The sequence below is a fragment of the Cynocephalus volans genome, chromosome 7, assembly GCF_027409185.1.
Source record: "Cynocephalus volans isolate mCynVol1 chromosome 7, mCynVol1.pri, whole genome shotgun sequence".
Lineage (NCBI taxonomy): Eukaryota > Metazoa > Chordata > Mammalia > Dermoptera > Cynocephalidae > Cynocephalus > Cynocephalus volans.
The window spans coordinates 42,357,267-42,645,624 of record NC_084466.1 but is presented as its reverse complement, the minus strand read 5'-3'; the positions used below and the strand labels follow the sequence as shown (position 1 = coordinate 42,645,624).

At 33.5% G+C, this 288,358-nt stretch overlaps 1 protein-coding gene and 1 pseudogene across 1 annotated transcript; both read left to right on the top strand.

The window, feature by feature from the left end:
- Window positions 1-180,060: 180,060 nt before the first annotated feature.
- LOC134382884 (small nucleolar RNA U13) lies at window positions 180,061-180,170 on the top strand (annotated as a pseudogene).
- Window positions 180,171-285,825: 105,655 nt separating this feature from the next.
- On the top strand, window positions 285,826-286,620 carry LOC134381618 (coiled-coil domain-containing protein 70-like). The gene has a single exon (XM_063101527.1). The coding sequence runs from the start codon at window positions 285,826-285,828 to the stop codon at window positions 286,618-286,620; it is 795 nt and encodes a 264-aa protein (XP_062957597.1).
- Window positions 286,621-288,358: the final 1,738 nt, after the last annotated feature.

The window sequence follows — 288,358 nt, the reverse complement described above, 5'->3', positions numbered from 1 at the left end:
GAACAGTAATATTTAAATTCTAAAAAATATTCTACACTGATAAACAATTATAAAAAGAAGTAGTAAGTAACATTGCCTGAGATTGATTGAATTATCTAATATTTCACTTCACCAATATAAGTATCACTTGTACATTACAAAAAGTTTCTTACTTTCAAATGAACAATTTGATATGCAAAATTAAATAATATTCAGTATTAAAAAATTGTGCAATTCTGATTTCTAACTATTGTACTTCATTTTATTCCTTTTCATTTCTGGATCCTAAAATTTGGAAAAATTATACAGAACATGTACATCAAAAACAAAGTTTCTTGACTTTGCATTAATGACTTCATTTCTCCTATTCATTTTATACATTTCAAAATGTTTCAATTTATTTAGCATAGCAACATCATCAGTATTTCACATTTATGATGTCAACTAAAGATATCGTAAAATATCTATCAGTATGATGCAGTGATATACCAAATGGCTTTTTTTGGTCATTCTGAGACTAAAGAAAAAAATTTATTCATCCTTTTGACAAAGAACCCATTATATCATGCACTGCACAGTACCTCCTGCATTTTACTTTAGTAATTAATCTGAAAATTAATGAACATCAAATATATATTAATTTTCCAAAGGAGATAAAATCACTATTTCAAAGAAATAGCTACCTTCCCATGTTCATAGCAGCATTAGTCTCAATAGCCAATATATGTAAAAACATAAATGTCCATCAAATGATGAAAAGATAAATAAAATGAGGTATTACATGTATATGATATATATTGTACATATAATAATGCAATATTATTTGGCTTTAATAAAGAACAAAATTTTGCATTTGCAGCAACATGAATGAATCTGGAGGAAATTATGTAAGTAAATTAACTAGACTCAGAAAGAAAAATATACTGCATGATCTCATTTATATATGGGATCTAAAAAAGTGCAAGTCATGGAAGCAGAGAGTAGAACTGGTTGCTAGGAGCTTCAGAGTTTCAGATACAGGGAGATGTCAGACAAAGGAAGGAAGTAAAGATAAATAAAATCTAGATATCTCATTTACATCATGAAGGCTAGAGTTAGTAATACTGTATTATATATCTGAAATATACTGAGAGTAGATCTTACGTTTTCTTACACAACACAGACACACACACACACACACACACACACACACACACACACACACACACACACACACACACACACACACACACAACATGGTACCTAGGTAAAGAATCGGATATGTTTATTATCTTGACTGTAGTGATCACTTTACTATGTATATGTATATCAAAACATCATACTCTACCCCTTAAATGTATACACTTTCAATTAAACATTACTATATATTTATAAATTTTCTGTGTTCTAAAGATCTTATAAATTTCTCAGAAGTGTTACATATATTGCTTCTAACTGATTAAGAGTTAGATTTTATAGCCAGTACAAAAATCAAAACAAAAACTACGCACAAACACACACATACACATATACATGATTTAGAAAAAGCAGGTTCACAGGAAGTTTTTCATAAGTAAATAAATAAACTAACTTAAGTCCACCACTATAACTGAATATTAATTCACCATGGTACAAAATATAATTCAATTTATAATTTATAAATTAAGACTAATCTATGTATCATTTATGTAACAAAATTAAATGAAAGCTTGGCAACAATTTTGTTTTTGTTTTCTCCCTTTGATTAATGTTGCTGACAATATGACTAGGACACTATTTTAAGCTTACTTGCTACTTCTAATTGTTTACTTCTAATGAAAATTAGAAGTAAATGCTCTGGGAGATTATATCTTTTGTACACTATACATTTTATGTTGCAGCTATAGTATGCAGTGATTTTACTGCTCAGTTTTGTATAATTTTACATTTAAAGTAAATGTATTGCAGTAAAAAAACAAATTCTACATAAAGATAAATAAAATTTTAAAATAAAAAACATATAAACATCATTACAAATATTAGTCTACATTAATAAAGTATAAATATTAAGAATACATATCAAATTATTAGAAGATTAATTTTTAGATGAAAGATTTTTTAATTAAAAAAATTGCACAATTTTAGAAAGATAGTGATGGTAGCTGTTACAGTGTAGCTTTCAATCTTCCTGAATCTTCCACTAAAATAAAAATGTCAGAGCATCCTGAAGAGCAAAAACAAAAACTCATGGACAATATCTACAACAAAAGTATCCCTATGAACCTACAAGTGCAGGCATTCAACAAGAAAGAAACAAGACTTGCATGGCATCAGCAACAGTGTGGAGAGAAGACACAAAGGAGTGGCAGACACACCTCAGAAGGGAGGAACCACAAATGAGTCAACACTCACACACTGAAAAGTGCACAAGCCAATTTACAAAGCCGAAACTGGTCTGCCTCCAATTCAGGACGAGGACAGGCGTCCACAGTGAGATTGGGATGGGCCAAAAAGTTCTAGGTGCTATGAAATCTCAAAATGAATCAGCAGCAGTTCATTTCCAGGACACATCCCATATTATACCGTAGAGAAACTGTTGGAGATGGAAACCAGTGTGAGCCATAAAGGCACAAAAATGGGTAAAGAAAAGAGGCACTCCACGGTTGTGTGTGGGAATGTGAAGATAGCTAGGAGGTCTCAGAAAGAAAACATTAAAAAATTAGAAAATCAACAAATAAAACATCAGAGTGCAGGGGAAAATTAGTGATACAAAAAAATCTTTATTTCACAAATGTTCACTGGAAGAATGAAAAATACAAAATGTAATACCTTAAGAGAACTGGAAAATAATAATAAAGAATCATTAAAAATTTAAGAAAATGAAGAATTATAAGAACAGGTAGTGTATAGGAGCTAAATTATAAAAATTAAAAAAATTATAAACAGAATACAACAAACATTAAAGTCTATGCAGTATAGATAGCTTCTTGGGAGACCTTCCCCGTACCTAATCTATTTTGTAATTTTATAATCACACTTTTAGATTATGAGTTTAAAATAAAGGCAATAATGACACCCACATATTACAGAAATTCATATATTTCTTTTATTGTTAACATTGTATTATTATAAATTTCAATCATAAAAAGTTGAAACAATTTTACAGTGAAAACTCACACCCAGCGTCTAGGTTCTACAAGTAGAATTTTAGAATTTTTTTTTTTTAGTTTTTAATAGTAACTTACGTGTTTATTCTTGTTTCTTTTCCTTTTTTTTAATCGAAGCATAGTTAATTATACATATTTGTGGGGCACAGAGTGAACTATCAGTATTGTGTAAAATATATGATGATCAAATCAGGATTATTAGCATATACATCATTACAAAACTTAAGTATTCTTTGTGTCCACTATCTAATTTCTCCCTGGCCCTCATCCCCCTCTCCCTTTCCCACCGCTAGTAACCATAGCTTTGTTCTCGCCTTCTGAAAGTTCAATATATTACTGTGGTCTCTCTCTCTCTCTCTCTCTCTCTTTTTGCTCCCTCGTATAAGTGAGGACATGCGGTATTTCTCTTTCTGTGCCTGGCTTATTTAACTTAACACGATTTTCTCCAAGCTCATCCATATTGCTGTGAATGGCAGAAGTTCATTCTTTTTCATGTCAGAGTAGAATTCCATAGTGTATACACCACATTTTCCTTATCCAGTCATCCAACAACGGACATTTAGGTTGATTCCAGCTGTTGGATATTGTAAATAGAGCTGTGATAAACATGGGAGGGCAGTTGTCCCTTCAACATGATGATTTCCATTCCTTTGGGTATATGCCCAGCAGTGGGATTACTATGCCATATGGAGTTCAATCCGTAGTTGTTTGAGAAAATAATATCTTACCCCAGTTAGACTGGCTATTATCAAAAAGGCAGAGAATAACATATGTTGGCAAGGATGTGAAGAAAGGGGAACACTTCTATACTGTTGATGAGACTGTAAATTAGTACAGTCATTATGGAATACAAGTAGAATTTTACTATGATTATTTTATCACACAGTCTATCTATTCTTCTATCCATCTTATTTTCCATTGATTTCAAAGTTACAAAAATCACTTCACTTTCTTCCAAATGCTTCAGCATGCATATAAATAATGAGTTAGATACATGGTTATGCGTCTTTATATAAATATATAAATATATACATAAATATATATATAAATATATTTAATTTGAGGTAAAATTTACAAAGAAAAGCACAAGTTTTAAGGTACTTTTTAAATGAGTGTTAACAAGTACATACACCTGTATAGCTCAAACCTTTATCAAGACATAGATATATATCATATAAATAAATATATATCAAGTAATATATATCATAAATATATATATATATCACAACATATACATAGCATAATTCTTTTTATTGTTACTACTTTAGCCATACTAATAAATGAGAGGTGCTAACTCATTGTGGAGATATTTATATCTATTGATATATATTTCTTAGGAGAGAGAATGTGTTTCTTAAGAGAAATTCCAAATTGAGAATGCAAACTTAGGTTTTATTTTTTCAAACTTTGAAGGAAAGTTTCATTAATACATTGAATTTTACAGGCTGAATGTATCTGTGTTCAATATTGGGAAGATTATTATGATCTTATTTAGACTAATACCATGATGGGTATTAACACACATAGAGAGAGACATAACTAACATAACCACACAAACTACTGATCTAACATTATGAGAAAAAACTTAAGAATATTAAAATATATTAAAATACCTTATTTAAATTATTTTCAGTGTGTACTTATTATACATAATTTTCAAAGCTCTCTTTAAATAATTTTGAACACTAAGACAATAATAATACAATAAAACATGATGAAGATGATGAGGGTGAATGTTTCAAATGTGTTTTAACCAAAAAATAAAAAATAAAAAAAAAATAAAAAACCTTAAAAATGTTAAATTCTGAAGACAAAAACGGAAATGAAGAAGGAACTGACAGGCTAGCAATTATTTTGCAAAACTAATGACCATTCTTGTTTTTATTAATATTAATATTCATTTCTTCTTGAACTTTATAGCCAAACAAATGATTTTTTGTTTGTTTGTTTGTTTTACCAGTGAGAGACAGAAAAAAATAGTTAATTTGGTGAACACAAAGAAAACAGAATGTTAGTTTAAATATACAAATTCTTGTTGACAGGAACAATGGGCCTACACGTTCACCCCTTTACACCTCTATTTCAAGTCACTCTATCAAACTGAATCATTAAAACTTCAGGAATGACATTGGTTTAACCACCTACATTATAATAGGAAATTTCATCCTCACTTGTGTGGCTCTATAATTTCTTGGGAATTTTTATGCCCAGTTTACAAATAGGAGAAATCTGCTTGAATGCCTTCTTGAAATAAAGTAGCTACTGTCAACTTTGACAGCTGGCTTTGTTAATTGTGGCTGCCAACTTCCCTGAGGTAAAAATGTTCACCTCCATGGAACAATAAATGGACCACTAGTAAAATTTCCGAGAATCTGAGTTATAGAGGATGTGCTATATTCATTTTGTTACAAATTGTAGTAAGATCAAACTGTCACATAGATTATTTTTAACTGAGCAAAACCTATACTTGGTAGAATAAGAATATTTTACTTTTTAAGTGAACTACTATGCAATAAAAAAACACAATAAAACTTCTCAAGGGATGACATTAACTTTTCAAATTGTATATCTTACGTGGGTGATTAGGTGAACTGGCTACATCGTGGCTTCTATGGCCTTCATTGCATCATCCTACAAGTAAATTAACAGGATGTACAAAAGGTCCCCACTGGGGGTCACATACATTATTTAACGTCAAAATCCAAATGAACTGACATGATTTATATTAAAATGGAACTAGATAGAGTCTTAAAAACTCACTACAATCAATCAATGACAGAAAGAAATGACTTTAAATTGTGAATTCAGAGAATTATCATTAAACAACACTCATTGTTAGTCACATAAGTACTCTGGGTGCCATGAGCAAATTAATTCAACATTCTGAAGCCATTTTTTGTTTGTTTTAGAGATACTTTATTACTTTATACAGATAACTATGACTGCAATGAATGCAAATATGCAGTTTTCTATTTTGTTTTTTCATTCTTTTACCCAGAGTATTATCTATTTATTCAGAAGCATGAATGCAGTCATACATTGCTTAGAAATGAGGATATGTTTGAAGAAATGCGTCGTTAGGTGATTCGTCCCTGTGTGAACATCATAGAGTCTACTTACAAAAACCAAGATGGTACAGTCTACTAGGCTATATGCTCTGCATTACATGATTGTATAGAATTGTAAGAAGTCAAATTCTTGGCTATGAAAATCAGATACGTTGACATACATTTTTAAGACATTGCATACTTATTGCAGAAATATGTGCAATTTTAATTTTTCAATTAAAATAATTGATTAATTTTTGAAAATAAGTTTTTGTGAGTGTAAATGTTAAAAAAATAAAATGCATTGCATCAAATTGCTAATGTATAGCTGACATTCTATAGGTTTGGAAGAAATAAAGAAAGCATAGGTACATTTTTTTTTTTCAAAACATTAGCATTACATATTTTTGAAAAGTTACTATAAACTCTCATATGTTGTAATATTTCAAGTGATTTGAAACATGTTTCAGGGAATAGGTCTTAAAAAGAGATGTCAAATTTATGAATAGGGCATCTATAATTTTTATTCACATAAACTGGGGAAATAATTATACCTAATAAATTTATTCAGAAATTATCAAATGATTAGTAGCTGATGTAATAACTATGTTAGATTCTGTGTGTGTGTGTATATATATATATATATATACACACACACTATATAAATAAATAACTATGTGTGTATAATTAGGATGGAAAAGTAAATAAAATCTCATTGTCTTGCTCATTGGAAAAAATTCTTAAATTAATAATTTAAAAATGCAAATTAATATCATAATAACCTAATTTTTACTTATTTGATTGGCAAAGATAAAAATGGTAAGAACACTTTATGTTGGTGATGATATAAAAAAATAGGTGTTCATGAATTTCAGATGACTAAAAAGAACTAAATATCTGGAGAAAATTTGGCAATATCTACTGCAAAAAGGTTGATTTCTATGATGTGTAAAATTTTACTTTATGTGTAAACTTGCAAATATTAGAAAATATATATTTAAAAAGATTACTAGAGTATTGGCTAAATAGATAAAATTCTTTAAAATGTACAACAATGTTAAGCATTAAGACATGTAAGACTATTATAGCTATAATTATAAATTGTTTCAATATAAAATTATAATAGTCTGCAATTTAATAGAATGAAAGCTCTCTATATAGATATATATTCATCTATTAGTGAATCACAACCAAGAAAAAAAAAGTAGTAGTTAAATAAAGGAAGGGAAAAACAGGGAAAAACTGACAGCACACTGCCAGTTACACATGCATCCCTGCAGAGGACTATCTTTAAAAATACACTTTATAAATACTTTATCTATAGCAAAACTTGAAAAAACAGGTTCATTGCAGCATTATTCATAATAGCTAAGAAGTAAAACAAAACAAAACAAAAATGTCCATCACCTGATGGATAGGTAATTCAAATATAGTATATTCATTAAACGGAATATTATTCAGTGATATAAAGAAATAAAGCATTGATGTATTTTCAGCATGGATAAACCTTGAAATCATTATGCTGATCACTAAAGAAATTAATTAGAGTCCGATTTATAAAATGTTCAGAATAATCAAACCTACAGAGATAGGCAGTAGTTCAATAGTTTCCATGTGGCTAGGGGAAGAGTGACTGCTAATGGAAATAAACTTTGATTTTTTTGAGAGATGACAATATTCTAAACTTAGATCATGGTAATGTTTACACAATTGTTTGCGTATACACAAAAATTAAATTATACATTTTAAATGGGTAAATTTTTCATCTGTGAATTAAATGTCAATACGTTTATTATGAAAAAAGAGACTTATTGCCATTCGTATTATCTAACAGATAAGGATCAAAGGAAATATTGGATGTAAAAGATATAAGATGCAGGGTGCTCCTTAAGGTTTGGGGTGGTATTAAAATAATAAAATGAAAGTAAACTAAATTGGAAATTGATTTTTCTAAAAAGCTGATTTCATGCATACTCATGATTCATAAGACTTAAATATCTATTTTCAGAACAATATTGTTTATAGGATAAAAGAGATATAGACATAAAGTAAGTAAAATGAACTCAGAAGGCAGGGAAGTATCTCTTTTCCATATGAGAAATTGGTATTTGACAGGGAAAATGCATAATAAGGAAATGAAAAAAGAATAAAATAAATAAGAATATTTATGACAAGAGGGAATATTATGATTGTAAAATGTGGCTACAATATTAATACTGAGTACACGGAAAGTTTAATAATCATTAAAATAAAAAGGATGTTAACTGAAATGTATTAGTCAGGGTCCTCCAGAGAAACAGTGCTAATATGATTGATACACACACATACATGCACACAAAGGAGCATATAAAGATTTATTAAGAGTATTGGATCACGCAATTATGGAGGATGAGATGTCCCATGACATGCAAAGTTGGCAAGCTGAAGTAGCAGAGCAGCTGGTGGTACAGTTCAGTTCAAGTCCTAAGGACTGAAAATGTTCCAGATTCTTAAGGCCAGAAAACCAGGAGTTCTAATTTCCAATGGCAGGGAAAAATGAATGTCCCCAGCTCAAGAAAAGACCAATATAATTGCCCTTTCTCTGTCTTTTTGTTCTATTTGGGCCTCAACAGTGTTAGAATATGCTCACCCACATTGATGAGGGAAGATCTTCTTTGCACAGTCCACTAACTCAAATTCTCAGCTCTTTCAGCAATACCATCACAGACACACTCGGAAATAATGTTTTCCCAGCTGTCTGAGCATCACTTAGTCAGTCAAGTTGATACATAAGCTATCATAAGTCCACCATTTGTCAACTTGTCCCATATGCATCTCTTTAAATCGTACTCGATCTCTAAATAAAAACAGAAGCAAGGTCATAATTCCACCTAATATGATACTACTTTCATTTATACAAGCATAAACGCACTAATCTGTTGCCAGAAGAGGAATTAAAGTCCTTGACTCATGTTTACTCTTTCCATGATATCCATAACTTAAATACTATGATGTAAAATTAACAATACTTGAATACTGATATAAAGTCGACACCTCTTATGTTATTACATAATCAGGGAGTAAAATAGGAAAGAAAAAGAAAACAAAGGTATATGTTTAATATACGTATAATAATACAGACAAATGTATTCCTAACAAAATAAGGAGGAAATACTCTTGGCAGTTAAAATTCTCCTTTCTCTCATTGATCGTGAGGTTATAGCCGGTATTCATAACTACATTCTCCACTACCTGCTTTGGATCCCCTTTGCCTTCAGCAAACACCTCAGCTAGTTGTGGTTCTTTACGGTAAGGGGTGATCCAAACCTTCATTCCTAAAGGCCCTGGGCTATTTGTAATTCTGTCTGGGTTGGGTTGTAGTTCTCCATTGACCTTAGTCCCAGGGCATGATAATACTAAGAGATACCCTAAGGGATCCACCCTAAGGTATTCCAGACATACTCTTTCTTGCCTCCATTGTGGAGGACTAGTCAATTTCCCTTTGGTAGACCAGATCAATTACCTCAACACACACCATAATTTTATCCCTGCCTGTCAACTCAGAGGCATGAGGAGCTCAAATTGGCCTGGTGGCAGTCATAAGCTCCAGTTCAATAAAATCAGTATTATGACTCCTCGTGGAGGAATTTCTCCCTTTGGAATTAAGACCTCTAGGCCAGCAAAGCATGAAGTCACAGAAATAGAAAACAAAAATTTTGCTAGTGGGTCACTAGGGGTAATGGTGAGTGGTACCACTTCCATTTCCAACCCTTTATTTCTGGACCCATGAATTCTGGTGGTCAGAGAACTAGTGCCACATACCGAATGCTGATTAAGAGCGCAGACAACCTTCTGATGAACACTGCCCTGGCCCTACGAGATATTGCCACCTAGATATGCTATAAATGAGTCTTCATAAGCCTTGTCGCCATTCTATCAAACCAGCTGCTTCAGGGTGGTGGGTAACATGGTAAGATCAGTGAAATCTGTGAGCACGTGCACATTGCCACACCTCTTTGGCTGTGAAGTGAGTTCGTTCCTCAGAAACAATGCTGTGTGGATACCATGATGAAATATAGAAAAAACAATTTTGTGGATAGCAGTCAACCTCTTTCCCCATCCACCCTTGTTCTTGCCCAATGTGCTCATGAACAACGTGGCCACAGTTGCAGAGATGAAGGAAGGAGGCACGTAGGCTCAACAACAGGGACTTTAACTCACTAAGGCTGACATGGCTACAACCACTGGTCAGTGCCCAACCTGCCAGCAGCAGAGACCAGCACCGAGCTCCAACATAGCACCACTTTCCAGCGTGATCAACCAGCTACCCAGTGGCAGAGTGATTACACTGGAACATTTCCATCATGTGGGGGACAGCATTTTGTCTTTACTGGAATAGACGTTGACTCTGTAAACAGATTTGCCTTTCATGTATGCAGTACTTCTGCCAAAACTACCATCCATGGATATAAAAACAAGTACACAGCACACTAATGTGCATTACAATAAAAATGATGTTAATTTAAAGAATAAAAATACATCCTGTAGAATGGGAAATTAGTTGTAGAACAGAGTTTACACAGTAAATCACAGTGAATCAGTTGTGACTAGTGTCTACATAATGACTATAAAGTAAAAACTAAATATCGATTGTACAAAATTTATAATGCAATTTTACTGGGAAGTTACGGCAGGGTTCCATGTTTCAGAATTGGCTTAAAAATTCTTTTCTAAAACTCATCCTTCAACTACTGATAATTAAAAATTCCCTAAAACAGAAAGACAAAGAGCTATAAATATAAATATATTATTTGGAGGCAAAAGTTTAATACCAAGTTTAACGCCTAAGGTAATGAAAAGTGTTTGCATCTGGAGTGTGAAACACGTGACTGGAAGGAAGAAGAGGATTACTTTTTTCCCAAATAAGCTATGAAGAACTATTTGTCTTTAATCATTTTGCATGCATAACTTTGATAAAAATAAAAATGAAATAATAAATAACTAAAAATATCAGAGTTAATTGTCTACAAAATTTAATACTGAGGAAACATTTGCAATTTTAATGCTTCTGAATATTTGGCATAACTCATATTTATATAAACATGGATAAGATTATAAAATGAGCACATCTTACTGTGTCCATTTCTTTTTTATGTGTAATTAGAAATACATGAACACATGACCTTCCTTATAAAATAGGGGTCAGCTTTAAATTTGCTTTTTTGAAATGTATAATTTCAAAGACCATTTGACCTTTATCTGTAATAATAAAAATGTATCCCCAACCTACTAACTTGTTTTTATTTTTTTGGAAGTGAATAGATAACTTCTTGTGACATAGGATGCCGTATTTAAATAATAATTAAAATCTAAGCCTTTTTTTCCTTTTAATTAGTACATGTACATATTCAACATACATAATTACTACATGTATGTATTCAACATATATAAAAAATGAATGGCTAAAAAAAAATCGTACTATTTTGAACCCGGGATCAAATATTTGTTTTTCTAATGTATTTTTATGTTCTGACAAAGTCAATTTACTTTTATTCCCAACACCATTAGTAGAAATAAAATCACATTATTTGTTAGTTTTTATTTGTTTTATACATATCTTAAATAACTATGAACTCTGAATATAAATTATTTAAAGACAGAATTCTGTTCAGTGGCTTCAAAATAACTCTAAGCAAACATCTAAATCTACTTTTGCTGCATTTTGATGTCCATACCAGTTGGTGGCCTAGATCTCAGCTTGATGCCCCAAAGATTAGTTTTGTTTAGCACTTTTTAATTTTTGCCAAAAGTCTGTCAAAGCGGATTGAAAAAGTACCCTATGGTTTTTTCCTTAAATTTGATTGCTACAATTAACATACAATAAAGCTCCCATGGGGTGCTTATTGCATTCATGTGTGTGGGTACACTGAAAGCAATTCATTTATACATTACCTATTTTGCAAAATCAGTTGGAAATGTTTTATTATGCTTCTTTGCATAATTCTTTCACCAATAAAAAGAAAAGATGCATCATTTGTCTCCTCTCTTTAAAAGGATAAAAAAAATCAATTATAAAACAAAGCAAAACATATAGCAGACTACACTCACAATAAGCCAAGATCTTTAATCCCAATATCAATATTCATTAAAGTTTTATATTACAGTGTAATTACTCAAGTTTATCATATGTGACCTCTCTTTCTTCCTTTCAGCAAATACGATACCTTTTTCTTGTAATAAAAACAATAGAAATTCTATAAGTGGGTGTATTTTAGGCCAAAAATAAAAAGATAAAATAAAATTGACTTTGGAAAGCGTTAACTAAAAGCACACTAAATGAGGACATAGTCCCACTACTTCTACTCCTCCTATGTGGCACAGTTGCATTGATTATAATGTCCTTGGCCATAGAGGTCATGTTAATTTTATCACATCCAAGGATTCTAGGTGAAATATGTGGCACATGTGCAGCCTGCATGCTCGTTTGTCACATTATTACTTGCTGTCACTTTTGAAGGTAGGTGTCTTTTTGAAGAATGTGCCACAGCTAGAGGGTCATGTTATTTGCATAAAGCTCTGAAAGCTGTCTTTCTAGAGAGAATGAGTGGGATGTTGCTTCATTTTCTGTTTACAGAAAGCTTATAGGGGACAGCTGTCAGGAGCTGATGCTGTCTTTTTTGTACATGGATAGTTCTCAAAAAAATGCTTAACAACATATGAATGAATTGTAACTAAAGTTTCCATTTACCAGTCTGCATGTTAATTTCACCACTCAGAATAAAGTAGTTCTGGTCTGCTGTCAGCAGATATTTTTGCTTTATAATGTGAAAAGATGCCTGTAAATTGAAGTGATTTATAGAAGCTTCCATTGCTTTTGGTTGATAACCAAATAACTTCCTTCCTTTACAAAATTAGAGGAAGAAGGATATAGCTATATTTTTAAAGCTGTTAAAAATGACTTTACTAAAGATCTTACGGAAGGTTTTAAAATAATGCAAGCTTAACTATCTTTACTGGAGACAAAAATTGTATTATGCTTATTCCAGTGTGTTTTTTAAATACTACAAATTTATGAAAATATATGCACAGAAACAATTTAAATAAAATTACATTTTTAAAAAAATAGATAGCTACATAAATATAATTTTTCTTAAAATAATGTATACAGTTAATAATTTTAAATAATTTTTTCATGATTTAAAAAATAATAAAACGATGAAATTACTCAAATAAAAAAGCCACTTTTCTTCTATGTAATTAGGATATTTAATATAATTTTTTAAAGTATACAATTTGTTGTATAATTATATACAGGTCCATATGCTCAGGTTCTTTTGATTAAAAACAAGGCAAAAATACATTCATTCAAAAAATATAATATAAGCTATATCTTACTGCATATATGTTATTCAGCTTATTGTTTATTTTCATGGATTACAGATGACTCTAAATTAATACACATCAAGAAGTGGGTCTTTCACTTCTCTCTGAACCTGGACAGGCACTGGGACCGCTTTTACCAATAACAAGTGGCAGAAGTGATGCTGCTGCAGTTTCCAGGCCTAGACAGGGGTATCTTCAACATTCACTCTCATAGAACACTTCCTCTTACAGTCTGAAATGCTGTGTAAGAAGTTCTACTATGCTGCTAGTTAGACTGTATGGACAGCCCCTACAAATAATTGAGAGGGAGATCAGCCCAACTGAGTCCAGGCTTCCAGGCATCCATACCAAAGTACCAGATACATGAACAAAGTGTCTTTGGAACTTCCAGCCCAGCTGAGCTGAGCTGGCAGCCAAATACCACCACGTCACCTCTGTGGAGCACATGGAGCACATGAAGCAGAACTGCCCACTAAAATCTTCCTGAATCCCTGATCCACAAATCATGAGCATTGCTGTTTTGAGTCACAAATTTTGGAGTGATGTGTTCACCAGTAGACAACTGAAATAATTGTGTGTGTCTATACGTGTACCTGCATGTGCGTGTCCTAAATCAGAGGTACTGACAATACTGATGCAGTTCTCCAAACAGCTTATCTTTGTAAGCAAGACCTAAAGGACTGTAATAATTACGCATAATAGTCTTTATAATTCCCACAATCCCTAGGCAAGGCAAATTGAGGGTTATACAAGGAGATCATTAGAAAAAGGATGGGTATCTTATACTTTACATCCAGACATTTGTTAACTAATAGCTCATTAAAATGTATTAATTAATTAGCATCACATGTGCATAAAACAAGTCAACCTAATAGTATTGTGTTACCTTTTTCCATTGGTTAGTTACATAGTCAGTAATACCTTAATTTTTTGAACTATTGTTCAAAGATGCAGAAAAAAGAAAACACAGAGAACCAATCAATTAGAACTTTTGACTATATTGAATAATGGAAGCAATAAATTTTTAATTGCTTTTGAATTATGTACAAATGTTTTCTTAAAATATATATGTATGCAGTAGAATATTTAGTGAAGCAGATCTTTATGTATGTATCCCGATGAGAAAAACCTCCATTTAAATGTTGCTAATCACTCCTTTTTCTAGAGGAGAATATGTGTAGTTGCCATATAGCAGGGCCTTTAGAGATAGCTGAGTTGGTTAAAATTCTCTTCTCAGTTCTTAACTCAAACACTAAGTCTTAGCTCACTTATTTTACTCTTGTTAGCCACACTAAAACATACAGATAAAACAGTTTCTATCTGACGTTGTGTTGTGCAAATTAAATGCTCAATTTACATAAAGTCATCAGTGTAGTATCTGGCATGTAAATATAGTAATTAGATGTTACCAATAATATTACATAATTTGAAAACATTTGAGAATTTTCTATCATTTCGTGTTTTTTCTCTTTTTTTTTTCCTTGCCAAAAGCTAATCATCTCCTTACTCTTGACAAGCAGATGTCAAAACCTTTACATAGAGGCAAAGAGATAGAAGTGTGAGGCCAAAGTGTGAGATGAAGTGTATCTGTTGCTTCTGAAATAGTAGTGGTGGAAAAAGGCCACTTGCTGAAGCCATCAACCACTTCAAAGAAGATGTTGAGAGGTCATCAGGGAAAAGCCAACTCAAGATATAAAGGTAGTATATCTGATGCAACGAACCACAAAAGAGCTATATATTTTGAAAGAATGTTGAGGATTAGTAATTTGCAAGTGGAAATAAGAGCAAGAAATATACATACTTCACCTGCCTGCCATGGAGTATATGATTAGTGAGAGTACATAATAGAAGTATATGATCAAGAGAACTGCAAGAGAAATAAATGATCAGATCTCATGTTTCCACTGGAAATATTTAGAGGAATCATAAAGGATATGAGAATTAAAAAATAGGAGCATTTCACTGTTCCTTAAAAATAGACCTTTAATTCTAGAGTGTAGTGTAGAGCAGAGGCAGTTGGGAAATTTGGTCAGATTGAACAATATGAAGCAGTATTGTAATGAAGCTCTGGTTGACACTGGATGAGCTTGACCTTCTGAGAGTAACTGAGAAGACCGAAAAATGAGGCATGAAGGAATTCACCCTGAAAAACTTTGGTGGAGGTGGGGGAAAAGGGCAGAAAACAACTATTCTCTTCTATAATTCATAGTGGTGTGTTTGCCAAGGAGGACATGAAAGTTTCCTCTGAGCACTCTTATTTTGCATCTGTGAAGCTTCTCTCAGCTGCAGGTGTTGCAGCTTCTGAGAGGAGCTCTTTCCTTTGGGACAAGAGGACTTCACTGGGAAACAGTGCCATAGTAGCTCAAGTCGTGGTGTGTAATTCCAGTTTCTTCTCCATCTGTATCTTTCTTTTTGTTTTTTTTCTGCATAATCATGGGATGACTTTTGAAAATATAAATAAATATTGTCTGATAAGAACTGACTTATTGAAAATAAGCGAACATATCTAAGCAAAAATGTATCAAATTTTTAACCATTAATCTTTGAGAAATGAAGCCTTCTATTTGGTAGAGAGAGATTTAAAATATTTCCATAAAAATAGAAATTGTGGAATCTAATTGCTTTTAAGTGCTATGTTTTTGTTTGCTTAAAACTCAAAAGCACTGCTTTTATGAATTGCATGATAGTTTTAGAAGATGGTTTGGTTTTCACCAATCAACATTTTCTGGTTGGTTAAAAAATCCTAAATAGTAAGTTGCAGAGTAAGAAAAAAATAAACATATGTATATATGTCAACTAACTGTGTGTGTATATATGTAACTATATATAAGTATACACGCACACACACACACACACACACACACACACACACACACACACACAGTTAGCTGACATACGTAAAGCATGTATATGAGTTCCTGAGTAATCACTACGGTACTGATTCTTCTTGCTATTGTCTATTATTATTGCTGCTTTTATTGTTATAATTTTTAAAATTGATTTCTAGATATTTAATAGAAATTTTATGAATATCTAAGGAATGTTTTTGTCAATTAAAAAAAAAGCTGAAAAATGTAATGCTGCAATATAAGGTATGTCTTATAGCACTCTGGGAATTATTATGAAATTATTAGAAACCAAAGGTCAACATATATGCCATTTTAAGTTGATGTATAAAACCAACATAAAGAGTTCTCACAGAAAAAATTTCACATGTTCACTTCTTGGTATTAGAAAATAATTTTTGCAATTAGAAAATTAGATTTTAAAATATCGTATTTAAATTGTCGAAGTTACTAAATAGACCTCAAGTAAAATAAATGAGTGAAGAAAGCTAGATAAATGATTAAAAATTACTGTGGTTACGTTTCTCAAAGGCAAATAGCACTATTTCACAGTAGTTTATTGCTTGAGAATAAAGGACTGTAATGTGGATTCAATACTTTGTTGATAGATTTGTGAGTCTATATTCTGCTGAGTTGTCTGCATCAGTCTCCAGTAAAGTTAATGCTCTTCTAGGAAACAGCAGCTTAGATCAGTAGCATGTAGGGCAGCTTGGACAGGAAAAGCATTTGAGCCAAAAGCATGCTACAACATGGTAATAATAAAATTTACTTAAGTAGAATATATGAACATGGATGTATTTGACCAAAATTTCAAGTACCAGATTGTGTGGCTTCAAACTGACTCCCTGGCAACCTAAATCCTGCCTTCTATATGCAGATTTCTGCAGAAGAGAAGTTTAAAATTGGTAAATGTTTTGAAAGTAGGGATAAGAAAAGGAGTGATTAGAAGAATTGTCTAAAATCTGTTTTTGCATTACAGTTGACTTAAATTATGAAAAATTCAATTGTTCATATCAGAAAATGGCAAGACTAATCATGAGGATATTATAAGGGGACTATATTATAATCCACTCCTTCCCCACAGGAAAAAACAACCAAACTAAACCAAACAAAGACCCGTATCATATCACTGATGTGGAAGTGAGGTAGTGAAGTTTATTTTTATTTATTTATTTATTTTTCTGTGTTCAAATCTCAAAATCTCACCATTTATAGTCCCCATCCCTTCACACATCTCTGGCTTTACAATCGGCATGACTCTAATCTACCTTCTAGTCTCTTCCCTTCTGATATTTCAATGTTTATGGCTACTTAACAAATAAAATTACTCTCCCCTCCACCAAAAATGAAAAAAGAAAACCCATTAAATTAGAGCTTATGACAAGTTGATAATTTTAACAAACTTCTGTTTATTTTAAACAAGGAAGAGAAAGATTTGTCAGCTCAGATGGAAAAAGACATCCCAGCAGAAATAAAGGAAAGGGAAATTTTCCTGCCCATGATGATTAAAGGGCACTTCCTGTATTAACTTTTAGAGATTTTGACAAAGATCCATATACATCTCATCATATTCAACAAAATATATATATATGCATTTATATAGAGAGAGAAAGAAGCCATTATTCACTGATATTTTTAGCCATATATATATATATATATGCAAATAAAACCTGCTATCACCTATGTTTATCCACTACTGACCTTGAAGTGGCAATTTGTGACACTAACATTTGGAAAATATTTTATTTGACAAATGCTGGTAATGATATTTCTCTAGGCAGAAGATTGTTTATTCTGCTTAGTGGGACACAATTTCAGAGTGTTTGTTTGCATTTTAAAAAGATTGGTAATAATGTGGGGAAGAATTCCAGCAAGATGATTTTTAAGATGAAGCCATATAGCGTATTAAGGCATGTAACATAGTGAATGGAGATACATAGAGCAACTTTAGGCATAACATATTAAAATCGGCATGAATTAGTTCTTTAGTATTTAAAGATATTAAATTATAAATTAAAGAACTTGAATTCCAAATAGCTATTGAAATTGTGTTTTATACATGGAAAGAAATCCCAAATGAGGTTAATGAATTGTCTCTATCTTTTCTATTTCTATTTCTACTAATATTGCACTTAAAATTCATTGGAATGAAATTACATTATAAATATTTGATTCAAAAGATATTACAATTTTTCTGAACAATTCTTTTTGGTACCATAGTGAAATTTATAGCTGTCAAAAACATATTAAGAGAGCTTGATTATTTGCTAGGATAAACAATAATAGGATATAAACATATGCTTTATAACTGATGAGTCCAATTATTGGGTGATGCCTTAGTGTGAATGTCCCCCAAAACAGTCCCTACCATAACATTGCAAAGAAGGTGGGAAATACTATTATGGTAATTGAAAGGTGCAGCCTTGAAGAGGTGATTAGATTGTAGACCATGCTGTAGTGAATGGTTTAATAATGGTGGTCACAGTAGTGGTTCTGAGGGCTTTAAAAGAGCGCCTAAGAAGTTCTCTTTACTCTGCCACTTTCTGCCATGTGAGAACCCTTGGGTCACGGTTGCTAACATCAAGGCATTCACCCTTTACCACATGTGTTCCCTGGACTTTGGACTTCCTAGCCTCTGAAACTATAAGCATTAAATTTTGTTTTTTTACAAAGTACCCAGTTCCAGGTATTTTGTTATAAACAATAGAAATGGACTAATACAAGTGACATAATTACTAAAATAATACCTAAATATTTTTTCAACTATTTACCAATTTGGGACTGAAAAATATTTATCTTTTAAAGGACAAATGTCAATTTTAGCTCTCTAAATTAATGGACATAATCTCATATTTTAACTAACATACTTTGGAGTAATTATGCTTTTACACTCTTTCATAATTATTTTTGCACCACTAAATATTTGTTACATTAATATGGTACAGATTTTGTATGGAAAATTGTGCTGAATTAAGTCAAATACTTTTCAATTACAGAAGTAGATTGCAGCAATAAGATCTAATACCAAGTAAAATGTAATTACATAACTGGTAAGGATTTCTGTAAATAAAATATCTACAATGAATTAAGTTATTGAACTGTGGCAAAAATTTTTTCAAAACTTTTTAGGGGGCCGACCCCGTGGCGCACTCGGGAGAGTGCGGCGCTGGGAGCACAGCAGCACTCCCGCCGCCGGTTCGGATCCTGTATAGGGATGGCTGGTGCGCTCACTGGCTGAGTGCGGTGCAGCCGGTCACAAAGAGACAAAAAAAAAAAGAAAAGTTTTTGGGGTGTTGAATTTGTATAGAAACCATTGACTTTTCTACTGATATCTTGCTTTAGCATTATACACTGTTAAGTGAAACAAGCCTTTAGAAATTGTGAACCTGGACCAGAGGCTTTCTCTTCTAAATTTCACTTCCTGAAACTTGCAGTAAAACAGGAAGGAAAAATGGATTTATTTTTATTTGTTTTTATTTGGGGGGACATTTTTTCTGATGCCAAGTGTGTGCTGGAATTTTTAGGCATAATTCACATAGCAATTGGACATTATATATTAAGACTTAGTAACTGGGCTCTGTGTTAGAACATGTCCTAAAATTTACAAAGGTAATTATTATTTGTATAGCAGAATATAATATAAATAGACTATGGACACTGGCTTGGGTACCATAAATATATATATTTTTTAAATTGCCCTGCCACTAACTAGTTGAGATGTTGTGAAATCTAGTAAGCTTTCTTAGTCTGCGATTTCTTTTTCTGAATAATATGTTGATTACTTGAAGGATTATGAGGTACAGTCAAGTTTTAAACTTCTTGTTATGTATAATTTTATTTGAGTAATAACTAGTTCTATTATTTCCAAGGGAAATAATTACTAATAAAAATCCAAAATTTTGCCAAGTATCAGTTTGCCAAGTATCACTTTCCAAAGTCCTGATACTTGGCATCCTTTATCTTGTTTTGGCCTTAAACTGAGGAGCTTAGTCACTCTGGTCCAGGTTCACCATATCTAAAGTGTCCTTTAACTTAACAGTGTATAATGCTAAAACAAGTTACAAAATAGAAAAGTCAATGAATCCCCACTGTGAGATAGCTATGTAAAATTTTCTGAGCAGCGATTTACACAGGTTCGTATGCAGATATATGCAGGAGCAGACACATCTTTTTTATAACTAGGAGATAGATTGGAATGTTGTTTAAATGTTAAGCATCCTCTGAAATATGACCTAAAAATTGGACATTGCAATACTGCTTTGAATACTTTTTGTCTACATAGACTTGAATTTGTTTTTACATCTCCAAATTTTTGATCCTTCACTTGTGAATAATATAGGAGAAGCTCTTAGATTCTGACAATACATACAGTGCCCTGTTTCTATAATTATTTTGATTGTATTTTTATCGGTTTGCTAATCTTATTTCATTCTATATCAGTAATACAGACTAATTCGTGTTCATGTATGTGTGTGTGCATGTGTGGAGAGAGAGAGAGACAGGAGCAGGAGGCAGTCCTCCCTTTAAATGGTGGTGTGTCGACAAAAACTCATGCATATAGGAATCATGTCCTTTTTTATGACCCTTCTGTGTTATACAGTGCCATATATAAATATATATATATTCTTTTTTTATATTTACATATATATATAAAATATTTATTACAAAATTTTATAGTATGTATTTATGCAAAATTATGTTTCTAAACTTTTGTTTCTGAGTTAACTCAACAATGTTTTACACGACATATCCAAGTTGTAGCACGTAACTCCAGTGAAACAAAATAAAATATAAGAAAAAAAAAATAAAAAACAAGACTTAGATTAGAAATGAAATATTTTAAAGTGTCAAATGTGTATTGGGTCCTGAGAGAAGCCTCAGTAAACTTCATAGAAAATTATTGTCTCTGACAGTAAATTCAATTAAATTAAAAAAAAATGATTTTTTTAAAAAAACACATATATCTTAAAACTGAATGTACAATATGAAAATCCCTTGTGATATATTAGAAAACAGAAGGAAATTGCAAAATAATTAAAGTGTAATGTCAATTAAATACTACAAAAACAACCCATGTGACATAGTGTCACTTCACTAAAACTTTAGTTATGTTTATCAGAAAGTAAGAGCTCATTTTTTAAAATGGGCTAAGCATTTAAACTAAGAAGCTTGAGCAATAGAATAAAGCCAAACAAGTAAAATGAAATGAAATGATAAAAAATAAAAACAAAAATATTTGGAGAACAAGAAAACATAATGTAGTTTAATGATACAGAAACCTGAGTCTTGCAAAATACACAACTTCTGCCACATACAACATTATAAACAATAAAAATATTTAAAAGGTAAAAAAATATATAAAAAGCAGAGGGAAATTAACTAAAGATATGGTAGACATTTTTAAAATAATAAATTATCCAACAATAATATAACAATAAAATTTGGAAAATAAAAATGAAATGGTATATTTCTGGAAAAAAATATAGTGGCTTGGCAAAACTGGAGCAAGAGAAAATAAAAACTATAAATTATTGAAAAACAATTAACGGATTAAAAATGAGATCAAGATCTTTTACCAGCAACAGTCCCCTCTGCCAAAATTTCCTAAGGATTTTTTCACATCTGCGTTTCTGATTATCCTTGTTTTGTGTAATTTCCTAATTAATTTCCAAATTTCGTGTTGACTCTGGATAATTCCTGTGTAATTGTGCAGTATTGAAAAAGTTTTTCATTTCTATGATTATAGATTTTTAAAATTCGTGCTGTACATATGAATTTTTCAGCAGCTATTTACTTGTCCTCCTGTCCTGCTGATTGTCTTTGACTTGATTTTTAGCGTTTATTGTATCTATATACAGAAAATTCTATAACTCTGTTAAAGGCAATGACTTCCAGCTCTCCTTGTCTCAGATTATTGAAACTAGAACTTTGGAATAGCTCAGAAAGTAGTTGACATTTAATATTTTATGCAGAAATAAGATTTAGCAAAGAGAGCAAATTAGAAATTAAACTATAAAATAATAAAGGGAACTTGCATTGACTTGGCCTGTGTTACTTGGCTACTGTTTAGAAAAGATAAAATAATATATACAAATTAGATGTAATTGGAATTAAAGGAATTTAACAAAAATAGGATAAAGAACCTGATTTAATTTCAGTGTTTGGAAGATAAAATAATTTTTCAAGAGACATTATAACATTGAAGGCTTTACTTAGATTTTCTTCCTTTCTGCTCCAAAATAGTTTGGAATTGTTAAAAATAAAATTTTGAAAGAATTATATAATATCCCTTATCCTGATATCAATTAACATGATCAATAAAATTATATAATAAAATATATTTAAGATATAATTTTTATGGCTTTTATGTTGGCCTTTCAAAATTTTCTCCAAAATTATATATCAAACTTTAAAACCAATGGTTACTTGTTTCTTCTTAATATTCTGATATATTTAAATTGATTCTAAATGAATGCTATTTAATACATTTCTGTTGTAGTAAAACATACATATGTGAGTGCATTTTGTTTATTAGTGTAGTATAATCGAAGACACATTGAATGATAGCTATTACATAGAGCCCAGTTCCTGGAACTTAGTAACCCCTTAATAAATGTCAGCCTTTATAATCATCATACTAACATTGTGTTGGAAAGTTGTGCCCACATAAATGACTTTCTTGCTATTCAGCCTCAATTTTCTCATCACTAAAATAAAAATAAAGATGAGATATAATGGCCTTTACTGAACTTTAGGTTGTAAAATTAATTTACAGGGTGCCAATTTTTCATTTATGCCTAACAGTGCACTAAACCATGTTGTCCTGAATGTGGATGTGGGGGCAAGGGAGGGATTACTTTTATCTTCCCCACTTAGTCTCCGTTAGAACTGTAAGAAAATTGAGGAATTAATTGTAGCAACAGGTTTGAGAAAGTCACATTAAGAATACTGGCCCATGAAAAAGCAATGTCATTAAGGGAAAAATGCTATGTGACTAATTTCTTTAAAGCTATTTCCCAAAGACAAAACTATACACAAAGTTTCTCTACAAATGTGTTTTGGACAAATTACTTTTCTTCCTCTGATTTCTTTCAATTTACCTTTCATGGTCTGTAAATACCCACTATAAACCTTTTTAGACACGACCTATGTTCCACTAACCAGCAAGATAAACTTTTATTTGGTTTTGTGAAACCAAAGTAATATTGGATCCACCCCCTCCCTTCCATAAATAACATGGCACTTCAGTTTACCATGTATTATAAGCTATTTAGAACCACACTTCCATTTCACATAACTTACCTCACCAGGAGAATAATATCAAAAAAAGAGAAAACCGTGTTTGATTTTATAGCCTTAATTGGCCTTGCAATAAACCTGGCACATAATAGGTGCTCAAAAGCTAATGCAAGAAAGTAAAAGAGAAGGGAAAAAACGATGAAAAGAGAGAAAAAGAGAAATACATAGGCTTCTACAATATTACAAAACGAACAAAATAAAGTAAAATGAGTTATATTACTTTTACATTAAATTAGGACATATAGCTACTTGTATCTTCCAATCACCTCAGTAGTTATCTGAATTTAATTATTTAATATGTTTTCATTATTTATTTATTTATTTTTACTTTTTGATTTTGAGCAGCAACCTCAACTTCACCGTCATACCCCTCAGGATTGAAGAATGGGCCGTCAGAGTTCAACATACTCCTATCAACACTGTTCCCCCTTTTTTTTAACCCACCCATCCCATATTGCACACTGCCTAAGAGATTAGTGCCAAGAAAGAACACAATGTGAACTGCTTATCCATGTTCCTACTAGAGACCATTGGATAACCCCATCATGCTTCATATCTTACATCTAACTCAGTTCCCAAAAGACTTTCAAAACTCAACCACTCTCATCTCTGTACGGTTTTGTACACTTCTTATTTGGTGCAATGTCACATCTTACGAAATTAAGACGTGTTGGTCCCTTTTGTCGATCCCTTTGGAACTCTGTCAGCAGGAAAATTGCTTATATTCCCAATGCATTCTCTTATGTTCCTGTCACTTTTTTTCTCTATCCAAACCTGGTTATCATTTAAATAAAGTTACTGTATCCTCCTCTGTAACCCCCACAGTGGTCTATGTTGTTATTTTTTTCTTTTCTCTTATACTTCACATATGCCAGAGTCTGAAAATGAAATGAATCCTCTACTTCTTATTGACATTTCAGTTTGTTTCTTCTGATTTCTTATCTTCTTATCTACCCACTTTTAAGTCCATGGTACAAAACTATTCTACCTGCTAGCCCCCAAATGTTTAAGGCTTCTACCATTGCTTTTATTGGAGATTTTAGGACCTGGATCACAATTATTTTTTAACAATTTATCTTGACATTTTTGTTAAAAATGTTCACTTTCCGTAGAAGTTTCCATTCAATATTCTGTTTTCTACATCTGAGTCCTCTTCTCCTTCAAATGCCTTGTCTTTCAATCCATTCAGTGATCTTCTCCAATGGTTAAAAACTACAAGACTTTCATACCTGCAAGCTCTTCAAAACCTTCAGTTTAAAGCATATGATGTTCAGAACACTACATCTTAACATTTCAATTCACTCACTAGAGAACTCAGTTTAACAATTTTGAATTATATTAGCCTCAAATTCATCTCTGTTTTTGCCCCCCTTATTCTCTTACTTCCCTCTCTAGCCCTTATTGTAATCACTCATTTATATATGCAAGCAACCCTCTTATCCCTTATTTTCTGTCCAACATTTTGGGCAAAACATTGACAAGGACTAAAATCTAATTTTCCACCTTTTATTCATCTGTTGCCAAGTAATTTTATAAGGCAGGTTGAAAATATATAACCGTATTGTCTTTAAATTTATTTCACAATGCTTGGGTAGATTCTTAATGCCAACTGCCAATTCTTTTACATCTCCTTAGTCATTACATTGTCCTATACTTCAATATTTATGTATTTTACATTTTATGAGAACTTTAGTACTCTTCCCTGGTATACACTTTCAGCTGCTTGCTTATTTCTCAATTTACTGAGGAAACAGAAGCAATCAGAAGAGAATGCCTTCTATTCGATCGACTCCTAAAACCACCGGATGCTCCTTTCATCTTCTCATGTTAGGGTGAGGGCTTAGTCCTCACCCTTCCTCTCTGCTCTATCTATACCCACTTACCCCAGCTGACATCATCTATACTCATGTCCTTAAATAGCAACTATACGGTGATGACTAGAAATTTTATATTTTCAGCCTTGATCATTTTCCTAAATTCCAGATACATAATTCAACTGCCTTCCAAATATTTTTATTTCGATGTTTGATAAAATTAACATATCCAAAGACAACTTTTTATTTCTTTCCATATCTGCTTCTGCCCACCTACATTTGCTCCTATTTCTCAGTCTCAGTTATTCTCCATTCCATTCATACAGTTCTCAGGCCCCAAGCCATGGAATTATTTATTGATGTTTCTTGGTTTCTCTTATATCCATGTTTAATCCATTAAGGAAATCTACTGCCTCTTCTTTTGATACATATCAAGAGTCTGACCCTTCTCACCCCACCTTCACCACAACCACCTTAGTTCCAAGAAGCATCACCTCTCCTTTGGATAATATCCTTTTATCTGCCCACCTTGCATCCACTCCTGCCTTCTACGGTCTCTCTTTTTCATACAGAAACCGGAGTACCACTGCTTAAATCTATCCAATATTTCCATCTCAGAATAAAGTTCACTATTCTTATCAAGATTCAGAAGTTAACAGTTGAACTGTCTGTATATCTTCTGACTCACCCACTCACTCATTTGTTCTAACCATTCTTCCGTTTTATTTTTTTATTTTATTTTATTTTTGTAGTTTCTGGGAAAGTCCAAGCATCCATCTTAAATATCACTTTTAGGACTCAAATTACTGTTACTTCTTTCTGAAATGTTCTCCCCCAAGATTGCAGCTTGGCACATACCCTCACTCAGATATCTGACTAAGAATAACTTACCTCACTATAAATAATAGGAGACAAGATTTTAAAATGTTTCAAAGGTTTAAGATAAAGTGATAGCCTGAGCTTTACTATCTCTAGACAAAAATATATCGTTTCAAATTTCATGTAAATATCAAGGAGATTGTATTAAGAATATTTGTTAATTAGATGACTGTTCTATTTTCCTCAGAAATTTCTTTCCCAAACTTCCCACTATCATTGGGAAAGAGATTAAAAGCAATCATTAAGACAAAAACACACTTAATCTCATTTGTTGTGGATGGATAATTAATTGTCTACAAAGTTGGTAAAAATGCCAATAACATCTCTAAAGAAAGGAAAAACAAGGATATTCAGAGCACCTTTCCAGAACATTATTCAGAATAATACTGTTATCAATAGCAATTGGGAAGGGCTGTATTTTAGAGAACTATTTGAAGGAGTTTTTTTCTTGTCTGTCTCTAAAGGCTTTAAACAGTGATTCTGCATGTCTTTCGAAAGACATCTCCATGGTCTAATAAAGCATCTTGGCATGAAACAGTTTTCCTATAAAACCTCTTCACTCTATTCTCACTACTTGATGTATATATAATTCTTGTTCATTAATCTAGTCAATATATTTTATTTCCATTCAGTAAACATTCAATATTTCAATTTTGATGACTTTTGCATATCTGCTGAAAGTTCCAAATCCACTCCTTTCTCCTGTCTTTGGAGCATGCAGTTCACTGAATTGCTATAGTTGCCTGTTTGTACTAAGGATTTTATCTTCTCCAGAGGTCATTCTCTTTTACATAAAAAAAAAGCAAAGCCAAACAAAAACCCACTATATTTTCCTTAAGAAATAAGACATTTCATACATGGATAATACCTATTTATTGAAATATTACAATTTCACCTATTTGAGGATTGACAGAGAAGTAATTCAGGGAAACACATGTAATTATTTAATCGTTCATAAAAGTTTAGAGTGCTAATTTAATGGTTTACATATTACTGGAAAGTATACTTTTTATGAATGAAATAGGATTTATTTTTACTATGTTTCTGATGGCTTCCTTTTTAGTACTGTGAACTTAAGAGCAACATCAAATTAAGGAACATTTGAAAAACTATCAGTAGAAAGAAATTAATTGATAGGAAAGAGTTCAATGTAGCCCATATTGAAATTGGCTATTTAACTCTGTGGTTGAGGTGGAATCATTAAGATTCAGTTTGGACTATTCATCTCAAGAGGTCTCAATAAAATTTTTAGAATGGTACAAGAGATACCTCTGGATTTTCCAGTCCTTTTACTTCATTCAGGAATGATATTAAATAGAATATTTGGCTATTCAGGAGGCCTACTATGTTCATGATGATGAAGATGATGGTGATGACGATGATGACAATAATGCTGATGTAAATTCAGAGGTCTTTTGAAACTGAAAAAATACCTGACCTACCTAATTTATCAGTGTCTGTAATTGTTCTACAGCTGTTATCAATGTATTTGTGTTTTATTAAATGAAGGGTAGTGTAGAGAAGTTAGGTGTTTAGAGCAGTTTACTTTAGTTGTTGCTCTTAAAAAAAAGCAAAGCCCAAATCTGTGGCTTAACATTATAAAATTTTTTCTGATTCACATCATAATTCAATTCTATTGAGAAACTCAGTTTGGAAGATCTCCTCCAAGTGTTGACCTAGGAATTTATTCTCCATTCATCTTTGATGGTACATATTAATGACTTGGCTCAAGAAACAGTTGGGGACAGAACAAGGCGTTTTTACACGTCAAGTTGATAGGTGGCTCATATCAATTGCAACCACATTACACTGGACAAAGCCCAGTTATACACCCCTAACATAAATGAAAGTGATGCTGTAAAAGAGCCTCACTTTTTTTTTTCTGTGCACTTGAAAAGAGAAATAGGAAAGTAAACTGTCCAGGATTTTCCCAAGGGCAAAGAAATAAATAATGCCACATCTATTTTTTCTTTACACATTCATATCTAATACTTGTGAATAAATTTCAAAATATTTATATTGGGAAAAATATATTTCTATTATAGGCTAGGTGAAGGTGTAAAATATTGAAATAAAGAATGTCACCTAGAACAAAAATAGCAGAAGATTAGAGAATAACAAGTTTTTTGTTTTTGTTCCTGCTTCGTAACATTTTTTTTGGAATTAAAGAGGAATGCTGAGCTCACAGAATATCATTTTAAGTGAAGAACTATACTATTATTCTAAATTTTTGGTGCCTCACTTATTATGCTGATATTTTCTGGACTATTTTTGGGGAAGATGTTGAAAATATTAATTCAATTATAGAATCTTGCTACTGAAGCAGATAGTAGATTTTAAAGCAAATATTTCTTTTGTTGCAGGCAACGAAATAAAGCTCAAGGATTCAAAACATATAGTGTGGTGATTCATACCACATCATTGGGAGCCATGTTGTATATTTCAAATCTCAGTTCCACACTTTTTAGCTGTATCAGACAAGGTCTCAGCAGGAAATAGACCTGAGATAAATGCTAAAAACTGAATAAAAAGTGTTAGGAGGTAAATCTCCATGAATACTCTTTTATAAGAGCACTGACAAACTTTGTTAAAGGGTGATCGAATGACACGAGTGCCTTGGAAATTAGAGATTATGTATTGTTTTGTAGATATTTACATACTTATCACTTCCAGAGCCAGTTGCTTATATTTTAGGGACACTTTCACCATTCCTCTTAAGACATTATTTACTTCCATCCCAGAGTAAGGATCTCTCTCCTAAGGGGAGGATGGGCCAAATTGCCAGTAAGACAACGTTAATCAGATGTAAAGAGAACTCCAAACTCATTCTCAGAAATCAATGACCTACATATTAAATAGCTGATTTGGCATCTCAGTAGCAAACATTGTGATATGTTTAAAAACAGAACATAAATATATTTTTCTTCTAATACACTTAGATAAGCGAGACTGATAAAGACATAAACTCTGAGTCTCACAATTTCTGGGTTCCTCTCCTGTGATGCAACCTCATTGCATGAATTGGAGAACATTTGGCTCTTATTATCTCACCCCATGGAAAACTGGAGAATGGAGAACGGATTCTTAGATGCTGTGTGAGTAATCAACAGTCTAACCCAGAGACCTCCTGTTTCCCATCAGAACTATTTACAAAAATGTGGGAAAATAACCAGGGTGTAAGGCACGGTAACCCTAGGCCTGCAAAGCAGAAAGAGGGAGTGGTCACTGCAAAACAGGAAGACTAAGTAACGATTAGCAGTTTTTTCGATTTAAAGGAAAAAATTATTAATTCTACTTCATTCTCTTTCTTTACTCAGGTCTTTTTCAGGTATCTTCCTTTGGCCAAATACAAGTGAAAGTCAGTCAGCAAATGAGTTCATTGACTCTATCCATAAAGTTTAGCTTCTTGAGGCACAGAATATGATGAAGGGTATAAAACCAATTTGGAAGAGTAAATGGAATAAAGTACATTTCTACACAGAGATTTCATGCTTTATTCTTAAAATACTCTTTTTTTGACTACACAAATTTCCAACTATGGCTGAACTATGAAATACGGGTATAACTATGAGATATGTCTGAACCTCACCTTCAGAAATTCCCTAAACTAGACATTCTTCTGTTCTAAAAACTTATTCATATCCTAAATACAAATGAACTGCCGTATATATTTGTTAGTTTATCTTACTTACTATTTTCAAATCATCATTCCTTTCAACAAGACCAAACTTCCCCATAATTACTGTACAGCACACACCCTAGGGTGATTCCCTGTGAGCATAACTGACTCCATCTTAGGCCTTTACTTCTTGTAAAGTCTTTGTGGGAACTTTGCTCATTAAGTTATACAGCAACCAGGTGCTAGAACTTACTGGTGTTGCAATAAGCCAGCCTGGCTACCTGCATCAACAAGAGCTAATTACCTTAAGCTTGTTTACGAACTGCCTATCCAAACCTGAGCTTCATCTGCAGATAGTGTGGAGAAAAGCTTGGCATATGCCTTTGGGTTGCTGTCTGCTCTACCCTTTACTCTGTAAGTAAGTCACCCTGTAATAAAGTTCTTTTCTTTACTGCATGGAATGGCCTACTTTGTTGGTCAGCCTCAAGATACCATTCCAGTTAGGTGGACAATCTGCCCTTGGTCCTCCTTCAGGCAGTCACACCCTTAAATGAGTGTGGAACTTGCATATTGCTTCTAATAAACAAAATATGGCAAAGGGGATGGGATGTTACTCCCTTGATCAGTTTATGTTATGTAAGACTGAGTATTAGCAAACTGGACTGAGAGGCCCCCTTGCTGGCTTTGAAGTAGTACACTGCCATATGTAAAAGCATCTGTGACAGGACCACATGACGAGAAACCAAGAGCGGCCTCGGTGAGGTGAGAGTGACCATGGCCTATAACCAGCAAGAAAATCCCCCTATAACTTTGAGGGGAAAAATTATCCCTGCTACTTGGATGATATTGGAAGCAGATTCTTGCCTGGCAAGACTTTAGATAAGAATGCAGCCCAGTATCTTGACTGAAGCATGTGAGTCTTCAATCTCAATAATCTAATAATTACCTGTCTATATTGGCAGAGGACCCAGATAAATTGTATCTTGATCTCTTGACCCACACATACTAGGAGATAACAAATGTGTGTTCTCTTAAGCCTCTAAGTGCGTGGTAACTTGTTACAAAGAATGAGAAATTAATGCTATTATTTTTTGTAATTATTTTTAAACAATATTTTTGCAAAGACCTTAGATTATTATAGATTATTATAAATTTCTCATGACTTTCAAGCTTTTTTCTTATAATTCATTATCTTTTATCGGAAAATATTTACATTAACCCATACCATTACTTCAAGTTAACATATACACTAGAAAAAAGTTTCTTTTATAAAAGTATAAAATGTGAATAAAAAGTATAAAATATGGCTGCAAAGTATAAAACCTCATATTCTATATAGATTTGAGATAAAAATATTTTAAATATATTTGCTTAGAAGAGAAAGGCCTTTCATATTGTTAATTTTCTGAAAATGATTCCTTCTGTGACGTAGACACTATTCAAATGTATTTATCATGAAGCAGCCTAGTACAAACACATATCCCTTCATGCTCAGAAATGATGTATTGCCAAGCACAAAGGGAAGACAAGCTTTTTAAAATTTTTCTTTACTTATTATAAACTATGTAAAATTTTCTAGAGATTAACCTGCAACAAAATGTATTAACTATATTATTTAATAATCTAATAACTAACCAACTGCATTGTTTACCTCTTCTACACTGTGAACTTAAAATGTACAAAAATTCAGCAATCTTTTTTTTTTCCGTGGTGTAGCTGGAGAATGATTTTCTAGAAGTACAGATTTAGTGGTCTCCCTTTAAATGTAATTGTATCTATACTATTTTTCTAGGCTCCCGCTGCTGTTGTGACAGTGAGTGCTGGCCCTAATCTTATTGTTAATGTCAAAGACCAACTGTGACAGCCCCAGACAAGATAGGCTCCAGTGAATGACAGAGTAATCAGTCTGGAAAAGAACTGGCTCATCCATAAAGGATCAGACGCTGAAAAGTCACTATCAGCATGTTCACATGTTTGCTTCTTTTCTCATTCTGATGGCAGCAAGATCATTTAACATTGTATCCTTATGTCAAAGATTATTTGAAATTCATGTTATTCTAATACTCTAAATGGAATAAAAATGTTGTATATATCAGTACTATCAATATATAAAATTCAAAATGCCTGAGTGCGTTCTGTGAAAATAATTTTAAGATATTGTATTTTACAAACAGCTCCAAGAATGTCCCTTCACCATCTCACACCTTATTTTCTAAAATGCAATATTGAATAGTTTCCGTTCAGGTTACAAAGTTATGCAAATTTCTTTATATATTTATGATTTCAATTCTATTTGATAATGATGTATATTTTAAGGAATTTGGTAAATGTATATTTTGTGCTCAAAAAGACAGGTACACATTAGTCAGTTTAGTATATTGTACATATCCAATCATTATTAAGAACATGAAGAAAACCCTTGCAGTAATATTTTATTTCTGTGAAATATTTTATGATATATCATTTGAAAAGCATAACAATATTTAAACTTCTCATTATGAAAAATATATATGACATTATAGTGTTAAAATTTTGTGTTTCTAAGTTTCTTATACAATATATTTTTTAAATGTACTGTATTTTCTTGTTAGAAATTTTACTATATTTATTTATGTATATTAAGACCTATTCTTCAACAGGTGCTGTGTAATACTTAACCTCACATCAATCTATCAGGACAAGAAAAGCAAGAATGCTCCTCCAGTTATTGGCGAGCTCAAATTAAAATCTTAGGTGATAATTTAAATACATTATTAAGGACACTATTAACATTTCACTTTAGAATTTCACAGGGAAAGATGAGGAGTTTTTTTGACACATTTATGATAGATTTCCAAAATAACTGGGGAATCTATTCAGTGTTTTGAAAATATATGGCAAGTAAAAAAGAACAAAGAAAAATGACTGTCATTTTACTTTTAAGACAATAAAGGTATTGTATTTTTGCTGATTTACATTCTGATGTTCATTTAATAAACAACTCAGAATTTTTAATAATACAAATTTTCCATGACTGTGTGTTGAGCCAGCAGAATAATTCAATATATTTTTACATCAAAATACATTTTGATTAATATTTTTATATTTCATGTAAATTTTAATATTTGTATTTTTTTGCTTCTCAAAGTAACCATCTACTCTGGCAATGTTGCTATTATTTAAAATACAGATTTATCTTTAAATTTGTATTTTATAATTATTGACTATAATTAATCATAACAAATCTTCCAACCAATGGACCTACAGCATTTAAGTTTTTATTGACTTTAGAAGGAGCTGTTCATTGGCAGAGAATAGAGAGAGCTAGCTCTCTTCCTCTTCTTACAGAGCCACTGCTCCCATCGTGGGGATTTCATTCTTATGCCCTAATTACCTCTCTAAGGTTTTCGTCCCCTAATACCATCTTATTGAGAAGTTAGGGTTCAATACAAAAATTTGGTGGGACACAAATATGCAGTCCATAAGACTTGGTATGTACACGGTTGCAAAAGGATGAAAGTGATTAATGGAAAAGTTTTGAGAGAACTAGTCATTTTTTGTTTCCCATGCTATCTTCCGTCAGCTCACCTCTGACACTACTAGCAGTGATGACGGCCTTTTTTATGTACAGAAAATAATCTTGAATATCCTTCATTACGCTCATCTTTGGGCTTTTCTTCCTTAGGGTTTTCCATGAAGTGTGGGGTAATTAACACTTCCAGATCAACTCTCAACCAAAGGGGATGAGGAATGGTGCGCAAACTCTGGGGAAGGAATGTCAAAGCCTCTTGTCCTTCAGACAGCCTGCTCCAGATTCAGAAGGCTCAGGCTGAGTCTTCGTTGAGTCCCAGCAGTCTACAGCAGTAATCTCAAAAGCATAATGTCTTTCTGTAGTTGTTAAATTTTCCCTCACGCTCCTCACTTGCACCCCTCCTGCTTCCTTTGATCTCTTCCAAATAATCTGTCTATACCCAGCTTCTTTACATGGACTCTGCTTTCAGTCACTGAGATGTACACATGTAAAAGTTATGTTTTTTTTTTTTAAATTTAAGTAAATGATATGTAAAAAACTATGAAGAAAGGTTTAAAAACAAGATATAATACTTCTAGTTAACAGCAGCACATTTCCCTGGCCCTCAACTTTCCAAAGCAGGGACCCCCTAATTGTTGACACTTGATAGGAGTTAGTAACTCTTCAGGTTCTTTAAGAAGCTCTGCTGTTCATTTTTGAGATGTTTTGATATATGACCTCATACCTTCCTGAACTTTCTTGTTTTGGGGGGGGAGATCTGACTACCTCTGCATGCCCACCATGTTACAAGTAAAGGAAAAGGAAACATACCCTGTGTTATTGATTGTTAATTGCACTGGTGAATTGAAAGCAAATATGCCAACTGAAAATCTCCAATAATATTTCCACTAATAACTATCTCAGTCTTTACATCTACCTGAAGGACATTCTTGCAGTGTGAGAAAAAGTATGCTTCCCTTCAGATGGGTGCTTGGGGATGGAAATAAACATGGATTTCTGAAATGAAGAATTTATTTTTAAAAATTTAAGTCAAGTCAGTAGAGACCATTTGTATAATTTAAAGTTGCTTGCTCAAGTAGCATAATGAAGTAAATAAGATGAAAATAGAAATTTGTCCCTAATTGAGGACTGAGATTGGCCACCTCTTATAGTTATTTAGATGGTGCATGTTATAATTCCAGGGTTTGCCAGCCATATTTCAAGTTTTGAAATTGAGCCTCTATTACAATTATTTTTTTTTTTTCTACACACACTAGTCAACATCAGTTCATCTCATCTTTGCCTGAATGTTAAACACTGAGGCCAGATATACGTCATTTATAATTCCACTGCTCAAACCTTGTGGTTTATAAATTCCACATGCCTGCTAATTTTTAGAACTATGTCTCATCTCCATGGTTTAGAGAGAAACTTTGTCACGATTCTTTAATAAAGCAAAAGGAAGTTGGAATTGCATTTTAACAAAGATCACACATTTAGCCTTGGAGAAAGTAATAAATAGATTGGAGTAATTTCTCCTTCTTGTATAAGGAGAATTAAGTTTTCTCAAAGACTCGTGGTGGTAAACTGGGAAAACCTCTCTGAAGTCAGCCTAAGTTAACTTCTGAGCAACATCAGCTCCGAGACTTAATGTTATTTCAGAGATTTACACCTTTTGGCAGAGGACTGAAGACAACAGCAATAATATTTTGATATTACATGGCATTGTGGTCAATGGATATGTGAAACATTTAGACTATTTTCTTAATCCTAGTTTTATTACAATTTTATCCCCTTAAAAAAATTAAAATATGGTCTGACCCAAGGAAAGAGGCATTATTTTTAAGTTTAGATGACCGTTAAATAGTAGATTGGTGTATCTTTGTGTGCACAGATATCAAAAATTATAATGACAAGGATTTTTCTTTAGTTTTTTTTTTTTTTCTGTTGGGTTTATTTGTTTTAGACCTGAAGGAGTCAGGTAGTTAATAATTGTTCTTTATTTATGATATGTTATCAGAAATATTTCTTAAGAAAATTGAAGTAATTGTCATAAAACCTGCTTAATTACTGAGATTTCCAACAATTGGTGTTTTTCTTCACTTATTGAGTATGGGAGCAATCATTTATTAATAATTACATTTAAAATCATACACAAATACTGTTACATAAATTTAATAAATCCTTTACCGTGCTAAATGCTATCAAAGAATAGATTTTCTTATTTATACAATTCAATGATTTATGCTATGTTCTCAGATTTTTTAATATACTCAATTCAATGATTTATGGTATATTATCAGTTATTATGGTGTTTTATGTGTATATTTATATGTGTATTCCCAATTCTACATCTCATTTTATTTTATTTTTATAATTGAGATGTGTGGGTGTGTGTCTTTGTGTGTGTGTGTGTATACACACACACACGCACACATACACACACGCACAAATACACATACATACATTCTGGATAAAATTTTCTTTTTAGATATATGAGTTGCTGATTTGCAAATATTTTATTCTAACAGTTTTTGTTGTTCTTGTTTATGGAGTCTTAAGAGTTTTCTATACATAAAATAATGTGGTCTGCAAACAGGAGTGCTTTTATTTCTTCCATTCTGACTTGGATGTCTTTTGTTTATTTTACTTGCCTAATTTCTCTGTCAAGAATGTCCAATACTATAATGAATAGAAGCGATGACAGTGGGCATCTTTGTTATGTTCCTGATCTTAGAGGAAAAACTTTCAGTTTTTCAGCATTGTATATGATGTTAGCTGTAAACTTTCCATATATGGTCTTTATTATGTTGAGGTATATTTCTTCCATTCCTAGTTTATTAAGAGTTTTTATGAAAGGGTCTTGAATTTTGTCAAATGCTCTTTCTGCTTCTTGAGAAGATTGTATCATTTGTGTCCTTTATTCTGTTAATGTGGTACATTACATTAGTCAATTTGTATATGGTGAACCATCCTTGTGTCCCAGAGATAAATGTCACTTGGTCATGGAGAACGATCCTTTTAATATGCTGTTGAATTTGGTTTGCTAGCTATGGCAGTAGCTCTGGTGCTTGAGGCATGGGAGCAAAGCTTCCGAGTTGGGTCTTGAGCTCCAACATGTGTGCAGCTACAACAGCTCCAGGGTCTGGTGCTCAGGTGAGCACTCTGGGGGGGTCTGAGCTGGTGTCTGGAGTGTAGGTATTCACAGAGAGACCTTGGTTCCTGCCCCAGGTATGAATTGGCTTGCTATGGCGATGGTTTTTGTGTCTGGGGTTTTGACAGGGCAGGATGGCCACAAAGTTTGAGTCTGGAGCATGGGAATTCATGGAGCACTGTGGCTCAGGGATTGGAGTACATGTGGAGTTGGGAGAGGTGGTGGCTCTGATCCTGGAGTGACATGACAGAGGCTGCATTTTGGGTCTGGGGGAGTGCAGGGGAGTTCAGTGCAGCCACATCTCCTTCTCTAGGGTTCCTTGGTGACAATGGCTGTTGGTTACCTCAGTGACAAAACATGCTGGTGACCTCTGCAGTGTGGGACCTTGTGACCACGGTGGTTGCCATCATGTTTCTGATAACCATAGCCTCCACCTTTTCCCTTTGTTCCTAGTGTCTCATGTATACTGATCTCACCAATGATTCTTTCTGTGCAGATAAACTCTAGGTTACTTTTTACTCTAGTGTTGCTGCAGAATCTTTAATGGGCCCTTGAGTTCTATAGGATATATTTTGTTTTGTGACTAGCTGTCTATATTTGTTTTTTTGTAGAGGCATGAAGACTGGTATCTCCCACTCTGCCACCTTGGTCTCAAAAGTAGATTGCAAATTTATGTTATTTTCCTCTATCTCCCAATATCCCAGCTTGTGTATTATATATAGACTGACAGAGACATGAAGTGACATTATATAAAAAAAATCATCAATTATTTGAACAAGCTACCAAATATGTATTGCCAAACTTAACAACACAAATTAACATCTTATTTAATAAAAATAAAATGCAAGAAAATAAATCAACTGGCTGAATTTAAAACAGAAACTTCAATTTTAGCTAGTCATTGTATGCATTGATATTATTGTAAAAAATTCCACTACTTTTAAACTGATATGCATTTTCTATTATTACTCTTTTAAATTATCATACATATTTTATTTTTAAACATGAAGATCAATCTATCTTTTGTTACGATATTTAAAATTGATGGTCCACATATGAGGAGTCTTCAAAAAGTTCATGGAAAGATTCATATTATCTTACAACTCCATTTTTACCTGAACTTTTTCTGCAAAAAAAATCTTTCTGTAAAAAAAATTAGAGTAATTAGTATAATAGTACCTTTTTATAGGGCTGTGAAGAGTCATAGAAAAACATACTTTTGAAGTACATAAATGCTAAAACCAATTAAGTAATACATTAATTACAATACCTTAAGAAATGAATAGTTTCCAAAAGTAAAATTAGATATATAACAGCTTGACACAGTTACTAACAGTTTTTTTAAAGGTGGGTAATGGCGTTGATCTTATGCTCAACTGATATATAATCTTTTATGGAAGAACATTTTTCTATTTTTTTTTTCAAGTCCTCTCCTTTTATTTTTTTTTTAATTTAATTTTATCAATATACAATGTAGTTGATTTTTGTGTCCCTTTACCGAATCCTGCCTCCCATCTCCCTCTCCCACCTCGATCAATATCATATCTGTTCTCTTGTCTTAACAAGTTCAAGGAACTGTGATTGTTGTGTCTTCTTCCCCGCCCCCCATTTGTTATGTATTTATTTCTTTTTAGCTCCCACAAATAAGTGAGAAATATGATATTTCTCTTTCTATGCCTGACTTATCTCACTTGGTATAATTTTTTTTTAAGTCCATACTTGTTGCTGCGAATGGTAGTGTTTCATTTGGTTAGAGCACAGCCTTGTAATGGAAGAACTTTTTTGATCTTATAATGATTTCACGTATAACCCTATTAAGAAATAGCTATTATTTAAGATTTCTTAGCAACATGTAGCTATCTTCTGTCACATGTCTGGACAAATTTTAACTTGGGCCACTTTCTAGCCAACAATCTGCAAAATCTTTTCTATTCTTGTTCTGCTTCTAAAAAAAGTCAATAGATCTTAGAAGATTCATTTGGGACCTTATAAGAAGTATTTCTTCTTCTTGATTTTTTATTTTTTTGTTCTGGCTCACACATGAGGATTATCCAAACCATTATTTCTGCTGCAGTTTCAAGAGGGAGTACCAGCTGGTCAATAGGCTGATTGAAAGCTTCATTAATCATTTATCCTGTTAACCAAATTCTACCTTATCTGAAACTCTTGAATTCAAGTCAACCTTTATCTTTTGTTCATCTTAGACTTTGACAACTTCTATTTAAAGCGGTCTTGCTTCTATTTTTTCTCCTTATTACTTATAACACTTAAAGTAGGCTTTTAGAAATAATTTCCCCCGAAATAATACCCAAATTAAGTTAACACTTATATTATTAAAATTATCGATTTAAAAGCAGATCTTCTCAAATTACATTTCACAAAATAAAATAAAACAAAGTAAAATAACCTATGTAAATACACAAAGTTTTTGAGAAATACAACTCCTATATCTCATTTCTGGACAAAATTTCCTGTGCCAATATGATAGCAATATATTACATGTATATTTTCTAATACTCTTAATAGCCATATACAAAGTCATTACTATACTAATTTCCTTTTTTTAACAGAAAAAAATCGAATCATAAAATCTTCTTTCAAACTTACTCTATACAAATAAAGCAAATAAAATAAGTGTAATTGGAAATTTTGGGAAATAGGCTTAACAACAAATTTTATTTGCTTTAACCAAATCTGTGGTTTTCTCCCTCCTGGAGCCACACCTTGTTTTCCCTCCAAGCTTGTATTTATCTGTGGCCTGTGACTGCAACCCAGCCCATGGTATAAAGTGTCCATGTGTGTGCTGGAGATGCAGTGAGTCACTTCCATCTTGGTCCATGGGAACTTCTCACAAACTCTCTTTGAGGTTATTTCACTTTTGGTGGTTACAAACGTCTTTTCAGGGCAACTTTGATGCATTAATAACTTCATAGGCCAAACTCTCTCATCCCTGGAGCAGAAAAAACTATCGCTGGTCTATTACTGCATTCATAAATATACATAATTATATTAAACCACAAGTATAAAGATATCGATTTATTACAGCTGATAGTATAGCCTAATTAAGGCATCAAATTTATGTCATATTTAAAAATAGTGAACTGAGATCACAGTAATATGTTGAACTTTTACAAAACTAGAGGTGGAAAAGGGTAGGGTGAGGGGTGGAAAAGGGTAGGGTGAGGGGTGCTAATGAAGAATTGGTCAATGGACACAAAGAATGATTGTGTATAGTAATGATGACTAAGCTAACTATCTAGATCTAATCATCACACATTGTACCAATTATTGAAAATCAACGATATACCCCACATGTACATGTAATAAATTATCTAAAAATAAATAAATAAATAAATAAAATAAATTTTAAAAATAGTGAACTGAAGATTACTTTCATTTGCATCTTCTTTATGAATTAACCTGGATAGAACCTATAATTTAAGACAACTAAAGCAATGCAAATTTTAAAAATATTTGTTAACTTCTTTTAAATCGATTGGTGATACAAGGTAACTTAAAAAGAAATACTATAACTAAACTGAGATTTTTATCCTCATATAATAAATAAGACTTAGAGGATATGGCAATGCAAAAGCCTGCCTTTTTTGTTTTTGTTTTTGTTTTTAAGTGGATTAGGTTACTAGTAAAAAGACCCTTTCACCAAAATAATATTTTTCATTTTTTTTTCAATTTCCCCTCTCTTTCAGCATCACACACTCATCTACAATATATGATTGGAATGACTGCAAGAGAAGAACCCTAATAACGAGAGGGGGATAAGTAAGCTTGTTAGGGCACGCTTATTTTGTCAAAAATGACATATTTGCTGTCATTTTTTAATGGAGATTCTGTGCCTTACAGTGGTGACCATATAAACCATAAATCCAGAAAGGTGTATTTTGCTACCATTTTAGGCTTAGATCCCTTCCTCTTGTTCAGATAAATTCCAGAAGTTCTTATATGTAAAGTAGGGAACCCATACTTATTCTAGGAAAATAAGAGAGAAAAGCTTACTGCTGTGTGTTTCTGTTTAATTGCTATGCTGTCTGTAAAGGCAAACATTTGCTTAATCTCTGAGCAGATGGGTCTGTGAACTTACTTAGATATGAAGGGTGCCTGGAAGGTTCAGATCCTAACATTTAGAACCTATAAGTTCCTAAAACTTTCAAACAAAATATACACATAAAAACAAAATTATGATAAATAACTTTATTCTGAGAAATATTTTAATGTATTCATGTGAATATAAGTATGTGATTTTGGAGGCTGATATGAGTTTACTAAAATTTCTACGTTGGATTTCTAAATCACTAATTTATGACCTTGAGTTAATTCCTTCATTTCTCTCAATTAGAACTTCTCATAATAAAAAAGAGTGAATAAAAGTTAACTTATACCACAGGTTTATTGTGAAAATTGAATGATGTAGAACAGTTCACAGCTCATATAAACCATTCAATAAGTATAACTTACTATTAACATTGGGCTTGTCAGTAATAGTCATGGTTGTAATGGCAATATGGTAGGAATAGTAATTGTTATTATGAGTACTTTCCAATTTTTGTTTGGTCATATGTGTATCTTACAAATAAGCTTCTTAGATAAGTTGCAAAATTCTGCTCATTTCATTTGAACTCAAACTGCCCAATTGTCTTAAAACTTCTAAAGATACATAGCCTTATGAAAATAGATTTTAGTGAAATAAATTCTAGTAGGTTAGTTCAAAAAAGATTATGAGATAGCACCATTTAAAATTTGTCATAAATTTTCACCCAGAAAGCAGCTTTAATTTTTGATCTTCAAAATGTAACAGATTGTAATTTCAAGGACTTAGCTAAATTTAAATATATTAAACTCAGTAAGACAAAAGCAATTGTTCTGTTGTCAATTCAAGTTAATTTTGCTTTATAGCTCTTTTGAATAGCAAAAAGGATTACCAGTATATAAAACTTTATTAAAAATCTCTTGACTTAATAACACTTAAGAAGCTTAATATTAAGGAAAAATATGTGTCATATAGAACTATTTTTATGATATTTTCAAAATATTTAATTAGAGAAAACCTTATAAATTATACAACTAGCATTTCTCAGCAATTTAAAGTACAGTGAAATCTGTTGCAGAAAATGCACAATATGTACATTTTAAACAAACAAATTATACTACTACATATTAAGTATCAAGTGAGAAAAAACTCTGAGGACTAACATTCACTAATAGTGACATTTCTTGGGAATGTTTTGATATATAAATAATGTTTGAGGTATCATTTCACATGTATAATTGCAAAACTGAAAACATTTGTGTTGACATTCATTTTTAGCTTCGTTAATTTTTTCATGATCTGCAATTGATATTCTGCTGTATTATGAGCCAACAAACTTTTAATGTTTAGCAGTAATACATAGGTATATTTTCCATCTAACATACAGCTCTTGAGATATGTCCAATCCTCATACACTGTATTAGGCAAGACAGGTGGAAGACAGACATGCTCTGCCCTTGTTTTATCAAAAGAAAGTAAAAATGGTTATTATGGTTTCCTTTAATCAATGGGAAAAAATATGTTCTAAGAGAGCACAAAGTGGTTCTTATTTAGATATAGAGGTTATTTAATATTTTTTTCTTTTATAACATCCAAATATGTTAGTTTCATTATAGTACTTGTTAAAGGGGTCAATATCCCATGCCAGTGAACACAGTCTGTCTAAAATATTGAAATTATATTGTTAATGCTGATTTTGAAAATGGGCTTAGTTGAGAGAAGGCTGTATTTATGCAAATATGAATGAGATAGAGAGAGCAGGCGCATTTATTAAAGCAATCTTCATTTTTTAAGAAAAAAACTATTAACCATGAAATAAATAATTTAATGTTCATGATTAATAATGTTCACTAATGCTTTTAACAAAGTAGTATTCCTTCACTTTTCATATTTCTTCTGCCTGAGTTTACTGGACATGTCCTTGAGTTTGGTATTGTTAGAAGTACTATTGATGTAGCAATTAAAACAAACAAATTTTAATATTCTCGCATTATTTACAATCTGGTAAGGGTAAGTAGAAACAAACAGTAATCTGATAAATGAGAAAGATAATCTCAAGTGTCAATGGTAAAAGGTAAAGTAAAATGGATAATGGAGTACAGTGTGGAGTGCCAATGTGGTTACTTCTGCTTAGATAGCTAGGGATGTGGACTATGAGGTGATGGTATTTCATCTGAGACTTGAATGTTGAAAATGACAAAACCATATGATAATATAGACCTAGAGGTAGGATGTGATATGATGGAGGAAGAGTGATGAAAAAAACAGTATTGAAAATGATGACCTTTAACCTATGTTCTGATTCTAAAATGAGTGTCTAAGCATAAAATCTAAGAGGTCAACGAAACTCCCTAAATTTTTAGGCCACCATGTGTGTGTGTTTGAGAAGGATGAAGAGAGTCTAGAAAGAGAAGGAGAGAAAGAGAGAAAAGTTGAGAGAGGGAGAAAAGAGGGAAGAAATAATGGAGTGAGGGAAAGAGGGAGTAAAAGAGAGTAAAAGAGAGACTGGTATGTATAAATTAACAATCTGGTGTTTCTGTCCCTTATCTCATCCATTTTCAGTGAGAGACAAGATCAAACTCAGTGTAAGAAGTACTGTCTTAATGGACACTTCCTAACCAATAATTTTCAAAACAAGATAAGAGGGGGAAAAAAAGGTCAAATATTTGGGCCAAGTTCAGTTATTCAAACATTTATGTTTTGCTAGCTCAATAGTTTGATAGCATAATTTGTTACATTTCTTAATTTAAAATACTTAATGTAATCTTTTTGTAGTTTAATTTGTTAATGAATGATTTTGACACTAACATAATAAGTTTATCATTTACTTTTTGCTACTTATGCTGCTTCTTTTTTCAAATCAGGAGTTACTGTTGTTTGCTTTAACAGAGAACTGGGAAAGGCAGAGAGGTGAAAGCACTTGGAGAATTTAAGCAGTTTGGATGAGGATGCACATATCCACAAATAGGGGTGCTTCAATGCTCCAAGCAAAGCTGGATTTGTATTTTTTATTTTTGAAAAAATAGATTCTTTTTTGCTTGTTTCCTTTTACAATTAGTTAACTTGGTAACTTTTTTTTTTTCATAAAAATCAAATTATTCTATACTGACAAAAGCTGTATATATACAGTACATGTACAAATATATTAGATAAACTATTTTCCCTAAGAAACACAACAATTGGTTTAGCTATATGTGAAAAAATGCCAAAAAAATAAACTTCCAAGTTGAGAGACTTAATTAAGAGAAATTTATACCATATTAATTGCTTCTAATCTCATATTATTTTTAGCTTAATTAATTACCTCTGCTTTGGGCAAAATAAAGAGAACTGAAATGAGTGAAAAAGAATTAATAAAATTCCTATCAAGTTACTTGCTTGTTACTCTTGCAAATTATTTTGGGGACAGGAAAATAAATCTTTTGGCTAGCTCCAGATTTGAAGGTATGTTTCAGTTACTCATGCCATTCTTTGCTCCATTTTTATCAGAGATCAAGTTTAAATCATTTTTAAAGGATGAATGGTAAGTCACCAAAATCTGTCATCTTTGTTGGTCATAAGGAGGGGATTTTAAGAAAACCACTTACAAATATTTGTGAGTCTAGCTGGTTTTCCACTTTTATTCTTGAACTTATGATATAATCAGAAAGGAAACCATATAAGTAAAGTAAATAATTGATAATTAACTCCAGGTATTTTCAAGATTATTTTGTATTATAATATCTACTAATAAATTATAGAAAACTTTTTTTAATAAAAATTTTTATAAAAAATTTTCTATGTGAGATGAGTGGAACTATAACATGGATTGACCATTATTGTTTACGTAGCTCCTATGAATTCACAGTCTGTCAGTTCAATAAGGCTAGAGGCTACCATAGACAGACAGCAACTTCACATATGAGAATGTAAAATTAAAATGAAGGTACTCTTTTCTTGATTGCTAATAACCTATTAACTGAATTTATAGTCTTAGAAGATGTCTCAAAAAAAAAAAAATAGTTAGATCAACTTGTTTAATCAACAATTCCAAAGAACTACATATTGCTGTCTGTGGAGCAGATGGCTTTCCTGCTGCCTGTCCCGCTGCTTCTGCCTGCCACCTTTTCCTCTAGCAACTGTGATTACCAGAAAAAAAAACACCACTCTTTATTGCCTACATAATGTGTCCATAACTGCAGTCAAACTTAAAAAGTTACTTGTTGGATCCTCTAAAAGGAAGTGAGAATTATAAACAATTTTAAAAGTAAGCATACCTAGAATGTATCCTAAATTTCCATAGATAAGTCTAAAATGTGGGTAACACATTTATGTATTTCTTCACTCTTTCTTTAATCTCACTTCTCCTACTTCTATCCTGCTTTCCAGATTGTCTCTGACACAGATAAAAGTTATACGTAGTTTTAATTTTTTAAAATATTTTTTCAGTGGAAAATTGGGTGTAAGATTAACACCACAGAATGAGGAAGATCATGAGTAGTTTGGTATAAATATCCCCATAGATAGTTATTTTTATGATAAATTAATGATTCATTCCAGTTACACTCAAACCAGTTCATTAGATGTCTTGCCTATTAAATCAATCAAGCACTTGTTCTATTAGGAGAATTAAATATTGGATGTTTCTTAATTTTTTCCTATTGTCATTGAAAAAAATTAAATATAAAAATCTCGATGAAGTGATATTATAATACCCCAACAATTTACATCTAATATAAAGAACACATATATTTGACTTTCTAACATTTTTCCCGTAGACCAATAACCAGCTTTTGCGATTAAGAAATATCCCTGCAAGTTATGTTCTGTAGCTATCCTAATTTTATTCTCCAAAATTTCCCCCCAAAGTTATATTAAAACAATTAAGAGAATACTTGTTTTGACCTGAAGTGTTGATATTTAGCTTATAAAAAATATATTGATGGGAGGAAGGGGAGAGGGAAGGGAGTAAAACTGGAACTGGTAAAGAACACAAAAATCAACTTCATCGCATGTTGATAAATTAAAAAAAAATTTTTTAAAGTAAATTTTGTTTAAAAGTATAGAAATTTTCAATATTTATTATAACTTACATATAAATGTATAGCTAGCCATTCAAGCTCCCTCAGAATGCCCTTAGAATAAAATCGGTAGCACTCAAGATAAAAGTTACTGAAAAAAAAAAACATATATATATATATAGTATACTTTCACATATATTAAAATATATAATAAGTACATTTATTTCTTCCATATTTAGTCAAACAAAAGAAACATATACCCCCGAGGACCTGAATTGTAAGAGAATTTTAAAGCCAAGGCAGTGAACAGGAGCTGAAATAGCTATTAGCTGCTCTCTATCTCCCTATTTGAAGGTTTCTCATCAGATGAATGAGAGAAAGACAAAAACAGCACTCATTAAATAGTGAAGGCAGCTGCTCCAGGACCTATAAACTACCAGAATTTACCAATGGCAAAGAAAACATGCTCTTTGAGAGTCCACCAAAAGACAGTAATCAAAGGGAATCATCTTGAAATCAATCTATTACAGAAAATAATCAAGAAATACATAGAAAACTGAATAGCATAAATATAAACATGGAAATATAAATATAAACAGGGACACAAAAGTAACAGATTAAATGTCATGGTGAAAAGAGCTAAAATAGAACAAAACAGATCAATTAGATATACAAATAGGAAATTAAAAAAAGATCAGTGTCGTTTTGCCATCAGCTAGATATAAACTAGGTTAATTTGTTTTAATATTTACAGATTGTTGTGTGTTTTCATTTTATTCTGTTACTTTTGATTATGTGGAAGTATTTGCCTTATTAAAAACTCAAAACTGTACAGTAAAGTTTATTTACAGAAGTCTATCTCATTTAAATCCCCACCTCTTCTACTATGTTCACTTCCATCCTGCACTGTCAATTAGGTTTCATTCATCTTTTAATTATATTGGCAGTGTTTTTCATGTACATAGACACCTATATATATTTATTCATATGTCTCCATTTTCTCATAAAAGTATTATACTATCAATACCATTCCACATCCAGTATTTTTTGTCTAATAATATAGCCTGGGGATCATTCTTTACTGGCATATAGGTATTTTCTCATCTTTTTTTTTTTAACACCTGCATAGCACTCTATTTTGTGCCTAGACTTTATTTTTGTTCAACCATTCTTCCTGATGAATTTGTGATCTGCTTTTAGTTTCTATTTCAGTAGTGCTACCATGAATACCTCTCTGTGTGTGTTATTTAATATACTGAAGTTGTTTTTTAATAGATTTCCAAAATTGAGATTGCTGGGTCAGAGGAAAATACATATATAATTTCACTAAATATTGCTACATAGAAATCTCACCATTCTATATATAAATATAAGCAACATATTAGAGTATTTGTTTACCCACAATCATATCTACAAGGTATGTTGTCAAACATTTGGATTTTTGATAGTTAATAAATTGCATCTTTGTGAATTGTGATATGCATTTTCTTATCATGAGTAATATTGATCATTTTTCTCAGAAGCCTGGAGAGTCATTTTCATTGATTTGCCTGAGAACTAATGGTTTATAAACCTCCAAGATTTTTCAGTTACGTGGCAGTGTTTTTCCTCAATTTTTAGTAGTTCATGTTTAGATATTAGTGCTCTGCATATGATAAAATTTTTGTTTTACTTGGTTTTTGTTCTGTGTTGTGTTGTTTTATTTGTAGTTTGCAATTTGTCTTTCAAGTTTTCTCATGGGCAAACCAGTATCTTAAATACAGCAATGTTAGATATTTTTATATAATAAAATATATAATAATGGGTAAGATTTTGCTATGTAATGTTAAAGTGTATTTTGAATCTCTGAAACAGGAGAAATTGTATGCACAATTTATAGACTTGTTTAATATGCTCACCTTTTAAAATTTAAATCATTAGACAACCAGTTGTCTTTGAAATTAAATTTTGGAATCTCTCAGCTTGAGAGATTTTTGTTTCTTTGTTTGCTTGTCTTTTATATAAGATCTTCTTAATAATCAGAAAATGAGAAAATGCATGGCTTTGTATTAGTTTTCTATTGCCACTTAAACAAATCACCATACAACTAGTCACATAAATCAGAACAAATTTATCTAACATTTCTATACAAGTTCAACAGAGGTCTCACTGGACACATTTCCTACTGACTACAGCTGGGAAAGGTTCTCCACTCATAAGTACTTATGTGATTAGTTTGGCCCACGTGGATAATCCATAATCATCGCCCTATCTGCAAAGAACTTTTTGACATATAAGTTCACATGTTCACAGGTTGCTGGAATAAATATGTAGTCTTTTGTGGGGTTGGGGGGAAGGTAGGCATTATTCTGCATACAATAATATTTAATTATATATATTTATATTTCAGTTTAACCAAACAAGCAAAAATAATTTGATCTTTATACTTAACACATTTATTTAATGTTTTATGTGTTATATATATCCTCAAATATTCTTTTTGTGGAATAAAAGGAGAAATTCTAAACCTAAGTAAAGAAGATATTCTGCTAAATCACCAGCATAATCTCTAACATATAATATTAATTTTCTACCAGATATCTACATAACAGTAACTTTTCTTATCTCATTGTTTTGTTTCTTTTTTCTTTTTTTTTTTTAAAGATGACCGGTAGGGGGATCTTAATCCTTGACTTGGTGTTGTCAGCACCACGCTCTCCCAAGTTAGCTAACCAGCCATCCCTATATGGGTATCCAAACCCGCGGCCTTGGTCTTATCAGCACCACACTCTCCCGAGTGAGCCATGGGCCTGCCCAAATCTCATTGTTTTGATTTTCCTTTAAATTTTAAGTATTTAAAATTTTATTTCATGCAACATATTTATCTATGTTACATATGCAAGCACACTGCATTCATTTTTAATATACATTGTGAGTGTAATTGTTTAAGTGCTATATTTTCCTCTCTACTCAGCATGACTGATTTAAAATGGACTTAATGGATGATTTCACAATATTGTCATCTTTTTTTTTTTTACATTAAGGACTACAAAATACGTTTAGATGTGCAGGTTGAAGTTAATTCATTTTCCATTAATTTGCAAGTGCATGAGTCATAAATTATGTACCACTGAGGTTTAATTTCATGTGATGCTCACAACACAGGAATCCAATTACAAATGAAGAGTTAAGTTATAAGTATCTTGAATTATTAAAGGATTGTCAGATGATGGTGGAAGTCTAGAATTGCAAATTACATTGTTTTATTGTTACTTGATCAGTTATTTCCAGCATTGCATTATTTTACATCTGCCTTTTCTTTCCAGGCTCTCATATTAAAGAAAGAGTTGAAAAAGTTTTGAGGCCATTTACAATATGAATGTAGAATATACATTTTTTTAAAGAAGGTCAAGAAAATAAACTATTATTAGTTTACATAAAAAATGGGGGACACAGGTTGTTTCCACATTTTACCTATCGCAAATAATACTGCAATGATTATAGTTTATAATACTGTATTATACACTGGAATTTTCTAAGATAATAGATTTCAGGTACTCTCACCACACACACACACACAAATGGTAATTATGTGAGGTTATGGATATGTTAATTAGTTTGAGTGTAATAATCACTTTATTATGTATACGTATATCAAAACATCATGCTGCACATCCTAAACGTATACAACTTTTATTTAAATAAATAAGTAAATGTGAGAGGAGCTTAGCTTTTTATAACTAACAAAGGGAATAACAACACAACAACATATGTGAGAAACTACAAGGAGTGTATGAATCCTGTTTTTTCCACTCTAACATATGTAATTAAACCAGGACTGGGGAAGTAGGTTTGAGCTTTTGGCAGATGGCTTCCAGAGAGGGCTATGAGACAATTGTTGGTATAAAATATTTAATTGCTTGCCTTCTCTGACCCACAGTTTTTCATTATCCACAGGACTGGCACACAACATGCCAACTGCATAGGTAATATTATCATCACAGAAATCCCTGCTAGTCTGAAGACTTGTGACTTCTAGACTGCACTTCTTCACTAATTAACTCTCAAAATATCCAGAGCAAATGGATAACTATGTGAGGCAATGTCCCCTGCAACTGCAGTTTGACCTAAAGAAATTATAGTTAAAATGTGAGTTAGTTTAATGCAATAGTAAACAAGATATTGTGGTTCTATAGAACCTGGATGGTTTGGCCAGGTCTAATCTGTTGCCTCTCCTGAAACTTACTTGAAGTGAAATAGAGCAGGGCCTGCCCTTCTGCCCTTCTCCCCCAGTCTTCATCAAAAGAACAATTGAAATGCTTCCACTGCCATGTGTACCTTAAAACTAAAATTACAATACCTTTATATAAAGCATACAAATAATTAATAGTATACTCTACTGGAAGTGAAATTTTTGGAGCAAATAGAGTAAAAATAGAGATGTTAAATATACTTAAGAAAATTAACGTAATTATTAGCAATATGACACAAGAACAAGAAGTCATAAAACTGAATGTAAGGAAAATACATAATTGTGAATAAATACATAAAATGAAGAAATAAGTAGTTGTAATAAATAACACCATCGATAAAGGTGAACAATTAATGACTGCGTTAGAAGATCTAGTTGAGTATGGAAAAAATAATAAATTGATAGAAAATGTTTTTCTGTAAAGATCAGCAAAAGAGAAGGAGAAAAGGAAAGATTCAAATGTCAGAATATTGAAGGTCTCAAACAATTGTGTTTTTTCTTTTTCTTTTTCTTTTTCTTTTTTTTTTAGATGCAGGAACAGGGAATTTGAAATTAAATGAAAAAGCAAAATAGAGAAATGTTCTCTTTTATGTATGAAGTTCCAAATGAGAAATAGAGAAAAACATGCTCTAGACATGTTAAAATAAAATGTAAAAGCTTCAATTATAATGAAACCATTTTTTCATTCTTCCAGAGAGGAAAAAAAATGGTTATGTAAAAAAATATGATTAGATTCAAATTTTTGAAGTGAAATAGAGCATTGTATGGAAAGATGGTATAATAATTTTAATGTTAAAGGAAAATAATTTGAAATTAGAATTGTTAATCTTGCCATATTTAATTCAATCATATTTTCAGACGTTCACAACCATTGATGTGCTACAAAGTTCTACATTAAAACATTTTTTATTAAGTTCTCAAAAAAGAGAGAAATAATGTAGAAAGATGCCGTTAGAGATATGGGAAATAGTCAAAATTAAATATTATCTTAAAATTTACATCCTTAAACACCAATGCACACAAACAAAAAGACTGAGAATGTATATGTCTAAAAATACAACAAAGAAATCTAAACTATGTCAACATGAGATGTCTGGAGTGTGAAGAACAGGACAAAAAGACTTGAGTTTGCTAAAATATTGTTTGATCTAAAAAAATAAGAATGTAATTAAGTACAAGACATTCTGTCTAAAATTAATAACAAAACTAGGAGTCAAGAAAGTTAATGCATTGCAGTGGTCACATACTGTATGGTTATGAGTAGAAGCTCTGTCATCAAACTTCCTGAGCATAAATTTTATTTACGGCAGTTGGTAGCTGTGTGACCTTGAGCAAATTAATTCATTTAATTTATACTTAACTTTATGGTTTATAATATGGGAGAAAGATTCATGCTTATTTACACAATTTTTATAGAAGTAAATGTTAAAACACATAGTAACTACTTAATAAAGCGTAGCTGCTGTCACAGTCACAGCTCTTCTAACACCCAAAGACCTTTACAATTGGCCCTAGCAAACCTTTCCACTTGTATTCCTCAGTTCTAATGTTTCATTTAAGGATAGCCTTCGTCAGTACACATATCAGGTGGTATTGCCTTCCTTCTTAAGAATCATAGAAAGTTTTTATACATGATTATATATAATTTCATGTGCTTCAACTAAATAATAGAAGAGTTTGCATTGTTTTGTTAATTTTGGTTCTCCATACTATAAAGGAGAACGCTTTGAGAATACACTTATATATTGAGAATTTAAGCAAATTGACTAAAGAACTTCCTAATATTTCTCATTACAAATTATGGCAGTTATTTAAGTAACTATTATATCATCTATGTAGCTCTGAACTGTTGCTTCTTATTTTGGAAGAAATTTGGAAAAGTGAGGGTAGTTTGCTTTGTAGGTAAAAATACATACAGATGAAACAATTTTTTTTCAGGGCAAAGGAATAAAAATCATAGTTAACCATATGAAAATAATAAATTGTGTTCTTGATTTTTAAAACAGTGATATATTTGAGGTAATGCTTTTGTTAATTAGCTGGATTTAACCAGTCCACAACGCATATATACTTTAAAACATCATGTTGTAAATGGTAAAAGCATACAATGTTATCTGACAATTTAGAATAAAAATTGTAGGAACTGAACATATTTTCCATGCTTAAAAGCTATTTTTGCCTTCACTTTCCTAAGTAAACTAACCATTGTACATCACCTCGGAGAGAGGAGAAAAGGTTAAATAGCAAAACAGAGATTTTATCTAAGGCTCTTGTGTTTTATCACCCTTGGTGTTTTTCTCTACTTGCTGTCATAACAAAAGAAAATTGTAAATTGGAACAATTTATTGTGAGAAACTTGCTACTGACACAAAGTAATTTTTTAAACTCTTTCTGAATTGAATGCATTTTAATTTTAAAATAAAACTGTGCTAGTGTCTGCAGTTTCCTTAGCCTCCTAGAAGAATCCTTAATGAGTTTCTGTCATAGCTTATTTTCAGTTTCCTGTTAGTATAAATTAACACTTCATTAGAAAGTATTCATTTACTTAAAACAATGTTTTCCTTGATGGAAATGAAGGAGTAAGTATTAGCAACTATGATTAAGAGTAAATAATGGAAAGGCCTGGCGAGTCTTTAGAATATATTACCTGATACTCTGTTTTATTTTTCTACCATAGATATTGACAATACAGCTGATATTACAAACAATAACCTCCACACAGTAAAACGATCTTTCATGTCATGAAAGAATGAAATCATTTTACATTTCATATATACTTTTAGGGTCAAAAAAACTGAATTTCTGGCAAATATGGTTAAAAAGAAGTTTCATTATATCACGTGATTTTAACTAAAGAGTATATGATAATGAATTCTCACAGTAAATATAAAAAAAGATTGTCTATATACATATTTTAAAGGATAGCTTATTTCTGATTGTTTTTGAAGTATTATTTTATTTATATGGATGGTCTGATCATTGGCATATGCACTTGTATATTCTTAGTATAGCATGCTCATATACATGTCTCTAGTAATAAAATAAATAAACATGTGTGTGTGTGTATATATACACATATATACTCTTTAGAACATTGTTGGGAACATAATAAATTTTTCATAAGTGCTTTAAGTTTGATTGCTCAGTGAGCAGACATTGAGATGGCAATTAGCACCCAAGAGGTTTAGCAGATGTTCATATCTGTGAAAGAAGAGTAAGGAGGCAGTATTGGGCAGAGCTATTGGTGCATGTTCAATAGTAATGTGACTAGAGCAATGCGGAGTTCTCTTTAGAATTGTTCTGATTTGGGATAAGGAGACTAATCTGCATTGACTAGGTGTTGAATGCAGGTTGCCCTAGGAAAAAGGCACGACACTAGGTGATATAGATTTTCATCACAGAAAAAAGTTCAAAAGAGGACTGACAGCTGAGAGCAATTTTTTGGCAGCACTCTCAGTAGCTGGAGCCATAACTACATTATAACTTGTTCCATAATCCACTCTTGCATTGCTCAGATATACTCTTCATATAGATTTCAGGAACATTTCCTTCAGCCTTCTGATGAACCACTTCTTGGATGAAACCAAAAAGTGACAAGTTAGGTTTTGAACTAGAGCCCCTGACACTGCATCTGATCATGAGACTATAATTGATACTCATAGTTTCTTCCCTCTTCTGATTATTTAAAATTCCTCTTATGCTCAGCCAGAACTTCTAATGATCTTGATGGCAGGACCTAGACCCACATCCCTGAGAAACCTGAACCATCAGTCACAAGAACTTCTTAGCTCAGAGTTGCTAGATTTATCTTTTAAAAATCAAAATTAGCCAAAGTAGTGCCAAAAGGCACAAAAATGGACTGCCTGAATGTCAAATTCCTACTTCCCTACTTCCTCTTAATAACCAGATTCAATTTTCCCTGACAAGATGATGAATCCCCTTTTTGCCTGCTGGACTCTTGGCATAAAGTCCTTGAAGTGCCTAGGCAATAGCAGTACTTATTATAAAATAAGACTCTTGTGATATAGGTTCCATGATGGAAATGTTTATCCTTTGGGATATAAATTTTGAAATCTACAAATGCAAGAACAGCAGGGACATGAAGCACAGATTTCACAAATGAGTCACTGAACTGCCTTTCCAGGATCATGCCTCCTTCCCTAGTCAGTCCACTGTTCTCCGTACCCCATTAGGAAAGCTCAAAATATTTTTTCTAATGGATCAATCAAAGCTATTGTTGAATGTGCAACATAGCTCAGTTTTTCCTTCTGCCCAATCTTTTGGATGTTAGTCATCCTAATTGGGGTGAGATGGTATCTCAGTGTGGTTTTGATTTGCATTTCCCGAATGCTGAGTGATGTTGAGCATTTTTTCATATGTCTGTTGGCCATTCGTATATCTTCCTTTGAGAAAAGCCTATTTAGCTCTTTTGCCTATTTTTTAATTGGGTTGCTTGTTTTTTTCTTGTAAAGTTATTTCAGTTCCTTGTATATTCTGGATATTAATCCTTTGTCAGATGTATATTTTGCAAATAAAAATGGCCACTTTAAAAGGTGATTGGATCATTAGGACTAGGCCTTCATGAATGGCAGGCAATCCATTGATCGACAAATGGGTTAATGGTTTAGTGGGTTATTTCAGGGAGTAGGCTGGGGGCTTTACAAGAAGAGCAAGTGAGCATGTAAAAGTGCTCTTGCTTCCTCATCATGTGATTTCCTGTGCTGCCTCAGGACACTGTGGAGAGTTTCCACTTAAAAGGCCTTAACCAGATGTGCCCCTAAAACTTGGAATTCCCAGCCACCAAAGCTGTAAGGATAGATTTTATTTTTTGAATGTTACCCAGTTTCAGGTACTCTGTTGTAATACACAGCCCAAGGCTCCGAATGCAGGATAGTAACCAATATTCTTAATATGTCTCTATTCCTTTCAAAAATGAACAGTTGCCTCTTCTAGGGTAGAAGAGGTCCAGTATAGTCAATTTGCCACCAAGAATCCAGATGCTATCCTCAAGGATTGGAAGTTCAGGTGGGAAAGGGGGAGGTGTAGAGATGAAAGGGATGAATTGGTAAAGGTCCACAAAAATCAATTACATTGTACAATGAAGAATATACTTATTATCCTGATTTGAACATCAAATATTGCACACAGGTATTGGTATTCATTGCTGTACCCCATAGATATGCATAATCAATTATGCTCTAATAATAAATAAATAAAAATAAAATAAAATAAATAATTAAAAGGAAGTTCAATATGTGTTTTTATTGCTGGCAGGTTGAGCATTTTTTTGAAAGTAGTAATAACTTTTCCAGGCTCAGTAAATGGTAGTTATGATGTTAGTGCCATTCCTGCTACCACAGTTACTTCATTCACATGCTTTCTCTGCTATATCTAGGATAGCCAATAACACTCAACTGGCTAAGATATTTTGTCTAATTTGTTCGTTTGTTCTCATCCACAGTGGATGTTCTCTTTTGGGCATTTACATGCGATAGGATTTTCAATTGTTGTGGTCATTACTCTACACCTATGGGGAAGAGTGGGGAGAGGAGAAAGGAAGCATGATTTTTCTTCATGTGTAAAATTAGAAACAAAATGCTCACTTTCAAATTTTAATAAAAACTAAAGTAAGTTAGATATAAAGTAGAATATGTTTTAGACAGTTTTCTCACACCTTATGGAACCTCATTTGATGCACAATGATTACAACTACATAGAAGTGATGTAGGGATTCGAGAAGCGATAAAGATGTGTGTATTAAAATGTATGTACTTCATTAAATGCAAGTAAATAAATAATGAAAGAGATACTTGTTATCAATGCTCAGAGACAAAGGTTATAAAGGAGGCATTGCTTCAAAAATATATAGAAAATATTTTTTTTAGAAAAAAGTCTACAGTTTTATCATTGTAAAGTAATATCATAGTCACTGAAAAGAAAATGAAGATATCAGCAGTCTGCATATTACTGTCACAAATTATATGTCTCAAAGGCCTGTTAATTAAGCCTTCATGGGCATTTCATACATGCTCTGTTCAAAGTTAATAACTAATTAGCACCTCTCTACAAAAAGATTTGATTACTACATTGTCTAAAATAAAATTATACAAGGTAACCTTAACTATGTAAAGTGAAGACACAGTGAATCCTCTCACAGTGGGAAAAAAATTGCTTCAAAATGTGAATGCATACAAACTATGCCAAAAAAACTGCATAATCAATTGATGTAGAAAAATGCTAATGTCTAAGCAACCACATTGGTCAATATATTAAAACAAAATGGTTGATCTGTTGCACATATGTGTACATTTCTCTAGATCTGTATCTATCTATCTATTCTGTGTGTGTATACATGTCTGATGTGTCTGTGTGTAAACATATATAAGTATATGTGCATTCATATATAGGCACAGACACACACACACACACACGTGCATATACTTAGATATATTGGATAACCTGAAATGTTTAGCTGATGTAAGGTATAAAGATACCTTCACGTTTATGTTCTTTGCTTAGTTTTGTCTTGTTTTATATCAAAAACAGAAATAACATTTATTTCAATTTTTCTACCTCTGTTTTATAAAATATGATTTAAATGTTTTTACTATATAAAATAAATTTTACTTTATTAACATGTTTCCTTATTTTTCACAATTTTGCATAGTTTTAACAATTTTTACACTCAATTTGTAATCACTTTTCTTATAATAGCCTATTTCAATGTTACACGTTTTGTACCATTCTTGTTTCAAATTGTTAGATACTGTACTCACAAATAACTATAAAAACTTGGCTGTCATCTATTGACAAAACCACTTAATAACTGTCACAAAAACTATCCGAAGAAACTCTCTTGCCCCTATCTTACTTATTGTTTGAGAAAAAACCAACACAATTCTTATACCACTCATGTATTCCCTGAGTCAAAAAAAGATTCCGGTTTATGTAACTAATGTATTATTTATCCAAACAGACATTTTGAATCATCAAAATACCCTTCTCAAATTACTTCCAGATTATATCAGAAAAATTTGTATCATTTTGTTTCCTAAAGAAATATTTTCCTTAAGAATAGAAAAATTCCATCCAGATTTTGTAAACCAAGCCAAAACATCCAACTCTGTAGCGGAATTTGAATATTCAAACTGATTTGTGAAGGGAACTTAATTTTTATCTTTACTTTGATACACTGGGAGGCATTATTTGTGTATTTCTGACAGAAAGAACCATATTCCCCGGACAGGAGCAAGTATCTCCCTTACTTTTCTCAAGGGGGTGATGCCTGGATGCTTTTCTTTACAAAGAATGAAACTTTCTTACCTTTGTATAAAGCAGAATCATCTTTCTTTAATGATCTGACTCATAGTTAAACTGAGAAAACTACTGGTTTTGTACTACATTTGCTATCATATACTATTGTAGATAAATAAAATGGTGAAGATTTGTGTGGCAGGATAGGAATGAGTGTGACTGGAATAAAGTGAAGCCCGAAGATGAGAGAATGATCTAAGAGTGAGGCTACTTGGGAAGATATGTTGAGCAATCTGGCCAAGGAAAGGCCATTTCAAAGGTCATGATTCAGGGCACAAGAGTTGTGATGGCTCAGCATGCAAACCAGCTAAATGCCTAGTCTTCACCTGAGTGAAAAAATGTTTATCACCTCTACCTGGGGCTTGTATCAGTAAATCTCCCTGTCTTCACGTGGAAGTAATGATCACTGCCTGGTATGTGACATAATTTATAGTTCATTAGTATCTGTATATAATTTTAAAACATATCTCTGAATCATTTTTCAAGGACAGCAGAGGACCTCCACCTCTCCCTTCAGCAGTGGTGAGAGTGTTCTGCACATGCAGTTGGGCTGAGCTAAGCAAAGAGAAAGTGAGAAAAGATCTCTTCTAGCACAAAAAACTTCAAAAAGTTGTTGGCACATACAGGTACAAGTAAGTATTCCAAATCAGTGCATAAGTATGGAGTAGGTATTCTATATCACTCTCTAAATAAGTACTTGAAAATGTTGTGGGTAATCTCTACAGTATTTTTATTGGCTATTTTCTCCTCCTTTAATACTTTTTTATTTCCCAAGTATCATCAATATTTATTCAGTTTAAATCTACGAGGTTAACACTGGTGCGTTATGTATCATTTCTCTATTTTATTTTCTCTACATCCACATTTCTACTATTGCAATAATAAATTGTCATCTTATTTTCCAAAACAAATACAGAGTATTTAAGTTTTATTTTGAATTAATAGACTTTTGTGTGTTTGCTTTGCAGCCTAATCAATATTTGCGAGGTTTACTAACGGTTTTCCAGCTTGGTCCATTGGGTCCTGTGTGCTATTGACTGAGCTACTTGAAGTGAATTCTGCAAGGTGGAGAGCATCTTCTTGCTTTAGGTTATTACAAAAGCTGATAGTCTCTCCACTTAGTAAAATGGGTGAGAAAAATACAACTGTAAAGTATATTTTGTTTCCAAAATTGAAAGTGTTTTAATAATTATTGTGTTTCTCTTTTAGTAGTAGTGGGTGAACAGAATCACAATCGATGTTTCATTAAAAAACAAAATCCTGACATTACACATACCCCCGCCCCCCCATACACACGGTCTCCTGGAAACTTCACTTAGGCAGCAGGCTTCTAAATTTTCGTGAGGCTTATCTCTCAGCCTCCAGATGTATATGTCTGACTAACTTATTCAGGGCACCTGCTTATTTCTTCCCACTGGGTCTTGACATTGTAAATGTAGACCAATACACTTCGTAAAGAGGTACTAAAATGATCAAGGTCCCTGTGGATTAATCAGAACATTTAACAGGAGAATTGATGTAATACAGAGGTAGGAAGATGAGGGTATACTGCTGTTTCCTGATAGATTGAATCAAATTGCATCTAGTGTTTTATCTTAGAGAATGGGAAAAAAGCCTTTAGCGGATGAATAGTTATATACCAGGGATGCATTAATTTTCACCACTATAATTTCTTAAGACACATCTGTACAGACCAATCGGATGAGCTAAATGTGGATATATTATCTACGCTTTTCAAGTGCTTAATAGTAGCACTTATTTATGCAGTTCACCCAAAAGTGCAGTATTGCTATCACTTTGCTATGTTGTTAGGAAAGTTTGATTCTAGCAGTTCCACTTCTTTCCATTATACCATAATAATTATTTCTAAGGTCAGGAAAACAAGGTGGTAATTCTGTTAACTGATAAATATGTGTATTTGTATAATATATTCAGGATCTGGGAAAGTACTCATTGGTTGGGTTGATAAATATGAAAACCCATAGTGAGATAAATCAGCTCCAAGATGCACTTCGACTGGTAGACCATGGTGGTCAACTTCTGGCTCACTGGGATTACTGATAGCTCAGAGACAGTGTATACTAATTGATCAAATAACTGGAAATGTTTCTTCTCTGAATGAATATTTACACCATTAAATGGCCTAGTCTCTCTTTGGTGGAAGGATACAAAAGGTTTACAGTATATAGGAAGATATTATTACAGATCTTTTTCTTTAAAAATTTCAGAATTTTTAAATTCCTTCCTTCAAGTGGCACTGCCTCTGTGAACTTTATCAGGTCTGGGACTTGGACGAAATATCATGAATTCTCATCGTGATGATTTATATCTGTTCTACTTTTCATTAAATGTACATTTATATTTTGACTATGCAAAAAAGCATGGTCTTAGATAGCTGGTCATCTCTTTCTGTCCGGGGAAAAGCAATTAGTTACCATCAATATCCCAGTATAGCAAACATTTTGCTTATAATCATGTAGCCTCTTATGGTAATTATGTCCACTTTAGATAATTATATCACCTATAGATGACAGGTGATGTTTCTTGTTTCTGACACTCTAGGATTCCATTATTCCTATTGGAATTAATTAGCTAATTTGAAGCATCTCACATATTTATTTGTGTCCCATAAGGAATAACTATTGCAATGTTTTCAGTGAAACCAGTACACTATATTCCTCAATGTCATTGTGAATTAAATAATTCCTTGGCCCACTGGGTATGTAATTATGAGACAGTATAAAAGCCACATGCAATGATTTTTTTTAGCATTTATACCTCCCCACGTGTTGTAGTTCCTTCCACTTTATTATACAAGGAATTTCAGGCATCACAGTTTTAATAATCATAAAGTTTGAATCTTGGTTAAATCTACTAACCAAGTAAAGAAATGAAACCATTTGCACCTGCATAAACTAGGATATATAATCCACAATCTTTGTTAGTTTGTCTTAAACTCTCATGTTTATCTAGTAGCTCAATCTAATATTGTGTTTCTTTTCAACTAGTGTCAACTAGCTTACCATACATATTGTGTTATTTACTACATAAAACTTTTTTTCCTGGTAAGATATGCCCATCTAGTGGCATTTTGGAGTTTAGAGGTAATGAAAAACAAGGAAGTGGGAAGTAGGGAGAACTGGTATCCATGGTGAGTGTCTAGGGAAGCCTTGACATTAAGTGAAACCATTACATGGTAAGCAGGGACAGCCTTCAAAAGCAAAGACAGAGAGGCTTCTTATGCTCACAAGGCAGGGCCAGAATCTCTGAGTGGATTGTGATACTCACTGTTATTCAGTTTCATCGAAATATCCTTATTGCTCTCAACAGGGTCCAATGCTTTCCCAACTAACTTCCAGATGAGGGACCAGGTGAAAACAGGCACTGAACATGCACTGTAACTTGACAACCTGCAGGATAAGATTTGTGGCTTGAATTTTTCCCCCCTCCAAAATTCATGTTGAAACTAAAACCCCAATGTGATAGTATGAAGAGGTGAGGCCTTTAGAAAGCGATTAAGTCATGAGGGCAGAACCCTCATAAATGGGATTATCAACCTTATAAAAGGGCTAAAGGGAACTAACTAGATGCATTTTTGCCCTCCCACCTCCTGCCATGTTACTACGCAGCAGGAAGGCACTAGCCAGAAAATGAATACTGGCATCTTGATCTTGAACTTTTCAGCCAATAGAGCTGTGAAAAATATATTTCTGTTGTTTATAAATTACCTAGTCTCAGATCTTTCATTACAGAGGGCAAATGAACTAAGACTCTGTCTGCTATAGTCAGAAAGTTTGTTGCCAAACTGGGAATCTGCCAGAATCTTACCACCTCTGGCATAATCTGAAAAGTCTATGTCCAGTTCTATCCCTTTCTCCCATTTGTCTCAGTTCCAAGTTTAAGTGTTCTGTGAACATATTTCATTGATGAAATATTATAAAATTCTCTAATTAGGGCCTGAAATATACAGTTTTTAGTGTTTCAGCCTCTTCATACTAGGTGATGATATTAAATGTTTGTTCTATGAGATCATCCTCAATATCAGCCACATTTAAAAAATCTTTCATCCATTGAGAGAGTTTTTTGAATTCTCATCTGTATTATACATTTACCCTTATTCTTTCACTTAAATTATTAACCATAATTTTCTGGATTTTTTGGATGGAGATGAGATTAATGCATGTGATCAATTCACAGGACTCTTACCAGACCATTCTAGGATTGAAGGACTTTACCAAAATTAATAACCTTAAATTTCTGGAAGACTTTTCTATGCGCATTTTATTTGTAATATGTGTGTTAGCTATTACACTGAATGACCTAGAACTTGCTGCCCTATAAGCACTTTTGGGAAAGAATTATGCCAAATTTCAATATGTCAAGCTGTGATTAATCAACTTTATTCCCCAAAAGATTAAATTACTACTGCAAAAGGTCAATAAATGCTAATGATTGTTATCTGGCCTTAGAGCAATGAACAGAATTCTTAAAAAATGATTTTTTTTTTAAGGAAAGTAATTTTGGAATAAATGATTGGAAAAGTCAACTGAAGTTGTTACTTTTGTTCTGGCAATCTTTTTTATTTATGACTCAAGACAAATACTGAGTGTTTCTCATAGAATATCATGCTAAAAAGATTAAAATCAGTCGTATAGAATAAATACTGGCCTCTATTCTCATGAAAACAGAATGAACAGAAAATAACATTTCACTCTTTGGTTCAACAATACCTATTAAGTACTTAGTCTGGAGAGTGTGTGGCTGGTATTTGTAAATATTCTGAGGAGTGTATGTAAAGAGTACTGGAGATATTTTTGGAGTTTAAATACAGTGGACTTTCCAAAAACTCTGCTATTAGATGTTACCTATGTTATAATACTTAATTGAAGGAAAATTTTGTCATCATTTTACAAATGAAGCAGACTTGCAAAGTTTATTATATTCACAAAATCACAAAGAGTGTGTATTTTATTCCCACATCCACGTACTTTACATAGCACTATAGTGCTTACAATGTAAAAGGACAGGCACAAATGGAAACAACTAGTTTTATTAAACTGAATAGATTCATACACACATCAGTAGAAATACAAAATATTTTGGGTTGCTAGAGAAAAGAATTATGTGTTTTGAATGGAAAAATTAAAAAAAATATGAAAAATGGTGATTCTAAAATGATTAGGTCATTTTCATTAAGTAGAGATTTAGAGAAAAGCATGTGCAAAGACACAGTAATATAAAGGTGCAGTACATGATTGGGGGAGTAGAAGCTCTGTTAGATCCTGCCTGAGGGAGCCAGAGGATGTCAAAGGGACTGGAGAATTCAGTTGCTTAATCATTGTGAATGGCAGTCCTAGTGGAAAATGCTTGTCAAGAATCCCTTTGTTATGGTTTGTTGAGTTAACATTAAGAATGTATATGTAGGTTTCTAATTTTACTCAGTTCTCATGCTTGTTCTATGGTCATTATTAAAATGATTAGTTCTAATAGTCTGTCATACTAATGAGATGGCATGAGAGAACAAGCTGCATACAACAGCTGCTCATGGTCATGTGTTTGTTGCAATGTAAAGGAAAATATTTTCACCAGTCATTGACACTCTCAGTTTTAGAATAGCACAAGGCAAAAGCTGAACTAGAACCTGACCACCATTAGGTATGGTGTGTTAGCAAGTACGTGGTCATTGACTGCAAGATTTTAAGATGATATATTCTACAAAATGGTCTTCTGTTTTGTAAAGCCATACTTATTATTTCTATCTCAAGACTGTCACCAGGGCTGGCTGGTTAGCTCAGTTGGTTAGAGCACAGCCTCATAATCCGAAGGTCCCCAGTTTGGATCCCATATTGGCCAGCCACCAAAAAGTAACCTCAAAAAAAGAAAACTGTCACCCATAAGGCCACACTCAAAGGCTAACATCAACAGTCAAAACATACATAAAACTACTTTCTTACATAGGATCTAGACTAAAAACCTTATCATCTGATGAGTAAATTGCTGAGTTGACATATTCTAACAAATTATACCGTGAGCTGAATGTAGCTTCATTAATATCATCTGTGTACATTATGTAGTCTGGCATATCATTTATCTGTGCCAAATTTCTGCAAGGATCCAGTCAGTAAGGTACTTCAATGGAAAGATGTAGTTTAAATGATCCAGAAATTTGTTGGTGAGAAATACTACCGCCTCAGAAGTGTATCAACTCATGGAGTAGTGGCAGGCAAGACAGCAACTCTCTCCTCTAAGCATGCAGAACAGACAGAGAGAATCAGAGCAGAAAACAGAGGACCAGTACTTTTCAGAAAAAGAGATGAGTATTTTAAAAACATAATATAAGATCCCAGGAAAAGAAAGTAGATGAGGAAAAGACTGCCCATGGAAATTTGTAAAATGTGTTTACATTAGTTTGCTAGGGCTGCCATAACAAAGAACCACACACTGAGTGACTTAAAAAAAAAAAAAAATATATATATATATATATATACACACACACACACACACACGCACACAAATACTTGGGGTATGCAGTCCAGCTCATAATAGTGGGTGATGTATACAATATCTCATCACTATCCTGTTCAGAATATAGCAATAGCCCAGCACACTTGAAGTCTTGGGTATATGTACAGGTAGAGGCTGATATTAAGAGATAAAGAAAGAGATTTAAATATGTATTACATGTATGTATATATCACAGACACATAGGATTTCAATGCTGTTAACAACAGTGTGGAATTTTTCTTGAAGAAAAAACACTGTGGTGAAAATTAAGTAAAATATTGAAACTCTAAAATTTGAGATTTCTAAATGGAAAGAAAGGATTTCTTCAGAGAAAGCTGGGAACAAAAACTCCAGCTAAAAGCCTATTAGTTCATGCAAAGGGTGAACAAGAGAAGTAGGACAGAAATGAGGTTGGACCAAAACTGAATACAATATATAAATGAAAAGGGAAATTAAAACTAGTTCTGGTATTTTTAGTATGGAAGACTGAGAGATGTTTTGATGCTAACAGAGACAACAGAAGGGACGAATTGATGAAAGGTTAGAAAAAAATAGGCTTGAGACATTTCAATTTGCTTTTACAGATGGAGATGCCATGCAACATTTCAAAATTTATTAAAGTCAAAAGATCAGGAGATCAGAATAAAACTGTAGACTCAGAAGTTATGCATTAGAGAAGATAATGGTGGTGGTGAGAATGAAGAATGATTATGTACAGCATTTTTTAAAAGTGCTGAAAACAGGATTTTATAAAATTTCTATATTTTAGTATCAGGTGTGCAAAAGTCCTATTTAGGAAAACATGATTGAAGAAGAGCACAAGTGAAGTACTCAGAAGCAAAAGAGTAAATATTTTAGAAGCAGGACAATTGTTTTACTAAGCAAATAATATGGAGATATACAAATCTGAATTTTCTAAATTTGAAGTTATAGTAGATTTGTTGGGCACTAACATAGTTTTTTACTCAAAGTGTGTTCCTTAGAATGTTAGGCTCATAAGATATTACACTTATGTTATAAAGAAAAATATTCATATTTGTATTAGTCCATTTTGTGTTGCTATAACAGAAATACCTGAGACTGGGTAATGTATAAAGAACAGGGGTTTATTTGGCTTACAATTCTGGGACAGCTGCATCTGGTGCGGGTCTCAGGCTGCTTCTATTCATAGTGGAAAACATCAGCCAGCAGCAGGTTCAAGCAAATCACATGGTGAGAGGAAGCAAGAGACAGAGAGGGGAGATGCCAGAATCTTTTAAACAACCAGCTCTTGCAGGAAATAATACAGCGAGAACTCACTCATTAATCTCCCCACCTAGGGAGAGCACTAATCCTTTCATGAGGGATTCACCCACTGTGACTCAAACTGCCACACTGGGGGTCAGATGTCTATCAGTTCTGGGGGGACAATACATCCAAACTCCATCATTCCATCCCTGGCCTCCCGAAACTCATGTCATTCTCACATACAAAAAACAATCATTCCATCCCAACTGCCCAAAAGTCTTAGCTTGTTCCAGTACCAGCTTAAAAGTCCAGAGTCCAAAGTCTCATCTGAGACCAAAAGCAAAAGTCCTTCCAGCTGTGAACCTGTAAAGCTCAAAAACAAATTTATCTACCGCCAGGATACAATGGTGGAACAGACACTGGGTGCACATTCCCATTCCAAAAGGGAGGAATAGGCCAGAAGAAAGGAAAAACAGGCCCCAAACAAGTCCAAAACCCAGCAAGGCAGACATTAAGTCTTAAAATAATCTTCTTAGACTCCAAGTCCTGCATCCTGGGCACAATGTGGCATCTGGGCCCCCAAAGCCTCAGGCATCCTTGCTCCCACAGCTCTGCCAGATGCAACCCACTGGGCTGCACTGGTGCCTGCAGCTTTTCCAGGCCAGTGTTGCATGTTACCAGCGGCCCAGCAGTTCTGGGGTCCTGGCAGCAGCCCTGCTGCCTTGGCTCTACTAGGCATTTCCCTGGTAGGGGCTCTCTCTGGGAGATCTGTCCCCACTTTTCTGCTTGGCTAGAAGACAGCTTCTGTGGTGGCTCCGCCTCTGAGGCAGATCTCTGCCTGGGCCCCCAGGCTTTTGCATACATCCTCTGAAATCTGGGTGGAGGCTGCCACACCACTGCTCTCATGTCCTGCCCACCTGCAGATGTAACACCATGTGGACGCCACCAAAGTTTTGGGCTTCTACTCGCCAAAGCTACTGCATGAACCACACTTGGGGGTGCTCTAGCCAGAGCAGCTGCTGGGCTGCAGGGAGCACATTCCCAAAGGCAGCTGCACACCATGTCTGTCCTCAGGGACAACTCAGTCCTTCTAAGCCTCAGGGTCTGTGATGGGAGGGGCACCCTTCCAGACTTCTGAGATGCCTTCAGGACTTTTCTCCCATTGACCTGGCTCTTAGCATCTGCCTGCCTCACCGCCAAGCTAACATCTTTAGTAACCAGTTTATCTGCTTCACCCTTGCATTTTTCTCCTGCTCTCTGCTTCTCTACCACATGACCAGGCTTCAAGTTTTCCAAATCTTTACATTCTGCTTCCCCTTTAAATTCTGGCTTTACATCATGCCTTTTCTGCCATAACTCAGCATAGGCTGTTAAAAGTAACCATGCAGCTTCCTTAATGCTTTACTGCTTGGAAATTTCTTCTACCAAACATTCCAGTTCACAACCCTAGTCCCACCTTCCACAAAGTCCAAGTGCATGGACACAATGCAGCCAAGTTCCTTGCTATGGTGTAGCAAGGGATATCTTTTGTCCAATTCCCTATAAGTTCCTCACTTCTATCTGAGACCTCATCATCCACATGGTCTTTACTGTCCACGTTTCTATCAACATTCTGGTCACAAAGATTTAAACATTCAACTCTAAAATGTTCTAAACATTCTCTCATCTTTTTATCATTTTCTAAGTCCTCCAAAATCCTCCAACCTTTGCCTATTACCCAGTTCCAAAGCTGCTCACACATCCTCAGGTATCTATATAGCAAAACCCCACTCCTCAGTACCAATTTTCTGTATTAGTCCGTTTTGTGTTGTTATAACAGAATACCTGAGACTGGGTAATTTATAAAGAAAATGAAATTTATTGCTTACAGTTTCTGAGGCTGCGAAGTCCAAAGTCCCTGTGGTGGTGGTGACACTGATTCAGGGATCTCACATTGCAAGATTGTGGAAGCAAATAGAGCAGAGAGAGCAAGAGGAAGACTCTCCTCTTCTTTTAAAGCCCTCAGAACGATGCCTCTGACCACCATTTTTAATCCATTCACTATGGTGTGGCCTTACAATCCAACCACCTCTTCAAAGCTCCACCTTTCAATTACCATAAAAGGATTTCCCATCCTCCTAACAGTCACAGTGGGACTAATACAAAAACTTGGGGAACACAATTCAAGCTTTGATTGGTTTTGGAGGGTCATCAATTTAATCCACTACTATTTTCAAATTGGTTTCAGAAAAGTTATAATCTATGTACCTTACCTGATGGTCCCTAGTATGCATCCTGAGTTTCAGCACCATAGCTGTTAGAATTTATTCAATGAGACTTGTTAAAGCAAGGTAAGGAAAACTTTATTCAGAACCATCATGATGGATATGGGGATCACTGCAATGGGGTCTTGTGGTAGAGAGAGATTGGGTTCAACTCTAAATACAGCTTGAACAAGTGGGAATTTATAGCCAAGGACCAGGGTGGGGGGTCAGTGGATAGAAACTTACTAAGAGAAAACATAAGGAGTGAAGGGGATTCTGGCTAAACCAACCTAACAGGATCCTTGCTGAAGACAGGTCACAGTGATCAAACATCTCCTGGGGGAGGATGCAGGATGAGGAACCTGATCCGATATGCAGGGTGAGGTGTTCTTGCTAAACTGACTTAGGGATTTTACTAAAACTGGATTTTATAAGGAAGTGCATGGATAGACCAAGCAGGAATTTCTGAAGCCTGATTAAAGTGTGGCCAAGCAAAGAATCTTTGTCAACAGCCTCCCCATACTGGAGAATGATTTGGTCCAATAGTGTCAACTATGGGAAACCCTATCCAAATGATATGGATCACATTAGTTTCTAGATTTCATTTTGCACTGATCCGCACACCACTGCTCATTCGTTCCACTGTCATCCTGGCCTGGTCTCTTTGCTCAAATACATCACGAACACTCTTGCATTCAGGCAAGTACCGTTTTTTGTCCCTGTCTGAAACTCTTATCACTCAGACATCTAAGTACCCAACTTCCTGATCTTCAAATCTTTGTTCAAAGCAATCTTCTCAGTCAGGCTAACACTGACATCTTCCTTAGAGCTACAAACTATCTCTCAGCCACATTGCTCATCTGTGTGGACTACTTGTTTATTTTTTCATAGTGTTTAATATCTTCTAACACACTATGTAGTACAGATGCAATCATGGTGCTTATTGCTAAGTTTTTGTCTTCTCCTACCACAGTTTGAGCTCCCTGAAGAAAGATAACTGTTTGTTTTGCTGCTGATTTATGCAAAATATATGGCTAAACTGGATACTCAGTACATGCTTATCAACTTAACTGATGTAGTTTTCACTTCATTTACCTTATTTCCAAAAAAACTACAGTACATTTTTTCACTAGCTTATTTGGTAAAGGTGGCAATTTTTATCTTCCTTCTGAGTTGGCATGATCTGTGGCTAAACATATTCTTATTTCTTTGTTTGCTTTTACTTCTTCCTGAAGGGAGATGAATTTCCTAAAAAGATATTACAGCTTTGTTTTTTCTAGTGTTTTTGTCGGGGGAGGGGGAACTACAGAAAGTTAAAAAAAGATCATTAATTTCTTAAGGGAAAACTAAAAAGATTAGAACCCAGACCCATTCTTATCCGTTATTTAGTACTTTTATACCTTTTAAAAAGCCCAGTATCCTAAAACAATGGTCTGAAATTTCTCTATTTACATATTTATATCTCAGTAAAACAGCGTGATGTAGGTCATTACCACTACAGCAGGAGACAACGCATTTGGATATTGGAGACTGATTAGTTGCTAGGCCGTGCTTGTTAACATGCAGACCCTTGAGTGGAGATTACATTTGCATATTCTTTTTCTTGTCCAGGATGACACACATTTCTCTTTGCCTGCCTAATACTATTATCACATTTGAACATTCTTGTCCTGGGAATTAATTTTTCACAGGTCTTTCTGTTTGCTCCACTTTTTTACTCTATTTTCGATTCTTTTAAAATTTACGTTTGTATAATTCTGTCATTAGTTAGTTAATTGTACAAAACAGCATTTTCTTTGATGTTCTTTTTTTATTTTCTACTTTGGCTTTAACTCCTCAGAGAAGATATAGTTAGGATTTGACCATGGGATGCTGTGCTGTTTTAAAATATTTATGACTAACACTATTCTCTCTGTTCTACTTCATGTAGCATGTTTATTACCCTAAACATTTAAAAGTTGTCTATTTTTTCCCTAAACACTCTCTATTCTCATTTCTGCTCTAGCTCATGTAACTGCAGCTGTCATTAAGTATAATATGTATTAATACAAACAATTACACGTACAGAAATTTATTACATTCATATACATATATATATATATAAAGGAGATAAACATATAAATGCAAGTTTAAGGTATATAATTGAAGGCTTACAATTTCATGAGAAAGTTCTTAAGAAAAGAGGAAGAAGGGAAAATAGAAAAATGAGGAAAACTTCAAAAATAAGAAATGTGTTTTAAAGAGAAGAAAATAATAAATACAGGTTTAGAAAATGACTTAATGAAGTTCTGGTTCAGATGGAGTAAAATCACTCTCTGGTGCATTCTCTCTGTTCCCAACACATAACAATGATAAGAAAATATAACAGTAGAGTCAAAAGTCATAGATTCTCTGAAAAAGAAGATGATTATCTCCTTTGACCAGAAAATTCAAAATAAACTCAAAATAATACCTGAAATTAAGGCCACCAGACTGTTTTACTTTGGATTTTGAGGCCAGTGATGACAGTTTGTTTGTTTGCTTGTTTGTTTGTTAGTTTGTTTATATTTTACTTCTCAATATACATTGTAGTTGATTTTTACAAGCCAGTGGAAACTAAAAATGTTCTATGACAAAAGACTATTCCCAAAGACCAAACAGGATGAGAAAAACTTTCTGTCCACAGATAGAGTAGAATGAGAGATCCCAACATAAGTCAATAGTTCTGAAAGAAAAGGCAGGAAACTCTAGAGGAGTTGCAGAAGTCATGACTCTGGTTTTCCAGAGGTCTCTTCAGGTCCAAAAAGCACAGGCCAAATACCAACAACAACAAATAAAAATAAATATTTGTCAAATACATAACTATGAAACATCATATAATAATTGTGAAACATCAAGAATAAAGAGAAAATCTTAACTGCCACCAGAAAAGAAAAACAGATTACCTACAAAGAACAATATTTGGCAGAGAATAGTCTTACTACTAGGAGCACATGCCAGGAAAAATTGAGTAGTTTGTATTTGTTGAGGAAAAATGCCTGCTCTGAACCCTCACCCCATGACTTTACTATTTCTTTAACTTCTTTCACTGAACACATGAAATTTATTTGTTTCCTTAGTAAGTACTATGTACAAAATTCAGTGCCAACTACTTGAAGACAACCATAACATTGAGTTTATAATTTCATGAGGCTTAGCTTTGACTATTGTAGGGACACTAGAAGTTGCAAGTGAAACTTTAAAATAGTGAGTGACATGAACCAGTCAATATGGCCTAACAGTTTTTCCCTTGCCCTTCTTTGCTTGTGCTTTAATGATAGATGACCATTTGCTGTGAAGATTTATCTCCCAAATCAGTGAAGATATAAAAGAAATGCCAGGGTTGTGCTATGCTTTCTATATGCCATGAGACATACAAATGAACAATGAACAATATATCTTATCTGAAAGAGGCAATAGTCTAGTTATTTATGTGAAAATATCATTTGAGATGAAAAAAATATTTAGGTGTCATATTGTTTTCTTTTGTTGTTTTGATAATTTGCTGGACTCTCTCAGGAGGTAGTTCATTCAGTTGGTTTATGAAACTGATTTATTGGGAACAGAGTGGAGGAAATCCATAAATCAGTTACTCCGGAAGACTAGTCTTTATATTACTTGCACCTGAAACATCTGAAGATTCAAAGTCTGGGTCACACTGCCAGGTAAAGAACCCTGAATAGTTGAGAAGCTTGTTAATGCCCAAGGGAATATGGAAGAGGTAGTAGAATAAAATAGTTATAAATACCAGCTATGGCTACACTAGTTCCAAAATCAAGGATTCTAACAGTTATGCGTTTACTCCTTATTTTGGTATGAATATGGTTTTGTATATGTTAGACAATTTTTTACTTTCTCTCAATTCCATGCCATCTAACATAATATATATTAACAGTAGTCAGTTGTGTATCAGTAAGTTACTAAGAATATTTAAAGGGAAATGTGACTCAGAAAGAAGAATGAACATCTGTATCCTCTTTTGAGGAGAGAGTAGTTGTTTACAGTTGTGCAAGAATGATTGCATTATGTTAGGCAGGGGCGTAATTTTGTTACTGCCTTAATTTGAATTTAAGCATGGTCAAGTGGTATATATTGATGAGTGGTAGACCTTAGTGGATTTGTGTTATGTGAATTTAGCTGAAGTAGGACCCTATTTCCCAAAAGGGGAGATAGTTGCACGTTAGTTTCAGCTACAGGAAATATTTTGCACACAATTTGCATGACTAAACTCAAATATCCAAAAAGCAGCAGCCATATATCCTTTTTATGCCCAGAAAATGGGCAGGCACAGAGCACCAGCTACTTTTAGCACACATCCATTTTGTTCTACTACATGTTGATGTACTGCCTCGCCAGGCCCTCAGCAGCTCCAGCTCAGGGTTTCTGAGACCTGTGCTTGCATGCTTCACCCCTGGGTCAGCTGTTGGACCCGTAGCCCCTTCAGCTTCTCCTGCTCCTGGACCAGATATGTGATAAAGGATGCCAGCTTCTCAGGTATGTCGTTATTTTGAAGGCTCAATGGGAGTCAAAGAGCATAGGAGTTTCCAGCTTTATAGGCTCTGGTTTGTTTATGCTCCTCCACACTCTCTTCTTCACATCCTAATTCTCCCTCTTCACCTCCTGCCCACACCTGCCCTGCTACTCCTGCTCTTACAATTGCATAATGCTAAATCCTTACAGCAAATCCCTTCATTTATACTACTCTTAGTGGTATTGCTTCTTTGGTGAATGCTGGCAGGCATAGTTGTAGAAATTCAAATGATGTGGTAATAATGTTATACAATTAAGTAGTGTGTGTGTGACCATGTGTATGTGTGTGTTGCCTAGTCTTATTCTTTGGTTGTTTAGCTGGACTCCTTCAAGAGTTAGTGTTGTCCATGTTACTGGAATAATTAAAATGCTGATATACTAGGGATCTTTTGAAAAATATTGATAATTCATATGCTTTCAAAGTGTGGTTTGCAGATGACCCATACCCAAACAATCTCTGATCTCTGATGTTTGATAAACTACAGAGTCTAGGTCTGTTCCATTAAAATGGGGGTTACTGAAGGCTGGAGGTGGAGAGAGGGGGTTGGGGAATTGTTGGTCAAAGGAGGACACAAAATTTTAGTTGGACAGGAGGAACAAGTTCAAGAGATCTATTGAACAACACGGTTACTATAGTTAATAACAATGCATTGTGTTCTTGAAAATTGCTAAGACAGTAGATTTTAAGTGTTCTCACCACAAAAAAATAAGTACATGAGGTAATGCATATGTTAAATAACTTGATTTAGCCAGCCATTGCACAATGTGTGTAGGTGTTTGTGCGCGTGTATGTGTGTGTGTGTGTACATTTTTAGTTGTAGATTTTTAAAAATTTGGGTAGGACGCAGGAATTTGCATTTTTTAAAAGCACTCCCTTACATCATGATAAATTCCAAGTGGATTAAATATTTACATATGAAAAAATAAAGCCATACATGTACTAGAGGAAATCACAGATAAATTTATACTAATACTTAGAGAAAAATATTTCAACCTAAAAAATATTAGAAGACCTAAAAAAAGGAAGATAAATAAATTTTATTATATAAAAATCAAAAACTATATCATAAAAATATAAATGAAATCAAATTATAAACTATAAAATGTGAAGAAACTATCTGTAGCTCACGTAAAAAGTTTACAAAAGCTCTTAGAAATGATAAGAAAAAGACCAATAACAGAAACATTTCAAACTATATCAATAATTAGTACACATGAAAGGAAATAAAAATGGCCTTTTAATATAAAAATACATGTTTAACTTCATCATAAAAGAAATCTACATTAAACTACAGGAAGTAAAATTATTGATCTAACACTTTTGGAAAAGTCCCCCAAATTTGAAAAGTAACTGTCCTGTAATTCTATGAGGAAAAAGACAGTCTTATGTGTTGCTTGTGCAAGTGCAAATTCCTACCACTTGAGAGAGATTTAATACGTATATCAAATTCCAAATGCATTTACCTATTCACTGAGCAATCTAACTTCTGGGAAATTTTCTTATGTAAATGCTTACAAGAAGACATTTAAAAGTTTTTTGTATTTGTTTTCGTTTTTGCATAACAGATCTGTAATTACAGCAAAAAAAAAAAAATGGTAACAAGGTGTTCATTAGTAGATTCCTAGATAAATAAAATAAAATATAATATAAACGATAATGTCATGCCCTTGAAAAAAATGTCAGAGAAAGCAATCTGTCAACTATTATAGAAAGATAACCAAGAAGTAAAAAATAGAGTGTACAACAGTATATATGAACTAGTATATTTTGTATAAGAAAATGGGTAAGAATTTATAAGTATTTTACTGGAATAATTAAAATGAATAATTTTATTGAATTTGAAAAAAATCATTAAAGGTACACACAAAACTAAAAATAGTAATAACTGGCTTAGGGGAAGAGGTCAGGGTGGGAAGGTTGGAGAAGCTAGACCTTTCTTTCACTGTATACTGTAAACTATTATTTTTATTTTTGCACCATGTGGATATAACTTCTATGTGAAAATTAAACAGAAAAAATAAAAATGAAATAAAAAAATGAAAAGATTGTTCTGATGCACACTAAGATTTGGGAACCACTAAATTAAATTAAATTTCTGGATTACATAGCCCCCATAGTCTTAAATACCTAAAATTCTTTAATGCCATATTTATTCAAGGTTAATAATCAAAAATCTACACCTGCATGTGTTTATACACACACACACACACCCTTACTCTTCTAGTGCTAAACATGGAGAGCACTTATGCATTTAACTCATTTCATCTACCCAGTCTCCATCAACATTAGCATACTGTCTTCTCTTTTACTTCTCATGTAATAATAAGCACAGTAACGAACACTGAAACCTTATTCAAAAGGGAAAAAAATTGCTCCCTGACTTATCCATGATATTTTTCATTTGTATAATGTTTTATGTTTTAAAAAATACTTTAACATAATTACTCTAATTTGAACAATACTACAGTCCTATTAGTTTTTATTCTTATTCACTGGTTAGAGGACTCTTTCACTCTGCTTATATATTCTGCACCCAGATTTTTTTCTCCCACTTTTCAGTTAGTTCTCTTCTAGTGCGTATCTTCAGAAAAGCCTTTCCTGGCATAATATCTATAATAAAATGCCCTATTTAGTCTCAATTTTCTCCTTTATTTTCTTTTAAAAATTTTATGCCTACCTGATACCCACCTGATTCTATTCTAGTCTATACTTTTTTTTTTTAATCATCAATCTCCTCAACTAAAACATAGCTCCATTAAGGCCTAGCCTTTACATGTTTGGTTGACTACCTTGTCTCCAGTGCTTAAATGAGTGCCTGGGGTAGGTAGAAACAATACATATTTCTAATTAATGAACAAACCTCTACTCAGTTTAAATGTCATTCCAAAGTGAAGAAATACTAGACATAAATTCAGACCCTCACCAAAAGACCTATAAAAGCATGTATTCCAAACAAAACAAAAGTGAGCCCAAGAAAATGATTTGAGATGTAATAAATGATGATGAGCAAATACATTAATAAATAAGATGTAAATTTTATAGGTCATTTTAAATATTTTATAAAAGATAATTTTATGTGAAGCAAAAAGATAAGGCCATGTAAAACAGTTCAAGAGAAAGAAAAAAAAAACTTTTTATTGGAGAAATTGACAATTGCGTATGTATATTAAATAAGTACTAATAACCACAAAAGATGGGTGTTGAGGGAGTTATAATTAATATTTTATACATTAGAAGAAGAAAAATAAAAAGATAGAAACTATATCAATCTAAGAGAATGAAGCAAAGAAGGAAAACAAACCAAACAAAACATGTCACATGAAAAGCACAGATTAAAATTGGATCAAATCTAAATACATCAGTAAACAAATGTAAATTATTTCAATGGAATTTACAAAATTGAACAACAAAAACTTTTGTTTTGAAGGTAAAATGGGTGCTTAACGTAAACTTACAGCCTTAAGGACTTTTAGTTTTTTCAGAAAAAAAGGTAGAAAGTAAATTAAATTTTTAGTTTACAATATAGAAGAAAAAGAATGGAGAAAAATAAATATGGATGCTTTGAATAGCTATTGAGAAATTAAGAACAGTTATAAAAGAAAGTTTTGAATTTAAGCACACACCACTAGCATTTTTTTCCCCTAAAAACTATAAAGTAACAAGACAGGAGTTATTTATTTTATAATTTTTCTTGTTAAAGAACTTGAAACATTTTTTCTCACTTTAAAAGTTTTTCTCACTTTTGAGAACACATGTTGGTGCATAGATAGTACTTTGATTTTCATAAGCAAAAGTGATGCTGAAGATGAAATGGTGGCAGGCAATTTACATTGAAAATGTTTATTTGTTTCCAAAAGTATATATTTAATCCATTTCCATTTCCCCAAATCACTATCCTCATTTGGCCAATGCTAAGTAAGGGGCATTGTGGTATCCAGCCTCCAACATGATATTCTTGTAATCTCCTGGTAGTTACAATCTTGTAATCTCCTCGAACATTGTACCATGGTTGGTCCATATGACCAATAACATATGGCAGAAATGATGGTATATGACTTCTCATAGTTTATAAAAAACCCGGCGTCTTTTTACTTTGGAAAATTGGCAGCCATAAGAAAACTCCTTCAGCACCTATGCTCTTTGTCTCAGATCTCTCGGAATGGGGGAAGCCATGTCAAGAGAAGTCTTACAGAGGCTCACAGCAGGTGAGGAACTGAAACCTCCTTCCATCGCCACATGAGGGAGCTTCTGAGAGGAACCTCAGCCCCAACCAAAACAACTTAACTGATACCTCCTGGGAGACCTTGAGCCAGAACCACCAAAGTAAGCCACTCCCAGATTCCTGACCCTTAGAAACTATGTGATATAATTACGATTTTGCGGGGGGAGTAACTTGCAACTTGGAAATAGATCACTAATGTAGGTATGTTTTTACTAGACAGCTGGCTGGGTGAAGAGTACGTTTTGAAACAACAGAATAGAGCATTCTCTGTAGGAATTTAGGGGACCCATATGAAAAATTATTTTTATTTTTTTTCATTTTTATTTTTATTTATTTTTGTTTTTTCATATGAAAAAATATAATTGTGATCACATTCTCAGCACCAAGGCTTTACAAGCGCATTTTTGTTTATTTTTAATTGATAAATAAAATTGTATATTTTTATGGTATACAACATGATGTTTTGATATAGGAATAAATTGTGGAACAACTAAATCAAGCTAATTAATGCTCGTTTATGTATTACATCACAATTTTATTTATTTATTTATTTTTGAGATGAGAACACTTAAAATCTACTCTCAGTAATTTTTTAGTATGCAATGCATTGCTATTAACCATAGTGTGTTGTACAATAGATCTCCAGAATTTACTCCTCCTGCCTATCTGAAATGTTGTATCCTTTGGCTAACATCTTCCCTATCCCAATGCTGTAAACAACTGAAGTAATTATATTGAGATACTGCATATTTCATTGTCGATCCATGAATATGTTAATAAAAATAACATTTTAATTTAGCTAAACTTAGAAATATACAATCTTATTGCTGAAGAGGCAGTCCCTTCCCCAGTGAATAGGCTTGGGATAACTGGATATCGATATGCAGGAGAATGAAACTAGATCCATACCTCTCACCGTATACTAAAATCAACTCAAAATGGATTAAGGATTTAAATATACACCCTGAGACAATAAAACTTCTTAAAGAAAACATAGGGGAAACACTTCAGGAAATAGGACTGGGCACAGACTTCATGAATACGACCCCAAAAGCACGGGCAACCAAAGGAAAAATAAACAAATGGGATTATATCAAACTAAAAAGCTTCTGCACAGCAAAAGAAACAATTAAAAGAGTTAAAAGACAACCAACAGAGTGGGAGAAAATATTTGCAAAATATACATCTGACAAAGGATTAATTTCCAGAATATATAAGGAACTCAAACAACTTTACAAGAAGAAAACAAGCAACCCAATTAAAAAATGGGCAAAAGAGCTAAGTAGGCATTTCTCTAAGGAAGATATCCAAATGGCCAACAGACATATGAAAAAATGCTCAACATCACTCAGCATCCGGGACATGCAAATCAAAACCACATTGAGATACCATCTAACCCCAGTTAGGATGGCTAAAATCCAAAAGACTATGAACGATAAATGCTGGCGAGGCTGCGGAGAAAAAGGAACTCTCATACATTGTTGGTGGGACTGCAAAATGGTGCAGCCTCTATGGAAAATGGTATGGAGGTTCCTTAAACAATTGCAAATAGATCTACCATACGACCCAGCCATCCCACTGTTGGGAATATACCCAGAGGAATGGAAATCATCAAGTCGAAGGTATACCTGTTCCCCAATGTTCATCGCAGCACTCTTTACAATAGCCAAGAGTTGGAACCAGCCCAAATGCCCATCATCAGATGAGTGGATACGGAAAATGTGGTACATCTACACAATGGAATACTACTCAGCTATAAAAACGAATGAAATACTGCCATTTGCAACAACATGGATGGACCTTGAGAGAATTATATTAAGTGAAACAAGTCAGGCACAGAAAGAGAAATACCACATGTTCTCACTTATTGGAGGGAGCTAAACATTAATATATAAATTCACACACACACATACACACACACACACACAAATCGGGGGGGGGAGGGAAGAAGATATAACAACCACAATTACTTGAAGTTGATACAACAAGCAAACAGAAAGGACATTGTTGGGGGGGAGGGGGGGGAGGGAGAAGGGAGGGAGGTTTTGATGATGGGGAGCATTAATCAGCTACAATGTATATCGACAAAATAAAATTAAAAAAAAATAAATAAATAAAAAAAAAAAAAAAGAAATATACAATCTTAGAAAATAGGTGTGATCATTCTTTTTTTTTTTTTTTTTTTTTTTTGGTGTGATCATTCTTAAAGTGCCAATACAGATTGTTATTAACAGCACAAGTGATAAACAAATTAACTAGCTTTCACAGTTTCAGAGAAAGTAATACATTCAGAAATGGAGTTCATCTTTTATTAAGTTTGGTTGTTATTTTATGGGACTCGTTAGACATTATAAAACAATTTTTTAATCAAAAAGAATGTAATTCTGATGCCTTATTCATATGGTAAGGTGTTCACTGCATATTTATATTTGGTTCAGTTAAACTGACTTAGAACTTGGAATTTAGTTATGATTTTTTTCTGTAATTGTTTAATTAGTTAGCACAAAATATACATTAATTGTCTTTGGTTTCAAATTGCATTCAGATAATAAATAAGTTGTATGAGTTTTCTACAATTCTAATTTGTTTCTTGGCAATTGTATCAGTGACAATCAAGTCCAGAATGAAGAAATCACTCTAGAGCTTTCAAATAAATAGAATTTAATGCAAGAAATCAGTTGCAAAGTTGTTACATAGCCCACAGGATCAGAAAGGAAAGAGATTTATCCGCAGTTAGGAGTCTGTTTGAGCCTTGGAAGGGAAGGAATGTGACTCCTGGAGGTGCAGCTTCTGTCTGAAACCATTGCCGTGACTGCTGCCTGGAGTTGCAAAGAGGAGCGCCTGTCTTCCTTCAGAGCTGCCCTGCCTCCTTGCTTACGCTAGAATTCTCTATGTGCCAAGGAAGTTGAAGAACTTACTTTTGAGGTTTCCCCTTCTGCTCAGTAAAGAGGTAAGCTCAGAGGAGCAGGGAGAGAGCTGAGAACCAACAGGCACACAACAGGTACAACAATAGAGGACAAATTGTAATATTGAAATAAAGTACTTTAAGAATAATAAATAAAACATTAATATATAATTATGTGAATGTTTCCTCTAATAGATACTTCTCCCCCCCCCCTCGATTTCACATGCAAATGTGTCTAAACATATGGCAGTTTGGCTTTTACTTATTTCTAAGCTTTATCACATTCCTATAGCCACCTTAACCTTTGGCTTTTTCCTTTCAATACTAATGGACATCCTTGCATACTAAGCCAAAACAAAGAGGAAAACAGAAAACGGTCATTCAGGAAGCAAAACACTCAACTTTCTGGATAATTCCTATTAAAAGCATGTTCCTCCTCCTGTCTAAGATTAATCCCATCACCCCTGTTCTGTATGTCATACTCTTGTTCTTCTCAGGGACCTCACGTCATCCATTTTATTCAATTATACACTGCCTGTGTAATCACATTAATCTTTCCCTTCTTTTTTAGCTCCTATCTACGTATAAACACCTTAAATTTTCTTGTACCTTAACAATTAATTTTTGATACAAAATGCTAATTAGTTATACTCATATTTCCATTCAAATGCGCTTGTTGGAAGTTTTGCACAAGCTCACATTCCTCACTTTTTCACTGCTTATTTTCATTCGCTAATCAGATTGGTTTAGTATTCACACCCACTACTGCACTGAAACTACTTTAGTAGTGAGATTCACCAATAACCTCATTTTATTTATGTTTTGCTGGTCACAGCGAGTATACTATTACAACTGTTAGTACCGTGCCCCAATTTCTTGCTTTTATAAAATTCTTCTTTCGTCTTTAAGAAAAAAAAAAAAATCCATTCTGTTGGTATTTTTTTTTTTCTGTGTTTGTAGATTCTTCTCATGTTTTCCTCTGGCTTCTGCCTGTGCCATAATTATTTCCCACTGAATACTCTTCAAAGAAGTCTCATCCCTTCTTGCGACTTGAACTATTCAAGATATGCCTAAAGCTCCATCTCTGGCTGGTGAGTTTCAAATTTGTGTATCAAATTATTTTCTGCATATAAACAACCTGAATGTCGCAGAGATATTGCTGTATACAATATATTAAAAATGGAACTTGTCATTAAATCTCTGCAAATATTCCAATCAAGAAAAACATTATTTCTGAATAAACAGCACCATCTTTCTCTCAGCTGTGAATACCAAGGTCATTATTGGCAACTTCATGACTTATATCATCCACATCAATTCATGAGTGAACCTTGTTTATTCTACCCACTTAATATTTTACAGGGCCATATATTTCTTGTGCTTTCTACTGCTGATAGTCTACTTTGTCCCATGGATTACTTTGTCCTGTTTTACATAGTGTCTGCATTGTCATGTCTTTCTCTAATACATTATTGCTATTTCCACCTGAATGATACTTGTGAAACATAAATGCAACTGATCATTACTCTGATTGTCTTTCTCCATTGGCTATAGAAAGCATTTGATATCAAGATCAAATTCATTAGCCCCTAAAGTGTTATGGAAAATACTTTGGCTTCTTTTTTCCTTCTTCCTTGTTATTTTCTCTAGCATGCTCTATAATTTGGAACTCTAGTTACTCAAATGATTCATGCTTGACCTTCACACATATTGCCTCTGGATTTTCTCACTTTCTTGTCTGCTCTCTGTACCTGCACTCACATTCCCTTCCAGCACCTCAGGTAGGAATTACCCTCCCCTAGAAGGCATTTTGATTTCTCTGTACCTCAGGCTGTTAGTTGCTCTTCCATATAATTTTGTTCATAATGTACATTAATATTCATTAAATTTTATTACAAATTTCTGGATATTTATTGGCTTTAAGTGCCTTGAAAAGAGTTTGCATATTGTAGATATTTGAATCAATTTCATGACCTAACAGAAAGATTATGTAATAGATGAACAAGTAATTGAAAGAAAGTATTTAAATTAATTCAAAATAAGTATTAAATACTGTAAAGTACCAAGCCTTGTGCAGGAGTTAGGATCCCAGTAGTGATGTATTCAGACTCATTGCTAGTTTTCTTATCTATCTTCTGCATGCATGAGACTCTATACACTTTGAAAGCAGAAAGAAGCTCACCAATGCTATTCTTATTGCTTTTTAAAAGATATTTGCTGAAAGAATGAACTAGGTAAATAATTTTGACAAGTATACATCCAACTTGTTAGTAGCGCTGCTTTTAATATGTCCCACTTTAAGAATACAGACTCTTATGTTCCTCCTAGTATGAGAAGCAATCTCTTACTAATCCTATAATTCACTTGAAAGCTTTTCAGTTATCTAATAGTCTGTATCCATATATCAGAGATAGCCTCAAATCTCTTTGGTCCTGTAAGACATCTCCTTTTAATCAGCAAAAATGGCTTTATAACGATCTAAGAATGAAAGTGTGTAGGTTAAAGGTGACCCTTAAATGTAGAAGCTAAAGGATTAGAAAAAATGAGACCCAAATTTTCTGGAGTTCAATAATAAATTATCTATATTTATAAGCTAGTTTGCCATGATATCAATAGGAGGGTGTTGCATACTTTAAATGTAGCAAATGGAATATAATCTTGCTAACTCCACTTCCCCTATCTTTTTTTAGGTTTTTTTTTTTTAGAATTCTGAAGATTTCAGACTGATAGAATTCAGGCAAAGCCAGGATTTATATAATTTTATATTAGAAATGGCATTAAAAACAGTCGATATCAGAAGGATACCAAATTAGTGAAAAAAAAAAAGTGTACATAAGATAAACTGTTTTCCATCATCTCAGGAAGAGTTTAAATATGTCAGTGCCATGTGGTTCGTGAATACAGGATGCTGGATTATAAAATCAGAATTCCTAATATTTGCTAATTTTTAAGAAATTTTAGTAAGTTTAATTTCCAAGCTTAACAAAATCTTGTTTGATAATTTGCTGTAACTTCACTTTACTCAATATTTTTGTGATGCCCAACTCGATAGGAGAGTGAAGGCATGATTATTCATGTACTAAATAAAGTGTGTTTAATTACAAATTTTAGTTACTGACCTCAAAACAATTATGGTACTCAGTTGAATGTAATTTTCTTTCTAATTGCCTGAATAAATTACTGTGTTCACTCTCCACTGCTTTTTGGTTTCACTTTGCCTATTGTTTGCTCTCAAACCGGACTGTCAACATTCTGAAGAAGCTTTTCATTAGAGACATTTCATTTTCTTTGATGGAAATAAATAGTTTCAAGTGATTTTATTCTGCTCTCTGACAAGTGATAGAATAGCAAATGACCATCACATTATTATTATGTTTTATAAACATTCAGAAATGCTAAAAGAAAGAATGACAACATTTTCTAAAAAAAATCCAGCAAAATACAAAGTTGTATTTTTGGAAATTTCTGTCAGCTTTATAGTTAGAGTATAGTAACACATATTTGTTTCATTCAATTAAAATATTTTAACATTTAATGGATACTTGACTAGTAATTTGGCCTAATTTTTCCTAATAATATTCCCTTCTAAAATTATTTCAGGGTGATGCTATCGTAAGCTGCACCTATTTCCACAATCACTAACTCACCAGATAAGAAGTATTATTTTGGAGCAATATAAGTTATTCTTTAATGGTTTGCTAATTATTACCTAACTGGAGACTGGAGGAAATAAGAATAGGTTTCAGTCTTAGAGTGGACATTTCCTACAGTATTTGTCATGATTATCACATAAAGGAAAATAAGTTAAATTAATGGTAAATATATTTCAGTTAAGATAGTTAATCTACAGTGTAAAGTTAAATCAAAATAATTTTTACTAGTCAAAATAAATTGGTCATAAAGTTTATATCAAGAGTAAATTCATTTTTAACCTGGAGTATCACTAAATATTTTCACACTGAGATGAAGCACATGTAAATACCCCAACACTTTTTTAAAGAGGGTTTTAGAAGGAAATAAGGCAAATACTGTCAAACTCTCTAAGATGAATAATGAGTCATAGGCCTGCTTTTGATGGACAAAATGAGGCACCAAGAAAGGTCTATGGCCTGATCACAGAATAAGACAAATATCATTAATAGGTAATGACACCGTGAGACTCAATCCCTTCCTCATATGTGAGCATTCAAGTTGTAATCCAAGAGGAGCCAGTGTCTCTATATTTGTGTCTAGTCACAACTATGTTTTTGGAAAATTCCTGGACTGAGAAAGGATCTAACCCTGAAGGAGGGGAGGAGAAAAGACGGATAAGTAGTCGGTTTTACTGGCCTGCCAACAAGGGAGATTTTGTCTCTTATATAAAGTTGTTTTTGTGTGTGTTAAGAATGCTTAATTTTTGTATATCATATGGATAATGCAAGAAAATCTAATTTAGGCTATTTTTAAATTACTTAAGCCATCTTAATCTTACCTTCATCAGTCTTAAAAGCTGTAATTTAATATCCTAGACATGTAAATTTTTAAAAAAAACTTACTTACAACATATAAATCAAAAACTTAATTCAGGACCATTGACTTTAAAAAACAAAAGATAGAAAAAGAAAGAAATTAAAATCAAAACCCAAAACACACAAATACCAGAAGTCAGAAAAATTTATGTATGAAGACGTTCACCATATATAAACAAACAAACAAACAAACAAAAAACCTCTAGAAGCAATCAAGATGACCAAAAATCAAAAATAATAAATAGGTAACATATGAATCAGCCCCACATGGAAATATATGGAAATTATATTTTCTGATATAATGATATTTGATCATTATCACAATATAATGGTAAATAAAAATTGGAAAAAATACTAGGCGCAGAGTTAAATAAAACTATAAGAAACACACCATTTAAAAAAATAATAAACATTTACATTTAAAAATATATTTAGGTTTACAGAAGAGTTATGAAGATAATACCTTTAGTTTCCATATACTGCATACCTAGTTCACCCATTATTAGTATTTTACATTAGTAAAGCATATTTGTCATAGTTAATGAAATAATATTGATGTATTATTATTAAAGTTTGTAGTTTGTTTAGATTTTTTTTTTTTTTTTTACATAATGTTTTGTGATTGAAAGATGCCATCCAGGATACACCTTACTTTTAGTCGTCACGTCTCTTTAGGCCCCACTAGACTAAGATCACTGCTTAAACTTTCCTTGTTTTTGATAACATTGACAGCTTTTTTCTTTCTTTTTTTTAATTTAAAATATTTTAACATTTACTTGTACATATTTGTGGGGTACAGTATGTTGTTTTGAAGAGTACTGGTCAGATATTAAGTAGAATGTGCCTCAATTGAGATTTGTTTGATGTTTCTCTCATGATCAGCCTGTGGTTATGGGTTCTTGGGAGAAAGACCACAGAGGTATAGTGCCAATTTTCATCCCATACTATCAAAGATAATACAACTGTATTAGTCCATTTCTGTTGCTTATAACTGAATACCTGGAACTGGGCATTTACAAGAAAACTAAGTTTATTGCTTACAGTTTTGAAGGCTGGGCAATCCTAAGTCCAGGGAACACTTACAGTGAGGACGTTCTTTGGTGGTGACTTTGGCAACAGAGGGTATCACCTGGTGAGAATGGAGGAGCAGAGAGAGAGATATTTCTCCATTCACTCTCCTTTTAAAGGCCTCAGAACCACGCCCATGACCACCATTAAACCATTCACTATGTCAGGGTCCTCACAATCCAGTCACCTCTTCAAGGCCCCACCTTTCAAAGATCATAATAGGATTTCCTACCCTCAACAGTTATAGAGGAAATTAAGTTTTAGGGGGACATTCAATCTAAGGCAACTATTAACAAGATACATCACTTTCTATGTTGACTTGGCAGAGGTAGGAGTTTTTCAAATTTCTGTAAAAGTTAATTTTTTTCTCCTCCCCTTTCCCTACTCTACACTTTGGAAGGAAGTCACTCTGCACAGCCCACAGTTAAGCAGTGAGGAGTTACATTTCCATTTTTTTGAGGGAAGAATATCTACATAAAGTATTTAAAATTTTTCTGTATGGTATAATTGTCTATTCTCCCCCTTTTATTTATTTAATCAATCATTTATTTATATCACACATCATTTTAAAATAGTTATAACCTTGGTATAGGATTATGAATGATTTTTTTCATTTAAAATTTTCCAACTTTTTGTAATGAGCCTGTAATTTTACATATTTCTGAAGATTTACTTTCCTTATAATACTTATGTATAAATATTAAGGAGCACATAGATAGGGAGCGGTTTATCATAACCTTTATCTGGTTCCTGGAATCTGATTCAGGGATTCTTACCCAGAACTCCAATTGGCACAAAGCCTTCACCTACACACTTCTTTCAAGAAGGATGCACAATCGATAATATTTGAGCAAAATAAGGAATAAGGTTTTTAGTGCTATCAGTTGTCCTCAATTCTGATACAAACGTAGATAAAACATTGTTTTTAACACAGAGGAAGTTGCAGCCTAAAGGGAAAATGAAATAGGCTTGTACTTCTTCCTGACATTTCCATTCATCCTTTTCTTCATTATGGGAGCGCCTGATAACTCCCTGCAGTGTGTTTGTTCTTAGAAGTAATCCAAAGGTGAATTAGAAGGAATTTAACTAGCTAAAGACTCGTATTCTGTTGCTCTTTGTTATATCATTTTCGCTACTTGTTAGAGTTGAACCTAGCAGTCCAATTCTAGTGACTGAGCTCATGCTTCTAGTCTGAATTCTAGTCCTTCTGATGTATCTCAGCCATTGACTGGGATTTCTAACGAGGCACTACTTAATGAACTCTTCTGCTGATAATGTGTCTTGTACTCTTGACCCCTACAAAAGTTGTTCTAACCCTTCTTGCTGGTGTATTAGAATTTTGCTTTGTTACCTTGCCCTGGAATAGTGACCCTACTTAAACTCACTGATCTCCCAATTAGGACTTACTTTCCTGCCAACTGGGGGACTCATAGAAGAAAGTCTTTCTTTCTTGCTATGGTTAATAGCACAAGAATTTAGCATAAGCCCTAGCTAGTAAAGCATAAATTATCGATATTTCCTTACTAATTGTTGAGTTAACACATGAGTTAAACGTTGCGAGTATTCACTTTGTCTATCCCCCTGTTGCCTATGCTGTTTGTCCAGAACTCAGTTGCATATTGTTACAATGTTTTGATAGCATGCTAGCTTGCTAGACACTTATTTTCCATACTTTACCTTCTTTCAATATTTCCAGCTTTGTCTTACCTCAACAATGTGTGTAATTTTAGCTTTTTGTACCTCCCAACGTTTTCCTCTTTCTATAAATGCCTGAATGCTCATCATTAATATTATACTCATAGCATGATCGGGAAGATACATGAGCACAATATTATGATGTTAATGATGGCAGAAATAACTAATATTTTAGGAGAGAATAATGTGAGATAATTATTCCAGAAGGGGTCAGAGAAGATATCATAAAAATGATATTTTGAAGGCTTGATAGACTATTTGCCAGTTGGATAGCAGAGGAGTAGTTAACTTTGCTCTAAGAAAGGACATCTCACACACATGAGAAAGAAAACTATGATCAAGTGACAATAATTTGTTTTGTATACTTACACTGTGGAAATAATTTGGGAGAGTATGAAAATATGAAACTGCATATTAGGCCAAGACTGTGAAGAACCTGCTGTAAAATGATAATAGACTTGAACTTTATCCTTTGGCAAATGCTTTTATTATGAGAGATCAAAAGGAACAGCTCTGTGTTTTAGAGGTGTATACCACTGATGTCACTGTGATACTGGATGTGAGAAAAAAGAGCCAGAGACACCGCCAAAGAACAAACCATGATACTGTACAACTGCATTAGGTTATGTTGAAAAATAAGATAAGACAGAGAATATTTAGTTCTTTATGTGGAAAATCTGTGAAATAAATGGTTCATTTATTCTTTCAATAATTTATTATCCAGTGAGTTGAATGTACAAGCAAAGTGCTATCTATATATGGCTAAATCAGCAAACAGAACTGATAAAAATCCTTCATTGTATGGTACTTGATTTCTCGTAAGGAAGGAAAGCATTAAACAGATACACAAAATAAATATAATATGGAAAATGATGGTGAGTACTATGAAGAAAAATAGGCAGGAAAGGAGATGGAGGCAGAAGAGTAGCAGGAATTCTGAATGCAAGTCCTTAGTGAGACCTGAAATTGACAGAGAGCAATATGCAGATCCCTGGGGAAAAGCATCACAGGCTGAGGGAAACTGCAAAGCTGTATTAGGATGGAGCAGAGTGAACGAGCAGGGAAATAGTGACAGATGAGGTCACAGAGTAGAGAGATAGGCAAAAGATGTTTCTATGAGGCCAGTATTGTCTTTAAATGAGTTGAAAGACAAAAAGTAAATCCCTACCCTATAAACAGATTTGAGTTTCCTGAAAAAAATCTTAGAGAAATATCTACTAAGCTAATGGAGCTTTAGCGTGGCAGCTCAGAAAGATGATGGGAGATACAGAGGAATCTTACTCTGTATCTTCAAAATTTTTTCTTCAAAAAATATTTGAAGAAAGGAAGGGCTGAGTCAAAAACAAATGCAGTGAGTGCAGAAAAGCAGATTGTGAAAGAGAAGCCATGTAGGTAAAAACTGAGAGTAATCATTGTATTTAGCAATGAAAGGTTGTCAGTGACCTAAACAGAGACAGATCACAATGGTCTGTGGAATGTGTGGAAATGACAGCAATGAAGGAAGATGAGAGACTGAAGATTTTTGGTTGTGAATAGATGGAGAAAGTTATACTTTTTATGTTTGTTTGACCATTTCTAAAATACACTTGGTTACACAAAGAGTTTTGTGGGATTTTGAAATTCTTAATTCCCATGTGCTCTTCCTACCAAATTTAATACAAGGACCTTCAAGGTGCCCACAAATTTGCTTTATCATTTTGGAATTAATGGAATGATTTGACTATTGAATAGAACCTGGAAATCTAGTGTAGTAGAAAGAACATGTGATCTAAAGTTTTCAGAACTGATTTTGGCATAGTACTAAGATGTTCAACTTCATTAAACCTTAGTTTTCTTATCCATTAAAGTAAGAATACTAGTAATATGAGTATCTACCTCAAAAGTATGGTATACTATGAACCTTAAATCAGTAAATATGTGTTTTTAAAGAAAGTCATTTAAACTTATAAATGTTGGTTATTGTTATGATTACCCAAAGTAGGTTTTAGAGAGGGGAATTGGTGACTCAGATTTCAACCTTAAAGTATATAACATTACCCCATGTTTGACCAATTATATTATTTCAAAATACTTGCAAATGCCTTTGATTTTGAATCACCCCTTCTACTGAAAATTTTCTTTGCAAATTGTAAAACATTATATACCTGTGGAGTATAAATGCTTTACATGTTTTTATTTAAATGATATTTGATTTAATTAGATTTTACTTCTAACTGGTATTTATTCTAGGAGATTATATCTCTCTATTTATCCAATATTCTGACTCTAAAGAAATATTTATAATAGTTCTGAAATAGGTAGTCTGTTACAAATAGAGCACCTTTGATTTTTTTCATACAATCATCTTTCATAACCTTTGGATTGAAGACCTTATAGCACTTTCATGTTGCTCTTTAAAACTCTATTTCTGATCCCTTCAACATCAAATAGAGAAAAAAATATACCAAAGGACCATCACAGTACAAGCCGTAGGGGACTCCAGGATAAGACCCCATGGCATAGTCTGTGAATTAGTCATTCGCTTGGTTACATAAGCTTATTTGGCCTCTGTTTGAAACAAAACAAAAGAAAGAAAGTTCAGATTCATTTTACTAGTATTCCTAAGCATATGGATCTCTGGTGCACTCCGCACACCTTTAAGACCAAAATGTAGTTCATGTACATCCACCTTTCAATAAGATATCACATATGTCATCTGTATACTCGGTATTTAGAGGATAGAGATTTTTTTTTTTTTTACTACAAGTAAGAAAATACTTCTTGTATGTGTTTTGCCTAAGATTTCAACTTAATTGTGTACAAAACTGCTCCTATCAAAAGTTTATTTGAGAAAATGAATGCTCAAAAGGAGGGTGTGTGCTAACTGAACCTAGAGAATATCAAAAGTGACCACTATGTAACCAATTTTGGTAAATACTAGTTTTAGATTCTCAGATGCTCAGAACTAAATTTTGCATTTTATTATTAATGAGTCCTCAGCAGGATTTCTTTCTCTCCCTACATCTTTAGTATTTTACTTTTAACTTTATATTGTGAATGGACTCATACAATGATAAGAGCATGGAATTTGACATTAAAGAACTCTGCATTTGAATGTGAGTGGTCTTTGACAACTTATGATTGAGCAAGTTGTAAGGACCAAGTATGGTTCCTTTCCTTTTCTGTATGGACGAATATGTACATCACAGGTTTTTTCTCTGTTTATTTTATTTTGCTAATTAAATAAAATAATGTGCATATATCACTTGATGCAAAATTGAACCTCAATAAACATTTGGCTTCTTCTTAAAATGCTTGGTTGTGTTATATTATTTTAATGTAAATTGCCTGAAATTATTTTATCTGACGAAGCAAACATTAATAAATGTATATTTGATACCAAAATCTGCTCAAGAAAAAGACAAAGGAGAAGGATATGGGGAAAATTGTCCTTAATAACAAAGGTGCTCTGTCATAGGTAAACTACTACAGGAGTATTGCTATTCAATTACTTTTGTTTTTTTGTTAACTTGATTCTTATCAATTTTAATTCTGATTCAGTTATTTATTTGAGTGAATTTTTGTAGGAAAGGATGTGGTGGGAACAAATCATAATATGTTTAAAATAATAAATATCAATACTGTGAACTACTTTGAGAGTATATGTAGTAATCATTTAATTGTTATTTATGAACATATTTCATTGTTTTTATGAACATATTTTTCACTGAGATTAATCCCTAATGAAACAAGTTTTCATTGAAGTTTTTCCACTCACAATACTTTATCTGGTCTTGCAAACCATGATGTTCAAAAACCTCAATTCAATGTGTTTGTCATAATGTATATTTGATGACATGACAATGTTTCTTAAAATGAAAGACAGAAGCTCATAACATCTCAAAAGATAGGAGATGTACATAATGTGAAAGAAAACTAGATTCTAAAACTCAGCTTCTAATGTTTATCACTACCTCTATAGGGAATAACGAATTTCTGTCAAATAATTGTTCTCAAAATAAAATGTGTAAAAAAGTTCACTATCAGACAACTGTGAATAATATATGTGCTGCGATGATCATCAAAATCAACGAATTATATCACAGTTTTTATTACAGATAAGAAAAATCTAATAAAATCTTTTTTTTGCTCTTTTGATATGTTCCATTGAACTTTCTCCTCTCCTTTTGCTTTTTAAATTTTTATTATTATTATTTTTTAATTGACACATAATAATTGTACGTATTTATGGGGTAGAAAGTGATAGTTCTTTTAAAAATTTTTTAGAGATAATTTATTATACATACATGTGTGGTGTAACGTTGATTTTCAATAGTTGTGTAATATGTGATGGTTAGATCAGGTTAGCTTACTGATCGTTACAATACACAATTATTGTTTGTGTCCATCAACCAATTCCTCGTTAGAACCCCTCCCAATCCCCCTCTACCTCCCCTCCCCTTTTCCACCTCTAGTAACCATGGTTACTCTGAAAGTGGTTTTTCAATACATGTATATAATGTGTAATGTTCAAATGAGAGTAATTAGCATATCCATCTCTGCAAATATTTATCATTTCCTTCCATTGAAAACAACTGAATTCTTCTAGTCATTTGAAAACATACAATTAATTTTTTGTATAGACAACTAGCACTACTATATACAACACTAGAATTTACTCTTCCAATCTAGCTGTAAGTTTGTATCCATTAACCAACCTTACCCAAATACTTCTTTCTCTCACCTTCCATCCCCATCCTCTAGCAACCACAACTCTACTCCCTACAATGGTTAAGTATTTGATACTGCATTCAATAAATATTTATTGGTGTTGTTCAGTATGTGCCATTATTGTTGAGTTTCTGGGGATATAGCAAACCTAGCAGACCCATAGAATTAAACCGTTAACCAAGGTCCTGAGTAACACTGAAAGAAATGGAAACGTAGAGAGCACGCAGTTTCCGAAGAAATTTACCAGTATAAACTCAACTGCTTTTTCAAGTCTTCATGCTTTGTGAGTTTATAATTTTGCTAACAGTATTAAACAGTAATCAAAATATTTACACATTCTACATTGACCAAATTTTCTCGTGTGTTGATTTTTTTTCCAGCAGTACTCATGCACATTTAGTATAAACTGCTACAAGAAGAATTTTTGAATAATAATCATGTTTTACACCATGTGAAAACATTTTGGCAGTTCTGTGATATAAGTAACTCATAAATGTAAGCTCAATCTTATACATAATCAGAAATCGAACTAAGATATTAATTATTATGCAAAATTGTCCTATTTTATTGAAAAAAAATGTAAATAAAATTTTGTTACACACATATGTATTATAAACCATTTATAGAGCATTGTAAATAAAACATTGCATGGTCCCATTTCTCAAATGTGGCATATACTGGAGTTCTATTTGAGAAACTTTATTACCACTGGCTGCCTTCCAGATATACATCTATTCTTGGTTTTCTTTGGGTTTTTTCCTAAAGTGCATACCTAAGACAAATTTGTACCTTTCTAATATTTCTTTCTTTGGCTTATAGTTTAGAATATCATCTAGTTATAAACTTGCCATTGGCTAGTAAGTTCAAGGCATGGTTTTCCTTATAGATAAAATATTCTGGAGTTGTATTCTTTCTTCCACAATTAATTTATGATACAGTAAATGGGTTAGTAAATTCTGGTAGAGATTTTAGAAATACAGGGGAGAGCAAATATTGAACCTGTGGACCAGAGCTTGTAGAAATGGCCTGGTGAGGTCACTAGGTGGCTGTATAAATTGCCTGTTGTGCAGCCTTGTTACTCTTTCTCTCCCTCTTTTAAGATGGAGTTTTGGTTTCATAAAAAACATACACACACACATACACACACACACACACATATGTACTGTATGTAAGATCAAAAGAATATTTAAATTGTTACAATATTTACTTTTGAAAATAAAAATTATCCCCTATCACCTATTTTTCAAATAATTTTCCTGGCAATTTTCTTATTTTGACAATTTTAAAGTCACTGGTATATTTAAAACAAAAATTATTTATGGATTTATTTTAACTAAACTTTATATACAGTATATTTTTCCAGTTATATAGTTCTGTTCTTTTTGCCAATATATAACTTAATATGTAAATAACTTTTAAAATTATTTTGTTTTACCTAACAAAGTTTCTCTGTACACATTCACTGGAATCTTGTCATTTGATTTTAATATTGCAACTATGTCCTTTGATGTCCCAAGAGACCTTCGTTGATTTATTTTAGTTTTCCATTTGGAATGAAATTTCTTACAGCCTTACATTGACATCTTCTGGGGAATTTTGTGATGGCAGAAAGCCCTAAAAAAGTGACTAGTAAAGATGCATGCTTATTTCCTAATAAGTATACTACCTCTGAGTTTACTCAGTGACATTACTTAACACATCTCTGAGATATCAATAATATATAATTTTTCTTAAATAATATTAACATGAACATTTATCAATCTATGTAGTTAAGTGCAAAGCAATCTTTTTAGGTAAATGCTACTCTCGAATCTCAACATCGTTATAATTTCTGAAAAGAAAATTAAAATTTCTATATCATGATTTAACACAAAAGTAAGTCTTCAAAATAATTTTAGCACTATTATTCTTTATGTGTATTTATTGCTTTTCTTTTTAAAAAGTATTTATGTTTTAAAATTGATGTCCTTAGAACTTCTGAATTTTTCATGCATGGAACATTATGATTACAATGGGCAAATTTTCTGTTGACTATAATTTACTAAGGATGCTTTACCATCACCGTATGTTCGTTTTACAAATTTTCTATTGAAGATGTAATTTGAAGAACAGCAAACGTATCAGGAGTTACAGTACTGATTCCATGTTTGCAGGAATATGTGTTAAGTTCTCTGCTCATTACTGGTAATAGAGCTTAAGCAAAGTATACAGTCGTATGAAACAAGGCACATAATGGTACATTTTATGACTATAAAATACAGTTATACTAACTGGGCACATTTAAACAAGACATTTAATCTTGGTCTTACCAGAAATACATTCTACCTAAACTGGCATTTTTTATGAAAGAACTAAGAATAATATCTTGAAAGAATAACCTCTATTTCTATAAAGTGCTTTTTAAATTTTTTCTTTTAAAATATTGAATATATTGAAATTAAAAAGAAATTATTTAAATGACTAATTATAAACAAGAGAAATAATATAAACACTGTAAAAGTTTTCAGAAAATTTTATTTAAATGATGACTTGCTTTCCTTATACAGTTGTTTAAACTCTATTAATCTATCATAAACACACCATGCAATGGGATACTGTCACAAAGAGAAATACATCACAGTCTCAGTAAAACATAAGGTTACTTTTTGTGACAAAACCTTCTTTAAAAAAAAACACCTCATACTTCTATTGATCAAAGTGTGAGTTTGTTCTTTTTTCACTATCTTCTGCCAATAGGAGTTTCTGTTATAGTTTATTGGTCACAGTCTCTAGTATGATTTCACCTGTTCAAGGTGTTAATTAGAGGATATTTCTTTCTATGAGCTAACCACTTGTTTGCTTTCAAGTTAAATTTGAATTTGCTTCCAGAATAGCATCATAGCTTTACACACTATTGGACATTTGAATAATTTCAGTCATTGTCAAATCAACCTAGTTCATAATGATCATGTAAACCACATTATAAATAGTATATATTATAGCTATATTATTGGTAAAATAACATTTGATTTTATATAACGATATAATTTATACATATAAATGGAGAGAAATAATTGCCTTACTGCAAGATAAGTAAAATTCCATCTGGGTCATATAGTTGGCATTAATTAAATATACCTTTTTCATACATTACTGTATTGTTTTCCTTCATATTTAATTTATAAAATAAAAGCATCTGCATCCCTTAGTTACCAAGAACATAAGGTATACTTGCTATCTATAAGCAATTGGGATTAAGCAAAATGTATTAAAACTAATTGACAACAAAAATCTGTACATGGTGGGCAAATTGAGTGGTTCAAGAAAGCTGTTACACTGCCATTAAAAAAGATAGATTGATATTATTAAAGTAAATAAGAGAATGAGGAACACAGGTTTCTTTTTTCTATTTCTTGTTTATTATTTTATTGATTATTATTTTTACCATTTATTTTCTATATCCGGTCACTTCAAAATCAGGTTGGAGCTTTGTATATGGGTTCATCCTATAGGAAAAGAAGCTGGCAAAATACATGAAAAAGAAGGGACAAACACATGGTGGGGGTCTGGATCTTAAAAATCTCTCAATAGATGATAGATAGATACACATATGTGTATATGTTAGTGACTAACACATATTTTAGTTACTAAATAGTTATGCTGAAGTAATTAGAATTTGCCAATATTTCAATGTATTATTAAACAAAATAGGTCACTCAAGTTTAGAAATTTTAATGTTCATCTGAAGACAGTATAGATTTATATCATTTTAGAACAGCATAGTGATGAGATCTGGTGAAGGTAAAGAAAAATTATTTCCTTCATTTTGGCGTGGCAGAGGAAAGTGAAACTAATCTAGTGAAGATAGAAAAAATGATCACAGTAGAAGAATACATCGATGACTACAGTGTTAAGAAGGAAGCAATAACTTCAAGAGTATGAACATGGCTGATCATTCCTTCAAATGGTGTTGTAGTCCATCTAAATAAAGGTGCCATAGCCACAACTTTCTGTTTTTGTGGTGAGATAGTCAATTATGCATGATTTACTGCTACCTCCTTAGCTCAAACTCTGCCCAGAATCTGATCCACGCCAAAGGCTGCTTCAGATTTAGTGGTCTTTCAGACTTCAATACAGGCTTTATGGACATTATTATTGTGACATTATGATTTGGGGCCCACTGCTAGTTTTAAGTTATCTCAAGCCAATACTTGCTCTTAAAACTTCTACATCCAATAGAGCCTAAAACTTGCTAGTTATTTCTTTTAGGATATGATGAACTGTGATTATAATGAGTGGTTTAGAAAGGGGAAATTTACATTTAATACAATTTTACTCTTAACATCTTTTCTTATGTATTCTTTAACTGACTCAAATATTAATTAATTAAACACGTTTCATTTTGTAGATAAGCACACTAAATCTCAAAAAGTTTGAATAACTTGGCCAAGATAATATGAGGTGATGAAAGCAAACACAAACCTAGGGTTTTTTAAAGAATTCAAAATTGAAAACATTAAGCCAAACAAATTCTGATTTTATGTGTGTGTACAGAATGATTTGGTTCACATAGTAAGTATTTAGAGAATTAAGCTGTTAAAATGTCAGAAGACTACTGACAGATTCTTAGCATTAAGCTTGAACTGCTGTTTATATGACAAATACAATCTTAATCTGAATTTGAATATCAAAACCTCAAATAGATAAAAATTTAAGAATTCCTTCATGTTTAATAGATTCTCACTTCATAATCAATGAAATGACATAAAATAATTTCTGGTTCAAATTTTATTTGAGGTTATTTATGCATTCCATTGTCTTATTCTCCCAAGGTTTTAGAACATAATCAGAACTCATTAAAATATTACTAAATTTCATAGACGTAATTTTTATTACTAAGAACTTTACAATGGCAAATCATTTACAGTCTGCAGAAATTTACGTCAGCATTCTTCCTCACAATTTTCAAAGAAAAGGAGTTTACATCACTTATTGATCATTCAAATGTCAATAGAATTAGTGCTTTTTCTACCAAATCTTTATACCTTTAGATTTACTGCTTATCAAATTAAACAAAGAGCTTTAGTAGAAGCTCAAATGAACTCTAAAACATTTAATCTACTGATTTCAAAAAGTATTTGGAAAGCTGAAAGAGAATACATTAATTGCCAGTTGCTAATATTTTGGTAAAGAAATTATACATGATTTCTTTCCTTCTTATTGTTTAAATTTTCTTAATTCCCTATAATAAGCATTTGCTATTTTTAGTAAGAAAAAAAACAATTACATTTTAAAAGATTGAAGTTTATTATTATTTGAGAGATAGCAAACAATTGTATTTTATAATTAAATGAAAAAATGGATGTAAGTCTAAGATGGATTGGAATTGGAAGATGAAAGATTTTAACATATGGGTTTAGAAAAAAATGAATGTTATGTTTAGGCAAAAAAATGAAAGTGAACATCCTGTAACAAAAACTGATATATTAAAATGAAGACTTATTATTTTGTATTTATATTTGATAGGCAATCAAAATCCACTAAAGCTTGTCATTTTACTGTTTCTAATAAATCCCATTTTAATTATTGTTTCTGTGTATATTCTGTACTCTGATCCTCCTGTTTGAAATGTATGTCTTCTTTATTCCTACCCAAAGACTTCTCATTTTTTTCATTCTATGCCCGTGTTCTCCTTCTTCCAAGACAAATTTTTTTTCTTTAAATATGACCTCTACTGATTTTACTCCTTTCCAAAAAAAAAAAAAAAATCACCTCAGCTTCCAGGTTCAAAGTCTGCACTCAAATTTCACTTTCAAAATTATATTTCTGTTTGCTTAGGAATCTGATAATTTCTAATAGTGGTTTGTAAAGCAAAAACGAACAATACAAAAAGCATGTTGACAAATGTTAGTAAAATGAGCAAACTCTGAAATTGTGTGTAGGAGGACAAATCAATATAGTGAATAGCATAGCCAAGTGGCAAAAAGAAACTGACAGTCTAAAACAAATGGTTTATATATTCAAAACCTCACAGAATTTGCTAATTTATAAATAAAGGATAATTTTAATGTTCATATATTCATTCACAGCGGTTCACAGTTTCTGGGAGGACCAACATATGTTCGGATTATGGGCAAATATAAAGAAACATTACAGGGTGAACATTAATGTAATAGGAGTTATACAAGGGGGCTATGGTGCCTCTCCCAATTTAGGGAAATAGGTGATGCCTTCCTTGAAGAGAATGAACCAAATATTGTTAGAGAATATTTAGGTACTGGTATCAGGCTGAAAATACAGCCAGGTGCCTTAGCATGGAGGTGGTTCATATCTGGTCTAATGCTCTGTTTTTTTTAAAGTTGATAATGATCTTCAGGATATTTTTAAACAAAGAAATTGAATGCTAGTTTTTAAAGAGCTCTCTAACAGCACTATAAAGATTGGATTGGGTTTGGAAGTACATTAGATTCCTACGGGCTTATTAAATGGTTCTGGCCATAATCCATGGTAGATGTGAAAAGGTTCTTAACAAAAGAATTGGGGGATGAGGGGGTGATAGAAAATAGGAAGCAGTTTTGAGAGGTATTTAGAAGATTGATCCCAAAACTTAATGACTTGTTAAGATATCAGAAAAGAGGGTATAAGAGGAGTCTAGGCCTTTTTTACATCAAGAAACACAAATAAAATAATAATATTTCACAATATTTTGGGATACACCGATAAGCTTACTTTTGACTAGAGAAAATCCCCTGACAAGAGGGCAGAGATGAACAGTATTCATCTATACCTGTGACCAAAATGGTACACACCATAATGGGAACCTCTGCTCTAGATTAATTCTGGCGTTCTGCTTATATAAATGAATGAATTAAAGATAGTACCTTTAAGTACAGGTTTTGAGAACAGTAACAACAAATGAGTGAAATTTTGGACAAATTAAGTAAATCAAAGTGTAGATAATCAGCATGTAATTAGACATTTTTGTCTGCATTTCAGGAGACAGCAGCAGGCGGAGACAGATTTGAGGATTATCAACCTTTAGGCACTGGCAAAAAGCCTTGGATATTCTTAAGACAGCAAAGAAAACAAATACATTGAGTGAGAGCAGGTCAGTGAATGAACTCAGGAAATGCTAAAGTTTAAGGAGACCGACTGAAATAAAGATCTAAGAAAGAACACTGGCAATAAACATACAGGGATTTTACAGGGAAGACCAATAGTTTTATTACAGAAGGAAGATGAAACATGGGTGGTCAACGGTATTAAACGTTTCAGAGAAATCAGGTAGTAAAAAGTAACAACAGTAACAATAACAATAATGGGAAATTGAAATGTCTTTGGTAACACTGAGAACAATGCAAGTTCAATGGTAGGCAAGGCGCTAAAGAATAAATAAATACAAGTATGAGACTGGAGGTTAATAAAGACTGTAGGCTACACTTTTGAGAACTTGTGCTATTTGGAGAAGAGAAATTCTTAAGTAGCTACACAAGATAGCTTATGATAGGGTGGCAATACTATGTTGATTTCTTTCTTTTATTTTATTTAAAATGGAGAGGTGTGGGCAGGGCAGAAAAAGCAATGAGAGAGGGAAACAGTGTCAATGAAGATGAAGAGACAACTGATGGAACAAGAGCCCAACAGACAGGAAAGTATGGGTTCAGAGCAGAAACTGCAGAAGTCACACTCCTCCTGGACAACAAAAACACCTTTACTCAGATGGGATGTAAAGGGGGAGGCGGTATTACAATGCAGATGATTTTCTAGGTTGAAAGGGTAAATAATGGTGGGGTTTGTATGTCATTAAATCTATTTATTTATGAATTAGGAGGCAAGACTGTTAAGTGAGAATTGGTCTGTGAAGTAAGGGCTTTGAGAATCAAGAAAGATTATGATTAAAGAACCTAGAAAGATTGCTGAACCGAAGAGAGAAGCCTTGTGAGTTCAGAACTCGTGGCCATGTGATTTTTGTCTCGTATCCAGAAGTATGATTGGAAAAAGAAGAAAGTTGATTTAAAGAATATTCAGGTCTAGGGACTTGAAGAGGCAGAAAACTAAGGAGTAAAGTGGTTATTATTTGGGCCACAGAGTAATGTGAATAATAAGTAAAAAGAAATTACTGTCAGAAAGAGATAATTTGGAATGAATATAAGGGAAAGTATGTTGTGAATATTATAAATTCCTGGGTAAATACCCAGAAGTGCTATCAAAAGATAAATTAATGTGAAAGTATAATATGTAATATGTTAATATCTATATTAGTTTATACTAATGCTACTGTAAGTAAAGGAACTAACGTATATAACCATCCGTTTTATTCACATAAAATTCCAAACTCATTTAATATATAATTTAAAATAAAAAATAATTACCCATGAATCACATTTAGCATTGAATTTCATATTATCAAGGAGTACATATTCATTTCCAGAAAAGGTGTACAAAATAAGTAGAAACAATTCATAAGTCCTCTCAGAAACTGCAAAAGCACAAAGAGCTGCATTGCTAAATTAGACTCACTCAGAGACTGAACTTTACAAAAAATTCCAGGCATAGAAGTAATCATGATATACAAGCAAAGCAGGGAGAAGTTCAGAATTGCCACTACAGCTCCTGTGGCCTTTTTGCTACGCAAGAGTGTATTCTGGTCCAGAGTATTGTATGAGGTTTCTAAACAATGTTTGCAGCCACATTGTTTACCAGAAAAATGGAATTGTTACAGTCATGATACATCTCAATTTTATACTCTGTTATTTACATAGCATATTAGACCTTTACCTGGGAGACATACTCTCAAATCCCATACATACTAGATGTGTTTATGTTAAGTAATTTTAAAAGGTGCGTCATACTAAAAGCATTCTATAGATTAGGGCTGTTCCACCAGCAAATGCCAGTAATATGTTTGCGAAAGATTTGTCATTAGACTGTTTATGAGAATATTTGACTACACTATCTTTCTTGTTTCCTGTGACATTCTTCCAGTGAAGTGAAAGATCATCTGTAGGCCTACTGCTATATTCTTCCAGAAATATACTTTCATATTTGACATTTTGCGATCTTTCAACATTTATTTTAAATTTCTAGCTTGTTATAGGGGGAATTACAAAATATAAAGACATCACTATTTTAGCTGGGCCTCTTAGCCAAACAATAATATCAAGTAGCTTCCAGCCACTTTCTGCATACCTGCAAATATAACACCAATACAGTTAGCCTTCTGAGATAAATATAGTCTTGTATGATTTCAAGAACTGTCTTACTGATTGCTGGGTTACTTTTTCTTCTGAGATCTTCCTGAAAATGGCTATACTTGAGAAGGAAACTTTGTTTTCTATTTTACAACTTACATTTTTTGCATGTGTTTGCTGTGTAATCTTATTCCCCCTGTAAATAACAGAATTAGATGCTAGAGATATGTAAATGGATATACCCTAGTGATGAAATATAACAATTGGCCAACATAACAATGTATTTAAGGAATAAGCACAATTTTCTGACTTCTCAACCTGAAATGTGAAAAACCTATTCAAGGCATTCTATAATGTTACAAATCTACAGAAATACTCATTTATAAGAAAGTGCACTTGTACAAAATGTAAACAGGAAAGAAAAAAAAAAAACACTTTCAGCCTTACAGGATACTACAGTAGCAATCAAATGACCTTATAGGACAGACCTTTAAATAGATCACTAAGAGATAACACTGTTAATTGGCTTTGCTTTTTAAAATTTTTTTTGAGAAAATCCTACTAAAATCTATAAGCCAGCCAATAAAATGTCATGATTAACTGCATCAAATGCTGCCAAAAGGTCCAACAAAATCGTGAAAGACAACATCCCTTGTTGCAATCAAAAGGTCATTATTTTCTTTCAATACAGCAGTCTCAGCACTATGATGAGGCTGAAATCCTGATTAAAATTGCTCAAATGAGTCAAATTGCATCATGTGTTAATGTAATTGATTACAACCTCCAACACTTTAAGCAGAGCCTAAATTAAAAAATGAATGATGGTGCTGCACTTTATCCACCAGTAATGAAGCTTTCTTCAGCAGTCCTGGCTCAGTATAAATTCATGGTCATTTGAAGAGCTGACCCAGAGCCAAGAAAGAAAAAAAAATGTATATACAGTTTTGATGCCCATGAATGACATTATGAGAATCAATATCCAGGTACAAAATAGAGAACTGAGTCCTCCTGAAAATCCATCCTCCCTCTCTGACAACCAGAGTTTACTAATCCTGAACAAGAACTGCTAAAAAACAGAAGTGAAGACTATAAATTAAAGACATTTCTTCATAATCTACTTTGGTCTCTGTGAATAATTACCAGCCTAAACTGTATTTTTATATTCACTTATTGTGTTCTTCTCAGTGCTTTGCTATTGAAGAATATATAAAGGGCATGCTATTAGATCTTAATGTTTCTTACTTCCTTTGGTGCCTCTCATAGATTAAGAGGGACGGAGACTGTGTCATTGGCCTCCAGCATATTGTTTCTACAGGTGCATCTCAAGAGCATTCCAAGATAGATGAGAGCTAGGAGGCAGAGACAAAATTAGGAAAAATGCTTCAAGAATTGCAGAAATTTTAGCTAACAAGCTTGGCTCATTATTTATGCATGTACTCCAAAGAGGAAAAATAGTTTAAAAATTAAAAGTGTTGCTATGTGATAACAATAGATGGCATTTCTGGAATAATTACCTTTTGTCCAGGAAGGATAATAAGCAAGTTAGAGCTACATATGAACAAAATTAATGTTTGTATTAGATCCATAAAAGTATTGCCTAATCTGCAAAATATTTTTTTTATTTTGCAAACCAGGACACAGAGAAGGAATTTCACCAATTTACTTTGATTTAAGTACAAAAGTTTGAAACTGAATTCAGATATTTTGGTTCAACAGCCTGCACCATTGTTTTTATAGCATCACTGGGTCAACTTTTCCCATTTTTTTTAACACTTATTTGGTTAGTGACACTGGAGAATACAGTTCTCATGCTATATTCTACTACCTTTTACAACACTTGCATGTCCTTTAGTACGCTACAAACACTCACCCATAGGTACATAGATAAATACATAAAATGGCATCAGAATCCTAAAGGATAAATTCCTAACTACCATTATATATGTACACCTGTATTATGTACATACATACCAAATGGGTTAACTTGGATAAATATTCAAATTTTTCATAGGAAAAAATTGCAGGAAAGAGTATATTTTGTCTTTGGACCAAATTGTCTATCATGAAGTATTTGGGATAAAAGTGTTTCTCAATAGCATTGAGTTGCAGTGAAAAAAAAAGGGGGGTTTCTGCAGTCATTCTCTCACTGAAATAAACTATCTTAGCAGAATGACATTATGATAGTCAAAATATTGTTGTACTCTATACATTTTCTCTATCAGGCACACATATTGATTTTTTAATTCTAAATATGTATAGAATGACAGGAAACAAACTATATTTTGAACTGAAGTAACAACACAAGGATAATTTCACATAAAATCATTATTAAGTTTTATCAAGTACATCAGCTGTCTCATCAACTGATTTTTGAAGTGGCAGAATGACCTAGCAAATCACATCTAATGACAAAGAAAGTGCATGTAATTAAAATCCAACCCAGGGCAAAAGCTAATAACTGACAAATGAAGAGAAAGCATTAAAGTTATGTTAAAAGGTGAATTAATAACCTTGAGTGAAATAATAACATTCTAATGATTAAATTTCACCAACAGCTTTCCAAATTCAGAAGTCAATCACTTGTCCTTTGAAATCAAGAGTCCAACTATCCCAAGATAGATTAAGAAAGGCTAGCTTACATATTTTCCAAGCAATTGCAAATTCTTCCATCAGTAGCTATTTTATTTTTAATTTCTTTCCCACACTGATTAAAGATTCCATTCTTTTAGGTTTTTGTTCATATTTCATGGCTCTGATTTGTCATTTGGTCACCTCATAGGTCATAGTACTATGCTTTATTTAAAAGACTACTGAACTTGGCAGAGTATTTAGTGGATATTGGATCAGTACTGTGGTTATATTTCCATTTTACCACTTCCTAGAGAAGTAGTGTTGAAACAAACCTTTTTTGAATATCTGCATTCTCCATTGTACAGGGAATTTAAAAATAACTACTTCTGCAGATTCCTTATAAGGAACATACATGTTAATACGGATGAATTCTTCAGTTGTACAGATGTAAAAGATTATTTTCAATTGTAACTGACAGTTTAATAATACCCAAGGGCATAATTAGGAGAATGAAAGATAGCAGCATATACCACAGATTTTGAGAAGTATAAAATAATATAGTCTATGACATTCAATTTAACTTTTTATTTCACTAAAATGAAAAACTCATAGCCACAGAGATAAATGTATCTAAGATTTCACAAACATCAGATTTAAAGATTTTGGGAAAATTTCTTAAATCATGATTTTTTTTTTCAAAAGTAAAGGTTGGTAGACTGGTATAAAGTTACAAAATTATAATTAGATAGGAAGAATAAGTTCTGGTGCCCTAGGGTGACAATAGCTAATAATTTTTTATTATATTTTTCAAGATAGACAGAAAATAAAATCTTGAATGTTATAACCACAAAGAAATGATGAATGTTTAAGTGATAGATATGCTAACTATTCTGATTAGATCATTATACAATATGTGCATGTATTGAAACAACATCAAGTACCCCATAAACATGTACAATGAAAAAAATTTTTTAAAAATTAAAAAAAAAATCATTCAGGATTTGCTAACCAGATAAATTGTGAATATGTGCTGAGAGGAAAGTGATAGATATGTTATCAAATGGTCACAATATTATTTCAGAAAATTATGCTAAATATAAAATACCAAATAAAGAGACTAGAGTAGTTTTCCAATTCTGCCTTTGAATTTGTGACTATGGAGAAGGCACAAATTTATTTCACTCCATTTTCTTCATCTGTAAAATCAACAGGTCATTGTAATCTACAGTGTCCTTCAATTCAGTGACTCAGTTTCAGATGATTCCCGATTGTCTGTGGTGTACAAGGCTTAAGAACTTGGCCTTATGTTAAAGAACAAATAGTTTAATGTTAGACCAACCAGGCACTCTCTTGACTTTTGAATGATTACTTGGTTAAACTTCCTGTTCTCGAAAATGAAGTCACAAATAGTGCCTATTTCATAGAGTTGCTCTGAGGATTAACTGTTATAATTAATAAAAATCACTTTGCACATACAAAACACTCAATCAGTATTAACTGGTATATTATTTATTACAATAATTGTTATCATTGGCAAACATGCAAATGAAAACTTTCACTACCTCATAATAATCAACTCTTGCATTCTCTTTAATTGCTCTCCCCAGAAAAGCTATGCTAAAATTATGTTGAACCATCTTTTTTTGTTTGTCTATTACCTTTACAATTTTTTTTTTTTTTTTATCTCTCCTTTACTTATCCTGGAAAATGTTCAGCCTCTGACAAGGTTATGCTGAAACATACATTCCTTTCTGATGCATTTTCTGATCCTTCTTCAAGCTAAGTTAACTATCCATCTCTCTTCCAACAGCTTTTTGTATACACTACCATAATGACAATTATCAAATTATATTACCATTAATTTTACATATGCTTCTCTCCTACAAGATTGACTCTTCAGAAGGCCAAATCGGGTCCTCATTTATCTTGTTAGTTTGGGAGCCCAAAAGAATTACTGGAAAAACAATAGTTCTCAATAAATATTTTCTAACTATTTGCTAAATTTATGAAATACTAACATATCATGGCATTACATTCTCCCAGTTCACTTTAGCAAAACCTATCCAATCAACCTATATCCATTTATTAATACCTTAATAACCCAGAAGATTGCTTCCATTTTCCAGATTATAATTGATATAAATATGTGAAGCCAAATTGCTATATATTTTACTTAGAACATATTTATTATTTTGAAGTTTTTGTTGTAGAAACAATAAACTGTGATACCTTTGCTCTTCCTGTTTCTACTCCCAAGAATATTTTTCTCCTAATATCCACAAGATCCACTCTCACACCTTCTGCAGGTCTGTGCAGGAATGTTACAATTTCACAGCTGACTACCCTGACTACCACTTTCTGCACCCATTTTCCAATTTTTATGTTCTCTCCCCACCCCCACATCCCTCATTACCTTCTAAATGTTATATATCTTATTCATTTTGTTTCTTATTTGTATTTCTCCAATAGAATGTAATCTTCTGAGGTCAAGGGGTTTTATATATTTTTTCTATAGCTACATTCCTTATTCCAAAAGATGGTCTGCCACATGTAGGAATACAAAAATATTTGTTAAATACATGAATAAATGAATACATATTAAAGACAGAGTAAGGGGGAAAAAAGAGAATGGAATTTTAGAAAAACACACGCAGTCAAATAGTTCAACATTACTGTACCATAGGCTCATTGAGGGACTGTGATGATAGGGAAGCTATAAGAATTGATTATTATAAAGTTTTCAGAGGTCTTATTTTCATGTCAGTTAATAATCACAATCACAAAATTAATAATAGCAGCCAACGTACATAACAGTAATTATTACTAGTGTATTATGAAGTACAACAAATGAAAAATAACTCCTTTATAAGGTTTCAGTGTGTACATTGTGCACCTTCTAAAATACTTATGTGTTGAAAATGTGCAAATATCTGTTAATTATTATGTATGCATCAGTCACTTTCTGTGTTCCTTGAAATCTCATGTTATAAGCATATCTGTCTTCTCTGTATGATAGTTTCCATAAGGATCATAAACATGCATCTGCCAGTACCAGCAAAGATTCATTCAGAGCAGGTTCTCAATATATGAATAATAACCATAACAATAATAATAATGATAACAAACTAGTAATGGTAAGAATCATTTATTGATCATATAATGTGCCAGTACAATTAGTAGCAACATTTATCTGATTGAAGAATTAGGAGTCATTTCTTCTCAAAGTGAGAGACTGTGATTTTTGGAATCCATAAGTAGAATTTCAATGGTGTACTATGGTTAACCGCCATCCATTGGATCTGAAAGGCAGCAGAAATCATGTCTAAATGAAAATACTAAACAATTTCCAAATACGGATCTAAGGCTCTGAACTTATGATCCTCTGATTTTTTTTTTTTTATTAATCCTTGATTTGGATGGTCCTGCATGTGTCATTTGTGCAACTCAAAATTTCTTACTAAATAATTTCTTTTAAAACTTGAATACGAAAACTGCATTGGAAATTAGGTGAAAATTTTTCTAAGATACTTGTGAGTTATTCTATAAATAATATGGTTAGGTCAGTTCAAAATAGAAAAAAATTCAAAAATTAAGAAGCTTAAAGAAAAAGTAAATAACCTAACAAGCAGCACTCACAATAAATAAGTCATTACATTTAATAAATTAATATTAAATTTAAAAAAATAAACATCAAATACAATAAACACCACTTTGTGCTGGTTTGTGTGTCAATGTTCTTTTCATAAAATATTTTGCCAAATACATTTTGTATATATTGTATTATTTAACATGAAGAAAACTGAAAGAGGTAATATAAAGTTGGCTGTATTTATTTAAACTAGATACCAAATATATCTAGATCCTAACACAGCAGACATTTTAATGGAGAAAGAAATGGGAATAGATTAAAGAATATATCAGTTGGATTCAAAGAGTAGAGAAAGCTATAAAGAAGAAGAAGGATTCAAATAAAAAGCAATGAGAACTGCATGAATGAAAAGGTTATTGGATTTATTATTATTATTTTTGCTTAACATAAGACTATTATCATTAGAGCAATTTTGCAGTTGAGCTTGTATCTATTTGTTTAATGCTTTTAGAAAATTTCTGATGTTATAATTAATATAGGAGGATTATTTCTATTTCTTGCTTGGAATCTGAAGTCTGATGAAATCTGTTTTATTCTGTTTATCGGAGTGATTGATATAAGTCTGTTGTTGATATTTTGGAATTATTATAAATGAAACTTAAAATCAACCAAATTCATCTATCAATATATTGAGTAGGGGGATAGAATTATATATTTTTCTGTTATGCATGCAGAGCGGAAGGACTTCCTAAGAGGGGACTGTTTGTTTCGTTCTTCACATTACTGAGTGTCAGCTATATGCAAGACACCAAACTCAGAGCTTAGTAGGGGACCTAACCCATGGGGATATACAATAGACATTTGTGAAATGATGACTGAAAAATTATCACAAGTAATTTTATATATTAAGTATTTTTCAAAGTTAACGATTTTTGAATGGCTTCCTAATAGTCTGTTATTTGATTCCATCATATTACACATCACTCCAATATTGTTGTCTGTTGTGTCCAGTTCTTGCAATTAGAAATAATGCTGCAGTGTGAGAAATGGGAGAGGGAGGTAGGATCAGGAAGAAGCAGAATACGGAGAGAGAACACTGATTATGTAGAGGAATTTATAACTTTTTTATTTATTATTATTATTATCTAGACTCGGAGATGGAAAGTGATGAAATATTTCTGGAAAACCAAGAAGAAAACGTTCTCAGGGGATTGGTTAATGTTTTAGAGGATTTAAACTAATTCTGGAGAGGAGGCCAGATAGAAAAAGATGATATGAGTGTAACACAAAAAGAGCTATAGTGGATACTGTTCAGCTATTCTCAGCCATCAACTGGCTTATATGAGTATTACCTCTCCAAATGTGCCTCCCACCACTTCTTCGAGAGCCCCCACCCTAAGCCATAAGTACCTTTTCACTTGATGCCCTCTCTGCTCGGAAGCTCTTTCCTCCTTCGTCTGGCAAACTCCTCCTTATTTTTCAAGACTCAGTTCAAGTGTCTCCTTTGCCATGAAGTTATCCCTGACACCCTGCAAAATTAGAGTTTTCATTGCTATAATTGCACTCCCAAAATTATTTGTTTTTGTGACTTCTCTTTTATGCTGTTCAAAACAGACATAGACTGTCATAGTTATCTTTTTATGGGCTTAATTCCTAGTAAGTTCTCAATAAACTCTCGTTAAGGAAATTTTTTTTAAAAAAGAAAGAAATAGTGCTGCAGTGATTACGTATGTAACTCCCTGCCCACTCCCCCTTGGGATACTTACCTAGGTGTTGTGTTATTTTATCAAAATATAGAGTAAATTTAAGCCCTCAAAACTTTCAGATAAACTGTGCCAAAGTTAATGTTTGTGTACATTATGTTTTAATAAAAAATTTAAAACTGTGACTTCACATTTTATTTTACTCTTCCCACGTTAATAGTAAGGTATACCTAGAGTGCATATTTGTTTAAGGAAAAGAAAAGTTTAGAGTGATCTTAATCAAAAACTACCTGCAAACTAGTTCAGATATATTAAGAATAAACAATTCAAGAAAATATCAGTAAATATCAATAATATATTTTACTATCTAGAAATTCTCCGACTGGCTTTAGTTTTATGGCTAACAAAGCTTGATACAGTTTGTTATGGTAAGTCTTTATTAATTTAAGATTCGCCAGATTCAGATTTTAAAAAAAAATCTCAAGCTCATGCTGTTTAGAATAAAATATTATTATTTTATATAATAGATAGGAACTGGCTTAAATAACATAAAAATACAGGATTTCATTGGAATGGGCTCTGAAGATTAAAAAACAAAACTAATTTTTCCTTCTTAATTTTTTTCAAGTGCAAATAGATTGTACTGAAAGAAAAAAAAGATGACCGAACTAAATGTATGTAGTTCTCAAGCAATTCTGCTTGAAATAATTGCTGAAAGTTAGATATGGCATTTAAACTTCATATTAACATAATTTAATTTATTTGGAAACAATTTAAAATGTCTATGCTACTTTATAGGACCACAGAGCAGGATGCTGTGTTTAACCACATTTATCCCCTTCTCAGGGAAATTTCAGAAAATCGAAGTTTGGGGGCATTTTGCCATTGTCAATCTCTATTGGCTCATAGTTCTTTTCACCATTCCCATTGTTTCTTTCATCAGGTTTTTATTTTAAACAATTTAATATTCCTATTGATGGGGTTATTTTTGTTTTTACTTTTATTTTTTTGTGACCGGTAAGGGGATCGCAACCCTTTGCTTGGTGTCGTCTGCACCGCGCTCAGCCAGTGAGCGCACCGGCCATCCCTATATAGGATCCGAACCACCACGGTGGGAGTGCCGCTGCACTCCCAGCACCGCACTCTCCCGAGTGTGCCACGGGGTAGGCCCTCATGGGGTTATTAATGCAGGAAACCTGTCTAGAACAGTTACATCACTTAGTAGTTCAGGGAATTTATGTCTAATTCAGCTTTAAAGTATTTCACTTATACATAATTATAGATAGTTTGTGCAGGCATTTATATCTTTCCAAAAACACACAAATGTAACTATAAGCTTCTAGAAGGTATTCAGGCCATAAAACATATTGTCAACCCAATCTGAAATACTTTTTATAGGACTAGAAGTGTAAATTATGTCAGATCCCTTAGCAAGAAGAAAAATGACATTATTCCAACTAGTTTTATACATGAAGAGAGAAAAATGCTCTTACTTTTTTTGAAAATTAGCATTTAAAAAAAATAGAATTATGCAATGAGTGCAAACACACACACACACACACACACACACACACACACACACACACACACACAAACCTGGGTCACTTAGAAAAGACTCCTTTATTGTAACCAGGTTTTAAAAAAGCATCACAAAAGCAGGAATGTGAAATAGTTTCTGAATTTCCTACCTAATATTATAAATCCACCTCAACAACAAAATTGGAAATTAAAAGAAACTAATTAAGTATGTATCTGTCACAACAACTCTGTAAGTTAGGTAACATCTCCCTTATTTTCCCAAGAGGCTGCAGGTTCCTCAGACAGATTAAGTAACTTGCTCAAGGTTACCTCACTAGTACGTGGCTGGCTATTGCATGCATCAAGCTCAGTCTTATGCTAAAGCCCCATGCTCTGTTCACTGTATCATGTTGTCTCCATACAGGTAAAGAAAAAAATATGATACAGAAATTTGGTTCATGAATTAATTAAATAAATAGGCTGTGTAACCTAGGAAAAAATAGATTGTGCTTTGTCACAAAATGTTCCCATATCTGTAGGATAATTTTTTATACTACATTTATATTTTTAAAGTTTATGTGAATTTCTGTTTGATATTTTTTCTTTAGTCTTAATTTTTCAAACCACTTATTTGTCTGTAGCTATTATATTTGTATTTATTTTCCCCCCTCAGCCTCTATTCCTCGTGTAAATTGCACATTTGCTGGAGGAATCATTCCTTAGAGAGGTTTATTTAACTAGGAATCAGTCATCTGTTTATTAAAGTCTGATACAGTTGACACATCCACATTGCTATTTCCTTAATCAGAATTGCATTTTACTATATATGCTAAACTTCACACTTAAATAAATTAAACAGTTAATATAAACCATTACAATTGATGTTCCACCTTACTTGATATGTTTGTGCTCCATCGCAAACAATTGAAATAAAACCATAAAAACAACATGGTTTTTATATATACCAACATATGGTATATATGGATGGCATTTGTCTTTTTATTTTGAAAGTGAATTCTCTATAACAAAATTATTTTGCTTTAATATGTATTGTGTAGTTGACAAAACATGAAAAAATTATTCAATAATGCATTTATGCACTAATTTTGCACCAAAAACTATTCTTTGATATATTTATGAAAATGTTCCAAATTGAGTACTAAAATGTATTGTTAATTCTATATACTTGGCAAAATATTAAATTGACAAGTATAAAAATTGTATTATAATGTTGCCATGTGAACAAGTCTTCGCTGTAGAAATGAATGCAGTTTTATGTGCTTATAATTGTAAATACACATTCTTACATCTAAGTGGGTGTAGTGTGTGTGTGTACATGTGTGTATTAGAGAAAGAGGGAGAAAACAACAAGACGTTTGCATAATACAATGAACAGTACAAGAGTGCCACCTGCTGGATTAAGTACATTTAGGGATTTTTTTTTTTTAAAAAAAATATGATATCCATGGCTTTCTAAAAGTATTTATGATAAATGTTGTTTCCTGTTAGTTTTTCCTATATTTTATTATTTACACTTGAACAATGTTTTTGATGTTAGTATTCCTTTAAAATTACTTGAAATTCATTTTGTGTGCACAAAGATTTTCTAGACAATATAGCAGATTTTAAGATTTATTCCAGATGTAGTATCTTGTGTATGAGTGATATGGACAAAACCAAAACAAAAGTACACAATGCAATAAAAACATATATTTAAAAGGAAATAATTTAATTCTTTCACTTTCTAGTTATAGTAATTGATAAATCAGCAATAAACACAAGTTTTCAATATCTTCTGCAAAATATAATGGCAAAACATATTTTTCTAATAGATTTTACTGTTCTGATATCTGAATTTATATATACTTTGGGTTTCCATTGAATGTAGTGAAATTAAATAAGAAAACTCAAAATTAAGCATACTAATATTATACAAGTAATTTACATTATCAAGAATGATCAGACATTATGTGAAGTGAGCTAGTATGTTTGGGATTCACACGTGGTGAATATACTTCCTTTCTTCATTAGTACCAGACTCCCCTGACACATTCAGGAAGCTAAATCAGGATATTCTTCCTCACCCAAGACTTTATATCACTTGCTTTAAACTTAAAATCTGATCAAACATTTTCAAAAGTGTATTAACTCACTTAGAAAAGTAATAAATTATAATTCTTAAGATTAGTTATACACTAAAAATTGTTGAACTTTTTCCATGAAAGAATTGTCAAGGATTTGGGAAGGGATATGGCTGGTCATGGTGTTAGGGACAATTTGCCCCATTTCTTTTTATTCTGCTCATTTTTCCTACTTTCCTTCTTTTCCCTGCATTTTTGTGGGGTGTATAGAAATTTCCCTGAGCCTATAGAGATGATAACTTACTTGAATCTTTCTATTGTGCACATGAATGAGACTAATCTTTTATACAAACATATTAAGCATGCATGAGAATCTTAATTATGTCAGAAGATATATACCATTTTTTGAAGTAGATAATATTTCATAACATAATGTAAATGTTCTAGGCTACTCTAACATGAATACTAATTTTATGTAACCTATTTTCTAAAGGTCTTTTAAAGAACTTCTAATTCACCATTTTTTGGAGAAGGATTGGGAGTTCAAGAATCATGATACTTCTCCATTATCTGTGTAAAATTGTGATAAGACATTATTTTAAACATGAGATAATATCCTTGTCCAGATTTCTTGTCCTTCAGACATTATTCATTCACTCTTGAATTCCCAAGTGATAACCTCTCAAGTATATTTAACTAATGGAAATATGGAGTGTATTGAAACAAAATGAAAGTGAATAATGAAACAATTCATTATAATAGAAGACAATTTTAAATGCTTATGACTCAGTGATCTTTATGTAATTCAAATAATCAGTATATTATGGAAGACAATTCTCCCACCCTATTAATATAGCAACAGGGTCATATTTTAAGGTTCCTGCACTAGTTTCTGTCACATAGTTCCCAATGACGTCAGTGTGTGTCCCAAATATAAAATAAGTACAATTTGAACATCAGGGATTTGTAGCTCTGTAAAGAATAGTGCTTTACTCTCTCTATATAAGACCTCAGAAATTCTTGAGCTTATTAACAAGCAACTTCAAATGCGTGGTAAGCTTTCTTTAGATGTACACATAACCACCATGGCAATTAATAGAATTTGAACGTACTGTTAAAAGGACAACAAATTCCACCCCCCCGGTTTGTGTGTGTGTGTGTGTGTGTGTGTGTGTGTGTGTGTGTGTGAGTGTGAGTGTGAGTGTGTGAATTTATATATTAATTTTTAGCTCCCACCAATAAGTGAGAACATGTGGTATTTCTCTTTCTGTGCCTGACTTGTTTCACTTAATATAATTCTCTCAAGGTCCATCCATGTTGTTGCAAATGGCAGTATTTCATTCGTTTTTATAGCTGAGTAGTATTCCATTGTGTAGATGTACCACATTTTCCGTATCCACTCATCCGATGATGGGCATTTGGGCTGGTTCCAACTCTTGGCTATTGTAAAGAGTGCTGCGATAAACATTGGGAAACAGGTATACCTTCGACTTGATGATTTCCATTCCTCTGAGAAGATATAACAACCACAATTATTTGAAGTTGATACGACAAGCAAACAGAAAGGACATTGTTGGGGGGGAGGGGGGGAGGGAGAAGGGAGGGAGGTTTTGGTGATGGGGAGCAATAATCAGCCACAATGTATATCGACAAAATAAAATTAAAAAAAAAAAAAAAAAAAAAAAAAAGAGGACAACAAATTCCTTTGAATCTCTTGCAAGGTTACTTTCTGCAAATTTCAATAAAGATTTATTTTGACTGAAATTTTTTTCATAACTTCATACACTAAAATAAATATACTATATAAGTAATTTGCTTAAATGAGATTTCTTTGAGTAAGATGAGATAAAACAGAATGTAAGTTAGTATACAAAACTAGCAGTCTTACAACAGTATTGATGGTGTATTGGGGGTTCCAGAGATAGAGACTAAGATTTGAATAGCTTGTAAATCAGAAACATTCAGACTCACCTAGGGAATTCTCTTAGTTAATCCACTAAGGATTTATGTGTGCAAAGGACTTAGAACGCTGTTCATAAGAATCTCTTTCCAATGAAAGTTAAAGTTGAGCACATAAACTTGGTACAAGTATCAAAGTCAACTATGGAAGGTGAGGGTTGCTTGTAATTTCAGCTTGAGACAAGTTATGCATTACTTGTACACTAGACCTTTCAGATTCCTGCCAGGACTTCAAGGACATGGCACTATCCTGAAAACATTTTTAAATAAATAAGAGACTGTTATCACTAAAGTCTCTATAAACAACTGAAAGCCCAGGATTGGGTAGTTTGGTACATTTGCTCCACAATTTTGGAAAAGCCTTATTTGACCCAGTTATGTGTGATGACTTTTTATTGGTTAAAATACATGACACCCTGTTTGCCTTTGGAATGGTCGAGGAAATACCCCTAGCAACCAGGCTTCAACGGCTCCATAAAACAATGCCTGTGGGAAGCAGAAGAGGAGGAAATAAAAGATACTGATAAACAATCCAAGTGACTAATCATCAGCACATGTGGGCTATACGATGGAGAATTTAAATTGATTACCGAGTTCAAAATGCTGTGGGTGGTGTTAAGCTAAAAAATGTAGCTTTAGTTATCTTTATTGTGAGTTTTCAATGACCTAGAAAACATCGAGAAGAATACAACCATGAGGCAATATGTAAAAGTTATATTATTCTTTAAAAGTGGTCAGTTCTCTAGAACATAATTCAATTTTTTTAAGTTACTAAAATAATACCAGGGCAAGACAGCTGATTAAACATCTCATCCTGCTGCTCTTATTGCCAAAAGAGAAAAGAAGAAAATTACCCCAATGAGGACTAAGGTCAGAGCTGCAAACACGATTGAAACCATCACTTTCAGTGGGAGTTCATAAATTTATACCTGGTCTCCTAGGAAATTGAGGTCAGAGTGCTGATCCTAAATTCCCAGGAAACTTGAAAACTACATACTCAGCAGATGATCAATTGATAGATACTATGGGAGTATTCCAGGAAAAAAAAAAAAAATCAAAAGAAGGGTATCTTCTTTAAAAAAAATTCTACATGACTTTGACATATGGAAATGAAATAAATCAAATTTGAGTCTGCATTTTTAATGCCTAAACTTGAAAGGAGAAGTACGGTGAATGACTTGTTTTTGTACATTTTTGATGGCTTGTATTCCTAATATTCTAACTATAGTAACAAAATAACTGCTTTAAAAGTTGGCCAGAATATTCAATACATATTTTAAAATTTCTTGGCCCCATTTAGCCTTACAAGTACATGAGTTAGTAAATTTCCCAGTTGGGAGATCCTTTCACGCCGCTATTGCCATACAAACAACAAACGCAGAAAGTAAAGGGAGAGCAAGAAAACAATAATGTAGAATATGAAGGGAAATGAATGGTTTTCACTACTCCGAAGAGAAGCTCCAACCCTCTGTTCTGGAATATTTATGGGCTCTTATTTCACATGAAAACTTCTCCGTCTCAGGGTGTGAAATTTTGATAAAAGTTCCCCTTAGTCCTGATCGCCAATCGTTTTAGCAGCACGACACATTTATGACATAAGAATATGACATGAAATGGGGTACTCTGGAGAGGATTTGCAGACATCTATAAGTATATGAAGCTTGATTTTTTTAATATTTATTATTTTTCTCTTTATTATAATTTTTTAAAATTAAAGCAAAGTATTAGTGAGAATATTAAATGTTGATCCAATTTTTTTTTTCAAAAATGTTGGTAAGAAATGAGCTTGCTTCCATAAGTATGACTTTATACCAGGTTCTGTGATTAAAGGGCTATACACATTTCTTGATCAAAACACTTTAATGAAGGTCTTTTAAAATATTTCAGTCACCAGACATTAGAAAGTTTTGTACATAAAATGATAAAATATTTAACCCTATACTGTCTGAGGAGAGCAAGAGCTAAGTTGGACTGCATTAATGGACAGTCCACATGTGATTTCAGTGCTTTAACTTCCATGGTTGGAAGTCAAATTTTTATGGCCCAAACCTCCAATAGGAGACTCTTTAGTATCCATCCACTCATTGACTGGAAAGAAAGAGAGAAAGAAAGAAAGAGAGAAAGAGAGAAAGAGGGAAGGAAGGAAGGAAGGAAGGATGGAAGGAAGGAAGGAAGGAAGGAGGGAGGGAGGGAGGGAGGGAGGGAGGGAGGAAGGAAGGAAGGAAAGAAGGAAGGAAGGAAGGAAGGAAGGAAGGAAGGAAGGAAGGAAGGAAGGAAGGAAGGAAGGAAGGAAGGAAGAAAGGAAGGAAAGAAAGAGGTCATATACATGCATGCTGAAATTTGAAGTTTGCTATAAACTGCGTGCTGTCAGTGTCTTGGAATATAGCTCCCAGATCCATACTGCTCTTTGGAGAAAGAGTAGGATGCTATACATTAATACCGTATCCTTTATTCTAAAGGCCACATTTTACTTGAATCTTTCCTCCAGTTTCTTACAGTATTGGTCAAACCTGTTGTCAATTAGGAGCATTACTTTCCACTTTGAGAGAGAGATGAGAAGAGTGTCAGAGAATTTCTGCAAGCACTGTGGTAAGGCTACTTCCCTGCTTTTTGCCACCATGGCTTTCATTGATCATTCTGGGACCAATGGGATAAGCAGTACATCATGTCAAGGGCTTCTATAAATGTCCCTTTAATGTTGCCTTATGAAAATCAGAACATAGAACCCATTTTCTCTAATTTAATCAGTGTATTGGTTAAGTAATTGAACAAATTCATTAACTCATAAATCAAGATGATACACATGCAATTTATATATTTTATTTGAACTTAAACAAAAAATCAATACATCGATGGTGATGTGTTGAATTAAAAATCTTTCTTGCATACTAATTTCATAATACATCTATTTTCAGTTTTCTACTTATTTAAAAAAAGTCATAGAAGTTAAAGATAACTGAAAAATCAATATAAATACAGAATTCTTCTATATATTTTACTCTCCTGCCACATGAATCTTTTAAAGCCCTTTGTCAAAACTGATTTGACAGCAATTTCTTTTTAATGATTTGTCTTAAGGGATTAGCTCCAAAGTATTTCATTTAGTGTATATAAAACAAATCTATTTTCCCCATACTCATGCATCAGCCTTTTGCATATTATTTAATTAAATCACATAAAAAAAAATACATGCTGAAACTGGCATAAACAGTCATGGGAATAATACAGCTCATTCTTGGTAAGCATAAAAAGAAGAAAAAAAGAAAAAAAAAGCCCAATTGTCATGGCTATTAGAAAGAACATAAAACATTGCTACATCTATCATGTCTATTACATGCAAGTATTTTATGAAATCTTTGACTATAATGCCTTCTCAGCAATTAAACAATGTGTGCGGTTAATTTCAAACCACATTCCTAAGTAAGACTCTTATTCCTACAGACAGAGGAACTAAAGTCTTTTCAAACAAATTTATTTTCAAAAATATTTTCTCCATTATCACGTCTTTATTCAACTAAGTCCCAGCTATAATGCCACACTTACGTACCAAAGGAGAGCTTGGATTTTTTTCCCCCAGCTGTAGCCACTGGAGTCATTCTCTACAGTAATTAGACTCATATCTTCATTTAGCATCTTCAAAATTGGTTAGTCTAACTTCAATCAGTCTTGTGTCCCTACTTTTCTGATGTTCCAGCTGGTCAGTAAGACACTTGAGGGTATTATAGTACCAGTATAACTTAAACAATATTTAGAAAATAAATCGATTCTCTAAAAACAAATGAAAAGTGCTGCTACTTTTTATGGTCTAGAAACAAATTCCCTTAGGAAATAGTAATATGTATATGCTTATGTATTGCAGAAGCAATGTATATGACAATCTAATTTTGAGGTATAAAGTCAGAAGTTCACATAGAAATCACCTCCATAGCTACTTAAACACACACATGCACACACTTTATTCCAGTATATCCGATTACATACGTCTGGTTGAGGGTTAGTAGTTGAACTTTGTACTTTGTACTTTTTAAAAGCTCCACAAGTAATTCGTAGATATGCTTGCCTACATTTGTTAGCCAGAGATTACAGGAGAAATTTAATTGTTTGGGGGAAGGGAGTAGAGTAACAAATGTAGATAAAAATAGTAAAAGCATTTTTAGATTCATAATCATTAAGAATTGCTTCTTTGTGGCACTATTTAGAATCAAAATATGTGAACAAAAATTTCAGTTGGGATAATTCTTCAATTAAGTGATTAATTAGGGTACTGTCTTCCCATTATGTGGAAAGATGGGGTGCCCCTTCAGACTGTGATAACTGAAACACGTTTCTTCTTGAGAAATTGTCTGGGACTTCCTTCCTATTTTCTAATTTATTTAGTTATTTACTTACTCACTCCTGTGCTTCCAGTACTTCAATGCTGAATTGAAAGAGGATTCTTAATGTTAGGAGACAGACTCTCACAGTTTTTTTCTTGTATTCCTGGAAATGGTCTTACATGTTCTGCTATTTCCTGCAGTTGGAAAATGTCCTCAAAGAAATTGTCGAACTGAAATTGTCGAACTAAAATTGTTTTTATTGGTGCTTCTTTAGCCTCTATTCTCCAAAATTTGTTCTTTCTCAAATCTCTCTAGTTCTTAGCATTTTACTTTTTCAAGTCCTGAATAGCTGTGAACATTTTAATTGTGATAAAAAGGGTGACTCCTATGTGCAGTAACTTAACTAATTAAGATAATTGGAATTCCTGTCTTATTCCATTTTCCTCCCTGTTTTCCTTCTTACATCTGTCAGGTGTAAGATGAATTTGAAAAACAGACTTATTCCTTCTCTAACATATTAAGGACAAATACTATTTACTGAATTTAAACATTTTGACTTTTTTTAAAAAACGACTCTTTTAGGAGAGTTTTTAGGCTTATCACATTCTTCCTTAATTGTTGATGTTTCCTTTCGAAATCCCCCTACTCTGTCTGTTGTTAATATTACAAACTGTGAAGCATTCTTACTGCTGCTTTCCTCTCGTTCTGAGCAAAATGATTCTTAGAATCATGGAGTTTCCAGCACAGAGAGTTTACACTTTGTGCTTAGCCACTGTTCACCACACTTACACTGATTTTTTTTTTTTTTTCCTTCCTTCCAATTCAGGAAGATAACTTCTGTACTATAAAAGCCCCATTTCTCTTAATTCATTGATGTGGTCAACTACAGCACTGGTTTTTAAACTACACTCAGCAGCTCTGAATACATAACCAAGATCAATGGCTATCTAATCAACAATCCAAATCCAAATTGAGAGCCTGAGAGGAATTGCTAGCAGGTCATAGGATTTCACAGAAGTTCATCCCATAATGGTTCCTTTTGTGATGCTGAGTGTTATCCTAAACAGAATAAAGAGGGAGATAATTTGAGGTAGCCAATATAATACCACTAAAAGCACCTGGAATTAAGGATCTAATGGCCTAAATAAATCACGTAGGCAAGATGTACTTTATTAAGTGAGCTCACCTTTGCCCATATACTTTACTGTTTTTACAATTTAAAATGAAAAACAAAACTCTTAAGTTCCCCCAAATGTAGCCCTATGCACTCTTATGCCAGAACCTATCTTCATGAAAAGTTGCCTACCAAATCTGTCCCAACATTTGCAACTTGAATTGTAAATACAAGGGATTCTGGTTCATTTATTTATTTATGTATGCATTAATTTATGCATGCATTAAATACATGCATTTCTTCTACAAATATTTACTACAATAAGACTATGTCTGAAGCACTGATAATGGTAAGCAGGCACTATAGTAAAAAATACTGATAACATAAACCCTCTTCTCCAAAAACTAACAGAATAGCAGAGATGCTGTTTAACAAAGGATCCCACAAATAATTAACTAGAATTATGGTAAGCACTGAAGGAAAAGCACAGAATGCTGATTCAGGACTAACCTAATGAGAGTTCCAAGTTTATTAAATTTTCCATCTATTGGAAATGTACCAGACTTTGACAGTAAGATTTAAAGTAAGTTTTGAATAAGTCTCCATTCTAGAGAGTGTTAAGTTTATAGTAAAAACATGGTAGAGTATAGGTGGCAAAGTAAATTATTCGGAAATCAATTCATTAAATTTTCGTGGCAGTCAGAACAAGTTTGTTGACAACTTCGGATGAATTCTTTGGAGAGCGATATGTGACACAATTCTAATTCATTACATAAACACTTGGAAGATCCAAATTAAAATATTTCAATAAATTAATCTAAAAAATTAACATTTAGCAAAACTTAGTGATTTATAATGTATTTGAACTAAGAGGTAACTTAGTCCAATCAACGTATTTTGCATTTAAATCTGTGACCAAAAGGACACACATAACAACATGTGTTAAAAAAAAAAAAATAGGAAATTTACACAATTCTGTTTAGAAAAGTTGCTCTCCCAAAATTCTAATTTGGCACCTTTATAAAACATACCAAAAATCTTTTGAATGTAACAAATTACAAATAAATATTCAAAATGAAAATGATAAAATAAGGTATAACCTTCAGCTAAAGCTAACATTCTGTCCAGATGTCAGGTTGGATATAATATTTTAAAGCCTAACTTAGAGACTGACATTAATTTCCTTCAATGACAAACTAAATTAGCTTTAAGAAGTATAAAACCACTAAAAATAGCCAAGTATCGTATTCTTTTCTTCTATTACATACAAATCATTCAAATCACTCCTTCTAGTGCTAAGTTGTATTCATTATTGATTTCGTGGGTGCCTATGTAAAATAAAATGTCTTTCACTCACCTCCTCACATGAAATGTGTGAGATTTCCTACTCAAATCAGCTGATTTTACAGGAGAAGGAACCATTCTAGTGGAACTAAATGATACAATATAATCAGGATGCATTTAGTCCTAGGACCCAGTATGTCACACTCCAGGACAATACTTCTGTTCAGACAAGAGTTTACAAATTGATAGTTATAGAAAATTTTTGAACCGTATTCTGCATATATAATACTAAAAATAAATCCATTGTATTTGACCATAAATCTGTTTAGTGTTTATGATTTGCTAAGATCTCTACTAATTCTGCTCTTTGTATATTAGGTTTGAAATATGATGCCTGCCAGAGACCAGCTCCACAGGATTCATTGGACCTGAATATGTGGTGTGGATAGGATGAGGAAAAAAGAAAAAGGCGGACCACAAGTGTCTAGTGAAAGTGTGAACAACGACCACTTGAATCTTGCTTTATTTATATGTTTTTACTTAATCTTTTACATATTGATTTATCTTTTTATCAAAACATTTCTTATTTTGTTTCTATTGAAAAAGAAAGGTCAAAACATTCCAAGGCACTCATGCTGTGACAAAAACATCTACTCATGCATCAATAGTTCACCCCAAAGCCTGTGGCTCGTGGCCAGGAAACTATACAATAGCAGCATGTTTGGCTTTGAAGATCATCAGACTTTTAGTTTGAACTGTAATTCTTAATCTTCTTAGCTTACAATTTATCCCCTTTTTAATCTTACTTATACTTACTACACTTAATTTTAATAACATTGATTAGTTACGGTTAACAATTTAATGTTGCTTATACTCTATATTGATCATTTTAATTTATAATCAAAATCACAATGTTTATATCTTTTATTTCCCTGCCAATAGACTCCAGGAACAGCACAGGGGACAAAGTGAAAAGTTAAATGATCCTACTCAAACTAACAAAAACACATTATATCATTCTTATTATTACTAGGGAAACAATGTGTTCTTGGTAAATCAAGTGAAACTGTGGGAATGGGGAAAAACAAAGAAATCTGTAACTGGTTATGATCAAATAGTTGTAAACACCACTGCACTCGGACCCACCGCCTCCCTAGGGGATGTGGATAGAAATCCAACATAATAACTTCATTCCACACGTACAAGAGCATGACCACAGCCACAGTGGGTCCATGAACACATCACTAACGGAAAAGATCAACAACAAAATTAAATCAAGCCAACCCATACCGGGAACATGCATCAAAAACACCTTTAGTACTGACAATGCCCTTTAAATAAACCAGTTAATTTTGATGTATTTTAACATGTCATTTGAGAAACTCCAGGGAATTTCCCAAAGCCATACTAAACCAAAAGGTTAGGCTGTTTAATTCTGGGAAGCCCTGTCAAGCAACCAAAGGTGAACAAACAAGAAATTCCATGGAGCCATGCCACACACATGGGACCCCCCTTGTAGCCTGAAGAACAAGTGGTATCACTCCTCAGGCTCCCATGCCATTCCTTATAGTAGGATGGCTCACGGCAGATGCCAACTTGAGTATGATATAGCCTAATTCCCATTAAAGCTAACTTTTTTTTTCCTTATAAGCAAATGTTTTATAAATAGTTTGAAACTAGTGTGCTTTAAGTGATATTTCTGCCTACCTATCAAATTTGGGAAATAACCATTTTTTTGTGTGAATAAGTATATTGGATTTGCAATTAATTGTTGTTAAACATTTCTAGTATACCTATGTATTACAGAGTCAGAAAAGCTAAAAATTATATTTCCTATATTTTATTGTAGTTAAGCTGTGATTTTTGGTTCAGAGAATCAGGTATATTTATTTAAGATTTGGAATGTTTGGTGAAGTGAAAGTGGCATTAATGATGCTTTTACCATGTCTACTATTTTGTTTTTAGAGGCTTTTTCTACCCAGGGGCTTTATCAGAGGACCCAGTATCCAATAACAGTTTTTAGGAAATCAACAGATCGAGTATAATCATTTATACTGCTCATGTGAATCATGGTAGGCACTACATGGTTTTGGAGCCAGTAGCAGTTTTATGATTGTGAAGGCCTTCTGATTACTGTAGTTTAAACATGGTTCTGGAACTGTCATACAGTATGACTTTAAAGTCATTTCTAAAAGTCATTCACATACATCCACTGAACTAGACGGACAGCAAGAATGTCCTATTTGATTTGCAAACTCAAAATTCTGGATCTTATGAGATTAGTCCTGATTGGGCTCATGACAATGGAAATTCATAGCTAATCACACAATTTTCATGCTAGAATCAGATGACAGATCTCAGGTCTCTTAAAAAAAGAGAGGTCAGGTACCAGAGGATATAAAAAGACCCTTGTTAAGTACTGTAAGTCTTTCTGCTAGCTGTCCCTTAAGTTGACTTGCAGCCATTTGCCAGGGTCATTTGTAATACCCAGACTTCTCAGAAACCATTGTAAACATGTTGAAGGTTAATAATAGCTCTAGAGAAACAAAATGACACAATATGGTTCAGCCACAAAATGTGGATGTACTTGTATATGAGTCAGATGATAAATAGAATGTTGACTTGAATCTATTTCTCAGTCTATTTCTCTATTTTTTAAAGCAGAACTGGACAGTCGAAACTGAGTCTATTCAACAAATGAATAGAGTCAATTTGTCCATTCTTCTCGTAAGTATAATTGCAGAGAAGGTTCTTTTAGTCAGTGACATCCCCAGAAGTTCCAGTACCTGGTCTTTAGCTTCTTTGCTAGTGAGATGCAGAAGACAGTATAGCCATTTCACTGTTTGTAAATTGTAGTGGGCCTGGTATGATTCAAAATCTGCCAGAAGTGACAACTTTCTAATCATGATAGTTTTCTGATCTCGACAAAATCTTAATAATATCAACTTTATGATCAGGGCAGTTTTTGCTTGGTTTTGGAGCCAGTGGCTTCTAGATTGATAAAAAATAAAACATCTATTTGTATCATGATTATAAATATGGATTCAGAGAAATTTTTAGAAACTGAACTTAGAATCCATTTCTGCTAAACCAATAATCCTGTAAGCTATTGCAATTCATTGTAATAAAGCATTTTCTGCTTTAACTTGATAGAATACATGCTGCTCTATACAACAAAGTCTTGATCAATATATGTTCTTCCTCCCAAATAGTATAAATTTCTCTGAGTAAAGTTTTCTGGTTCTGTGTTTACCATCTGTATAAACAATTTTTATGGTTATTCTTAGGTGTGTAATATTTTAATGTCATATTAAATAATATCAATTTTCAAATATGTCTTTTACTTTTGGTTGCTAATATTTAGAAATATAATTATTTTTATAACTGCATTTTGAACCAACCTAAATTTACTTACAAATTAAAATTTTTCATCTGTAGAATCACTTTTGATTTTCAACATATGCAATCACGACCTCTATGACAACCAGTTTTTTTCTTTCCAACACTTCTTTCTTATTTCAATTTTTTCATCCAATTTTTTTTTACTTTACATCTTTCCTTTCTTTTCTTTCTTCTTTCTTTTCCCCAGATTTATTGAAATGTAATTGAAAATAAAAGTTGTATACAAATATGATACATAATGTGGTGTTTTGATAAATGTACACATTGTGAAATGATTACCAAAGCTAATTAACATATCCACTGTATCACACAGTTATCATTTCTTTCTAGTTATTTATGGTAGTTTTATTTTTTTCAATGTAATATCCATTCCGTTTTTCATAATTGCTGTACAAATTTGCATTCTCACCAACAAGGTAAAAGAGTTCACTTTTCTCCACATCCTCACCAATACTTGTTATCTTTTGTCTTTTTAATAATGTACATTCCAACAGGTGTGAGTGATACTACCCTGTGGTTTTAGTTTGCATTTTCTTGATAATTAGCAATGTTGAAAATTTTCTCATATACCTGCTCGCCATATATATTTCTTCTTTTGAGAGGTGTCTGTTCAGGTCCTATGCCCATTCATTAATCAGGTTGTTTTCTTTCTGTTGAGGTGTTAGAGTTTCTTATATATTTTGGACATTAACCTCTTATCAGCTGTATGTTTTGCAAATATTTTCTCATTCTGTAGTTTGTCTCTTCACTCTGCTGATTATTTCCTTGTCTGTGCAGAAGCTTTTCAATTTGATGTAATCCCGTTTGTCTACATTTGATTTGTTGTCTGCGCTTTTAGGGTCATATCCAAACAATTATTGTCCAGATCAATTTCAAGAAGGTTTTCTTTGTAGTTTTTCTTTTAGCAGTTTCAGGTCTCACATTTAAACCTTTAATAAGTTTTAAGTTGATTTTTGAATATGGTGTGATATAGGGGTCAAATTCTATTCTTCTACCTGTGGATATCCAGTTTTCTCAACACCATATTTTGAAGAGACTATCCTTTCCTCATCATGTGTTCTTGGCACCATTGTCAAAGATCAACTGAGAGCAAATGTGTGAATTTATTTCTGGGCTTTTTATTCTTTTTCATTGGCCAAGGTGTCTGTTTTTATGCCAGCACCATCCTTTCTAGTATTATGCAAAGTTCTGCAGTATATTTTAAATACTGTGATAACTCTAGCTTTGTTCTTCTTGCTCAAGATTTCTTTGGCTTCTCAGGTTCTTCTGTGTTTCTATACTAATTTTAGGATTTTTAAAATCTCTGAATAATTTTATTGGAATTTCAATAGAGTTTGTGTTGAATCTGCACATTGCTTTGAATAGTATAGACATATTAACAATATTAATTCTTCCAATCCATGAACATGGGATATCTTTCCACTTATTTTCATCTTCACTTTTTTTCATCAGGGTTTTTAGTTATCAGTATACACATTTTTAATGTCCGGTTACATTTATTCATAAGTATTTTTTTTTTCTGTAATTTTGAAAATGAGATTGTTTTCTTGATTTATTTTTTGAATAGTCTGTTGTTATAATATTAAAAAGCTACTGATTTTTGTATCCTGCACCTTTCTGAATTTGTTTATCAGTTTTAACAGTTTTGGGTGGCAATGTAAAGGGTGTTCTCTATATAAGATTGCTGTAGGTTTGAATGACCACTCCCCACCCGAATTCATTGGAGAGTAATCCCTCCTGTAACTGCGGAGGGTGGGAAGTCCTATTTTGATAATTAAAAGGTGGGGCCTTGAAGAGGTGATTAAGGTGACGGTTTAATGGTGGTCATGGGTGTGGTTCTGAGGGCTGTAAAAGAAAAGCACACAAGATGTTTTGTCTCTCTGCTCCTCCTTTCTGCCATGTGAGACTGTTGCCTTACTGCTAAGGAAGACCCTTACCAGATTCCCTGGACTTTGGACTAACCAGCCTCTGAAACTTACTTTTAACAGCAAATACCTTTTCTTATAAATTACACAGTTCCAGTATTTTGTTATAAGCAACAGGAACTGACTAATACATAAAATTATGTCATCTGCAAACAGGGACAATTTAACTTTTTTCTTTCCTGTTTGGATGCCTTTTATTTCTTGCTCTTGCCTAATTGCTCTGGCTAGAACTTTCAGTACTACATTGAATAGATGTGGAGAGTGGTCACCCTTGTCTCATTTCTGGTGTTACAGAAAATGCTATACATTTTTAACCACTGAGTAGGATGTCAGTTCTGGATTTGTCATATATGGCCTTTATGGTGTTAAGGCACATTCCCTCTATGCCTAATTCATTGGGAGTTGTTTTTAAATCATGAAAAGACATTGAATTTTGTCAAATGGTTTTTCTGCATCTACTGAGATGATCATACGGTGTTTGTGTTTGATTCTGTTAAGAAGATGTATGACATTTATTAATTTGTTAATGTTGTAATATCCTTACATCCTGTGGGTAAATCCTACTTGATAATTGTGTATGATTCTTTTAATGTGCTGTTTAATTTGGTTTTCTGATAGTTTCTTTGCCTGGCTGTGATATGATGGTAATGCTAACCTCATAAAATGAATTGGGAAGTATGACCTATTCTTCAGTTTTTGACATAACATGAGAAAGATTGGTATAAATTCTTCAAATGTTTGGTAGAGTTCACCAATGAAGCCATCAGGTTGTGGGCTTTTCTTTGTTGGGAGGTTTTGCATTATGATTCAATCTCCTTGCTCATTATCAGTCTGTTCAGAATTTTGTTTTTCTTCCTGATTTAGTCTTAGTACATACTATCTTTCTAGAAATTTATCCGTTTATTTTAGGTTTCCAATTTTTGGCATACAATTATTCATAGTAGTCTCATGATCCTTTGTAATTCTCTTGTATCAATTGTAATGTTTCCTCTATCATTTTTACTTTCATTTATGAGTCTTCTGTCTTTTTTCCTTAGTCTAGCTAAAGGTTTATTAATTTTGTTTGTCTTTTCAATAAACCAACTCTTAGTTTCACTGATCTTTTCAATTGTTTTTCTAATCTCTTCTCATCTTTATTATTTTTTTCCTTATTGCTGACTTTATTCTTTGTTTGTTTCTCTTTTTATATTTTCTTGAGGTGTAAAGTGGTTTATTTAAAATTTTTCTATTTTCTTTTTGTAATTTTTATTTTTATTGTAAATTTAAAAATTATATTTGATTAGCCATATTCACCACACTATGCAATAAATCTTAAAAAAAAAAATCTCACTGTCTGCGATTTTGTACCCTTTGAGCTTATCTCTCCATCCCCTCAATAAACTCTGCAACCACTCTTCTGCTCTCTTCTTCTGTTTTTATAATGTAACCACCTCTGTAACCATCCTTCTACTATCTTCTTTTCTTTTTATAATGTAGGCATTTATTGTTGGCTTAGAACTGCTTTTGCTGCATTTGGTATGCTGTATTTCAATTTTCCATTGTCTCAAGGTATTGGCAGCATATATATTTAGAATTATTATATCCTCTTTGTAAATTAACTCCTTTATCTTTATATAGTGACCTTCTTTGTCTCTCTTTTTTGAGTGAAAGTCTGTTGTTTTTCTGATATAAGTATAGCTGCTCCTGTTCTCTTTTGGTCACAATTTTCATTGAATATCAGCCTGTGTGTCTTTAATGCTAAAGCAAGTGTCTTGTAAGTAGCGTATAGTTGTATCTTTTTTGTTAAGCCACTCAGGAATTCTATAGCTTTTGACTGACTTAATCCATTTACATTTAAAGTAGTTATGGAGAGGTAAGGACTTACTACTGCCATTTTGTTAATTTTTTTTTTCTTACAGTCTGATACTTCCTTTTTTCCATTCTTTCTCTTGTTTTCCTTCTTTGTGGTTTGATGAATATTTTTAGTGTATGTTTTGATTTTTTTCTCTTTACTTTTGTTTATACACTAAAGGTTTTTCTTTGTGGTTACCATGACGCTTACATAAAACCTCTTAGAGTTACAACAGTCTATTTTTAGTTGATAGCAACATACCTTGATTGTACACAAAAGTTTTACACTTTAACTTCTCCCTCTCATATTTTATGTTTTTTATGTTAAAATTTATATTTTTATATATTATGTATTTATTAGCCAATTATTTTAGGTTTATTTTTGATATTTTTATCTTTTCATTTTTATATGAGAATTAGAAGTGCTTTATGCACTACAATTATAGTACTAGGGCATTTTGAATTTTATATTATTTTTGCCTTTAATATGAGTTGTATACTTCCATAAGTTTTCATGTTGCAGTTAACATTCTTTTATTTTAAAAAAGAACTCACTTCGGAATTTCTTGTCAGAGAGGTCTACTAGTGATAAACTCTCACAGCACTTGTTTGTCTTGGAAAAGTCTTTTATCTCCTTCATTTTTGAAGAACAGCCTTACAAAATGTAGTATTCTTGGTTGATGGTATTTTTCTTTTATCACTTTGAATTTGCCATCCCAGTCTCTGTTGGCCTGCCAAATTTCTGCTAAAAACCCTGCTGATAGTTTTTTGGAGGTTTCCTTGTCTGTGATAAGTTGCTGTTTTTGTTGAGTTGCTTTCAAAATTGTCTTTCTCTTTAACTTTTGAAAATTATATTATAATCTTTCTCAGTGAAGATCTCTTTATGTTTAATCTATTTGGAGTTCTTTGGGCTTCATTTGAACATGATTTTCATTTCCCTCTCCAGATTTGGAAGTGTTTCATCATTACTTATTTTTTACTTTTATTTTTTAATTAACATGTAATAATTTTACATACTTATGGGGTACAAAGTAATATTTTGATACATGTATAAATTGTGTGCTGATCAAATCATGGTAATTAGTACATCCATCACTGCAAATACTTATCATTTATTTGTGATGAGAACATTTCAACTCCTATTTTCCAGCCATTTGAAAATATACAATAAATTATTATGAATTATAGACACCTAACACTACTATAGAATACTAAAACTTATTCATCCATCTAGCTGTAATTCTGTATTGTTAACCACGCTCTCTCTATTCCCCTTCCCCATACCCTTCACAGCCTCCAGTAACCTCAATTCCATTCTCTACTTTTATGAGCTCACTTTCTTTAGCTTCACATATGAGTGAGTGAGAACATGCAGTATTTATCTTTCTGTGCTTGACTTATTTCACTTAACATAATGTCTTCCAGTCTCATTCATGTTGTGGTGAGTGACATGATTTTATTCCTTTTATGGCTAAGCAGTATTTCATTGTGTGTATGTGTGTGTGTGTGTGTGTGTGTGTATCACATTTTCTTTACCCATTCATCTGTTGATGGAAACTTAGGTCAATTCTGTATCTTAGCATTGCAAATACTGCTGCACCAATGGAAGATAACAGAAAACCCAGAAATAAATCCATGTATTAACAGCCAACTGATTTTTGACAAAGGTACCAAGAACATGTATTGGGGAAAGGGCAGCCTCTTCAATTATTAGTGCTGGAAAAATTGGTTATCCTTATACAGAAAAATGATGCTAGACTCCTATTTTTCATCATGTACAAAAATCAACTCAAGATGTATTAAAGACTTAAATGTAAGACCTAAGACTATAAAACTACTAGAAGAAAATACAGGGAAGATTCTTCAGGACATTGGTCTGAGCAAATATTTTATGAAGAATACTTCTAAAGTACAGGCAACAAAGGAAAAATAGACAAATGGGATTCCATCAAACTAAAATCTTCTGCACACCAAAGAAAACCTTCAACAGGGTGATAAGGCAACCTAAACAATGGGAGAAAAATTTTGTGAGATATTCATCCATCATTACTTCTTTAAATAAGCTTTTTCCTCTTTCTCTTCTCTGATCCTTAAAGAATTTACATAATGCTTGTATAGGTTCCTTTGATGAAGTTTCATAAGTTCTGTAGGCTTTTCTCACTCTTTTTAATTCTTGTTTGTTTCGCTGACTAAATAATTTCAAATGAACTATGAACTCACTGATTCTTTCTTCTGCTTGTTCAGGTGTGCTCTTTAAGCTCTCTATGGAATTTTACAGTTCTGTCATGATGTTCTTTAGCTCAGAATTTCAATTTTGTTCTTTTTTTAATGATTTATGTCTCTTTATTGCACTACTAATTTTGTATGTATTGCTTTTCTGATTTATTTGAGATGTATATATGTGTTCTCTTATAACTCACTGAGCTTCTTTAAGACAATTTATTTTGAACTTTTTGTCAGGTGGTTTGTAGATTTCATTTCTTTAGATTTGATTACTAGTGCTTTATTTTAATTCTTTGGGGGTGTCATATTTCCCTGATTATCTGTGATACTTTTGGTCTTGCATTTTGTTTGCACATTTGAAGAATTAAGTACCTTTTCAGGTACGTACCTTTAGAAACTGGCTTTAGCAGGAAAATCCTTCATTGGTCAGCTCACTCAACAACTCTGGCCTGGCCATCTGGCAGGTTCTGAGGGCGGACTTGATGTTTGCCTGGTGTCTGAGCAAGTGAGTGAGTGGGCCTCACACTTGGGTCCACAGGACCAGTCTGCTGTCTGGATTCATGGGATTTTGGTCTCAAGCCTGGGTTCACTGAGATGGGCCTGGAACTTAAGTCTCCTTAGGCAGCCCTGTATCTGGATCCACTGGAGTAGGCCTGTCAACTTAGTTCATGGAAATGGGCCTGAAGCCTAGGTCCATGGAGACTGACCTGGTGCTGAGGCAGGCCTTGAGTTTGAGTCTACAGGGCCAGCCTAGCACTGGAATTGGCCTGGGTCTTTGTTCCATGGGTTTGGGCCTGGTCATGAGTCTCTCATATTCAGCCTGATGCCAGGGTCCACTAGGCTGAGCCTGGAGCCTGATTCTAAAGGGTCAAGCCTTAAGCCTAAGTCCATGGGGGCTGTCCTGGTGCTGGAGTGAGCATGGTACCTACGTCCATGGAGGGGTTGGTGTCCTAGAACCAGGGTCCATGTGGACCAGCTTGTCACTGGGCTCTACTGGGGAGTACATGGGCCTTAGGTCCACTGGATCCTGGAGCTGTAGGTATTGTCCTGGTGCTGGGGCTGGTCTGGAGCCTGGGGCAGGATGGATGACTGAGACTGCTGTGGCCAGCCTAGAGTGTGGACTCACAGCATCTGTCTTGGTGCTAGGCATGGCTGAAGGCTTGTTCCATGGAAGGCAGCATAACATTGGGGTGGGCCTGAAGTCTGGGGCCTTTAGGACCAACCTGGAGCCTGGATCCTCAAGGAAAGCTTGTGTTAGGGCAGGCCATTAAGTCTGGGTCCATGGGTAACAGTGTAGTGCCATCTGTCACTGTGACAAGTCTGGTGTTATGGAATGTGGCAAAGTCAGGTGTTTACTTCACTTTCCTTCCAACAAGTAGAGGGTGTCTCTCTTTGCACCATGGTGCCCAGGCTTGGGTAAGGAGCAAGGTGGATAATGTGATAATGTCTTTCCTATTCTCTTCAATGTGTCTTTTCTTTTTTCTGTACTATACCTATGTGCTATATAATCTTTTACCTGAATTCCTTAGCACTTGTGAAAATATTTTTGTGTGTGAATAATTGTTCAGATTGATGTTTTTGTGAGATGAGTGCTAGAAAGTCCTACTCTACCATCTTGCTGATGTTACTCCTTCCTGCCTTCCTACCTCAGTTCATTTTTTCTTTCTTCTTTCTTCCTTCCTTTCTTTCTCTTTTCCTTCCTTCCCTACCTCCCTTTATTCCTCTTTCTCTCTACCTCTCTCTTTCTTTTTTTTCCCTTGCTTTCTTCCTTTCTCACACCTTTTGCATAAGATATAAATTCATCTTAGTGATCACAATGGACGTGGTTGTCTTCTTCCTCTCTAAGAAGAATATTTTATCACTAAGTATAGTAATTTATATAAAAAGACTTTTTTGACATCTTTAGCCCATTATTTAATTGTTAATCTTTCTTTTTATTGATTATAAGAAGTCCTATATACATAATAAAGATCTTTTCTTAATGATACGAAATTCTATGCACATGATAAAGATGATTGATTGATTCATAGATCAATAGATTGTTTGAGGATAAGTATATTGGAGATATCTTTTCTAAGAATTTGTCTTGCCTAGTCACTCTCCTGAGGTGTCTTTCACAAAGCAAAGTTGATAATGTTAATAAAGTACAACATAATAAACCATTAATTTATATTTATGTCCTCATTTTTATGCCATTACTGCTTTTTATGTCTAATTAAAGAAATTCCCTCATGCCAAATTTGTGAAAGTATTCTTCTATATTAGCCTATGGTTTTAACTTTTACATTGAGTTCATGCTGGAGGACAAAGGCATTAAATAAAACAGCTGGGCTGTGATCCATTTTTCTCAAATGTACAAAGGGAATTTCCTAAGGGAAATGGTAAAAAACAGGTGATTTGGTCTGATTTTTATTTAACAGGATAACTTAACCTTCATATGAACAAAATAATGATATTTCGCAGCAAGAGGGTAGCTTTCTTTGGAATAAGCTTAGGCATTCCTGTTTAACTATTGGTTTGGTATATTCATATAGAATGTATGGATTTATGAGCTAGAACTTGAACATATATTGTGTATTCTCAGATAGAAAATGGAGATGTTTTGTAAACTAAATGCTTCTGCATGTGATATAATTTGTAGACCACACTTTGATAACCATTTACCATGGACCAAGAAGTATATATCTGATGTAAGAAGGAAGGATCTGGGAGCTTCCCTCATTATCTCAGAGATATGCAATTTGCCTGTGACTCTTGATGGATCCATTTCATTTTTTAAAAGAATTAGTAAAGCTTAATATTGTATAAAATTTATAATTTCTATTAGTCTAATTTGAAAATCCAACTCTTTGTCTTAGCTCAATTATTCTTTTCAAATTGAATCTGTGTTAGCTACATGTTAAGACCTAAAGGTTATTCTTTACATATATCTATTCTGATTGATAGAGCACTAATTATTCAAAAGAATATTTTCTTCCCACTATTTTGCCATAGGACATTTGATATAATTTAGATGGCCATATATGCTGTTAGTTACATTAGCCTGTATTTCTATCCTTGAACAATGGCATACTCTTTTAATTATTGTGGCTTCACAGTAAAGCTTGATATCGGTTAAAATAAGTCCTCCAGGTTCCGCCGCCCCCCCACCACGATTATCTTGGCTCTTCAGTGTCACTGTAATTCTCTATAAATTTTAGAATCAGCTTATCAATATCCACCAACAAAAGAGAGAGGGAAAGGGAGAAAGAAAGAAAAATAAATCAAAAATAAAATTTGTGACATTTTAAGATTTTAAATGGAATTATACTGAATTTCTAGATAAAATTGAGAAGGACTGATATTCACACAACATTACCTTTCATTTCAAATATGGCCAAGCCCTCTATTTGTTTTGGTTTAAAAAACAATTTCTGCAATATTTTGAAATTTTATATATAGGTTTTCATAGCTATACTAAGAATTATTTGTGTAATTTTGATAATTTTCCATGTTGTAAATGGTATTTTTATCTTATATTTAACTGATGATTGCTTTTACATAGAAATGCAATTAGTGTATGTCTATTATCATGTCTAATGATCTTGCTACATTTAATTTTTAATTTTAACTCAAGATTTCTTTAGATTTTCATTTTACAAAATCACGTTATCTGTGATGATGCTTTTATATATACTTTTCCATTTTTTAAACTAATTTCTCCATAATATATTTTCCCCTAGGCAAAAACATGTAGTAGAATGCAAAATAGATATTGCAATAGAATAAATTTTTACCTTGTTCCCAAAGTCAAGGGAAAATCAGTCAATATTTTACCATCAGCTGTGGTGTTAAATGTGTTACTTTTTACTTTGTTTTTTGAGTTATTAAATGTAAAATTAAACAAATTGTATTTTTCATAGAATTTAGAACTTTCCGTATGAGTAAGTGTGGGTAAAAAAATATACTTTTCAGTATGTTTAAAAAATTACATTTTTTTACTAATTGAGATGACTACAGATTTTTTTCTTTTTTAATCTACAGATGTGCAGTGCATTGTTTTTCTAATTTTAATTTGACTATTATTTTTTCTTACTTGTAATGTTCTTAAACATTTTTGACATTGAACTAATACCATTCTCAAAAATGTGAGTTGAGAAGTATTTTCTACTTACTATTCACTGTGAAATTTTGTGTAACATTGGTAATATTTGCAATATTTAGAAAAATGCAGAAATAAAATCATCTGACCATGGAGCTACCTTTCTGAAAAATTTCTTAATAATAGATTTAATTTCTTTAAAGAGACTAAGACTATTAGATTTTTTATATCTTTTGGTGTCAGTTTTAATAAATTGTGGGTTTTTAAAATTATTATTGGTTATGGATATTCATGAAAGACAAAGCTCACTGTTACCACTTGTGCCCAAGATGTGATGGCAAATCCAAACTGGCAGCATGACCGTTACCGCAAATTGCAATTATATCCTGCAATCCCACCCAATTATCCCCGAGCACTCTCCCCATCCCTTTTCCCACACTACACCTTGTATCCGAAGGTATGATCTCTCCCTCTACAAGCCTAATGCACCACAGTGGTCTTTCTTTCCTTCCTTCATTCCCCTTTTGCTCCCACTGGAAAAAACAATCTTACCATTCATATGGAACAAAAGAAAAAGACCTCAAACAGCCAAAGAAATCCTGAGCAAAAAAAATTAAATAAATAATAAAGCCTGAGACATAACACTACCTGACTTCAAATTATACTACAGAGCTATAGTAACCAAAACAGCATGGTACTGGCATAAAAATAGACACTTGGACCAGTGGAACAGAATAGAGAATCCAAAAATCACCTCTCAGGCTTATAGCCATCTGATTTTTGACAAAGGCAACAAAAATCTACATTAGGGAAAAGACTGTCTCTTCAATAAGTGGTGCTGGGAAAATTGGATATCCATATGAAGAAGAATGACACTAGATATGCACCTCTCACCATATACTAAAATCAACTCAAAACAGATTAAAGACCTAAGTATAAGACCTCAAAGTGTAAAATTACTAAGGGAAAATCTAGGAGAAACTCCAGGAACTAGATCTGGGCACAGACATATGAACAAGAGCCCAAAAGCACAAGCAACAAAGGAAAAAACTAAGCAAATGGGACTATATCAAACAAAATATCTTTTGCACAGCAAAGGAAATAATCCAGAGTGAAATGACAACCACAGTGTAAGAAAAATTTTTTCCTAACTATGTATCTGACAAGGGATTAATATCCATAATATACAAGGAACTCAAGCAATTACACAGTAAAAACAAAACAAAACAAAACACAAATAACCCAATTAAAACATGGGCAAAGGAACTAAATAGACATTTTTCAAAGGAAGACACACAAATGGCTAAAAGGTACAAGAAAAATACTCAACATCACTAGTCATCAGGGAAATGCAAATTAAAACCACATTGAGATATCATCTCACCCCAGTTAGACTGCCTATAATCAAAAAGATGATGAATAACAAATGCTGGTGGAGGATGTAGAGAGAAGGGAACATTCCTGCACTGTTGGTGAGACTGTAAATTAGACAACTACTATGGAAAAGAATATGGAGGTATCTCAGACAACTACAGATAGATCTTTCATACGATCCAGCAATCCCACTTCTGGGTATATACCCAGAGGAATGGAAATCATCATGTCGAAGGGATACCTACACTCCCATGTTCATCACAGCTGTTTACAAATTGTGGTTTCTAAGAAATGTCTCTATTATATCTCCATTGTCAAATTGATTACAATAGATGTGATATACCCTTATTATCTTTTTAATATTGGGAAAATCTCTAATTATGATCCATTCATTTTTCATATTTATAAATAGTCCTTTTTTATTAATCTGTCTTTGTAAATGTTTAATGTTTCAATTTTATAAGTTTTCAATCTTGGACTTGTACTTTTCAAAATTTTACATCTCTTTTTCCTTCATTTGTGTGTTTTAAAAATTTATTTCCTGTTCTTTTGTAGAATTTTGAGATGGGTGTTTGTTCCTTTATTTATTTATTTATTTATTTATTTATTTATTTAATTTTTTTTTCACCAACAGGAGTCATTTTTATTTTAAAATCACATTAATCTTATTGCAGACATCTCCAAATGTTGCATATGCTAGCATTATTGACCTAGCCACTATACTGCATTATTTAATGTTTATACAAAATCAATTTACAAATATTTGCTGTTCTAATATTTTAACTATTTTAGTATAACTGGGTTTTTTAATTTATTATTCTTTTTAAACACACTGATTATATGTGTTTGTGAAATGCAATTATATTTCAGTACATGTGTACAATGTGTGATGATATAATCAGGGTAATTAGCATATTCATCATCACAAAACTTGATCATTTATTTTTGATAAGTACGTTTAATCTCTGTGCTTGTAGCCTTTGGATAACATGAAGTAAATTATTATTAATACAGATGCCTAGCTCAACTGTGTACCAATACAAGTTACTTTCCCTATCTAGCTGTTTACCAAACTCTCACTCTCCTCTTTCCCTTTCCCCTTTCCCTCCTCTAGTAATCGCAGTTCTGCTCTCTCCTTTTGAAAATTCAACTTCTTCTTACTTTTGTTTATTTATTTATTTTTATTTATATTTACTTTTAGTTCCTACTTATGGGATTGGTTATTTCCATTCCTCTGGGTATATACCCAGTCATTGGGATTTCTGGATCATATGGTATTTCTGTCTGTAGTTGTTTGAGAAACCTCCATACTGTTTTCCATAATGGTCATACTAATTTGCCATCCCTCCGAAAGTGTATAATGTGTGTAAGGTTTCCCTTTTCTCCACATCCTTGTCAGAATTTATTTTACGTCTTTTTGGTAATCACCAATCTAACTGGGGGTAGATAATATCTCATTGTAGTTTTGATTTGCATTTCTCTGATGATTAGTGATGTTGAGCATTTTTTCATATGCCTGTTGGCCATTGTATATGTTTGTTGCAAAAATGTCTATTCAATTCCTTTGTCCATTTTTTAGTGGGATTTTCTCTCTCTCTTTTTTTTTTTCTTTTTTTACTATTGAGTTGAGTTCTTGTATATTCTCGATATTAATCCCTTGTTAGATGCATAGTTTGCAAATATACTCTCCTATTCTGTTGGCTGTCTTTCCACTCTGTTGATTATTTTCTTTGCTGTGCAGAAGCTCTTTAGTTTGATATAGTCTCATTTCTTTATTTTTTTTCTTTTATTGTAAGTGCTTTTGTGATCTTATTCATAATTCTTTGCCCAATTCTACATTCTGAAGTGTTTCCTCTGTTCCCTTCCTTAGGAGATTTGTAGTTTAAGATCTTATATATGTGTTTAATTCATTGAGTTGATTTTGGTATATGGTCAGAGACAGGGGTCTAGTTTCATTCTTCTACACATGCATATCCAGTTTTCCCAGCACCATGAATTCAAGAGACTATCCCTTCCCCAATGTATGTTCTTGGTGCCTTTGTTGATGATCAGAGGGCTGTACATATGTGGACTAGTTTCTGAGATCTCTATTATGTTCCTTTGGTCCATGTGTCTGTTTTTATGCCAATATCATACTGTTTTGATTACTATGGCTTTGTAGTATATTTGGAAGTCAGGTAGTATGATGCCTACAGCTTTATGCTTTTTGCTGTGGATTGCTTTGGCTCCTCGGGGTCTTTTCCTGTTCCATATAATTCTTAGGATAGTTTTCTCTATTTCTGTGAAGAATGCCATTGGTAGTTTGACTTATATTGGATTGAATCTGTAGATCACTTTCAGTAGTATGGTCATTTCTACAATATTGATTCTCCTAGTCCATGAGTATGGATTACTTTCTGGTGTATGTGTATGTGTGTGTGTGTGTGTGTGTGTGTGTGTGTGTGTGTGTGTGTGTGTGTGTGTGTGTGTGTGTGTGTGTGCTCTTTAATTTCTTTAATCAGTGTTTTATAGTTTTCCTTGTAGAAATCTTTCACTTCCTTGGTTAAATTTATTCCCAGTATTTTACTTTTTTCAACTATTGTAAATGGGCTTGCTTTCTTGATTTCTTTTTCTGTGAGTTCATTGCTTGTACATTGATTTTTATCTTGCAACACTACTGAATTCATTTATTATCTTTAAGAATTCTTTAGTTCAGTCTTTAGGTTTTCTTATATATAAAAGATTATCTAATCTGAAAACAGGGACAATTTGCCTTCCTCTTTTCCGATTTAGATGCCCCTTATTTCTTTCTCTTGCCTAACTGCTGTAGCTAGAACTTCCAATAGTATGTTAATTAGGAGTGGTGAAAGTGAGCATCCTTGTCTTGTGCCTATTTTTAGAGGAAAACTTTTTTACTTTTCCCCATTCAGGATATATTAATTATGGGTTTGTCATATATAGCTTTTATTTTGTTGAGATACTTTCTTTCCATACCTAATCTGTTGAAAGTCTTTATCATAAAAAATGTTGAATTTTATGAAATGCTTTTCCTGTGTCTAATGAGATGATCATATGTTTTTTGTCCTTCATTTTTTTGACATTATTTAACACACTTATTGATTTGAACATGTTGAAACATCCTTGCATTCCTGGGATAAATAAAACTTGATTGTGGTGTATAATATTTTTTATGTGCTGTTGAATTCAGTTTGATACTATTTTGTTGAGTATTTTTGTGTTTATATTCATCAAAGTTACTGGTCTATAATTTTCTTTTTGTGTTGTCTCCTATCTCAGCTTGGTATCAGGGTGGTGATGTCCTCTTAGAATAGTTTGGGAGAATACCCAGTACTTCAATTATTTTTGGAATAGTTTGAAAAGAATTTGTATTCATTATTCTTTAAAAGTTGGTATTGGGCCGACCTCGTGGCTCACTGGGGAGAGTGCGGCGCTGGGAGCACAGCAGCGCTCCCGCCACGGGTTTGGATCCTATATAGGGATGGCCAGTTTGCTCACTGGCTGAGCGTGGTCACAAAAAGGGACACACACAAAAAAAGTTGGTATAATTCAGCATCTGGTCCTGTGCTTTTCTTTGTTGGGAGGCTACTGATTACTGACTCAATGTTGTTGCTAATTATTGTTCTGATTAGTTTTTTAAATTTCTTCTTGGTTCAGTCTTGGTAGATATTATGTGTCCAGAAATTATTCATTTCCTCCAGATTTTCAAATGTGGGGGCATATACTTGTTCATAATAGTCTCTAATAATTCTTTGTATATCTGTGGCATCAGTTGGCATATTCCCTGTTGCATTACTGGTTGTTGTTATTTGGGTCTTCTATCTTCTTTTCTTGATTAGTTTATCTAATGGTTTGTTAATTTTGTTTATATTCTCAGAAAACCAACTCTTTGTTTCATCAATCTTTTTTTTCCCCTCTCTTTTTAATTTAGTTCTGCTCTAATCCATATTATTATTTTTTTTTCATCTACTAATTTTGGGATAGGATTGCTGTTGTTTTTCTAGTTCTTTTAGGTGTAATATTAGGTTTCTTATTTGAAGTATTTTTATTCTTTTGATGTAAACACTTATTGCAATAAATGTCCTTCCTAGTACTACTTTTGCAGTATCCTATGGGTTTTGGTAAGATGTACTTGTTCATTTACTTGTTTCAAGAAAGTTTTGAATTTGTGTAATTTCTTCATGGACACATTGGTCATTGAGTAGCATGTTACACATTTCCATGTAATTTTACAGTTTCCAAAGTTTTGTTTGTTATTTATTTCTAGATTTATTTCATTGCTGTCTGAAAATAATACTTAAAATGATTTCAATTTTCTAAAATTTGTTGAGACTTTACTTGTGGCCTAACATATTGTCTATTGAGGAAAATTTTCTATGTGCTGATACGAAGAATTTATATTCTGCAGTTGTTGGATAAAATATTATGTAAATATCTGTCAAATCTAATTGTTCTAAAATTTAGTTTAAATTTAATGCTGATCTGATGATTTTTTGTGTAGTTGGTTTGTCCAGTGCTGAAAGAGGGGTGTTGAAGTGCTGTACTATTATTAAATTGGAGGTATATCTCTTTCTTTATATCTGGTAATATTTGCTTTATAAATCTTGGTGCTTAGATGCTGGGTGCATATATATTTGTCGTTGCTAGATCCCCTACAGAATTAATCTTTTTATCATCATATAATGACCTTATTTGTCACTTTATAGTTTTTGCTTTAGTCTATTTTATCTAATATAAGTTTATCTATTCCTGCTCATTTTTGAATTCTATTTATGTGACATATCTTTTTCCATCCCTTCCACTGTTAGGCTCTGTGTGTCTTTACATGTGAAGTGACTTTCTTTTTGGTAGAATATAGTTAGGTCTAGTTTTTTAAATCATTCAGCCAGTCTATGTCTTTTAAGTAGGAAATTGAATACATTTGTATTCAGCATTGTTATTGAAAGGTATTGCCTTACTTCTATAATTTTATTGATTCTTTTAACATAGTCAACTTTATTCTCCTTAAATCACAAAATAGAGGCCTTGGTTGTACACACATCACTAGTTACAGTCTTTCTAAGAGATCCTGCCTGGAAGTGGGGGAAGTTAGTCAGAGGCCAGAACTCTTGAGGGGTCTCTGAAATGCTCACATGCAGTTTAAAAGACTCAAGGCAAGAGTGGTATTGGAGCTGGCAGAGCCCCTACTCCAAGCCATGGGTAAGTGCTGTTCCCTTCTTGGAGGGCATTTATCCCAGGTCACAGCACTCTGGGCACATTGCAAGGCAACTATTTCAAAGCATCATGTTTTCTCCATGGTGCTGGGTGCTGGACTGCCCAGGAGCACCAGGGCCACCTCTCTGTCTGGCCAGGAGATGGTTCCAAGGACCTTAGCTCCTTAGCAAAGTCCAGAGACAGGTGATCTTGTGAGATGCTTTTTTGGGGTCTGAGGTCTGAGTGTTCAAGAAGTGGGCACTGAGAGAGGTCTATGAGACAAGGCTTTATATATCTTTTGTTCCTTTTGTTCCTTTCCATTGTCTGCCTTTTTTTTTTTTTTTTTGTAGTGATAAGACATAGCTTTTTACTCTTTCTTGTTGGCTTATCTACTGTACCAGTGGGTTTTATTCTTTCTCATATATTCATGATTGCAACTATTATTCTTTGGATTCCATATGTAGGACTCTCTTGAGGATTTCTTGTAGGGCCAGTCTTATGGTGATGTATTATCATAGTTTTTGTTTATCTGAAAAAGACACTATTTCTCCTTTAGTTCTGAAGGACAGTTTTGCTGGGTATAGTATTCTTGGCTGGCAGTTCTTCTTTTCATACTTTGAATATGTCATCCATTATCTCTTGGACTATAAGGTTTCTGCTGAGAAATCTGCTTTTCAACTGATAGGAATTCCCTTATAGGTGACTTAATGCTTTTCTCTTACTGCTTTTGATTTCTCTCTTTGTTTTTGACTTTTGACAATTTAACCAAAATGTGTCTCAGAGAGGACCTTTTGGATTGAATCTGTTTAGGCATCTTTGAACCATTTGTATCTGGAACTTCATATCTCTCCCAGTATTTGAGAAGCTTTTAGCTATTATTTTATTAAATAGTTTTTGATATCTTTTCCTTAATCCTCCCATTCTAGAACATCCATAATTCAGAAGTTTGTATGCTTTGAGTTGTCCCATATATCTCAGAGTCTTTCTTCATTTTTTTTTAGTTCTTTTTTCATTTCAATTCTTTTCTTTTTTTTTTTTCTGCTTGGATTATTTCTAAAAGTCTTCGAGTTTAGAATTTTTTTCTTCTGCCTGCTGTAGTCTATTGCTTAAGCTTTCAGTTGTATTTTTTATTTCATTGAATGAATTCTTCAGTTTTTCAAAGCCCTCAGAACCACACCCATGATCACCATTAAATCATGAGTGGATTAATCCATTTACTAGGGCATGGTCCTCACAAACTAATTACCCATTCAAGGCCCCAGCTTTCAATTACCATAATAGGATTTCTCACACTCTAAAAACTGTCATTGGAGATGAAGCCTCAATGGGCTTTTGGGGAACATCCAATCCACAGCAGTAGGTAATGTTGCTGTGTTCATGTGTGGTAAACTGAGCTCCCAAGAGAGATGCTAAGGTTCTTTGCAGCTGCTTGGCTGAAGTGGACCACTCTGCATGAAGCCACTGTATTCATGGGAAGGCCCCTGTTACACCACAAGAAGCACTGGTCACTCTGAAGCTCCTCAGCTGGAGGGGGTTGCCTCACATTAGGTTGCTGGGATTGTGGGTAGGCCACTGTACCTCCAAGAGGTATGATGGGTCTCTCTGCAGCCCATTTACTGGGGTGGGAAACCCTGGGCAGACTCTCTGTGCTGTAGGCAGGAGTCTGTGCCTCTGAGAGAAGTGCACAGTGCCTCAATAGCCTGTCTGCTAAGGTGAATATTTCTGTGTTGGTGTGCTGGAGCTACAAAGTGACTCAGTGCAGCTAAGTGTTGCAAGGATGCTTCACCAAAATGGGTGGGGCTGCTGGCAGTGGTAGAAAGCTCTGATCAGTTGATTTTCTGGCTCTGGAATGTGCTCACACTGATTCTCTCTGTCCCGACTATAGCTCCCTTGCTGCACTGGAACACCTAGCCCAGAATTCAGGTGATACATAGACTCAGATGCAGATGATAAAGAGCAAAGATGAGGGCCCCAGGGCTGTGGAAACAGCAGGGCTATTGGGCCCCAGGGTAAAATGCACCCAGGGTTGTCTTCAATTCCCAAACAGTGACCATTGTAGCAGCCTTGGACCCAGGGTATGGGTGCGGCTCATTGTGAACTCCCTCCCTGGATCAATACACTCACATATGCTCGCGGCATCTCCCCACACTGGGTACATGGTCTGAAAGAGCAGCACAACTCCCCTATGGCTGGGACTGCCAGGTCACAGTGCTGCACTTGCTCACCTCCATCCTATAGGCATCAACTTTTCCTGGGTCCTTGCTGCTGCCAGCTGATGGATGGGATGATGGAGGCCAGGAGTTTCCTTCTATCCTCTGTGTGGGTATACTGAGTTCCAGTGCTCACCAGCATTTCTGCTACTCTTTAGATATATTCCAGCCCTCTATTTTGTTATTTTCATCCAAATGCAGTTGTGTATTTGTTGTTTTTTCTGTCTTTGTGGGAAAGATGAATGGTGGACCTTTCTGGTTGGCCATCTGCTTTGCTTTTGATATGGATTCTTAGATCATTGATATTCAACCTTTTTCATTTCTTAAATTTACTTATTTTACTGTTCTCCAAGCATTGCAAGACCACAAATATTTTAACTCCATTTTTTATTCTCCATTTTGTTACCAATATTGTCATATATTTTAATTCTATGTACATTTTATTATTCAAAAGCTATTATCATTATTATATATTTTATATTTTCTTTTCTTTTCTTTATTTTTCTAGCTTTTATGGTAAGGGTCACAGCAACTGCACATATCTGAAAGCAGACATCATGATCTATTTTGTGTGTTTTATTTTTATTGCAATTCAAATAGAGATATTCACTAATACTCGACATAAAAAGTTAATATTATCAAGGTCTCAAGATTTTAGAGGAATGACAATTATGGCACATGAGTTACTTATTAAACATATTAAATATTTGTATTTTTAAAATACAACTCTGCTGAGAGAAATTAGAGAGGATACAAGAAGATGGAAAGATATCCCATGCTCTTGGATTGGAAGAATCAACATAGTGAAAATGTCCATACTACCCAAAGTGATATACAAATTCAATGCAATCCCCATCAAAATTCCAAAGACATTTTTCTCAGAAATGGAAAAAACTATCCAGACATTTATATGGAACAATAAAAGACCATGCATAGCCAAAGCAATGCTCAGCAAAAAAAATAAAGCTGGAGGCATAACACTACCTGACTTTAAGCTATACTACAAAGCAATAATAACCAAAACAATATGGTACTGGCATAAAAACAGACACACTGACCAATGGAATAGAATAGAGAATCCAGAAATCAACCCACACACTTACTGTCATCTGATCAATGACAAAGGCACCAAGCCTATTCACTGGGGAAGGGACTGCCTCTTCAGCAAATGGTGCTGGGATAACTGGATATCGACATGCAGGAGAATGAAACTAGATCCATACCTCTCACCATATACTAAAATCAACTCAAAATGGATTAAGGATTTAAATATACACCCTGAAACAATAAAACTTCTTAAAGAAAACATAGGAGAAACACTTCAGGAAATAGGACTGGGCACAGACTTCATGAATACGACCCCAAAAGCACGGGCAACCAAAGGAAAAATAAACAAATGGGATTATATCAAACTAAAAAGCTTCTGCACAGCAAAAGAAACAATTAACAGAGTTAAAAGACAACCAGCAGAGTGGGAGAAAATATTTGCAAAATATACATCTGACAAAGGATTAATATCCAGAATATATAAGGAACTCAAACAACTTTACAAGAAGAAAACAAGCAACCCAATTAAAAAATGGGCAAAAGAGCTAAGTAGACATTTCTCTAAGGAAGATATACAAATGGCCAACAGACATATGAAAAAATGCTCAACATCACTCAGCATCCGGGAAATGCAAATCAAAACCACATTGAGATACCATCTAACCCCAGTTAGGATGGCTAAAATCCAAAAGACTCTGAACGATAAATGCTGGTGAGGTTGTGGAGAAAAAGGAACTCTCATACATTGTTGGTGGGACTGCAAAATGGTGCAGCCTCTATGGAAAATGGTATGGAGGTTCCTCAAACAATTGCAGATAGATCTACCATACGACCCAGCTATCCCACTGTTGGGAATATACCCAGAGGAATGGAAATCATCAAGTCGAAGGTATACCTGTTCCCCAATGTTCATCGCTGCACTCTTTACAATAGCCAAGAGTTGGAACCAGCCCAAATGTCCGTCATCAGATGAGTGGATACGGAAAATGTGGTACATCTACACAATGGAATACTACTCAGCTATAAAAACGAATGAAATACTGCCATTTGCAACAACATGGATGGACCTTGAGAGAATTATATTAAGTGAAACAAGTCAGGCACAGAAAGAGAAATACCACATGTTCTCACTTATTGGTGGGAGCTAAAAATTAATATATAAATTCACACACACACACACACACACACACACAAACGGGGGGGGGAAGAAGATATAACAACCACAACTACTTGAAGTTGATACGACAAGCAAACAGAAAGGACATTGTTGGGGGGGAGGGGGGGAGAAGGGCGGGAGGTTATGGTGATGGGGAGCAATAATCAGCCACAATGTATATCGACAAAATAAAACTTAATAAAAAAAAAAAATACAACTCTGTCCATTGCTGATTTCTTAGTATTAAAAACTTAGATACAGATTGTCAACATCAAAACCTTGAACACTAGACTGAGCTATGTAAAGAAGTTCTGTTTTAAATAGCATTGTCATATAATTTCAAATTGGTGTCAGTTATTCTCTAATAGTTATATTAAGTAACTATATTCTAATACTTATATAAAGCATGCCCTCAGACCAAAATTACTATTATATATGCTATTTTCCTGATTACAATTTCCCTCCTATTTGTTTTTGAAATGTTAGGATAAATGTATTATACACACACACACACACACACACACACACACACACACACACATACACACACAAACACATATTCTATAAGTAAAAGGTAAAGCCAAAAATATTAGTGCCAAGTTTTACATATTTATAGGTAGTAACCATGTACTCTGTAAAATGAACATGTGTATTTAAAAAATTAACTAATAAATAATTAAAAGTAAAGCAAAATGAGATGCAATCTACCTGAAGTAAAATATCTTGTGCAAGAATTTTGAGTATGTAATTGTGATTTTCAATTACACAGACCCTGCCTGCCTGTGTTAGTCCATTTCTGTTGCTTATAACAAAACACATGGAACTGGTTGATTTATAAAGATAACAAAATTTATTGCTTACAGTTTCTGAGGCGGAGAAGTCCAAAGTCCAGAGAATACAGGTAGTGAGAGCCTTCATGGTGGTGACAGTGACCCAGTGGCCTCAAATTGTAAGATGGCAGAAGCAGAGAGAGCAAGAGAAAGCAGTGAAACTAACTTCCTCAAATACTCTCTTCTTAAAGCCCTCAGAACCACACCCATGACCACCATTTTTAATCCATTCATCATGGCATGGTCCTACAATCTAATCACTTCTTTAAGACCCTTCCTTTCAATTACAGCAATACAATTTCCCACCCTCTTAATAGTCACAGTGGGGGCCAATTTTCTGATACATAAAACTTGGTGGCACAATTCAAGCTTCAATGAGTTTGGGGGAGCATTCAATCCAGTACACTGCCTATAGAATAGCAAGAATTACTAAATATTGTCATTTTCAGTATTCCAAACTCATTTGTTGTTTTTTGAATACTAATCTATACCTCTGACAGAGAAAAGAGAATAATTCTCTAGCTCATCCTCCGTAATGATTTGCAATCATTGACAAGCTACCACATCTGAATCTTGTCATCTAATCAAAACAGCCAAAAAAAATAAAAATATGCCTGTTATGTAATGGAATGAAAAATATCTTAGGATCTAAATCTTTTTAATCCTTACATATACTTTAGATGAGGTAGGAATTTTCTACCCCTTCATGCAGATTAGCATACTATTAACTGCATAGATTTTGACTTTCAAGAAAAAATAAAATGCAGGTGACAGCAATAGGATTTCTTTTAGAATACAAATTAACTATTGTGATTTACATCCCTTTCTTACCCTTTTCTATTTTAAAATAATTTATTTTCATTTCTTTAATCATTTGATTATAAAAATGTTATTTATTAGATGTCTATTATGTGTTTGATTTGTGATAGATAAAAGGAAAAGAAGCATAGGAAACTGCCGCACTCATCAAAGGTTCTAATATTTTAATGAAAGACATTAAACATTGCTTATAATTTTCCAAACATTTAAGAATATTTTAAGTGAATTATCTAGCTTTTGTGCTACACTTGGAAAAAGAATAATTAAATGTATAATTTTTAGCACTATTACAGATTACAGTTTATTTTCATCAAAGTGGAAATCAGCACAAACTGTGTAGAAAATAAAGCTTTCAAGTAATAATTGACCCAACCTCAAATCATTTAATCTTGAAATATACAAATAGAAAACTTTCTTCAATGTGTCAGTGTATTACTAATGAATTAAAGCCACACAAATTTGAGTCCTGGAAATACATGACTGGAAATTAAAAACTATTATCTGAATCAACATTATTTCTTTAACTAAAGGAAAAGAAATTTAAAATTTATTACTCTAATTAAGACTAGTCAGTGATTATGTTTGATAAACATAACTGTTTCTTAACTAACAATATTTTGTACTCAGGAAAAGTGGAATGTTAATTTTAAATATTCCATCAACTTCTTACAATATTATAAGAATGTTTATTGTGGCTACTTAGAGATGGCATTGTCCAACTACAAACGATCTAATTTCTTTGTTTATTTTGAGAGATTTTATGAATAAACTATATATAACTTTTAAAAACAATAATTTAAAGATTGTCTCTGGCCATTTTTAAATATGCAGCATGGACATATTGCTTAATATCTCAGGTGCTTTTATTTTTCATCTATAAAAGAGGATAATATACCTAACTCACAGAATTGTGGAGAAAAGAAATGATACACTTTATTAATTTTTTTTCAAACTTCGGTTTTCTAGACACACATAAAGCATAATTACGATATAGATTAAAAAATCATGAAATATGTATGACCATAACATGTGTAGGTTATAAAATTTATGGTCTTTAATGAATCTTTAAACTCTGTTGCAATTGCTTAACAATATTGTTGTAGTTCTAAATCAGATGTAGACAATATGTAAACAAATGAGTGTAACTGTGTTCCAAGAAAACATTATTTGCAAAAAATGGTGGTGTGATCATAATTTACTGGAATTCTGCACCCTAAAAAAATTATTGTTGAAAAGTAAGGGAGAAATATGCTCTCAGACAGAAACAGTGAGAACAGTATCCCTTCTCAGACGACATTGAAATTAAACCATAAATCAATATCAAAAAGATTCCTGGAACATACACAAATATTTGGAGATTAAACAGCACACTTCTGAATGGGTTATAGAAGAAATCTCAAAATAAAGTTTTAAAATACTTTGAACTAAATAAAAAAGAAAACAAATCTTATCTAAATTTGTAGGATGCATCAAAAGGGTACTTAGAGGGAAATTTATAACATTGAAAGCACATATTAGAATAGAAAAAAAACCTAAAATCAATCACCTATGCTTTCACGTTGGGAAACTGGAAAAGTAATAATAAAAGAGCAAGAATCAGTGGTATTGCAAACAGGAAATAGAGAAAATCAGTGAAATCAAATGCTAGTTCTCTGAGAAGTTTAACAAAATTGATAAGCCTCCAGCCAGGCTAATTAAGAAATAAAAGAAAGAGAACACAAATTAATAATATCATAAATAAAGAGGGGACATCACTACTTATCCCATGGACATTAAAAGGATTGTAAAAAAAAGTGCTATGAAAAACGCTATACCTACAAATTTGATACCTGGATAAAATGGACCAATTCCTTGAAAGACACAATTTCCCCAAACTTGTAATAAGAAGAAATAAATTATCTGAAGAGGTTTATATTTACAAAAGAAATTGAATCTGCAATTCACAATCTTAGAAAGCAAACAACAATAGGCCTACATTAGTTCACTGTTGGATTCCACCAAATATTTAAATAAAAAGTTATACCAATTCACTATAAACTTTTTGGTAAAGATAGAAGCAAAGGGAATACTTTCTATTTATTCTATGAGACTAACATTACCTTAATAATAAAACCAGGCAAAGACATCAATGTTGGGCATCTCCGGTGGCCACACGGGACCCCAACAGTTTTTTCCTTTCCCTAGAGGGTTGGGGCCAAAGGGATTGCCCTTTTCTCCCTCCCCAGGATGGGGGGGAAAAGAGATTCCAAGAGATGGGTGAGCACGCCACTGCTCTCCCAGATAGGGAACAAACACACACACACGCACACGTGCACACACACACACACACACACGCAGCGGGGGTTCTGTCAGGCAGTTCCTTTTATTGTAACACAAAAGATCATATTTATATGCTTAGCAGGTGGGGATTTCCAAGCTTAGGCCAATCCTTGAAAAGGTCAAATGTGCACGTGCCTTGCCTCTCTATGCTTAGCCCTCCCCCTTAACTTCCCTTGGGGGCCACTTTTATTTGTTTAGGCCATCTGTAGTTTTGCTTAGAAAAAGGGCGCGGTCCCATACATTAAAAGAAAAGAACACTACAGACTAATATCTCTCATAAAGATAGACGTAGAATTTCTCAATGAAGTATTAGCAAACAGAATCCAAAAATTTATTAAAATAAAACACAAACATGAACAAGTGAGATTTATCCCAGGTACACAAAGCTGGTTCATTATTAAAAATCAATTACTATAATCCATCATACGGCTAAAGAAGAAAAATTTCATAATCAAATTAATAAATGGGTTTGACAAAATAAAACATCCTTTTATGATTAAAAACTCAGTAAGCTAGGAAGAGAAGAAAACTTTATTAACTTGATAAAGAATATCTTCAAAAAACCTACAGCTAGTATCATACTAAATGGTGAGAAATTCAGTTTTCCTACTAAGATCAGGAAGAAGCCCAGGATGTCTCCTCTCACCACTGCTTTTCAACATTTTACTAAAAATCCTACCCGATGTAACAAGACATACAGAAATAAAATGTATACAGATTGGAAAGAAAGAAATAAAGCAATCTCTTTGCTGATGATAATCATCTATCTTCAAGATTTGAAAGATTTAACAACAACAACAAAAATTCTTGAGCTAACAAGCAATTACAGCAGGGTGGAAGTATACATGTTAATACACTCTAATCAGTTATCTTGCTCGCATGCCAGCATGTAGAATTTGAAATTAAAAAACACAATACCATTTACATTTGTACACCCCAAAATGAAATAATTGGGCACAAATCTAACAAAATATGTACAAAATCTATATGAGGGAAACTACAAAACTCTGTTAAAAGCAATCAGAGAAGAACTAAATAAATGGAACTATATTCAATGTTCATAGATATGAAGCCTTAAAATTATCAAGGTATCAGCTCATCCCAACTTGGTCTACAGATTAAAGCAATTCCAATCAAAATCCCAGCAGGTTTTTAAAAAAATATTGACAAAATAATTATAAGCTTTATATAAAGAGGTAAAAGATACAGAATAAACAACACAACATTAAAGAAGAAGAAAAAAGTTGAAGGACTGACATCAAGACTTTCTATGAAGTTACAATAATCAAAACAGTGTGATATTTGTGAAAGAACAAACAAATCAATCATTGAGGCAGAGTAGGAAGCCCAGAAATAGTCCCACAGAAATATATTCAACTGATCCTTTACAAGGAGCAAAAACAATACAACAAAGATGATAGTCTTTTCAGTAAATGATACTAGAACAACTAGGTATCTGCATGCAAAATCATCATCATCATCATCATCACCATCATCATCATCATCTAGACAGAGATCTTAAACCCATCTCAAAATTTAAGTCAAAATGGATTACAGATCTAAATGTAAAATGTAGAAGTATAAATCTCCTAGAAGATAACAAAGAAAATCTCGATGACCTTGGGTTTCAGATGACTTTTTAGTTGCAAAACTATAGGTACAGTTCATAAAAGAAAGAACGGACAAGCTGGACTTTATTGAAATTAAAAGTTTCAGCTCTGCCAAAGACACTATCAATAGATTGAAAAGACAAGCCACATACTGGGAAAAATATTTGCAAAAGACATATCAGATAAAGAACTGTTATTGAAAATATACAAAGATTTCTTAAAACTCAATAATGGTAACACAAACAACCCAATTTAAAAATGGACAAAAACTTTAATAGAAACCACAACAAAGAAGTTATATATACATGTATTAAATAAGTATATGGAAAGCTGGTCAGCATCACATGTCATCGGGGAAATGGAAATTAAATCAGCAATGTATATACCTATTAGAATGCTCAAAATCCAGAACAGTGATAATACCAAATGCTGGCAAGAATGTGTAACAACAGGAATTCTCATTCATTGTTAGTAAAAAATTTGGTAATTTTTTACAAAACTAGATGTACACTTACCATAAAATCTAGTAGGGGGGCTCCTTGGTATTTACCCAAAGGAACTAAAAACTTACATCCACACAAATACCAGCAAATGGGTGTTTATAGAAGTTTACCCATAATTGAGAAAGTCTGGAAGCATCCAAGATGTCCTTCGGTAGGTGAATAAATAAACTGTGGTACATCCAGTTAATGAAATATTTGTTATTCAGCACTAAAAACAAATGAACTATCAAACAATGAAAAGACATGGAGGGAGCTTAGATGCACATTGCAAAGTGGAAGAAATCAACCTGAAAAGGCTACATACTGTAGGATTCCAACTATATGACATTCTGAAAAAGGCATATGGAGATAGTTAAAAAATCAGTGATTGCCAGGGATTCAGGGAGAGGAAGGGATGAATAGGCAGAGCACAGAGGAGTTTTAGAGAAGTAAACTGCTCTGCACGATGCTATAATGGTGGATAAATGTCATTATACATTTGTCAAAACCCACAGAGTCTACATAACCAAGAGTGAACCTTAATATAAACTATAGACTCTCAGTCCATAATGATGTGTCAATGTAGGTTCATCAGTTGTAACAAATGTACTGCTCTGGTGACAAATGTTGATAACAGGGAAGCTATGCCACTGTAGGAGAAGGGGCTATTTGGGAAATCTCTCTACCATCTTCCCAATTTTGCTGTTAACATAAAACTGTTCTATATATAAAGTTTAATAAAAATGGCACGCAACTGCCAATATAAGAAAGGCATTACATTACAAAGAATGTTAGAGAGGTCATTGACTCCTTCTAATGGTGGAAAGATCTCATCAAGACAGGCTTTCACATACATCTACCAACAACCAACATATTGAGAGACATACTTCAAATACCACCATGACAGAAAGCAAAAAGGCAGAGTGGAACCATTTGCCCAGAATATGAAGGCAAAGGAATACACCATTCCCTGAATAAAAAGCAATAGGTATATTGCAAAGAGAGTAGTTTAAATATCTGTATTATACATTTTTGTAAGAGTGAGTGGAAAAAGAAAATGGATTTAATGGATATGGCTTACTTTCTTTCTAGTCTGAATAATTTCAGAAAGAGTATGCTTTTTCCAATTTATATAAAATGACTTGATAGAAAAAAAAAGGCACTGTTCTACTGATACTTAGCATGAGACATGAAAAAAAGGGCATAGTCATGGTGAGAATCAAAAGACAAAAATTAAAGGGCCATTGGCAGTACCAGAGCAAAATATTTCATTTAGTTACAACTGTATGTCTACTTTATTAATTCTGTAATAAAGAGTGATTCATCCATCTCTGCTCTCATTTCTACCCTGATCTTTCATGATGTCAGAATTTTCTGATTGCCACATAGACAACACCACACAATACAATTTTATAGTCCATAAAACAGACAGAGGCATCCTTTAAAGACGTGATTTGCATCATATCCTTCATCAAACAGAACTGTGTGATGGTTTTCATATACTTAAAATAAACTTCAGATGGGGATTGCTTCTTGCCACAAGACCATTCATGAAAGGGCCCCTGCTGATTACAAAAATATCACCTACTCACTGATCTTTTCCTTAAGTGCTAAGCTCCAATCCATTGTTCTTTCTGGTCCTTGAAATGACAAATTTATTACCTTCCTTTTTATTACCAGCACCCTTTATCTTGTGCGCCCTTCTTCCAGATCTTCACATGGCTGGCAGCTTATTGTAATTCAGTCATTGGATAAATATAATTCCTTCCCCTAAACTCTCAGTCTAAAAAGACTCTATTAGTGCCACTCTTTTGTCTTCCTTTTTGAATATATTACAACTTGATATGTATTTCTTCTTTTTACTTTTACTGTCAGTTACCCTCCATCAAAATCCAGCACTCTGAATGCATGCACTTTGTCCACAGTGTTTACTGCTGTATCTTGTAACAGTTCCTAACATGGTAAATATTAAATACTTTTTATATAAGAAAGAAAAGAAGGAAGGATAAATTTCTTAATCATGGCAAGGATGTAGAAATAAGTATGGTCACTGGAATCCTGCAACATTAAGCCTGGAAAAGAGTGACTGTGGGGATTGCTGAAGTCATTAGAAAATGTATAGCCAAGAAAATAACAGGAGGCACGTATGTAGAGCCAAATAAGTAGATTTTAGTTGATAGTATGAAGTGTCAAGATAAGAAACCAGAAATCTAAATCCAGAAAGTGAAGGCCAAAGATTGAGCAATTCTGAAAAAGTGTTGCACGTACCAGACTTTTCATTGCTGTATATGAAGCAATGGAATTGCAATAGCCAGACAACATCCAAGAATTGTGTGTGTCATCATTACTCTCATCTTACACCATGTTACTTGACCATGTTTCTTACCAAACCATGCTAGCTGTGAGCTTGTCATTGTCGTATTCCTTATAATTACAAATTGGCAAATTATCTAATTTTCTAAAATTTATTTTTAATTTTGACCTTTCAATTTCCCTCAGAAATACACTTACGATTCTCCTTCTAACTCTATTGCGTACACACACGCCTATGAACACACCCATACAGCACTTTAAATGATACATACCATAGGACCTTTTAATTTGCAACAAGCTTCCAACATTTGACCCAACAAATATATTGCTTATCCTTCAAGTACCATGCAATATGATGTGTTCTGTAATTTTAAAAAGGAGAGAATAAAATCTCATTTCCCCACTCAAAAGATAGTGCTTTAGCCAGATAGTAATTATATAAATTATTGCAATGCTGTGTTATAAGGGATATAATTAAACTATGGATAAGGAAGGAATATGGGAAATTTAATAAGAGATATATTCGAAAAAAAATGAATTATATATTGAATTAGGGTTCTCAAATAATACATCTCCCTGGGGGTGGTATTTGTCTAAGATCGGAAATATGGGAATGAACCAGCTATTTGAAATGGTAAGAAAGGCTAGCCAGTTAGCTCACTTGGTTACAGCATGGTGCAGAAAACACTAAGGTCAGTGGTTCAGATCTTCGTAGTGGCCAGCTTTCAAAAGAACAAAAAGAAAAGAAGTGATAAAGACAGTTTCATGCATAAGGAAAGGGTAGGTACAAAGTCTCTGATTTGTAGAAGAGCTTGGCATAATACAAGAGCAACCAGAAGACCAGTGTGTCTGGAGTGAAGTGATTGATGGAGGTGGGGCATGACATGATGTTAGACAACTTGGACAGGTGAAGTGGGCCCTTATCAGCTAAAATAAAAAGAATTAAGTTTATCATTATAGAGGATTTAAGCAGAGAGAAGATATAATCTAATTTATAATTTTATGGTTATTCTGGCTGGCCTGTAGAATAATTTGAAAGCCAATAAGAGTAAAACTAAAAATACAGATTAAGAGGCGATGTAGTGCAATTCATAGACAAATAAGTGATGGTAACTTGTACTAATATGGCATTGGGGAAGAGGTAAAGAAGCAAACAGATGCAAGGTTTATTCTGAGAGTAGAACTGACAGAACATACTGATGAGTTGAAAGAAAAGAGTAAGGGAAATTTTAGATTTATTATGGGTTATGAAGCCTGACTTTAAAAATTTGATAGTTTTACTAGAACTGAAGGGGAAATAATTTTGGGGCGGGCTAGTAGGGATAAATAATTGAATTTACACATATTCATTCAGAGATGGCTGTGAAGCATCAAATCAGAGATGTCAAATGTGCAGTAGAATATATAAGTTCACAGGAGAGGACTACACCAGGGAGTTAAGTTTGAAAATTGTCAGAATATATATGCTATTTAGAAATATGGAAAAAGATGAAATTACTTAAGAAGAGAAGGTAGTTTGGAGGTAACGTTTCATTCACATAACCTGAGGCGATGCACCTTTTAGAACCATGGTGAAAAGGTTGGAGCCGGAAGAAATGTTTGAGAAGAAATACTAAAGAAAGCACATTAACAGTTGGCTGAAATTTCATAAAACTAAGAGATGAGCATTTCAGGAAGGAGATAAAGGTCAGTTCTCAGGAAAGCTGCCAAGAGGTAGAATAAAATGAGGTCAGAAAAGCATTCATTAGATTTTTCAAGATGAAAGCGTTCAGTGTTCTTTAGAAAAGCTGTTTTTATGGACTGATTGGAACAGAAAGCACATAAACCAGATCATAGTGGGTTAAAATGAATTGACACTGAAAAATTAGGAACAACTACTTTGACAATTAGAGGCCAGAAAAAAAAAAAAAAAGAAAAATACAGCATAAAATAGTACTTGCAAAAGGAGGAGGAATCAAGAAAACGAATTATGGCCTTTATTTTGTTTGTCTGGCTTGATTATTTTATTTTAAAAAGGAGATTTCAGAGTTAATAGGTATCCTTGTGGCATGCATCAGGAAAGAGGCAAAGCCTTGATAATGTAAAAGTGAAAAAGAAAACATGAAGATAAGGTTCCCTTGATAAGGGAAAGGAGAGGGCTTGAGAGCATAATGGAAGAATTGGCTATTGGTGGAAGGAAAGACACTTCAACTTGAAACAGATGGGAAGAAGAAAGGAATGGCAAATGCGGGGAAGGGGAATACTGACTTTTTTTTGACAAGATGTGGAAAGTTTATTTGAAATACTAAATTATTATATACTGGTATGAATATTCATGAGATACAAAGTTGATTGTCACCCCTCGTGCCCAAGATGTGAAGGCCAGATTCATATGGGCAGCATACACATTACCACAAATTGCATTTGTACTCCGTGTCCATCACCCAATCATCCCCAACCTCCCTCCCCCACCCCCTTCCCCCTCACTCCACTTTGTAGCCCAAGGAACGAACGTTCTCTCCAGCTGCAAGTCCAACGCACCACTGTGGTCTTTCTTTCCTTCCTTCCTCATTTAGCTCCCATTTATGAGTGAGTACATGTAGTATTTATTCCTCTGTTCTTTGCTTATTTCACTCAACATAAGTTTCTCTAGGTATTCCGTGGTGTATATATACCACAGTTTCCTGATCCAATAACCTGTCAATGGACATTTAGGTTGGTTCCATGTCTAGGCTGGTGTAAACAGTGCTGCAGTGAACATGGCAGTGCAGGTATCCCTTCAACATGACGATTTCCATTCCTCTGTGTATATACCCAGAGGTGGGATAACTGGATCGTATGGAAAATCTATCTGTAGTTGTTTGAGCAACCTCCATACTGTTTTCTGTAGTGCATATATTAACTTAATGTCCCACCAAAAGTGCAACAGTGCTCTCTTCAATCCACACCCTCAGCAGTATTTGTTATTCGCCATCTTTTTGATTATAGCCAGTCTAACTGGGGTGAGGTGATATCTCAATGTAGTTTTAATTTGCATTTCCCTGATGACTAGTGATGTTGAACATTTTTTCATGTACCTGTTGGCAATTTGTAATGTCTTCCTTTGAAAAATGTCTATTCAGTTCTGCCCATTTTTCATTGGGTTATTTGTTTTTTTTTTTTTTTTTTTTTACTGTGTAATTGCTTTAGTTCCTTATATATCATGGACATTAATCCCTTGTCAGATGCATAGTTAGCAAAAATTTTTTCCCGTTCTGTAGGTTGTCATTTCAATCTGTTGATTGTTTCTTTTGCTGTGCAGATGCTTTTTAGTTTGATATAGTCCCATTTGTTTATTTTTTCTTTTGCTGCGTGTGGTTTTGGGCTCATGCTTATAAAGTCTGTGTCCAGACCTAGTTCCTGAAGTGTTTAACCTATATTTTTCCTTAGTAATTTTACAATTTCAGGTCTTATACTTAAGTCTTCAATCCATTTTGAGTTGATTTTAGTATATGGTGAGAGGTGCATATCTAGTTTCATTCTTCTGCATATGGATATCCAATTTTCCCATCACCAATTCTTGAAAAGGCAGTGGTTTCCCCAGTGTAGATTTCTGTGACCTTTATCCAATATCAGATGGCTGTAAGCCATCTCAGTTCTGCTCCATTGGTCTCAGTATTTGTTTTTATGCCATTACCATACTGATTTGCTTACAGTAGCTTTGTAGTATAATTTGAACTCAAGTAGTGTTCTGCCTCTTTATTTATTTATTTTATTTTATTTTTTGGCTCAAGATTGCATTGGCTCTTCAGGGTCTTTTGTTATTACATGTGAAAGTTAAGATTGCTTTTTGCATTTCTGTGAAGAATGTAATTGGTATTTTGATGGGGATTGCATTGAATCTGTAGATCGCTTTGGGTAGTATAGACATTTTCACAATGTTAATTCTTGCAATCCAGGAGCATGGAATATCTTTCTATCTTTTTGTGTCTTCTTTAATTTCTTTCAGAAGTTGTTTGAAGTTTCATTGTAGAGATCTTTCACCTTCCTGGTTAAATTGATAACTAGGTATTTTTTTTTCATAACAATTGTAAATGGCCTTACTTTCTTTATTTCTCTTTCTTTTGGTTCATTATTTGAGTGTATAAATGAAACTGATTTGGGGGCATTTATTTTGTACCCTGCAATGTTACTGAAGTTATTAACCATCTCTAGGAGTTTTTTGATAGAGTATTTAGGTTTTTCTATATATAGTATCATGTCATCTTCAAATAGGGAAAGTTTGACTTCATCTTTTCCAATCTGAATTGCCTTTATTTCTTTCTCTTGCCTAATTGCTTTAGCTAGTACCTCCAGTACTATGTGAAATAGAAGTGGTAAGAGTGGGCATTCTTGTCTTGTTCCTGTTCTTAGGGAAAGGACCTCAGTTTCTCCCAATTCAGAATGATATTTGCAGTGGGCTTGTCATAAATGGCTTTTATTGTGTTGAGATACTTTCTTTCTACACCTAATTTGTTGAGAGTCTATCATGAACGGATGTTGAATTTTGTCAAATGCTTTCTCAGCATCTATTGAGATAATCATATGGACTTTGTCCTTGAGTTTGTTGACGTGACGTATCACATTTGTTGACTTTCATATGTTGAAGCATCCTTGCATCCCTGGGATGAATCCCACTTAATGATGGTGTATAATTTTTTTGACATGTTGCTGTATTGTGATTGCTAATATTTTGTGGAGGGGTTTTGCATCTATGTTCATCAAAGATAATGGACTGTAATTTTCTTTTTTTGTTGTGTCTTCATCTGGTTTTGGTATCAGAGTTATGTTGGCCTCATGGAATGAGTTTGGGAGAGTAGCTTCTGTTTCACCTGTTTGGAATAGTTTGAGGAGAACTTAAAACTCCTCTTTAAAAGTTTGATGGAATTCCGCTGTAAAGCCATCTGGACCTGGACTTTTCTTTGTTGGAAAATTAGTGATTACCAATTCAGTCTTGTTGCTTGTTATTCACCTGTTCATATTTTCTAGCTCTTCTTGGTTCAGTCTAGGTAGTTTGTATGTGTCTAGAAACTTATCCATATCTTCCAGATTTTCATATTTGTTGTCATACAGTTGTTTATAATAGTCTCTAATGATTCTTCATATTTTGTGTTATTGGTTGTTATGTCTCCCTTTTCCTTACTGATTTTTGTTATTTGGGTCTTCTGTCTTCTTTTGTTGTAAACCTATCTAATGGTTTGTATGTTTTATTTATCTTCTCAAAAAACCTTTTGCTTTATTGATATTTTCTATTGTTTTGCATTTCTATTTCATTTAGTTCTGTTCTGATCTTAATTATTTCTTTACGTCTGCTGCATTTAGGTTTGGATTGTTCTTGTTTTTCACATTCTTTGAGGTGTAGTTTTAGGTCGTTTATTTGAAATCTTTCTGTTCTTTTGATGTAAGCATTTATTGCAATAAATTTGCCTCTTAGTACTGCTTTTGCAGTATCCAACAGGTTTTGGTATGATGTATCTTTATTTTCATTAGTTTCATGAAATTTTTTGATTTCCTGTTTGATTTCTTCCTGGACCCATAGGTCATTCAGGAGCCTATTGTTTAGTTTCCACGTATTTGTATCATTTCCAGAGTTTTGCTTATTGTCAATTTCATGTTTTAGTCCATTGTGGTCGGAGAAGATACTTGGAATGATTTCAGTTTTTTAAAATTTTCTGAGGCTAGATTTGTGACCTAATATGTGGTTTCTCCTGGAGAATGCTCCATGAGCTGATAAGAAGAAAGCATATCCTTTAGTTGTTGTGTGAAATGTTCTGTATATATCTGCCAGGTCCAGTTGGTCTAAGGTGTAGATTAAATCTTTTGTTTCTTTGTTGATTTGTTGCCTGGAAGATCTGTCCCATACTGAGAGAGGGGCATTCAGATCACCCACTATTAACGTATTAGGACCTATTTCTTTCTTTAGGTCTAAGGTGTTTGCTTTATATAATTGAGTACTCCAGTATTGGATGCATATATAGTTATGATTGTTATGTTTCCTAGCTGGATAGATCCTTTTATAATTATACAGTGGCCTTCTTTGTCTATTTTCATGATTTTTGGTTTAAAGTCTATTTTGTCCAATATAAGAATAGCTACTCCTGCTCATTTTTGGTTTCCATTTGCATGGTATATCATTTTTCACCATTTCACTTTTAGTCTCTGTGTGTTTCTACAGGCAAGGTGGGTCTCTTGAGGACAGCATATACTTGGGTCTAGCTTTTAAATCCAGTGAGTCAGTCTGTGTCTTTTGAATGGGGAGTTTAATCCATTCACATTTAGGGTAGTTATAGATAAAAAGTTTTTAATATCTGTCATTTAATTGCTTCTTGTTTAGATGATTTAAATATCTTTTGATCATTACTTCCCCTTTTATTTCTCTTCTTCAATGTCAGTTGTGTATTTAAGGTGGCATAATTTAGCTTCTTTTTCTTTCTTACTGGCATTTCTGTTTTAATGGTGAGTTTTGCTCTTTCTTGTGTATTTGTGAAAGTAGTCATCATTATTCAGATTCTAGATGAAGGACTCCCTTGAGAACTTTTTGCAGGGCTGGTCATGTGGTGGTGAACTCCCACAACTTTTGTTTGTCTGGGAAATATACTATTTCTTCCTCATTTCTGAAGGAGAGCCTTGCTAGGTAAAGAATTCTTGGCTGGCAATTTTTCTTCTGTTATATTTTAAATATGTCATTCCATTTTATTTTTGCCTGTAGGCTTTCAGTTGAGAAATCTGCTGTTAGTCTGATGGGGGCTCCCGTATAGGTGACTTGTAGCTTTTCTCTTGCTGCTTGTAGAATTCTCTCTTTATCTTTGACCTTTGCAAATTCAACTATAATGTGTCTTGGGGAGGATCTTTTTGGACTGAATCTTTTTTGGGACCTTTGAGCTTCTTGGATCTGAAGTTCTGTATCTCTCCCTACACCTGGGAAGTTTTCTGTTACTATTTCCTTGAATAGGTTTTCAATACCTTTTCCTTTCTCCTCTTCTTCTGGAATACCCACAATTCAGATGTTACAGCACTTGAGGTTCTCTGCTATCCCTCTTAGATTTTCCTCATTATTTTTAATTCTTTTTTCCTTTTTTTTTTTTTTTTGTCAGCCTGGGTTATTTCAAAAAGACCATCTTTAAGCTCTGAAATTCTTTCTTCTGCTTGCTCTACCCTGCTGCTCAAGCTCTCAATTGTGTTTTTCATTTCTTTGAGTGAATCTTTCATTTCTAGGAGTTCTGCTACACTCTTTTTTACGGTATTAATCTCTTTGTAAATTTCCTCCTTCATATTCTGGATATTTTTTCTTGTTTCATTGTGTTCTCTAATTGAGTCTTCCTTTATTTCTTCAAGTTTTCTTAAGATCATTGCTTAGAATTATTTTTCAGACATTTCAAGGATTCCTTGTTCCATAGAGTCTCAAATTTGAATATTATTATATTGCTTTGGTGGTGTCACATCTTCTTGTTTATTTGCAATTCTAGTATTTTTTCATTGATGTTTGGTCATTTGATAGAGGGTTTGCTTCTTCTATTACACTGAGGTTGGCTATGAGGGTAAAGATTTCTTCCCCTATTCACAGGCTTTACTAGTGACTCTTCTTACATCAGTGTAGTCACGTGAGCAGTAGGTTACCTGTGGAGTGGCCCTGGCTGCTACTATAGTGGTGAATTGTCTTTGCTTGACAGTAGGTGTGGTGGTGGCTTTATTACATGACTTTGGGCCCTGTTCCAGAATCTGTGGCCACAGAATGAGCTCCCAGCACCATGCTGGTCTCCTCAGCTTACCTTGGCGGGGTGGGCCACGGGGGCTGCTGCTTCCTTCCAGGTCCAAGGGAAGAGGTGTTGCCAGCCCCTTGAGGATCTCCTAGGCTTGGAATACTGACGATTTGGAGGTGAGAAGATAAGAGAGAATATTACCTGGGGCTTCTGTTTTCTTAATGGTGCCAGAAGCAAAATAATAAGCAGAGAATAAATAATGGCATAATCAGGAGAAGATCGAACAATTTCTGAAATAGTCAACTTGAAGCTTTGGAAAGGAAAACCATCAGTTCAATGTAAGACTTGTTAGATAGAATTAAATACTCAGTGGAGATGTATGATCCTGTATTGCTATAAATCTAGTTATATATAAGTTATGACTAGATTTAACAATTAGTTAATAACTTAGCACTAAGTTACAAGTCACAAGTTGTTAAGTTATTGCTCTTGTGTACTTCCCTTGACTCGATAGGGATCACTTTTATTTGTTTAGTTTCATGTCCTCTCTTCTCTTCCTGAGAAGGTTTTTGTCTTTCATACATGTTATTTTTGCTCTTGTGATGGAATATAAATAAAATGAAACAAAACAAAACAAAACAAAACAAAAAATGCAAAGAAACAAAAAATGGATCCAAAAAAAGAAGGATGAGTATGGCTGAAATAAAGAAGAACATTAGAAGAATAATTCTAATTGACAAGGGAGTAACAATTATATTGACCAAGGTTGATGCCTTGTGGTACTAGCACAGCTAAGTGAAGCAAGTTAGGCTTTTCATTTTGGTGAAAGAGTCTTACAGAAGATAGTTTTGTTTGTTTGTTTGTTTAATTGAATGTGATGTACATATTCATCATGTATCTAAGACATGCAAATATAGAACCTGAGATGTTTCAAAATAATATTTGGCTTTTACCTTTACCTTTTGAACATCACATCCTCCAGATAATAAAATATAGTTTTCACAAGTGGGTAATTGCAATTAGAGTATTTTTTTCTCCTTCAGCAAGTAAATTCATGGGATGACATATGAACACAAGACTTGAAGATGCTTCTTAGAATATGGCTATAATGCTTTACCTGGAATCTAAGAAGAAAGAGATGTTAAGAATAAGCTGTTACTGAGAAAGAGAATGGAAGGTTACAAAAGAAGAAATAATTTGTTATAAAATTATGGTAATATAGGAAATAGAAAAACTGAACTGAAAATGAAAGGAAGAAATATTCAGAAAATGGGATGCTTGATTTAGAATTCTAGAGATTTAACAGGTTTTAGAAATATCAAGAAAATATCTGCCTGGGAGTAGCTGGGTGAGGGAAGTAAAAAAAAAATAAAATGACATAAGCTAACTTTCTTATTATGTCTCTCTAGAATGGTAAAGCTTTAAGACTACTGAGGTAGTAAAAAGGCACCTCTGCATGTGCGTGTGGGTGTGCATATGTATATAGCTATTTTCCCATAATCCTGGAAGTTATCTTCCTTTGACCCAACATGAAAAATCTAGTAGTTCCCATTTATTTCTTGCTTTTCTTTAGGCAAGAACTTGCCTATGATTACATTGAGATGAAAGACACAGTCTCCATTTAGAAATAAGAATGTTCAGAAAAATATATTGTTTAAAATTCTAAACCTGAGATAATGTCAACTTTTCTTTTCTTTGCCTCAGATCTGCTTCTGAAAGAAATACTTCACTGGGAAAAAAAGATGAGCTTGCATTCTTTTTCTGCTATTTTCCTTATTGTTCCCTTTCCTGAGCTAATTGGCCACTTTCTGAATCCTCTAGTATTAGATGAAGAGAGAAGAAGGAAGAATAAATGGAGCTTAAGTGTTTTACTTGAACTCTATAGCTGTTGAATGGATTCCAGATCTCCAGACCTGGCAGGTGTTTATAGAATAACTTTTTGTCTCATGCTTATTTTTTATCTCAGGTTATTATAACTTGACCTGAGCAGATTTCTCTTTATTTAAGTAATTCATTGAGACTCCTGTGTTCTTTCAAAATCACCATGTACCTCTGGATTCTTTTATCTGAGATCTTCCTCCTGTTTCACAGAGTCCAAGGTGACCGCATAATGACTCCAGTTCTTCAGACACATGAGTACAAAAAACATTCTTTTTTTTTTTTTTTGACTGGTAAGGGGATTGCAACCTTGGCATGGTGTGGTCTGCACCATGCTCAGCCAGTGAACACACCGGCCATCCCTATATAGGATCTGAACCCGCATCTCGGCACTACCAGCACCGCACTCTCCTGAGTGAGCCATGGGCTGGTCCAAAAAACATTCTAATATCCACTACTCTGCTAAATTTTGGATATACAGGCTGATCTCAAAAGCAGAATTATTCTTTTTTTTCACTCCAATGGTAAAGGAGTTTGTCAACTCATGTACTAGGTCATGCTTACCTTGTTTACTCCCTCCCACGTTAAAGCTGGGCTTTGCACTATCTCTTACTTTACAAGTAGATTATAGCATACAGGATAATTGATGATGTGTGTGTTCATAGTCTAGACCTTAAGAGTTCTCTCTTTTGGAACCCTGATACTACCATAGGAACAAATCAGACTAGCCCACTGGGGAATGAAAAACTGTATGAATAAAAACCCAGTAGCACCGAGATCATCCTGTAGCCAGGCAACAGAAAACTAATCCCAGTCATGTCAGATCATGCAACCAACATGAGCAGAACTGCCTGCCCAACCCACAGATATAATGGTAAGCCTAGGCAAGCCCAGAAGAACCAAACACCTGATATATTGACTTGTGAGTGATAATAAATAATGATTTAAGTAACTAAATTTTGGAATAGTTTTATACAGAAAATACAGAAAAGGCTACCTTGTGTAGCCCATTTCTTAATATTTGGCTTACCCAAGACCATCAGTTATAGGGATTGCATTTTAAGTATTTGAGTAGCATGATTGAAGCCCTTTCTTTGAGGGAGAAAGAGATGATGCTCAAGCTTAAAAATTTCTCCAAAACTACCCTATTCACAAAATCCTCTCTCACTCTGTACTATGACCCTTTTAAAATACCTTTGAAGCAGGTGAGTATGCAAAAATGCATAGGGCGTATTTTCACTAATTTGCTTTATGTATACTGCCTATATTTATTTGTCTCAGAAACACTGTGATATTTGATTTTTATTTTCTTGTAGTCCCAGTCACTTGAACTTCACTCTAAATGTTGTTTGAATAAGGTTTAGCCACATGGATGTAGACATCACAAAGAATGGGGACAGGAGTAGCAATGAGGAGGATATCCTAAGGATAGGAGCTAACAACATGGTACTGCAGCATGGAAGCAATTAGAAATTGCTGGAGCCTTATGACATGAGCTTCACAGACACAAAATTTTTGTTTTTTCTTCTTCTATTGGCTTTCTATTTATTATCTTTTAAGAAAAATGTGGAGACAGATTTTGGAGATGTAAATGGTAAAAAGAAGAGAAAATCTATCCCAACATGTGTCTCTGGGAATATAGGGGAAGGTTATATGAAATAAAAATAGAGAAGAAATAAAAGCAGCAAGGAAATAAAAGAAAAAAGAAGTCCTCACTTGAATAAATGCAAGGGAAATTTTGGCCTACGAATATAGCTTGTTTACAGTTAAGGCAAAGATGAGAGAAAAATTGTTAGGAATGAATTTTAATATGGAAAAGATCTGAGCCCTGATAAAGACTTTCAAAGACTTGCATAGCGTTGGGCTAGAGAGGAAACTGGAGTTGGCTTTGGAAGATATACAAGGAAGTAAGAGGATGGTTCTATTATACTGAATGACTCTAGTTATCATGGTAAGTGGAATGTGAAACACTCTAGAACTAATTCAGACACACAGAAGGGGATGATGGCTATTGCATCTGGAAATGTAAATGTAAATATTCTTGATGAATAAACATGGAAGGACATCTCAGAGATAAGAAAAAAATTTTTAAGGTGAAAAATTATAAAAATAGCATAAAGTGCAGTTGCATTACACCCTGTTAATTCATGGAAAGCAGGGAATTATCAGAGATGTGAGAGAGAGAAAAGGAATGAGAGAAGCTAATCAGAAAACAATTCTTAGGCTTTCTTAGTTGGTCACTGATCTGACTCCCTTTTTATAGTGTCAATATAAGAGAAGACTTGGAGATTTCAAACTGAAGTTTTTTCTTGACTTTTTAAGTTGAAATTTATTGATTATAGATGTTTGTGTGATACAGATTGAATTTCAATATATGTATACAATTGGTGATGATTGGATCTGGGTAATTAGCATATCAATAAATACAAAACTTAAGCATTTGTGATGAGGACATTTGATTTCTGTTCTAGCCATTTGATAACATGTGACAAATTATTGTTAATTATAGATGCCTAGCTCTACTGTATGTACACCAATAGAACTTTCTTTTCTATGTAGCTGTTTTGTGTCCATTAACCACATCTTTCTTCCCCCTCTTTCCCTTCTCCTTTCCTGCCTCTAATAACCACAGTTCTGCTCTCTCCTTCTGAAAGTTCAACTTGTTTTTTTGCTTTTAGTTACCATTTATGAGTAAGAACATGCAGTATTTCTCTTTCTGTGCTTGGCTTATTTCACTTCACATAATTTTCTCCAAGCTCATCCATGTTGCTACAAATGGCAGAATTGCATTCCTTTTTATGGTTGATTAGTATTCCATTGTATATATGTACCACATTTTCTTTATCAAATCTTCTGTTGATGGACATGGATATTTAGGTTGGTTCCATATCTTGGCTATTGTGAATAGTGCTGCGATAGACTTGGCAGTACAGGTATCCCTTTGACATGATGATTTCTATTCCTTTAGGAATCGGACCTGTAGTTGTTTGAGAAACTTCCATACTGATTTCCAAAATGGCTGTACTAATTTCCAGTCCCACTATCTATGTTTAATAGTTCCCTTTTCTCTGCATCCTCCTTGGATTTTTTTTAAATTTTATAGCTCTTCAATCATGAAACCATTAGCACTAATTTCCTTTGAGAAAGGTTTCGTAATATCTACAAAAAATAACTTAAACAAATGTTAGGTGAATGTTTGATTCATAGTGATCAGTCTGATATCAGAATTTTACTTGTAATAGCTAGAAACTTGGGAAATATATGGCTTCTTTTAAATTCTCAAAGACTTACAACACATTATTAATCCAGAGCTCAATGAATAGAATTCCCAAAATGTTAACTACAGTGTTGAACACAAAGGAGTTATTCTGCAGGGTTACTTTCCTATCTTCCAATAAGTGATTCAAAGTCTGTTCTGGTTTGAGTGAAGGCTTTGGGAAGGTTTTGAGGAAAAGTTTCTAGTGCTTGTAGGCTATGAGGGCTCCAACAGAGGAACCATAGTTCCAGTCAAGAGTGTGAGCTAATGAGACAATAGAAAGCTCAGATCATCTGAGGAGGTATCCAGAAGCATGGGGTGTCCTGAGTCCCAAATCTTAGGAATCTGAGAGGAGACTGTAATTCATGTACCCTGCAGCAACACAGGGCAACAGCAGTGGGGGAGGTCAAGGTGAATTATGTTTCAGCAAAGAAGGTTCAAGAGAGCTGTATCTCTGCTACATCCCTAAAACTCTTCACATTTTAGTTTGTCATGAAGAATACTTGAAAAATGTCTCCACGAACCGTTCAGAAGAGCAAGAGGTCAAATGGCAGACACCCCAGGGTGAAACTCTTAGCTAAAAAGAAATCCAAATGGACCTCAAAAGATCTGCAGACTCTGAAAGAGTTGAGGTAGAAAACAAATTAGGGGAGATGGCTTATCTCTTCAGAAGCAATCACTGTGCATTGCTCTTGTCATTAAAACTTAGATGGTCTGAATCGGAAAGGAAAAAGACAACATGGAACACAACGTCCAAATAACTAGATGGATGAAACATCTCAGCAGAGGCTAGTAAAGGCCAAGAAAGAGTGTACAGTCAGAATCACCTCTCTCTGAAATGGTAATATTTGTTAGCATCTCCCTGCACCCAGGTACAGCACAGGAAGGAAGAATCAGGGAGGAAATTGTTGAAATTCCTGTACGTCTATGCAAACACCTAGAATAGTCTAAAATGAAGTTTAACTGTTGAATTGAATGAAATTAAAAATTGAATTAGGCCAAAATTTTACTCTAAAGAGACTTTATTTTAAATGAAAAACAAATGTTACTTCACACAGCAAAATTTAATTTACTACCATCACTGGAAATAGGGGCTCCACAGGTTACTTTTATTTGTTTGTATTTTATTTTGTTTTATTTTTATATTTTCTTAAAAAGAAATACATGTTGAACATTTATCATATGCCAGAAACTGTTGTATACACTTTGCCTTCAATAATTCAATGTTTTTCACAATGTCCAATGAGGTAGACTTTCTTACTATTCCCCATTTTAGCAGTGAAGAAAATTAGGCACAGAGAGTTTAGATAATGTGACCAAAATTAGTATGTTGTAGATCTTGAATTTTAGAAATAGAAATATTTTGTTTCTGTATGCATAATAGTGTCAGCCTTACCTGATATTTTTGTAGCATTGTGTCTGATTATTTAATTTAAGATATAGAAAACCTATTTAAAAAAAAATAATCACTAAATGCAGACCAACTACTTCATCTGGCATTCTATCAAACCTATAATAACCTGTTCATATACTGCATAAAAAACAAGCATTTGAACTTTTCAGTAGATGATATTTTAAAGCATTTTGAGTTAGACTTTTGTCTTTATTCAGTGTTTGCTACTTGCATGAACTTTAGAACAGAACTTTCAAATAATGTATGATTCTTCTGTAGTGTCTATGAAAATGCAATTTGTTCAGTGTAACTATAAATGGGAGAGTTAAACCACTCCAGAAAGTAGGGACCTGCTGTTTTGAGAAATATGCCTGTCCTAATAGGTTGGAATTTATTCTATCGTTCATGAGAAAATATACACATTTAAGTTACTGGAGTAGCTTCATCAGATTTTCCTATAGGGAGATATGTCCCCAGCAAAAATATAGTGGGGCCGTACAGTGTGTATCAAAGAAACACTAGAAATGAATGCCAGGAAACTGGGTATAATCAGGAATAGAGAAGTATAGAGAGGGTACACAGCAATAGAGCATGAGAAAGCTGATCAAAGAAGGAGAAAATAAAACAAGATAATTATGGAGAATGAGAAATCAAGAAAAGAAAGAATAAGGAGAAAAGAGAGCAGAGGATGGGGAAGTAGGAATCACAGTTTAAATGTGGCAATGTGGAAAGTTTGTTGCAATAAGTGCTTATGTCAAAAGAATAGAAAGACTTCAAATAAATAACCTAATATTAAATCTCAAAGAACTAGAAAAAAAAAAGAACAATATAATCTTGAAACTAGTTCACAGAAAGAAATACTTAAGATCAGAGCAGAAGCATATGAAATGGAGACCAAAAGAACAATACAAAGTATCAGTGAAACAAAAACTTGTTTTTTTGAGAGGATAAACAAAATAGACAAGTCTTCGGTCAGACTAACAAAAAAGAGAAGAGAGATAACCCAAATAACAAAAATCAGAAAAGAAAAAGGAGCCATTACAACCAATATCACAGAAATGTAAAGAATTATTACAGACTATTATAAACAACTATATGCCAACAAATTTGAAAATCAGAGGAAATGGATACATTTCTGAATACAAACAAATGACCAAGACTGAACAAAGAAGAAAAATAAAACCTGAACAGACCAATAACAAGCAAAATGATTGATGCAGTAATCAGCAGTATCCCAAAAAGAAAAGCCTAGGAACAGATACTTCACTGGTGAATTCTACTAAACCTTTAAAAAGGAATTAACATCACTCACTTTCAAACTATTCCAAAAAACTGAAACTGAGGGCATTCTCCAAATCTCATTCTACAAAGCCAGCATCATCCACACAACAATAAAAAGAAAGCTACAGACCAATATCCTTAACAGACATAGACACAAAAATCTTCAACATAACATTAGCAAACAGAATACAATAGCACACCAAAAAGATTACACACAATGATAAGGTGGGATTCATCCCAGGGATACAAGGATGTTTCAACATATGCAAATTGATAAATGTAAAACATCACATCAACAAAAGCAAAGACAAAAACCATAAGATTATCTCAATAGATGCAGAAAAAGCATCTGACAAAATTCAACATCTCTCATGGTAAAGACCCTCGACAAATTAGGTATAGAAGGAAAGTATCTAAGTACAATAAAAGCCATATGTGACAAACCCACTGCCAACCTCATTCATAATGGTGAAAAATTGAAAACTACATTAAGAACAGCAACAAGACAAGAACCCCCACTCTCACCACTCCTGTTCAACCTAGTATTGGAAGTATTAGCCAAAGCAATCAGTCAAGAGAAAGAAATAAAGAGCATCCACATTTGAAAAGATAAAGTCAAATTGTCACTGTTCACAGATGACATGATCCTATATATAGGAAAACCCATAACCTCTACCAAAAAACTCATAGAGCTCATAAACAAATTCAATAAAGTTGCAGGATACAAAATCAATACACAAAAATCAATAGTGTTCTTGTACACCAACAATGAACAGGCAGAAAAAGAAATTTAGAAAGCAAGCCCATACAATAGTTGCAAAAAACAAACAAGCAAACAACAACAACAACAAAACCCCACACACCAACAACAGAAACCCTAGGAATAAATTTAACCAAATAGATGAAAGACCTCTACAATGAGAACTACACAACATTGCTGAAAGAAACTGCAGACAATGCAAAAAGGTAGACAGATATTTCATATTCATGGACTGGAAGAATTAACATTGTGCAAATAGGTATACTACCCAAAGTGATCTGCATAATCAATGCAATTCCCTTCAAAATACCAATGATTTTCTTCACAGAAATAGAAGAAAAAATCCTAAATTTATATGGAATGACAAAAGACTGAATAGCCAAAGCCATCCTGAGAATAAAAAAATAAAACTGGAAGCTTTACACTACCTGACTTCAAATTATACTGTAAAACTGTAGTAACCAAAACAGCATGATACTGGTATAAAAACAGACACATGGAAAAATGGAACAGAATAGAGAGTCCAGGAATCCGCCCAGGTACTTATATAGCCAATTGATATTTGATGAAGGCACCAAGAACATACATTGGGGAGAGGATAGCCTTTTCAGTAAATAGTTCTGGGAAAACTGGATATACATGTGTAGAAGAATGAATCTAGATCCATAACTCTCACCATATACCAAAATCAACTTAAAATGGTTTAAAGACTTACATATAACCCTGAAAATATAAAACACCTAGAAAAAAACATAGGTGTAACACTTTATGAAAAAGACTCCAAAAGCACAAGCAACAAAAGAAAATACAAAGAAATGGGATTATATCCAACTAAAAAGCTTCTGACAGTAAAGGAAACAATCAACAGTAGGAAAGGACAACCTACAGAATGAGAGAAAATATTTGCAAACTATTCATCCAATGAAGGATTCATATTTAGAATATATAGGGAACTCAACCAGAACTTCACAGTATAAAAACAAATAATCCAATAAAAATTGTGGAAAGGAGCTGAATAGATATTTTTTCAAAGGAAGATATACAAATGGCCAATAGACACAGGCAAAAATGCTCAACATCACTAGTCATCAGGGAAATACAAATCAAAACAACACTGAGATATCATTTCACCCCAGTTAGACTAGCTATTATCAAATAGACTGCGAATAACATGTGCTGTTGAGGATGTAGAGAAAGAGGAACAGTTTTCACTGTTGGTGGGACTGTAAATTAGCATAGCCATTATGAAAAATAATATAAAAGTTTCTCAAACAACTACAGAAAGAACTATCATATGACCCAGCAATCCAACTTCTGGGTATAGATCCAAAGGAATGGAAGTCATCATGTTGAAGGGATACCTGCTCTCCTGTGTTTATTGCAGCTTTATTTACAGCTCCATTTACAGCCAAGATATGGAGGCAATCTAAATGTCCATTGACAAATGACTGGATAAGGAAAATGTGGTACATATATACAGTAGAATATTACTCAGCCATAAAAAGGAATGAGATTCTGCCTTTTGCAGCAACATGGATGAGCTTGGAGAAAATTATGTGAAGTGAAATAAGCCAGGCACGGAAAGAGAAATACCACCTTGTCACTCATAAGTGGGAGCTAAGAAGGAAGGAAGGAAAGAAGAAAGGAAGGAAAGAAGGAAGGAAGGAAGGAAGGAAGGAAGGAAGGAAGGAAGGAAGGAAGGAAGGAAGGAAGGAAGGAAGGAAGGAAGGAAGGAAGGAACAAAGGACCATAATAATATGTTGAACTTTTAGAAGAAAACAGACCTATGGTTACTAGAAGTGGGAAGGGGAAAGCAAGGGGGGCCGGGGAGAAATTGGGTAAGGAATACAAAGAATAATTATGACCTGTAATGATGAACATACTAATAATATTGATTTGATCATCACATATTGCACACAAATACTGATAGCCAACTCTGTACGCCATAAACATGTATAATCAATTATGTCTTAATTAAAAAAAAAAAACTAAAATACAGTTCTAAGGACAACTAGTTTACTGTAAATCTTTAAAAGAAAATGTATCAAGCTTTCTAATACTTAGAACTGGAAACAAAATTAAGTTCAATAAACATGTCTTTCTCAACTGAAAAAAATAAAATAAAGAGGCAATGTGAATTTAAAAGCAGAATATACTGAGGTGAAATGCAAGAACTGTGTGATTATGTAGAAGACACAGACCAATTGAGATAAATATTAACAAGCATCCTGTAGGCTTATCAAATATAAAGATAAGTGTGAGATTTACCCTCCCACACCCACAGACAATTTTCCTGAATACACTAGGAAAATGGTAAGGAAAACACATTATTTCTTGTAATATATTATTTATTTAATACTCTCATGAGAAGTTAATACTAGAACTACGCTAAATATTTTTTATAACTGTTGTTCTTACCCTTTGTTAACATCAAGGTAATCTTCATTTTTCACGTAGGTTTGTTGCAGTGGGCTACTATGAACTCACAGGGAGAGGCAGGAAACACCAAGCCTTAAGGCCTGTGGATGTCTGTACTAGTAGAAGTCAGGATTCTGCAGAGAAACACAACCAATAGCGTGTATGTGTGTATACATGCACATGTATATGTATGTGTATATCTATTTCCATATCTGTATCTAGAGAGAGAGAGAGAGAGATTTAATTTAAAGATTTTGCTGATATGATTATGTGGGCTCGCAAGTCTGAAATAGGTAGGATAAACCAGCAGTGTAGAGACCCAGAGAAGATCTACTGTTTCAGTTTCAAGTTCAAAGAGTCTGGAAACAGAATTCCCTTTTTCTTGGAGGGCCTGTTTTTCTCTTAAGGCCTTCAACTGATTGCATGAGGACCATCCGCATTATGAAGCGTAGTTTATTTTACTCAAAGCCTAATAATTTAAACTCTAATCTCATCTAAAAATAGCTTCAAAATGACACCTAGACTGGTGGTTGACCAAATATATGGGTACTGAGTTCTAGCCAAGTTGATACATAAAATTAACCATCACAATGTCTAATTCTTCTAGTAGCATATATTGAAAAGTGTTTTTATTTTTTCTTAAGTTGTTTTGCACCTTTGCCAAAAATCAGAAAATCGATAGGATATATTTATGTGGATCTGTTTATAGATTCTCTTTATTTTTTTGCTTCACTGACCTATATGTCCATCTTCCACCAATACTAAATAGTCTTGATTACTTAGCCAAATAAGTTTGAAATCCAGTAGATTGGTTCCTCCCACCCTATTTTCTTTAATAATTGTTTTAGACAGTCGTTTTCTGTTTTTATATAAATTTTAGAATAAATTCATGTATATCTATACAAAATTTTGGTGGACTTTTCATAAAAAATGCATTAAACTTGTATAACAATATGTAAGAAATTGACATTCTTGTTATGTTGAGTCTTCCAGTTCATACCTGCAGTGTCTTGCTACTTATTCAGATCCTTGATTTTTTTCATCACTGCTTCCTGTTTTTAGCATATGAATTCTGTACACATTTAGACATATCTAGGTATATTTAATAATTTTGAGTGATTGTAAATAGTATCGAACTTTTTAATTTTAGTGTCCACATATGCATTGCATAATACATAGAAATACAATTGATTTTTATATTTATCTTATGTACTGTGACCTAGATCTAAAGTTTTTGTTGATCTGTGGGATATTTTTATGTAGACAATTATGTCATCGCTGGAATCAGTTTTATTTCTTCCTTTCTAATTGGAATGCCTTTTTTTTCCATTTCTTATCTCCGTTATTACCAGAACTTCCAGAATTATATTGAATACAAGTACGATTGGACTTCCTTGTCTTGTTCCCAAATTGGGGGGTGGGGGGCAGGGAATGAGGAAATGCATTCAATCTTTCACAAACAAATACGGTGTTAGATTTTAGGGTTTTGAAAAAAATCTTCTTTGTGAGTTTGAGAAATTTCTCTAGCTTTCCTTTTTTGAATTTTTTTCTCATAATTATTTGTTAGTTTTGACAATCTATATGATCAATATATATGATTATGAAAATTTTTCTTTAAATTGTTAATGTAGTAACATTGAATAATTTTTAATACTGAACTAGTAATACATTGCATTCCATCATGCTATATAGTTATTTTTATATATTGTTGAATTCTCCTTCCTAATATTTGTCAAAATTTTTTTCTCTCTGTGTTTATTAGGGAAATTTGCTTGTAGTTTTCTTTATTTGCACTGTTGTGTAGTTTTGGCATCAGGGTAATACTAGCTTTATAAACTGAGTAGGGAGTGTTCTTTTTTCTTCTATTTTCTGGAATGTATTCTGTAGAATTGTTGGCAATTCATCTTTAAAGATTTGGTACAATTGTTTAGTGAAACCATCTGTACCTGGAGATCTGTTTTTGTGGGGTTTTTTATTTTTTTTATTTTTTATAGATATAACAAACCTATAGAAGGTTTATTGAAGATAATTTTTCTTAAATTTATTTATTTATTGACATTATTTTTTTTACATTCTAAGATGTTGCAGAGCAGTTCGGGGAGAGGCAAAGAGTAAAAAGGGGAGGGTAATAGGGTGGAATGAAGAGGAAAGAAGGAAGCATGATCGAAGCCTGTGGCACCTTCCTCATTCCAGCAGGAAGACCAGGGGCCTTCCAGTGGTGGCTCAGTCATTGCTGGCTGGAGGCAGATGCTGAGGGGTTTGGCTGAATCCCTCAGCGCCCCCACCATCCAGGCTCAGGAGCCGAGGTGTTTCCAGTGGCAGCTTTGTGGTCATTGCTGGGCTGGTTACAATATCGGGGGGTGGCATTGCTGAGGCCTGCGGCCCTCCCTGCACCAGCTTGGGACCTCAGGGGACTTTCGGTCCTTCTAGGTTTTATAGTTGTTCTTTGTTGGTGTTAAACCTTCATTAGTTAATATCAGACTTTGTCTCTGATATGTAGGTATTTTGTTTCTTTCTTTCAGTTCTGTGTTGGATTATTCGATGTTCCCAACACTTAAACTCTGCACTGGAACCAATTTGCTGTCCTTTTGTTACTTCTTAAATGTGGGAAATTCCTAAGGGAATCAGCACTTGAGTCCTGTGGTTGAGGTAAATTGCTGCTTTGCTGCCGATTCTCTGGGGAAGGCTTTTTGTGCAGGTCAGGCTTTAATTGTTGACCTTGTAAGCAAATCCAGGTAGTGTGAGGTCTGGTACACCTGGGTTGTGTTGAAACTCTGTTCTGGGCCTGAGTCTTTTCAGCAAACCGCAGTACCCCCTGCAGTTCTATATTCCAGACCAGCCTCCACTGAGTGGTCCTGTGCTGATTTGAGGGCAGATCAACTGTCCATGCTTTGCCCCAGTGTTCCCCTGGTAGCCAATCTCCTCCAGCTCCCACACTCCGAACACTTGCCATGGAACAGATCATTCAACAGTCCCTTGTGATGACTCACTGGTCTCTGAGTAGCTCCTTTTTTCAGTTGCCTGTGGCTCCTAGCTCCTATGTGGGTCCATGGGAACCCAAGAAGAAGGGGAGAAGAGCCCTCTTCTCCCCTGCCACCTCCAAGTAACTTCATACGAAAGGCGCAGCAGTGGCTTTTGCCATGTCTTGCTCTGTGTGCTCACCAAGGTCACCCTTGTGGTCAAAGTGCAAAATGGTGGGAGTGATCCTTTCTTTCTTTCACTGTGGCTTCTCCTGCCTTCATGAACTCTGAGGGTCTCTCCTCCTCTTCCCCCGAGCTCTAGAGGCCCAGCTTGGCTGTGGTTGCTTTTAAATAGTTGTAAATTGGTTGATTTGTGGGAGAGAGTGATGCTAGGGACCAACTATTCTGTGATTTTTTAAAAAAATATGAATTTATTTTCTTTAATAGTTATAAGGCTAATCAAATTAGCTGTTTAACATTTGTCGTGCTTTTCAAGTGATTGATCAATTTTTCTGATTTGCTCAATTTATGCCTATAGTTGTTTATGGCATTTCCTTATTATGCTTTTTATGTTTATAGATTCTTCAGTGACAGCCCATGTTTCACTCCTGATATTGGCAACTCGTGTCTTGTCTCTTTTTTACCCGGTCAATATTTCTAGAATTTTGCCAATTTTATGGATAGTTTTTATAAACTAGCTCTTTGCTTTATTGATTTTTCTCAGTTATTTTTCAGTTTTCATTTCATTGAAATCTGTCATTATCTTCATTAGTTATTTTCTTCTGCTTTTGGATACCATATAATTGGAGTGTGTGTGTGTGTGTGTGTGTGTGTGTGTGTTTGATCATTCTGCCATTCTCTGTTTTAATTGGTGTATTAGGACTCATGTCATCAATTTTATTACATATTTTTGTTGGCTCCCTTTGTTTCCTATTCCTCTATTTCTTTTTTCCATGCTTATCTCTTGATTACTTGAATTTATTTTAGAATTAGATTTTGATTTACTTGTAATGGTTTTGAATATATCACTTGGATACTGATATACATAGTTTTCTTAGTGATTGCTGGAGGTATTACAGCATATGTATGCAACTTACCAGAGCCTAAGGGTATTACATTTTACCACTTTGATGTAGGTACTGAAAAGTTACATATGAATCCCTTTACTTTTCCTACTTTTTAAATATGATTGTCTTATGCATTTCCTTTACGTATAATAAACACGTCAGGTAGTGTTATTCTTTTGGCTTCAACCATCCCACATGATTCAGGAAACTCATATAAAGAAAGATAATTTATCATATTTACCCATGTTTTTAACATTTCATTGATCTTTTCATTCTGAAGTTTGTGATTTCTGCTGTTATTATTTTCTTTCTGTTTGCAGAGTGTCCTTTAGCCATTCTTTAAGGCAGACAAGTTCTCTTAATTTTCCTTTATCTGAGAAAGTCTTCATTTCCACTTAATTCTTAAAGTATAATTTTCCCAGATTAAGTATTCCCAGGTAGCATTCTTTTTTTTCAGCACTTAAAAAATGTTGTGCCATTTCTTCTGGCCTTCATAGTTTAAGAGAAGAAACTTGCTGTTATTCAAACTGGTATTTTTTTATATGTAAAACATTGATTTTCTGTCGCTGTTCTTCAGAATTTTTTCTATGTTTTTAGTTTTCATAAGTTTAATTATGTTGCATCTCTTGCTGTGGATTTGTTTAGGTTTATCCTATAGGCAGTTCACTCAGCTTCTTAGATATGCATCTTCAGTTATTTCATCAAATTTGGGAAGATTTCTGCCTTTATTTCTTCAAATACTCTTTCAAGATGCACTCTTTCATGTCTCCTTCTGAGACTATGACAATATGAATGTTAAACCTTTTTCATTGTCTCACAAATCCATGAGGCTCTTTACATTTTATTTTCAGTCTATTTTCTTTCTATTGTTTAGATAGAGCAAATTTTATTGTTTTGACCTCAAGCTCACTGATATTATCCTTTGTCATTTGTCAGATCTACAACTGAGCCCATCCAATAAATCATTTTATTTCAGTTATTGTGTTTTTCAGTCACATAATTTAATTTGGTTCTTTTTTGTAGCTTCTGACTATTGCCAATTGTTATTTGTCCTAAGAGAAGTTATTTTCATTGTAATACAGTAGTTCCCCTGTTCATTATTTTGCTTTCTGTGGTTTCAGTTACCCTGGGTCAATGGTCGTCCAAAAATACTAAATGAAAAATTCCAGAAATAAACAGTTTATAAGTCTTAGCTTGTACACCTTTCTGAGTTGTGTGATGAGCCATCTCAATTCATCTGGCCTGGAACATGAGTCATTTGTTGGTGCAGCATATTCACTCTGTATACACTACCTGTAAGTTACTTAGTATTTGTCTGAGTTATCAGATAAACTGTTGCGGTATGGCAGTGCTTGTGTTCAAGTTACCCTCATTTTACTTAATAACGTCCCCGAAGTACAAGAGTAGTGGTGCTGGCGCATTGTTATAATTGCTCTACTTTACTATTAATTATTGCTGTTAATCTGTTACTGTGCCTAATTTATAAATTAAACTTCATCATAGATATGTATGTATAGGAAAAAGCATAGTATATGTAGGTTTCAGTACTATCTCCAGTTTTAGGCATCCACTGAGTGTCTTTGAGCGTATCCTCCCATGAATAAGGAGAAACTGATTATTAAGATGGCTGTGTTAAAATCTTTGACAGGTAATTTAATTTAATTTGATTTGATTTATCTTGGTGTTGGCACCAATTGATTGTTTTCTCGTGTCAAATGTGTTTTTTGTTTTATTTTGTTTTCTCGTTCTTGGTTTGATGAGTGATTTTTTAAATGGTATGTTGGACATTGTGGATATTATGTTAGAACCCTCTTGAGCCAATTTCAATTTTGTACTTCAACAGTCACTCTACTTAGAATAGTGTGTCCTGACCTGGTGCCAGAAGACTGGGCTCACAGATGCTACCAATTGCGGTTGGGGCAACGGTTTGCCCCCAGGCTTCTCGGATACTTCTGCAGTTGTGGATCAGGGCATCAATCCCCCAGCTCTGGAGAAGGGCACCACTGACACTAATACTGCTGTGGATTGAGCCACTGCTGTTCTGTGTTTCGGGAAGGAACTTGATGATACTGACACAGCTGTAGATGTACCACGAGGGGTAGGAAACATTATTCTGCCTACCCTGTCCAAAGAACAGGATGGAACCACACTAAGATCCCTAGCCAGTCTACCTTCTTTCCACTTTTCAGTGTTTATTCATGATTATGAGTTGTGTCATTTTAGTAAGTTTAATTGCATTTAGAAGAAAGTACCAGGGAAAAGTTGGTGTATGCCATCTTTTCCAGACCTGAAAATTTGATTTTTTAAAAGTACATATTAATAGTATTAAGGCCATGGAGTTATTGAGGTTATTAATACATGGGATCACATGCAATAATGTGCACATTCTCTTAGGAAATTGCTTAGAACTTGGTAACCAAGTACAACATAGTAGTAATTGTTATCATTATTATTGTAATGAGTCAGATATATGTATCATATTCAACTAATGATTCTTAGTCACTCAAAATTTAGCTTTACTTACTTCCCAATTTGGTATTTTTCTGATTCTTGTATCTCTTTTGTGCATGTGTACACAGAGTGTGTTTGATCATTTTAAATATTTTCCATCTCATTTTAACATACAAAGTTCTGGAATGCAAGGATTCTCTCATGTCATACGAAAGAATGGCATTTTGATAGAAATCATAAATAAGATTATGTGCTAAATATCAATAATATCAAACTATGTGCTAAAGTAAAAATCCCTTAGCTAGTGTTAGTATAATCATTCTTCTTGAATTTCCATAGCAGAAAATAAATTGATTTAAGAATCAGCCAGTCGGAAAAATAATTTGACTGCTACTATGATATATTCAACCTGGGTAAGTTGGCACATTCTATCTTCATGTGTTCATAACTAAAAAATATATATTCCCTGTATTTATTCCCTTGATGACTAAGATTACACAATAAGTGACGAAACAACTGTTATAAGGAACCTCAGCCCTTACAACAGAAAAAAGGTAAAAGGTTAAACATGTATTTTAATAGATATTAAGTTTTATTAGTAATTACTGAAATGAACATAGAATGAATTAAGGAAGTAAAGAATAATCAAGGAGATGCATCTCTTCCTAGGATCCTTACTAGAAGTATGCTATTAAAAGTGTGATGTCTTTTCAAGACCTTCCAGTGGTATGTGTGATTCAATGCAGAGTGTAAAAAGACATAATGTCCAGTAGGAAAGAAAATAAAGTGGAAAAAAAGGAGCTAAGGAAATTCAGGGAGCTAAAAAATTATAGATGAGTGATTGGAACAAAATTCAAACTTTAAAAGAAAGGAAAAAACGAAAGCTTTTCAATAACTACCATTTTTTGGTCATTGCTTTATCATCAGCAAACTTTTAATGCATTATTTTTTTTTTTTTTTCTGAATCTTCTTAGTGTCAGGTGGAATCCAGAAGCCAGTGAAAACAGGATAACATAAAATGCCTTGCACTATTTTCTGTATCAGTCTTCCTGAGGCAGCTGCAAGTTGGAAATCATAGTTAATTAAACACACACCAGTATCTCCAGCTAAGTAGAACATGTGAATTTAATAATCATACATATTTCAAATATAGAAATCTAGCTCTGAGGGACACCATACTTCTCTAACCTGGATGTTTTCCCAGGATTCTTATCTACTTATAAATAAAAACAAAAATATTTCTTATGATAAGGGAAATGGATCAGATCCTTATGTGGTTCATAAGCTGATTGTTAGGTAGGCAGACGTGAGCGGGTAAGAGAAATGGGAGAGAGGAAAACAGAAAGTAACAGGTCCTGTAGGCCACGAACACCTGTCCCAGGCCCGCCTGGATCCGTCCTAGCCCGTCCATGGAACAGTCATTTGGCAGTCAGAACAGGATAAATTTCCACCACATTTTCACCACGGCTTGTGGGTAAGGACTTTCCACCATTTGGAGCATTCGCAGCTGGCAGTAGCCTAACCTAGCAGTGACTGTGGTTACATTATAATTCTATTATAATAAAATTAGCTTTGCGGTTTTAACCCTCCTTACTGGCTTGCAGCACGCACTGTGGGTAAGGACATGCGCAGCAAAGAAAGAGGGAGTTGACCCTCAAATGTCAATCAGAATGCCAGTCAAGCAAGCTTATGTTTATGCAAAACGAGTAGATAAAATGTTGTAGACAAGGACCCGAGGAAGGCACCGTTCTCTCCTCGGAATTTGGCCCAGGTCATATCCCGCCCAGGATCTGACCCGTTCCTGCATAGCACATTGCACTTTCCGTTCTCCCTGAAGTTCCTCTTTCATTTTTAAGGCAATAAAGCTTACGCTTTAACTGTGCTTTGGTTTCTAATTCTTCATTATCGCAAAACAAGAACCGAAGACCATACATAGCCGGGCCCCCCCACCCCGCCGGGTGCTGTCCCCAGTAACATGGTGATTGGGTTTCCACACTATTTTTTAAGATGTGCCTTCTTCAAATCTTGCTATGATGTGGGCACAGTACCCATCTAACACGAAAAAAAAAAAGAAAAGTGTCGGGGCGGGGAGAATGGATCAAAATAAAATATTAAGCTGTAATCTATTATTTATTTTTTCCTAATTATTTCCAAGTGGTATTAAATACCATTCAAATAGAAATATAAAACAACAAATAATATTTTTACATGATATTTAACAAAATATATTTATTTTATCACATTTTCTTTTAACTCAAGAGATTTTTCAGTTTTAGGGTTAAATGTTACAAACGTTTCATATAAAAAACTATCACGATGATTTTAAATAGAAAAAATGCTCCACTTTTAACTGGTGTTGAGGGCTTATAATTCCATATTTTGATAGATTTTCATCTCTAAATAAGTAAATTTCTGTTTTGCATAATTTGATGGCCATATATGAAATGTCTTAACAATTTAATATAAAAAACAGCTTTCAGACTAACTTGACGTGTGTGATAACGTGAACTAGATTCTAGCTCATATATATCATCTTGAAGATAAATATAACAGCTGTAGTAACCCAATAGGAAATGCCTAGAATTTCTTTATGTTTTTAAAAAATTATGCACTATGATAAAAACTTGTGCTAAAATATATGCAGATACATTAAATATAATAGCTTTATATCTTAGCTGTAGATAAAAGGAATGCAACTGAATAAAATATTGCTATGTGCATTTGTAGTCCCAATATATTGGTTTAAAAGACGATTACAACTGGTATTTAATGAAATAACCTGAAAGAGAATTCTCGTTTTATAGGCTACTTGATTTTGCATGTTCTTTGTTTTCAAAGTCACATTTGTACATTTCTCTTTCTTGTTATAAAGAGTAAATTTATGGAAGAAAACATAATTGTTCATAGATCTCTGTATTCTGCAGAATTTAAAGGAGTTTCCTTTCTGTGAAAAATAATCCTGATATCAAGTTTTTCATACTGAAGTAAAACCACTTGTCATAAGTACCTAATGTGAACTAAAATATTTTATAAATAATATACAACTATCAAACTACATATTCAATACTTGATAGAAAAATTACTGTTATCCCAATGTTGTCTATGATGTGAATTGCAAATGTTTTTTATTTGTTTTGTATGACTTTTGACTTTGCTTTTTGTAGTTTTTGCCTTTGAAAGGTTTTTATTTAATATAATAGGAGATATTATTTTATAAAATTCAAGGAAATATTGTTCTCAATATCTACATTTACTTTGCTCTTAATTTTTAAAATATTTTAATGTCTAACAGAATGATTTTATTTTTGACGACTGTCTATATTGCTAATTATGGTTAAAATTACATTTTGATACTCTTTCATTTAATCACTTGACATACAAGAGCTCACACTATTTTCTGATTATATTTAATTGCTGTTTCCTTGTTTGTTTTTCTTTGTTTTTAGTAAATGTCTCATACTTTCTTCTTTGGTTGTATTTAGACATTTTCTTATGAAATAAAATTTAGCATTTGTTTTCATTTAACTTTTCACTCTATTCCTAAATTTGATAAGTTATAAATATAATTTATTATCTTTCAATTTGCCGTTAATTCGGAATATAAGCTTCTTATTTTTTATTGTGATAGCACACCTCTCTGTTTCCCATTTGCTTTATCTGTGTACTGTAGGTAATAATAGGATATAACTTACTAAGATGTTTTGGAGATTAAGTAAAGAATTTAGAGGATGGATTGACACACAAAAAATGCTCAAAAACTTTTTCAATGATGTTTATGATTCTGCTTTATGCTCTTCGTTATGTAAAATGTCTTTATTTTTTCTTTAGCAGAAAATACTAGGAGTAGGAAAGTTGTAAGAGATTTGATGTTTATTTTCAGTTTTATTGAAAAATATTTTTATTTATAAAGTTTAAATATGCCTTCATATAAGAGATATATAGATGTGTTTTTAAACTACATTTTAATAAATTGACTTGTATTAAAAAAAAATGTTTTCCTCTGTAAAATAAAACATGAAGCCATAATTCTCTAATCCACTAGGTTATATAAAACTAAAATTGCACCTTTGCTATGAATCTAATTGTGTTTAAAATATGGGAGAAATGAGGTCATAAAGTAATTAGACACCAATATTTTCATTAGCCTGAAATAGATTTAACGTACCTCTAATATTTTCTGATTATTTTCTTTTGCAGGTTTACTATTTCAGGAACTAACAAAATCGTAGCAGACTGAAAATACTTGGAGGACTCTGTAGCTTTTTTAGCATTTTATGTGCAGGCTACAGAATGGCTTCAGCTATATTAATTGTCTCCCCCAACCTCCTTCCAAATTAGGTTATAATGTCTGAAGGATAATAAATTATATTACATAAAAGAATATTTACATCTGTAACTTACACACCTTCATTTAACTCAAAGTTATACAAATTTCTCTGGTGCATACTTTCATAAGAGGAAAAATCTTCACCGTAGGTTTTAACATTTGATATCCTTTCTCCACAATATTCCTCAGGGATTTTTGAGACTGCAATTACTTATTTTATGTTGAAGTCAATTGTACTGTATAGACCTTGGTAACTTAATTATTTAACAATAATTTATTGTATGCTGTTAAATGGCTAAAAGAGAGGAATTTAAATGTCCTCATCACAAAGAAACTATAAATTTTTTATGAGAACAAATTTGCTAACTACCCTTACTTGATCACTACACAATGTATATATACATTAAAATATATATCAGTACCCCATAAATATGTACAATCAATGTGTTTTAATTAAATAAAAAAGTTTTCAAAAAATTAGTTTAAAAATCTTTGCAGATGTTTTACCTACACAAAACATCCCAATAATTAATAATAAAAAATTGGCTTACCATGATTAAATAATTATTTCTTTAAATGTAAATCATTAAGTGTCCAAATAACTTATTTTCTGTAATCTCATTAATAGATCAAATAGTTTAAAAAGTGATTAAACAAGTAATTGCATGATTAGGAAGTGTTAAATAATTATCAGTAAAACATGTATAGAATTCTACAGATTAGGTACAGAATAAGTTACAAAATAAGAATTTATTCTTCATGAATTAATTGTTTAGAGAATTATTGCTTCATAAATTTTGTTATAGTTATTAAAATGACAAAAACAATCAGAAATTATCCAAAACATTAAAGTCATTGAAATATTAAACTGTCATATTTCTGTAAAATATATTTTGAAAAATAGAATGCTCTCAAATCATTGATGAAAGTATATATCTTATTTCACAGAGGCTATAGACTTTCTATTGTCTATAAATATGACAAGAAGCTAATAAAGATAACATAAAATGTAAGAAAGAAATGGATACATAAAGGATTGAGTTATAGGCATGTACTCATATTTGAATTGAATTTGCTTACCCACATGCACTGTAAAAATAAACATTATTGCAGACAGATTGAAGCTCAAGATTAGTAAAGAATATATATGGCAATAAAAATATTCCTGTTGGGAAGCACAGTCTACCACTTATTGTGAAAACATACGCCATTAAATGCCTTGATTCACATATTAAACTCAGATTAGCATATATTTACTAAAAAGAGGGTATAACGAATATACTAGCTCTTGTAGGTACAAGGAAAGAATAAAATATTCTTTAAAACTTGGGATATATAAAAATCTAGTAGAACGATATGACAAGCACATGGATAAGCATAATTTATACTAGAATACAGGATCTTGAAAATGAAATGTGGACGAAGTCCTTTTGGGAGAGGTATTGACTAAGATAAGGGCCAAGAATCATAGAAACAGGAGGAAAAATAGGAGACAGCAGCATTTGGAAAAAATCCTTAGAAAACAAGTAGCTTTTGTACTGTAGAAGTCAAAGAAGATAAGCACTCAAGATAGTCTATTCGATCTGCCAATTAAGAGACCATTTTTAGACAGTAATTTTGTCAGAATACCAAATGATGGAAACTTGATACTTTGATTGAAGCTATAAGCACAAAAATGACCCATCTTCTTTCCTGTGCTATTGGACTACCATTTTCCATCCTTATCAGAATGGATAGTTACTAATTAACCTAAATCAAACACTGATCTAAAGTAAAAAGAGAATATTAGGAAGACAGTAGCTCTTTCAAAATTTTATGAGCCCACTTTTTTCAGTAATTTTTTCTGCAATAAATGTATTAAATCACTAAGGATAAAAAGATGAACATTTTTTTTCTTATATGGTGTTGACATTCTGCTAGAGAATAGGAATCAAACAATTTCATAAATATGTAGTACATGGGAGCAGTGTTAGAAAGGAAAAACCAAGACTACTGTGAGAGTTTTTTAGAGATTTGTTCCAAGCAAGGTTGAAAAAGAAAACTTCTCTGAGAAAATAAAGTTATATTTCAGCTAAACATTTGAAGAATAGAGGTTATATATGCAAAGCCGGGAGAGAAGGACTCATACAAAATTCTGAAATGCAAAAGTCCATAGTCAATCGAGACAGTGAAAGGAAAGCCTGTTGGCTGGAGTGCAGGGCAAGATGGAGAGAGAAGCATAAGATGCATTTGAAGATGTAGGCATTTCAAAACTTAGCTTGTATTGTGTTGGAGTGAATGCATAGGAGTAGAAACAGGTGTTGATGAAGAAAGATCTTTAAGTGAGGAAAACAATAAATCCTGAGCCAGGGGGAGTTCAATCTTTGTTTTTGTAATTTGTCGTTGTGTAATTACTTATATCACCCTTTTCAAATTCAAATGTGTCCAAATTTGGAGAATTAAGTATAATAGTCTATAGAGGAAGGTTTTTGTGGCCCTCAGAAATTAGGGATTGAAGATGACATCAACTGGTTGAATTTGAGATGTACTTAGGACTTGAATGTCAGGATTTGACAGCAATATAGGAGTGGAAAAAAAGGACAAATTAGTGAAGACTCTAGGATTCTAGGTTGCACAAATGGTAGTGGGTGGTTCTACTCACCAAGAACCCTGAGGGAAAATGGGGCTTCAATGATAGGAGTGTCAGAAGTAGGAAACAAGAGAGGCACAGAAAATTATTTAGTTTTAACATGCTTAGTTTTAATTGTCTTTGAGACATCCTATTTGGAAGTATTGAGCAGAAAGACGAATGGTCCTGGTACTCCAATGACAGTTCTGAACTGTATTTCTAAATGGTAATTGAAAATGAAGTATGGATGAAGTCCCTTTGTGAGAGGTTACCAGCTTAGAAAATGCCCAAGAACAGGTAGTGAAACATATAATATTGGGAAAAAGGAAGATAACCTGTCAAAGGATACCAAAAATGATGAAGAAAAATAGGAGAGTGTGACATTCCACAATCTTATATAAAAGACTATTCAAGAGGAAATACAAAAAATAGCATGTAAGTTTTCTAAGATGTTATGTGCAATGAGGTCTGGTGGAGATAACTATCTGGATAAAGCCTAGGGAAGCCTTTGCCATCTTTACATACTAACAAAATGTATGTTATCTAAAAAGAAAAATAAATCCCATGAAGCAATTACACTTTTAATCCTCCTTAAATATTTCTTTCTGAATACAATCTATTATATCATATTGTATAACTCCTTTACTACTTTTTCTGTCATTTTCCCTGACATAGTTCAAAATGTATTATTGTGAATAATGTTTTCAACCATTTCAATAATACAATATAATCATTAACTGATTTCTTTGTCATGTCATTACTGCATTGCCAATTCCCTACTGTGGGTAACCACACTGACTGCTTTCAATGAATTTCTGAATGTTACATGAGAAAGTCACAAGATCATGCAGATAAAATAGCACATTTACTAAATATTTGCAGGCATTTATTATGTGTCAGGCATTGTACTATACAATGGAGTCTCTAGAATGTGAACAGATGAGCAAATGGAACTCTATTCTAAAGGTGAGTGTATTAGGACTAATATTTGGGAGCTTGTTACATACTTGACTTTTTTGTAGACTAAAACACCTAACTCCTGGTCTGACTAAAAATTTCATCACTGCATGAGGAAAAACTACATGCTTTATTAGGAAAAAGTGTGGTTTAAAGAAAGTTGAAGAAAGTTATTTGTGTTTTTTGATTATTCATTGACATTTGAAACAATCAGACTATAAAATTCTCAGACAATCAAAGTCATTAATGTCCCTCAAGAATTCAGACAAGAATTTGTATTAGTAGCTAAATAATACTTTATAAAAAAGGTTAAAAATTTAAAAAGTGAATTGCTAATGATTACAGATCAATAGTGAAACAATAAGTAGCATAACAATTACTAAGGGGAAAAAAAGACCCTAAATACAATTATCCCTAAGTACGAGTATAGAACAATGCAACTCCATTACACACTCTCTTTTGCTTGATGCTAATAAGCTTAATTAAATAACACAGAAGATTACCAAATAAACAAAAAGTGTTAAAATGCCTCATTATTATCTTTAAAACACAGTGGTTTAAAACAAGGAAGATCAACTTCTATTTGTTTCACTATGGCTAATTATCTCAAAGAGAACTTTGATTCAACACACTTAGAAATTATTGATAAAATGTTTTAAAAAATATTCTATAACATAAAAAGTTGAGCTCACACACACACACAAAATGCAGCAAATATGTAATGAACTACAGCAACAGAAATTTAATAGATAACTCAAAAACAGAGTGGTAAGTATGGCTGCCTTGTGTAATTAAACAAGAGGCTTCGGTTTCAATGACCATATTGGGGAGAGTAGAGTCTGGGAGTTATGCAGCGTATTGGAACTAAACCTACAGTGAAAGCTTACAGAAAACACATCAGCTGGCAGAACAATAAGAAAACAAAAATTGCCTGAGCCAAGGTTTGAGTATAAGGTAAAACTGAGTTCCAAAACAGGCATGTTTCACAGAATATCTCCCCAGTTTGTCTTTTCTTTGGAGAAAGAGCTCTTGCTTTTTAATATCCCGAAATCTATCATTATACTGTCTTTCAGCCAATATTTACAGGAAAAATGTATGTACATTCCCAAAACTCACTACAACATAAACATTTAGGAAAAACTCTCAATTTACATTTAAATTGCAATTTGTAGAATTTCAAAATCAAACGATGATGTCTGAAAAAACATTTCAAGCATCAACAAAGGTGATATACATATAAAACATATATAAGTGACACCAAGAGAAAATGTGTTACTAAAAGACAAAGTACTGTTTGTTTAACATTCACATAAATTGCTTGTTAAGCAGGTAGAAATTGTTTAAAATATTTTCATCCTAACATGACAGTTCATTTCTCACATATAGACCTGTAACTCTGCTTTGGTTGTGGTATTTGGATATCTCTTAGAGGTCTTGCTCTCACATGTCAAATATTTTATTTTTCCTTTGTAAAAGAATGCAAAATTATGCAACCACATAGATGAATCTCAAAATTTTTAAACTAAGTGAAATGTCTTACACAAGAGTATAGAATATATAACTCCAATCCTATGGAGTCCAGAGCAAGCAAAATTAATTGCTAATGTTAAAAAAAGTAAGAATAGATTCTCAGAGTGTGGAAGTAGAGATTGACAAGAAGTTATGGTTACGATCTACATCTTGATGGAAATTTAGGTTACAAATGTATGCATTTCCCAAAACACATACACTAGTATACTTAGACTTACGCATGTCATTCTATGTAACTTTTACCTAAAAAAACATAGTTTAAAAATATCCAACTCTATCTTACCCTAGCATATGAAAATTTTTGTGGATGAAGTATTATAATTTCTGTGATTTTGAAATGTATCAAAATGAAAAATTTATAGATGGATATATGTATGGACAAATAACGACACAAAGTAAAATGTTAATTCTCAAATCTTGGTGGTACAATGTGAGTGTTCATGGTTCATTTTATTTCAAATTTTCTGTGTATCTGAAAATGTCATTATAAAATGCTGAAAAAGCTAATAAATACTGAGAAATAAGCCCTTTTATGAAGAAATTCTGACTTAAACAACTGGATGATTGGCATTAGGTAGGGATGTCTATGTATTCTAGCTGTGTTGTCTAGAAACCCAGTTTGGAAATTATTTTAAATTAGGCCTGAGTTAGCAGGGGTATAGGATGCCTGATAGAAGTAAATCCATATACTTACTGCATAGTTGTACTTTAAGTCAAAATTAAACTTATAAAATGTGCAGGACACGAACTCAGAAAGCAAAGAGAAAGAGAGACAGTAAGGGTGAGAGTAAAATTGAAACAGAAAGAATATAAATCAAATGAAAGAATCAGAAGAAAAAACTAGTGGGAAGACATATCCCTCATCAGCTTCACAGAGCGGGATTTTCATATACAGAATGTAAAATTAGCCATGTTCATCCAGGTAAGAACATTCCGTATACAAATTCTCACCTCCTGGCCTATATAATTTGTCTGTCTACTGGGAGGTCTAGTTCACAAGGATATCAGAATGTGTCCTGACTTTTTCCCTTTCCTCTGGGAGGTGTGCATGTGGAATAAAGTTTGGGTTTAAGAAAGAAGTGAACAGAGAGCAGTCCAGCCATTATGTCTCCTTATGCCCCGACATCAACAATTAAATTCCCACTTCAAAAATCTAGAAAAATAACAGTAAATAAACTAAAACAAAATAATGAAAGAAAATAATAAAGATAAAAGCAAAATTTACTAAGATTAAAACAGTTGGTACATAAATTCAAATGGTCATTATTAAAAAAATGCAGACTTTTGGTCAAGGTGGCACAATAGACAGTCCCCAGCATCACTCTCTACCACAAATCAACCAATTTACAACTATAAAAAAGAAAGGACAACCAATCTGGGGCCACTGGAGCTCCGAGGAAGAGGAGGAGAGACCTATGGAGTCCATGAAGGCAGGAGAAGTCATGATGACAGAAAGAAAAAACTACTCAGACTGTTTTGAACCCCGGCCACATCCAGGCTGGAGCTGCTGAGCAAACAGAGCAGGAGCTAGCAAAAGCAGCAGCTGTGCTCTTTGGATGGAATTGTTTAGAGGTGGAAGGGGGAAGAGGGCCTGGGTGAACCCCGGACCAGCAAGACCACTAATAGGGTTCCTGTGGACTCACATAGGAGCAAGGAGCCAGAACTCCTAAAAAGGAACCTCTCAGTGGCTGGTGAGTCATTTCAAGGGACTGGCACATGGCCCATCCTATGGGAAGTGTTCGCAGCACAGGCGATGGGGGAGATGGGCCCACTAGGAGAACACTGGAACACAGCAAGGACAGCTGATCTGTTGAGGACCAGTACCTGAGGGGAGACAGTAGAGAATTATGAGGTAAAAATGACTTTACAGGCTGCTGACCTGTGCAGCATCTCAGTTTATTCTAGGTTCTTCTTATAAGCCAATAGAAATAACATATTGTGGTGATTAAGCCAGTTATGTCTGGTACAGAGCTGTTTATAGAACACTTTCTGTTGCCATGGCTCTTTGAAGATTCAGAGCTAACTACTTATCAGCAAAGTAAAAGCATAAAGTCCTCCTTTACAAAGTTCTCAGGGTCCCAGTTTCACTCAAAGGTCAGATCTCAAGAAGAAGGAGGAGGGAGAGACAGGCAGATGGGGAGCCAACTTTTTGGTGGCGTAATTCCCATAAGATAGCAAGAACTCTGTCAGCCTGCTACCTACTGCCTTACACTGATCTGCACCCCTATCAGTGAAGAGCCATGCAGAGGAGACTGGTCAGGAATATAGAATTGCATGGGATACAGTTTGATGAAAAGACTCAGGCCCAGAACAGAGTTTCATATCTTTCAAGAGCCAGAAGTACCTATAAAGTCAACCATTAAAACCTGAGATGCACAAAAAGCCTTCCCTAGGGAATCAGCAGCAAAGCAGCAATTTAACTCAACCACAGAGCTCAAGTACTGGTCCCCACAGGAAGTTCCCCCATTTTAGAAGTAAGCAAAGGACAACAAATTAGTTTCAGTGCAGAGTTTAAATGGTGGGAACAGCAAATAATCCAACACAGAACTGAAATTAAAAACAATTTACACACAACAAGAGGCAAAGTTTCATTTTAACTAGTAAAGATCTCACTTCACCAAAGAACACCTATAACACATAGAAGGACAGGAAGTCCCCTGGGATACCAAGCCAGAAATGGGGGAGTGTTGGGGGTCTCAGCAATGCCCCGCAATACACACAGCCAGCTCAGCAGTGACAGCCAAGCTGCTGCAGGAAGCAACTTGGGCTCTCCTAGCCTGGGGGTTGTGGGGGCCTCAGGCCTTGGCCATGCCCCCCCAATACATGCTGCCAGTCTAGCATCAATGACCAAGCCACTGTAGGAAGCACCAGGGATCTCCCAACCTGGGACAGTAGGGGGCTGAGGGCCTCAACCACGCTCTCCCAACACATGTAGTCAGCCTAGCAGTGATCGCCAAGCCACCACTGGAAGCACTCTGGGTTCTCCCAAGCCAGGGCAGTGGGGGGCCAAGAGCTTAAGCCACACCCACTTGACATATGCAGCCAGTGCAGCGGTGACCACTGAACTGCCATAGAAAGTTCCCAGGGCTCTCCTGAGCTGGGGCAGTGAGAGGCCTTAGGCCTCAGCAATGCCCCCTTGATACCTGCAGCCTGCCCAGCGGTAGCCACTGAGCCTCTGCTAGAAGCTCCCTGGGCTCTCCAAAGCCACGGCAGTGGGGGGACCTCGGGACTCAGCCACACTGCCCCAAAACCTGCAGCTAGCCCAGAGGTGACCACTGAGCTGCCACAGGAAGTGCCAGGGCTTTCCCAAGCCAGGGCACTGGGGACCTTAGGCTTTGGCCATGTCCAATTAATGCATGCAACCAGCCCAGCAATGACCACCAAGCCACCACAGGAATTGCCCTGGGCTCTCCCAAGCAGAGACTTCAGGCCTTGGCCATGCCCCCCCAACACATGCAACCAGCCCAGCGATGACCACCAATCCACAGCAAGGATGGCCTTGGGTTTCCGAGTTGGGACTGTGGGGGGCGAGGACTTTTCTACACCCCCCTGACATCTGCACCCAGCCCATCAATGACCATGCCACTGCTGGAAGCCCTCCAGTCACCTCTGTGGGAATGAGGGGGTGCCACAGGCCTCAATCCTGCCATCCTCCTCCCTCCTTCTTCCATCCCATTTCCTTCCCCTTTCTCCTCTCCTCTTCCCTCCCAACTGCTCTGTAATAATATCCTAGAATGTAAAAAATAATATTAATAATATTTCATTTTCTTTAAAAAAAATGCAAAACGACTAGTAACCTTATAAATGAAAGAGGGAATAAAGCAAACATAGATGAAATAAGCTTTAACAAGAGAAATATAACCACGAAGTCACAATGAATTTTTAAATATCCTAATAGACAATTTTGCAGAACTCTGTGGAAGTAAGTTTTTAAATCTATATAATATAAAATTTCCCAGGAGAATAAAATTTTTAGAGGAAAAGAAAGTTTAAACATCTCATTTTCCTTAATAGAAGTAGAAAAAAATATTTAATCAAGTCCTGATGGTTTTATAGGGGAACTCCACTAAATCCTTAAAGTCCACGTAATCCCATTGTGGCACTAATTGTTCCAGAGAATGGAAAGTGAAATTAAACCTCAAAACTTTTTCATAAAACACAAAATTTGTACTTAAATCTGTTAAAGAAAACTGTATGGCACAAAAAAGAAAAGTATAGAAAAATCAATAGTAAATTTTTATACAAATCCAAATAAAATAATAACATACTGAATCTTATTATACATTAAATAAATATATCATGGCCAGGTGAATTGTTTTTCAAGAATACAAAAGTTATCAATTACAATGAACTAAATTTATATAACTCACCATAATTATAGATCTGAGAACAAATAATATTTAAAAACTCCATAGATCCTGATATAGCACTAAACATAAATAAGTCAAAACTTCTAAAGTATGAATTGATGAATATTTTCTTAACATTATAAAATATGTATGCATTAGTGTCTAATCCAGCATGTTACTCAATGGAGAAACACTGAAGTCATTACTACACAGGTCAGGAGGAAAAAATGCCCATTATTTCTACAAGTTAACGTAACATTGAAGAAATCAGAAAATGCAATTTGACAAAAGAAAACAAATGGTGACATATGAATTATAAAAAAGAAGTAAAGTGAGTTTGATTAACAGACTATATTATAAAAACTGTATTGATAAATTGGGAAAAAAGGAAATTGGTAGAAAATGTGCAAAAGACATGAAAAGGCAATATGGAAAAATATATAAGTAGCACTCAAAATACGAAAAGATTTTCTTATTTCCTTATAATAACAAAATTACAAATTTTAAATATCCTGTTACACATTTTCTTTCTTTTTAGTTTGCCAAAAATTCAAAACATTGACAGAATAAACTGTTGCAAGTCTTTGTTCAAACTACCCCATCCACAAATTTCTTGTGGATGTGCCAAATGAAAGCGAATTTGCCAATGTTTAACAAAATTATATGTGCACCTATTTTTATACATCATTACTCTACTTCTAACATATGTATCTCCACAATAATTTGTGTCACTATCATTAAAAAAAAATCAAGCTGCAAAAGTGTATTATGTATACTGTTGTAGTTAAAAAATGAATAAACGTATGTATATGTCTGTGTGTGTGTATTTGTGATGTGTGTGTGTGTGCGTTTTCTTACTTAATATGGGAAATATAAACTGATACTAATTAGATGATTTTCTATAGGGGATCATAGGAACAATTTACAAGGATAGAGAAAGAAGCCTTTTCTGTATATGCTTTTAAATAATCATGAATTAAAGCTAAGAAAAAAACCGCTAAATTTTAATACAAACAGGAACAATAAAACCTTACTGTATATTAATATCATAAACACATAAAAAAATAGATGCCAGTAACTTTTGAACACAGAACACTGACTGCAGAATTATTTTGGTTACTTTCTGAGGACCTAAAGAACTACACTTAATATTTGCAGCGTACAGGGCTCAACATTTTGTATTAATTAATTTCTCTAATACTCTCAAGCACCCTTTCATTTTGTAGATAAATTTTATTTTGTAGATAATGCAACCAAGGTTTAGGATATATAATGGATTTGCTTTAGATGAAATACTGAATTATATGTCTCCAGAACTTACACTATCCTGATGGGGATTATAGTAACCAATTATACATGTAGTTAGGTAGGATAAGGTCAATTTTTTTTCTATAGTTTCTGGATCACTTTATACCTTTTCTCATTCCTTATTTTTCTTAAAACAATATTCCACTAACTGTTTGAAATATTTCCATCTACATACTACCAGCGCTGAAGACATATGCCAGATATAAAACATAAAAAGAATAATGGTTCAAAAATATCAATAATAAAAATAAATAAAAATGGCAGATACAAGGACCTACTGCAGTTTTACAGGGACAAATGTTTGTTTCTGCATGTAGTTCTACTATTTAATAAAAATACCAATTTGTTTGTTGTCTATTAAATCATAATCATTGTGGTAGGCAGTGAAGTTGTTATGGAAAGGTGTCACCAACAAAACGCAGTCACTTGGAGAGGATGGAGAACACAGGTTTAATAAGTCGGCTGACTCAAGGGATTAGGATTCCAAAACCCTGAGTCCAGAATGTAAGGAGAACTAGCCTTATATACTTTTCTTGGGTAGGTAAGCAGCAAGCATTCCTATTGGCTCTTCTGCTTGTCTCCAGGCAGAATACCCCTGTTCGGTGGTCTTCTCACCTGGGTGCAAGGTCAGGAAATGTGGTTACTTGAGGAAGGATCTGCTTTAGAGAGCAACTCTGTCTCTCATCTACACAGGAAAGAGCTAGCAGTCTGTAGTTTCTTGCTAAGCACAAGAACAGGCTTGTAACCACAGAGCTGCAGAGTGCAGAGATGCATTTAGCTATTTAACCCTTAACACACTCCAAATAAAGCTCGTCTACAGGCAAATATTAGCTAACAAAATTAAAACAAAGATAAAAACAAATTTAGACAAAGGAAGGGCAAAGAATCCAGCCATCACAGAGTAACTAAGAAAAACTAATTTGAGTTGCTACGATTTTCAAATATGTAAAATACAAATGCTGCTCTGAATTTTTCTGAAAATTATGCTATCTTGGCACATTTTGAGGAGGAATTCTTCCAAAACTGGTTAAGTGGACTTTCTCAAATGTAGACACCCTCAATACATATGATTGTGTCACAAAAATCACTGAAAACTTTTATATGGATTTGTTTGAGAAAGTCAAAGAGATGTATAGAAAAGCCAAATAATCTTTAAGATTAAATATCATCCAACTACCACCAATCACAACTTTGGTAACTTAACCTAAGTTCTCATTATATTTTTATTATATATTTATGTTTAGATTTCACACTGCCTCACATTTAATGATGAATATTATTTTTTCCTATTTTATATTTAATTGAGACATTTAAAGTTGATGATTTGAGAAAGAATGATTAGTTTCTTTCTTACTCTTATTTTGGGGGGATAGTTATAGAGATATCACAGGTACACTTTTTCTTAATGTGATTTTTCAATTATTACTTATGAATATTCTGTGAGGGCACACATTAATATTTTGTTTTTTTCTGATGCAAAAGTTGTTCGAGCCTTAAATAAAATGACATTTTTTATGACCTGCTGTCTATTCCCTAAGGCAATATAAAAGGAAGTAAGAAACACACTATAAAGGGCCCTTTATGATTATTCTGCCCATTATACAGTGAACACTTAGCATTTCTCCAAAGCAAATGCTTGCAGTTAGAATCCTAATGAGTTAAATATCTTTTATTACTATGAGCACTTAGATATGTTCCTTTATGTACAACTTCAAGGTAACCAAACTGCTGAAGTTATATTTACAAGGAAACAAAATTTTAAAAGAATGAAAAGGTAAACATGTTGTGTATCAAGAAGATAAATAATAAGTTTCACACAGCTGCTGTTTCACAATTTTGGAAAACTTGCTTCATGCCAAGGTCACTGAGTATGAAATTATTGGCATCTTTACTGAAACCCAGCACTTCTTGCACAGAAAAGCAGTAAATCTATCTAAGAGAATGATCAGCAAGCTAAAATAGGGATACAACATCTGTCAAGTAGTTTATGCATCTGGCCTACAGAAAAGGTTCCTTATTTTCAAAAGAGGCAGTTTTGCCAGACTTTATGTGGGAATGAAGATAGGTCCTTACAATATATCTTTAAATAGATAGCAAAAAAATTGAAAGTAAGGCTGTATTTATAACTTTTTTTTTTCTACCACAGGCTAAAATATATTTAGGAAGAGGATACATCATTAATTGAATAAAACACTATTCACAAATTGTTGATTAATAGGCTGACATAACCTCAGAAGTGAGACTGTATCTTTGAATTGACCCTAAAGGAGTTCTGACTTGTGCTTAAGAGAACATTTAAAGAGCAGGCTTATCAAATATGTATATGACATAATCCTGATAAGAAAAGACAGTAAGTTATAAAGAGATTACATTCTCAACATCATTAAAGCAGAAAACAAAATGCTATGGGAATATAAACACATACTTATGTAAGGCAAGGATTATATTAAGTACAATATTTCAGTTTAAAAAATCAATCTAATCAATACAGAATGGGGGAAGGGGACTTTATAAGTCAGAGGGAATAAAACTACAAATTCGATATGTGGCATCTGTTTGATATTTTAATTATGTCTTCAAATAAAATACATTAAAGAACAAAAGAGGAAGTAAATTTACTGTAAAGTGGTGACAATATATTGTACTCAATACTCATTTCCACGCCCTAAGGAGACTTTGGCCAGCAATGGCACATCTAGCAAAGTGTTAAAATGTCTAAAACTACAGAATACAGAGAAGCACTAATGCTAAAATGGCTTTAACACAGAATAGAAACAGCATAATGATGCATTGTTTCCATCTTCTATATGTGACAGGCTTTAAGTAATCTATTCAAAGAGATGACACAGAAAATCTCATTTATTTTTTCTCATTTTAGAGGCAGAGACCTAGTCTCGGGTAATAGATGGTAATTTAGTACAAGCAGGGGGTAGAATCATAAGAAGGAAGGTTTGAGGACAAGTGGTAAACATATTTTTAAAACGATGGGACCATCCATGATGGTAAACGTTGCTTAGAGTTCAGGAAGCTTTAGAAAAAGATTTAAAATTCTTCAAAAAAGATATTGCTGATGACTTTTAAGAGAGAACAAATGCAAGTCAAACTATGGGGGTATCAATGATGTATATGGTTCTAAGGTAAATTGAATCAATGTTGATAAAAATTTATTTTTTGGAGTTAAACCAGTGAAAAGTATGATTTTCAATTATAATTTACAAGGAGTAGCAAAAATGAAGGTTTATTTTTCAAGATAAAATATAATTTTAAAAAATAATTTATTGCTTTTTTTCCCTCCAAAATGGAAGAATCTCACTTGAATCTGTCTTGCTGAAAATATCTAAGAACACTGGACAAATGCAAGAAGTATTCTGGAGAGGAAAGAGCAGGAGAAAAAAATTTTGTAATTTTTTCTGTGATTACACAAGTCCCTGACTCACTTCTGAGCTACATATTCACAGAGTCAAAACAAAAGAGAATAGCAAAATCTTTGAGGACTAAATTAAAATATGAATCACTGCTCAGCTCCCAGATTAGAACCTGTGTGACATAGTTAAGGCACACACCTGAAGCCGCAGAGCTGAGCATTGGAGAGTAACACTCGTATTTGAACCATCACCCAGAGAAAATGAGATGCAACTCGTGGTCAGAATTTGCTAAACAAAACAAAAGAACATGAGAGACATTCTCCAAAGGAACTTAACAGGAACCAAATTTTATACATCACACTTTTTGGAATCAAAATAAATGTGACCAATACTCACGATAAAGACAATCAAGAGATCCCATAAATGAGATGACTCACATGTCAGAATATTATCAAATACTTTGAAGTATGTACTAAAACTATGTTCCATGAGATAATCATCACCACTTAAAATTCATGGAAGATAAATGTGTTAGGCATAGAAATAAAAACTATTTTTTTTTAAATAAAACACTATAATAAGAACCCAAGAGCAAGTAAAGAATTGAAAATACAGCGTCTTCAGAAAAATCACTAGATTGACTCAAGAGCAGGATGGAAATGATACTGAGAAAAGTCAGTAAACTGGATGGTAAGTCAATAGAAATAATCTAATATGAAGAATGAAGAGAAAAATAAATAAAAGATTGGAAACAGGGACTCAGAGCCTGGTGGGATAATATCAAAAGGTTTAAGAATAATGTCATTGTGTCCCAGAGACAGTGAAGAAAAAAATGTGGCAGAAAAAACGTTACAAGGAATAATGATTTAAAACTACCCAAATACCCAAATTGGCGAAAGGTATACATTTATAGATTCAGTAACATCAGTGGATCCTAAAATAAGTCACAAATATATTTATTTTAAATATAAAATATAAAATTCATATAAAATATATTACAGTTATTTATACTTACATATATAAAATATATCACATAAAATTATATATTTATAATTTTGTGTATAAAATACATTTATTTTATATATAAAATATTTAAAATTCATTTGTGTGTGTATGTGTACATCTTACATAACTTACTTTGTGATTCACTGATCTTATGGAATCTATACATATATGTCTTTTGCTAGGTAGAGTATTTGGGTAGTTTTCAACCATTATGTCCTGTAAGTTTTTTTCTGCCTCGGTTTTTTCTCTACTCTTTCTGGGATTCCAATGACATTAGTGTTAAACCTTTTGAGATATATACATTTATATATTCTACAGACTGGAGAAACATACCAAAGGGACATTTGAAAGAATAAGAAGAGCAACGAAAGCTAGAAAATATTTAGGTAAATACAAAAGACTATTCTCTATACTTAAATATTTTTTCTAAATATGCATGAGCATTTAAAACAAATATTGATAGTATTATTTCATATCTCAAAAAGCATGGAATTACCTCAATGAATTCAGAAAGAGTATTTGCTGAACTTCAACATCTGTTCATGATAAAAATAATAATTCTCACCAAACAGCAATACACAGAAACTTCCTTTATTAGATAATGGTCATTTATAATATACCTATACCTAACATTATAATTAACACTGAATAACTGAACATCAAGAATATCCACAATCACAACACATATTTAACACAATATTGGAGGGCCTATCCAATGCAGGAAGGCAAACAAACAAACAAAAAAGCATATATTGCTTAGAAAAGAAGAAATAAAACAGCTTGCATTCACATATGACATTATTTACATAGAATATCCCAAAAATGTACAGAAAACTACTAACCTTATGAGTGAATTTAGCAGGGCTGCAGAATGCCAAGTTAATATAGAAAATAATTTTATTTCTATATATTGCCAATGAATAACTTGAAATCAAAATAAGAAACAGTACCATTTACAACAGCGCAAAAACCAAAACACTAATGCTTCTATTGAAATATACATCTTTCTATTTATTTGTATGTTCTTTACTTTATTTCATCAGCATTTTGTAATTCTCAAATGAATCACGGTCTCTCTCCCAAATTCACACCTCTCAATGTTCTATGTAACCAACAACCTTGCTTCTCAGTTACTTGAAATGTTCTCTTGATATTGACTCCACTGTACTTCCATCACTCATCCTTGTGTAATATCCTAGGTATTTCATCTAATCAATTGATTCTACTAATATTCTATACTGCTCATTTCCCCAACCCCAGCTTCCCACATATCGTCTTCCTTTCTCCTCTTTGCCTTGCTTAAATTTATCATTATGCCTACTTCTAAAACCTTTGCCATTCTCTTAATTATCCACACTAATTGGCTTAAAACTCCAACACTATTAAATCCAAATTCCTTCTTAATATGTGTCTCCACTCACACATCTAACCATGTTGGAGAAGCCCATGGTAATTAGCTGTCACACCTTCTTCATGAGTCTACACAATAACAAGAGCTTTGAGATCATTACCTTAATATCCTAAGATGCACCCTTCCCATGTCCACGTATAACTTTTGGTACTTTGGCTATGTAAGTGTTGGGATAACTGAGGTGAATTTTCCCTTAGTATGAAAAATCATTAAATTAAGTAACTTTCCTTTATCCATCTCTGTTTATTTAACAATTTACTTTCAACATAGCAAAGTCTCCATCACATTTGCTAAATAATTAAAGAAGAATATATGAATAAAAAGATGCTTGAATGAATATACTTATGATTAAATGACTAAAATAAGTATTTAAGACAGTAGTACACAAATTTTAATGTACTTTGAATGCTGTAGATGGCATCTTAAAACATAGATTTCTGGGTTCCACTCTCAGAATTTCTGATTCAGTAGGTCTGAAGTTGGTTCTTAAGAATTTTTATTGCTAACAGTTTCCCAGCAATGGTGATGCTGCTGCTTCATAGATCACACTTTTGATTTAAGAGAATTTTTGATTTGAGAGATTAACCCGCTGATGGCGAAAAAAAAAAAAACGAAAAAAATATTTTAATGTCATTGTAATGAAATTTTTATATAAATGCCTGTTTAATAATATTGATTGTGGGGTTGATAGTGTCCTACATTATTTAAAATATGATGTATGTGAGAAGAAATGTAACCAATAATATTCCCACTTAGATATTTCTAAACTTATCTTTATCATTAACATTTTCATTTCCTCTTTTAGTATTTAAAATTTTAATTCTAGCAAAAAGTAGAAAGCATAGTACAATTATCACCAATATCATTCACCGATTCTTTGTATTTTATGGTTGTCTAAAGTTATGAACATTTGCTTGTCCTTCCTCCCTTTCTCCTTCTCTCTCTTGCTCTCTCTCTCTCTCTCTTTCTCTTTCTCTCTCTCTCTCTCACACACACACACACACAGAGAATACACTGATATACATTTTTTTTGTTTTGTTTTTGTTGAATAGAAGAGAGAATCACTCTGCAGGTGAAAAGAAGAAAAATAACATAACGAGATTGTTTAACCAATCTTTTTGTAATTCAATAAATGTCAAACAATTTCATCTACATTCCCCGTTTCGATTTTGTCTCTTAAACTTATTTATGCTTCATTGGAACAGGGATATATTACGTTATGAATGTTCCTTCTAACTATTTCTCATAATTGAAAGAGGCACAAGACAAGATTAAGTGAGGAAAAATATGATATTTCTTAGTAGAATAAAATGGTGAATATCAATCTATTGATATGGGAAGATCAAATTTGTCCCAGATACATTCTCACACTTCATAATATTATAAAAATTTTAATTAAGGAAACTTCTATAATACAAAATACATTCATAAAAAGATACTACCGAAAATATACTAGTCTTGGTTATCCAAATAAATAAAATAAGAATTGAAATATGGCATTCTTGCTTCATGTATATAAGAAACAATTTTTAAAAATTGATAAAGCAATGCTTTGAACATTTTGGGCTGCCAAAATTTAAAATGCCATCATAACAGAATTCCAGAAAATGTTTCTTGAATAGATTTCTTCTTTTACAAAGCATGAATGATTTTGCTAATAGTTCCAACTCATAGGTTCACACCTGTTCATATTTTATGAAGATGACCAATGATTAATCAAAATTTTAACAGCTGTTATATTACTGAAGAGATGACAAATGATTAATCAAAAATTTAACAGCTGTTATATTACTGTATGAAGAAGTACAGCAATGCATTTAAAGTACAAGAAAGTATTGTACTATACAAATTACTTATAAAAAACGAAGAAAATAGACGAAGACTCTTCTACTTTGACCTCACCATTTGACTTTTAATATGTAATAAACTCATATTAGTATAAAATAATCAATATAAAGTTAGTCTTCTCTAGGAAAACCATTTCACTTGGCTTTGCAATCGCAAAGTAATAATTGATTATAATAGAAAAATGTAAGGTATGTTGAAATATAAAGATGAAAATAAGAAGCAGGCTCAATTCCAATAAATACTATCAGCTATCATTCTGTGTATTCTTAAACATAGCTAAAATGTGATGCTTCATATAATTTTGCCTTCCTCTTTAAACAAGTTGCCTTTTTGTTAAAAATGTCATAATGTCATAAATATTCAATTTAATATTTAATTGAATTGTTTTGTGGCAATTTTTATATTTTTTTATTTTTTGCTATTTGGTTGATGGAAAACAATGCTTTCTTGTTTGCTTTGTATTTTTTCACTGTTACTTACGGTTTTGAATTGTAGGTGAAGATCGTATCATTGGTTTATGGGCTGAATATATTTCTTTTGTAAATCAGCTGTGTGTATCTTTTGTACATATTTCTTCCTGATATTAACTCAAAATTGTTACATATAAAGGATTTTTGCTTGTCAAGTTGTTGCATTAATATATATCCCATCTGTTATTGTGTTTATGTTTTCTGACATATAGTTTTCTTCTCATTCAATGTTTTACAGCCAAATATAGCAATCCTTGTTTAAATTTTTATTTATTTTACATATTTCTGTTTTGATATATCTTATGTCACCAAAAAAGTATAAAACTTAACCTTTGCCAGTGACTGAGAAAACTTTAAATTGGACAATCTAAAGTAAAAGAAGTTAATATTTCTTTACAGTGTTGGTATTATTTGAGTACGCTTTTCTTTCTTATCTGCACAATGCTTCTCTCCTCTCTTAAAAGCAGTGGTTCTTTTCTTGACTGCATATGCTACTCTTTTTTGCTGAAGACTCAGGGGTTTTATGAAGAAAAGCAGCCATGGCATCAACCAGACCCCTTTGGGGTCTACGTCTCTTCTCCTAAAAACCTCAAAAGTCAAATGTTTTCATCTCTGATTGGTGGCTCAGCTCTTGAGCTCAGTAACTCATTTAAAAAACAAAAACTAGACTAAAATCTACCTGTTTAACTAAATGGTCTCAATTTTTCTGGCAGCCACTTGGTTATCTTAAACAGAATTCTAAATTCTCTTCTAGTATTATGTATGTATTTCTTCACAAAATCCTATGGTAGAATTCTATGCTATTTTCTTAAAAGGAAGAAAATCTTCTCTGCATCTACTTGAAAAGGCTTGCATACTTTGCTTTACAATGTAAATTCGTTACCTTGCTTTCCTTAAAATAGGGTGAGGAATCACCAATAAGTCTTAAAAAAAAAAAAAGCATGCAATCTAAACCTGACTGTCCTTTTTACTAGTGAGCTTTTTTTTACATCTTGAACAAAACCTATAAGATCCTTGTTCTTGTTGTTTATGTCTGCATATATGCATATGTAAAAATATATGTTATGTCTACATGTTTATGTCTATATGTGTTTGTGTCGGGTCTGCCACCAGCTGACCTGAACAGCCCTTGCCTTGCTATCAGTCCCTCCCTTGGGGTCCCTTCTGGTGGGTGGGCGGATTGCCCAGATTCCTCTTTCCCCAGTCCCCGTTGGGAGGAGACAGAGGAAGAGAGCCATGAAGAGAGGTGAGCACAGCCACGGGCCCCAACCAGCCTGTTATAGAACACTCAGACGCGGCAGGGGTTCTGTGAAACAGTTCCATTTAATACCACACAAGCACTTGTTTTTATAAGCATATGGCAAAGGGGGGGCGAAGGGGATTTCCGATCTGTAGCCTATCATTTTAAAGGTAAAGCGATCATGCACCTGGATCCAATGCTTTGCTGTAGCGATCACACAGTGAGCACGAGTGTGGAAGTGCATCCAGGCCAATAAGGGCTAAGGCAAAGTTCCCGCTGATACTCCCACCCTACTTCCTCCCAGCACCATCTTAGGCTGCCATGTTAATACACCCTTGTGGGCCCATAATGGCGCCACTTGTAATGTCACTTAAGGTGGTGTTAGTTTTTAAGGCCAGACATGTTTGTGTGCTTCCATGGTACCAAATTGGCTTATAATTAATGTGCACTAGTTAAATAAATAAGTATACTTTTCAAGTTCATGTGACTTAAATGTTCTAAAGTTTTGACAAAATAAATATATTTTCAAAATTTGATTTAAACCTTTTACCTAAATCTGTCTCTAGGTCAATATATCTCCTTGTTATTTCAGCTCTGCCTCCTGGCCATGCTGGAAGAAACAGTATCTTTTAGACATTTTCTCTGTGAATACTGCCCTTTGTCTCTCTCTTTTCCACTTGGCTCTAAATGCCACATGGAAAGCTGGGACCCAAAATGGCTAGTAAGAGAAAACCTATGCCCAATATCACATAGGCCCTAGTAAACGTTAACTGATAAGTGTATGGATTTCATACACCAAGTTTTTTGACTGGAAATCATAAATACATTTTTGGGAAAAATAGCTAAAACTCAAAGTGAGTTTTGTGTAATCTGCTCTGACAAATGCTCTTACTACCCTGTATATGTAAAAATGTTATCTATACACATGGATGACTGGGTTTACTAATCAAACAGAATTACTAAAGGTCTTTTCAATTAACTGCTCTTGATAAAAGTGGTAAAAGGTTTTCTTTGTCCTTTAGATAACTGTTTTAAAAACTTGTTTCCTGATAAGTTCTTGTGCTCTCTGCCTTTAAAACCCTTTGTCATTTTGGTATTATTTTATGTAGTGATTTGTGATCTTATTCAACTAAACGTTTAAAGCCTTTTGTTACTTAACAAAACTTTGCAAAACCAAATTCTGAAATCTCAACATTTTAGCTTTAACTTTGAGGAATTCCAAGGGCCCTGGAGCTTCTCAAAGGATATATTAAAAATGTCTCAAAACTAATTGGCTTATTTAATAAATTAGACTATATGGAAAGCATTGTCAGTATGGAAGGTGCTATGGATATGTGTTCCAAAATATTGTAAGGTTCTTAAATATCTGTGTCTTGATATAAATGCTGCTGGTCATAACCTTGGTTTAATAATAATTTTAAAATATTATGTCTTCAAATATTTCATAAAAAACTCTGATAGGTACAGATTCCTGACAAATATTGAGTTCATAGCTTTAAACTGAAGTTCCAAAATTCTAACGAAGAAACAGATGGGTTTATGAAATTGTTCACCAAGGTCAAAACAACAAAAGTTAATTGGTGAATTAATCAAAAAGAATTATGGGTTTTTACAATTTCCTTATTTTGAAACACTGCTGGTTCTCCTAATGTTTTATTTTCCAAATGTAAGAAAACTCTGTCTTTCTCTCTTAAGCTATCTATAACTAACAACAGTTTGGTAAAATGTCATTTAAAACAGAGGTAAAAGTATTTGTTTTCTCCCTATTTGATCCCTCAAGATTTAATAACTTTAAGTATCCTTATGATTATTATGGCAATATGGCTATTTTTATAAATTCAATGAAAATTAACTCTCTCTCTTTATAACAGGATATAATTTAAAATTTTAGATATAAGATAACATGTCTCACTTCTAAGTTGCTGACCCCTCATTGACATTGCCTTAATTTGGCATAACTGCTGATTCCTACTGCTGTTCATCTTTCACCCCTATGTAGGACCAGACAACCTGGGTATCAGCTTTCCCAGCACACAGGGAACTATACAAAGATAAGTAAGACCTTTTCAATCAAGATATTGATCATCAATGCTTTTAGGAGGAATGCCTTGATCATAAAGGGGAAAATATCATATTCACTACAAAAGCAGTTCTGTAAATGTCCCTGGCATTAAAGAGGGTGTTTGTAACTTGGATGAGACATCCTGTCCTTAACAAAAGACTTGTTTTTTGTTTTGGAGTTTTTTTCTTGTTTGTTTGTTTGTTTTGTTTTTTATCTTGGAAGTGAAAGAATATAATGGCTGAATTTTTTTTAGTTTTATTTTATTTTGTCAATATAGAATGTGGTTGATTATTGTGGCCAATTACTGAAATCTCTCTCCCTCCTCCCTCTCCCCCCTCCCTCCCAACAATGTCCTTTCTGTTTGCTGTATCAACTTCAAGGAATTGTAATTATTGTGTCTTTTTCCCTCCCCACCCCAAGGTTGTTTGTGTATTTATTTATTTATTTATTTTTAGCACCCACAAATAAGTGAGAATATGTGATATTTCTCTTTCTGTGCCTGATTTGTTTCACTTACTGTAATTCTCTCTAGGTCCATCCATGTCATTGCAACTGGCAGTATTTCAAACTTTTTTTATAGCAGAGTAGTACTCCATTGTGTACATATACCATATTTTCCATATCCACTCATCTGATGATGGACATTTGGGCTGGTTCCAACTCTTACCTATTGTAAAGAGTGCTGTGATAAACATTGGGGAACAGGTATACCTTTGACTTGATGATTTCCATTCCTCTGAGTATATTCCCAGCAGTGGGATAGCGGGGTAGTATGGTAGATCTATCTGCAATTGTTTGAGGAACCTCCATACTATTTTCCATAGAGGCTGCACCATTTTGTAGTCCCACCAACAATGTATGAGAGTTCCTTTTTCTCTACAACCTCACCAGCATTTATCATTCAAATTCTTTTGGATATTAGCCATCCTAACTGGGGTGAGATGGTATCTCAGTGTGGTTTTCATTTGCATTTCCCATATACTGAGTGATGTTGAGCATTTTCTCATGTGTCTATTGGCCATTTGTATATCTTCCTTTGAGGAATGCCTATTTAGCTCTTTTGCCCATTTTTTAATTGTGTTACTTGTTTTGTTTGTTGTAAAGTTGTTCCAGTTCCTTGTATATTCTGGATATTAATCCTTTGTCAGATGTATATTTTGCAAATATTTTCTCCCACACTGTTGGTTGTCTTTCAACTCTGTTAATTGTTTCTTTTGCTGTGCAGAAGATTTTTAGTTTGATATAATCCCATTTCTTTTTCTTTTGGTTGCCTGTGCATTTTGGGTCATATTGATGAAGTCTGTGCCCAGTCCTACTTTCTGAAGTGTTTCTCCTATGTTTTCTTTAAGAAGTTTTATTGTTTCAGGATGTATATTTAATTCTTTAATCCATTTTTAGTTGATTTTAGTATGTGGTGAGAGGTATGTGTATAGTTTCATTCTTCTGCATATTGATATCCAGTTATCCAAGCACCATTTGCTGAAGAGGCAGTCTCTTCCCCAGTGTACAGGCTTGGTGCCTTTGTCAAGATCAGATGGCTGTAGGTGTGTGGTTTGACACCTGGATTTTCTATTCTATTCCATTGATCATTGTGTCTGTTGTTATGCCAGTACCATGCTGTTTTAGTTATTATAGCTTTGTAGTACAGTAAAAAGTCAGGTAGTGTTATACCTCCCGCTTTATTTTTTTTTTTTGCTCAGAATTGCTTTGGCAATGTGTGAACTATTGTTATTCCATGTAAATGTCTGGATAGTTTTTTCAGCTTCTGAGAAAAATGTCATTGGAATTTTGATGGGGGTTGCATTGAATTTTTATAACACTTTGGGTAGTATGGACATTTTCACTATGTTGATTCTTCCAATCCAAGAGCATTGGATATCTTTCCATCTTCTTGTATCCTCTTTAATTTCTCCCAGCAGTGGTTTGTAGTTCTCATTATAGAGATTTTTCTAATCCATGGTTAACTCAATAACTAAGTATTTTATTTTTTTTGGTGGCTATTGTAAATGGGCAAGCTTTCCTGATTTCTCTTTCTGCATGTTCAATATTGGAGAATAGAAATGCTAGTGATTTTTGTGTGTTGATTTTGTATCCTGCAACTTTTTTGCTGAAATCATTTATCAACTCCAAGAGATTTTTGTAAAGACTTTAGGCTGTTTGATATATAGGATCATGTCATCTGCAAAGAGGGACAGTTTGACTTCATCTTTTCAAATCTTGATGCCCTTTATTTACTTCTCTTCTCTGATTGCTCTGGCTAGTACTTCCAACACTATGTTGAATAGGAGTGGGAGAGTGGACATCCTTGTCTAATTCCTGTTCTTAAAGGAAAAGCTATCTCCTTTTCCCCATTCAAGATGCTATTGGCAATGGGTTTATCATATATGGCTTTAAATGTTGAGATACTTTCCATTTATACCTAATTTGTAGAGGGTCTTTGTCAGGAATGAGTGTTGAATTTTATCAAATGCTTTTTCAGCATCTATAGAGATAATCATATGGTCCTTCTGTTTGATTTTATTGATATATTGATTATCACATTTATTGATTTGCGTATGTTGAACCAACCTTGCATCCCTGGGATGAATCCCACTTGATCATGTTGAATAATTTTGCGTATATGTTGCTGTATTCTGTTTGCTAGTATTTTAGTGAGGATTTTTGCATCTATATTCATCAAGGATATCAGCCTGTAGTTTTCTTTTTTGGTTGTATCTTTACCTGCTTTTGGTATCAGGGTGCTCTTTGCTTCATAGAATGAGTTTGAAAAAATTGCCTCTGTTTCAATGTTTTGGAATAGTTTGTAGAGAATTGCTGTCAATTCCTCTTTGAATGTTTGGTAAAATTCTGCTGTGAATCCATCTGGTCCTGGGCTTTTCTTTGTTGGGAGCCTCCTGATAACAGCTTCAATCTCCTTTATTGTGATTGTTCTGTTCAGATTTTCTACATCTTCTTGGCTCAGTTTCGGTAGCTTGTGTGTGTCCAGAAATTTATCCATTTTCTCCAGATTTTCAAATTTTTTGGCAGATAGTTGTTTATAGTAGTCTTGAATGAATCCTTGTATTTCAGATGTATCAGTTGTAATATCACCTTTTCATTTCTAATTTTTGTTATTTGGATCTTCTCTCTTGTTTTTTTAGTTAGCCATGCTAATGCTTTGTCAATTTTATTTATCTTTTCAAAAAACCAACTTTTTGATTCATTGATCTTTTGTATTGTTTTTTGGGTTTCAATTTCATTAAGTTCTGCTCTGATATTAATGAGTTCTTTCTGTCTGCTAACTTTGGGTTTGGATTTTAGTTGTTTTTCCAATTCTTTAAGATGAAGTGTTATGTTGTTCACTCGCCATCTTTCCATTCTTCTGAAATAAGCATTTTATGCAATAAATTTCCCCCTTAGTACTGCTTTTGCAGTATCCCACAGGTTTTGTTTTGATGTATCATTATTTTCATTAGTTTCAATAAATTTCTTGATTTCCTGTTTGATCTCTTCTTTGACCCATATGTTATTAAGTAGAATGCTGTTTATTTTCCATGTATTTGTATAGTTTCCAGAATTTCGTTTGTTATTGATTTTTAATTTTAATACATTGTCGTCTGAAAAAATACATGGGATAATTCCAATTGTTTTCAATTTGTTGAGACTTGATTTGTGACCTAACATGTGATCTATCCTGGAGAATGATCCATGTGCTGATGAGAATAATTAATATTCTGAGGTTGTTGGATGGAATGTTCTGTAGATATCTGCCAAGCCCAATTGGTCTTGAATGTTGTTTAGATCTTTTGTTTCTCTGCTGATTCTTTGCCTAGATGATCTGTCCAATATTGACAGTGGGGTGTTCAGGTCCCCTGCTATTATGATATTAGTGTCTATTTAATTTTTAGGTCTAATAGAGTTTGTTTTATAAATTGGGCTTCTCCAACATTGGTTGCATATATATTTATGATTGTTATGTCTTCTTGATGGATCAATCCTTTTATTATTATGAAGTGGCCCTCATTGTCTCTTCTTATGTATTTTATTTTAAAATCTATTTTATCAGATATAAGAATAGCTACTCCAGCTCATTTTTCATTTCTGTTTCCATGGTAAATCTTTTTCCACCCATTCACTCTTAGTCTATGTGAGTCTTTATAGGTTAGATGGGCCTCTTGAAGGCAGCATATAATTGGGTCCTCCTTTTTTTTTTTTTTTTTTTTAATTTTATTTTGTCGATATACATTGTAGCTGATTATTGCTCCCCATCACCAAAACCTCCCTCCCTTCTCCCTCCCCCCCTCCGCCCCCCTCGCTGGTGGCTGCCGCCACCACGGTGCCTGCGTTTCATCTCTTAAGAAAGGAGCTTTTCTGGGGGGTCGAGGCAGTAAAGAAGGGCCCGTTGTGCCTGCAAAGGAAGCGTGTGTGCCACCAGTGCCGCCCCACTGTTTGCACGGGTGGGGGACTCGGCTTGGCAAAGCCCAGTTGTGAGGGTTGGCCTCTGTTTGGATGTGTTGTGGGTCCTCCTTTTTAATCCAGTCAGCCAGTCTGTCTTTTGATTGGGGAATTTAATCCTTTTACATTAATAGTTGTTATTGAAAAGTGTTGATTTCATCCTAGCATTTTATCAATATATCTTCGGATGTCTTAATTGTGGTTTGCTCCTTTCTTTCTGATTTTCTGTTTGTTTTCTGTATTTGTTGTTTCCTTGGGTTGTAGATAATCTTTTTGTTGTTGTTGTTTTCTCTTCATTGTTTGCATTTTTATTTTACTAGTGGGTTTTGATTTTTCTTGGGTTTTTATGGCATTGGTAGTTGTTTTTCAGGTACCAAACCCAGTACTCCCTTGAGAATTTCTTGTAAGGATGGTCTGTGATAGTAAACTCCCACAGTTTTTGTTTGTCTGAGAAATATACTATTTGCCCTTCATTTCGGAAGGATAGACTTGCGGCGTAGAGTATTCTTGGCTGGCAATCTCTTTCCTTTAGTATTTTGAACATATCATCCCATTCCTTCCTGGCTTTCATGGTTTGTTATAAAATGTCAGATGTTAGCCTGACTGGGGCTTCCTTATAGGTGATTTGACACTTCTCTCTTGCAGCTTTTAAGATTCACTCTTTGTCTTTGAGTTTTGCAAATTTGACTATAACATGTCTTGGAGAAGACTTTTTGGGTTCAATACGTTTGGGGATCTTTGAGCTTCCTGAATCTGAAGATCTGTGTCTTTTCCTATACCTGGGAAGTTTTTTGCCACTATTTTGTTGACTCTGTTTTTAACGCAATCTCCTTTTTCCTCCCCTTCTGGAATACCCATGACTCGGATATTTGAGTGCTTAAGGTAGTCTGATATCTCTCTCAGATTTTCTTCAATGTTTTACATTCTTTTTTTCTTTCTTTTTTTTTTTTTTTTTGTCTGCCTGTTTTATTTCAAACAGCCCATCTTCAGGGTCAGAAGTTCTCTCTTCTGCTTCTGAAAGCCTGCTTGTTAAACTCTCTGTTGTGTTTTTTATTTCTTTGAATGAATTCTTCAGCTTGCTAAGTTCTGCTACATTCTTTTTCAAGGCCTTGATTTCATTGTACATTTCTTTTTTCAGGTCCTGTATACTTTTCCTTGTTTCATTATGTTGTCTAGCTGAGTTTTCTTGTATCTCATTTATGACTTCAAATTCCTTGTCAAATATTTCAAAGGTTTCTTGTTCTATAGGATCTAGAGCTTGAGAGTTATTATGCTTTGGTGGTGTATTTTCTTGAGTTTTCATATTTCTGGTATCTTTCCTTTGATGTTTAGTCATTGTGGCAGGGGATTTCATGGTCTGGCTAGGATGCTGCTTTGGTTGCCAATTTGCTATGGCTGCCTCAGTGTCTGCTCGGTTAGCCACTAGTGCCTTGGGTGTGTGGTCACCTCGTGTCTTGGGCCTCTCTGGGTAGGCACCTCTCTGGTCAGCATGCACTCGGCCAGGCTTGGGATGGAGTCAGTTGGCTGCAGCAAGGCCTACCTTCTGGGTTGTGCACTAGCACCACAGGGTGCATGGTCTCCTCAGACCTTCCTCTACTCCAGCTGGGCGCCTCTCTGGTTGGTGCATACTTGGCAGGGCTGAGGAAGTAGTTAAGGGGCAGCAGGGAGTTCTATCTCCTGGGTCATGCACTGGCACCACAGGGCATATCAAAGACTTGTAATTGATCAAAAATTTTACAAAAGATTAGATGCTCTAAAAGCAGTAATGTCCTGGACATTTTAACATTAACAAACTCTTTAGACTCAGAATCAATTATTATATGGAGCAGAATCCCTTTCTGGAGTTGCAACAATTGGTAATTACACCCAATTCACAGCACCTGGAATGTTGCTGATGCCGCCACTCTGAGATGATTACATCATCAGTCCTCACCTGAAGTAAATTAAAAGGATTTGCCATGCTAAATGATACCAACCTTGCTTTAAATGCTTTTATCTTACCTGTTAAAACCTTATCTATAACTTTTGCCTTTCCTTTCAAATAAATAAAAAAGGGAAGATGTAGAATATGCATAAAGCATATGTATTTTACAGTGCCTGGTTTTCCAAAGCCTTGCAGATTCAAATATTGACCTAACAAAAAACAGGAAAATTTCCCAGGCTTTTGAGTCTCTGTTGTAAGATAAAGAGTTGTAACACAGCAAGGTTGCTGGCTCAAAGACAGACAGGTTACTGATTGATATGTAAAGATACTGGGAAATTGCTGTAAGAAGACAAAGTTTGCTAAGATCAAGCCGTTTTTGGTGGATCACTTAATTGCCTAATGGAATGTCATCTGACTTGTTTTTACTGAATGTTACCGCCTTCTATTATTAAACTTGTTAAAACTTTAAGCCCACCTATGTCTCTTCCTGTAACTTCTTGGGCTGGAAAATAAATGCAAAAAGAGAGCCCCAATCCGTGGTTAATTTCCCAAATGGAAGGAATAATTCTCTCTTGAGGGGTGCAGGAGATTAACCACTTTGGGTCTTCTCACTGCTCAGAAAAGATGGGCTTTGAGTAATCCTTTGCAGCTCTGCCACCCAGGGGAAAGGGGGTGACAAATCCATGGGGGGCAAAGCAACACTGAATAATATTAATTTTACCACTTTTTCTTTATTTTTTTGGTGGGTATCCTATGATATGTCTAGGTGTAAATTTGCTTTTATTTATATTGCTTTGGGTTCACAGTACTTTTGCAACATTTAATCTGGTCCCTTTTAATAATTTTGGAAAATTTCCACCTAGGATACCTTCAAAAATATTATAAATATAGATATGGATATTGATATAGATATAGATGTATAGGTACATGATAGACAATGTATATGTGTGATCTTTTTAGTGTAAATGTAAATAGACTTAGTATATAGTATGTATGTGTTTATTTGTCCCTTATCTGCCATTTTATCTTGAAATTTTTATTTTTCTGCATTCAATTTTTTCTTTTATTCTCATTTTTCATGAATGAAAAAGTTGTTTTATTTATTTTTTTCTTTAATATGTGGCTTGTTTATTATAAATAATTATAGTATGTCGTCAGCCACTATTTCTTAATATGTAGTTTTTGCCCCTATTTCCTACTCATTCTGAAATTCTAATTACATAAATGTAGTATTGATACTACTCATTTTATTTTTCTGTCACAACTTCCCTTTAATTTTGTCTCTCTTTTTCTCAGATGTTTTACAGATGATTTCTTTCTACCAGTTTTCCAACTTACAATTCACCTCTTTTGCCCTCTCTAATCCACTTTTAAATTCATTCTGTAAGGTCTGTCAATTATTTCATTCCTCAGTTTGTGATATCTACTTGATTATTTGTTAAATCTCTTGTAATTTTTACGTAGGTATGTTAAGTCATTTTCTAATTTATCATTTACTTGAATAAAAGTATCAAAGTAAGCTTGTTTTACATCAGTGTCTGATCTTTCTTTATCTTGATATGTTTCTGTTATCCATTTTATCAGTTACTTCTTGCTCATAATGCATTGTTTCTATCCATATTTGATCATTTTGTTTTACTTAAAAATTGTGATTTGATCACTCTCTTTTGAAGATTATTTGAGGAAATAATTAGTTGCCCAACATTAAAGTGCATTTCCTCAGTTTATTCTAGTATTCTTCTGTCTGGCACTTTGGTTTACTAACAATTCCAGGCCTCTTCAAACTGTATTTGTAACCTATGATTTTAAATTGTTTAACCACACAAGCTAAGTGATGTAGATTTCAGGTGGAATGTTGCTTAATAAGTAGGCATAACTTTTTTTACATTGTGTACCTTAGTAGTAGTTTTTTTTGAATGGTAATGTTTTTGAAACTGATATAACTCTCTACATTGCCAGAATTAAGGGTATTATTCATTTCTTTAAGGGTTTTAACAATATCAATCATATTGTATATTGAAAATCTTACTAACTAAACCTTAAAATAAACTCTAAATCTACCAATTTCTATGATTGTTTTGTTTAAAATCTTTTGAATTATAAGATGTATTGGGACAGAATTTACATAAAATCCTAGTACAAAGTTACATTTCTTAAGGAGAAAATAAAAGTGTAAGCTTTTTGTTGCAGATATTTAGATGCTTTCAGTTTGGGGCTATCATAAATAATGGCTTATATATATTTGAACATTTAAAAAAATAATTTTACACATTTCTATTGAACATATACATAGGGCTTGTGTTTATTCTGTTTATTGGCAATGTGTATGTTCAATTTTAATAGAGAATGCCAGTTTTACAAATAGTTTGAACCAATGTACATTTGATATTTTTTATGAAGTGCATACTTAATTATTTTGTCCATCTTTCAATTAGTTTTTTTGTCTTTATTTTAGTTATTATAATTTTATGTGGAAATTCTATAGCTAAGTAGTACATGCATACATACATACATACGTACATAGATACATAAATGGATGCACACACACACACACACACACACACACACACACACACACACACACACACACACACACACACACACGAAATTAATCCTTTCTTAGGTATTTGTATTTCCGGTATAATATTCTATGCTGTCTATTGGCTTCCTTTTCACTTTCTGTTAATGACTATTGAGCAATAAAGTTCTTCATGATAATACCATCAAATTCATCATTTTCCATTTTCTAGATAGTACATTTTTAAATATTATTTAGGAAATTCTACCTGGTTTAGTGTCATGAGAATATCCTCTTATGTGACCTTGGAATTATAACACTGCATCCTAAGCAAGTGAGTTAACCAGCTAGCTAATTCATTTATGAAAATATCAATATCAGTTGCACCTATTTGGCTCTTTAATTCCAATTTTTCCAATATTATTACTACACAGAGTAGAATTTTGTATACGTATTTTATTTTAAAATAATCACAGTGTTATTGTAAATTTGCCAGAACATTTACACAGAGCTTTCATTTTCCTGAAGTATTTGTGAGAAAGTTGTCAATCTGTTGTCCAATTACTCCTAAATATTTTAGTATGTATTTCTTATAAACATACCATTTTTCTGCATATGAACAATATAATCAACAAAAAAGAGAATTTAATGTCAATTCATTTCTAACATCTAATCCTAAGACTGTATACATGATACAACAATCGTCCCATTAAAGCCCTTTATAATAAAAAGATCCAGTGCAGGACCATATATTTTACTTAATTGTAATGTCTTTTTCATCTTCTTTAGTTTGGAATAACTCTTCAATATTGCTTTGACCTTCATATCCTCGTCACTTTTAAAGAATACAAGTTGTTTCATAGAATGTCCTCTATTTTAGTTTGTCTGATGTTTCCTTGTGATTAGGTTCATGTTTTCCGTGATTAGTCAGAATACCATAGAAGCGGTGTGACTGCATAGCATACTATCTGTTTGCACAAGATTTAAATTTTCCCATTAATGGTGACATTTATTTTGGTCACTTGATTAAGAGTGCACCTATCAGAATTTTCCCTTCCAAAGTTATTCTTTTTCCCTTTATAATAATGTATTTTCTAGGATGGTAATTTGAAACCATGCAAATAACCCATTTCTTATTAAATTCTGTATTTCCTTATTTATATCAATATGGACTCATCATTTTCTATTTAAATTGATGGGCAAAATTGTTCAATGTCATTATTTATTTTAATACTCAAATTGCCCCTGATTTGTTTAGTGTGTGTCACTTAAGGCTGACTTCTGTATCTTTTGTTACCCCCTTATTATTTTTTGAGTAATTCCTTGATTTCTGGTTTAAAATATAATTCATGATTATTTTGCATTTTTTTCTACTCCAGACCTGAATCAACCATTTCTCCAGGGATCTCTGATGCTTTTCACTGGAAAATAATATTTAGAAATCATGATCTGGGTGGTTAATATGTTCATAGAAATCATTTCTTGCAGGTCTTGTAGGAATATGCAACACTTAATGACAGGGATTCATTCTGAGAAATCCTAAGGCAATTTCATCATCGGTAAGCATTATAGAGTGTACATACAGAAACCGAAATATTATAGCCTACTACACACCTGTAATATGTCATTGATCAAAACATTGCTATGCAGCAGAGGACTGTATATGCAGATGAATACATATATATTTACATATATACATATACATACGTACATATACATATAAGGTAAATACATTTTTTTATTTCCATATAACGGGCTTAGACATCAGATCATAAACTTTTTTTCAACAGGTTAGTGAGAAAGAGGTTTTACTAACCTATTTCAAAGTCACCATACAGTGGTCTGTGATTCTTTACACCATTGTCTTCTATTGTCATTCTTTGTGTGTAAGCTTGTGTATATTTTGGTTTTAAGATACAGATAAATTCTGAAGAGTGTCCTTACTTTGGCTAATGCTATGGCTAATGCTATTAAGTTATCCTGTAACCTATTTTTCAAAAGCAAAGATACGCGTTGTTCTACTGATGCCAGTTAAATATATCAGTTTATTTTCCCCTTATCTCTCCCTATGTCTGGCGGTTTAAAAACATTTTTTTCACAACACATGTAGTTTCTGCCAAGCAAACAGAGGCATAACATTTCTCATAAAGTTGTGTCTTGCAGGCAATCATTGCTGCCATCACCACCAATTATAGCAGTATTTCTTGTAATAAAGGTTTTGTTTGCTTGGGTTTTTTATTATTGTTTTTGTAATTGGACAAGAATGATCTATAAATACATCATAAATTTAATTTTATTTACAAATTTGGGAAATACTTTACAATAAATATGTAGGTTTTGTTTGTTTGCTTGTTTGATGTCATATTGATTGTAAATTTAGATTCAGAAGTTCCTGTAAAATTTACATCTAAACATTGCAGTAGACTCAATATAGAAGAGACTTTTTAAATTCTCTCTTTCTATTGTGCTTTAAATTTTTGTGTGGTAGACACAGATAAAGCATAAACTGTTGAAACAGCAGGAATAGATTATATTGTTGTTAAGCCAGTACCTCTGTCACAGGAACAAGGTCTGGGGCTTTCTATTCTGCCATCTTGCTGATGTCATTCTCAAGAAAATACATGTTAAAGACTAATAAGACTTTTAATTGACTGAGGAAGTATATAAAAAATGTTGCATTTTGATTACTTTAAAATTGAAACTGATAAATATATTTAATTATTGCACTTAGTTTTTAATTGACACTTATTAATTGTATATATTTATGGGGTACAGAGTTATATTTCAATACATGCATATAATGTGTGATGACCAAATCATGATAATTAGCATATTTGTCCTTCCTTGCAAAAAAATTATTTATTTGTGATGAGAACATTCGAACTCCTCTCCTAGTAGCCAACTGAGAACATAAAATAAATTATTCTTAATTATAGATGGCTAGCACTGCTGTAGACCATTAAAACTTACTCATCCTATTTAGCTGTGATTTTGTATTCATTACTCAACCTCTCACTATTTCCCCTTCCCCTTCCCAGCCTCTAATAACCATGACTCTACTCTTTACTTTTATAAGTTCAATTTTTTTTTTTAGCTGTCACATATGAGTGAGAACATGTGGTATTTATCTTTCTGTCCCTGACTTATTTCACTTAACATAATGTCTACCACGTTCATCCATGTTGACACAGTGATGAGATTTCATTTTTCTAATGGCTGAGTAGTAGTATTCCACTGAGTGTACATGTGCCATATTTTCTTTATCTATTCATCAGCTGATAGACACCTGGGTTGATTCTGTATCTTGGCTATTATGAATAGTGGAGCAATAAACATGGGGGGTGCAGATATCTCTTTAGTTTGCTAATTTTCTTTCCTTTGGGTAAGAACCAAGCAGTGTGATTGGTAGATCATACGGAAGTTCTATTTTTAGTTTTTTGAGGAAACTTTATACTGTTTCCATAGTGGCTATATTAATTTACATTCCCACCAATAGTGTATGAGCTAGCATGTGTTATTTTTTGTCTTTTTGATAATTTCCATTCTGCTAGAATGGGATGATATCTCGTTGTAGTTTTGATTTGCATTTCCCTGGTGATTAGTAATGGTGAGCATTTTTCATGTACCTGTTGGCCATTCATATGTTCTCTTTTGAGAAACATCTACTCAGGTCATTTGTGCATTTTTTAATTGGATTATTTGTTTTTTATTGTTGTTCGATTGTTTTAAGTTCCTTGTATATTCTGGATATTAATACCTTGTTAGACAAAGAGTGAGATACTAAGTAATTTTTAAACATCCAGCAATCTTTAAACATGATCAACCTAGAATAATAGTTTTTACTTTTCCACTCTCCCCTCTGAATATCAGAAATTCTTAAGTTTATGTGTTTATTACTGCAACTGGACCTTTAATGAATAAATATATTTTTCTGTCTGTATTTTTTTTTCTGGTAAATCTGAATGAAAACATTTTTGTCTCCCTGGGTACAAGCATAATAATTGATATTTCAGGTCAATTAGTTCTCCACGTGACCTTGGATTGACTCAGTTTTTCCTCCTTTCTTGTTTGGAGTTCTCAAGAATCACCATAAAGTATTCTGGGAATGCAACATCCTGAGATAAGGGAGAGGTAGTCAGAACAGCATGGGCTCTTTCCTGGCTTCAAGGCTCTAGTTCAGTGTGTCAAGTGACCAGAGATGTATAACTCCAGAGTAGACTGCCTTTTTCTGTCTCTCAGCTGTGGTGCAAGTGGAGCACACACAGTCAAGACTTCATCCACCCTAGGCAAATTTCCTGAGCTTTGGAGGATCAGCTCAAATAAATCCTAAGTTTCTCTTGTCTCTTGCTGCCTATCTATATGTAACAAATGAATTTCATATAACTTGTTGTATATGAGTCAAAAAAAAATGGTAACTAGTGGACAGGGAAGTGAACTTGCTTCACAAATATCATTAGATGCCATTCAGATTTAGAAATTTGCACTTTAGAATGACTGCTGGAAGCCACCTGGTCTCCTGGGCCAGGGTGGTGGGGAGCCAAGGGCTTCAGCCATATCTCCCTGACATTTGCATTCAGCTTAGCAATGACCAAGCCACTGCTGGAAGTCCCCCAGTCTCCTCTGCAGGCATGAGGGGCGTGCCATCGGCCTCAATCATGCCACCCTCCTTCCTCCTTCCTCCTTCTACCTCCTCTCTCCTGCTCCTACCCAACTGCTCCACAACAATTTAGAGTGTAAAAATATATGGTGCCAGGACCAACCTCTTCTCCCTCATCCAGGCATGCTGCCACTGCCACTGGGCCCAACCAGGGTCCTAAGGCTTAGAGGTGGGGACTGACCCCTCCTCCCACAACCAGGCAAGGAGCACGCAAAAATCATTACTTCCCTGTAGGTGGCCCACAACAGCCACCACAATAGCCACAGCTGCCACAAAAGCAGCTAGATGCCACAACCACATGCAGGTGGCCTGCCAGCCACTTGAGTACATTGACACAAGGAGAGTCACCAGCAGACACCAAATTAAAGAAGAGGATGTCTCTCTCCACAAAGTCCATTCCAGAGTGAAAGAAGAAGCATCTGCTCTACGATAATAGTGGGGGACCTGAACACACCTCTCTCTGCACTGGACAGATCATCTAGGCAACAAATCAAGAGAATCATTACTCTTTCAGAAGGAGAGAAGAAATCTAGGGTTATCAGAGGTGGTGGGTGGAGGGAAAGGGGATGGAAAGAAATTGGGTAAGGGGCATAAAGGATAAGTACAATTTGTAATAATGTATATGCTAATAATATTGATTTAATCAACATATGTCAACATTGAACCCCCAAAATATGTATAATCAATTATGATTCAATACAAATAAAAAGATTTTTTAAAAAAAGAAATTTCCACTTTATTCACGCCTATAATTTTTTTTTAATTTTGAAAATAATATCAGTAAGAACTGAATGTATGAAATTATAAGAAGGTTAACTAGTTAAATTAAATATTTACAAGTAATTGCAAGTAATTATAAAGAAAAAAATTAATTGCCATTCTTTTCATTTTGGGATTGAATTAGTAAGTCTTTTTCAGCAAAAGGGTAGGATTATATCCAATCTCTTCTGTATTTTTTGACTTTGGTAAATCATTTAGATTTGACCATACTAGATAGATTTATGATGTCTATTGTAAATGGTATAAAATGTGCCTGCAGTACAAACAGTGCCTTTTGTATGGTCTTTATATTAATCTTTCTGTATTATTCATCATATTTACTGCCCTGTTTGGCACACATTTATTATTTATTTTTACACACCATTGCATATATCATTTCTTGTTTTATTCTCTCAGAGAGTTCACACGTATTTTTTTATTTATGTTGTTTGCATCAAAAGTCATGTTGCAATACTTTGCTCAGATATCTTTCTTTTTCTGCTATTTTACAGATCTATATTTATGTGAACATCCATTTTAAGTAGAACAAACATTTCTGGTGGGTTCCATCAGACGTTTTTATGCTGCCTGCTGGTTCTTCACTTTTAGATACTTCTATTACAGGAAAAAGTCAGCATATTTAAATATCATGTAGAAAGTTTAGGAAAAAATAAATAACTTTCAAAGATTTTAATAATTGGTAATATGATGAAAAGAAAGATAAATCAGCAATACTTTGAGTTATCATGAAAAAACCTCCTCTAGCCGACTGTGTTACAGCTTACCTCAGCCACTCACTCTTTCACATGAGGTAGTCATTACCAATAAATGTCCACCTCAAATATTATCCCTTTCTTGGGCCACCGTCATATTTTCTAGGGTCATTTTGAATTACTTTTCCAGAATTATTTTCTCCATCTGGACATCCAACTTATTAACTATTACTTCTCTATCCATCATCCTCCGCTTATCATCATGTTTTTCAGTAGTCAGCTCAGATATGGCCCATCCGTTTAGTCATTCCTCTGCATGTTCTCTCAAGCCTTCTGCTTCTTGCTCCTTCTGTAATAGTCATTTAGTGAAACCTAAATCATGATCAAATCTAAAGCCCTGCATCTTTTATGCCCTCATATTTGTAACATGGCATGCCATGAGCAATGAACACAATCTTTGTGACTAATAACATATTGAATTGATAGTCACAATATACGAACTGCCCTGCAATCCTATCACATTTCCTTACTAAACGTATTTCCACACTCTATAGATGGCTGTTGAGCTAGTTCAGCTTCAGCATGAAACATAGACTGAGACATGATTAGACGTACAAGAGATTTATCTGAGAAAACACCTATGAGGAAAAATGGGTGGGAACTTGGGGAAGCTGGAGAGTCATCAGATTCAGTGTAGGTCTAACCCCTGTAAAGGAGAAGAGGGGTAGGAAGAGGAAGATTGGGTAGGAAAAATTGCAGGTGCAATGCAGTTTTGTTAAGAAATTCTTAAACCATAACCACCCATCAGAGAAACAGCCCATCTTGCAAGAATAGGCCTACTTTAGTAAACTTGCCACATTGGCTAGAAGCAGATGGAAAATGGTAGGTAGCCAACCAAATAAACAAGTGGATCATATGAGGCCAGATAATTAGGCTACTTACAGTCAGAGACCTTAGGGGCATAGTTTTATGGCCGTCACAACTTTTCTGTACATTCTCTCACTTCTCTCAACCAAAAACCCTTACTTCCTCTTTAAACACAGCTAATGACTAAATCCTTTTATGGTAGTGAGATAAGAAAGCATTCAGAAGAGAATGAATTCAGTCTCCTCTCACATAATCTAACAGTCTATCTGCAATATATATAATGCATATATAATGTTTTATTTCCCAATACTATGGATTAGTTGTTGCTACTCATGTATAAGATCAGCCAGTCCACTTGTGCTTTGCATCCCATCCCCTCTGGCCTACTCTCGCCATCATTTTCTCTCTACAAGTTCATCAAGTTCATATCTATCTTCAAGTAAACATGTTAAGATTCCGATCATCTTGCAAAAATTAAAATAATAAAAAAAGACTCTTGTTTCTTCCTCAAGTAGCCTGCCATTTCTCAGCTGTTTTTTATAGATAATTTCCCCCAAAAGATTTCTATAGGTGTTTTTTTTCCCCTCTCTTATTTTATTTTGAAACAAATTTTATCAGTTCTCCTATACCACTCAGGTTTTTTAGTTCACCAATGATCTCTTGTGACATATTCAGTAAGCACAATTTAGCCTTCATTTCATTTGATTATCCTGCTTGATACACCTTCTCTTGGCTACAGTGACATCTTATTCTCTCTCTCTCTTTTCCTTGTCCATCTCCTTTCCTTGATTCTCCTCTTCATTGAGAACTTCTATTCTTCAGGGTCCTATGGCTCAATTCATACCTCTCTGTTGTATCTGTACTCAATTTTCTACATGTCATCAAATCCCACCACTTTATGTAATGTATGTATATTTGCTAATAATTTCAAATTCACATTTTCTTTCAACTATGAGCTCCAAACTCATATTTAAGTTTTCAAAATATATATAAAATATGTAACATGAGTGATTATAACATATTTAATACATACAACAAATAATATTATTTATACTATATAGTATATGATACATATAATTATGATAGTACATAATATAAGATATGATGAAACACAATAAGTATCTCAATCCAAAACAACATTCTCATTTCCTAGTGAATGCCATCGTCAACTGCCAGGTGATTATCAAAACTTAGCTTCTTAAATTCTTGTAAACTTTTATATTATCACTCCTCTCATGAAAGAAAGAAAAAATACTCAGATATTAAAATGTATGAACTCCACTTATATAATTTTCTTCTCTCTTCAGCCTTTTTCACTCTGGGTAACCATTCATGATAAATCGAAAACTTTAGCACTTGGAGGTAAAGTCATCATATTCATTCCATACTTGTCATCATCCTCAGAGATGGTAATTTTCATATAAATTAACCAGTCAACATGCTGTCCTTTCAGGGCCATGACTTTCTTATTTTCATCTTATCCAACTATGACTGCATCTTTGATCTTATCATGACACAGAATTTCTCTTCTGTCCTGTTTATTGCTATATTTCCATTTACAAATGAAAATATTGTTAATTTTAATTTAATTAGATAACAATATCTTGCTTTTTAGAAATGTACACTGATTTTAAAGTTTCTATATCTTTATAGAGTAAGAGTTCTATATAATATTTAACTGTCTACGAAATACAATAACCTCATTTTTGCTCAGTATACAACAGGTTAAGAAAAGTAGGTACATAAAGCATAAGCATGAAATATCTTCTTTATCAGCATATATTTTGAATTAATAATGCTGTTTTCAGGAATAATAGTTTAGTATAATTTCTTGCCTCTGAAAAGCATGAAGTAATACTATAATTTGAGAACAGTATTCAATGCTATTTAAAGCAAAAATACAAATTCTTTCATGGTAACAGGACACTCAAGTTTTGACAAAAGTGAAAATTATGAGGAAAAGGGAGAAAAATACTTTGATTTCTTCACAAAATTGTGTTCCTTTTTTAGATGAGTATATCTACTAAAATTAAAAGATAAATTGAGTTCTAGGAACGGTAAGTTTTATTTTCTTGGATATCATTCCATAAACATATAATATATAAACGGCAATGCTTTTTGATGAAATAAATAGATTTAGTCTTAAATATGCAGAAATATTTAAAACTTATCAAAATATAGGGTTAGGTTTTCTACAATACAGAAATGCTGATTATTTTCTTTCAAATACAGAGTTCTAAAAATAATGATACAGGACACATATAGCTTTCTGCCCCTGCTTAAGCATTCACACCTGAAAGCACCCCTCCCCCATTTTGTGATTCAGTCATAACAGCTTAAAACATAAGCTATTCCTAGCCTCAGTGCCTTTGAACTGCAGACTGTGTTGGAAATCTCTCCCCTAGACTCTTCTAACAGATCAGATTTTTTATATTCTTTAAATTTCATTTCCAATATGACCTTTTTTTGAACAAGTTTCACTGGCCCTTTAACCTAAATTACCTTCTATTCATTTAACCATGATAGCATCTTTACTGTAGTCATAACATGCTTGTGTGTCCGTATGTGTATATCTATGTAAATATAAACAGTCCCCTTTGCTACAATGTGTTTCTATACTATGTAAAGTGTTTTACTCTTAGAAGAAACATATACACTGTTAGTTGCATAATAACATAAAAAGAATAAAATCTATTCTCAATTCATTTATTTTCCCTAAACCATAATTAGTATAGTAAGAAAGTATGGTAATAGCAACAGGCACTTGAATTCATTATTTTTCAGTGGCTTATAAGGATTTTGTGTACCCAGTAATTATGAAGTAAAATATGATTCAGCAGTAAGGGCCATAAGTGCTACTATTTGGTGACAGTGTTTTGTTAATCAGAACGTGTAGTTTCAAGAAGACTCTACTCCCAACAACTTGGGTTTACAGTCATCTTTCCAAAGTATGAGTAGTAAGGTTAACATTGATGCATAGAGACACCCAAGCCAGAAAAAATGTAGTTAAATGTGTATAACTAATTTTTTCACGCCAAAGTTGGAACATTATGTACTTTCCAGATGACTGGTCATTTACTTGGGTATTTAACAGTCACAGCTATTGCTTAACTACATAAGCAAAGTAGCAGTGCCCTCTAGTGGCCGCATGAATCCACTGGGGAAAATGGTAAGATTCCCTGGCCGAAAAAGGGTCAATCGAATAATAGTTCCTTTTCACTCTAGGTAGAGACTGTTATAATCTGATGGCATAAAAATGAAGTCATTGGTGCTCTAATAGTCATTTCTTGTCAAATACAGATAGGGGCAGATCTTCTGTCATCAGGCCACACAAAAAGCAGCTTGTTTTGTACAAGCTGAGTACACGATCAGCCTCAGGCTTTCTCTGCAGCGGCGGCAATCAGGTCCCCTCTTCTGCAGGGCTCACCTCTGACATTTCACCATTTCTGTACATTGTCAAGCATCTAAGAACCAAACAGCATTATCAGTAAAGGTGTCTGGATGGGTATCCAATTTCTAAAGCACATCAGTGACAATCAGGCAGACAGGTTGAATATCACCAAGCAAGACAACTTGTCAGTCTTGGAAAGCCATCAGTGAAAACAAGTCATAGGAGAATTTTGTGTCAGGCCATGACAGAGTAAATAATATCAGAAAGACCTTCCTTCAGTAAATAAGTATAAAAATGAGTCTGGAATATATAATAAAACTATTTTCAGCATTGGACAACATTTAAGGAGAAGGAAACATCTTCAGGTGATCTCCATATTCAACTAGGCTTTTTGCCTGTCAGGGAGTTGACAGGGGCCTGTTAGCAGAATGTAGCGGTCCTGCTAAGCTGAAGAAACAGAGGTCAGAATTCTGGGGTACTGAAGCAACTGGAAGGTGCAAGTCATGGCATCAGAAAAGAGGGAATTGAGACAGGGTTACATAGGCACAGATGAGACCATGTGAAGCTTACTACTTACTATTGACTTAGTTGATAAACCTCAGTAACATCCCAGGCTAACATCTCAAACATCTTGCTGAGACAACTAGAATATCATACTCTAGAGCTATCGTAACAGAGCTTACAACCATGCCCTGACCAGACCCACAAGAGAGGAACAACCTGATGTCCCACCAAGCTAGAGGGACTTGAAAAACACCTCAAGCTTTCCACAGATCTGCCCATAAATTGCATAAAATAAGTTTATACAAGTTCAATTCTTCCAGCTCTCACAATTTAACTGCCTATGAAAATCAGCACCTTAAGAGGAAGACACCAGAATTAAAATCTCGACCATAGATTATCCACCATATCCAGTAAAAAATGGGAAATTAGAAAACATGAAAAGGAACATGAAAAATGTGACTCATTAAATGAAAAATAAATTAGTCATTGTAAGGTAAATCAGATACGGCCCCTATATTGTATTTAGTAGGTAAAGACTGTTAAAAACTTGTTTTAAGTATGTTTAAAGCTGAAAATAAAACAAAATCTTAATGAGTAAGGAGAATGGGAATCTCAGCAAGAAGTAAAAACAATAAAATATGCCAAAGTTGAACTGGAGCATTCAATAATTGAAATAAAAAAAAACACTGGATGGTCTTAATTGTAGATTGGAGGTGGTGGAAGAAATTGTTAATGGATGTGAAGACTGATCAATAGAAATTATTCAAAAGAAAGAACAGTGAAAATAATATTGAGGAAAAATGATCAGAGCTACAGTCACCTATGGAAAAATATCATAGTCTAATAATTGCACTATCCGAAGGAAAGTAGAAGAAAATTGGGGAAGAAAAATATTTTTAAAAAATGGCAAAAATTTTTCTAGTTTTCAGTAGAAAAACATCAGCTTATAGATTCAAGAATTTCAGCAAACCCCATTAGAGATACAATATTTTCTGAAAAAATAGATGTTGACTTGTCAAGTGATTTTTCTATGAAATCATTTTCTATTAAAATAAAAGAGAAAAATAATGAAACAATTTTAATAGATGCAAAAAATCACTCTGCAAAATTAACACCAATTTGTGAATAAAAACAGACAAAATATTCTTACTAAGCTAGAACTAGAAAGAATTTCCTCAATATAATAGTAGTCTTCTAAAAAAAAGTACACATAACTTCATGTTTCAAAATGAACACAATGCTTTTTTCCTAAGATTAGATAGGTCTTGGGATACACAACCTACTATGATTCCTTATAATGCACTATCCACATCTGCATTTTCACAGCTCTGGGAAGCATTATAATTTGCAATGTATGTCTTACCAAAGATGTCACATACATATTTACTTGAAACTGATTTGTTGTTCATGTGAAACTGTGGAGTATTTTTGATAAATTCTCAACCTAACTGATTAAGATTTCTCAGTTTTCTTAGAATAAGTGGAGACAATGTCTAAAACTAATAGGCATTACTTTTGGCATACTAAGTACATTTCCTATCATTTTTAGTATACATTATTCATCCCTTTATTTTCAAACATGTATCCTTGGTTATTCATAATGTTGCAAGTGAAATAATTTCCCTAAAGATAAATTATATAGATGCCTGAAACCAAATTGGGAAGGGTGGTAGTTACTCCTACTAGAATCAGACATCTGATACACACAATAAGCAAAGAAAGGTAAGCAGCAATCTTTACAGACCTCTATTTTAACCACCCTAAATTATGATTGAATTTATCTATTATAGTTTCCTATGTAATAGAGCTCCATCGATCCTCACAATAGACTGAGGCTGTTATTATGGTAAACATGGTAGGTATATACATCATTTCTGAATTATAATTCATTACTGACTGCAAATGCATGAATCATATAATTTTAGGTTCAGATGATCAACTGTAAATCCCCTAAATTTGTAAAGAGCAAAGCATGTAAGTTTCTAGTGTAAAATTTGGAAGTGGTAGCAATCTAGGTCTAGCTCTAGCCACCACTCTTCCCACAGAATACTCAAACACTTATGAGAAGTTGATTACCTAATTTCTGAAAGCATTGAGGGCTGAGATAAAAACGGAATTTCCTGAAAAAAATAAATAAATAAACTGAGATAGTAAATGAAGCAGGAGAAATACTAAAAAGTTGCTTAAAAATTTACACATTCTGGAGAAAGGTAGCCAAAGTCTTAACCTAGAAATGCCATGTACATGTGAGTGTGGACTCTCTTGTGAGGACTCTTGAGTTCTGCAGAGAAGAGCAGCAACATTTTGTCAGTTTCTTGAGTGCATTTTACCAGGCAGAATTCAACAGTTTAAATGACCAAAGAACAATTTGATTATATTGAGTGAACTATTTATTTAAAAAGGAAAAAAAGTAGCCCCACTCAATGTTAAGGATCCTGAGTAAATGCTTTATGGATTCTGCTGGATATTTACTGCTGTTTATTTATTGCTTTTTGTATTTGGTGGGGATGGCTGGCTGGTAAGGGGACCTGAATCTTTGACTTCAGTGCTATCAGCACCACACTCTAACCGAGTGAGCTAACCAGCCAGGCTATTGTTTTTTTGTTTTGTTTTTAATGCATATTTTATTTTTATCTCAGAAATCTTAGAAAATTGTAAAAATTAAGGATTTTTTTCAAAGACATTTCCTTTTGAATATCTTACAGACCCTCCAATTAAACCTACTAACTGTATTTAGTGTTGCACTTGGTGCCAAATTTACTAAATCTTTCATACATACACACAGATACACACACGAGGGTACTTCAAGAAGTTCATGGAAAAATGAAATTAAAAGATAATGTGAATCTTTCCATGAACTTTCTGAAGATCTCGTGTGTGCGTCTATGTGAATATGTACATGCACAAGTCTGGTGTGTCATTAGACCTCTGCATACAAGGACACCCTGATAATTTCATTTTTTAATATAATTTTGTTTTCAGAAAACCCAACAGGCATCTTCACATTTAATAGCTTGTTCTACTGCCGATGACTGAGTAGCAGCTTGTCCTTATTGTATAAATCCTTCGAGGCATTTTAGCAGCTGAAACCACTTAACAACTACTTCTAAACTTTGATTTATTCACTGCCCAAATGATTTAGTTAAAACTTCGTTCACTTTATTTGGCTAGTTCAATTCCTTTGGATAAAAATGAAAATAGTTCTCTGATATTTCCTTTGAAAATTATAAATATGCAGCAAGGCCATACCTCTTGGCAGATTTTGCTGTGGATAAAAGCTTAGCTGCTGGTGGACTATTTCCAAGATTTTTCAGTGACCAACACCACCATTACAGTTGGCCACCACCTTGATACACTAGGGCAAATGAGCAGTCCTATGGTCTTCACTATATATCTCAAAGGCAGTAGGAAAGAGAAATGAATAAATTCATTAGCGGTTTATTTGGAGTACTAACACACAAGCTAATTATTTGTTTTAATTAATAATATCCAAACTCCGGGTATTATCAAAGTGCCCAGTTAGTTATGTTTGAGCTTGAATGAATCTTTAGATTTATAAATTTATTTTCATTTACTAATAGTTCTCTATCATATACTTTTATAACATAAGCTAAACCACTGACACGTTTGAAAATATTTCCATGGGCATTTTCTTGATTATAAGTGATATTTAATAACCATATCTCTTTTGTTAATCATTTTTTTCTGATAACGGATATAGTATCTGGCATGCAGAAAAAAAGCAATGTGAATTCTTTGATTGAATTTTTAAAAATAAGCCTATCCTTTAATGTTTATCTTTAATAAAATAAAGACAGTCATTCCTCAAAAAAGTACAACAAAAAAATGTTTTTCTCCCCCCTCCCCACTATTAGTTGTCCATTTATATTTGAAACAGACTTTATTTAAGTGGGCAATTAAAGAAATGATGCTTTAATTTGGGGGAAGTGACTGTGATATTACTGGACAATTTTGACATCGAAATAGTACTATATCAGTGGCGAAAGCAAAATTATAAGATATCTAAGTGAGCTGAAACAAGGAGAGATCTATGCCCTACTGCATGATATCATTGCTTTAGTGACCTCTGTTCTAGAAATATAAGCTTCAAAATGCAGACATTTCTGGAGTTTCTTTTTTTTTCCTAAGTGAGAGAACTTTTCAGTGAAGATAATTTATGTGAAATCATTTCCTGCATGCTACATTTTTCTGAGAGTGTTCCTTACTCTAATTTATTCATATGTTTAAGCATATACTTTGGTAAATCATATGTTTGAAATATAATGAATGTCTTGAAACCAGATATAAAATTGTATATTTTCTATTTTTAGTGACTAATTCCCCATAGTGTTAATCTGTATGTAGACTATTAAAAGATGCCGGGGGTAGTGTAACTGCTTGATAAATATTTTTACATTAAGTGATGCATATAGCATTGAAAATCATTAATATAAGAGCTGTATATTTTTCTTGGTTGGTGCTAACAAAAATATTAACATGAGGGGTCTTCAAACAGTTTTTGGAAACATTTCATTATCTTTTAATTCTATTTTTCCATGAACTTTTGAAATACTCTCATACTAGGATAATCAGATAACCCTATTATTTCACTATGTTGATATACAAATAAGCAAACAATGCAAACTATTTTGCATATTTTATTCCATTGGCTTTTAATCATTTCATGATTATTATTGTAAGAAGAAAGAAGAAAGTTACTTAATCTTTTTCACTTCTAATTCTATCTCTTTTCAAATACTCTCAAATATGTACAATGTCAAAAAAACATATTTTTTATTTTAATGCTTTAAGTTGAGAAAATAACTAGAAAATTTTTATGGTAACACATACCAAATTTAAAGTCTTATGAGGGAAACTCATATTGGAAAGTGTGAAGCTAAATAAAATACAACCATAGTTTTGAAGAATGACAAATAATATTAGAGAAATTACTGGAGACAAATGGAGAAGATAAATAAGTATAAATAATTTAATAAAAATGTTGTACCAATATACATAGTATACACAATACTGTGTCAGTTTTGACCAAGAGATTTTCTTCAAATGTAGTATAGACATCATTAAGTATGAAATCTTTAAAAAGAATTTCGACTCTACCTTATATATTTTATCCTTTTCTGCATTATCGCACAGTGAATGGAAAGCTTAAAACAGTTAAGACAGTTTACAGGATACACTAAGAACATCAACTCTTTTGCCTCATTAGTTTGGTAGTACCCTCTGGTCCTTCTGAGTATCCTCTGACTATTTTTTCCCAACACTAAGCGACCAAATTTTGATAGAACTTGAAATTATTCTACAATATTCTACCCTGTTTGTATAACTTCTTGTAAACTTAATTTTTATACTGCCATCAGTTTTCCTATTGTATGAGCTTCCTGCTTTGTTTCCCTTATTTTAATTTTCTGTGAATTGAATACATAGATTTAGGAATTTTGTAGAATTTTTCATGGGATAATTGGTCTTCTATTTTTAAGAACTTTTTTTTTCTCATGTAGCTAAAAACTTACTGATAGAAATTGTTACGGAGAAACATGAGGGCGTTTTTCATATTTTCAGATAAGAAGTATCTATACACAATGGGGTATCATGGGAAAAAGAAAACCTAAAATTTTAGGAAGAGCTGAAGGGACATAAAGAGAGAAAACATTCCCAGTGATATAGAACAGTGCACAACTAACATTTTTTGCAGGTGATATTACAGGAATTAAATATCAATAGAAATCTATTGATGGTGACAACATAAAAAGTGGAGTTTGAGCCAGTTTGCAGGCAGGAAATAAACCAAACTGTTCTAATTTAAATAATCCCAGCACAGATGGCAGGGATGAAGAACACCTCAGGGAAGGCAAAAGAAGGCAACTACATTTGCACACTCCAAATGTGTAATTTTGCTGTGGAATCCTGATCAGAACAGAATAGAGTCTAGTTTCAAAATTTCAACAGCTAAGAAACTACTTGTTTCACAGACTTAGGAGGAACTGGTAATTTTCAGTAGAATCCTCTTCGAATTCAGTTCAAACTTGTTTATAAAAACATGCTTACCTTATCACTCATCTCAAAGAAGCAGATTTATTCAATCTCACGAATTTTTTTTTTTTAATAAAAGCACAATTGAAAAGTTCCTTTAGATTTTGTTATAGGAAGATAACAAGACAGGTGTTGAGCACTATACAGAATTTAAGGTGAAAATTCTGGGTCCTAATAAAAATAAAACCATAGAAAGATTTTCTCTATAAAATTTTATTTTAATGAATGCTATTTCTGCCTAAATAGCCTACATGTTGCTCTTTTTATTTTATTTTTTAAAAATGAAAGTTACTAGGTGTTTAAGTAACCACTTAATAAATATCCAACTTTAATAATTCAATTAATATAATATTAGAATAAAATAAAGTATTCCTTCATCAACAGTGCCAAGACACAAGCAAAAGAAGTCACACAGATACATTTTGAAATGTGTATTTTTTTCTTTATTTCTGTATATTTCTGCAATATAAGATACAGAGTCTATATATGTAAATTATGAACATAAACATGTTTAAATGTATACATATATAAAAATACAAAATATGCAAATGTATTTACAGTTATTTGTAGTTACTTATCCACACACATATGTGTGTGTGCACATGCCTATGTACGTGATATATATATATATTCTGCCTCATGGTATTTATCCTAAAAAAGTGAGTGGCAAAGTCTGATAAGGAACATTACTTTTATGCTTAAGCTGCTGGACACATATTTACTAAAAGCCTATTCTTTTGGTTGTGGAAGCAAACAGGTTAGAATGTGAGGTAACGTTAGGCTGCTTGACCTAAAGTTATGAGGAAGCTATTTGGCATTGAGTTTTGCTCAAGAGTAATGCAAGTTTTGAAATATGAAGGTTCAGATGTCTCCAATGTGAGGATACTAGTTTCAGAAGTAAACATTAGTATATCAGCAATGATATCTATTAGGCATCTTAAGAGAGATGCATGGCAAATAGCTGAAAACCTTATGAAGTGTACATCTAGCTCTATTATTCTTTCTTATGTAATATGGATTCTTGTATTTAATATTAACATTTATATTAAAAATGGTTTTTTTCTTTTTTTTTTAACATCTCCAGCATATTAAATATAATATTCAGGTGACTTAGCTCCCTTATTTGAAAAAAGATAATTATTATACACTTTTTATCTTTCACAAACATCAAGTTCATTATCAGACGTATTCTCTTCATTTATACAGATATTAGATTATAAGAAATGTAAAATATCTTAAGGCATATTAAAGTAAGACATATAACTAACGATTCCTTTCTGTGACAACGAAAAACCTTAACTTTTTTTTTAATGTCTCCATAGGTAGCATACCGAAATATACAGCAAGAAAAACTATTGAGGTGATAAACTGCAAGCCTATAAAATTCATAACTTAATTCATAACATAATTCAATATTATTTCTGACAGGCTAAAAGCCACAATCAATATTTGTGATTGTTGAAATCAGTTTGAAACTTATAGCATCAGAGAAGTTAAAAATTTCCTAGACTATCATCCAGTGTTAGTAAGTCTACAATTATTTCTAAATTTATTCATGATATAAACAACAGAAAATGCAAAGGTACTAATGAAAACATTTCTACAGACTTATTTTGTCATAAGCCAGATAGACTAACAAAATAAATATAGAACAGACCTGTTTATTACTTCAACTCAACAATGGCAGACAGTTAATTTCCTTGATGCAACTTCGGTATAGTGATCAAATTCTTCTGTGTAGTTCCCCCAAATATAATACAATCAGCAACCATTTATCACATGTTTGGATGTTTGAGCTATTTTTAGTTATACATGCTAATTAAATTTTATTAAATTATCTTCATATTTATAATCATATTATTGCATGTAGGATGAAACTAGAAGTAGTCTTATAAGTAATAAATATCCAGAATATACAAGGAACTCAACATAACAGTAAAAAAACAAGTAGCCTGATTAAAAAATGGGCAAAGGAGCTGAACAGGCATTTCTCAAAGGAAAATCTACAAATGGCCAACAGACACATGAAAAAATGCTCAACATCACTCAGCATCAGGGAAATGCAAATCAACCACACTGAGATATCATCTCACTCCAGTTAGACTGCCCAGTATGAAAAAGACAGAGAATAACAAATGCTGGACAGGATGTGGACAAAGAGGAACACTCCTACGCTATTAGTAGGGCTGTAAATTAGTTCAGCCATTATGGAAAACAGTATGGAGTTTCCTCAAACAACTATAGATAGAACTGCCATATGATCCAGCAATCCTGCTGCTGGGTGCATACCCAAAGGAATGGAAATCATTATTTCTAAGGAATATGTACACTCCCATGTTTATAGCAGCTCTATTTACATAGCTAAGAGTAAATGTCCAACCTAAATGCCCATCGATGGATGACTGGATAAGGAAAATGTGGTATATATATACACTATGGAATACTACTCTGCTATATATATAAAAAAAATGAAATTCTGCCATTCACAGCAACATGGATGAACTTAGAGAAAATTATGGTAAGTGAAATAAGCCAGGCACAGAAAGCAAAATACTGCATGTCCTCACTCATAAGTTGGAGCTGAAAAAAATAAACCAAAAAAGAAAGAAATATATAACAATTACAATAATTTCTTGAACTTTCAAAAGTAAAGAAGAGAACTGTGGCCACCAGAGGTGGGAAAGGTGGTGGAGAAGGGGAGTTAGGGAGAAATTGGTAAAGGGCCACAAAAAATGTTTACATCGTATAATGATTTTTAAAAAGTAAAGTCTTAATTCTATAAGTTATTATTGGAAATCCTTCATTGTGAAGCAATAGGAAAGGCAATCATTAGTATAAGTGATATTAACATATTAACATATATAAAGAGAATCCTGAGTTTTCCCCTCATTTTTACATGTTGTAAAGGAATTCACAAGTCATTCAATCATTACTACGTTCAGCACAGTGAGGATCAATTAGGTCTTCAGAGATTTTAGACTATCTGAGTGTAATATTAATTGATTCTCAAGTTGTTTCAATAAAACCTTTCTCATTCCATATTATTTTGATGAAAGCTTACTTAAGACTCAAATAAAAGGTGTTTAAGCAGACTTGTAAACCATGAGCAGCAATTATACTCTGCTCTTAGGAACAGGCCTATAGATGTGTTGAGGGCTTGGGAAAGAGGTGAACACTCTGCCATGTCAAAGCTGCAGTTATCCTGGAGGATAAGTATACCATGTAACTCCTTGTTAGAAAAGAGAGTTGCATGGCATAAATTATAGTTTCCCTTCTGCTGAGCACAACTAATAATGTAAATAAGAGTTATTAAAAGTTTTTCTTAAGAAATTTCTTTACCTCCATAAAAATATCTTTGTGGAGAGTCAAGGATAAATAAACTTTTCCTTCTGTCACATGTATTCTGTTGAAACTTTGGGAAACAGAAAAAAGAACTTCTTAAGTAAAAGTGAGCTGACTCTGAGTGTTCTGAGATGTTATCCAGAATGTGTTTCTTAAATATTGAAGCTTCATCTGTCTACTCTCTTGACTTCTGCTTTGCTCTATATGGCTATTACTAATGTAATACTTGATACAAAAAGTAAAAATTAAAATGAAATAAGGATAATAGTGAACAAATATTACTTCTTAAAGGAGCAATTTCTATTTAAAAAATGCATTCTAGTATTAACTATACAGGAAGAGATACTTAATAATCTTACAAAAACGTTGATGTTACCAAAAATTCTCAAACATATATGATTTTCAGTTCAATAGCAAATTAAATTAAACTCAAAAATAAATTCAGTAATATATAAATTTTCTCTGTTACTGGGAAATGTAATATTTGGAATGTTAGGATATGTGCATGTTCAATTCTTGCCAGTTGAAACACAATATAACCTGATACTTCACGAGTAATTATAATAAGCGAAGAAGACTTTGAATACACTCCACGACCAAGCAGTTTCTCCAGCAGTGAGTGCCATTTCCCAATCAATATGTTGTGTTATTTGGGTATAATCCATCACAAGCCTCTGTCGCAGAAACATATATCAATTTCAAGGAAATCTTTGGCATGAGACAGCAGCTGATAGTCTGCCAGACTTACTATTGAATAAAGTGGAAAGTAATATATTCTAACATTAATGTAGATAATTTTACTCTAATGACTGATTATTTGGGAGGAAGTGGAAGCTGATGGTTTTACTGCTCAGTTAATCTTCCCCGAGAGCATATTCAATCATGCCAGCTGCTACACACAAATTCCTAGTTTCTTCCCCAAATCAACATTTATGCTATAGTATGCTATTTCAGTTTTAATAACCTACCAACAACTTTTCCCTATAATTATTTTCTCTTTTAGACGATATTTCAGTGGCCGTGGTGAGTTTGTATACAATGTCTCATAATATTTATATATATAATAAATATTTTAAATTTGGAGAGGAAACCTGAAGCTCAAAAAGGGTAGGTAGGTAATTTGTTTAAGCTTATGTCACTGGTAGTTTCATATCATGTTTAGCTCTTTTTATTTATTTTTATTTTTTATTTTTTTTGTCTTTTTCGTGACTGGCACTCAGCCAGCGAGTGCACTGGCCATTCCTATATAGGATCCGAACCCACGGCGGGAGGGTTGCCGCGCTCCCAGCGCCGCACTCTCCCAAGTGCGCCACGGGCTTGGCCCTTTAGCTCTTTTTAAAAATGCCAGTTGACTTTCTGTTGTTATTCTTAGATCTCTGTGTTTTCTGCCTCCATGTTGTTATCTTGGAATGTATTTTTTTCTCTTTCTCTCTTTTTCTCTTTCTGCCTTTTGACATCCTATTTATCTTTAACAATGTAATTTATTTCCATAAAGTTTCTTTTAATTTTTACCAGGAATGAACTTCCAATACTTCCTCTGTTGCAATCTCCCCTTACCTTAGTACCAATCTGTCATTAACGACATCTATTTGTTTATTTATGATCTTCAAACCACAATTTTGTTACCTATCTCTTTAAGAATGTAGAGCTCGAATACCTCTTGAAATGTATGGAATTAGAAATTTTCTGATTTATAAACTACATAAAGAGTTTATAGTACTCAATAAATTATTGCCTGCAGTAATCACAAAAGAAATGTATCAAGTTTTTAGTTAAGAAATTATTGAAGTGAAAATCATTTCACAGAGGATAAAACATTTTTCCCTACATATCTGATATACATAGATACACAAAACAATTTTGCCTTCACAACTTTGTTTATTCCTTTACAAATGGCATAAACAAAGATTAGATCCTTTTCTAATCCAGTGTTAACTCCTCCCATTTTCATCTGATATTATCCCTAACCACCAGTTGAAGTGCTCAAACATTTACCCCTTTTTCCTGTACCCTTAGTTTCATGCAGTTAGAGTCCTTGCAGTCAGCATATAAATACACTCAATTGTCGCCAATCTAATTTTTGTTCTCATTTGACCAGTACCTCTCTAGCTTACACAGCTACTTTCTGTTCTTTAAAAGGTATTTTCATGCTACCTTCTTGCTTCTTGCTCAGGCCTCTCCTTCATACCTCAAGCTCAAGCAATTTGGCTTCTTGACCCACCATCACATATTAATGCCTTCTTTATTGAAACCAGTAATTTAGTTGCTCAGTCCTATAAATGGTGAAGTCTCTGCTATATTTAAATGCACAATACAAATTTTTCATAAAATTTAAAATTCCTTTTTATTTTGACACCCCTTTTTTGTTTTTTATTACATATCTTCCTTCTGTTAAATCTTTTATTGATTTATCCTTCATCTTATCATTAAATGTCTCATAGATCTCAAAATGAATAGTTATTGTATATTCATTAGACAATAAAACCTTAGTCAATATCATTCATAATCTTAGTTTTATTTTCTCCTATGTACACTAGTGAAACATTAATCTAAATCTTTTATGCACACTGTCTCTTGCATCTGTCATTTTTAAATGAACTCTATTGAGGTATGTTACATAGAAGAATATAAACATATTACATGTTTAGTTCAGTTTTGACAAATGTATGCACCCACATAACCAATACCCCAAGCAACATATCGAATATATTCACAAAAGAATTCCCCCATATCCATTTGTAGTCAAACCTTTCTTTCTTCCATTCCCAGTTTGTACTGATTAGATATTATTTTAGATTAGTTTTTTCTGTTCTAGAACTTCATAAAAATGAAATAATACAATATGTATACTTGGTTTCTGGCTTTATTTACACAGAATAATATCATTGACACTAATCATTTTGTAGTGTCATTATCAGTAATTTGTTCCTGTTTTATTGCTGGTTAGTAATGCATTGCATACATATGCTAGGATTTGTTTATAAAAATTATGTTGATAGATATTTGGCTTGTTTCCAATGTTTTTTTGGATATATGCTTTTATTTTTATTTTTTGTAACTCTTGGATAAATGTCTAAAAGTGTAATTATAAGATCAAATGACTTTTATTGAATTAAATTTTTTAAACTTATTTCAATAATAATAAAAAAGAAAAACAAGAATAAAAAAATATTTAAAACAGTAACAAAAATAACTTAGCATTTACCAGGTATATAAATAAGTGCTTTTCACATATTAAAACATCTAATCCTAACAGTATATAATAAGCTTTAGTACTGTCATTGCCATTTGTAGAGAACTGAAGAGACTTCTTAAAGGTATTAGAGCTACTTCAAGGTAAAAACAGGAGTTGAAAGTAGGTAATCTAACTTTAAAGCTGAAAAATAGATAATCTATTTTTTAACATTCTGCATATGGCTTTCTCTAAATTCCGCTATAACATCTATCGGTATTACTTCAAAAATAAAATCTGTTAATACCAGGATGGTTGTTGTAAGAGAATGAACATGGAAATGATTTATTTTTGTCAGTCTTTAATATCGAAACAAACTTTCCCTTGTTATTTTAAATGTTTTAAAACACAATAAAATGTGCTAATTTTCTCAAATATACTTTAAAGTCAGTATTAGTGGGATGTATGTCTGTTTCTATTGCTTATAACAAAATACCTGAAACTGCATAACTGGTAAGGAAATATAATTTATTTTTTTACAGTTTCGTAGGCTGGGAAATACACAGTCCAGGGGACACATACATTCTTAGTGTGAACTCTCTACAGTGACGTATACACTACATGGCCAGAATGGGCAGAGCAACAGAGAGCTAGCCTCCTCACTTGCTCTTATTTTAAAGCCATCAAAACCATGACCATTACTCCATGAATGGATCAGTCCATTCAGAAGGGCACAGTCCTCACAATCCACTCACCTCTTAAAGGCCCCACCTTTCAAATCCCATAATTGGATTTCCCACCCTTTTATTAACACGGTTACAACAGAGATCAAGTTTCCAATACATAAACTTTTGGGGGATATATTTTGCCCATAGCATGGGGTATAATTTTCACACAAAATACATATCTTTTAAGTCTGTAATTACATGACATTTAACAAATATGTATACTTTTGTAAACACGACCCTAGACAATTCCATTGTCTCGGAAATTTCCTTTGTGCACTTTTGCACTCAATTCTCTTAACTCTCCCCCAGATAAACACATCTGCTTTCTATTGCTATTTATTAGATTTGTTTGTTATAGAACTTAACACCAATGGAATCATACAGTATGAGTTTTTTTTCTAATTTCTTTCTCCCTGTATAATGTTTTAGAGATTTATCTCTTTTGTTGCATACCTTAATATTTTATTCCCTTTTATTGTTGAATGGTATTCTCTTGCATGGGTATACCACAATTTATATATCTTCTCACCAGTTGATGTCTACTAAAATTAAAGCACTTATAAATATTCATATAAAAGTCTTTTTTACATAAACATATATTTTAATTATTTTGTATTAATATCTAGGAGTGCAATTGCTGGGTTGTACAGCTAGTAAGTTGTTAACTATACAAGAAACTGTCAGACTTTCCTGTTGCCTAAGCTCTGTGCTCCCAGAAAACAGTGAAAGGTAAAGAAGTCACATCAAACTTTTGTTTTCCAATATCTCCTCTTTCATTCTTTTATGTTCCAGAGAAATGGCTATCCAGAAGGGACTCCCTTGTCTGTGTATATTCTGAGATAAGTACTTTCTCCATCTTTTCTCATGATTCCCATAAAACTCTCAGATGATTTCCTTGTTTACCTGCCTCTATAAAACACAGGCCATCTTCCTTTTCTGATACATTCCTCATTAATGAACACTGACTATTTCAATAGCTTGAATAATATCATCTTCTTAATTGTTTTGTGCATTTTGTCTTTGACAGTTTAGGTCCATGACTTGGGTAGAATTTGATCTGACCTTTGAACCCTATTTACTCTATGCAGTTAACAAAGCCTAAGGAGTCCCTTGTACTCCATTCCTGACTGGCTGTTCATCCTGTGTTCCAAACTCTTGTCCAATAGTGATGCTGATGGATGGTAGCAATCATTGACTTTGATACTTTTGAGTACTTAACAAGACAGAAAGGATATAGCAAGAATTTATTTTTATTTCTGGGGCCAGTTTATTTTGTTTTGTTGGCCTGATCACTTGGTGATCTCTTTAAACAGATGGTTTATAAAGATCGTGTATCTATTGGGTGAAAGACAATGCAGAATCTGGTTTGTTTTCCTTTCTATTTGACTATTTTGAGCGGAAATCAAATAAGAATTTGTACTCAATGGTAACAGAGCAGCTCTTTGATATGACCATGAGTTTTGTATTTCTATGGGTATGCTTGTCCTATGATAGATATTTTAAAACTGAAGCTATGCTCTTTTTATTTGTGTATATTGTGTTCCTGTGAATGTGTAATATTTTCCTACCTAAGGATGCTGATACCCAATTAGACTACAAAATCTCTTAAAACAGCTCTATTCTGTTTGGCTGAGAAGTATATCACTGCTTACATAAGGTGAATATTTCTAAAATTTCTAAAATATTCCTAACTTTTCCACAAAATAAAGAAACAATAATGAGACACTGCTAGGAGTAATGATAACAGTATTCTAACTTTGTGTGCAAAGCACACAGGATGTATTTTTTGTTAAGGAAAAAAAAAAAGATAGTTTTTTGCCAAAGTGAAAGTGACCAGTGATTCTATATGAGAAAGAGGAAAGTGCCAGACAACACCTATATGCATAAAACATTACAGAACTTCCATCAAAATGAAATTTTGCCAAGGCTGAAATCGGCTAAGGATTGATCAGTTTATTTATATGATTCTCAAAAAAAGTTTAGTATCTAATATTATGTCGATGCAAAAGAAGAATTTGGTTTTCTATTTCTTAAAATGACATTTTCTTGGGTTATTAGCCTGCTGTTAATAAGAGATTGTAAAAGATTATTCTTTACTGTCTGTGTAAACTGAGTCGATAACAGAGATTTTGTGTCTTACCAGAACAACCCCATTAATGCTATATTAATGATAGCAAACAAAATTCTAATACTATTACAAACGATAATATATTAGGTTTGCAGCTTTTTGTACGTTGCACTTAAAACAGTTGTCTTCAACATTAATTTGTCTATTTTTTGTGGAAACCGAAGTTAAGGTAATTTAGTACACATGAGTTACTTATAATTACTTTTGTATGTTTGACAGCTATTGTAAATTGGCTATACATATTTTTATTAAATATATTTACTGAAACTATTTAAAATCTATCAACACTCTATCAAGTGATTGTAGTCAGAAATTATGAGATGAATACAGATATTATGACTTATCTGGAATAAAGTCAAATATATATGCAAACAATGCCTGACTTGTGATCTGTAGGATAATCGGCTTCTCTACTGTTCTTTAGATAGCTTCTTCACTATTCTTTACCAACTTATTTACTTTCAATTTTTTTATCATTCATTCATTAATTCTATAACAAATATTTTTATATATACTTACAAGAGGACCAGCCAGCTAACTCAATTGGTTAGAGCCTTACAACACCAAGGTCATGGGTTCAGATCGCTGTATTGGCCAGCTACCAAAAATAAATAAATAAATGATTGCATACATACATACAAGGCTATGTATCTGATCAATTTTCTGTACTCCCCTAATAGGGAAGAAGATCCAAAGAAACCCTGCCTTGAGGTAGATGACACCTGATTACAGAGTATCCTGGGAATGAAAGAAAAAGAACTTGAAACAATTTTTGGCAAACATAAATTTTGAAGAAGCGTTCAACAGTCAAGGAGAAATAAAGTGTTTTATCTAATTTTCCAAATTCGACTTTCAAATTGTCCAGGTGAGGATTTACTCTGAAGTTAGTAAAACATAAGCTTCAGGCCTCCTCATTTGTAAGACCTTGGAAGGGGTCCTAGAGCTGTCTTCGTATAGTCATATATTTTTGTAATATTTGCAAACTTAAATTAGTTTTTTACCCTTAACAGACAAACAGGACTCTAAATAAATCTATGCCTCAGACCACATAAAAGCTGGATTTACCAGAGTTGGCTACTCTTTTTGTGTCCTGTATATTGGTGAACAACGCTGTATCAGAAGACACAGAAAGTGATTGTCAGAAGGTCATTAGGAAATTTACAGAATTTGGGGCAAATGTTCAAGTAGGATGTGGGCAGAAACAAGAGTTTGAGGTACGCTGAAGATGCTCTAACAGGCCAAATCATGGCATAATATCTGTCTTCCACGACCTGCTGCCAATGGTGCTGACAAGGGACTACACAGATTGACTCCACCAGCCCTCATCTCCCACTTGCATGCTGCTGTCACTGCTACTCTGGCCTACCACAAGAATGGACTCTCCGTAGGCTTCCTCCTTGCTACAGGAATCTCTGGTCCCTGAATCAAATTCCGAGGTGAATTCATCTAATTGGCAGAGAGCAAAGAGAGAATAAACACTACTCAGAACTTAAAAAGTGAAAATAAGTTTAGACTCAAAAAAAATAAAAGAAGCAGCCCTGCCATTGATCAGAATAAGACATAGGTAAAAGCAGCTACAAACTAAAAAGGTAGCATTTCTCTAAAGTTCATGCAACATCTGTAGTACACCATAATGAACCCCATTTGATTGACTTCTGCTCTCTTACCAGTAATGCCCCCAGATCTACTCTGCTATTCCCTTCCATTCCTGGGAATACCTAATTGCTAAGCAACCCAATCCCTGGTCAATAATTCCTGTTGCTACCAATTATCTCTGAGAAAAAGCAACCAACACAGAATTTCTTCATGCTTCTCTGAGGCTATCCTATGAATCCTTCAACAAGAATCCAAACCCTATAAAAAAGTCACCTCTCTTCCGTTTTTTTTGAATGGCATTCCTCAGTCCTCTGGATTACTCTCCCATGTGAGTCAATACAAAATAAATCTGATATCATGGGACTATGGGTTTGTCCTGGTGGTCTTTGGCCAATTAGACTTTAATAATTTATCAGACAGTAAGTTTTAGCAGAGTGGAAGTAGGAAAGAGATTTTCTGGTGTTACTGTTTCAATTATGGAATATATATTTTATACCCCATATGTATCCAAAAGGAGTTAAATATCCCAAAGAGGGTACTAATAGAGTGTTAAATAAAAAAATAAATAAGTAATAATAAGTAAAAATAAATAAGGAAATGATGATTGTTCACTACCATCCACCTCTGATTTCCCAACATTAATAGCATAGTTTTTTCTTACACACTTTACTGTACCAAAAATAGACAAATGCAATCTCCAAATCCAACTATTTCTATATCTAAATGACTCTTAAATGTATTTAAATTGCTTTATTCCTACTGTATTTCCTTCAGTTCAAACTCATTCACATAGCAGTACATTAAAAAAATACTTTGGAAAAGAATGAACAATGGATTGAATCTGCCCTTAATTATAAAGCTTCTTGACTGAATTTTCTGTTTCCTGTCTTGGGCAATTCCAAAGAGCCCTCTAACCTAAAGAAGTATTAACTTTTATAAATGCAAACTTAATAATATCACTTGTCTGCTTAATACATTTCAGAATGAAGTCTCAAATCAATTTTAAGAATGTCCCAAATTCTCATTATCCTGTGATTTTGGCACATAATATTCCCTCTGGCTGTAATACCTAGTAATGAACTAGTTAATTTATATGAAATAATCCACTTAATATCCTGATAATCTACTAAGTAAGTAAACTTAATTTCCTTCATAATTTTATTAGGGAATGAAATAATTAATAAAGAGTTTCTTTTAATATGGTTTAGTAATCTAAATCTATGGGCTGGAATATTGTTCCTTCTTCAGCTCTCTGTGACAACAGACCAAAGTATATCATCAGACAGTTAATTATTTTTAAAGTCTCCTGCTAAGGAAGCTTTTAGGTCTTTTCTTAATTAATTAATTAATGACTTTTTTTTTTTTTTTTGACCAGTAAGGGGATTGCAACCCTCAGCACAGTGTTATCTGCACCACCATCCCTGTATAGGATCTGGACCCGCGGCCTTGGCGCTACCAGCACTGCACTCCCCTGAGTGAGCCACGGGGCCAGCCCCGGACATATTTCTTACATTAAGTTTCATTTTATGCAATATTTTCCCACAATTTAAGTATGCTTATTAGTAGTTTGAAGAAAGTCAGCCAAATAATATTTTTTAATTCTTAAAATATTTTCCAAATACTCAGTTGATTGAGTTATGCCACATTGATCTGTGCTTGAAATGTATGTTTGCAAATTAAATATTTACATTCTACAATATTTTTACTCCACAGATTTCTTGATTATGAGTTGGAGGTAATATCACAATATTTTGACAAGTAGTGCAAGACTTAGTTGGATGAACCTAGAAGGTTTGTTGTTTGGTGGCAAAACATGAACTGACTAGAAAATTCATACAGATGTCAATAAAGCAAGAGTACAATTGCCTGCGGTTCAGAGAAGAAAAACTAGGACTGAATTGTTCTAATTGGGAAAAAGGGTAACGATAGATAGGACCCTTAGCATTTGTTTAAGCAAATAAATAAAACAATAAATTATTACTCTGTCCCTTTGAGACATATGTAAATCCTTTTCAGAATCTCTTGCTAGTTTAACAACCCAATAATACCTTTCTTAAAGCCTGGGAATCATTTCTTTTAAATATAATACATCAAAGGTGATCTATCTATTGGAAGGTAGCAGCCTGAAATTAATGGGTACTAGCAAACACAGATGGCTTATTCATAGAGAAAAGTATTCGCAAACTCAGAAATAATTCCAATGTGTTCAACAGTTTTCAATGAACAACCTCCCCACATACCTTTCTGTACTTTTTCACTAGCTCATCCTAGCATTTAAAAGCTGTCCCACCCTTTTTGTTTGTTTGTTTGTTTTCTTTAGTATAACTTAGTTTAGACTGAATCCTGGTCTCTCTCCCCTATTACAGTAGCCTTGAATAAAATCTTCCTTGCTTGTTTAACATTGTCCAGTGCAATTTTGCTTCGACAAAAGAAAGTCTGAAAAAAGATTGCTCCTTTTGTACAAAATGGTCACGGTGGCTGATGGTGAGTAAAATGCTGTCCATTTTATGGGCTAGTTACCAATGCTCAGGACACAGGTGCTAGACAAGTCCTCTAACAATAACCTCAGGGAATGAGGTTTGGAATGAGAACACAGGAAACACTATGTTAGTGGAAGAATTCTCAGCCACATGAGGCAGAAAAAAATGACAGTTCTTTAAAGACACCTCAAGGATCCTATTCTCTTATATTTGAGCAAACAAATTATTTGGATGGGAACTACATTTTTAGCAAAGTAGTCCCTGGAGCTCAGCTATAAAGAAATACATTTATAATTATCTCATTACCTGATTTCCTCTGCAGAATAGTGTGCCCTAAAGAATTATCGTTAACATGATAGAGACTGACAAAAAGCTAACTGGTGCCTAAAAACAGTACAGGTATTAAAAATAATTTATATTTTTAATTTACTTCCAAAGCAAATCTATGTGATGTCTGCAAGTTAGAATATACACGTGGCTTTGAATTAATTATTTGTTTTCCAAATATCTCTGATATCTAATCTAGTAGTTTAATTAAATAAATATTGGATAGACATATGATTATCATATGAATTTTCTATTTTGTAAAAAATTAAATTTATTTTATGGAGTATTTTCAATTTGATAATTGCAAAAATTTTAATGTCATGCATTTACAGATAAATGTCCATTTACAGACAATTTACATTTATAGTTCTCATAGTTGAGCTATTCCAAGAAGTTACTGATTAGTTTGGCAAAATAACACTTGATAAATTTTCAAGGTTTAAATAAAATCCTTCCTATTTCCCAAAAAAGAAAAATAAAAGAAAAGAAAAAATCTTTTTAAAAACAGAAATATACATACACACTCACACATACACACCCCTCACAAGGAAGAGTCTGGTAATTGTGTTGAGGAATATTTAGAAGCCTACTCTTACTTGAAACATCTGAAAAATTATTGTACATTTAAGTGGCCATATGTCATTGTTGGCCCAGGATGTTTCAAATTTATGCCACTTGGCCTGACAATTGTTAATGGTGCACAATTTTATATTCAAAACATCCCAATTTTGATAACAAATTTTATGGTATCCTCAAACATATTAAGCTGTTTGTGTTACTCATTTGCACACACTCTCAACAAGAAAATATAATTTAAAAATTTAACAGAGACCTGTACAGCAAACATTAAATACTGCATATGAAATGAACCTTTTATAAAACCGTAATATTTTACATATTCATCTAAATTATCATTGAACACAGGGACTCTTCTTTCTCTTGCTATTTTATCCTGAGACTTTGATGCAAAGTCTGCTTCTTAAGCAGTCTGACCAAGTTTACCAACATTCTCCCCATGGTCAATCTTCATCTGAGGGTCTGCTTTCATCCTCTCTAGATTTATGTTTCTCTTTTCCATGAACAGAGGATGAAGACACTTTGAAATATTTTTCCACAAAAATCCTCATGATTGTTTCTCATGTATTCTATCCCTGGAAGAGTTCCATCATCACCTTTCTGGAAGCTTCAGTTTCAAAACTTGGCTCACACTGCCAGTGGAAACAGGTCTAGTGAAGTGTTTACCATTACAAAGATCCATAGAGACAGATGGTTGTATGCCTCTGTATACTTTTCAACCTCCTTGTAAATATTAGCAATCTAATCCTTCTTACATTTAAGACCAGAGAGACTATGAATGTCACTATTACAATTTTTAAACAAAGTTTGGAAATTTTTCAAAATAATTATTAAAGCAAATAAAGGGCCTATGATTTTTAAAGGAATTTTTACTATAATACTAAAATGGTAAAATTATAGACAGAAGTAATACTGCCATTTATGTAGTTTTCTTCTTGTTTAGGAAAACAATATTCCTTAGTGTAGAGAAAAAAAAGGATAGAAAATATCTGACCATGTTGGCAATTAGACAAAGTATTGAATCAACAAATCTGTTTATCTCTAATAAGTCTTGAAAGCTGTAATTGGCATTAGGGTAAATCATTCCAAGAAATGAGCCATAAGTATGCACTTGGATTCAGACAAAACCAAAATGGTCCTAAATAATTCATTATTCCTCAGAAAGACTTTACAAATATATCAAAATACAGGTTTAAAAAATGTGAGCAGGGCCGAGCCCGTGGCGCACTTGGGAGGGTGCAGCGCTGGGAGCGCAGCGACGCTCCCGCCGCGGGTTCGGATCCTATATAGGAATGGCCCCGTGCACTCACTGGCTGAGTGCCGGTCACGAAAAAGACAAAAAAAAAAAAAAAATGTGAGCAAAATCATATAAAATGATTAGAAGTGAAACTAAATGTGTCAGTTATTAGAAGTATGAATTGTTTAAGCTACGCTATACAGAGGAATTCAAATCTTTTCAAAAACAAAAATTAAATTTAAATATATACATAAATATATATATTTTAAAACAAATTGTGGCTGATTGTACAGTGTTCTTCCCTTATTTCTTTTCTTCTCAGCATTATAACTAGGAGAATGTTTCATATCAGCATGGCTGCTTACAAATCATCTTTCTCTGAATATTGGATTTTCTCATGTTATCAAACTGTGCACTTTTCTTTTCAACACTTTACCCCTAGGTGACTACCCAATTTCACATATTTGAATCATATATATATATATATATATATATATATATATATATATACTGTGAATCATAAATTTGTATTTCCAGGTTACACCTCCCTTTTTACATGTATTTCTAACATTCTACCTATCACCTCTGTTTGTATATCTCACATATAATTCAAATTTGACGTTATTAAAATAAAATCATTTTTGTTTTTCTAATTTTCATTTTCAAAATCTAATCTTTTCCTCCTCTCTAAAGAGTATAAGCATACATCACTTGCTCAAGCTATGAATTTAGAAGAGCCATGATCTTTCCCTCTTATCTTCAAATCTACTACAAAATCCTATCAGTTCTTCCTCTTAAAGATATCAAATCCATTTCTTTTTTTTTTTAACTTTTATTTTGTCGATATACATTGTGCTTGATTATTGTTGCCTCTTACCAAAACCTCCCTCCCTCCTCCCTCTCCTCCCTCCCCCCCAACAATGTCCTTTCTGTTTGCTTGTCATATCAACTCCAAGTAATTGTGGTGGTTATATCTACTTCCCCCCCACCCCTGGGTTTTTTTTTGTGTGTGTGTGTGTGTGTGTGTGTGAATTAATATATTAATTTTTAGCTCCCACCAATAAGTGAGAACATGAGGTATTTCTCTTTCTGTGCCTGACTTGTTTCACTTAATATAATTCTCTCAAGGTCCATCCATGTTGTTGCAAATGGCAGTATTTCATTCGTTTTTATAGCTGAGTAGTATTCCATTGTGTAGATGTACCACATTTTCCGTATCCACTCATCCGATGATGGACATTTTGGCTGGTTCCAACTCTTGGCTATTGTAAAGAGTGCTGCGATGAACATTGGGGAACAGGTATACCTTCGACTTGATGATTTCCATTCCTCTGGGTATATTCCCAGTAGTGGGATAGCTGGGTCATATCGTAGATATATCTGCAATTGTTTGAGGAACCTCCATACCATTTTCCATAGAGGCTGCACCATTTTGCAGTCCCATCAACAATGTATGAGAGTTCCTTTTTCTCTGCAACCTCGCCAGCATTTATCGTTCAGAGTCTTTTGGATTTTAGCCATCCTAACTAGGGTTAGATGGTATCTCAGTGTGGTTTTGATTTGCATTTCCCGGATGCTGAGTGATGCTGAGCATTTTTTCATATGCCTGTTGGCCATTTGTATATCTTCCTTAGAGAAATGCCTACTTAGCTCTTTTGCCCATTTTTTAATTGGGTTGGTTGTTTTTTTCTTGTAAAGTTGTTTGAGATCCTTGTATATTCTGGATATTAATCCTTTGTCAGATGTATATTTTGCAAATATTTTCTCTCACTCTGTTGGTTGTCTTTTAACTCTGTTAATTGTTTCTTTTGCTGTGCAGAAGGTTTTTAGTTTGATATAATCCCATTTGTTTATTTTTCTTTTGGTTGCCCATGCTTTGGGGGTCGTATTCATGAAGTCTGTGTCCAGTCCTATTTCCTAAAGTGTTTCTTCTATGTTTTATTTAAGAAGTTTTATTGTTTCAGGGTGTATATTTAAATAATTAATCCATTTTGAGTTGATTTTAGTATATGGCGAGAGGTATGTGTCTAGTTTCATTCTCCTGCATATGGATATCCAGTTATCCCAGCACCATTTGCTGAAGAGGCAGTCCCTTCCCCAGTGAATAGGCTTGGTGCCTTTGTCAAAGATCAGATGGCAGTAAGTGTGTGGGTTGATTTCTGGATTCTCTATTGTATTCCATTGATCAGTGTGTCTGTTTTTATGCCAGTACCATACTGTTTTGGTTATTATAGCTTTGTAGTATAGCTTAAAGTAAGGTAGTGTTATGCCTCCAGCTTTATTTTTTCTGCTCAGCATTGCTTTGGCTACGCATGGTCTTTTATTATTCCATATAAATGTCTGGATAGTTCTTTCCATTTCTGAGAAAAATGTCTTTGGAATTTTGATGGGGATTGCATTGAATTTGTATATCACTTTGGGTAGTATGGACATTTTCACTATGTTGATTCTTCCAATCCAAGAGCATGGGATATCTTTCCATCTTCTTGTATCCTTTCTAACTTTTCTCAGCAGTGGTTTGTAGTTCTCATTATAGAGATTTTCACCTCCTTGGTTAACTCAATTCCTAAGTATTTTATTTTTTTGGTGGCTATTGTAAATGGGCAGGCTTTCTTGATTTCTCGTTCTGCATGTTCACTATTGGAGAAAAGAAATGCTACTGATTTTTGTGTGTTGATTTTGTATCCTGCTACTGTGCTGAAATCATTTATCAATTCCAACAGTTTTTTTGTAGAGGTTTTAGGCTGTTCAATATGTAGGATCATGTCATCTGCAAAGAGGGACAGTTTGACTTTATCTTTTCCAATCTGGATTCCATTTATTTCCTTCTCTTCTCCGATTGCTCTGGCTAGTACTTCCAACACTATGTTGAATAGGAGTGATGAGAGTGGGCATCCTTGTCTAGTTCCTGTACTTAAAGGAAAAGCTTTCAGCTTTTCCCCATTCCGGATGATATTGGCTGTGGGTTTGTCATATATGGCTTTAATTATGTTGAGGTACATTCCCTGTATCCCTAATTTATAGAGGGTCTTTGTTATGAATGAGTGCTGAACTTTATCAAATGCTTTTTCAGCATCTATAGAGATGATCATATGGTCCTTGTGTTTGACTTTATTAATATGGTGTATCACATTTATTGATTTGCATATGTTGAACCAACCTTGCATCCCTGGGATGAATCCCACTTGACCGTGGTGAATAATTTTACGTATGTGTTGCTGTATTCTGTTTGCTAGTATTTTAGTGAGGATTTTTGCATCTACATTCATCAAGGATATCAGCCTGTAGTTTTCTTTTTTGGTTATATCTTTACCTGGTTTTGGTATCAGGATGATGTTTGCTTCAAAGAATGAGTATGGGAGATTTGAGTCTGTTTCAATCTTTTGGAATAGTTTGTAAAGAATCAGTGCCAATTCCTCTTTGAATGCTTGGTAAAATTCTGCTGTGAATCCATCTGGTCCTGGGCTTTTCTTTGTTGGGAGCCTTCTGATAACAGCTTCAATCTCCTTTACTGTTATTGGTCTGTTCAAATTTTCTACGTCTTCATGGTTCAGTTTTGGGAGCTTGTGTGTGTCCAGAAATTTATCCATTTCCTCCAGATTTTCAAATTTGTTGGGGTATAGTTGTTTATAGTAGTCTCGAACGATTCCTTGTATTTCAGATGAATCAGTTGTAATATCACCTTTTTCATTTCTAATTTTTGTTATTTGAATCTTCTCTCTTCTTTTTTTTGTTAGCCATGCTAAAGGTTTGTCAATTTTATTTATCTTTTCAAAAAATCATCTTTTTGATTCATTGATATTTTTGTATTGTTTTTTGGGTTTCAATTTCATTAAGTTCTGCTCTGATCTTAATGGTTTCTTTCCTTCTGCTAACTTAAGCTTTGGATGTTCTTGTTTTTCTAGTTCTTTAAGGTGAAGTGTAAGGTGGTTCACTTGCCATCCTTCCATTCTTCTGAGGTGAGCATTTAATGCAATAAATTTCCCCCTTAATACTGCTTTTGCAGTATCCCACAGGTTTTGGTATGATGTATCATTATTTTCATTAGTTTCAATAAATTTTTTGATTTCCTGCTTGATTTCTTCTTGGACCCATATGTCATTAAGTAGAATGCTGTTTAATTTCCATGTGTTTGTATAGTTTCCAGAGGTCCATTTGTTATTAATTTCTAGTTTTAATCCATTGTGGTCTGAGAAAATACATGAGATAATTCCAATTTTTTTGAATGTATTGAGACTTGATTTGTGACCTAATATGTGATCTATCCTGGAGAATGATCCATGTGCTGATGAGAATAATGAATATTCTGAGGTTGTTGGATGGAATGTTCTGTAGATATCTGCCAATTCCAATTGGTCTAGAGTCTTGTTTAGATCTTGTGTTTCTCTACTGATTCTTCGCCTAGATGATCTGTCTAATATTGACAGTGGGGTTTTCCGGTCCCCTGCTATTATGGTATTAGTGTCTATTTCCTTCTTTAGGTCTAATAGAGTTTGTTTTATAAATCTGGCTGCTTCAACATTGGGTGTGTACATATTTATGATTGTTATGTCTTCTTGATGCATCAGTCCTTTTATCATTAAGTAGTGTCCCTCATTGTCTCTTTTTATGGTTTTTAGTTTAAAGTCTATTTTGTCAGATATAAGAATAGCTACTCCAGCTCGTTTTTCTTTTCTGTTTGCATGGTAAATCTTTTTCCATCCTTTCACTCTTAGTGTATGTGAACCTTTATTGGTGAGGTGGGTCTCTTGTAGGCAGCATATAGTTGGGTCCTCCTTTTTAATCCAGTCAGCCAGTCTGTGTCTTTTGATTGGGGAATTTAAGCCTTTTACATTAAGAGTTGTTATTGAAAGGTCTTGATTTATTCCTAGCATTTTATTGGTTGTTTGGTTGTCTTAGGTGTCTTTTGTTCCTTGCTTTCTGATTTACTGTTTGTTTTCTGTGTTTTTTGGTTCCTTAGGTTGTAGATAGCGTTTTTGTTTGTTTGTTTTCTCTTCATGAATGCCATTTTTATTATACTAGTGGGTATTGATTTTTCTTGGGTTTTTATGGCAGTGGTAGTTATTTTTCAGGAACCAAACCCAGTACTCCCTTGAGGATTTCTTGTAAGGATGGTCATGTGGTAGTGAACTCCCACAGTTTTTGTTTGTCTGAGAAATATACTATTTGCCCTTCATTTCGGAAAGATAGCCTTGCAGGGTAGAGTATTCTTGGCTGGCAATCTTTGTCTTTTAGTATTTTGAATATACCATCCCATTCCTTTCTAGCTTTTAGGGTTTGTGATGAAAAGTCTGATGTTAGCCTGATTGGGGCTCCCTTAAAGGTGATTTTACGCTTCTCTTTTGCAGCTTTTAAGATTCTCTGTTTGTCTCTGAGTTTTGCCAATTTGACTATAACATGTCTTGGAGAAGGCCTTTTTGGGTTGAATACGTTTGGAGATCTTTGAGCTTCCTGGATCTGAAGATCTGTGATTTTTCCTATACCTGGGAAGTTTTCTGCCACTATTTTGTTGAATATGTTTTCAATGCAATCTCTGTTTTCCTCCCCTTCTGGAATACCCATGACTCGGATATTTGAGCACTTAAGGTTGTCTGATATCTCTCTCAGATTTTCTTTAATGTCTTTGATTCTTTTTTCTTTTTTTTTTGTCTGCTTGTGTTATTTCAAATAGCCCATCTTCAAGTTCCGAGGTTCTCTCTTCAACTTTGACAAACCTGCTGGTTAAACTCTCCATTGTGTTTTTTATTTCACTGAATAACTTCTTCAGTTCAGCAAATTCTGCTACGTTTTTTTTCAGGACATTGATTTCCTTGTACATTTCCTCTTTCAGGTCCTATATACTTTTCCTCATTTCATCGTGATGTCTAGCTCAGTTTTCTTGTATCTCATTCAGTTTTCTTAGAATTATCACTCGAAATTCCTTGTCGGTCATTTCAAGGGCTTCTTGTTCTATAGGATCTAGAGTTTGAGATTTATTAACTTTTGGTGATGTACTTTCTTGATTTTTTGTATTTCTGTTATCTTTTTTTTTGATGCTTATTCATTGTGGCAGGGGGTTTCACAGTCCACCGGTTTGAGACTATTGACTAATTAAGATGTTGCTGTGGTTGCCAATTTGGTACCGCTACCTCCGCGACTGCTCAATTGGCTTCTAGTGCCTTGTGTGTGTGGTTGACTCAGGTCTTGGGCCTCTCTGGGGAGCCACCTCTCTGGTCAGCTTGGACTCTGCTGGGCTGCTGGATCACAGGGCAGTACTGCAGGGTGTGTGGTCTCTGCTGAGCTTCCACTTCCCATGCAGAACTTCTCCCTGTTCTGTGTGCTCTGGCCCGGGCTGTTGGATCACGCAGTGGAGACCCCACAGGGTGTGTGGTTTCTGTCGAGTCTCCACCTCCCTAGCTGGACATCTCCCCACTCTGTGCGCACTGGGCTAGGCTGGGACGTGTCTTCTGCAGCCCTCGTCTATCAGCTGGGCCTTCAAGACCCTGCTCGGCACCGCCTCACCCAGGAAGTCTACCAGGTTTCTTCTAGTTGCAGATGACCGGTCGCTCTGGGTGACTTTGTAGCACTGTGTAGATCTTTCTCGGGACTTATCACGTTCCTCCTGGTATCGCGGTTATTTGTGTACTTGTCTTATCTCCCACACCAGAGCATGAGCTCCTTCGGGGAGGAGCCTGCTGCACACGGTTCACCTTTGAATCCCCCCGGTGCGGACCGAGTCCGGTGCCCACCTGCAGTCAGCTCTCCAGCAGGTTCAAGTGGACTCAGGAACTCTCCAACCACACTATTCCTAACCAGAAATCAGTTAGCGTTTTTCCGAACTGGTGGCCGCAGTTTACCAGGGGCTGGAGCCCAGGGTGCAGTGGAGTGACAGTTGGCCCAGCCCGTACTTCCTTGCCCTCCCAACACTGGCCGGGGATGCCCCATGCCACCAGCCCCACCAGAGAACTGCAGAGGGAGTGGGAGGGGAGGCCAGCCCGCAGGCCCTGGGAAGCCCCGCGCCGGGGCAAGCAAGTGGGAAGGCTCAGTGAGGAGCTGAGCTGGGCGAGGAGGACAGGCTTGGCCGAGCCGGGCCGGAGCCACCACCACCTGAGAAAATGGAGGCAGCCCCGGGGCCAGTGAGTGGCCTGGTGGGGCAGGCGGAAGCCAGGCGGGCATCCACTCCCCAAGCAGGGCCGGGCCGGGGGTCACTCACACGGCTGTGCTGGGTCAGGCGGCTCGCTCTCTGCCTCTGCATCGTCACCGTCCCCGTTCTTGGCCACCGCCTCCTCGGGCTGCTCACTCGGTCCCGCGGTGCAGCTTGGGCGCTCCCAGGAATCTTCTTTTATGCCGGCCTGAAACCTCAAATCCTGAATAGGGCAGCTGGCCGCCTTCATTGCGGTCCCGGCCTCTGGGATCCTGGAAGCGTCAACAGCAGCCCCAGCGCTGTGTTCCCTGTTTAGAGACTCGCTTTTGCAGCTAAGAAACAGTTCTTTTCCTGCTCCATACTTCAAAGCTGTTGCCTGTAAATGAGGCAGCCTCTCCTGCCCAGGGCAAAGTGGCGGTCAGCCTTAAGAGACGGCAAGAGGAAGGTCCACAAGTTTCCCAGCTGCCTAAGGCCCAGTGGCCGCCTTTTCCACCTCAGCTACTCCGCACCAACCGCCGCAGCCACCGCCATCTTAGGATCCCCCAAATCCATTTCCATTTTAGTCTCAGCCATATTCCATTCGAGCCTAACTTAATTACCCTAGTAAATGTTCTCCCGATAACCCTTCACTGGTGTTCTGTTTCACCTAGAACAAAATTCTGACTTCACCACATCCTAGAACATATTGCATTATCTTTCTCTCCTACTCTCATTTCTACTTGCTAAAGATGTCTGACGACAATGATATTTAGATTTATGTTTTATAATATGCCAGTATCTTTCATGTAGCAGGACATTTGCAACCTGTAATGTTCTTCCTCTGTTTCTTCTGTTTGCTTGGCTGCCTTCTCTTCATCAAATATTGATTAGCTTCAATATCACCTTTTCAGAAAAGCCTTCCCTGACTGCCCTATTTAAATGTAGATTTCCCTCTATTCTAACTTAGCACAGATTTTCTTTTTCTTTTTTTTTTAAATTTTATTTTGTCGATATACATTGTAGCTGATTATTGCTCCCCATCACCAAAACCTCCCTCCCTTCTCCCTCCCCCCCTCCCCCCCAACAATGTCCTTTCTGTTTGCTTGTTGTATCAACTTCAAATAATTGTGGTTGTTATATCTTCTTCCCCCCGCCCCCGGTTTGTGTGTGTGTGTGAATTTATATATTAATTTTTAGCTCCCTCCAATAAGTGAGAACATGTGGTATTTCTCTTTCTGTGCCTGACTTGTTTCACTTAATATAATTCTCTCAAGGTCCATCCATGTTGTTGCAAATGGCAGTATTTCATTCGTTTTTATAGCTGAGTAGTATTCCATTGTGTAGATGTACCACATTTTCCGTATCCACTCATCTGATGATGGGCATTTGGGCTGGTTCCAACTCTTGGCTATTGTAAAGAGTGCTGCGATGAACATTGGGGAACAGGTATACCTTCGACTTGATGATTTCCATTCCTCTGGGTATATTCCCAACAGTGGGATGGCTGGGTCGTATGGTAGATCTATTTGCAATTGTTTAAGGAACCTCCATACCATTTTCCATAGAGGCTGCACCATTTTGCAGTCCCACCAACAATGTATGAGAGTTCCTTTTTCTCCGCAGCCTCGCCAGCATTTATCGTTCAGAGTCTTTTGGATTTTAGCCATCCTAACTGGGGTTAGATGGTATCTCAATGTGGTTTTGATTTGCATTTCCCGGATGCTGAGTGATGTTGAGCATTTTTTCATATGTCTGTTGGCCATTTGGATATCTTCCTTAGAGAAATGCCTACTTAGCTCTTTTGCCCATTTTTTAATTGGGTTGCTTGTTTTCTTCTTGTAAAGTTGTTTGAGTTCCTTATATATTCTGGATATTAATCCTTTGTCAGATGTATATTTTGCAAATATTTTCTCCCACTCTGTTGGTTGTCTTTTAACTCTTTTAATTGTTTCTTTTGCTGTGCAGAAGCTTTTTAGTTTGATATAATCCCATTTGTTTATTTTTCCTTTGGTTGCCCGTGCTTTTGGGGTCATATTCATGAAGTCTGTGCCCAGTCCTATTTCCTGAAGGGTTTCTCCTATGTTTTCTTTAAGAAGTTTTATTGTCTCAGGGTGTATATTTAAGTCCTTAATCCATTTTGAGTTGATTTTAGTATACGGTGAGAGGTATGGATCTAGTTTCATTCTCCTGCATATCGATATCCAGTTATCCCAGCACCACTTGCTGAAGAGGCAGTCCCTTCCCCAGTGAATAGGCTTGGTGCCTTTGTCAAAGATCAGATGGCAGTAAGTGTGTGGGTTGATTTCTGGATTCTCTATTCTATTCCATTGGTCAGTGTGTCTGGTTTTATGCCAGTACCATACTGTTTTGGTTATTATAGCTTTGTAGTATAGCTTAAAGTCAGGTATTGTTATGCCTCCAGCTTTATTTTTTTTGCTGAGCATTGCTTTGGCTATTCGTGGTCTTTTATTGTTCCATATAAATGTCTGGATAGTTTTTTCCATTTCTGAGAAAAATGTCTTTGGAATTTTGATGGGGATTGCATTGAATTTGTATATCACTTTGGGTAGTATGGACATTTTCACTATGTTGATTCTTCCAATCCAAGAGCATGGAATATCTTTCCATCTTCTTGTATCCTCTCCAATTTCTCTCAGCAGTGGTTTGTAGTTCTCATTATAGAGATTTTTCACCTCCTTGGTTAACTCAATTCCTAAGTATTTTATTTTTTTGGTGGCTATTGTAAATGGGCAGGCTTTCTTGATTTCTCCTTCTGCATGTTCACTATTGGAGAAAAGAAATGCTACTGATTTTTGTGTGTTGATTTTGTATCCTGCTACTGTGCTGAAATCATTTATCAATTCCAACAGTTTTTTTGTAGAGGTTTTAGGCTGTTCGATATATAGGATCATGTCATCTGCAAACAGGGACAGTTTGACTTCATCTTTTCCAATCTGGATGCCCTTTATTTCCTTCTCTTCTCTTATTGCTCTGGCTAGTACTTCCAACACTATTTTTCTCATATACTTTGTTACCAATCAAAATTATTTTATTTGTTTCTTTTTTTTAATCTTTCTCCTTCACATCATTTTAAGTTCTGTGAAGTCAGATAATGCATATATGTGAATAATGTTAAAAGTCATGTCTTACATCAAAAAATCCCCTCTGTAAAAGGATTATAAATGATTTCTCCTTATTCTGTTTGTAGTATTCCAAATTTTCTACAGTAAATATGCAGTACTTGTTTTCAGAAAATATGTTAGCAGTTTAAAGATGTTTAGAAAATATATAGTGTTTATAAATGCTATTACTATTAAGTTGATCATTCACATACATTGAGCTGGCAACATGTGCTACTCATAACAGTTTCAAAAAGTATAATAGAATTATACAGTTTTATTAGTATAGTTCAGAGCCCCTTAAGGCATTTTGTTTCCTGGCCATTCTCCATTTTTTTTTTTTTTTGACTTAAGTAAAAACAACATAGGGCTGAACAAAAATAGTTGCTTGGAATGACTAGGCACATATACCACAGAATACGTGAATTATATTTTATAGTTTACTTAGAAATTAAAATTAAACAAACTCCTCCTTAAATTAGATCATTTGAACTATAGTGTCTTACCATAAACATAACCAGAAACCAATTTTATTACTTTTAGCAAAACACAAAATACTAACCATTTTAAACATTAGCATTTAACCTTACATTTTTTATCACAGAAACATGGTTTCCTCTGCACGAGACCTATAAATAATCATAATTGATTTCTTTACTCTTAACAAGAGCCACCTGTTCTATGGGCCCTGACATTGAACCACACAACCAGTTTCATACTATAGACTGAAATAGCATATACCATTATAATCATCTGACTATACACACTGAAAAGAACATAAAATTCAACAGCATAAATTAAACAAGAAAAAAATCACATCTGTGAAGTTAAGGATTGAATGCCTTTTGGGGGAAAAACATAAAAGAGAGCACTCTTACTATATATCAAGCTGTTGTTACCAATTTTATCTGCAAATCATACTTGAAAATGTTATGTATGTTCTGCTATTATGCAGCACAATACATTTAGATTGGGTATTCATTATCAAGGAAATTTACTGCATCTTTTATGAATTTACTGAAATGAATAATTAAACCAAAATTGTCCTTATCCTTGTCTCAGATCAAAAATTGGCAACTGTAGCAAATAGATAATATTAATATATATATGTATATATGAAAGTAATGATTTTCTAGTATTTTTTAGCTATGGTCTTATAGTAATACTTAATTTCATTAATTAATCTAAAATTCCTTTTTAGTGTATGCTATAAACTTTTCAATAAAATTATTAAAACATTGCAGAAATGTTAATGACTTAAAATGTTTTCTAGCAGTGCTGTATGAAGATCTTAATATAAAATCCATTTGCAAATGTGATATTCAAAAGCATGAAATTTTAAATGAAAATTCAATACATGTTTTCCACAATTTTCCAGTGTCCAACACCTGTATATATTCATATTTAGTCATCATATTATCCTGGACAAACATTTTTCTGATATACTTCCATACCCTACAGGGTCTAATTCAGATGAGACTCATATCTCATTCTTCTCTCTTTACTATATTTCTATTTAAACATATTCATATTAATAATTTACATTTCACATAATAAATAAGTTCAAAAATTATAATCAAAATCTATTTGAAATACATTGAAAACATTTTGCAACTCTTTATATTAGGTATGTTCTTTCTAGAGTTTCATACTTTTACTGTTTTAAATACTGGGGGCTTATGTGTTATTCTGGCCTTATTCTCTATTTGAAAGTTCTAAGGGCAAGTTCAATCAGACAGAACGTCAAACACAGTGGTGTTGAGAATGTGCTTTTCTAACAATGTTGTGGGGAAGGGCTATTAAGAGAGTGCATAATAAACATATGAAAAATGAAAGAAAAGAAGCATGACAATGAAATAGTCATCCAAACAGTATCTCCAGGCCTCTTTTTAATTCTACATTATAACAACAATTTAAATTTTCTATTGTTGCAATTATCTTTTCTCTCTTTCTGGACATCTAGATTTTAAGTTTTGTCTGTGACTATTTTATTGACGCCCAAAGGGCTTTTTCAAAATTCATAATTATCTTAATAATTATTTAAATGTGACTAATTACAATATACTCTGTGGAATTCTTGAAATAAAGACACCTATGACATGGTCACTTTCATCAAGGAGCAGGAGCGTTCCAAATCAGTTTAGAACCTTGATAGCATCTGCAGCATCTGAATAAATGCCAAATTCCCACAAATAAAAATAGCCAAGTGATGGAGTAAGATCTTCATACATCATCCATCATTGTGGTTTCATGCCATACAGAAAAAAATGTATTTGATAACACTATAACACTATTTAGAAAACTAAAAGACTATCTTTATTGCATAAGTATAGCAATCAGCTAAATTCATATATAAATTGATGCTCTTAAAGTACGTGTAATAAACATATACATATTCAAAGGAGAGGCTGAGTGGCTTTGGGTGGTGGTTGGCAATAAGCTATTAGACCTGGAAATTTGGTTTTAGCTTGTTCTTCCATTTGTTAAACCTATTGACTCTCAGAATGCAAATTATTTTATTAAGTTTTTTTTTTTTTTGATGGAGTTCCTAAAAAAAATTAAGGAGAAACCACAGATTTGTATTAAATAGAGAACCTTAGATTTTATTTACCAAGGTTTCTCTATTTTTAGAATTTTAGAATTTTAAATTAGTTTCTTTATATCGTATTTATTTAGCCTTTTAAATCATTGTTTCATTTTATTATTTTATTTCTAATTTAACTGTTTTTCTCTATTTGTACTAAACTCATTAAAGTACAATTTATTTGAACATTTTAACATTGTAGTTAAGCAGTTTTAACTATTTCTTTACACTATGTTTTATTTCTACTTTTCTAGTGAAGCATGTCTTAAATGTGTTCTAGAGAAATTTATTTCAAAACAAATGTTTGAGGAAAGGGTATCTCAGTGATCAATTTATTATAGGAAGTCTCAGAGCCTTTCATTAAATACATCAAGAATCTCAAAAGGAGAAATGTAGTATACAGTATCACCCCTAATTATATAATCATGATACCTATCTTCTTTAGAATATCTTGTAGGATTGTATTACACTCTGGGAAATGCACACGATGCAGTCTGAAATGTCATAATTTATTTCACTACTTAAATTAAGAAAGTATGGAATAATGTTTGTAAAGGTGAAAGCTTAAACACTCTTTTCCTTCATTTCATTGTGCACCTACTCTTTCAAATATAGTCAATAAAGACCACTGCTCGTTTTTGAATAACAATATTGTTCTAAAATACGGCATTTTAAATCAGAATTTATTATAAGAATAATAAGAACAATAATTTTGCTTATAACAATACAAAATTTAAATTCATAGAATCTGTCTTTTCCTTACATGTCATCTACTCAGAATGAGGGTAATAACAACAGATGAAATAATATCTAACTTTTTAAAAGGCTTATTGGATACCAGGCACTGCATCAACAATTGTATTAATATTGTATCCTTTAATCCTTGATCCAGCTCTGATATCTTGAGGTTCAAATATGAGGAACTGAGCTTGAAGACATTCAAGGTCTCATAATGTTAATGATAACTGAAATTCACCCTCAGGTGTGGTTGTTGTTAACACCAACCCTTTAAGTGAAACACTCCTGTGATCTTAATTGATGTTATTCAAAACATGTTATATCAACTCATTTAATCAATAGATGATAATTAGTTTCCATAAATGTATTGTTACAGATGAGAACAGAAAAGCAAGTATAGAATTTCCTTGAAAGAATAATCACAAACATTATTTATTTATTTTGTTAGCATAAAATTTACCGTTTTAACTATTTTTGTATACAGTACAGTAGAGTTACTATATACTGTATTGTGCAACAGATCTCTACAGCTTTTTTATCTTGCAAAACTGAAACTCTATATCCATTCCACAACATCCCTTTTCCCATTGTGCCCAGTCCCATTCTGTTTTCTATTTCTAAGAGTTTGACTATTTTAGAAACCTCCTATAAATGAATTCATGCACTATTTGTCTTTTTTTATTTTTTTGACCATTTATATCACTTATTGTAATATTCTTAAGGTTCATCCAGGTTGTAGTGCATTACAGAATTCCCTTCCTCTTTAAGGCTGAGTAATATCCCATTATATGTGTCCTAGTCTGTTTTCTGTTAATATAGCAGGATACCATAAACTAGGTAATATATAGAGTATAGAGGTTTATTTAGCTCACAGTTCTGAAGGCTGGGAAGTCCAAGAGCATGGTGCTGACATCTGTGGAGGGCCTTTGTGGTGTGTCATAACATGGTGGAAGACATCACATGGGGAATGTGCCAACTCAGGCATCTCTTCCTTTTCTTACAAAACCAGCAGTCCCATTATAGACGCCCCACCCTGGTGACCTTATCTAATCCTAATCACCTTCCAAAAACCTCATCTCCAAGCAATATACGAACTTGGGAATTAAGTTTTCAACACATGAATTTTGGAGAACACATTCAAACCATAGCAATATGTGTAGACCATATTTTCTTTATCCATTTATCTGTTGATGAACATTTAGGTTGCTTCCACCTCTTGGTAATTGTGAATAATGCTGCTGTGAACATGGGAGTGCAGATATCTCTTCAAGATCCTGTTTTCACAACTTTTGGGTACTATATATAAAAAGAAGATGGATTGCTGGATTACTTGGTAATTCTATTTTTAAATTTCTGAGAAAGCTCCATAATAGATTTATAGCAACTGTACCATTTTACATTCCCACCAACTGTGAACGAGAAATCCAATTTCTCCACATTCTCACCAGCACTGGTTATTTTCTGTTTTTTATTTGTTTACTGTTTGTTCACTTGTTTGATAATGATTATCCTAGTGGGTGTGATATCTATGGTCTTATTTGCATTTCCCTGATAATTAGTGATGTTGAGAATCATGTTAGCCATTTGTATATCTTCTTTGGAAAAATGTCTATTAAAGTCCTTCCCCACTTTTTAATTGGACTGTATGTTTTGTTGTTGTTGTTGTTGCTGAGTTGTAGGAGATTTTTTGCATATTTTGGATGTTAACTCCTTTCATATATGTGGTTTGAGAATATTTTCTCACGCTACATAAGTTGCCTTTTTACTCTGTTGTTTCCTTTGCTGAGCAGGAATTTTTAGTTTGATGTAGCCCCATTTATTTATTTTTGTAGTGCCATTTTGTCTACTTTGTTACCTGTGCTTTTGATGTCATATCTAACAATTCATTGCAAATCCAGTGTTATGAAACTTTTACCCCATTTTCTTCAATGAGTTTTATAGTTTCAGGTCTTAGGTTTAGCTCTTAAATCCATTTTGGTTAATGTTTGCATACGGTGTAAGATAAGGGTCCACTGTCATTTTTTTGCATGCGAATATCCAATTGCACAAACACCATTTGTTGAAGAGATTATCCTTTATGCAAGGTGAAGTCTTGACAGCCTCATGGAAGATCATTTGACCATGTACATGAGGATTCATTTTGGGACTATTTTCTTCTTTGGTCTATGTGTCTGTCTTTATGCCTGTACAATACTCTTTTGATATCTAGAGATATCTAGATGTTTTGAAATAAGAAAGTGTGAGACATCTAGCTTTGATTTTTTTTTTCTTTTTTGAATATTGTTTTGGTATTTGGTATCCTTTGCGATTCTAATACATTTTAGAATCTAATATATTTATTTCTTCAAAAAATGTCATTGGGATTTTGATACAGATTTCATTGAATTTGTAGATCACTTTGGGTAGTATGGACATTTTAACAATATTAAATCTTTCAATCATGAACATGAGATGCTTTTTCAATTATTTGTTTCTTTAATTTCATTCAGCCATGTTTTATAGTTTTCTGTGTGTAGGTCTTTTGTCTCCTTGGTTAAGGCTATTTCTTTTATTGTTTTGGTTTGGTTTTGATGCTACTATAAATGTCATTATTTTCTTAATTTCCCTTACGGGTTGTTCATTACTAGTGTATAGAAATGCAACTGAGTTTTTTATGTGTTCATTTTGTATCCCGCATCTTTGCTGAATTCATTTCTAGTTCTAACAGGTTTTTGTGAAATTTTAAAGATTTTATATGTTTGAGAATAGAGGTTGTTTTACTTCTTCCTTCCTGTTAGGATGCGTCTTACTTCTTTCTTCTTTTTGCTTGATTGCTTTGATTAGGATTTCCACTACTATGCTGAATAGAAGTGTCAAGAGCGGGCATCCTTGTTTTGTGCCTATTCTGATAGGCAAAGCTTCAGGTTTTCACCACTAAATATGAGGTTGGCTGTGGGCTTGGGCTTTTCATTAGGACCTTTACCATGTTGAGGTAATTTCCTTCTATTTCTGATTTCTTCTGTCATGAAATTGTGTTGAATTTTCTCAAATTCTTTTTCTGCTTCAATTGAGATGATCCTTCCTATGTATGTGTGTGTGTTTCATTCTGTTAATGTGATGTTTTACATTGGTTGATTTTCATATGTTTAATCATACTTGCATTCTAGGAATAAATCTCACTTGGACATGGTATATAATCATATTAATGTGTTGTTGAATTTAGCTTGCCAGTATTTTGTTGAGAATTTTTGCCTTCATATTCATCAGGGCTATTGGTCTGTATTTTTCTTTTCTTGTAGCATCTTTGTGTAATTTTGGTAACAGACTAATGCTGGTCTCAGGGAATGAATCTGGGAAGAGCTAGGCACCTTCTCCCAATAGCAACAAGCTCTGTCCCTTTTGGTGATGTGACAAGTTGTCTGAGGTTGCCAAAAACTGCTGAGTTCTGCTGTATTCCCAGCAGTCCCCAGGAACCCAAAGAATGCTGGTGTCCCATCAGCACTCTAAGTCAGGTGAGACAAAATCCAGTCCCTCAGGCAGTCCAATAAAAAGCCAGCACAATGGATGCACATTTTTTTCTTCTCTTTCTTTCCCAAGGGAGAAGCCACAGATTCGACTTTTCTTCTCTATTGGGAGCTGCACTGGCTTGGAGGAGGACGGATGTGAATGATATGAAATGGCTTTTCTTACTCATTTCAATGTAGCTACTTTTCGGATTTGAGCATGACTAGAGTACTAGGATTTTCTAACTGTTTTCTGGCATTCTCATAAAGACTTTTTGGACCTTATATTGTCAGTATTTCTGTGGGGGAGCAAGATCTGATGATTCCTATTCTACCATATTGATGAAGTCACTACTTTTTTTTTAAAGTATTTAATATTGAAAGATTCTGTGGGAGACAAACATACACACATAAGCAATGGCGTCCTCCTTGCTCATGCTCTCTTGGATTGCTTATTCTGAGGCTATTTAATTGCCATATTTGTGAGGACTGAAGTCCCTATGGAAAGCCTCACATGGTGAAGAATTGAGACCTCTGGTGAAGAGCCATGTGAGTAAGTCATCCTGGAAGTGAATGAACTTCACAGCAACCACAGGTGAAAGCTTGAGCCAGAACCTCCAGCTGAATTGTCCGTATTCCTGACCTGCAGAAACTGTGAGATCATCAATGATTGTTGTTTAAAGCTATTAATATAGGAATACTTTGGTGTGCAGGAAGAGATAACTGATATTTGTACATACGTGTATAGTGATTTTTGTTTTGAGATTTGTTTTTCCTCTCTTTTTCTCTCATTATTAAATATTAATCTCTATTATTACTTCAAAATTTCTGTGATGTTGTGACTCCTTTTATCTAGATATTGGCACTTTTACTTCTATTATGTATATCACTTACTCTCCTTTAGTACTTTAAGATGATGTGCAATAGTTTTCTGGCTCCATTGTTCTTTTCTTGAAAAAGTGGCTGTCAATCTTATTGTTACACTTTGATTTTTTTTAAATTTTTTAATTCTGAATGCTTTAACATATCTTTTTACTTTAGTTTTAGTAATTTTTTCCTAAAAGTCTAGGTGTTTTATATTTACGTTCATTTTGCTTGGTCAGAGTACTCTTCTGTCTGTAACTTGATATCTTTCATAGATTTTTGTAAAATTTTGAGTTATCATCTTTTCTTTTTTGGTTCATTTCTGTTATTCCTCCATTGGGTTCATCTCACATTTTACATTGGATTAATCTTTGAGGATTCCTAAATTATATTTTGTATACTATAGCTTTTTGTTTTTCCCTGCTTTTTTTGATTTATTTTTTCTCTGATAGAGTCAATTATCATTACTCACACTAGTTATTTCCTATATAAAGTTTCTGTGGATACTAAACTAATGAATACTGAATCATTGTTCCCAGGGAAACACAGAACTAGTTTTGACAACATTTTCATCAACTGATCAATATTCTGCTTAAAGGCACCTTATTCAATATACATTGTTGATTTGTTTACATTAAAGTCATAGCCAACAACACTATGGCTCAATGGCTGAATGAAGCTTATCTAAAACACATATGTTCTCCATAAGGCACATGACAGCTTTCTTGTGCTTAGAAGCACTAGAGAGTACTTAAGCATTATGCTTTGGGGTCATTTTAAATAGTGAAATCCTCAACAAAAAGCACAAGACAAAAAATGCAACACTAAATTGACTATGAAAATGACACTTGTTTGCGATATGAGAGTTGATACAAGAAGATAGAGTGCTGCCTTGTTTGCTCTCATCTAGGAATGGGTACAGGTGCAATTCAAATTCTTCACCACTCTTTATATGTGAATGTCCATGAATGACTATGAAAGCACTGCAAGTATTGAATTTCTGCTTCAAATACATTTTAAGCAAGTAGGAAAATTCACAAATACAGAATCTGCAAATAATGAATATTAACTTTATATTCCAGTGTGATAATATATATTCAGTGCCATCTAATTCATTTTCAAATTTATCTGTTAGGTCTTTATTTTAGTTCTTTTATTTTTATACTTATTAGTTTTCTGCCAAAGTTGTGAATATTACACTTTATTTCTTTAGTCACATCAAGCATAGTAATTTTCTAAATTTTGTGACTAATGTTGACAACACCTAACTTCCCTAACTTCCCTCTGTATGTTTTTCTACTATTGGTTGTTTCTCTTGTTTTTTGATCATACAATATTATTCTATCAAATTTCTAACTTTTTTATTAACTCCAGAAATACTAAAAATTTTAGAGAGAATTCCAGGCTCTGTGTAATGTTTCCTTTCTTCAGAAAGGATGTCACTGGATTTTAAGAGACCTCTAGGTCTTAGGCACTAGCAATACTAGATCATTTTGATCCACTTAATTCATTTAAGCCTGCAATCCATTTAATCCATTTAAGCCTGAGATGGGTCATAATACGTCTTTAATCCCTTTTCAGGTCATAGTAGCACTTTGGTCCCAGAACCAACACTTGATTCTTAACCAGTGACTTTCCTCCTTGCTGAGCCCTGAAATATAATGTATGTCTCCTCAGCCCCTTAGAACTACTTAAAGTTTTTTTTTTTTCATCTGTGCTTTCAGAAGAAGCAAATGTCTTAAATGCCTCACTCACCTATCTACTCCCTGAAATATACCTTAATATATTTCATCTAGCTTTGGTATTTATTTTCAATATGAATATTGGGATAAGAAATATTGTTTGCCATTGCTGGAAGTGGTGCTTGGTTATATCCCTTCTTCTTTGGTATGTAGGCAGTTAGTCTGTGAAGCTAAATTTCTGGGTTTTTATTATTATTATTATTATTTTAAATTATGACAAAAAATAAGCAATATGTCTCAGAGAATGTTTCTGTTTCTGATACATATCTAACTAACTTGCCAGGCCTTATTTCTGATATTTTAGAGTAAGGTTAGTACATACAACCAGCTCATAAATAAGTAGTATTTGTACATCATTCTTCAGAATAAAATTAAAATAAATATACCCTTGATTTTCCTTGAGTGGAAATATTAATCAGACCTATGGCCTTATTAAGATATATGTGCACTATAAATATGGATAATTTTAAAATGTTGATATTAAAGTAATAGTGCTTATCCCATAACCAATTTATAAATAAGGAATTGAAGCTAACCAAAAGTTACTTATAACGTTGAATGTTTCATATAAATCTACTTTCAAAAATATGAAGTATTCAATATAATTTTTTATAGAGGAATATATAGATTTATACATGTATTTTGCTTGTATGTACACATAGGTATGCATTATACATGCTTTAAGTAAACTACGTCTTAATCTTTTAAGCTCTTACATGACAATTTTAGAAAGGTAAAAATATATTAATCTAAACAATTCAGTATCAATAAATATTCTAATTCTACTGCTTAAAACCATAATACACTTCAGCAGAATATGTAACATTTTCAAGTGGTAATAAAGTTCATCTGTTTGGATCTTAATACTGTGTGAAGACTAATATTATCACTTAATTTTGGTAAAAGAGTAAAGAAAAATTTAGACCTTACCGTCTTTTAAAATGTATCTCATTTTTTAAAAATCCAAAGGTGAAAAGAAATAAATTGATGTAAATTGGTAATTATAACCTAGAATAAAAGCTGTGTGCTGTACTGCATATGTCAAGCCCATTCCAACAGTCTAAAATGAGAAGCAGCCAGTGTGATCATTTTGGTAGCAAAATGTTTTAGAGCTTTAGCAGGAGCAGAAAAAACAAAAAAACTAAGAAACAAAACCCACTTGTCCCATTGGATGCAATACTTGAGAATTACTTAGTTTCAAACAAATGGATATGTGGTTATCTTCAGAAAGTAAAGTTTTCCTTTTCATGTGCAGGTAAATGGCATAAAGTATTAATTCCAAGAGAAACATCATAAACCATTTAGAATTAATAATGGGAAGGAGCAAAAAAATACATGGATCACATTAACTTCTTTTGTAACACTCAAAATATAGAAATGTTTCACTAAAATTTAAATTGTATTGCAAAGAATTATGCATGTGACAACAGTATAATTTAAATAATATGTCATTCAGAGGGAAAAAGAACACAAATGCCATATATATAGTTAAGATTCACTTTAAACATATTATAATGAAACATAATTTCTTTTCCTATATGCTTGAAATAAATTTAAACAATAAAAAGTTGAGCTAAGCTAAGGTAATATTTTGCATTTTGTAGATCCCAAACAAAATCAGGACAATGAAATTGATTGAAGACTAAACTTTGAATATACAGACGGACACATTTACAATCATCAAATATTTCACATTTTTTATGATTTACAGCTGTGTTTAAATAAATCTATCTAATTATACTGAAGCCTGCCATGTAATCACAGACTAATCCCATTTGCATATTTAGAAAATGATAACAATAGGCTCCACCGGGCAGTAAAGATTTAGATACACAAATTGAGAAGTTTCTTCACTAATCCTAGGTATTTTTTCTGATTGTTTTTTGGCTTCCTGCTTCCAACAGAACATGATTTTGACCTTAAACCACAAGTAAGAAAGACAGATAAGTCAATGCTTGACACTTCTCCACAAAGACTGGACCATCTGGACACTTTATATTTGTAACAGGTGCTTCTGGGATTTAGAGCCTAATTCTGGCCCAGATTCTGTTCTGTATGGGTGACTCTGTTGCTATGTGCAATTGTGCATTGCATTAATTGAAGAGAATAGAAAAGGCCAAGTACAGCAATTAGTCAGTTGGTCATGCAGAAAAGAGTCTAGTGGCTTTGAGCCATAAAATGTTGAATGCACAGATGCACAGTACCATCAGTCTGCTCTCTGTGGTATGCTCCTAGTCTGTGACAGGTAAAATGTCTTTGTGACTCGATCCCAGTTTTCTGTCCACTTTTAAAACAAACTACATTTTGGAATCACAAATGCTTGTGTTGGGTACCCTAAAAGCCAGCTATATTGGCACAATATGTCTTAAATCTTTAATAGACTAATACACAATAGGCACAGTTGACAAAAAACTAAAAACATATATAAATAAATGGTTTAATGTGTACATTAGTCATGTAATATTTAGATGCAGTATGTATTAGATAAAGTTACTATTTTTAATAATGGTTTTTAAAATTAAAGAAATTTTCATACTTATAACATGGCTACAAATTTAATTTTGGTTAAACATTGTAAAGCATACATAATAATTTAGTTACTTAAAACTCCAGTTTTCTCATTTATAAGTTAGGGGCATTGTCAATAATCAAATGATATAATGAAATGATAATCATTTAGTTATGCTAGTTGGGATCAAATGAATAAGAAAACTAAGAAATAAGTAACTCATAAACCTGAAGAATTAAGACTAGGTTAATCTCTATGTTTTTGTTACTAATTTTTAGAAATTCAATTATTATATTTGTCATACTTTCTGATATCACCATTATATTTTATAGTGTTTTCAATATTTTATTCTATGCTTTGTATACCACTTATTATTTCAACTTATGATAATTTAAGTAGTAAATGTAGCTACTGTTAGTTTAATAAAATCAACACATACTCTGAATACCTACTATATGTCGGAAACTGTTCTAGGTACTACACATAAAACACTGAACAAAAGAGAAAATCTTCCTATCCTCATGGAGCTTAACAATGTATGAGTAAGACACATTATATATATAATGTTTATTTGTATATTTTCATATAATGATAACAAATGTAATGATTGGAGTAAGAAAAGCAAAAAAAGCAAGATAAGGTAGAAATAATAAAGATGTTACTTTAGAAAGTGAGGCCAGGAAAGAAACCATTGAGAAGGTGACATTTACATAGAAGCTTAAATGAAATGCGAACACACATATTGAAAATCGATGGGGAAAAGAGCAGTATTGGTCAAGGAATAAGAAGAAGGAACAGCAATGTATGCATAAATGAAACTCATCAAGTATACACTAAATATGTACACAACTTTTTGTTATGTCAATCATACCTTAATAAAGTGGTTAAAAAAAAAAAAAGAGAGAGAAGCTAGGGCCCTAAGGTAGAACAGGATTGTTGTGGGTGAGAAACACCTATTGTAACTGTGGCACCTTAGTAGATGCTTCACCGATTTTATTTCTGATTTGCTGATAGGCTAAATAGTGGACTGACTAAGCATTAACTCTCTGAAGCCAGAGAAAATTATATTTAAATACAGCCTTAGCCACTTATTATATGTTTTCTTATTTGTAAAATAGATATTAAATAATTGCGATAGTATGCCATTGTTGTATGGGTTAAATGAGATAATGCAAGTAATGTACTTCTTACAATAACGGAAATATGTATAAACATTGCATAAACATCAGCAATCACCACCATCATTATCATCCCCTTCTAAAAAGTATGAACTGTTAATCTAATCACCAGATGGAGAAATTGCAAGTTAGATTTATTTAATCTTGGCTGTTTTGCTTGCTGTATGCTATCTTTAAATAGCTTTTTAAAATTAATTTTGCCCAATATCTACAGTTATTCTCAGTGGGAGAATTATTCTGATAAAAGCTATTTCTTTACAACCAGAAGTAGAACTCCCCCACAGAAATAAATTGAAAAGCTTAAAAAAGAACACATTTTCTATATAAATTTTAAACACATTTGAACTAAAATCATCTCTGATATTTGTATTTTTACTTCATTTTTAATATGGAAACATGCAAACATTTATATTTCTCAATTTTTCACATTTCATAAAATCTTGTTTTCTTTTTTATATCTATTTTTTTTATTGACATTTAGTTGATGATACATATCTCTGGGGTACAGAGTTGACTATCAGTACCTATCTGCAATAGTTGGTCCTCAAATCAGGATAATTAGTATATTCGACATTACAAACATGTAATTGTTTTTGTGTCCCTTTACCAATTCATCCCTTACCTACTTTCCTACCTCTAAGAACCTCAGTTCTATCCTCTCCTTTGAAAGTTCAATGTATTATTGTGATTGTTGTATCTTTCTTTCTTTCTTTTTCAAATATTTGTTTATTTTTTAGCTCCTACTTATGAGTGAGGACATGTGGTATTTCTCTAATCATCATGTTGAAGGGACACCTGCACTTCCATGTTTATCGCAGCTCTATTTACAGTAGTCAAGAGTTGGAACCAACCTAAATGTCCATTGTCAGTTGACTGGGTAAAGTAAATGTGGTATATTTGCACAATGGAATACTACTCTGCCACAAAGAGAATGAAATGCTGCCATTCGCAGCAATATGGATAAACTTAGAGAAAATTATGTTAAGTGAAAATCTTGTTTTCTTGAACCATGTTGTCAATCCAAAGCTCAAATCTCAGGGTCTCTTCCTTGTTTATTTTAACCCTCAAGGGTATTTAAGACTCCAAAACATCATGTGTCTTAAGAAAAGGAGTTATTATTTTCTCTGAATAGTTTTTTTGTTGAACATCAGTGAATAGAATAAAACAAAATAATAACTATAATAATTGTTATAATGAACTTGAGCACCACAGGACTGAAAAGAAAATGTGGGCTATCTCTTTCAGGGGTTATTTGTTTCTTATATCAGATTTGTAGAGATTTCTGAGCAAAAATATCTATTCAAACAATGAAATTTCTGATCCTAGAGATAACCCTCATAGACAGTACTTGTTCCATTCATTGTGGCTCTTAATAATGACTCCTGCTGGTGGCTTCATGCAGAATCACCAAGCTTTTATTCTCTTTATGGTAGCAGCTCTGGTACTCAGTTCATAGGGGTTGCTCTTTGTAGCTCTCAGAAGCTCTTGGGTAAAAGCACTTTCCAAAACTACCCTTATTTGCTGGATCAGTCTCAAAGGCTATTTATTTGTGGCCATATTTTTTAGGGTCTTGGTTCCTGCTAAGCCTTCTGTTGGAAACTACTATGTCCTAGAATTTTAAAAATCCATGATGAAAGACCTCTGGAGATTTGCTGAAAAATAAAACATACTGTTTTACATTCCTATGCAATTCCTTAAACTATATTTTGTGTTAGAATGAGAAAGAACACAGATAACTTGATTCATTTGGATCAGAGCAAGGTAATTATTCTCATTAAGGTTGCAGCTTGTCTTGTTCCCGGCCAAATTCAAGGATGCAGAAAAGACTTAGAAGTCACAAATACTTGTAAGCATCCAAATAGTAGTATAGAAGGACAGTTAGGAAATTCAGGTTTCAGAAAGGTGATAAATTTCTTACAGATGTTCAAGATAAATAACCAAGTAATAAAACAGAGTTACATGTAATTTGTTCTATATATTTCTATATAATTACACACACTTGCCCAGTGGGTTATTCCATCACATGATCAAGCATTTTTCAATTGAAACAAACAAAAAAATATCAAATTCATTCCCTTTTTACTTACCAATCCCTTTTTCCTTCAATGCTAAGTTCTTCAAATTAATTCTGTACAATTTTGCTTCAAATTCTTAAGCTATTATTCACTTTTCAAACAAGCAAAATTGTTATTTTCAACACTATGCCATTTACATTACACTGTTGCAAAAAAAAAAAAAAATCACAGTTTCCAAATTCTCACTTTAAACATAATGTTTTTCTTTCACCTTCTTTTCTTTTCTCTGTAATTTTTCCTCAAGACTCTCTTGCTTTTCAGTACCATTTTGGGAAATGATCTTTTTGTGCTTATCCTTTTTATGTCTATTTGCACCAGATTGATCTCCTGGGCCTGGGCCAGTCTATACTCATCCTGGTCTATCTACTTACCTTAATGTACCCATATACCATTTTTAATATGAACATATTTATCTCCAAAGCCCACATTTTTCTTCAGGGTTGGACCTAGAGAGCCAAAAGACTGTAAAAACATTTTCTCCCAGATGGCCCATAAGAACCTCAAACTCAATATTTAGAACTGAATTCATGGCTTTGATTTTCCATAGAAACATTTGATTTTTTCAATAATCCCTCTGATCAAAGTTTCTTTTAATTGTTTGTTTAATGTATGCTCTATTAATTAGGCTTTAAGCTCTATGAGTGCAAAGATTCCTTTGGATTTATTTCTTGATATATCCCCAAATCCAAAAACATCAGCTACTGAAATGAACAAATGTTGTTTCCTAAATAAAAAGCTGATTTTGTCTTGCTCTAGGTTATAATATTTGATTCTCCATTAACAACACATATGTCCGCAGTTTTCAATATGGCATGATTTAATTCATTTTTCCTTTCAAGTGTCATTTTCTTCCTATTTCAAACCTGACCTTTATACCACAACCATGTAACCATGTGATTATTTAAATACCTAAGATTTGACTCACTTTGGCCTTCAACTTAAAATTATAACTTCTTTAACCTTCCTGACATACAGTCCCATATTCTTTCTATCCTCTCTTTAAACATGTCCTTTTCCATAAAGTCTGACTGAACTCCTGACTCTCTTCATTTTGATCCCACCGTACTTTGAACAGCACAGAACATCACAGCTCTGACTCTCCTCAGTTACAAAACAGTGACAAATGAATGTATGGAATCTGTCACTGAGTCAAAGTTCTTACTACAACCATCAACGTATAGTAGACACAAAAAATGGTTACCAAATGACTACCTTATGGTGAAGAATCTTCATTTGACACAAATCACTATTACTTGATATACCTGAGTCATTTGGGGAATAAGGGTTAGGGTAAAATATTTTAGGTTAAAAATTATTTCTTCTCCTTGTAGGAAAACTTTTCAATCAGTCAAGTTTAGCATAATTACCTTTGTGAATGGTGAATCTTTGTAGGAATTTCTGTAACATAACTTTTTATAACTTCTAAAACTTACTCACTCACCCATTCATATATACACATAAGTATCTATACATTTAAATTCATATCTATAAATATCCAAATATATGTGTGTGTGTGTATATATATGTATTGGGATTTTTTTACTACATATTAATAATATACATCAATTGATATCAGTCTATACCTATATTTATACCTACATCTATGTATAAAATGGGTAACGGCTTATTTTAAAAGGAAAAACAGGTTTAAGAAGGGTCTGTAAAAGTTGTTTTATAAAAGGAGCACTGCATTGTCAAATAACTCTTTCTTGAGTCTGCTCAAGAAAAAACAATATAGTCACTACAAAGTATTGCAATCAATTTAATTGGAGAATGAAAAATAAGTCTTTTTGTCAATCATTTTATTTTCAAAAGACAAGGTCACATATAACTTTTGAATTCGAGACATGGTTTAAACTATGTTAATGATTTAGATCGGCTTCGAAGAATTTACATTGCACTGAGAAGGATTATCAATGTAAACTTTGTAAATAAAATTATATTTTGCTAATTAACTTACATAGTTTTCCATAAACGGAGCTTAGAGACAACAATATTTGGCAGAAACAGCAACATCTGTTGTTAGGTTGGGGGCTTTTAGCTTTTTTCTTTTCAATTTTTCATAACTGTCATTCTACTCAAGGCAATCTGTCCTTTGGTAAAAAGGTGTTGATTTTCTTTGCTTATAATAAGCTTACTATCATTCAGCAGGCTGTCACAATGCAAACGTGGAAATTTACAGGTCATGCTTAGTCTCCAAAGATATAAATAATGCAAATGTTGCTAATATGCATGTGACGAGAACAAAAAATATAACTGAAGAAAGCAGAAACCATGTATGTATAAATGATTGTTATTATGTAGTTAGGTCTACATTATCTAAAAAGCACAATTCTGAAAAAAAGAAAAAGCACTTTACACAGGAAGTCAACACAAACAGACTGAAAATCTGGGCCAATTTATTATTCATTTCAAGTAAAGGATGGCATACCTACATTCTTTACATGAGTGTTTATGATTAATGTGAAGGAACAAATCTTTCAGAATTTCATTTAATCTTGATTACTGAAGTACCTACTATTTTTTTTCTGCCTCCTTGATTTTCCTCATACTGCTTCTTTATCTGTTCATTCTGTCAAGTTATGTTAGTTAAAATGCTATCTAGAAATACAAGTCTTAACATAACTGCCTCTCTTTCCGTGTGAATTTCCTACAAGCATTATTACATTGTTTATCACATTCCAATTTAGTGACTGAAAGTATATGTTCAGCCCTAATTACGCCATGTATTCTGTAAGTGCTTTTTCAGAGTGCTCGCAGGGAAGACTCTACTTCATGTTTTTTTCTGCTTGATAATCTGATAGTCTCAATTAATTGTTCATAACTTAAAGGCAGGGGCAATATTTGATTTACTTAAGACTATGCCATATGCTTTGGATCTGATGCAATATATATTTGTTAAGTGAGTCTGAGTTTCTGAAGATAAATAGGTTTTCTCCTGTCCTAAAGGAAAAACAAACTGCCTTTGTTTTCTTCCTTCCTCATCTCCTGTATCTGCCAGGTTCAAGTATAGGTCTGCTCAACACTACCTGTCTGTTTCTTCTCTACTTCTCTCAGAGAAATGCAAGAATGTGTAAGTCATTCTAAGAATTATTACAGGAGTGTTAGAAATCCAAAAGATTACTTTGTGACCCAAGGGCCACTACATTACATAGACAGAGAAAAGTCACATGGATTGTCTAGGCAATTCTTGAAGAAGGATTTTCTTTACCTGGCTCATGTAAAACTATGACTCAGGAAAATGCCTTTTAAAATCACAAAATGAAAGCTCTGAACATAATTTTCACTATTGGAAAAAATAAAACAATTTTATCGTTCAAAATAAAGTCAGCTATGACATTCCAAAAAGTGATCAGGTCTCCGTACCAAATGCCTTGGATCTGTTGAAGGTTTGTTGCTAACCAGTTATATGGCCTTAGGCAAGACACTTAGCCTTTTTACCATCTCAGCCTCTCCATCTGAAGGGAAAATGTTTGATTCAATTATCTCTAAATTTCCTTCCACCTACAGTAGATGCTATAAAAACGCAGTTTCTCATTATTACTAAAAATTATAAACTATTTATTTTTCTTTAAAATTGTACCTCTATTTTTTCAACCCTTAACATCTATGCAGTTTTTACAAATGCATTAGACTCATGTTCCTGCATTTATTAGAAATGTGTAAGTTTCACTGAGCAGTTTAGCTCTAGTGACTATCATTCTCATAGAATATTGAAGGGAAAAGGAAAAGATGCGCAAGTTTCCCTGTTCTCTGCTGAAGCTCATCAAGGCTGAATGGCTCAGAATAGGTATACATTTACATAATTAATTTCCTTTATTATTCAAATTGCCCTAACCAATTGCTTTAGAATAACAGTCATTTTGTGCATCTCACTTTTAAACTACAGATTCACTGAAATGTAAATATGAAAATTTGATTCTTCAAAAGCACAATGAAGAACCAATTGGTGCAGTTGTTATTAAGAATCAATGGAAACAAGGTACCTGGTCAAGGTAACTGTAAAGAACCTGTCCTTTTGCCTCTTTTATCCTATGAATTTGTAGGATGGAAATGATTTAGAAAGAATATGGGGAAATGTTGGCAATACTATATCTCAGAAACCTTTATATGTCTTCTCTGTTTTGATTGAGACTTTGAGAGAGATCCATTCTATAGTTTCAGATCTTCTGATGCTGTGGGCCATAGGATCTGTGGACTGTGGACTGATCATTTCAAAGTTACTTTCCTTGTAAGGTGGGGATAGGGAGGCAGAACAATAACAAAATCACTGTTTAGTTAACATCAGGTTACTTCAGGCTCTATTTGTGTGGATTAAACAGAGGGAACTTCATTATTACACCTATTTATGATTTAAACTGGCCTGTTTGGGAAATTGGCTGTTATCTCTTTCTCCTGATTTTTTGGAAGGTCAGGCCACAACCTAAGTGACATGGAATTTAGCAGAGATGGCTCCACTTTGATTTTTAGTCTGCTTTTTGGGGGGCCTAGAACAGGAACTTAGTCCTAAACAATTATTACCTCCTATAATTTTTATTTAACAGTATTAATGTATTACTTTCACTTACAGAAAAATTAAATCTTTATTATTTATTTTACTGAGCTAATAAGTCACTTGGGTTATAGTATGTCTGCATATCTATTTTCTGATGTCATTTCATCTCAAGCTCTATATCAGTAATCTTTTCTACGATACTCTGTCAACTCAGGTGTATACTCAAATATACGATGGTGAAGTATTTTGGCAATATCAGCTAATTCTACTTAATGGTCAAACAGAAAGAAATCTTGCTCCATTACAAAGTGTACTCTGAAAACATTTCTCCATGAATTCTGAATCTCATATTCATCCAATCTGTGACGATTCATGGCATAGAACAAAGAGTCACATATTTGTAGGCAAAATCAGGAGGTTCTGCCATTTTTTAGTAACCAAGTGACTGACTAAGTCATAAAAATATTTTGTTATAAATTTTGTATATAGATTTTTAAATTTTAACTTATAATTTTTCATTTTTGCTTATCTATGAATTTGCCACATGGCTCACATGAATTTGGGTATATGAAAACACTTTTTCAAACTACAAAATGTTGTAAACTTAAAATACTTCTTCTGTTGTTATTGAAGTTACTTATTTCTTAAATGGAATTCAAAATATGAATTAATATAATAATTGCAACTAATTTTATTTATCACTAACAGTAAATCTTAATATTTTACATGTATTGATTTCTTTAAACTTACAAGTAAGTCTGTGAGGATATGCTATTATTATTATTACCACTTACTGATAAGAAAAAATAACAACATTGAAATTATTAAACAAATACCCCATTTAATATCTGGTCCTTGAGATTTCTTATTGTTTATATTCTTGAATTTTAAATTTCTTTTATCATAAATTAATCTAAAATCACTCATTGAGATGACAACCATCAGAACGGTAATAAAGAAAATCACACTCATATCATTTTTGCTGCACAAAGATGATGAATTATTGAAGGCATGCATACAACTGTGAAACCCTTAAAAGTGTAATACATGAAGTTATTCACATTCCACACTCGAAGTTGTAGTGTGACAACTGCAGAGAAACAGTAGAATAATAACTAACAACAAAACCAGGCAAAGTAAAAATAGCATTTGAAAAGGTTAGGTCACCATAAAATGTCCAAATCATATCATATAACCTCACACTCTCACTTCCAAATTATCTTTTCTCAGCAGGGTGGAAACAGAGATTCAAACTGCATAACCTTTCATCCAACAACACCATTGCTATGCTACAGAGAAGGCTTAAGTAACTTAATGCTTCTCACAAAACCTGATGTTGATACTTGGCAGCTTCTAATCTGGCTGGGTGCCCTGACATGAACTGCAGATTCTCTGTGCTCCTTTAGAGAGGAGTTTGAGGAGGATGAAAGCAGATGTAGACGAACGCAGATGGAGCCCAGAAGCCAAATAGCACAAGGCTTCTCCCTACAACAGGAGTGGATTTGGCAGCTTCACACTGTTTTAAGGAAGGAAGGTAATTTTCTGTAAAGTAATTAGATAGTCACCTAACTCAAACAAATTGTTGCTGTGATTGTATTTTGTTTTTGTTAACTTTAGGAAATGTCCTTTGAATGTAAGTTCAAATCAAGTGGTTGTTTCTGGTTGTTACGATTTTGATTATCATCTTTAAAAGTCAATAATGGAATTTTAGGGTTAAAAGTGATATTTAAATTGGAACATATCCCAACTGACCTCCACAACCTAGGTCAGCATTGTCCTTCTTAAACAGACATAACAGAATGAAAGACTGTTGTTGCCTGGTCTGGAAACCTTAAACCTCATTTCCGAGTTGCTTGATTTTCTGGCTATTGCCCTAGGGCTAAATTACTTATACTGAATCCCATATTCTTATACAACAGGAGGCTCTCATACCTGTTCTTGAATGTCATTCCACCAACAGTTTCCCCCAGAGTAGGTCTCTATTCGCTTGCTACTTCTTGAGGAGGAAGGGAGGTATTTCTTTTCCACATCCATTTGGAAAGTTCTCAGTGTACTTTCTTGCCTGTCTTCACCATTTTACTCATTCTGCTTTGAGAAGGTGGAGTGATTTATCCCAAATTTGTATGAATAAACTCTGTTTGTCTTACCCATAGGGAGTAGATACTATTCTTTTTTTTTACCTGAATAATGCATGTTCTATAGGGTCCTGTCCCTCCCTGGAACATTTGTAGTTTAGAGCAGTTAATTTCAGAGACCTTAAATTTTGTTGTACTCATGAGATATTCTAAATCATAAAAAAAAAATGGTAAGTTAGGGAAGTGATTAAAGCTACTCTTGTGCACAGAGTGTTTGGCATCGGGCCTTGGATGTTCGTTTGCGGGCAGGATATTTTAACTCTGGAGAGGTTTATATTTGTCCAGGTGAATTTTTTTACAGTTGAGCATTTGGCTATTTATTTTTGAGGCCTGTGAAAGATATTTAAGCTAGCCCTGTGGTGACTGCAGGGACTTAAAGCAAAGGCATCACCTTAAGGAATGATACTTATGCTTTCAGGAGAAGTTATGGGCCTATCTAGGTTTGGCTGTCACTTGGACCTCAGAAAATGATTGCAAGGAGCCACTTGAGGCACTGCAGTGCTATGCACAGCAGACTCCCTGGTGCTTAACCACCAGCAGAATCCAACTGAGAGAGATCTGATAAGCAAAGGCTGGCTGCTGGGGACTTAGCAAATGAAAGGCATTGAGAGTCAGGCTACCCTCTGCAAAGGCTAGATTACCGTGACCCTACAAGATGATACGCTTAAGGTGGCTTCAGCGATGCATGCTTTCCCTGCTTACTTCACAAGTTCATCATCTCCTAAGCAGGCAGAGATGAAGCAAAGATTCAACTGTATGCAAAAAAACACCTTACTCCTTCACAGCTCTTTTAGACATGATTGCCAGAATATTTGCTGCTTTTATATCATATGACAGCTGAATTGTGTGTACTTCAAAGAACCAGGGAGGTTCTAGCTTTAAATTGCTCATGCCAAGCCTGTAGGAGTAGAGCTAGATTAGCAGCTCCAAATCTTTTTAATGTTCCCAGTCAAGAAGGAAGCCACAAATGGACTATGCCCCATCCTCTGGCTAGTGCAAAGAACCACATGAACTCAAGCTGGTTCTCAATTAGTTAATAACACACAAAAATGATACCTCCCTAGGAGGCAGATTTTTTACACACAAACAGTTCCATGGAAGGCATTTCTAGGCTTGGCAATAACTTGGACCTCAGACAATGCCAGAAATATTTCAGAATGGGCTCAGAAATAGCCATTGTGGTGGCAGATTCTAAACACACACTCAAAAGGGAATGTGAATGTCTGGGGCCTAGATAGAGCCCGAAGTGAATTTTGAACTGGGTTTCAAGAAACCTGGGACTCAAAAGGAAAATGGAAATTAGGAGCTTGTGCAAAATGATAATGTAGGAGGGCCACCATTAACTTGTTGATGGAGATTTCTTCCTACTGAGTGTAGTGACACAGGTCAAATTTTTTTAGGAAGTTAAGCAGGAAAGAATGGTGCTTGTATTAGCTTTCTAGAGCTGTCATAACGAAGTGCCACAGGCTAGGTGGTTTAAACAATAGGAATACATTTCATCACAGTGCCAGAGGCTAGAAGTCCAAGATCAAGGTACTGACAGGGTTGATTTCTTCAGAGGCCTCTCTCCTTGGTTTGTACATGTCTATGTTCTCCCCATGTTTTCACATGGTCTTCCCTGTGTGCCCGACGTATCCAAATTTCCTCTTTAAAGAGATACCAGTCATATTGAATTAGGGCCTGATCATATGACTTCATTTCACCTTATTAACGTCTTTAAATATCTTATTTACAAATACAGTCACATTATGAGTTACTGTAGGTTAGAACAGCAGCATATGAATTTGGGGAGAAACAGTTCAGACTATCACAATGCTATTTGAGAGTGGTTCCTCAAAACTCTAATACCATATTTATCATGCTTGATTCCTGTGTGTCCTTTGTTTCCCTTGTGCTAGTTTTCAAATCATGAGAGCTCAAATAAGTTGTAGAACATAATAATATTTTAGATTTAAAAACAACTTTAAAACTTCACTCTCCCTTCTCTAAGTGTTTCTGGACTCTTGGACCTGACGCTCCTAAGGCTGTTCATCTTCCAATGACTGGAGATAACTTTAGATATAATTCCTTTAGGCTGATTTTACAGCAGAGACAGCTCATTCTCAGAGAGAATACTTAAGGTCTTAGAAGTAGAAAGTGTCAGAGACAGGACCAGATTAACTAGTTTTAATGTTAAGACATTGTAATTCTGGAATGCTGTTTTTGAAAACACCACAACTGTTCTATACATTTGTGTAGTATTTTTATGCAATCATATGTGCTAAGCCTTCAACTTAAAAAGCACAGAAAATAAATCATGTTGACTCTACAGTGATGCTGTATGATTCCTGAACAGTGGTGGAAAGCTTCTTGAGGGCATGATTTTGAATCTTCACTGTTACACTTCTTTCTGTGTAACGGAGATGCAAAAAAGGATTACTCAACGCAGCATGAATGCGATGAGAAGCCCGAAGGGACTGCACCTCAGCAACTTAGTTAGAAGGAGAAAACTGGGTACAGCCCTGATTCAAAATTAGCTTCTGTTTTTTATTGTAAAGACAAGGAAGTCTCACAAGAAAAATCAGTTGATTCAATCATTTCAAAAGGACGCAAAGACATGCGCAGTGTGACAAAAGTTATCTATGGCTAAGTATAGCTTAAACAATGGAAACTAATAACATCAGTAAAATTAACAACATGACATTCCAAAGTACAATTTGTAAAAAGCTAAGTTGGTCAAGCTGCAGTCATTATCTGAAATATAAACTCTCCTCAATGACTTAAGCAAGAGTTACATTCTTATGATTAAATCAAAGTATAATTGTCTCTGAAGTTTCCACCAACAGACAGCTTGCCCTTAGCAAACATTTTTTCACATCTTTCCCTAGAGCAGTGCTTTAAAATTTCTTAACAGAATCAGTATGACAACCACCTGTTAGCTCTAAAATCATTAAAGTATACAATCCCACACCTAACCAGTGATCAGAGTTGATTAGATGGGCTGTTGCCACGTTATCTGAGGGCTTTTGCTCCCTGGCCAGAGGCTTTTGCCTCATACATGCATTACCTAAAAACCCTATTCTAAAAATCAAATGAGAATCAAAGTATAGTTAATTAGAATTGATTAAATGGGCTTTTTCCACACTACCTGTGAGTTTTTGCCCCTTAACCGAGGGCTTTTACCCCATATATGCATTACCTAAACACCCTATTCTAAAATTCAAATGAGAATCAGGTTTTCTAACCCATTACACTTCACATGTTCTGTTTTACTTAATATTCTGAAATTATATGAACACTATTGGAATACAACAGAGAACATGGCACTTGTCCACTTGTTGAAACAAATGAAAATTCTGAAACCAGATGATTCATCTACAAATTGATAAACAGGTATTTAGAGATTCTACATGGTTAGAAACTTTTCTCTCTAAATGATGTTATTAAATAATGACATTTACATTCCTTTATCTAATCTAGATCTTCTAATATTACTAAGTAATAAACAACCAAGGAGTCACTTTTTCTGCCTTCCCTTCTTCTATTTAATTTGTTTAAAAGATACCAAAGGAAAAGCCACCTTGAAATTTACAATTTATCTGATGGAATCTGTAATAATGAATTTGCCAATATTGGAAATAGTAATTTGACCAGAAATTTTAGAAAATCTTGAAACACAATAAATTTTGGGAAGCAATGTACTAGAGCAACCATGTCAGTAGCATTTTATACAGAAATAAGATATTCTAGAAAGTTCTTTTTACTATAAGCAATGAAATAATTTGATGAATAAAACTAAAAAATGCTGATGATAGTGATGGTGACTCACGCTTATCATGGACTAAGCAAACTTCTAAGTTATTTACACGTATTTTAATTTATTGTATTCTCATAAGAAAATGACCAGGTGTGCACTATTATAGTACTGATGAAACTGAGAAAGATAAAAGTTAATAACGTCTCAAGATAATACCTCTATTAAGTGGCAGACTTTTATAAAAAGTAATCAAATACAAAGATATATTAATATACAGATAAATATATTCTCCTGTGGCATTTTTAGATTGATATTTTTATTTAAGTAACTCATACATATAGATAAGTGGATAACTCATGTGTGCTACTCTATGAATTATCAAAAAATAAATTCATAGATAAAATAAATAGAACTAAAAATGTAACATTACCACCATCTCATCTTTAGCACATCCCTACCTCTCAGAAGAAATCTCTACTCTGACATGAATGCCATGTATTATTACATGATTTTGGACTTTCTTCAAATAAAATTTCATTAAAAACATAAATCAATTTGAGGATAATTAATATTTTTCCAGTAATGAATATTCCAATCATAAACATCACCTATTTTCTTTGTTATTTTTATCTATGGAATTACTTTCCATGATGTTTGTTCTTTCTGTATAGAGGTCTTTCATAAATTTATTTCTTGGTATTTTGTTTCTGTCAATTTAAATTGTATAATTATGAAATTCACTTTCTAATTGTTATTTGAATATATGTAAATAAATGTGGGATTTTTTAGATTGCCCTGATATCCAATAAGCCTGCTAAATCATATTTAATTTTAATAGTTTACCTATGGAAAATTTTTTAAGTGTTTGCAATATTATTTGCAAATGGTGAGAGCCTTTATTCTTGTCCCCAGTCTTAACATATTTTATTTCTTATGTTGTCTAGTTGTTGCAGTAAGGAGCTCAAGAACAATGAAGACTAAAAGTGATGACAGTGAGCATTCTTATATATTCCTGATCTATAAGTGTTTCATCATCTGGTATGTTCCTACAGGCTTTTCTGTTTATTTTTGTTTTTGCTTTTTTTTTTTTTAAGTACTTGTAATTGAATTAATTAAGTTTCTTTATACTCCTAGTGGGATGAGAGGAAGTTGATTGTTTTGGCAGTTTGGCACACTAGTTTTTGTTTATCAGAGTTTTTTATTTTCATTTTACCTTTTATTCTTTTCTAATGCTTTTTCTGAATTTACTGAAATGACTTTTCTCATCTTGGCATGGAATAAAAATATTCTCCTATGATATGTTAATGAGGTGAATTACATTAATTGATATCCCAGTGTTAACTCAATCTTGTATTCATGAATTAAATCCAGTTTGGTGATGATAAATAATTTATTTTCTGCATCACTAAATTTGGTGTGCTAAATTTTTGTTTGCGATTTTTACACTGTGTTCAAGAGATACTATAGACTATCATTTTTCCTTTCTTGTAATGTGCTTGTCAGGTTTTTATGTCATGGTAGTGTGGTTTCAAAACAAGTTGCTCATTCCTTTTCTATCACCTGAAAACTCGTGGAAATACTAGTATTATTTCTGTCATAAATATTTAGACGTGTTAATTGCCTTGATTTAATCATTCCACATCATATACTGTCTCAAACCATCACATTGTACTACCCATAAATGTATAAGTTTTATCAATTAATTATCATGGGTCAATTAAGAAAAATAAATTTAAAAGAGGGAAAAAAATAGAGAAATAGAGAGTATAGAAGGGATTACCAGAGGTAGGGAAAGGGATGGGGGAGGGAGATAAGGAAATGTTGGTAGAGTGGTACAAAGTTACAAATTTAGTTAGAAAGAATAAGTTCTTCTGCTGTAGGGTGGCTAATAACGGCTAATAATGTACAATAATACTGTAGTGTATATTTCAAGGTAGCCAGAAAAGAGGGTCGTGAATGTTGTAACCACAAAGAAATGATAAATGTTTGAGTGATAGATATGCTAACTATTGTGATAATATCATTATATAATGTATGCATATATTGAAACAACAAACTGTACCTATAAACATGTACAATGAAAAAATTTAATTGAAATAAAGCAAAAACAAGCAAAAAAAGTTTTGTGAGTTAAAAACAAAGTTAATTCAAAATAAATTTAAAACATTTAAAAAATTTGGAAGAATTCACTGATAAAGCCATCTGGGCCTGTAGTTTATTTATGGGACAGTTTTAAATTATGAATTCAATTTATTTAGTAGATTAATAATCTATTTTCTATTGATTATTAGATAATAGATCTATTATTATTAGAACAGAAATTTTATTCTTGCTTTCCAGGTTGTCCTTGAGGCTCAGGAATGAGAAAATTCCTATAGAGAATGCTCAGAGCTCTTTGTTTTCTTAGAACTATTTTTGAATCTTTAGCTACCATGGTAGCAGGAGCACAAAAACAGAAACAGTAGTATAATGAAGAAGCCAGCACATGCTCACATAAAATACTTCCTTAATTAAGTTATTGATGAAGATTATCAAATGGGTATTTCATTCTCATCAAGGTAAAACCAAAAACATTAAAACTTTCACATAAAATTTTAAAGTTTTACATTAACTCTCATTACATGCCATTATGATTATTTACTATTTTTAGGTTAAATAGGGAAGGTATGAACAGACAGGAAATATTTTTTTTTTAGCCTTGTTAAACAGACATAATGTAAATAGCTGCTAATAAATATGCTAAGATGAGTAAACTGGCCAGCGTGAATGGTTTTCTCTTAATAATGCTACTGTGTACTCAGTTTTAAGTTTTAGACCTTAAATCAATAGTAAACTTATAGTAATATTTCAGTCATTGTGACATCTATACAATGTTCAAACATTTCCATATTTCCATCTCTCACCAAAAGGTTACATTTTTGAAAAATTATTAAAGTCAGCACTCTGTTGTTGTTGTTCTATCAGTGAACATATGTTGGATAATATAAAATTTTTCTTAGATAGGATCACTGGAATTAAAATTTTTCCAGTGCTATTTCCTTGTTATAGCATACAAAATTAACGTGATAATGATTATTCAGCAGTGATCTTAAAATTATTTAAAATATTTTCTCCTTTGATTGTACAGTGTTCAGTAGTATTTGTCAATTCCTAGCATTTAATAATTAAAAGCTATTTTGCTAGTAGCAAAACTCAATGTTTCAAATCAAAGTTAATAATTTAGGTGGAGTCAAGGACTAAATATATATTCATTAATAACAAAAAGAATCAATGTAATCTTGCTCTTCAAATTACATTTAATTTTTTCTTAAAATACATGCAAAAATAAACAGCCAGGTACTACATATAACACCCATTGTATTATTAATGTCAACACTAAATGACATCACTATAGATGACATAAAATGTTGCCTAGTTGTTTTCTGGTATTAATAGGAATCAGGCTTTCAGGGAGTTCAGAGATAACAGAAATGTAAGTGTGACTCCCTGTTTGAATATTTGATAACACTATTAATAATCTAAGGAAATATTGTAAACGTTATATTGTATAACTTATATTGCTTTTACTAGAAATATTTTTAAAAAGCTAGAAATGTTGTAAGAATACATGATATATTTCCATGTTAATAACAGGTGCTATATTTCTAAAAAATAAATTGATTAGTGGAAGATTAACAGTTTAGTAGAAGTAGTTTAGCTTAGACGACACACAGATAACAATTCAATGCATTACCCTCGATCTATTCAATATATATCTAGAATAAGATTACTAATTTTTAATTCATATTTGTTGAGATTTCAACTCAGTTTGGGTAATATCAACCTAATAGTTCATTTACTTACTTCTATTCATATTTTCACTGCTTTCTTTTCTAGTGGGCCTGATTGAGCCTGGTTTAGATCTCTGCCATCTTACTCCTCGTGCAACTCAACACCATGACCCATTCTATATGAAAAAGTTCTCTATAAATTTAGGGCTTTTCTGTCACAAATACCACTAGTGCCCCATTGGTTAAACCCAGCACACCTGGAGCATGTATGTATTTTACTCATTAAAACACTAAGAAACAATGGTTATCTCTAAATCAAAGTGGTTAGATAAAGGAAGGATATCGCACATGTTTTGCTCTTTTTTCTCCTGTACCCAAGATCAAAATAAGCTCAAACATGAATCTCATGAGGTGAAAAAAAATATTTGTAGAGATAATAAGGTACCCAGAGATGAGAACAAGGCTCTTAGAAAAGAAAACAAGTCCTTGTGGGGAGAAAACAAAGCTCTTCGACGAGAAAATAAAGCCTTCCGAATGGACAACCAGTTAATCCGGGAAAGAAATCAGTTCCTAAGACAGCAAAACCAGGTCCTCTGGAAGTATAAAAGTGTGATTTCAGAGAACCAAGAATCGTCCATAGAAAAAAGCAGTGCCCTGAATACAGAAAGAAAGCCTTATTGGCAACAGGGTGGAGCCCTGGATGCTCAGATCAAGGCTCTCAGGGAGCAGGAGAAAGCTTTCCAGAATGAGGCAAAAGCACTTCAAAAGGGAATCAGATCCCTTTCTGAGCAGGTCAAGGCTCTACAACATCAGAAGAGAGCAATCGAAATGGAGGAACAGGCCCTGAGGAAGGAGGGAATAGTGCTAGAGATGGAAGAACAGGCTCTGTGGAAGGAGGAACAGGCCCTTCGCGAGGAGAACAAGGCTCTTAGAGAAGAAAACAGTGCTCTGCAAGAAGAGGAAAAAGCCCTGGGGGAAGAGGCAAAAATCCTTGAGGAGTGCAATAAGGTTCTTCAGAAAAAGACAGCAAACACACTTGCTGGGAACATGTACAATGATGAAATAGAGCAGGATAAGTGTGACTTGAAGACGTAAAGATCATCAACATTCCAGAAAAAAAAAAAAAAAAATCGAAGGTAAAATACTGCCATGGGGTCGGAGTCAAAATCCTGGAAATTTACAAAGCTCAGTATTTGGTCCTGGATACTAAATAAAGTCCTGAAAAGTAACAAAGCAAATGATTCTTCAAGTTTACTTAAATTTTAGACTGCTATTGGTGACAAATATTATTTTAGAATGCAAAAGACATATCAACCAAAACATGTGACATTGAATCTACAAGTTGGGCTTGCCCTTTACTTTCATAGATATTGGATTAATATCAGAGATACCCATTGTAAGAAATTAAGAGCGCAGAGAAAATAGTTTTCTCAAAATTTGCTCTTAGAATTATTAACAGTATAGTGAAAGACTTGCATATTTGGTTGATACATATTGTATTATAGAATAATATTTCTTTTGACTCCTCTTTCTGCTTATTCCAATGATCTAGTTGAGGAGGTTGTTAAACTAGCAAGAAAAATTTAAAATATTTGATGCTACAAAAATTGTTAATATTTACAGGTTTCTCTACTTTCTCTTTGTTTTTACTCTAATTTATTGTCCTCTTCTTTTGCTTAATGGGAGAAAGACTGTCCTAGCTAATAAATGTATTAAAGATTAAGAAGAGAGAGTGAGTGGACAAAGGTCTCCAAAACTAAAATAGATGTTTTAGAGTTTGGAATGTAAATCTGTGGAGTAGTTTACATTCAATGGGAATTGGGGAAAAATGGAATTTTCAAGGTATTAATGTTGATAATTGATCTAATCACTTTTTAAAAATAATTCTGTAAAAACTGAGTCACATGGACTCAGATTTATTAGAGTTACATGTGTAGTTTCAGCACATAAGATTACAAACTGCCAGAGGGATAGTGCAGTACCTTATTTTTCGGCATTTTCAGTTTTGAGCATTTATTACAGAATAAACATTTAATGGGTTTTATTGAATACAACTGAAGTCGTATCTCATCCTGATCCTTGTCTGGTATTGGGGAATGGGCAATCTAAGAAAAGTATGGAAAGACAACACATCTCCCCACCTCTCCCCGCCCCCAGCTGCTGCCACATTTGCAAAAACTCAACATACATTCATTGCATACCACTAATTAGCACTCTACTAAGAAATATGAATAAATTTAAGGATAAAAAGTGAAAAAAGACATGTCCCTTGATTTTAAGGATTCCACAACCTATAAAGGAAGATAAGTAAATAAACATTACTACTTTATTCCTTAAGAGAATCTGTCTGCCTGATAAATCGTTTACTGGCCACTGTTCACCATGTATAGCCATCATTTAAATAAAATGATTTGGTCTTGGAGAAGATTAAAAAGCATGATTTGCAGACATTTGCTTGACAGACTTGTAGTCTAATGGGATAGGGAAGAAATGCAAAACCACTCTTATTATTCTTACCTCAAAAGATGTAGAAGTCCACACTTTAGTGTTCTAGGAATTTATGGATGTAGCTTTCTACTCCCTACACATTAACTTTGAATGTTACTGTTCACAGTAAAGGGCCATCACTCTTGAAAGCCTCTGCTGTAGTTTTTAGGAGAAATAAACCATTTTGCTCTTTGGTGTTGAAGTCAGGAAGAGCAGTGGTTTTGGAGTAGATGTAGTTATCAGTGACTCCTCTCAGTAAGAAAGTTGTCATTATTGCATCATAGTTAAAGCAGCAGCAATTCAGGTTAAACTAAAGTTAAAGGACGTGCTCAGAATTTCAATCTCT

Excerpts from the sequence above, each read along its gene's own strand:
- LOC134381618 (XM_063101527.1), top strand. The coding sequence starts at position 285,826 with ATGGTTATCTCTAAATCAAAGTGGTTAGATAAAGGAAGGATATCGCAC.